The sequence below is a fragment of the Gorilla gorilla genome, chromosome 5 (assembly GCF_029281585.2).
Source record: "Gorilla gorilla gorilla isolate KB3781 chromosome 5, NHGRI_mGorGor1-v2.1_pri, whole genome shotgun sequence".
Classification (NCBI taxonomy): Eukaryota; Metazoa; Chordata; class Mammalia; order Primates; family Hominidae; genus Gorilla; species Gorilla gorilla.
In genome coordinates this window covers 175572618-175854635 of record NC_073229.2, presented here as the reverse complement: position 1 = coordinate 175854635, position 282018 = coordinate 175572618, and the positions used below count along the sequence as shown (strand labels likewise).

Sequence of the window (282018 nt, the reverse complement as noted above, 5' to 3'; positions counted from 1 at the left end):
TTCAGCCCTTCCTTCTGTCATATGATCCTTCCATAAACTGTCCGGTATTTCCTGCAGCAATTTTTAAGTTTATGAGGTTATTGATTGTTTGTTTAACACTAAGATAAACATTTTAAAGTAGCAAAGGGGCTGTAAAATCATATTAAAATTTTTTAATAGTATTGACATTTTAATATCTCATCATGTCTGGTGTGGTTTATGCAGTAGGTACTTTAAATGAGTTTTTTAAAATATTTTCACTTTTTCTTCTCTACAAGCCTTGAAAAAAGGCTGGCTTTCTGGCAGTGAGAATGGTAGAATGGGGCGGAGGCAGGATCTCTCTCTTGCTACTGTATTTCTCTCTGTCCCAGTACCCAGTACAGAGGAACACCTGCCAAGTAAGAGGTGCATCTCAAAACTGGCATGGGAAAGAAAGAAAACCAAAATAAATAATCAACACTTTAAAACATTTTGAAATAAATGATCTTAACTGTCTTCAGTCTTCTCTATACTTATCAGTTAGCCCATAAAATAATTTAAATATGTAAATTTGTCTGAGAGTAACTTCTCCAGAATACGTAGAGCAGGACACATTTTAGTTAATATGTAAAGTATTTAATTTCAAGTGACTGAACATAAAATCTCAACAAGATTCACTTACACAAGGAATAATCATGTATACTAACGCATTGTGGGGGTTCTGTAAGCATTTTTATTGTTTTTATTATGATTTCCGATGAAAGGTAGATTATTGAATAACATGCTCTGAACAGTTTAAGTGTTTTGAAAGCGAAATATTTTTTCTAAATTAATTAAATCTTTCAATTATTTTATTTGCCAGAATGGATGAAGTATGCTTTTCAAACAGCATTTAGCTACCAGTTAAAACCAGTTTTACACATCAGTACAGAGACGAAAATTACATAGAGCAACAGTTCTCAAAATAGGACAGCTAATGAATTCTGAACTGAAGGTTATAGATTATTTCCTTTTCATTAGAAAATATAAATGTACAATGTAAATTATATGTAAATTATAAATTAGCTTAATTATCCTTTAAAAAACTATTATTGATATTCATTTGCATTCCAATATGTGCTTTCTTGAGTGCAAGAGAATAAAAATGACAACAAATGTCTTCTGAGCATATATAGTCATCCCTTAGTATTAGGGTTGGGATATTGGTTCCAGGACAAGTCCCTGATATAAAATCACATAGTATTTACATATATCCTATGCACATCCTCCTGTATACTTTAAATAATCCATAGATTACTTATAACACCTAAAACAATGTAAATGTGAAGTAAATATGTGTTATACTGTATTGTTTAGAGAATGAAAAGAGCAAAGTCATGTTCAGTACTGGCACAATTTTTTTTCCTGGATATTTTTTTCTTTTTTTTTTTTCCCTAGTATGCAGCTATTTTCCCTGATATTTTTTATCCAACCAGAGGTTGATTGAATCCTTAGATGTGGAACCCACAGATATGGAGGGCTGGCTGTACTAGATGTCAGATACTAGTTTAAGCATCTTTGTAGAAACCCAGTGAGGTAAGTACTACTAAAAACCCATTCTGCAGTTGAGGAAACCGTGGGATACTGAGATTAAGTACCCATACCAGCTGCGGCCAGGGTTCAAACTCACATGGACCAACTCAAGCCCCCATGCTTTTAACGCTCCATTTCAGAATCTGAACCAGCACAAGGAATTACACACAAGGACACACTATGGGAACACACGTGCTTTGTATGTGTCATGAGAGGAAACTGTTGACAGGTTTATCAGTGAATGGGTAAAAACAGTTCCATCAAATCAATCCAGAAAGGTTGTTATGAATCATTTTGAAGTTTATCGTTCTAATGAAATCACTAAAAATAAAAATGTGTGCTTGGACCAATACATTTTTTTAAACTATTCTGTGCTTTATTATAGGGAAAATATATATATATATCCTTCAAGGAAAAGTGTCTAATTAAATTGCATTCATCACTATTAGACAATTAGGTTGAACAATTAAAAAAGAAGAAAACAACAATTTAAATGAAGCAGTATAATACAGTGTAATTGAAACACAGGACAAATTTAATCTCGTAAGTATAATTTAAAGAGATGTATCATGCCATTACACCTGATTCCCTCACACACATTTTTCAAATGAAAAATAAAGCCTGACATTTCATCAAAATCATGCTATCCACTACATCTTTATTTTTTTAAAAAAAGAGGGTCAACACACATTCCTTGATAGTGTCACATTGTTTATTAAGAAGCACAGAACAATGAAATTCTAGAAATTTTTCAGGTTCCAACCTTTTTGTGATACATTCTCCCATTCCAGAAGAAACCACTAACAGCCTGGCTTCCACAAGCACAGTAAAGCAGAAAATGGATGCAATCTGTCTGGGTTGTTCAAGCAAAATCCTGCTGTGATCTGGGTGATTCAGGCTAAAATAAAAAATCAGGTTTTTTATTTGGACTGTGTTTTTATCTGCCACCCCAGATGATAGCAGAGTCTGGGACTCAGTTACATAGTTAATTGCCAAAATTCTTTATTCGTTCTTCTCAGCAAAGATGTTCCCACTGGGCACTGCTCAAAACACTATCTCAGTTCTATCACTCTAGCAAAACAGCTCTGGGCTTCTAGCTTTCCTCGTGAAGAGCAACCAAAATTGAAACTCTGCTTACCTGGAGATATCAATCAGTACCTGACCACTCGCTCACTATTGTTCTAAGGAAAATTGCCATGCTCTCAGCTCCTGTTACTTGAACAACCAACTCAAGTTCATACAACCTCCCCACCCTACGCCCACTTCAGATCACAGCTAACTGGACCATGGTGAGACACCCAACCAAAGAACAGCCAAACTATAGACTGGCCAGTGACCTAGGACATGACCAAATGTGAAAAAGATGAACTGGACCAATCATTCAAGCTCTGAGGGTATGAATTTGGAAACCTGCACTGAGGTCATGAGCCGCAAAGGACAAGGGCATGTCTCAGGGTGGCATGGAGGCCAAAGTAAGGAAAGCCTCCTAGCAAGTGAAGTTATGCAGGAACAGAGAAAGCCAATGAGCTGAGATGACACATAGGGGGCTCTGGACCCATGAGCACATTGCAGGGTCTGGCTATAGCCGCATGGTTGGCTATAGTCACTGACAGGGTTGTAGAATTTCCATAATTTCTTCTATAGCCCTTATTACCAGGTATCCAAGGGCACCTCTGGTGGTCTTTCCCATCAGAATAGTGTAACCTAAGAGTGTTTAGCTACCTTAAACACGCATCCAGGGCCTAGGTGCTGGGTGGTTGGTTGGTTGGTTGGTTGGTTGGTTGGTTGGTTGGTTTTGAGATGGAGTCTCGCTCTGTCACCCAGGCTGGAGTGCAGTGGCGCCATCTCGGCTCACTGCAAGCTCCGCCTCTCAGGTTCACGCCATTCTCCTGCCTCAGCCTCCTGAGTAGCTGGGACTACAGGTGCCTGCCGCCACACCTGGCTAATTTCTTTTTGTATTTTTAGTAGAGATGGGGTTTCACCATGTTAGCCAGGATGGTCTTGATCTGCTGACCTCGTGATCCGCCCGCCTTGGCCTCCCAAAATGCTGGGATTACAGGCGTGAGCCACTGCGTCCAGCCCCAGGTGCTGGTTTTTATAGCAGAGGCATAAAATCCATCAGTAGTCCACTTTTCAGTGTGCAGATCTAGAGTGTTCGACAACAGAGCCATAATATGACCCATCCTCAATGACACTGTATACTATCTTTTACTCAGTATGAAAGCCCTAGTTCAAGCTTATAGGGATAAAAATAGTCTCTTTCTTCAATTTTTTTTAAAACTATCTTTCTTCAAATGACAATGTCAAGCAGAAAATACTTTTGGAAGAAATCAAGAAATTTGAGCCTAGAAGTTCAAGACTAGCCTGAGCAATGTAGAAAGGCCCCGTCTCTAAAAAAAAAAAAAAAAATTGTTTTAATTAGCTGGATGTGATGGCATATGTCTGTGGTCCCAGCTACCTGGAGGCTGTGGTGGGAGAACTGTTTGAGGCTGCAGTGAGCCACGTTCGTGCCACTGCACTTTTGCCTGAGTGACAGAGTAAGACCCATCTCCAAAAGAAAAAATGCAATTGAACCTTACATTTCATCTGTAGAAAGGCTTTTAAAATCTGCTTTCATAAATTATGTGCCTCCTCTTTATATACACACATATATATATAGCCATAAATATCTCATGTGAGGAAATAATTATGAAAAATTTTCTATTAGAAGAATAAATGGGCTATCATATTTACAGGAGTGACAAAGGAAGCAACTTGAAGAAGACAATGATTTAAAACAAAAACATTATTGATACTGCTGAACCAAAATAGCTTTCTGACCCTTCTTACTCCCCGTCTGCCCCTCAGTCTTCTCCCCACTCTTCCAGACATCTCGGTCACCAGATACACAAATGCACACACTTCTCAGCAGGAAGCAAGGTCTCAAGTAGGATCCAGAGAAGGCTGGCCCTTCGGGTAGTTTACGTTTGTCAACTACTAAGGTGTACTTCTGAGCAGAAAGGAGAAATTCACATATTTCCTCTAAGGACAAGAGGCCAGTGTCAGACAAAAATGATATTTAAATACAGCAGAGACTCTGTTGCTAAGTTTAACTTCCCAGCTTGCACAAACACCGGAATTTTAGTGAAAGGAGCAGTGGCTTTACAGAAGAAAAATCTCTGTAAACCACTCAGAACAAACAAAGTGAAGCCTTAATTCCTGTACCAGGTACCGATTAGCAGTGGAAAGCGCCTGCCTTGAGGCTTCCCATTTGCAATGAAACTTAGTGGAAGAGGGTCCTGCCTATGGGTGCCTTTGATTAGCACCAGCAGCCGCAGCCTTGGCCCCCCAGCACTGGGGGCTTCTGTGAGCCCAGCAGTGATATTCAGCACCTGCCTATTCACCTGGCCCCACAGGAAGGAAGAACCAGAAAGAATTGCAGGTTGCAAACAGTTGATAGAAAGCAGAGAGAAAATATTATTGTGTTATTGTTGTTTTCATCCTATTTTTATTCCTGGGCTGAGATATTCTGGGGAAGTTTGGATTATAAGAACTGCAGGCTGTATCTCCAAAATACCTCCAGCCTCCATCCTTTCTTTTTCCTACTCCCTATCACAAGTCAGATCCTCTTCAGCTCTCAGCTGGACTTTTGCAATGGTGTCCTAATTGGTCTGGTTGCCTACAGCCTCTACCATTTCGAATCCATCCAACATACCTTCACCAGATTATGTTCCCAATTAATCATCCTCATCGTGTTACTACAAGATTAAATTAAGCACAAACCACTTACCATATCCCCGATCACCCGTCTCCAGCCAACCTCTCCAGCCTTCAACTTCAGTCAACCTCTCTTTCCCTGCTCCCACCATCCTATGCTTGGATTTCAGCCCCTTCTCTATCTAGGTCAGGTGTGATCCCACCACTTCCTCAGTGTTCATCTCAAAGAACACCTTCTCCATGGAGACCTTCCTGATGGCCCCACATCATCCTATTCTACCCTCCTCTGAATCTCTCCACATGCCACTTGTACCTTTCTCCTCTAGCAACAAGCACTACTGAAGCATCTCCTCTGTGCCAGCAAGGAAGAACAGACATGATCCTGAGGAGCTTGTGTCTAGGAAGGGAGACAAATGAATTGTATGACACCCAGCCAGATGTGGTGGCTCACGCCTGTAATCCCAGCACTTTTCGAGGCAGGGGTGGGCTGATGAGTTGAGCTCAGGAGTTCGAAACCAGCCTGGCCACATGGTGAAATCCCATCTCTACTAAAACTACAAAAAAAAAAAAAAAAATAGCCAGACGTGGTGGCACATGCTTGTAATCCCAGCTACTTAGGAGGCTGAGGTGAGAGAATTGCTTGAACCTGGGAGGTGGAGGTTTCAGTGAACTGAGATAGCACCTCTGCACTCTAGCCTGGGCAACAGAGTGAGACTCTAGCTCAAAAAAAAAAGAAAAAAAATGTATGACAACCTGATAACTAATCAGAATTTACACATTTACAGAACACTTGATAACACTCTTAGATAAGTGGCCAATTCAATCTAGTCCTGAGTTACTTCTGTATCTCCCATGCCTCCTACCACCAATGGATTGCAGTTGATTGCAGGCTACCTGGGAATATGGCTTACTCCACCTACATCCAAGGTGGTAGTTCACACGGGGCCTGGTGCATATACGTGCTCTTTTTTTTTTTTTTTTTTTTGGATCAAATGAATCTCCATTTAAATTGAGGGGGCAGGAAGTCCTGTTCCTCTCCGATCCACATCCCTCTATCATCCCCAATATCCAAAGAGACCTGCATTCACCTTGCTCTCCAAGCAACAGAAACAGCAGACTCTGACCATTTACAGGGCTACTGAGTAGCCTCAGGCCCCAAGTACACACACCTGGGCTTTAAAGCTCCCTCTACAATACCAAAATCTGTACTGGAAAGGACATGTCCCCAAGTCCCAATACCGTCAAAGTATTTGAAATAGGAACAAGAAGTAAAAGATAAAACATAGAAAACAAAGAACAAAACTAGATAATGACATCGGAGACAGTACATATTTAAGCAGCCCAGTATTGACATAAGGAAGATGAGGATAAGAACAAAGAGCAGGCATTTGGATCACTAGGTCACCATAAGTACAAAATATGCTTCACCTGGATAGTAATATGAGTCTAATTTTCTGTCATCATTTAGAAAATGAATGCATTTAACATCATTTTCCTCACAGCTAAATTTTGACTCAGTACTGTATGTTCATATTTCTATTTCATAAAATTTTTGTAGCCTCTCCTGGTTTTTCTTACCCCATTCTGCATCACAAACATCCACATGGGGGGTCCCCAGGGGATTTGGAATCCCCTGAAATCATATCCAAACATTTAGGTACATAAGAACATGTGCATTTTTCTGAAGGAAGAGTCTGAAAACTTCATCAAATTCTTAAGGAAACCTAAACAAGATTCAGAATCAAAGGAATGGGTTTACCACTGCAAATGGAATGTCTAATAACACTTCCACGTATACTATTCTGATATTTTTCACAATTTGTAAATATTGCCTATTAGTTTTCCTTTTCAAATTAGCCCCCTTTTACCAAATTCATGAAAGTTTACAAGCTGCACCTTTCTTCTAAAATAAATTGGGATAGTCATTTCTCATTTTTGAAATTTTTCTTGTAAAACTCCAAAGAGATCTTGATTTTCAAAACTTTAGGTCTACTCAGCAATTATCAAGTTGTGCTGTGAACCAGCTCCCGGCAGCTCAGAATAAGAAACACATGAAACTCCCTCCAGGGAGATCCAATTCTGTCCTTCCCTTTATACCAAAAAAAACTTCCTACAGGAGGAAACGAAAGATGGGAAAGCCAACCTGAGCACCTGGAATAGCATCAGCCTCTACCGTGCAATTCAATGGTGCCATTTATTTTTCTCATATAGGAAAGCAAAGGAAATAGAGTGAAAACAAAGGTGCACACAGATTAAACAACAGGCTATGAAAACAGTGACTTGGGCATGGGAAAATAATCAAACACTCCATGTGAAAATCAAAAAACCTGTGCTAGGAAATAAAGGGTTGAATACTAAAGCATCCGATAAACAGTTTTCTTACGGGGACTCAGACAGCTGATAGGCCTGTGAGTGTTTGTAACTCCAGATGTTTTAACTTTTCAGTTTCTCCGCGCCCTGTGTGGTGATTCTGCACTTAGGAGATTTATTTAAACTGCAGCCACCGGAGATTGCCAGCTGCAAAGGACCCCAGCACCTCGTGGTGAGCAGGTCTTCCGGAATCACTACAACTGTCGCAGGTGGGGCCTTGTTTGCTACTTGTTGAGACGTTTAAAAGACATTTTGGCAGAAAGCACCGCCTCCCCCACCCCAAGCTGGACCCCGCGTCCAGCTGTGGGCCACCACTAAACCCACAAAGCGACCGGATCCCTTGGAAGCGGCGGCCTGGAGGAAGCAGCCTGTCCCGAAGAATCTGTGCATTATTTATTCAGGCAAAGAGGATATTCATTTCAACCAGGACGGGAAATGTTCGATTATGTAACATTGGGGACGAAGAGAATGAGGCTTTTTTTTATTTTTTCTTTTTCCTGGAGAAAAGTGTTGCGAAATAGTCCAAGAACAGCTTCCAGTTTCCACAGTCCCTGTGCTTCCAGAGGCTTCTAAATGACAAGATCAAGGCGCCTGAGAAGCTAGAGAATTGACGAGCACGGGACCCTCAACAGCTCCCCCTGAGCCTCCCCCACCACTCAGCACCGCCGTCCCCTCCCGCCATCAGGAGCGTGGAAAGCTCTTGCTGTCGGTTTCATCAGTCATCTCAGAGTCTCCTCGGTCCAATCGTCCTGAGGCATTTTCCCCACCTGTTCACACTCCAGCGCAACCCCAGAAACAATCGTTATTTCTATGGTCTACTGCGCAGAGCCAGCCAGAAATATAATTAAGAATCATTCACAGGGATGTGCAAACAAGACTGGGCTTGACCAACACATCAAAATTTCAGAAGACGAGCTGGGGACCAGAGAGGTAGGTTCACAGAAGAACAAGTGAAGGTCCAAACCAAGGCCCCAACTGGTTGACTGAGCAGGAACAAGGACGTGCCCGGCAGCCATCCCAGGCAGCTGGCAGGGCTCTGAGTGGGCAGAACAGGTAAGGAGGCCAAGCAGCAGGCCAGGAGAGCCTCAAGTCCTCCCAGAGACGGGGCGTCTACCCCTGGGAGACAAGGACACCAAGCCAGGACTTCATCCCAGTGGAGCAAGGCAAACCCAGCGACTCGAACAGGATTTCAGGGGTTAAGGAGGAGACCGGTTCATTTTTTTTCATCCAATAATTATCTCCTGAGCACCTACAATGTGCCAGGCATTGTTCTAGGTGTTAGGAACATAGCTGTAAACAAAATAGACAAAGATCCCTGACCTCGTGAAGCTTATATTCTAGTGGAACAAGGGACGAGGCCAACTATTACGGACTGAAAGATTTGTGTCCCCCCAAAATCCATATGCTGAAATCCAAACCCCAAATATGATGGCAACAGGAAGTGGGGCCTTTGGAAGGTGATTAGGTTGCGAGGTCAGGGCCTTGTGATGGGATTAGTGCTCTTATAAAAGAAACAAAAGAGCTCTTTGATCTCTTTCTGCTACATGAGGACACAGCGAGAAGGTGGCCATCTGGCCGGGTGTGGTGGCTCATGACCCCCCAGCATTTTGGGAGGTCAAGGTAGGTGGATCACTTGAGGTCAGGAGTTCAAGACCAGCCTGGCCAACATGGCAAAACCCCGTCTCTACTAAAAATATAAAAATTAGCTGGGTGTGGTGGTGTGCACCTGTAGTCCCAGCTACTCGGGAGGCTGAGGCAGGAGACTCACTTGAACCTGGAAGGTTGAGGTTGCAATGAGTCGAGATGGCACCACTGCATTCCAGCCTGGGTGACAGAGCGAGACTCCATCTCAAAAAAAAAAAAAGAGAAAAGAAAAAAAGCAAGGTGGCTGTCTGCACCTGGAAGAGGCCCTCACCAGAACCAGACCATGCTGGCACCCTGATCTCAGATTTCCACCCTCCAGAACTGTGGGAAATAAATGTCTGATTTTAAGCCACCCAGCTTATGGTATCTATTGAAGCAGCCGAGCTAACCAATAAATAAAATATATATAGAAAGAAAGTCAGATGGTGACAGTGCTAAGGCGATGATTAAGCAGGGATTAGAGATGGGGAGTACAAGGGTAAGGACTGGACTTATAAGCCAGGTGATCAGACAGGGTGACTGAGAAGCTGATATTGAGCAGCTACCTGAAGACTCAGAGGAGACAAGTAGCTAACTGCTGGAAGAGCATTCTGGACATAAACAGCTCAGAACAGTAGCAAGTGCAAAGACCGGAGTGTCCCAGGCACAGCTGCAGTCACAAAAAGGACACTAGTGCAGTCAAATTGGCACCAGCAAAGGGCAGAGTTAGGAGAGGAGGTGGAAGAGGTAACAGGAATGCTAAGGTGTGTGGGGCCTCGTGGGCCAGCCAAAAGGGGTTGGCTTTTACTTTCAAAGCTAAGGAGAGCACTTGGGAGGCTGAGGCAGGCAGATCGCCTGAGGTCGGGAATTTGAGAGTAGCCTGGCCTGGCCAACATGGTGAAACCCTGTCTCTACTAAAAATACAAAAATTAGCTGGGTGTGGTGGAAGGCGCCTGTAATCCCAGCTACTTGGGAGGCTGAGGCAGGAGATTTGCTCGAACCTGGGAGACGGAGGTTGCGGTGAGCCGAGATTGCGCCACCACACACCAGCCTGGGTGACGGAGCAAGACTTCATCTCAAAAATAAATAAATAAACAAAGCTAACGGGAGTTCAATACGGGCCTTTTAGGCCATGTTAAGAGAAGAAAACAGGCCACATGTGGGACACGTGGCATCCTTGAATCACACGGGGGAGGAGCTGGCTCTGAGGCATTGCCTTGGAGATATGAAACAGATGTGTCACCCACATTCAAGAAACAATTTTTCCACAACTGGGTCAGGACCTTTGGTAAGAAAAAGACCACTGCAATTTTAATAAAGGCAATTCATACTTCTGTTTAATGCCACTTCACGTTCCTGGAGTTCAACTAAAGAAAAATACTTTTTTTGAATATCAAGAAGGATCAGATAGCATGGGACCAGGCCAGAAGAGGAGGCCTACTGAGAGTTTATAAAACCCAGTGGTGGCTGGGTGTGGTGGCTCATGCCTGTAATTCCAGCACTTTGGGAGGCCGAGGCAGGTGGATCACAAGGTCAGGAGATCAAGACCATCCTGGCCAACAGTGTGAAACCCTGTCTCTACTAAAAATGCAAAAATTAGCCAGGAGTGGTGGCATGCACCTGTGGTCCCAGCTGCTCTGGAGGCTGAGGCAGGGGAATCGCTTGAACCCAGGAGGTGGAGGTTGCAGTGAGCTGAGATTGCACCACTGTACTCCAGCCCGGGCAACGGAGTAAGACTCCATCTCAAAAAAAAAAAAAAAAAAAAACCATTGGTGTGTATTGAGCCCAGACAGGTGTCTGATCCTAGGCTAGGACTCCTTCCCCGGAAACACTTCCAGAAGCATTTTTCTGTTGGTTATCAGTGGTTCCCAACTTGGCTTTGCAGCTACGGAGACTTTACAAATATCCATGCCGAACCCACACCCACAGATGTTCCGATTTTTGGGGAGAGACTCAGGCATCAACTTTTTTTTTTTTTTTTTTTTAATACGGAGTCTCGCTTTGTTGCCCAGGCTGGAGTGCAGTGGCACAATCTCGGTTGAGTGCAACCTCTGCCTCCCGGGTTCAAGAGATTCGCCTGCCTCAGCCTCCCAAGTAGCTGGGATTATAGGTGTGTACCATCACACCTGGCTAATTTTTGTATTTTTAGTAGAGACGGGGTTTCACCATGTTGGCCCGGCTGGTCTCGTACTCCTGACCTCAAGTGATCCGCCTGCCTCAGCTTCCCAAAGTGCTGGGATTATAGGCATGAGCCACTGTGCCCAGCCGGCATCAATGTATTTTTTTTAATTCTCCAGGTGATTCTCATGTGCAAGGAGAATTGAAAAGCACTAGGTTGGATTCATCTTTGTTACCACTTCTATCCATCTGTTCCACACAACACCATACATGTGCCTCACACACCTATAATCAAACCAAACCATGACAGCCAATTGCTCAGGCCACCATGTGTATACACTTGCTTCCTGCTTCTTTCATTACATTTGTTTAACTTTTTTAATTAATTTTTTTACAGATGTAACATGTTTAACAGTACCACCTAAGAGAATGTGTGAGTTTTCATGAGTAAAGAAGTATAACCCCTGAGAAGCAGTTTCAGCATGTGAGAAAATAAATCTGAAACAATACAATCTTCCAAATTTATACCAAACCCTCCTCCCTTTGCAAACTCTGCTTCCCAGGGCGACTCTATTATTGACAATGTGGGCAAAGGGGTAAACAGGAAAAAAAGCCGTGTTCATTTCAAGCCACTAAGAAGCACAGGCCAAAGGAAAAATAAAATCAATCAACCTTTGCCAAGTGGCAAAGAACAAACCAGTGGGGACTGGAGTCCTATAGTCAGCTTTTTAAAGAGTATTATGAACAATAGGGAACAAATGCTGTGTAATCACTCAAAAGATTTACAAACAATGCGACAGAACAATGCAAACTGAGTGAATACTACTGGGTGGATGTTTACTCCGCCAAGAAAAACCAGACACCCTAAGCCTCACTAATAAAAGGCTCTGTGTGTACATTCATTCACAGTGACCCTCTCACCCAGAGAACCATGGGCCTGTCAGTAACATTCTCTCTTCTTGCCTTAAAAATCATTTGGAGATATTGTCATCAAGCACATTAATTCCCATTTTACAGAAAGGGAAATAAAGGCAGGAAGAGGTAAATTAATGTGATCAACAAAGTGGCAGTCAAGCTGCCCCAGGCATAGCTAAGAGTAGAAACCTATCGTTACTGGTGTCATTTCTAACCACAAATTTTCTATCCACTTTCTCAAGAAAATCAGAGTCTTAGTTTGACGTTCTAAAGCCTAACTCAAATTTTTCTTCTTGCTCAGCTTGGTACCTGTAGTTGCAGCTACTGGAGAGGCTGAGGCAGAAGGATCCCTTCAGTTCAGGAGTTCGAGATCAGCCTGGATGACAGAGTGAGACCCTCATCTTTATGGATATATATGTATAAAGAACAAATTTTTCTTCTTTTCCAAAACCTCTTTTGGGTATTCTCCCTTTGTCTTTCTTTCTCCATACTCTGTCTCCATCTCCAAACTGCCTTACACAGTTTGAACATGTTATAGTTAGCTCTCAGGGACCATCCAAACACAGCTTTTTCTTCTGCTAGGATTTTGGTGAATATATGTGTCTTGAGATAAGCAGCCATCTGCTAGGACTTGTTGATGTTCTTTATCAGATAGCAGTTTCTCTGGTGAGGCAGCTTCCACGAGTGGGAAGGGGTAGATGGAGACATGGTGCAGATAAGGGATCTCCAGGATGCCTTCCCACGAGGGGTGCTAAATGCAGCGAGTGAGGGTGCCAAGTCTGGGGAAGGAAGGCTGCCCATGTGTTGGGTCTGCTAATTAGCACCATTTGAAAATAATTACGACAAGACCACACAGGGAGAGCATGATATTTCAAGCGTAGCCGACCATTAAGTAAACAGGAGCACTGAACTATATTTCCTTGGTGATTGTGAAAAATCTCCGAAAAGATGGACAGAGGCTGCTGAGGACCTTAGTCCTTTGCAGGAAGCAGAAGGAAAAGCCCAGGCAATGCTTCACTACCACACCCTGATTGCTACCAAATTGTTGAGTGTTCTCCATTCATTTCAGTATTTGTTCATAAAACAGGAACTTTCATTATTAATAGCTCAGGAGAGATGGCTGGTGTCTCTCACATCCCTGTCCCTTCATAGCCCTTGGAAGACCAAACAGAACCAAGTATGGACCTGGCTCACCGAGTTGGGAAGGTACTGGAAGGGGCATTAGTGAAGCAGGCTGGCCTCCTTCGGGCACCTCCTGTCTGCCCACCCAACCTCTCCTCCCTGTGTCCCCTGCACCTTTGCTCTTTGACTTACACCAGTTCTTTGTCCTACTTCCATTCTGGCTTGCTCTGCAGTCTGATCTTTATGGTGTTTCTAACTCTCTTGCTTTCCTCCCTTCTCAGATGCAGTCGAAACCTTGACTCTACCTCGTAACTCATTACCACCTCCACCTGTGCCTTGGAATCTACAGGCAGGTGCTGGCCTTCCCTTCTGGAGACCACAGCCAGCTCTCTGCTGCCCCCACCTGGTCCATAGCAGAACCTGCAGACGGTAACCTGGCAAAATGGTTCTTAAATCTATGGCGGCTTCACCAGTTTCCGGCATCAATTCGAATTTTGCTAATTTTGTTTCACCATAGCCTGGCTTGACTTACGGGTCTCAAACAATGCTTAATGTTTAATGGCCAAATTATGCTAACAAGCAAATGATCAAACTTAGGGGAAGCACTTTATTTTCTAAGGTAAGTGCAAAACAGTGGTAGCATTGTGATCATTCTGAAAAATCTAGCCTAAAATGATGGCTTTTTTGTTTCTAATCACTCGAACACACTATGTAAGTGTAGAGTTATTCCAAAATGTGACCACTTTTGTAACACTGATTTTTTTTTCATTCCAGTTCAAATTTCCTGTAATAGTAGTAACAGACGGTGGGGAGGAGGGGAAGAAGGAGGAAGAGGAAGAGGAGGAAAAGGAGATGACTCAGCTATAGTTCCCCTAACCCTCTTGGTTTATGAAGCAGCTCAGAAACTTATTAGAACAAATTCCAGCATCCGAGACCACTGAGCTAACCATCCAACCACCCACACCCAAAGAAATAGCAAGAACATAAGTTTGGACCTGACCTGCTCAGCTCTCCACCACAAGCCTCTGGCTAGACTCAGGTACACAGTAGACCCTCAGTGAGTACTTAGTGAATAAATCAATGAATACGCACGTAATTAGTAATGTTTTCTAAACCATACATTCACTCAGTACACTAGAAACACTTGTTATTTTATATAGTCTGGCAATATAACAGCACTTGCTTCTAATATTGTACTCAGTAGTACAAGTGCCATTCTCTCTCACCCTTAGTTATTTCTATTAATAACTTCAAATCCATATTATATATTTTTAAATGGCCTAGGAGTGAGAAAAACATTTATTTTCATAAACCATCAAGGAATTCCACTGCTATGATTGAAAAATAAAAGGTCTGAAAATACATGTCTACATTTTTTCACCTTTTGAAAACATAGCATTTCTCAACAGAAATCCAATGCAGTTTTACAAATATTCTCTTGTCCATGAACTTTCACTGACATCCAGAAGGTATAATAGTGGGGCAGGTGAGTTTGGTGGTCTTAGGCAGAATGGAACTGCAACTTAGGTTCAGTGGAAAATGATGCAATTTCCTTGCAAATCAAAACCACAATGAAATACCGTCTCACGCCAGTTAGAATGGCGATCATTAAAAAGTCAGGAAACAACAGATGCTGGAGACGATATGGAGAAATAGAAACACTTTTATACTGTTGGTGGTAGTGTAAATTAGTTCAACCATTGTGGAAGACTCTGTGGCAATTCCTCAAGGATCTAGAACCAGAAACACCATTTCACCCAGCAATCCCATTACTGGGTATATACTAAAAGGATTATAAATTATTCTATAAAGATACATGCACACGTATGTTTATTGCAGCACTATTTACAACGGCAAAGACTTGGAACCAACCCAAATGCCCATCAATGATAGACTGGATAAAGAAAATGTGGCACATATACACCGTGGAATACTATGCAACCATAAAAAAGAATGAGTTCCTGTCCTTTGCAGGGACATGAATGAAGCTGGAAACCGTCATTCTCAGCAAACTAACACAGGAACAGAAAACCAACCACTGCATGTTCTCACTCATAAATGGGAGTTGAACAATGAGAACACATGGACACAGGGAGGGGAACATCGCACATCAAGGCCTGTTGGGTGGTGGGGGACAAGGGGAGGGAGAGCATTAGGACAAATACCTAATGCATGCAAGGCTTAAAACCTAGATGACAGGTTGTTGGGTGTGGCAAACCACCATGGCACATGTATACCTATGTAACAAACCTGCACGTTCCCCACATGTATCCCAGAACTTAAAGTAAAATTTTTAAAAAAAGAAAATGATGCAATTTCTTTTATAATGGAGAAAAATCACTTGGTTATAAAGTCCAAATTAAGCACAATGTGTATAGATGGATGTGTAAACACACACAAAATGGCAAAAAAGTGATATGGAGTGTCCTTTTTTTCAGCGACAAGCTGAAAGTTTGTACTCCAACCTGGAGTACAATGCCATAATCATGGCTCACTGCAACCTCAGTTTCCTGGGCTCAAGTGATCCTCCCACCTCATCCTCCCTAGTAGCGGGCAATACATTTGCACGCTACCACATCCAGCAGTTTTTTAATTTGTTGTTGAGATAGGGTCTCACTATGTTGCCTAAGCTGATCTCAAATTTCTGGCCTTAAGTGATTCTCCCACCTTGGCCTCCCAAAGTGCTGGGATTACAGGCATGAGCCACCATGCCTGGCTTAATTTGGAATTTTTTATAGATTATATTGATAAACTCAAGATTGAGATCTACAGTCTTAGAAAGATAAAACCCAAAGACCCAGGACTACATGATGAAAGCAAAATTGTCCACGCTACTTTGAAAAAGAGTCACGTTAATACCAAGGCATTTTGATTAGTTGTGGAAAAACTGACCAAACAAGATAGAGAGATTATGTAATATGAATGGTACACTCTTACAAAGGAGATACAATAATTAATAAAGTGAAGTGTCCAAACGTGAAAACAGCCAAATATATAAGACAAAAACTATGTAGAAGTCCAAGAACTTGATTAAAATTTAATTATAGTGGGAGACATCAATATATTTCTTTTAGAAGTGAATCAATATTATATTCATTTATCTACATTTGCTGATCATACAGTGATCCTTATGTCTTTCAATTAGAGAATTTTTTTCATCTATCCATCAACCATTTACAAAATTTGATCATGAAGCCGGGCGCCGTGGCTCATGCCTGTAATCCCAGCACTTTGGGAGGCTGAGGCGGGAGGATCACGAGGTCAGGAAATTGAGACCACTCTGGCTAATATGGTGAAACTCTGTCTCTACTAAAAATACAAAAAAAATTAGCTGGGCGTGGTGGCGGGGGCCTGTAGTCCCAGCTACTCGGGAGGCTGAGGCAGGAGAATGGCGTGAACCCGGGAGGCAGAGCTTGCAGTGAGCCGAGATCGTGCCACTGGACTCCAGCCTGGGTGACAGAGTGAGACTCCGTCTCAAAAAAAAAAAAAAAAAATTGATCATGAATTTGAGCACAAAGAATGTTAAAACATATTTTTAAAAAAGGTTTAGGGCTGGGCATGGTGGCTCACGCCTGTAATCCCAGCACTCTGGGAGGCCGAGGTGGGTGGATCACCTGAGGTCAGGAGTTCAAGACCAGGATGGCCAACATGGTGAAACCTCGTCTCTATTAAAAATACAAAAAAATGACCTGGCACAGTGGCTCACGCCTGTTATCCCAGCACTTTGGGAGGCCGAGGCAGGTAGATCACCTGAGGTCAGAAGTTTGAGACCAGCCTGGCCAACATGGCGAAACCCCAACTCTGCTAACAATACGAAAATTAGCTGGGCATGGTGGCATGTGCCTGTAATCCCAGCTACCCAGGAGGCTGAGGCAGGAGAATCGCTGGAACCTGGAAGGCAGAGGCTACAGTGAGCCAAGATGGTGCCACTGCACTCCAGCCTGGGCAACAGAGCAAGACTTCGTCTCAAAAAAAAAAAAAATACAAATACAAAAAAATTAGCCTGGCATGGTGGTGTGTGCCTATAGTCCCCTCTCTTTTTTTTAATTGACAAATAAAAACCGCATATATTTTTGGGTACAATGTGGCATTTTGATACACACATACAATGTGAAATGATTAAATCAAGCTAATTAACATATCTACCACCTCACGTACTTATCATTTTTTTGTGGTAAGAACTTCGAAGTTGTCCAGGTGCAGTGGCTCACGCCTGCAATCCCAGCGCTTTGGGAGGCCGAGGTGGGAGGACCGCTTGAGCCCAGGAGTCTGAGACCAGCCTGGGCAACATAGGGAGAACCTGTCTTTATAAAAATTAAAATAATTTTTTTTGAGAGTCTCACTCTGTCACCCAGGCTGGAGTGCAGTGCCACGATCTAGGCTCACTGCAACCTCCACCTCCTGGGTTCGAGCAATTCCCTTGTCTCAGCCTCCCATGTAGCTGGGATTACAGGAGCCCACCACCATGCCTGGCTAATTTTTGTATTTTTAGTAGAGACGAGGTTTCACTATGTTGGCCAGGCTGATCTTGAACTCCTGACCTCAGGTGATCTGCCCATCTCGGCCTCCCAAAGTGCTGGGATTACAGGCATAAGCCACCACACCTGGCCTAAAATAAAAATTTTAAAAAGAACTTTTAAGTTCTACTGTCTCAGCAATTTTTAGGTATACAGTGCATCATTATTAACTACAGCCACCATGCTGCACAATAGGTCTCCAGAACTTACTCCTCCTATCTAACTAAAACTTTGTGCCCTTTGACCAATATCTCCCCTTTCTGCCCCATTCCATTTCCTCCCCAGCAACCCACCATTCTCCTCTCTGTGTCTATGAGTTCAACTTTTTTGGATTCCACATGTAAGTGAGATCATGCACAATTTGTCTTTCTGTGCCTGGCTCCTTTCACTTAGCACGATGTCCTCCAGGTTCATCTACATTGTCACAAGTGATAGAATTTTCTTCTTGTTTAAGGCTGAATAGTATTCCACAGTGTATACATACCACATTTGCTTTATCCATTCATCTGTTGATGGACACTCAGGTCGATTCCATATCTTGACTATTGTGCATAATGCTACAGTGAACATGGGGGTGCAGAGAGCCCTTTGACACTGATTTTATTTCCAGTGAATATATACACCCAGAAGTTCACCCCTTCACTTTCTATGTATTATTTCACTTCATGATTTTCAGATAAAATTAAGTATGACTCAATTTCCTCTAACTCCCCTCCACTTCAAAATCTGTCTTCCGGCCAGGTGCAGTGGCTCATGCCTATAATCACAGCACTTTTGGAGGCCAAGGCAGGCAGATCACTTGGGGCCAGGAGTTCGAGACCAGCCTGGTCAACACGGTGAAACCCCATCTCTACTAAAAATACAAAATTATCCAGGTATGGTGTTGCAGGCCTGTAATCCCAGCTACTCGGGAGGCTGAGGCAGGAGAATTGCTTGAACCCGGGAGGCGGATATTGGAGTGAGCCGAGATTGCGCCACTGCACTCCAGCCTGGGTGACAAGAGTGAAACTCCATCTCAAAAAAAAAAAAAAAAAACGAAAACAAAAATTAGCTGGGTGTAACGGCGCAAGCCTGTAATCCCAGCTACTCAGGAGACTGAGCCATGAGAATCACTTGATTCTGGGAGGTGGAGGCTGCAGTGAGCCAAGATTGTGCCACTGCACTCCAGTCTGGGTGACAGAGCAAGACTGTCTCAAAAAAATTTTTTTTTTAAGTGCCTTCTTCACCTAGACTTGCCTCCCACTTTTCTCACATATTAAAGAAGGATGTACTCATTTATTTATTCAACAAACGTTTAACTGGGCTCCTACCATGTGCCAGGAGCCAAGGATACTGTGATGACCAAGCAAGAGGTCTCTGCTGTAATGAAGCTTATACGTTGGTGAAGAGAGGCAGGCAGTACACCAATAAATAAATAAACAAGGAATCACCAAGTGAAGACCAATGCCATGTAAAGATGGAAAAACGGGTAATGTAAGGAATGTTGAATGGCTACTTTGGACCGGACGGTCAGGGAAGGACTTCGGAATTTAAAGTGACAGCTGGGTAAGACAACAGATTCAGCCAAGTAAGAAGCTGAGGGAAGGGCTCTGCAGGAAGATAGGCTAGCTAGAGGAAGGCCCGGCCACGACCATCTTGGCAGCTCTGAGAAAATGCAAGATGTGCAAATGGCAGCGGGGGGAGAATGGAGGAGTTACGGCTAAAGAAACAGGCCAGAGGCTGGCCCTGGTGGGCTTTGGAGGACCAGGTAAATAAAGTAGATGTTATTCGAAGTGCAAAGTGAGGCCATTTTCCCTCCCTCCAATACTAAGTTTTCCCCATGCACTTACTCCCGTACTTTTGTCGTGGATCTAAATTTGCCTCCAACAAATCTTCCGCGTCTTCCATTTCTTCCCTCTCCCATGTGTCCTTCTCCCCAATGCAAATGTGTTTTACAATCTCTCATCCATTATAAGAAAAACCTTGTGTTGATTCTGCTACTCACTCCACGTCTCATTTATACTCATCTGCACTAAATTTCTTTAAAAGTATCCTCGTGATAGCAAACACATAGACTGTTTATTACAGGCCAGGCTCTGTGCTGGGAGCTTTCTGTTTCTGAACTCCTTCCATCCTTCCAACAGCCCTACCAAGTGGTTACATCATGATCTCCATTTTACAGAAACTAAGACCACATAGTAACTTGCCCAAGGTCACTCAGCAAGTAAGTGCCAACCCCAAGATCCACATTGAAACACTCCAGCACCTGAGTCCCTGCCCTTCACCCTTGGTTTGGACTTGATACCCCACCTCCCCAGGGTGTGCTGTTGCTCTCTCACACTTTAGAATCAGGCTTTTGCCTCCTCAGGTTTCTTGAGCAGGTTTCATGAGCAGGTTTCTCGAGGACGTCATTGTCCTTTACTCCTCCACCTTCCTCAACTTCTCCGTAGGCTTGTTATTGAATACCTTCTCCATGGTGGGATTCACCCCTCCTGTACTTCCTCAGAAGCTCACATTTAACCCCTCTCCCCACTCCCCCAACACTACCCCCTTTCCAGAAACCAGGAACCCCAGCCTGGGCCTCAATGCAGCTGCTTTCTCACTTGTTCTGTTCTCCCCTGTATTCCCAGCTCCCAAAGAGCTTCCTACCACTGTTGTGAGTCGCCCCGAAGCGCGGCTCTGGCCAACAGCCTGCTCAGAAATCTGCAATGGTTTCACATTTCCTCTAGAGCAAAGTCCAGATGCCTTTAGCCTGGTCACGACCTGCCTTTCCAAATTAATTTGTCATGAGTCAGCTTCATGTAACCTGACATGAACCCTCACTATTCTCATAAATGCCAAGTGCTCTCCATTCTCCTTGTTCTTCTCTGTACCTGGAATGGCACCCCCAATCTCTAAGTGGCCAAATCCTGCCATGTTCAAAGGCCAAGTTCAAATGCCCTTTCTCTAATAAAGTAGTGTTTCTGCTCTTTTAAATCTTTAACAGGAAAACCAAATGGAGAGGACCCATAGGAAACCCAAGTGTCTGGCTTATCCCACTGCTATGGTTTGAATGTGCACCCTCCAAAACTCAGGAGTTGCCAGTGCGATAGTATTAACAGGCAGGGCTTTAAGAGGTGATTAGGCATGAGGGCCCTTCCCTCATGAGTGAAATTAGGTGCCCTTATAAAGGGAATTGATAGAGTTTTTCTGGCCGGGTGCGGTGGCTCACGCCTGTAATCCCAACACTTTAGGAGGCCAAGGCGGGCAGATCACGAGGTCAGGAGATCGAGACCATCCTGGCTAACACAGTGAAACCCCGTCTCTACTAAAAAATACAAAAAATTAGCCAGGCGTGGTGGCGGGCAGGCACCTGTAGTCCCAGCTACTCAGGAGGCTGAGGCAGGACAATGGCATGAACCCAGGAGGCGGAGCTTGCAGTGAGCCAAGATCGAGCCACTGCACTCCAGCCTGGGTGACAGAGTGAGACTCTATCTCAAAAAAAGGAAAAAAAAAGAGTTTTTCCTCTTTTGCCCTTCTACCTTCTGCCATATGAGGACACAGTGTTCCTGTCCTCTGGAGGCACCATGCATGAAGCAGAAACTGAACTTTCATCCGACAACCAAACTGCTGGTGCCTTGATCTTGGACTTCCTAGTCACCAGAACCACGAGAAATAAATTGTTTTGTAAATTACCCAGTCTCAGGTATTTTTTATAGCAGCACAGAATAGACTAAGACACTCTCACTTAACATCTTTGCTACATTTTCATGATGAATATGCCTTTCTTCCACAATCAGATTATATGATCCTTGGAGTCTGATTTTTCTCTTCATCTCTTTGGCATTTTGCCCATGAATGCACTTAATATTTGCTGGCTGATTAATATGTACATACAGCAATATATGAAATACACATAATTTCTCTCTTTCCTGGATGATTCTTCCTCCTCACTCTGAAGGAGGAGGCTTGTATCTGAAATCCCTTTGTAATGAACTTGCTGTGGCTCATCAGCATATTTTGATGTCCATAGTAGACTTATGAGCAACTCCTTCTTTCCATAGAAATGCTTTGTCGCTGTCTTCCTCTCCTTGCAAACGAGGACTGGGACTACCATCCATTGCACTCTCCTAGCCCAGTTCAAGATCCTGTATAAACAGTCTCCAGGCAGTCACAGTTTGGATGACAAGATCTTCAGGGTCTTTGCAAGCAACATCCCTGTCTTCTTGAGTTAAATCTTAAGTTCCTGGCATCAGGCAGGAAGCCATGTAGATACAAAATTATAGAAGACCAGTGCTGGAGGGGAGTCTTAGGTATCAAATAGACCAGCTCCCTCACAAATGGGGATCCTGAAGTCTGGAAAGTCAGAATGATTTGCCCAGTGCTTTAGGCTTTCAACAAATATTCAGTAATGTATTATGGGCAACTTTCACTGTGCTAGGTTCGAGGGCTACTGTGATGAAAAAGATAAGACCCTATAGTCCTGCATCCATGACATTGACTGTCTAGTGGGAAAAGAAACTAATAAAAAACAATTTTTAATAAAATGACAAGTGTTCTGATATGTAAAGTATTGGTGTCTATGGGAACATACAAACTCCATGTGGAAGTAAAGGATGGTCTACATAAAGAATGAGTGAAGACCATTCAACCCAAAGGAAGAAGGAAGGCTCTAGTTATCCAATGAGATCTGCGTCAGACAGCAAATCTATGAATTTCTGTCTGTCTCACTCTGTTTTTGACTGTCGCTCTGTTTTCTACTAATTCTCCTCTTCTAACTCTAATTTTCTATGACATTCAACTACCCTTCCATTTTCCCCACCTCTCTCCTCTCCTGCCTTCCCTTTCTCCTTTCTTGTCCTTCTAGCCCTTCCCACTCTGCTTGCCTTATGACCTCCATCTACTCACTTGAGCACTTAAGAACCTTCCACTATTTAACTCTGCTGGGTTTTGGTGCACTGAGAGTAAAAACAGAACCTTCGTCCTCCAACATGTGCATTCATGCATGCCTTCATTCGTTCTGCAAACCTTGCTGCCAACTATATGTTCCCTGGAGGAGGAGGAGGAGGAGGAGGAGGAGGAGGAGGAGGGGGATGGGGAAGAGGCACCAATAGGGTGAGTAAGAACCCAGCCAAGTAGAGGTCTGCTTCTCAGTGAAGGTGCTCTGGCTGCAGAAACAGATGTGCTAAGGCCAGAAGCTCCAGTACTTTGAAGGAACAGAGAGCTCATAGAGTTAAATCAAGAAGAAAACTGCAGTGGACCCAGCAAGGTCAGTGGAGGCTGGATGGAGGAGACCAATGGCCCAGGAGCTGTGGGTACTTCTGTCATTCTTACTCACCAGGAACCTGATTTCCTTGGGTGGCCCTTCTACCAGAGAACAGGAACATGCACTTTTCCCTGTCGAAATAGTTGGGATTATTAGCAAGAAAATGTACTGTGAAGGTGTTAGTAGGATGATGGCTAAAGGAAGTGCGTGTGTCTCTCTCTCTCTCTCCACACCAACCACACAACTTTTTTTCCTCACCTCTAATAGCTGAAAAAGAGGGTCAGTGTCTGCACTCCTCTGGGCATGGAACTTTTTGAGTTTTTTAAAATATCTCCAAACCTAAGATTTAATTTTTTCAATGTAGCTTTTCTTCCCCTCTACAGCTTTAAATCAATTTCAGAATGCCAGTTACTTATGAAAGACACATTTCAACAATTTTCTATGAAGAGCCCAAAGAAAAGACACTGAAATTAGCCAATTTCTTCTGATCATGATAGTTGTGCTAATGGAATTTTTTCCCAATAATTTCTTAGTTTTTCAATGTAATTCTTTAGGCCCTGCCCAAGTAAAATGTAATTTTTAAGTGATACGAGGAAATAACCATTTAAGAGATTTAGGCAAAATGAAATAAAATACCTAAAATGATTTGAGAACTAGAATGGTGCAAAATTCTTGTCTCTGTCTCTTCGAGGTAATAATTTGAGATAATGTCTCTATATTCCTAAGAGAAAATATAGATGAAAATAAAATCATTTCTTAATATGCCATTCTGCTCTGGGAAAATGTAAGAAAACATTGTATGTAAGTCATCTGAGGTGATTTAGAAATCATTGATTTTTGAAGTATTTGAAACCTTTTAAGTCTCGGCATGGGAAAGGGAGGGATGATGAATTCAGCGAAAAAAAAAAAAAAAAAGAAAAGAAACAGAAGCTGTGGAGTGGAGTGGTGGAGAGAAAAGGGCTTGCCCAGACGGGAGGCTGTGCACACGTGGTCAAAATCTGCGGCTCCAGATTGACAGAGCTTCACTTGCTAGGATCTGGTGGCTTCCAGCTTTGGAGTTCTGGGCTTCTGAGTTCAGAGATCACGATCCTCTAACTGCATTGTCTCTTTAAAACAAAATCTCTCTGAGGCCAGTTTAACGATGAAATTAACAATGATTTAGAGGTCGTGACAAACACTTCTAAAAAACAAACCACTTAAAAAATCTGCAGACTGCATGAAGCTCAGGTTCAGGTCCAGTTCCCTGTTACCCTGTGAATCCTCTGACCTTTCCCACCTCATTTTCTTGTTTAATGGAAGTCTCTCGAGCCAGGAAAATTAGAGCACTCCCAGGGCTTCAAGGCGACCATGCTAGGTGCAGCCGTTTGCAAAGAATATTAATTCTACCAATCCTAAACCACCCTCCACACAAAGGCAAATGGAACTTTGGTGTTCACAAAACTTGATTTGATTTTTATCACTGCTGTTTCTGTTCATGATACTAATAGTAATACTACAAAAAATATTTTAAGGACTACAAGTTTTTGGCAGTTAAAGCTGGCGTGTTATCTACCTATTTAACAATTGGAGGCAGTAATTGGAAAAATACTTCATAAACCCAACTTGTCGTAATAATAAAATGATGATGAGAGTTACCGTTTCAGTCTTTCATTCCTACCTCATTCTCAATTCAGGAAGAAGAAAAAGTTCTTTTACAGGTGCTTAAAAGAAAGCAAGAAAAACACAGACACAATACATTTTTCTTAATTGACTTTCAGCTAAAACATCGAACGCTGTTTAGTGTGAAAAAGAAAAAAGTAGAACTTTACTCATGGAATAGGGAAATTTAGATTATTGTTTTCAAAACTTTAAGAAAACAGTGCACTCTGGGCTGAGAAAAACACTGTTAACGGTTTTCATCAGGCAGGTGCTGTGTGTATCAACGTGTATGGGTGTTCAGTCGTTGACCTTTATCAGATGGGCTGGAAAGTAGGGATTCTGGCAGGTCACTCTGTCGATATATCTGTGTCTGGTATTTTTCAGCCTAAAGAGAAATTGCCTTTTTGTGTTATCTAAAGCTTCATCCTCATTATATCCTGATGTATTTTAAATGGTTATTTCTTAGTTATTTCTTTCGTGATAGTTTTTCAATAAGCTACTGGGTTCTGTCACAGATAATAAACTAGAAATCATATCAGTATCAATGTTCAGTTCTTAATTTAAATTACTTGAAACTATGGTAATGGTATCCTTGTTTATTTGCTTTTACAGAAGGCTGACCTTCTCCTAGTAACCTATAAAAGTAGAGTTCACTTCCATCAGGTGGTAATGTGAGTTTTCAGCCTGTCCTGTGATTTAAACACAGTTTTCTCCATGGAATCTATAGTTTCTCAAGTCTAAGTCACCACTTCAGCCTTTTCTTTTTGACTTCTAAGTGTGCTTACCTTTACTCATCTAGCAAGAATGTGATGTACCTGGGATGGCATCAAAGAATATAAAACAAAGGGCAGTGGAAACACTGCTAAAATGCATCCAAGATCCCTCACAGAAAGAACATCTTTAAACAACAGGGGCCGGGGCAGAGGGAATCAAAAACCAACACCAGCAAAGGAAGCCGATACCAAATAATAGCACTTCAATAGGAAAATGACATGCTCAATGTTCCCTTTTGAATTAACTCATTTCACCTTTTTGTAGTTATTGTCTTATCCCTTCACTCTCAGGAACAACAGGTGCTTTGTTTTATACCATAGCCATAAAATAGGTACAACCAAAACTTGTAATGTGTGTTTCCCTTGCATTGTTCCTTAATTGTTCTATGTGTAAGGTTTTTCCTCCAACAAGATTGTCATCTTCTTGAATATAAAGCTGTACTCTGTGGGGCCACTGTTAGCACCAAGCACAGTTCTGGGGACACAGTGAAAGCTCAAACAAAAAAATGCATGGAATTGAACGAAGCAAGAGAACATACCTAATTCCCATGTCTGTGATTTATTTGTTTCATAATCCAAAGAAAGTGCATTCATGCTTCAATTATTATGGGCAGTTAATGTTTAAAAAAATTGAAACAAAAGGTGCCAGCCCTTCTAAGAGAACTGTTTGAGTCCACGCTAGTTAAGTTCTTACTAAATGTACTGGGCAAAGTGCTGACAATAGGACTGCTTTCTAGAAATCTCAGTTGATCTCAGCAGAAAAAGAGATTTTGAAATAAAAGTGATGAATAGATAAATATGAACATGATCCATATGAATGGGACTTTGAAGTACCAACCTACATGAAGCTCTATAGGCCATTAATTAATAAATTAGCTAATTTCTAAACCACCTCCTTACTGTAGTGGAGACAATCTCAGTGCCATTCTAGGCATTACACAAAACACCCTGTATTTGTTATCACATGCGATTAAATAATCACCAAAAAGAAAGCTGAGGCTCAAAGAGGTGAGCAATTGTATCCAAGAGCCCTTAGCCAAATCCCACCTTACCAAGAAACCAGCTCAAGCCCTCCATTTAATAGACTAGAATAATGACACAGATAACTTAAGTGGCTTATAATGAACTCAGACTTAACTATTCCTGGAATCAGGTCTCCTGAGTTAGAGTTTAAGCATGCTTTCCACTACACAGAATAAACAGTGACTTAATTTACTAGCTGCACAAAAGTTTAACAAGAGTTTTCCAGACAAACATGGGAACGATCCACAATTTTTTCTTATAAACAAAATTCTTCGTTTAATACATGCTAAAGACTTCGAAAACTCTTCTTTGCCACTAATTCTGAAGAGAAACTAAGAAGCTAAGAAGCAGTGCAGTTGTAACTCAGCTCTGTCTCTCCCCTGTTCTCAGAAAGACGGGTAGAACCTCCCAGAACTTCCTCATGATACATCTTCTCTTGCTGCTGCCACTTTTTCTCCTGTGGTCCTCTCTTCTCTTCATCTCACGCCCTGTGGATTTGCTGGTGCAGGGTTGAGGGATAATGAGGTAGAAAGAATTGGCAGCAGGAGTCCCAGGCAGTACAGCACAGACGCTGAGCTGGTCCCAAGACTCAGACAAACCTGGCTTTGAATCCTGATTCTTTCATTTCCCCACTACTGACTGGGGGCATGTTATTTAACCTCTATTTCCTCCCCCTTTAATAATGGTACCTGCCCCACTGGTTGGTATAAAGAGGAAAGGAAATGATCGGTTCTCGGTCAGTATTAACCATGATTATTTTCCAGAACTGGAAAATAAGCCTATGTTGTTGCACATAAACCAAATACAGGAAAAGAAATGATGAAACTTCGACTTCTGTGATAAGTGGCAAGAGAGTTTATAATCACCCTGTATATACAAGCAAGGCCATATTGATTGTGAAAATATCTAAATATTTTCACCAGTTGATAGTCACTAAGGTGAGTCTCTCGAGCGCCCTCCTGTGCCATCCCAGTGGCAGTGGCCCCTCTGCAGGACTGCCTCCTTTCACCTCACTCCAGCAATAGTTAATACATTCACACCTGGCAGAGTGGTGGCTGGATGGTGGGGGAGACACCAGGACCCTGCTGTGTGCCAATGGCCAGCATCCCTTCTAATTGGTTTAGGTGCCTGAGACTTGGTAATTTATGAAGAAAAGAGGTTTAACTGACTCATCGTTCCACATGGCTGGGAAGGCCTCAGGAAACTTAAAACAATCATGGCGGAAGGCAAAGGGGAAACAAGGCACGTCTTACATAGCAGCAGGAGAGAGAGGGAGAGAAAGGGAAACTGCCAAAGACTTTTAAACCATCAGCTCTCCTGAGAACTTACTGTCATGAGAACAGCATGGGGGAAACTGCACCCATGATCCAATCACTTCCCATCAGGTCGCTCCCTGGACACATGGGGATCACAATTCAAGATAAGATTTGGGTAGGGACACAGAGCCAAACCATGTCAGTGCCCAAACAGGCCACAGAGCCAAAACTTATTGGTGCTCAAACAGGCTGTGCACATAACTACTTTGAATATTTGTTTGTGCTGGGAAAAATTATTTTGTGACATTCAGCAGTCTTAAGCACCAAAATAAATGCTATGCTCTTGAGAACAAAGTGAGGGCTTGTGGAACCTGTGCGTGCATTAGGAAACAAGACATAGGACTTCTTCCTCTGATTAGAAGCCACCCCTCACCAGGAGATGTACCTTGGGGAACAGAATGCAGGCTAAACTTTACCCTCCACTTGCCTCTCATCTGGACACCCTGGTGCAAAGCATGGCCTTATAGGCAATTGTCCACTTCCCACTTTCATCTCCTGAATATCAAAATACTACAAAATGGAAATGATACCAAGCTGCAAAATCTTTGTTAAGGAAATCCAACAAAGTTCTGGTTTTCCCCATGATATCCACATGGTGCTTTCAAAATACAAAATTGTAAGAATTTTCTAAATAATTGCATTACATTATTTTTTTAATTGTACTATAATTTTTAAAACAATCTTACCATTGTTGAGACACATCTCCTCCTATTTTGTTTTGTGTCTATTGCACTCACTCTTTTATCGGTATCGGTATCCGTCAATTTTAACTTCACATTAGAATCACCTGGGAAGCTTTTATTTAAAAATACTGACGCCTGAGCCGAACCCCTAATCAATTAAATCAGAATATGTGGAAGTGGAGCCCAAGCATCAGCATATATTTTAAAGCTCCCCAGAGTATCTCGTGAGTGCCAAAGGTTTCAAAGCACTGTCCTACAAATGCTAGAGTCATTTAGAAATGAGGCAGTGTATTGGGGCTTACCAGTGTATGTGCACATATATGTGATATCTTTCTTTCTATTTATAAATATTTATTGTGAGTTAAATATACATACAAAAGAGTCTACATAACATATACGTATGCTTTAAAAAATAACAATAAGAAAAAGAACACCAAAATGTCTACTCAGCCAAAGAGCTAGAAAATGCAAGTACTTCTAAACAAAATATTTTTGCCGCTGCCTGTTTCAAATTTTAATGGCTGGACTCCTACTGTATGTGTTCTGCTGAGACTTGGTATTTTGTGCTTAACATTTCGATAAGTTTTACATATTTTTCATTTAACCCTCACAACAACCCCATGAATAAAGTTTTGCAGGTGAAGAAACTGAGGTTTGAAAGGGCCAATAGTTTGACAAGAGTCACTTTCTAACAAGTGGCAGAAGTTGAGTTAGAACATAGAACTGTCCCTCTCAAAAGCTTAGCCACTGAACTATACTGAAACTAACCACTGTACTGAACTTACTGCAAAATCATGAAGAAGAAATAAAGTCACTGCCTCGCAAAGTTAAGAGTTTAGGAACACAATTGTACCTTTTCCCATTGCCCAAACTCTGCTGTATTCACTGAACTATACTGAAACTAATCACTGTACTGAACTTACTGCAAAATCATGAAGAAGAAATAAAGTCACTGCCTCACAAAGTTAAGAGTTTAGGAACACAACTGTACCTTTTCCCATTGCCCAAACTCTGCTGTATTCACTGAGGTTACCGGCCCAAGTCTTACAGTCCTATGGAGTTATTAGGAATTTTACATTTTCCTATAGAAAGGATTTGTTCAATTCTCCTGCCAGATAAGCACACGTAATGAATGTCCATTCTGATTTCTTTGAAACTATTGAATTCTAAAGTGCTAATCTGATGGCTATACAGACATATCTATTTTAAGATGGACATAAAATGGACATACGGTAAGTGCTAGCAATTCCTGTGTTCTTTTTACCATATTAAATAAAGATATCTTTCACACAAGCAACTGTCAGTAGTAATGTTTTACTTTAAAGACTATTATGCCTAATAGTTCCTTTTGTTTTTATACATTTTGCCTCCTTAATTTGGCTTTAATGATCAGTCATAATCTGCTATGAATTTTGGGGATAAACATTTGAATGAATGTGTACATCACATACATTCATTTTCTATTCTTTTTTCAGTTTAGTTGAAAGTCACACTGTAGACCTTTAGACTGTTGTTTTGAATAGAAGCTCTCAGTGAGACTGGAGTGTCATTAGAGAAGACATTGCCTGGTGAATTACTCCTGTTAAGGGTCTAATTCCCAGACGGTACCCACAGTGAGGGAGTGGAACCTTCTTTCATGAGGCTGACTCATGGAATCCTATAGATAAATCGGAACGCCAATTCATTAGCATTCATTAGCCATGAGAAACTCAATGGTAAAAGGCTATGAGAAACTCAGTGCTAAAAAGGACTGGAGATTTGCATCACTGGACAATCAAATGGGAAACCACTTTATGAATGGAACTTTGCAGGAGGAACAATGGAACCAGAAGAGTGGGGAGCTCTTGGCTGACTCCCAGTAGGAAAGGCCTGCCACTGGGACTAGTCATCTCCTCTAATGGTCAATACTTGCCTTAGCAGGCCGGGCACAGTGGCTCACGCCTGTAATCCCAGCACTCTGGGAGGCTGAGGTGGGCCGATCACCTGAGGTCAGGAGTTTGACACCAGCCTGGCCAACACAGTGAAACACCGTCTCTACTAAAAATACAAAATTAGCTGGGCATGGTGGCTCATGACTGTAATCCCAGCTACTCAGGAGGCTGAGGCAGGAGAATCACTTGAACCCAGGAGGCGGAGGTTGCGGTGAGCCGAGATCACACTACTGCACTCCAGCCTGGGCAACAAGATCGAAACTCCATCTCAAAAACAAACGAGCAAAAAAACTTGCCTTAGCATATCTTGGTTTAGGCTCCCTGAGCTTCCTTCTTCTAACCCTTAGACTGGCCATCTTCAGGAAAACCTGTTCTTGCTCATCTATGCCCACATGCAATATGATATTTAAAACCTGGATTTAGACTCAAACTTGGCTGCTTTACTAGCTTTGTGATCTTAGATATATGAATCTTCCAAGCCTCAGCTTCCTTATCTGTAAATAAGGAATAATACTCTCTTCCCTCAGGTGTGTGGGGAGATTAAATGAGATGATAACTTTGATACATTTAGAACAGTGCCCAGAATACAGAAGGTGCTTAAGATATGATATCTCCTGTTATTTTTAAACAATAATGTTAAAAGCACTTATTAATCCCAGAACTTAAAGTAAAATAAAAATAAACAAATAAATAAAAGCACATATTATTTATAAATATACACTTCATATTGGCATCCAACTGTTATGTGGAATGGAAAACAAAATGATGATATTGACTCCATAAAATAAACAGCAGTCTTTAGAATAGAGTTTGGTGCATAAGTGGGAATCAACTATTTTTACTGAATGAGGAATATTAATGAGAATGATTTTAACAAAACAGCAAACAATAGCACTGGTGTGCTGTGTGTGAGTGAGGATAGCTCAGAAATACCAGAGGGGAAAAGGATTTCAGAATCAATAAGTACTTTCGTGAGCTATTTCACAAAAATGACATGAAAGAAAATATTTAGAGATACGGAAAAGGTCAAACTAACCTGAAACTCAGTTTTATTGACAAAAGTTTAAGTTACCTTTAGCATATTTCATCATCCCATAATCAGGACCATCAATAAATATTTACTGAGTGCCTACTGCAGTCAAGACACTGCAGTGTGGGCTGCAGTTAACGTCCAGGTGATGGGAGAATTGCTTAGAAGTACAAGGTACCTTTCTTGGATGGCTAAAATCTAATTGGAGAGTAAGGCGTAGCATAAAAATAAATCTATAGAAGAAAAATCATTAAACAAAACTAGCCTACAAAATTTTCCAATGTTTTTTGGGATGCACTTAGATGGCTTTAAATTTTAAAAATATTTTGAAACATAAAGCTTAAAAGAGTGAACAACTCTGGTCATCATACTTTTTTTTTGCCAGAACCTCACTAGAGGAAGATATTAGACTGGATGATATGAAAATGCCAATATATAACCATTTTTTACATCCAAAAAAACCCAAAATTTCATGTGGTTCAACCTTGATTTCAGTAAGCTATTTTTGAAAGCTGGATACATATTGAAATATGTGTAACATTTGCAGTCCATCTACTCTGGACTCACGCTAATTCCTTCTGGGGCCTTTTCAGATTCAAGATAGATTTGCAGGAAAAAATGCATAATATTTAAACTGAGGGACTGGAAAATTAGCATGAAAAGTTCACCAGTGATATGGAAAATTTCACCCAATACATTTTGTAAAGAACAAAAACCTAAACACCCATGGTAGATCCACTTCAGTAAACCATGTTAGTACAGCAACATTATCCAACAATAAAATTTAAGAACAATTTTCTCCCTAAGGGACTCATTTTCCTTAGAAAATTACGCAAAGTGTGAACAACTGTGAAATACAATTGTTACCCAAAATATTTAACTTAACAATAGATTGAAAACTATTATAATGTAATGTAATTTACAATGACTAAAATTTTAATTTTAATGGTTAGTACCCATAAAAGTTGTCTAGTTTAATTAATTTCCCTTTTTCATTGGTGCAGTGGGTCTTAAATTTATCTATATTTTGCTACATCTTTTTAAAACTTTAAATTCCTGCACATTAAATTTCTCTACAACTGCCTATCTAAATCAGAGTTTTTAATGATAAAGACATATGATGCCCCTATATGAATAGACAGAGAAAAAACTAAAACAAACAAAAACTGTATTCCCCCTGTGTAAGATATAGACATTTATTATCATTGAAAAGTTGTTTGGCTAACTTTACAGTCCAAAAATTCTCCTAACTGGAAAGATTGTCATTATAAATTAAAATCTCCAAAAACCTCCACACCATGTATGAAGTCTTTGAAGGTATCAACCATTGTGCCCATATATATCCCACAGCCTTGTCTTGGTATCACCTTTTGAGACACAAATGTTCTTTCTATGGCATGTGCTTTTATCCTGATGTGTGAGGCCTTGGTCTGATAACCTCCTTATATAGTCATCTTAATATTCAGTTGTCCAAGGGAAAATTAATAGAGTAGAAAAAATAAAAACTTACCTTCTTTGGTAGCTACAGAATATAATTCACAATCAAAAGGATTGGTATCAGATTTTGGAGATATTTGAGGCTCTGCGATTATTTCTCTGACTGCTTAGAACCTTAGAATCTACCAAAATAAAATCTATTAATCAAATATTTTTTTTGGACTAAGCTTACACAGTTTGTTCAGGCATTGGTAGCAAGTCTGGAAGAGTCATCTCTGCTTTCAGGAAGATTATGCTGACTGAAAGAAAGCACAGAACAATCGTCTCAAAACCGTCAGTAATTTTTCTAAAGGATGTCAAATGTGCACTTCACAGTGAGGGAAAATGTTGACCAATACTGTTGTTTGTGATGAATACATCACATACGAGTGAAAATATGGTGTAGCAGGTAGCAAGTTTCCATTCTGTGCACTGGAACTGAAAAACTGTACCTAGAAAGGGTATTCTGAAAAATACTTATTATATGGACAAAGCCTTAATATTCTTAATACAAAGAGCTCTTAAAAGTCTATTTTAAAACGGAACATGTGAACATAAAAACTAATAAAAGATTTACAAAGGACAAAATAATAGAGATCAGTAAACATAATTTTTAAAGGTCACTGTTAATTGGAGAATTACAAATTTTTTAAACTGTGTGCTATCAGGTTTTAAATATTATGGTGGTGATAATGTAGGAAGTAGGCATTCTCAAACACCGCTGGCGGAAGTATAAAATATTCCTAGAGCAATATGACTTTATTCAAAATCTTAAAATACTCAAGGAAAAAAAGAGCTTTTCTTCATCTACAGTTCAAAATAATATAGCTTAAAACTATATTATTCCTAGGCCTATGTATAGCAAGACATCTTCAAAATGTTGCCTTCTTATGCATGAATATTATGTAATTCTACTTATTTAGATCTTCTTTAATATTTCCCAAGAAAATTTTTCCTCTAAGAAGTTTTTCTACATCTTATGTTAGATTTATTTTCTAATGTTATTGTCTTTTTTCTGGTATAGTGAAATGACATTGACTTTTGTATATTAATTTTATATCCAGCCCTCTTGTGGAGCTTTCCTACAATTTCTAATAATTTGCCTGAAGATTCTTTGGAGTTTTTTCATGTAAACGTGTATATCATCTGAAAATAATTAGTTTCATTTCTTCCTTTTCAATCCTTATATCTGACTCTATAGTTCTCTCAATTTTTGTCATATATATTTTGAGGCAGCTTAATTGGGTATGTATACATGTTTAGAATGGATATTTCTTGGTGAATTGAAACTTTAACCTTGTGACTTTCTCTATTACTATAATGTTTTTTATCTAAATGTGAGCTTTATCTGATACTAATACAAATGCACCAGCTTTCCTTTGTCACTCTGTGGATATTTCCATCTTTTTATTTTCTGGTTTTGTGTATATGCTTTAGGTATGTTCACACAAAAAGCATATATCCAAATTTTTAAAATCTCATATAATAGTTCCTTTCTTTCAACTGGCAAATTTAACCTATTTATTGTTATTGTGATAGTGATATATTTACACATCTTTTGACTATTTTATTTTACTGTTTCAATTTGATTCAGGATTTCTATTTCTTTTTAATGCCTTCTAATTCTTAAAAGTTCTGTGTTGATACCTTCCCCCAGCAAGTCAAGAATTGAGCCCGATCTCACGTCCCTTGGCTTTCTCCCATGTTTTCATCAACCCCCTTAATGTTGATACAATCTGGAATTTTAAGTCTGAATAATATTAACGAAGTTTTCCTTTTTGTATTCTTTGGTATTTCTCATATTTTTATGTCAACAAACTTTACTAAGTCATGTGACTATCTTTATTTCAAAGCATCTCATGTGTGTGTGTGAAGGTGGAAAGTCTTGGGTACCAAAAAAACCAGTTGATTATTCCCTTCCCCATGAAATACCCCCTCCTGTCAGTGCTTCATTTCCAGCTCCCAGCAGCCCGGCAGCATTAGAAGGAGATTTTGTTTTTTTGTTTTTTTCCTCTAGCTCATTTTTTTTCTTCAACTGCCTACTGGCAGACAGCTCCTCACTGCCTGGACTTCACCTCTGAGAACGGCCTTCTGGGCTGCAGCTCTGGTGGCAGGCACCAAGTGTCCTGGGGCAAAAGCCGAACTCCAAAAACTCTATTTGATCACTCCACAGCCACACCTGAGGCCTCTGCCCCAAGCTGCAGCCACCACCCCAACACACACACCTACACACTAATGCAAAACAATTCTCACAGATTTTTCCAAATCTTGATGTTTTCCTTCTATAATTTTTCCATATGTGACAGATGAGAACCAGTAGTCTCAGCTAGTTCAGTATCTTGTAAGAACTCAAACCTTAGAAATGTGTATGTATAAGAATATACCTCACTGAATCTTTATAATATTAAAATATCGTTTTTATTTTTTAAAATCCCTGAGTAGGGTTTTTAAGAAACAGGTTTGATATATTCATAGGATAGAAAACAATGTAGCCATTAAATTACACTGTAGAAAAAATGTCAAATGATGTGGGAAAATAATCTTGATATACTGATAAAGGAAAAAAGTCAGTTTACAAAATAGGATTACAGTATGACTTGAGTTTTCATTATAGATATATACAAACACATGTTTACACAAAAATCAATATTATAGAGCACGTATTAAAAAATGCCAAAACCAGGCTGGGCGTGGTGTCTCACACCTGTAATCTTAGCACTTTGGGAGGCAGAGGCGGGCAGATCACTTGAGGTCAGGCGTTCGAGACCAGTCTGGCCAACATGGTGACACCCCATCTCTACTAAAAATACAGAAATCAGCCAGGCGTGGTGGTGGGCACCTATAATCCCAGCTACATGGGAGGCTGAGATAGGAGAATTGCTTGAACCCAGGAGGTAGAGGTTGCAATGGCACCACTGCACTCCAGCTTGGGTGACAGAGCGAGATTCTGTCTCAAAAAATAATAAAATAATAAAATAAAATAAAAAGCAAAACCAGAATAAAGTATGTGGTTCTGCTAATAGTATTTTACCGGTGTCAATGTCCGTATTTTAATAATGTACTAGAGTTATATAAGATGGTATCATTGTGGGGAGCTTGGTAAAAGTTACATGGCAATTCTGTACTGTTTTTGTAACTTCTTGTGAGTCTAATTTTATTTTAAAATAAAATGTTTAAAAGTATACATGGTAACAGACTTTCTTTGGGGAGGGGAGGGAGTTCTGCTTAGCAGACATACCTCCTTTATGACACCCCTTGATTCCTTCTGGAGAGGAAGAGAATAAAAATTATCCCACTGTGAACAGACAGACTTGAGGGGATTCTAAATCAAGGCGCTTTCGTATTTCCAAGCCAAATGCATCCACAGGGTCTATCACAGACGACTTCAGCAAGAATATTCCTCTTATAGCCAAAGTATAGGGATCGGACTCAAGCTGGTCCAATCAGACCCTCTCTCCAGGGACTTTCTATCTTGATTAGAGACGCAATGAAAGAAAGATGCTCAGAGGCGATTTGTTCCCACCTGGGCAGATAGCTTTTGTTGCCCAAATTCCAGGGTATTTTTAATTGACAAATAAAAATGTATTTATGAATCATGTACAACATGATTTTGGACTACATACACATTGTGAAATGGCTAAATAGAGCTAACTAACATATGCATTATCTCAGATACTTATTTTTTTAAGTGAGAACACTTAAAATCTACTCTCTTAGCAACTTTCAAGAATTCAATACAGTCACAATGTTATTAACTACAGTCACCATGTTGTACAATAGATCTCTTGAACTTATTCTTCCAGCCTAACTGAAATTTTGTATGCTTTGACCGATATCTCCTCAACTCCTCCTTCCCCAGCCTCTGGTGACCACCATTCTACTCTCTGTTTGTATAAGCTCAACTTTTTTAGATTCCACATATAAGTGAGAATTTGCAGTATTTGTCTTTCTGTGCCTGGCTTAATTCACTTAATGTCCTCCAAGTTCATTTTAACCTGGTCTTCCAATTGTTTGTCATTCTATGATTTACCAAGCACCAGTCTGAAATATTCCCTTTTTGTTTGAGTTAGCCAAAGCCAGAAACTAAAAACCATAACTTAATAAATGATGTCTTATCCATCCCCATTCCAAAGCAAAGATTTCAGTGAACTTGTCCTAATGTGAACTCCCTTCAAGTTAGGGAACATGGGTGAATAGTTGGAATATTTGTCCCGTCCAAATCTTGTGTTGACATGTCATCCCCAGTGTTGGAGGTGGGGCCTGGTGGGAGGTGTTTGGGTCATGGGGGCGGATCTCTCATGAATGAGTTGGTGTCCTCCTCATGGTAATGATTCAGTTCTCACTCTATTAGTTCATGCAAGAGCTGGTTGCTTAAAGGAGCCTGGCACCTCCTCCCCCACTCTTGCTCCCTCTCATGTGACATGCCTGCTCCCTCTTTGCCTTCTGCCATGAGCAAAAGCTTCCTGAAGCCTCCCCAGAAGCCAAGCGGAAGCTGCTGCCCTGCTTGTATAGGCTGCAGAACTCTGAGCCAAATACACCTCTTTTCTTTATAAACTACCCAGCCTCAGGCATTCCTTCATAGCAACGCAAAACACACAATACAATTGGTCACAGACTCTTATCTCTTAGAGTGAAAGCTCAAATTAAAAAATTTCTTAACTCCGCCAAAATTTAGTAGCAGATTCTTCTTATTTGTTTCTCTTGGGTCTCTATACTGATAACTTTACCAAGAAGTTTTGACTACCAGATCAATTTTGGTAGCCAGACAAGCTTTATGATTATCAGTTTTGCCTCAAGAAAATTCTCTACCAACACTTAAAACTTCTGCTGAAAATTCCCTGGAATTTTACTTAAGCAAATGAAGCATCCTTTTTTTTTTTTTTTTTTTTTTTAACAAATCAGGAAAGTGAATCACAGGTGAGACTATAGACTTTGGAATCAGAAAGACCAGATTTGAAGCCCGTCTTCACGGTGTGCTGGGATTCAGAGCTTGTGCAACTTACCTGATCTCTTTGAGCTTCTCTTTCCTCCTTCGAGGTGATCCAATTAATTCTTGTGGATTATTTGGAGTACAAAATAGGAGTTTCTGTACTGCTCCTGAAACTGTCAGCACAGAGCAGACACTTATCAAACCCTTGACTATGCATCAGACAGAAGAAGGACAAGGAGGAAAAAAAGGAGAAGGAGACAGAGAAAAGAAGGAAGAAGAAGAAGAGGAAGAACGAAAGGACCGGGTGTGGTGGCTCACACCTGTAATCCCAGTACTTTGGGAGGCCGAGGCAGGTGGATCACTTGAGGTCAGGAGTTCAAGACCAGCCTGGCCAACATGGTGAAACCCCATCTCTACTAAAAATAAAAAATTAGCCAGACATGGTGGTTCACACCTGTAATCCCAGCTACTCAGGAGGCTGAGGCAGGGGAATTGCTTGAATCTGGGAGGTGGAGTTTGCAGTGAGCCAAGATCACACCACTGCACTCCAGTCTGGGTGACAAGAGTGAAACAGTGTCTCAAAAAAAAAAAATACAAAAATTAGCTGGGTGTGGTGGCACACACCTGTAATCCCAGCTGCTAGGGAGGCTGAGGCACGAGAATCACTTGAATCTGGGAGGTGGAGGCTGCAGTGAGCCAAGATCATGCCACTGCACTCCAGCCTGGGTGACAGAGCAAGATTCCATCTCAAAAGGAAGAAGAAGAAGGAGTGGATGAAGGAGGAGGAGAAAGAGAATGGAGGAGAAGGAGAAAAGAAGGAAGTAAAAGGAGAAGGGAAGAAGCGAGGAGAAGGAGGAGGTTGGAGGAGGAAGAAGGAGGAGGAGAGGGAGGAGGAGAAAGATAAGGAGAAAAAGAAGGAATGAAAAAAGAGGAGGAAAGGGGAGGAGAAGAAGAAAAAGAAAAAAGAGAAAGAAATGATGGTCCTCCCTCTCCCATAAAGACCAAGGAAGTTAAAATGCTTTCAGTTTTTAAATTGTCTCATATACATTATATTTGTTATCATCACAGCAGACACATGAAACAGACAAAGCAAGTATTATTTTTCCTGCTGTAGTAAGAAGAAACTGAGGCATCATGCCAAGTTAGGGACAGAGTCAGGCCCAGAACCAAAGTTTCCACTCAGCATCTGTAATTCTCTCTGCCTAGTCCACATTTTTTAGAACATTGGTAGGTGACACCTATAACTGGCTAGTTTAGAAACATCTCCCTCCCATGCCAAAAACGGGATGACTGCAACTCATACTATAACCTGAACAAACCTTTCACTATGCAAAAAAGTTAGGACATTTTATTGATACATAATAGTTGTACATATTTTTGGAATACAATCAAATGTCTAGTTCAAAATAGCTAGATAAGAAAAGAACTGGAATGTTTCCAACATAAAAAATCAGGAGTTTTTAAAATATGTGCATGAAAGTAATCAATACTAAAATCATCTCCTTGTTTAGTCATAAAATAACGGCAGATATACCTAAAATATTTTCAGATTACTATGGTTTTACCTAATGAACATAAGCTGCAATGTTGCTCAACGGAGACTGCATATTATGTGATATTTCTGAGCTACACAAGCTTTCTAATCAGCACGGTCATTTGCTTGTGTGATAGTCACGTGCCAGGATGAAATCTGACTTCTTAGTGCTCCTCTGTTAGAGAAAAGATGGCCTTGTTAAAAATTACCTCTCCAAGGTTCAGGTGCAGTGGTTCATGCCTATAATCCCAGCACTTTGGGAGGCCGAGGTGGGCAGATTGCTTGAGCCCAGGAGTTCGAGACCAGCCTGGCAAAATTCTGAAACTCTCTCACTATTAAAAATAATTTTAAACCTTAGCTGGTATGGTGGTGCGTATCTGTAGTCCCAGCTACTCAGGAAGCTAAGGTGGGAGGATCATTTGAGCCCAGGAGGTCAAGGCTGCAGTGAGCTGTGATTGTCCCACTGCACTCAGCCTGGGCAACAGAACAAGACCCTGTCTCCAAAAAGAAAAAAAAAAAAAAAAAGAAAAAGAAAGAAATTACCTCTCCATATTGTTTTTTTGTATTTCAATTATATCCCTTTCAGGGTAGGGAGAACAAATATCTCTTTTTTTTTTCTTTTTTCTTTTTTTTTTTTTTTTTTTTTTTGAGACGGAGTCTCGCTCTGTTGCCCAGGCTGGAGTGCAGTGGCGCGATCTCGGCTCACTGCAAGCTCCGCCTCCCAGGTTCACGCCATTCTCCTGCCTCAGCCTCCCTAGTAGCTGGGACTACAGGCGCCCGCCACCACGCCCAGCTAATTTTTTATATTTTTTAGTAGAGACGGGGTTTCACCGTGTTAGCCAAGATGGTCTGGATCTCCTGACCTCGTGATCCACCTGCCTCGGCCTCCCAAAATGCTGGGATTACAGGAGTGAGCCCCCGCGCCCGGCCAGAGAGAACAAATATTTCTAGCAAATGTATCCTTGTAGAGATCATAGATCATCATCACTGATGGGAGGCAAAACTAGATGGCAGCTTCGACTCGGACAGACAGAACAGCGTGCAGAGGCTCACATTGTGAATTTCAGCTCCAGAACAACTGCAGGAATAAACCAGGAATCCCAGGAGGACCCACAGACCCTCTGAAGGAAGCGGACTGCTCCTGCAGGACCCAGGAGACATCCCAAATTATGTGAGTGCCCCAACTGCGGAAGTGGGAAAGGGAGATCCTCCGCCCTCGAACGCACACCCCCTATGGGGAAACTGAAGTTATAGTTTGCAGGAGAAGATTCTGACCTTATCTGGAGCTGAGTCAATTTAGATAGACAAGCAAAACACAGGGATAGAGGAAGCAGCTGGAAAGGCCTGGGGAGCTCGCTGGGTCCCCAAGCAGGCCACTCCTGCCTGGCATCACAAGGATCCTTCAGGAGGGTGGCCAGAGGCACGGGGGAAACACCACAGGAAGAAGGAAGCCTCCAGCTGAACTTTGTAACAATTTGAACCAGTCAAGAAGCCTCCTGGCCATAACACGGGGGAGGGTGCGAATCCTGCGTGCAGACTCCACAGGCTGGGGAAGAACTAAAGCCCTTTTCTTTTGCCACTGGGAGGTAGGTAGACTGCGGCAAGTTCTCAGCCCTGCTTACCCCCTGCCTGGAAACAGACTCAGGGTTGTTAGAGGGGACACAGTGGGAGTGAGACCACCCCTTTGGATTGCATAGGAGCTGGGTGAGGCTGGTGACTGTTGGCTTTCTCCCACTTCCCTGACAACCTGCATGACTCCGCAGAGGCAGCCGTAATCCTCCTAGGTACACAACTCCATTGACCTGGGAACCTCACTCCCATCCCCTCACAGGAGCCACAGCAAGACCTATCCAAGGAGGGTCTGAGCTCAGATCAGGCCTAGCCCTGCCCCCACCTGATGGTCCTCCCCTACCCGCCCTAGTAGCTGAAGACAAAGGGCATATATTCTTGGGAGCTCTAGGACCCCGCCCACTGCCAGTCCCTCTCCACACTACGGTGGCTGATGCTGTCTGCAAAGCGCCACCTCCCGGCAGAAGGCCAACCAGCACAAAAATAGAGCATTAAACCACCAAAGCTAAGAACCAGGGATCCGTTTCACCCCTCTACCACCTCCCCCATAACAGGTGCAGGTGTCCATGGCTTAGAGACACACAGACAGTTCATACCACAGGACTCAGTGCCAACAACCCACAATACCAGCTCACAGCCTGGTAGACTTGCTGAGTGGCTAGACCTGGAAGAGAGATAACCATTACTACAGTTCGGCTCTCAAGAAGCCACATCCATAGGAAAAGGGAGAGAGTACTACATCAAGGGAACACCTCGTGGGATAAAAGAATACGAACAACAGCCTTCAGCCATAGAACTTCCCTCTGACAGAGGCTACCCAAATGAAAAGGAACGAGAAAACCAAATCTGATAATATGACAAAACAAAGCTCTTTAACACCCCCCAAAAAAATCATACTAGCTCACCAGCAATGGACCTAAACTGAGAAGAAATCCCCGATTTACCTGAAAAAAGAGTTCAGAAGGCTAGTTATTAAGCTAATCAGAGGCACCAGAGAAAGCCAAACCCCAGTGCAAGGAAATCCAAAAAACAATAGAAGAAGCGAAGGGAGACATAGTCAAGGAAATAGATAGCATAAAGGAAAAACAATCAAAACTGCAGGAAACACTGGACACACATATAGAAATGTAAAATGCTCTGGAAAGTCTCAGCAATAGAATTGAACAAGTAGAAGAAAGAAATTCAGAGGTCAAAGACAAGGTCTTCAAATTAACCCAATCCAACAAAGACAAAGGAAACAGAATAAGAAAATATTAACAAAGCCTCCAAGAAGTCTGAGATTATGTTGAATGACCAAACCTAAGAATAATTGATGTTCCTGAGGAAGAAGAGAATTCTAAAAGTTTGGAAAACATATTTGGGGGAATAATAGAGGAAAACTTCCCCAGCCTTGCTACAGACCTAGACATGCAAATACAAGAAGCACAAAGAACAACTGGGAAATTCATTGCAAAAAGATCATCACCTAGGCACATTGTCATCAGGTTATCTAAAGTTAAGACAAAGGAAATAATCTTAAGAGCTGTGAGACAAAAGCACCAGGTAATCTATACAGGAAAACCTATCAGATTAACAGCAGATATCTCTCTCAGCAGAAACCCTACAAACTAGAAGGGATTGGGGCCCTATCTTTAGCTTCCTCAAACAAAACAATTATCAGCCAAGAATTTTGTATCCAGTGAAACTAAGCATCACATATGAAGGAAAGATACAGTCTTTCTCAGACAAACAAATGATGAGAGAATTTGCCACTACCAAGCCACCACTACAAGAACTGCTAAAAGGAGCCCTAAATCTTGAAACAATTCCTGGAAACACATCAAAACAGAAACCTCTTTAAAGCATAACACAGGACCTATAAAATAAAAATGCAATTTAAAAACAAAAAACCAAGGTACACAGTCAACAAAGAGCATGATGAATGCAATGGTACCTCACATTTCAATACTAACATTGAATGTAAATGGCCTCAATGCTCCACTTAAAAGATACAGAACTGCAGAATGGATAAGAATTCACCAACCAACTATCTGTTGCCTTCAAGAGACTCACCTAACACATAAGGACTCACATAAACTTAAAGTAAGGGGTGGAAAAAGACATTTCATGCAAATGGACACCAAAAGTGAGCAGGGGTAGCTATTTTTATATCAGACAAAACAAACTTTAAAGCAACAGCAGTTAAAAAAGACAAAGAGGGATAGTATATAATGGTAAAAGACCTTGTCCATCAGGAAAATATATATGCATCTAACACTGGAGCTCCCAAATTTATAAAACAACTACTAACAGACCTAAGAAATGAGATAGATAGCAACACAATAATATTGGGGGACTTCGATACTCCACTGAGAGCACTAGACAGGTCATCAAGATGGAAAGTCAACAAAGAAGCAATGGATTTAAACTATACCTTGGAACAAATGAACTTAACAGATATACACAGAACATTCCATCCAACGACCACAAAATACATATTCTATTCAACAGTGCATGGAACTTTCTCCAAGATAGACCATATGATATGTCATAAACAAGCCTCCATAAATATAAGAAAACTGAAATTATATCAAGCACTCTGTCAGACCAGAGTGGAATAAAACTGGAAATAGACTCCAAAAGGAACATTCGAAACCATGCAAAGACATGGATATTAAATAACCTGCTCCTGAATGATCATTGGGTCAAAAACAAAATCGAGATGGAAATTAAAAAATTATTTGAACAGAACGACAATAGTGACACAACCTATCAAAACCTCTGGGATACAGCAAAGGCGGTGCTAAGAGGAAAGTTCATATCCCTAAACATCCACATCAAAAAGACTGAAAGAACACAAACTGACATTCTAAGGTCACATCTCAAGGAACTAGAGAAACAAGAACAAACCCAACCCAACCCCAGCAGAAGAAAGGAAATAACCAAGATCAGAGCAGAACTAAATGAAATTGAAACAACAACAAAAAAATACAAAAGATAAGTGAAACAAAAAGCTGGCTCCTTGAAAAGATAAATAAAACTGATAGACGATTAGCAAGATTAACCAAGAAAAGAAGAGAAAAAATCCAAATAACCTCAATAAGAAATGAAATGGGAGATATTACAACTGACACTGCAGAAATACAAAAGATCATTCAAGGCTACTATGAACACCTTTATGCACATAAAGTAGAAAACTTAGAAGAGATGGATACATTCCTGGAAAGATACAAACCTGCTAGCTTAAATCAAGAAGAATTAGATACCCCGAACAGACCAATAACAGGCAGTGAGATTGAAATGGTAATTTAAAAATTACCAACAGAAACAAGTCCAGGGCCAGACAGATTCACAGCAGAATTCTACCAGACACTCAAAGAAGAATTGGTAGCAATCCTATTGACACTATTCCACAAAATAGAGAAAGAAAGAGCCATCCCTAATTCATTCTATGAAGTCAGCATTACTTTAATACCAAAACCAGGAAAGGACATAACCAGTAAACCACAGACCAATATCCCTGATGAACACAGATGCTAAAATCCTTAACAAAATATTAGCTAACTGAATCCAACAACATATCAAAAAGATAATTCACCATGATCAAGTGGGTTTCATACCAGGGATGCAGGGATGGTTTAACATACATGAGTCAATAAATGTGATACACCACATAAACAGAATTAAAAACAAAAATCATATGATCATCTCCACAGATGCAGAAAAAGCATTTGACAAAATCCAGTACCCCTTTATGATAAAAACTCTCAGCAAAATCATCATTCAAGGGACATACCTCAATATAATAAAAGCCATATATGACAAACCCACAGGCAACATAATACTGAATGGGGAAAAGTTGAAAGGATTCCCTCTGAGAGCTGAAACAAGACAAGGATGGCCATTCTCACCACTCCTCTTCAACATGGTAGTGGAAATCCTAGCCAGAGCAAACAGACAAGAGAAAGAAATAAAGGGCATCCAAATTGACAAAGAGGAAGTGAAATTGTCGCTGTTTGCTGACAATATGATTGTTTACCTCAAAAACCCTAAAGACTCCTCCAGAAAGCTCCTAGAACTGATAAAAGAATTCAGCAAAGTTTCGGATACAAGATTAATGTACACAAATCAGTAGCTCTTCTATACACCAACAGTGACCAAGCTGAGAATCAAATCAAGAACTCAACCTCTTTTATGATAGCCGCAAAAGATAAAATAAAATGCTTAGGGATATACCTAACCAAGGAGGTGAAAGAATCTGTACAAGGAAAACTACAAAACACTGCTGAAAGAAATCATAGATGACACAAATGGAAACACATCCCATGCTCATGCATGGGTAGATTCAATATTGTGAAAATGACTGCCAAAAGCAATCTACAAATTCAATGCAATCCCCATTAAAATACCACCATTCTTCACAGAACTTGAAGACACAATTCTAAAACTCATATGGAACCCAAAGAAAGCCTGCATAGCCAAAGCAAGACTAAGCAAAAAGAACAAATCTGGAGGCATCACACTACCAGATTTCAAACTGTATTATAAGGCCACAGTCACCAAAACAGCATGGTACTGGTATAAAAATAGGCACATAGACCAATGGAACAGAATAGATAACCCAGAAATAAACCCAAATACTTACAGTCAACTGATCTTCAACAAAGCAAACGAAAACATAAAGTGGGGAAAGAACACCCTTTCGAACAAATGGTGCTGGGATAATTGGCTGGCCGAATGTAGGAGAATGAAACTGGATCCTCATTTCTCACCTTATACAAAAATCAACTCTAGATGGATTAAGGACTTTCAGACCTGAAACTCTAAAAATTCTAGAGGATAACACTGGAAAAACCCTTCTAGACATTGGCTTAGGCAAGGATTTCATGACCAAGAACCCAAAAGCAAATTCAATAAAAACAAAGATAAATAGCTGGGACCTAATTAAACTAAAGAGCTTTTGCACCGCAAAAAGAACAGTCAGCAGAGTAAACAGACAACCCACAGAATGGGAGAAAATCCTTACAATCTATACATCTGACAAAAGACTAATATCCAAAATCTACAATTAACTCAAACAAATCAGCAATTTTAAAAAATCCCTTCAGAAAGTGGGCTAAGGACATGAATAGACAGTCCTCAAAAGAAGATACACAAATGGCCAAGAAACATTCAAAAACAAATGCTCAACATCACTAATGATCAGGGCAATGCAAATCAAAACCGCAATGCCATACCACCTTACTCCTGCAAAAATGGCCATAATCAAAAAGTCAAAAAAACAGTAGATGTTGACGTGGATGTGGTGATCAGGGAACACTTCTACATTGCTGGTGGGAATGTAAACTAGTACAACCGCTATGGAAAACAGTGTGGAGATTCCTTAAAGAACCAAAAGTAGAACTACCATTTGATCCAGCAATCCCACTACTGGGTATCTACTCAGAGGAAAATAAGTCATTATACAAAAAAGATACTTGCACATGCATGTTTATAGTGGCACAATTCACAATTGCAAAATCGTGGAACCAACCCAAATGCCCATCAATCAATGAGTGGATAAAGATTCTGTAGTATATATATACTAGGGATTACTACTCAGCTATAAAAAGAAAAGAATTAACAGCATTCGCAGTGACCTGGATGGGATTGGAGACTATTATTCTAAGTGAAGTAACTCAGGAATGGAAAACCAAACATCGTATGTTCCTACTGTTATATGGGAGCTAAGCTATGAGGATGCAAAGGCATAAAATGATACGAAGGAGTTTGGGGATTTGGAGGGAAGGGTGGGAGGGGGCAAGGAATAAAATCCTCCAAATAGGGTGCAGTGTATACTGCTTAGGTGATGGGTGCACCAAAATCTCACAAATCACCACTAAAGAACTTACTCATATAACCAAACACCACCTGTACCCCAATAACCTATGGAAAAAGAAAAAGGGGGACAAAGTATCCTTTTAGTGAAGAACGGCAATGAAAATAGATACTTACGTTCTACCATAAAATAACGGCTGGTTTTCACCACAATTTTAATAATACAGTTAAGAGCCCATAGTGAATTTATCAAAACGTTTAATCTATAAATGAAGATGCAATTCAAGGAAGGCTCATGACATGTTGGGTTTGAAGACTTATTCAAAATTATCACTTTAGCCACGCCCCCCAACACTCCATTTTTAGATCATGAATCCAAAGATCAAAGAGGTTGAGTAACTTTCTAAGCTAACATGATGCAGGGCAGTAAGACAGTGGGAAGATGTCAAGATCTGGAACCTAGAATTTGAGTTGTGTCTCCACATCCTGTCATTTCTATCATCTTTCTTGTGTCATTTTTTATCTTTTTGAAATGGAGTCTCTCACTGTCACCCAGGCTGGAGTGCAGTGGCACTATCTCAGCTCACAGCAACCTCTGCCTCCCAGGTTCAAGCAATTCTCCTGCCTCAGCCTCCCGAGTAGCTGGGATTACAGGCGCCCGCCACCAGGCCCAGCAAATTTTTGTATTTTTAGTAGAGACAGGGTTTCATCATGTTGGCCAGGCTGGTCTCGAACTCCTGACCTCAAGTGATCCACCCACCTTGGCCTCCCAAAGTGCTAGGATTACAGGCGTGAGCCACTGTGCCCAGCTGCAGTATTTCTGTCTTACAAGTTTATCTCATAACACCTGTTTGGCATGTCAGGGCTTTCTCTTATTTCCTGGACTGTCAAGGGTACCCGTTCTATTCTAGTCTGATTGTAGATTTTTTTTGTTTCCTTTTTAGACCAGATCCAAAAATTCTAATATTTGAAAATATGGGTGCCTGAAGGAAAGAATAGAATGGAAGAAAGGCAGTACTCAAAGCAATAATAAAGAAATACTCCAGAACAAACAAAAATCCTCAGATTGAAAAGACAAAAGATGAATAAAAAATGAATCACACAAAACAGTACTGTAAAAATTTCAGAACGCTAAATATAAAGAGAAAATCTGAAAGTCTTGCAGAGAAAGAGATAAAATAAAAACCAATTATCAACTAAGAAAACAGAATGAGATCATCAGACTTTTCTTCAGTAACTCTGAAGCAAAGATGACAGTGAAACAGACATCTCAAAGGTTGTATTAGGCCATTCTTCCATTGCTATAAAACATATATGAGGCTGGGTAATTTATCAAGAAAAGAGGTTTAATTGGCTTACAGTTCTGCAGGCTATACAGGAATCATGGCACCTGCATCTGCTAAGCTTCTGGTGAGGCCTCAGGAAGCTTTTACTCATGGTGGAAGGTAAAGCGGAAGCAGGCACATCACTTGGCAGAGCAGGAGCAAGAGAGAGAGGAAGGAGGTACCACTCACTTTTAAACAACCAGATCTCATGAGAACTCATTCACTATCGCAAGAACAGCACCAAGCCGTGAGGGATCCACCCCCATGACCCAAATACCTTGCATTAGGCCCAACCTCCAACATTAGTGATTACATTTCAACATGAGATTTGGAGGAGACAAATATCCAAACCGTATCAAAGGTCAAAATACAAATATTTCTAAGCTCAGCCAAAGTGTAAGAGCAAATAAACACATTGTCACACTATAACATCACCAATCACAAACTTATGTAAAACATTACTGGAGATGTTCTACAGGGGGAAAAAATCTGAGACACAGAAAGAAGATCAAAATAATGGTGACTACTAGAATAAGAATAAACTCAGATCAATGGAGTGGAATTGAGAAGTCAGAAATAAACTCAGGAATTTATAGTCAACTGACATCGACAAGGGCAACAAGAAAATTCAAGGGAGAAAAAGAGAGCCTTTTCAACAAATGGTGCTGGAGCAACTAGATAGCCACATGCAAAAGAAAGAAGTTGGACACCTACCTCACGCTATACAAATGTTAACTCAAAACAGATCAAAGACCTAAGGGCAAAAGCTAAAATTATAAAACTCTTAATCCAGGCACAGTGTCATATGCCTGTAGTCCCAGCTACTCAGGAGGCTGAGATGAAAGTATCACTTTTCAACCCAGGAGTTTATGGCCCACCTGGGCAACATAATAAGACCTTGCCTAAAAAAAAGAGAGAGACAGAGAGAGAAAGAAAGAGAGCGCAAGAAAGGAAGGAAGGAAGGAAGGGGAAAGAGAAAGAAAGAAAAAGAGAAAGAAAGAAAGAAAAAGAAAGAAAGAAAGACATAAATCTTCATGACATTGGATTAGGCAATTATTTCTTAGCTATGACACCAAAAGTACAAACAACAAAACAAAGAATAATGATAATTTAGACTTCATCAAAATTAAAACTTTTGGCTTCACAGAATATTATTTAAAAATGAAAGACAACACACAGAACAGTAGAAAATATTTGCAAATCATGTATCTGATAAAAGATTTGCATCTAGAAGATCTAAAGAGCTCTTACAATGCAATAATAAAAAGAAAAATAATACAACATTTAAAATGGGCAAAAGGGGTGAATAGATATATTTCCAAAGAAGATGTACAAATGGCCAGTGAGCACATGAAAATACGCTCAACATTATTAGTTATTAGAGACATGCAAATCAGAACCACAATGAAATACCACTTCACACCCACTAGGCTGGCTCCAGACAGTAACAAGTGTTGACAACAATGTGGAGAAATTGAATCCTCATGCATTGCTGGTGGGAATTTATAGTGGTGCAGCTGCTTTGAAAAAAAGTTTTGCAATGTCTCAAAAGGTAAACACAGCATTACTATGTGACCTAACAATTCCACTTCTAGGTATATAAACAAGACAAATAAAAGCACACATTCACACAAGAACTTGTATACAATGTTTTTAGCAGCATTACTCATAATAACCAAAAAGTAGAAACAGCTCTAATGTTTACCAATAACAAATAGATTTTTTAAATGTAGTATATCCATACAATGGAATATTATTCCCCCATAACAAGGACTGAAGCACTACAATATGGATGAACTTCAAAAAAATTATGCTAAGTGAAAGCAGCCAGTCACAAAAGGCGACATATTATATGATTCCATTTATATGAAATTTCTAGAATAGGCAAATACATAAAGACAAAAAGTAGATTACTGGTGGCTTAAAGGTAGGGAAAGTTGTGGGAGGAAAAGGATGGGTTTCTTTTAGAAAAGACAAAAGCATTCTAAAATGAAATTGTGTTGATGGTCACAAACTTTTTGAATATACTTTTAAGAACATGAAAATGCACACTTTTAATTAGTGAGCTGTAAGCAGTGTAAATTGTATTTCCATAATGATGTTGTTTTAAATTAGTTTTTAGCCAGGTATGGTAGCTGACACCTGTAATACCAGCACTTTGGGAGGCCAAGGTATGTGGATGGCTTAAGCACAGGAGTTCGAGATCAGCCTGGGCAACATGGTGAAACCTCATCTCTACAACAACAACAACAACAACAACAACAAAAATACAAAAATATAAAAATTAGCCAGGTGTAGTGGCACATTTCTGTAGTCCCAGCTACTCTGGAGGCTGAGATGGGAGAATCACCTGAGGCCAGGGAGTCAAAGCTGCAGTGAGCCATGATCACGCCACTGGACTCCAGCCTAGGCAATGCAGCAAGACCCTGTCTCAAAAATAAATAAATAAAAGAAAGAAATTAGTTTTAAAAAAACTAATCTTCAAAACCATTTTAAAAACAATATGTAGACAGTGTTATAAGCATTGAATTATGTTGAAAAGGCTGTTAATAAACCAAGAACAAGGGGTTAAAAAAAAAACTAGTGCAATACCACTAAAGCAGTATTCAGAGAAAAAATTCAGAGGCGTAAATATATTCATTAAAAACCAAAAAGACTAAAAATAAATGAGATAAACTTTCAACTCAAGAAATTAAAGAACAACAAAATAAGCCTCCCCCCCAAAAAAGCATAACAAAGGAACAAATAAATAGAAATGCAGAAATCAATAAATTTGAAAACACAACTAAAAGAAAAATTCAAAAATTGTTGATCAATTAAACTTAAAGCTTTTCTTTGAAAAGGACAGTAAAATAGGCATAAACATAGCAGGAGGCACTCTTGATGATGTGCTTTTGTTTTCTGTCCTCTAACTGCAACACTCTCCCCAAGTATTATGTTCATTCAAGGTGCCCCTCCCTCAACTCTACAAAACTGATCTGAGAGAGGAGCCTCCCCCGTCTGCTTTTGCCACCAGGCTCAGTGAAGACCAGTTCAGCCATTGTGAGAACTCTCCAACACTACAGTATCTTTTGTTTGTTTGTTTTCTCTTAATGTGGTAAGAACATTTAACATGAGATCTACCCACGTAACAAATTTTTAAGTGCACCGTACATTGTCACCTCTAGGTAGAATGTTGTATGTCAAATCTCTGAGCTTATTCATCTTGTTTAACTGGAACATTATGCCCATTTCTTAGTAACTCCCCCGTTTCCCTTTGCCTCCAGCCCCTGAAAACCACCATTTCTCTCTTTGATTCTATGAAAGTGACTATTTCAGATACCTTATATAAGTGGAATCATGCAGTATTTGTCTTTCTTTGACCGACTTATTTCATTTAGGATAATGTCCTAAAAGTCCATCAATGTCATGCCATATGAGAGAAGAAGCAGAATATCCTTCTTTTTCAGGGCTGCATAATACTCCATTGTATGCATGTACCATATTTCATATCTTGGCCACTGTGAATAGTGCTGCTATAAACATGGAAGTGCTGATATCTCTTATTACCATGTAACCCAGCCTTCCCACTTCAGGATATGTATCCAAAAGAATCGAAATCAAGATCACAATATCTTGATGATTGTGAAAGGGCACAAACAGGTGGAGGCAAAGATGGTCATTGGGACAGTGGGTGTCATGGATGATTCCCTCATTGTTGAGCCTGCTTCTCCCAAGATTCTGAGGTGAAGCAACAGATATCACAGTAATCTCTGGTGTTGACACAATCATGAGCCATCATTTTCTGAACTTCACAAAAGAATCTTACAAAAAGTAAAGTGATTATAAAAAATTCATCAAAGACAGACTCAAGAAAACCAAAGCATAAAGAGTAAAACCTTTACAACCAGAGCTGCAGAACAAATCAAGCACATAAGCACATGACACTAAGAATACTTACATTAACAATTGGTAGCACTTACGTGCACCAGACACCATTGTAAGTTCTTCACTTATATTAACTCATTTAATTTTCATAATATTGCACGGTAGGTACTATTATTGGCTCCATTTTCCAAATAAGGACATGGGGCAGAGCAGTTAGTTAATTTACTCTAGTTTACAATGCTAGTATGTGTGGGAGTCAAGAATGACATACAAGCCCTCTAGCTCCAGAATCTATATGCTTAGCCACTATAAATAACCCCAGTAACCTAAACAACAACAAACATGAATCCAGATGGCAGAAGGATATTTTGACTCAATAAATGATTTATTTATGTGTGGCTTTTAAAAAGAAAAATATTCACAAATACGAATAACTATTGTGAATTGATCACATGTCATCATAGCTGGTATTGCTTTTCCTCATTCACAGAACATCAAGATTTTGACATATGAACTGATATAACCTTGAGTTCTATATATTTATTTTGATTTACATTTATTCATAATAGAGGCTTTTTAAAAAATTACATACATCATCCAAAATAAAACATCAACTTTTAAAATGTATGATTTAAAAATATGAAAAATACAGAGATTTTGAAAATAAGCGTAGACCAGGTAAAAATTGGTAGCAAGAAACATAAAATCTATGTAATATGGTTGAATTTCTAAAAACAATATGAATTTCAATATTGGCACAAGAATAAATAAACTTAAGTATACCAGTTAACCATAGAATAAGTTAGAAAATTAGTCAAAGTCTAGCTCCTTACAAAAAGGCACAGGGTCCAAATAGTTTTATAGGTAAATTCTACAAAATTTTCAAGAGACAGGTGCTATAAACAGGCATCTTCTAGTCCTGGGGTCAGGAAACAACAGCATAGTTGGCTATTGCCTGCTTTTGTGAAGATTGGAACACACTCGTGGTCATCTGCATACAGCCGATGGCTGCTTTACAGCTACAAGAGCAGAGCTGAGTAGTTGTGACAGACCTGTAAAGCCTAAAATACTTACTGTTACTTTACAGAAGTTTGCCAACTCCTGTCCTACAGAAGAAATACAATGATCAATGAACACAAGTGGTGGCCATAAAAATGCACCACTCATGCAGGATGCGGTGGCTCACACCTGTAATCCCAGCACTTTGGGAGGCCGAGGCAGGCAGATCACGAGGTCAGGAGTTCAAGACCAGCCTGGCTAACATGGTGAAACCGCGTGTCTACTAAAAATACAAAAATTAGCCAGGCGTGGTGGCAGGTGCCTATAATCCCAGCTACTCAGGACCCTGAGGCAGGAGAATTGCTTGAACCTGGGAGGTGGAGATTGCAGTGAGCCAAGACTGTGCCACTGCACTCCAGCCTAGGCGACAGAGCAAGACTCCATCTCAAAAAAAAAGAAAAAAGAAAGAAAAAAGGAAGGAAGAAAGAAAGAAAGAAAGAAAGAAGGAAGGAAGGAAGGAAAAACGGAGGGAGGGAGGGGAGGGGACAGGAGGGGACAGGAGGGGAGGGGAGGGGAGAATGCACCACTGAGATCTTTTGCTGTAGGAGTATAATAGACAGACACCCTGACAATCGAAAGCACTCCTGTGTTCACCCCAAGGCCATGCTGCCCAGGGGCTGCTTCAAGCCAGTGACTAAACACAGCAAGGCTATTTATATGGATCCATTCCTGCGAGATATAGGACTCCTCTGAGAGGAGACTTCAGCTCCAGGGCTCCACAGCGGCCTGAGTGAAACATTTAACTGTTGATGTTTGATATCAATTGTTAGTAGAGAAACTGATTTTCTCACATGGATGGGAAATTGAATAGGGCTAGTGATTTCACTTTACCTCATTTTTTGTTAATATTCAGAAGAACCTATTCATATATTATTTTCATGAAGTGTATGTGTGTATGTGTGTGTGTGTGCATGTGTGTGCATGTGCATGTGTGTTTTAAATTGAAGTGGTAGCAATTCTCTTCTTTCTCCCTATGGTCTATTGGGTAATAAATATTTGAGGGTTCACAAACAGTGTGCATCTTATGTATGCACAATCTATAAACTCCTTCAAAGATGAAGGTTGCAAAGAAATTGCATTATCTGGGGGTTCTTGTTCTACTAATTCAACAGAAAATAACTGCTCAGTTACCAGAAAAGAATACATAGGCCAGGCGCAGTGGCTCACGCTTGTAATCCCAGCACTTTGAGAGGCCGAGGCGAGTGGATCACCCAAGGTCAGGAGTTCGAGACCAGCCTGGACAATAGAGTGAAACTCCGTCTCTACTAAAAATACAAAAATTAGCTGGGCGTGGTGGTGGGCACCTGTAGTCCCAGCTACTCAGGAGGCTGAGGCAGAAGAATTGCTTGAACCCAGGAGGCGGAGGTTGCAGTGAGCTGAGATCGCACTATTGCACTCCAGCCTGGGCAACAAGAGCGAAACTCCATCTCAAAAAATTTTTTTTAAAAAAAGAATGCATAGAGCACCTACTTCCAATAAACTTTCAATAATAAGAGAGGGCTCAGTGAGGACAGATAGATGGATAGATAGATAGATAGATAGATAGATAGATAGATAGATAGATAGGTAGGTAGATGACAGATATAGATATAGATAGATCGACAAGAAACCCACATATATATATATATATATATATATATATATAGGCAAGAAACCCATATATATATATATATATATATATATATATATATATATATTCAGTAATTGTCCAGATGTATCAAAGTACACATTACACTATGGTTTGTCATTTGCTGTCAGTGTCACCCAGACTAAGCATCAGATAGAAGAACTTGCTGTGTTTTCCAAGCGAGTTTTACAAAAGGAAATGACTGGTCATGAGGAGTTGTGAGAACCGAGCTGTCATTCTTTGAATGTGGTAGATGTCTCTGTCCTTGAGACTCATAATTAGATAAAACATTCTGAGAAGACCGTGCCTAGAACAAAACCTCATCTAGGCCATATGACAATTCTTTTCCACTCAAGCAGCCTCACTTGCATGGGTCGCATTTACTGAAGATGAGATAGTTTATTTATCTGCCCTCACAATCCATCTGCTCCTGATATCTCTTTAGTGAAGTCTTTTAATATTATGAGGTGCACACATCAATTCCTAATGGCAGCAAGAGTCCATGTTTTGACTTCCCTGAAAAACTTTAATAACTCATAGTTAACATCTTGTCAGCCTTAGCACTCTCTTCCATACTAGATCATAGAGCAAACTTGGAGCAGGATTGAATCATGTAAGCAACAATGTTTTCTTAGTGTGTGGGTTTTATGGCTGTAGCTAGCAAACTAAGAGATGGATCACTGATTTGAATCAATTCAAATCCCAGGAGTTGGTGATTCAGGTTCCATTGAAGCCTGGTGTAGGGTCTATAACAGGTGGCCATCTGGGATTGAAGCCAACCCACAGTCTTGGTCCTTTACCCACCCTACCCTGGGTATGCTCAAAATATGCCTGTCCCACCAGGAACCCTTAAAAGCAAGTGTCCTTGGCCAAAGGCCAGCCACAGTACAGAGAAAGAATATCAGCAGAAAGATACACTAGCCCAGTGCACCTGGACAAAGGCATAGCTCACTCCTGTCTCTTAGCACCATAGTCTTACTCTAATCGTGCCTCTAGATTCCAAGGGTTAGTCTGCCTCTACCAGGGAGAACTGGCATTCCTCCCTTGCTTTATGCAAACACGACTTTATCGTTCGTGCATTTGTTTGATGTAATAATGGCAAACATTTGTTGAACCCCTACCATAGCCAATCAGTTTTCACTTGCATTCTTATTTAACCCTTACAACTACTGTACCCCATGAGACAGGCATTACTTTTGCTCCCATTTTACTGCTGATAAACAGGAGATTTAGAAAGCTACTTTGGCCAAGATCACACAGCTTGACAATGGTGAACCAGGACTTAGGGCTAAATCTCTCTGATTCCAAAGCCCAAGCTACTGGATGGACTACTACATAATATGGCCCCAAATGTGTTAGTGCCACGAGCTGGCCATCTAACAACACTTAAGATTGTTTCTGACAAATCCAATTTCATAGAAATTTGAGAATATTTTTAAATTGGTATGCAGCCATCCATATATTTATTCATTCAAGAAACATTTGTTGAGGGTCTACTATGTCTCATCCCAGATGCAGCCAAGTTTCAAATATTAGGAAGATACTATATCTTAGGAACTCACAGGCTAGTAAGGGAACAGAAACACAAATAACCATAACACAATAAGATAGAAGGACAACAATGAGAATACATCAACAGGTTCCCTTCTTTACAGACTTTTCCTATTTCTCAGCCTTTATTCAGATCGTGTATTCTTTGGTAATTTTCCTAACTACAATTTTGCAACTCACAAAGAAATTTTGTTATATTCTCTCCCTCACATAAAAAAACAGATTTGTTAAAGCATCAATAATTTAATAATTCTTCCTCAAACATTTGATCATGATAGCTAATATATTTCTGTTTATTTTTTAAACTTATTTTTTATTTACACAATGCTCAGATTAATTTAAATCTCTCCAACATTATTACCTTAAAAACTGTTCTGGGAGGAAATATTTGCAGAAGACGTATCTGATAATGGACCATTATCCAAAATATACAAAGAACCCTTAAAAGTCAACAATAAGAAAATGAATAATCTAATTTTAAAATGAGCAAAAGATCTGAACAGACACTTTGCCAGAGAAGATATACAGATGGCAGTTAAGCATATAGAAAGATGCTGAACATCAAATGTCATTAGGAAACTGAAAATTAAAGCAATAATGAGATACAAACACATACCTATTAGAATGATCAAAGTCCAAAGCAACACCAAATGCTGGCAAGGATGTGGAGCAACAAGAACTCTCATTCACTGTTGGTGGAAATGTCCCTTTAGGAGACAGTTTGGCAGTTTCTTACAAAACTAAATATACTCTTACCATACGATCCAGTAGTCATGCTTCTGAATTTACCCACGAGTTGAAAACTATGTCCACACAAAAAGCACGAAAGTGTTTAAAGCAGTTTTATTCGTAATTGCCTCATTTTGGAAGCATCTAAAATGTCCCACCATGGGCAAAAGGATAAATAAATGGTGGTGCATCCAGACAATCGAATATGATTCAGCCTTAAAAAGAAATGAGCAGCCAAACCATGAAAAGATACGGAGGAAACTTAAATGCGTATTGCTAAGGGAAAGAAGCCAATCTGAAAAAGCCACATACTGTGTGATTCCAACTACATGACATTCTTTAAAAGGCAAAACTGTGGAGAGTAAAAGGATCACTGGTTGCCAGGGGTAGGAGGGGGAGAGGGATGATGAGGCAGAGCACAAAGAATTTTTAGGGCAATGACACTACTCTGTATGATACTATAATGGTGGATACATGTTATGATACATTTGCCAAAACTCACAGAATTTCCAACATTAAAAGTGAACCGTAATGTAAACTCTGCACTTTGGTGTGTCACTGTAGGTCCATCAGTTGTCACAAATGTGCCACTCTGGTGCAGGATTTTGACAGGAGAGGCTGCGCATATGTGGAGGGAGGGAGTATGAGGGAGATCTCTGTACATTTCACTTGGTTTTGCTCTGAACCAAAAACCGCTCCAAAATATAAAGTTTATTTTTTAAAAACTGCTCATTCCAAATGATTTTTTATCTATTCTAGCCTCTAATCATGCATTGAATGTATTTTTCCTTGAAGATCTATAATCCTCTCCAATGTCCAAACCACTCAATTCATTTCATCTAATGCGATGAACAAAAAGCAATTCAGGAAAGGGAAGTTGAGTCGGTGGGACACAGCAGTGCTGGTGCATGTACCAAAGCCATCCCACAAAGCAAGGAGATGCTTCATGTCAGATATATTCTGCAGCTACAGTGCAAACAGGCCCATATCCCTTCTAATACAATCTGGTTCAATACTGTCTAGTCAAGCTCTCAGAGCTCTCTTAAAATAACCTGAATCCCTACTCCACTCTTCTTACTAACCACATGTTTTGGAAAAAAACACCATTAGGGTGCAACTGGCACTGACATTTTCCAAATAAAACATTTATTGCTAAAAATATAATTTGTCTTGTTTTTCTCTTGTAAACACTAGTTTTGCTGGCAAATAGAAATAAGAGTTGCAATTATTGTGGTGAAGCAGTTGGAGTGCCTGTGGTTTTTTTTTTTCTTCCTTTCTTTCTTTTTTTCACATTTCCACGGGCCAACAGCCGCAGTGCTGGCTTTCCCACCAGCCAGGACTCCTGAAAACTCCCTAGGTTTCTTCTGATGGACTTCCTGGCAACAAGGCATGGGCCCCTGATGCAGATATGCTACTTTGAGCTCATTGAAAGCTCTACTGTTTTCCCACAACTGTTCATTTGCCAATGGGATGATAGCATCCGTGCTAAATTTTTATTTTGGTATAAGGTTATGTCTCACACTATTTTATAGAGGGTGTTTCAGCCATCTACTGCTACATAGCAAACCACCCCAAAAAGTCAGTGGCTTAAGACAACAATAATGCATTTTTTGTCATGATCTTGTGGGTCGACTGGGCAGTTCTGTTCATAACTGGAGTCCCTTATGTGGTTGCATTCAGCTGAAAAATTGACTCAGGGGTGGGCTCCAGTGGGATGCTGGGATGACCAGCCTCTTACTGCATGTGGTCTTAGGATCTCTCTTCAAGACTAGCCCAGTCTTCTCTTCTTGCATGGCATCTGCATTCCACAGGGCAAGCCCCAGTGTGCAAGGGCTTACCAAGCCTCTGCCTGCAGCACACTTGCCAATGTCCCATTGCCCAAAGCCAGTCAGTTGGCCAAGCCCAGAGTCAGTGTGGGTTGGGGAAGGATTGCAAAAGGGCATCGATACTGGAAGGTATGACTCACTGAAGACCATCCAACAGTCTATCCCAGAGGGAGGAAAAGATAAGTATTTGATTACAGTGATTTAGTCTAGAGATAAAGCCATTAAATATGAATACATGATGATTGGACCTATTAAGGGCCTCATATTAATATTAATAATAACTTATACATATTGATTTGATAATATGCTGGGCACAGGACTAAACTTTTCATATCTATGATTTTACTTACCCCTCCGACCAACTATAGGAGATTAGGACCATTGTTAACGTTCATTTTCTAGATGACAGAACCAATGCCCAGAGGTAGAAGCAAACAGCCAAAGTGGGGTTCAGATTAGAGGCCAGTGAGTACACCTAGAAATTCCATGCCCTTAATACCCATGTTATCAGACTCCTATGCAGAATGGCATAGAGGTCCCCACTGTAGTGAAAGAGGCATGGCTTTAAAAATTCAGCTTTAACATTCAATTGAAGCCAATCAGCCTGATCCCCAAACCAGGAAGTCGGAGTGAACGCCCACAAACACAAAGCTCTCTGTTTGGCAGGCGTCTTTCCTCCTCAGCCAACTCACCTGGACTTCTGAGTCAGTGGCAGACGCCTAGGTACAGAGCAGTTCCCATTCCCGTGTAGGACAGGGCACAACCTGGTCAGACACCCAGCTTCAGGCCTGACAATGGGCCCCTCCAAAGAAGAGGCAGAATAGCACGGGAGAGAGAGAGCACAGCAGGGTCAGACCAGCCAGTGGTGGGTTAGGGGGAAGATTCAATTACATAGAGCTTACAGTGTGCTCAAACACACCCTGGTGCATAAATGGTGACTATTATCATTAAGATTATGGTTAGGGGAAGATTAAATTACATAAAGCTTACAAAGTTTTCAAAACAGTCCCTGGTGCATAAATAAATGGTGACTATTATGAAGATTATGATGAAGTGGTTTGCAGAACTGTTTTGGAAACTGCCGTTTTCCTGTAACTCATCACACACTCTGAAAGAATCACACAGAGGATTCTACCATCTCTGCGAAGGACATCATTGCCAGCTTCTAAGGACTATTAGCAGAACCATGCGGACTATATATTGGCTTACATATAAGAAATCATAAAAAAAGAATTTAAATAAGCTAATTAGCATTAAAAAAGTGATTCTCAAAAGTGTGCAACCATGTTCCCCAAAGTCACAAATTATATCCTGTCAGTAGGTACAAATGTCAGCTCAACCTCTGCACTGAGGGTAACCAGATTGCATGGGTGAAGAATCACATTGAATTGGGTTCCTTTCAGTCCTAGTATTTTACTTAATTTTGTGTATTTTTGCTAAAAGAGAAAAAATTTGAAAACAAATATTAAGAGTCAAGTGTTTAAAGAGGCATGAACGTTCTGCAGATCTTTTTCACATATTTTACAAGTTTGGCATTTTTCACATTGCTACAACCATACACAATCAAAGTGCCACAAGCATGACCGGCCATTGTGTTAAGTTTATAGAGGTGTTTAGGGAAGTGTTTTAGGTTACTTACGGTCTTAGCTCAGGCTGCCATAACAAAATACTATAAAATGGGTGGTTTAAACAACAGAATTTTTCTTCTTACAGTTCTGGAGACTAGAAGTCCGAAATCAAGGTGCCAGCGTGGTTGGGTTCTGGTGTTCTCTCTTCCTGGCGTGCAGAGACATAGACGCCTTCTTGCTGTCTCCTTACAGTAGAGAGAGCGCAAGCTCTCCAGTCTCTTCCTCTTCCTATAAGGGCACTCATTTCATCATGTGGGCTCTTCCTAACGACTTCCTCTAAACCTAATTACCTTCAAAAGGCCCCACCTTCAAATACCATCACATCTAGGTTAGGACTTCAACATATGAACTTTAGGGAAACATATTCTGTCCTTAACACAAATTCTTCCGGTTTCCTTAAATGCAATCACAACCAAAAGAAAACCATAAAAGACATGAAACCAAAATAATGCCCACAAATCATCTGTTCAATTCTCTGTTGCTTTTAGATATCAGGGTCCTAAAAAGAGGAAAATATGGCTAAGGAAGAGATGAAATGGGCAGCTGAAGGACCCATTAGAAGGTCTCTTTTTTCCAAAAGATAAAAATCACCGTCTTGCTAATAAAGTTTGTGTTGAGGGGTTTTGTTTTGACTTATATTCGCCTTGAACAAATAATGAAAGCAACAGAGACATCCTGGAACAGTAGGAAAAGTAGGAGCTGTGAGTCATCCAAAATTGAATGTGAATTCCATGCTTTCACTTTCTAGTTTAATGACCTTGGGTGAATCCCTTTTAATCTCTTTAAGCCTTTCTCCCTCATTTACAAAAAGGAAAATCATAATTTCTTCATTAAGAGCTATTGTAAGGACTACACGAGTGATTGTGTATGGAAATGCTTGGTGTACTATTTGGCACAGATGAAACATGTGTTAAACGTTTCTTTGTTCTGCCTTCTCAATGGGCTTTTCTTTTTTAAAACCAATTACCTTCCAACCAGCACTGCATTAGGAAAAAAGTTCTCATTGAAAGCCCCAGTTACTGGTAAATATAAGCTTTTACCTAAAAGCTCTACATGAAGAAATTAAAGTCTTAACAAACGTTAACAGTGTAATTAACAATTGCTTTTCAAACATGGGGCAGGTGAATGAGCCATGCTTCTCACATTCGATATATACCCCCATGCTCTCAGAATGAATCATTAGTTTCACACCTACATGCAAAACCAGGAACTGGACTAAAGCCAACTAATATTTTTCAGGAGTACAACAGTTGCTTCTAAAGGCACACCATAGTGCATTTGCCATCAAAACTCCCTCATGGGCTTAATCCATCGTCTAGTAAAAGGTACAAGGTATAGACTGGTCAACCTTTCCCTCAGTTTTCCTACTAGGTAGGTGTCAATCCAGTCATTACAACACAGAACTATCACAACGCTCTCATTTACAAACAAATAAACTGCTGGTCCATGGACTAGAAGCTACTTTTGATCCTCAGTTCACTATGCAGTTTACCATATCACTGAGTCCCTTCTGTGAGCAGCCTTGAATTCGTTCTGTCAATTCAGGACAGGGGAAGGAATAGTATAAAATAGTATCATAGATATTGTGGATTGGCACTCAACATCCATTTCTCCCTTCTTGTTGTGAAGTGTTTTTCCAAACTGCCAGTTATCGTCCATTAGTCCATCACGAAACCAACTTAGTGGGTCAAGACCAGCATTTCTTAATGGAATGAAATAGCATGGAATAGCATAGCACTGCTCAGCATAGACTAGAATTGAAACCATCAGGGTGCCTCAACTGTCTTGTGAATCTTTTATTTCAGGTAGATGTGTATGTGACTGTATGTATGTGTGAGGAAAATGATTCTACAGTAGAATATGTCAGAACTTTTGGAAAACACTCTTCCAGCATGCCTTTCTGTACCTCCATCACTGGGAAGCTGAATGCTATGATTCCAGGAATCGCTTGAGAAAGGATTCCAGATGTGATTTGGATTTAGCCATTAGATGCCCAAGTGTGAGATGTGGATGATGGCAGTGGTCACACCTCTACTGCCACAGCTATTTCTGATGGATGCTCTTGGACTTCTGTGGCATCATTAGCAGAGGATGCAGAATATGGTCACTATTCTGTGGTTCCTGAGAGGCAGGGTAAAAGGCACACATTTTGTGGTCCAGATAGCAGCAGGTACAGTAGGGTTCCAGAATTAGCAGTAGGAGGGAAGGCACCCTGAAAGCGGTGGCTTCAGGATTAGGGTCGTATCAATGCAATTCTGCATCCACCTAGGCGTAGCAGCAGCAGCTCTCTTGGTGGTTTAGTTCTGTGGTGGGCCTTTGGGAATTTCTGTGGAAAGCTCAACCTCAAGTTCATTTCTTCAGCCCTCACATGATTCTGTAAGCCACCTAGTACCCTATAATAAATCCCTTCTTAGGCCGGGTGAGGTGGCTCATGCCAGCACTTTGGGAGGCTGAGGCAGGTGGGTCATCTGAGGTCAGCAGATTGAGACCAGCCTGACCTGACCAATATGGTGAAACCCTGTCTCTACTAAAAGTACAAAATTACCTGGGCATAGTGGTGCATGACTGTAATCCCAGCTACTTGGGAGGCTGAGGCAGGAGAATCACGTGAACCTGGGAGGTGGAGGCTGCAGTGAACCGAGATCATGCCATTGCACTCCAGCCTGGGCAACAAGAGCGAAACTCTGTCTCAAAAAAAAATAAAAAATAAAAATAAATAAATCCCTTATTGCTTAAGCCACTAGGAGTAGCACCTATTCTGGTACTGTACCCTGTTGCAATTAACAGGAAAGAAAAAACTAAATATTTTTCTGGTACTCAACATTATACTGGAACTCAGTTATAAATTTCTATTGGATAATTCTGAAAAGAAGCTGAAAACTGAACACAGATATTTTGGGGTTTATTTTGTTGTTTTTGGGTTTTGTGACTCCTCTAGCACCAAGTGATCAAAAAGTACTTATGACTGACAGATTGATAAAACCATATGATGGAAGTCACAAAAATGGCTGAATATCTTCATAACCAGTTGCAGAGAGAAGGAATGAATCTGTTGTAGGTTTTCTGGAAGACTCTGAGATGGAGATTTGGATGCAGAAGTTTAGTCGAATTGCACACTCAGGAGCTAAACCTGCAAGAAAGTAAAAGAGCAGGATGGGGAGGGACTGGCTGCCCTGACATGCAGTTGCAACAGAGGCCTCCCCAATCTTACAAGAAAGGAGGGGTTTGGAAACTGAGATGACCCTTCAGAGTGGTCCTGCATGGAGGGAAAAGGGCCATGGCTGTGTACCCCTTCACTGGCTAGCCACTGGATGAGAGTTGCCCTTGGAAAGGGTCTGCGACCCAGGATGAGATAGCTCCCTTTGTCCAAGGGCAAGACCTTGGAAGGGACCCAGATGTGGCTTGTCAGAAGTCATTTGCTCTGGGCAGCTAGAGAACAAGTGCTTCAGTCCTACAGCAGGACTGGGGTACACCACGACATCTGCTGCTGAGCACAGACAAGCATTCCTCTTTATCATTTCTTTATAGCTTCCTAAATGCCTTGGGAAGACATTCACAGTCCTATAGGAAAACTGGAAAGGTGTGTTCTGCGTATGTAAATGACTTTCAGCATGATAGCAACAACAAAACCCCTCTTCCACTTAGCAATACTCCAGCTACGCATGATTTTCTGATAGAACATAGTGAGTCTGGAGCCAGAGAGCATGAGTCCAGGCTTTGACCCTATTTTCAATTTCCAGATCAACAGAGGGTGCAATCTCTCCTTTTATATTTATTGTTCATTACCACTTGAGTAGTGGCTTTTTTTTATACTACCTCTTCCCTACTTTCTGCTAAGTCAAGAATTAACCACAGGATTACCCAAGGGATTGCAGGGAAAATAGCTTTGTGAAATGGAAAGTTCATGGGACCAGGAGTTAGGAAACCTGGAGCCTGTTCTCAGTTCGGCTAATTCATTCATTCTCTCTCACGCGCTCTCTCTCTTTCTCTTTCTCTCTCTGTCTCTCTCTCTCTTTCTCTCTCTCTTTCTTTCTTCATTTCCTAGGAATAACCATGCATGCCCTATCAGAATTATTGTGGAGATCAAAAAAAGTCATGTATGTGAAAACATTGTAGTAAGAGTTATAATACATCTGTAATCTATTATCATTATTGGTCACCTGCCCACTTTGTAATTACGTAAATTATGCATTGAGAATCCATTCAAATCTCTATACAGATAATGGTTAAAAGTCCTGGTCCATAAAGAGAGGAGGATCCAATCCACCTGAATATTCAAACTCCATTCTATCAGCTGATTCAGTCAGACATTCAACAAACGCTCACCAACTATGGGCCAAGCACTAGACATGTGATGAACAAGCCTACGGGAGGCAGCGTGGCTCGATGTGAATCATGTGGACTTTGAAGTAACACAGAGTAGATTTCTATTTTACCTTAGGTGGCTGTAACCTTCATTTCTCCGAGTCTCAGGGTTTCTTTGTCCACAAAAGGAGATGTTACTATGAGAAGTTGTTGTAAAGAAGCGTTGGTCTAGCTACACACAAGATGCCATGGAAACCCCCAGTTGGGTTACCTACCCCAGCCTTAGGATATCAGAGAAAACCCTCTTGTGCCTTCAAATTGAGTCCCTTGGGTTCTCATCATTCAGCTCTCATTTATAAGTGAGAACATGCAGTGTTTAGTTTTCTGTTTCTGTGTTAGTTTGCTGAGGATGATGGTTTCCAGCTCCACCCACATCCCTGCAAAGGACATGATCTCACTCCTTTTTATGGCTGCATAGTATTCCATGGTGTATATGTACCACATTTTCTTTACCCAGTTTTTCACTGATGGGCATTTGGGTTGATACCATGTCTTTGAAGATAAGCACTTTAAAAGTAACACAGATTTGCTCACAAAAATGAGAACACTGGAAGAATGAAGAAAAAAGCCAGGTTGAACGGATGATGGCATGAATAAAAGGTGAGACCAGAAAGACAGCATATACAGGACAATTCCAAGGGGCTCAACTGGGGAGAAGAAGATGGAGGTAGGGCTCTGAGGAGAAGTTGCTGTGGAGTAGAGAGAGGGATGTCTTAAGATGAGAGAGATTTGAACATTTTTAAATGCTGATGGAAATAAGTCATTTATGAAGGTGAGGTTGACAACACTGGAAAGAGAGGAAAACAATTGATGGGGCTAAGTTGCTGCGGATGCAAGTGCCAAGGTAGAGAAAATAGCTGAGACAGGGAGAGGCAAGGAGGTAAGGGGGGGTGTGGACACATATAAGGCTGTATTAGGATGTGATATTGAAGGTGTTTCCTATAATGGCTTCTATTTACTGGGTGAAATAGGAGATGAGATTGTCTGCTGAGGGTGAAGAGGGAAGACACAGGATGAGAGCCTCAAAGGAAAAAAGAATATTTGCAAAAATCATTTTGGAAAATGACAGTGAGATGTAACAGGGAAAACAGTGCACCTTTACCAGTAAGGACAGGAGGCTCAGATAAGATCAAAAACCATGAATTTGGGATGCCACTTAGCTGTGATTTCATGTGATTTTCTCCAGCTTCATTCAGTGGGGCACGAAAAGCAGCAGAAACATTGATAGTTGGGAGTAATTCAAAGTCGAGGACAGAAGGGCAAGGGAACAACGAGTTAAAGGTGTTAGGAAGAGTGATTGAAGAAATGAACCTTAATATCTAGGCTGGCTCCAGATGGAATGAGGATGGGCAAGACTGGGAGGGAGAAAATAGGAGGACCAGGGAAATGCAAAGGCTCAAAGGCTCAAAGCACAGCTATTTGGGAGTAAGAGATAAAGGTTTGGGATGGTAAGAGGTTGTAGAGCTTTTTAGTTAAGATTTCAGAGATGCATAAGTTCTAGGTGTTAGTCCTGACAGGCCACGTGTCACAGAAGTGTGTGTGTGTGTGTGTGTGTGTGTGTGTGTGTCTCACCAGCTGCCCTTCCTTTGGGGAACTTTCCCTCTGTCATTACATGTGGTCCTGGTTGAACAGGTAATCCCTAGAGCGTCACCCGACCCCAACCTCACTAACAATGGTTGGCATGGGATGCAGGCTGGTGAGTGAGTTCATCCACCCAGTTACAGTGATTGGTTCAAGGATAGGTATATGACCTGGAAGAGATGATCAGGCTCTTGGCTAATATTTTTGGCATGGACACTTGGAGACAGGGGGTATCTCTTTTTCTCGACTCATGACGGGTTTTTTTGGTTTTGTTTGTTTGTTTGTTTTGTTCTGTTTTTTTGCCCAGAATGGTCTTGAACTCTGAGCTCAAGCAATCTGCCCTTCTCAGCCTTCCAAAGTGCTGAGATTACAGGCGTGAGCCACATGCCTGACCACATGAGTTGTAAAAATCATGCAACTGCTTGGGATCATCTCTTCTGGTAGCGTGGAGGAGCCCATGTGCAGAAGGAAAAAGTCAGGCCAACATGCAAAGACAAGCAAAATCAAGTCAACATGAGAGACGGATAGAAGCAGAAAGAATCCACACACCAATTCTGAACCCCTGGATCTAACGAAGCTGAAGCTAGTCTACCCCTGAATCTTTCAAGCAAGCCCCCAAAATTCTCCTTTCAGCTTAAGGTAGTCTAAATTGGATTACTATAAGCTGCAGTCTAGGATGTGAGTGGCTGAAACAAAAGGAGGTAAAAGTATGGGCACTGAGAAGGCTAAGGAACTAAAGACATAGGCCGGGTGCGATGGCTCATGCCTGTAATCCCAGCACTTTGGGAGGCCGAGGCAGGCAGATCACGAGGTCAAGAGATCGAGACCATCCTGGCCAACATGGTGAAACTCCATCTCTACTAAAAATACAAAAATTAGCCGGGCATGGTGGCACGTGCCTGTAGTCCCAGTTGTTCGGGAGGCTAAGGCAGAAGAATCGCTTGAACCCAGGAGGCGGAGGTTGTAGTGAGCCAAGATCGCACCACTGCACTCCAGCCTGGCGACACAGTGAGACTCTGTCTCAAAAAAAAAAAAAAAAAAAAAGGTATGATGTCACATGAGTTGGCTTTATGGGCATTAAAGCTACCCAAGATGAAGGCAGCACCTGGTGGGGGTAGCAAAGACACCTATGAACCACTTGCAAAAGTCTTAAGCAGGGAGAATAGGTAGGCTTTTAGTAGGTAAGCCCAATGAGGTCTAGAAGAAAGTTATCCATCTATCAGCTAGCAGGAGCCTCAAATGAACCACGTTTTTATACAAAGGCAGAGGAATACGGTGTGGAAGCACATAGCGGAAAGAGAAGCATACAGACCCCACTTGCTAATGAGAAGCTAAGTGAAGTGTCCAATAATGTGAATAAAATCACTACTGCATCAGCTGGGTGAGACTTTCCAAGCCAAAGGCTACATAACCATGAAACGCTTCCCCAGTTAAAATGAGACTCCATTTCTGAGTCGTAAGTATTATGACAATATCAATAATGTAGATTTCTTTAACAGCTTCAGCCTGCCACCCCTGGACCTTGAATCACTTGCTGTTCACCTGTAAAACAGACTGTAAGGTAAAACTGGACATTTTAGATAGGTCAAGCTTAAATTGTTTTCCCTAAATGAGATGTTTTTATGCATCTATTTAGATGTCTCAGACAGTGACCAGAATAATAACCTCAGTGCAAAATCACTATCACTCAAGTGTATTTGACAGAAGAGTTAGTATTAAATATTTTAAAGCCTTATGTAAAAATCATATCAACCTAGTGCATTTTATTGGACAGCATAAAATATACATGGATATTATAGAAGAACAAAATCTAACCTAAAAATTCAAAGCTGGCCTGCCAACTCTGGAATGATTGCCATAAAGGGAAATCCAACAACCAACTGGCATTTTAACAAAGAAGAAAATGGCTTTATTAAAAGTTTTCAATTTGTCCAAATGACAAACACTTAATGTGTATATGGACTGTATACATGTACAGAATTTATTGTTCCCATTTCATATACCCTTTTCATTAGAAGTCCCTAAAGATCATATTCAAACATTTTTCATATTTCTGAGTATGTTAAAGATCACTGTAGATCATTCTGTGTATGTTAAAGATCACTAGAGTCACACAGTGGAAATATTATATAAACATATATTTGGATAAATGGAATGTAATTTCATGTAATAAACAGAAACTACAGTACTAACAACTATGGATCATTTTTAGTCTCTTACATGAATCCTGATATAAAATTAATGATACTAAATCAAAAATGAAAAAATATATTTCATGTTTTTAAAATATTATTTAAAATATCTTTGAATAGTGTAGAAAATAAATTTCCCAAGAAACTAAATCAAGTTTATTAAAGATTATATTGGAAAATGAAAACAAAGAGAATGTACAAAAACAATCTCCACTCTCATACACCTACATCCACCCATAACCGCATTTATGGGTGCATGATTCAGGGTGGGACAGAGCCACTCAAGCTCCGAGAGCCTCCAGAGACCCAGTGAAGTCACTTCCTCCACTCAAGGTGATTTTCGATCCAAAACAGCAGACACTACTACATCTTTGGAGCATGTGAAAAGGGGTTGGTGGGGAAAACCGCAGGCCTCCCCTAGAGGAAATTCAAGACTGCCTGTCCTGCCTCTGGCCAGCCTAGTGACCTCAGCCAGGGCTGCGCAGGTGTGTTTACTCACATGCAAAATGCTACTTATACTGTCCTTGCACATGAAGGAGAAAGCTAGGCAGGGATGCCCGCTCCACAAGCAAAGCCTGGTCACTCTCCCTCTGTGTGGTCTGTCATCCAACCAACAGGTGTCAAATTCATTTGCTTTCCTTTAGGTTTTTCTGTTTCTTTCTTTCTTTCTTTCTTTTTGGACTCATCCATTCTACATTTATTGGTAGTTTTCCTAAAAGAAGATCTTCACTATTTTTTCCCATTTTTATCACTTATTGTCTGTAGCACTGTGGATTCTCAGATTTTTAGTTATTTAAAGTATAACAATCAGTGCATTTGTCAAGCTTAAAAAATTAAAAATATTTTAATATAATCTAGGACTTAGTCCACATTCAAATTTTTACAATTATTGCAAGAATATTTTGTGCTTTTTTTCATTCAAACCAAGATCCAATCTAGTTTCAACCCTTGCAATTGATTGTTTCATCTCTTTAATTTCTTTTAGTCTAGAAGAAAGAAGCCAATAATTTGCTTATTATGACTTTGACTTTTTGTTGTTGTTGTTTTCTGAGACAAGGTCTCTCTCTGTTGCCCAGGCTGGAGTGCAGTAGCGCGATCTCGGCTCATTGCAACCTCCGCCTCCCAGGTTCAAGCAATTCTCGTGTCTCAGCCTCTCGAGTAGCTGGGATTACAGGCACATGCCAACATACCGGGCTTATTTTTGTATTTTTTGTAGAGACGGGGTTTTGCCATGTTGGCCAGGCTGACTTTGACTTTTTGATGACTCACGAACGGTTGGTTGTATATTTTTCATTTTTTCCTAATGTTCGGGTGCACCAGACCTATTTCTTTCCCTTTCCTTTAATTTCATGCTAGAGCTTCTTTTAAGGACAATAAAAAAATACATCTTATATGATAGAAATAAGATAAATTGTCCAAAAGAATAACACATTTTTCTCAGTGAAGTTAAGAATATGATTCCCTGAAAAATTTGTAAAATAGAAATTTAAATGGAAAACAGAAAGTGACAGGAATTCATAATAAAATCCTGATCTTAAAAAGGTACCATTGCTGTGGGTGTATCGGATATATTGGTGAATAAGACTGTATAGGATTTCTTCATCTTATAGGGTTGGGCTCCAAATAAAGCTCTCCATTTTAAAGGACTGAGACCAGCCCTGCTGAAACATTAACAATTACTACCAGATATAATCTGGTAGCAACATTTAGAATAGGCAAGTTTCTTACAGGACCTGAGACCTATGTAAGTTTGATCCAAATGAATTAGGTATATTGCTTTTGCTTTTTGAAGAAATCATATAGCTTACACTTGTAAATCTGTCATTTCTGGACATTAACTTATTTTTTTTTTTTTTCTGAGATGTAGTTTCACTCTGTCGCCCAGGCTGGAGTGCAGTGGCACAATCTTGGCTCACCGCAGCCTCCGTCTCCTGGGTTCAGGCGCTTCTCCTGCTGAGTAGTTGGGATTACAGGCACGCACCACCACACCTGGCTTATTTTTGTATTTTTAGTAGAAACGGGGTCTCACTATGTTAGCCAGGCTGGTCTTAAACTCCTGACCTCAAATGATATGCCTGCCTTGGCCTCCCAAAGTGCTGGGATTACAGGCATGAACCACTATGACCAGCCCGGACATTAACTCTCGATGGCAGGGTTATTGTCCTTCCTCTATGCAAACAATTCCCACCAGCATCACAGAGATTCAGGAGAAACAGATTCTGCGTAGCAGGAGAAGAGGCATGGCCTTTGAGGCAGGGCCAATGAGTTGTCCATCCTGGTCCCACCACTACCCAACTGCAACCTTGGATAGGTAACTTTATGTCTGAGCCCCAGAAAGGTTGTAAATTAAAAATGTCACAGCTTCTCCACATGGTTATTGTGAGAACTAAATTGGCTAGTAAAGCCCCTGACTTAAAATAGATACCTCCCAATGTTATCTCCCACTCCCATTTCCCAATCTAACTCATGCAATCTGGTGGAATTCTTCTGGATCCTAAAATGAAATAGTAAATGAAATAATAGGCGTTTTTAATGCTGAACGTTTATCTAAGGCTGACACTTTTGAGATCGTTTTTTGCAAGTGATGCATTCTCACTATGTCTTCAAAGCATAAAATATTCACAAACTGGTCAAATCTCAAAGACATGAGGAATTTGTGAAATTGGGAATTGTGTCCCATGTCTTATGGCCACCTCTCTCAAGAGATACAGTGTTCAATGAAGAAGCTGTAAATGGCCTTGTGGGTGCCTCTCTTGCCCAGTAGTCACATCTTTGAGGCAGGCACAGGTAACAAAGTGATGCTGACGTGAATGGATCAATCTTTCAAGACACTTGATGATTTCATAATCAGGAAGAGCAAGGCTGGTCACATTCAAGCCTAGCATCTGCGACACCACCTCCCTGAAGTCTGCCAGCTGCAATATCAAACAGAAACTCATTAACTGGGAGAACAAAATGTATCAACTACTGCTGAGCCAAATGCAACAAACGAAAAACCTGTAGAAAACCCAGGTTTGCATGAGGTAGGGAAATTATCTACTCTCTTCCTAGTTCTCTCACTTATAAAATACCAGATTCCAGATAAGTCACATCAACTGCCAACCTTCAGAGATTTCACAATCACTTTTCTGATGAGCCAACTGATGTGGTATTGGCTACTAAGTCAAGAATCCAAGTTAAGTAACCATGAATGAGACCCAGACCTCACTAAGCCTTCATTTTCTCATCTCCAGGTTAGGATTAACCACACACCTACCTCGGAGGGCTGCTCTGAAATTCAGATCACATGAAATGGTGACTGTGTGTGTGCTCTGCATACTAGGAAGAACTAAACAAATGTTGGTGGGGTTGTGTCCATGGATGGTAAACATGCTTTGGGATTTTAGCTGGCTGATAACCTCTTACACCAAAAAAAAAAAAAAAAAAAAGAACAAACAGCAAGAAAGTATAAGCGAATGAAAACAGGAGGACTTCTAAATTACTATCAAGTCATGTCACGCAGATTGCCATTTCACAAGCCATATTCCATGGGACTGCTCTGGGACTTCTATTAGCCCATTGAAGAAAGAAAAGTAGGGGCTGGGGACAATGGTTGAAATATGCCTCATACCCCTTCAAATTCTCATAGGCTGGTTTCTGTGGTTCTAGGTTAATGCAAAAGCAGATAAATCAGGGCATCTGGCCAACACCTCATTAAAGGCACCCTCCATTTTAGAAAAGGGATGATCCAAACTGAATACAGTTACATCCAAGAGAATGCCACCCAAACAGTCCCACCCCAGGCTCATTTGCTCTGCAACCCGCTTCCCTTGCAGAGTCCAATTTGGGAATGGTTTTTAGCTATTACAGTTTGAATTTTATGACCCCTCAAAATTCTTATGTTGAAATCTAATGACCAATGTGAAGCTATTAGGAGGTGGGGCCTTTGGTGGGTGATTAGATCATGAGGGTGGAGCCCTCATGAATAAGATTAGTGCCCTTATAAAAGAGGCCCCGGAGAGCTGCCTTGCTCCTTCCACCATGTGAGGACACAGCAAGAAGGGGCTGACTCTGAACCAGGAAGCTGTGCTCACCAGACACCTTGATCTTGGACTTCTCAGCCTCCAGAACTGTGAGAAAGAGATTTATATTATTTATAAGCCACCCAGTAGATGGTACTTTGTTATAGCAGCCTGAAAGGACTAAGACACCGACCTAGTCTCCCTGATGAAAAAGTTTCTCTCAGACTTCTACCCTTTCCAATGTGGCCAAAGCTTTTCATTCCGAAGAAGTTTCCTTTCTGAGAACGCTTATTGTGTCGTTTGGCTTTCCCCGTCTCTGCTTGACACATGAACCAAAACAGAGGCAGCCAAAGCGGGGAAAAAAAAATCCTAGGATCAGAGTCCACTCTATGCCCTTTTGAGCTTCAAAAGGAGAAAGAGACAAAAGCCAAAAGCAATGGAGGTCAAGCTGCCCGGTACATGTTTCTTTACGCCTGACCTCCTGATGGACTCACTAGATAAAATGCTCCTTCTTGTAGCCAGCAAGCAAATGAGTACTTTTTTATGGCTTACATCTGTGCCTGGTCGGCCATCAAGTCTGGGTGCCACTGTTTGAGATTTGGGGCTGTTTCCTGCAACTGATCTCTGCTACAGATAAGGCTTCCCTCCTGAGGCCAGAGCCCTGGTTAACGTTAAGAGCTCTATGATGATGCAAACTTCAGAGGCGATCACCTAACATAACAAAAACCTCCCCAGAACCAGAACCTGTTTTTTCACCAAAACCCTTCCGCTGCTTGAATAAGAATGTCTTTTCCTTTCCTACAATTTGTGCCATGGAAATGTGAATAATTTTTCTTAGCGGGGTAAATCATAGTGGTTACTTGAATGCCAAAAAGATGCTGGAGGGGCAGGTGGCTATGTTGAAAAGATACAGAAAGCTTTGTAAATTGCTTTTGAATAAATACGTGACTAGTTCTCGCTTCGGGAGCACATGTGTTAACATTGGAACGATACAGAGAAAATTAGCACGGCCCTCGTAAAATGATGACACACAAATTCATGAAACAGTCCAAACTTTTTAAAAAAGAAATGCATGAATAAGTATTAATGTCAAGCTCTTGAATTGTCCTGTCATTTCCTAAACAAGGTTTCATCACCAGATTTAGACCTACCTGCTTTTCTCTCTTTTCTGCTTCTTCCAGAGATTTTTTTAGTGTCTTCATTTCACTGGTTACCACTTCTATCATGTTTCTGGCCCTTTCTTTATTCTCCTTAGCCTCATGTTCTGTGGTATCCAGTTCTGACTTGACAGACATGAGCTTTTTCTCAGCTTTCTCCTTCATCTTCTCCAGTTGGTCTCTGGATTTGTTTAGATCTTCAATGGCTTTAGTCTGTTCCAAAGTTTTAATCTAGAAAGTCAAGAGAATGCTGATAACTCCTTTTGTATTTAGTTAGGAAAACTGTATAAACATGACAAATCAGAAGTCAATGGAATTCACTTCATACCCTTTTTATGAATAAAGAATGGAGTTCATCCCAAACAGTTAGAGATTTTGCTAAGCATATGTGCTGGACAAACATGTCTTAAGACAGTTACAGCTAAAAACAACACATTAGAGTACCCTTATTTGAAAAATCAATGAGATAAAACTGTAGACAGCATAATTCTGGGGTCAGATTTTAAAATTAAGCCTGCTGGTATGTGCACACACACTCTGTGAGGTCCATAAGCAAAAGCACCTTCAACTTTCTGCCCTGACCAATGGGACATTGCTGGTATATAAACATTAGGAAGAGCAAAATGTCCCCTCTTCTAATGCTGTATCCCATGAGAGCCCCACCTCAAATCCACCTCAGCAAGTCTTCACAACTGCTGTGAGGAAAATATAGATGGGCAGTTTTTCAGAAGCGTCTTCTAACTTTACCAGTGAGTCTGGGAGGTGAACAGCTGCAACTGTGGGGAGGAGAGGTGTCTTCCTCTGAGAAGCTGTCCCAAGATCTTAAAGCCAAAACACACAGTATGCTGGAGGGTGAGGCACATTCTCCGTATTAGCTTATTACTTAAGATTAGGCCAGAGTTACTTACAAAAAGAATTTAAGGCCAGATGTGGTGGCTCATGCCTATTATCCCAGCCGGCCAGATCACCTGAGGTCAGGAGTTCGAGATCAGCCTGGCCAACATGGTGAAACACCATCTCTACTAACAAAGAAAAAAAAAAAAATACAAAAGTTAGCCAGCCATGGTGGCAGGCACCTGTAATCCCAGCTACTCGGGAGGCTGAGGCAGGAGAATCGCTTGAACCCAGGAGGCAGAGGTTGCAGTGAGTCAAGATTGCGCCATTGCACTCCAGCCTGGGCAACAGAGCGAGACTCAGTCTCAAGAAAAAAAAAATGAATGAAATTCTGACACATACTACAACTACAACATGGATGAGCCTTGAAAACATGCTAAGTAAAATAAGCCAGACACAAAAGGACTAATATTTTATAATTCCACTTATATGAAGTACATACAATAGGCTAATTCATAGAAATTGTATGTAAGATAGAAGTCACCAGGGGCTGGGGAAGAGGAGAAATGAGAGCTATTGTCTGATGGGCACAAAGTTTCAGTCTGAGATGATAGAAAAATTCTAGATGTGGATAGTGATAATGGTTGCACAACACTGTGAATGTACTTAACACCACGGAATTGTACACTTAATAATGGGTAAAATGATATATATTATATTATTTTTATTTTACCACAATAAAAAAAAGAATTTGAAGCAACTTCACACAGACACAAATTGTTTTCACTGATCATTAAAAATATCAAAGGATGGCTAAAATAAAAAAGACAGACAATCACAAGTGTTAGCAAGGATGTGAGGAAGCTAGAACTCTCATACACTACTGGTAGGAATGTAAAATGATGTGGCTACTGTGGAAAATAGTTTGCCACTTTTTAAAATATTAAACATAGAATTACCACATGACCCAGCAATTCCATTCCTAGGCGTATGGGCAAGAGAACTGAAAACTTATGCCCACACAGAAACTGTACACAAATGTTCATAAAAGCATTATTCGTAATCACCAAAAAGTAGAAACAACCCAAATGCCATCAGCTGGCAAATGGAAAAACAAAATGTGGTATAGCCATACAATGGAATATCATTCAGCAGTAAAAAAGAATAGAGTACTGGGACATGCTACCACATAGGTAAACCTTGAAAACATCATGCTAAGGGAAAGAAGCCAATTGCAAAAAAACACATATTCTATTATCCCATTTATATGAAAGATCCAGAAAAGGCCAGGGGCTAGTAGGACAGAATGGGGAGCAACCACTTATGGGTACAGGGTTTCTCTTGGAGGGGATGAAAATGTTTTGAAATATGATAGTGGTGCCATTTGCTATATATGTGCATATACTAAAAATCACTAAATTGTACACTTTTTTTGAGACAGGGTCTTGCTCTGTCACCCAGGCTGGTGTGCAGTGGCACAATCTCAGCTCACTGCAACCTCTGCTTTCTGGTTTCGAGCAATTCTTGTGCCTCAGCTTCCCCAGTAGCTGGGATTACAGGTGTGCACCACCATGCCCGCTAATTTTTGTATTTTTAGTAGAGATATGGTATTGCCATGCTGGCCAGGCTGGTCTTGGACCCCTGGCCTCAAGTGATCCTCTCGCCTCAGCCTCCCAAACTGTTGGGAATACAGTGCACCCGGCCTAAATTGTACACTTTTAAAAAGTGAATTTTATGGTATATCAACTGTATCTTAATAAAACTCTTATTTGAAAGTGCATTTACAAGGAAGCTCTTTAAAAGGATCAAAATAAATTAACCTGAAATAAATAAATAAACATATCAGTAAGGAATGAGTAGACAAAGAGCAAACAAAGACCAGTACAGCTCTGAATTTAGTCCTGCGCTTCCTGACAATTGAGGTAAACTGTTCAGGTATATTCTCAAAGAAAAAGCATTATTTTGTGTTTTCGTTTTGTGGTTAGATCATTAAAAAAAAACAAGTAAGAAAGTAACAGAATAAAAGACACCAAATAATAAGTATTTGCTGTTTTCTTCCTTCCCTCCCATCCCTTCTTTCCTAAGAAGAAAAGATGTTTTCTTGATGCATCTACTTTTATCTAATTGCTTCTAGGGTAGAATTTGGGTAAAGGAGGAGATTGTCAGGAAGGAAGCAAGCCAGGGAGGCTAAATTGACCTACACGGTAAAGAGCTGAGAGAGAAGTGGGGAGAAAAATGAAGTCTATGCTAACTAGGCTGCAGGAAAGCCTTCCTGACGAAACCTAGAATCATGCAAGAGGGAACTGTGAGAAGGCGTTGGTGTTGTGCAGCAATGTAATGAGAGAGAAAGGGGAATGAGAATGTTGCTGCCCCAGTGAATGAATTTCTTTGTATTTTTTTACTGATGATAATAAAACAAACAACGTCATTTAGTTGCTCGACTCCTGATTTTGTATTGCTGAAGGGCTTTGAGATGACTATGACTTACGTTGATGACATGTGGAGACTACTGTCAGAGATTGAAGTCTCTCCCTACGGTTGGGCATAGAGTGCATCTTCACTGTGGCTGAGCATCTGAATAATGGCACAAGTGAGCCTGTTCTACACTCTGAAGGCTCTCACTATCCCACTAGAAAGTCTGAGGAATGGGAGCAACTGTTCTAAGATTAGGACATGATCTAGAGGAGATGTGACTGCTTGGGATATAGATGTCCAGATGGAAAAAATCAGATTTATTTATACCATTTTGTGTGACATCACTAAATTGAGGAATCCAGAGTCAAATACCTGCTGAACTCATAAACTAGAAACCAGTTTTGGCCAGGCGCAGTGGCTCATACCTGTAATCCCAGCACTTTGGGAGACCAAGGCGGGTGGATCACGAGGTCAGGAGTTCGAGACCAGCCTGGCCAAGATAGTGAAACCCCATCTCTATTAAAAATGCAAAAATTAGCTGGTTGTGGTGGCGGGGGCCTGTACTCCCGGCTACTCAGGAGGCTGAGGCAGGAGAATCACTTGAACCCAGGAGGTGGAAGTTGCAGTGAGCAGAGACCACACCATTCACTCCAGCCTGGGTGACAGAGTGAGACTCCGTCGCAAAAAAACAAAAACAAAAACAGTTTTTACCTACTATAACCCATAGAACTTCTTAAGGCACAAAACTTCTTTTGCTACAGTCTGAGCATTTGTGTCCTCCTAAATTCATATGTTGAAATTCTAACCTCCACAATGATGATATTAAGAAGTGGGACCTCTGGAAGTTGCTTAGGTTATGAAGGCAGAGCCATCTTGAATGGGATTAGTGCTCTTATAGAAGAGGCCCCAGAGAGCTGCCTCACCCCTTCTACCATGTGAAGACACAGCAAGAAGGCATCATCTATGAACAAGGAAGCATGCTCTCACCAGACATCAAATCTGCTGGCACCTTGATTTTTAACTTCCCAGCCTCTAGAACTGTAAGAAATTTCTGTTGTTTATAAGCCATCCCGTTTATGGTATTTTGTTATGGCAGCCTTAATAGACTAAGATAACTTTCTTTCTTTTTTTTTTCAGATGGGGTTTTGCTCTTGTCACCCAGACTGGAGTGCAGTGGCACAATCTTGGCTCACTGCAACCTCCGCCTCCCGGGTTCAAGCGATTCCCCTGCCTCAGCCTCCAGAATAGCTGGACTACAGGCGCACGCCACCACTCCTGGCTAATTTGTGTATTTTTAGTAGAGATGGGGTTTCACCATGTTGGCCAAGATGTTCTTGATCTTCTCACCTTGTGATCCACCTGCCTCAACCTCCCAAAGTGCTGAGAGACTAAGACACCTTTCTAGACAGAGAGGAGGCCAATGGCAGACATTCTCAGACAGGTTTGTAGCTATTGACCTGGCTGCATCAAAGGAGATGAAATCCCTTGGAAATTGACAGCTTCTACGAAACTTACAATCAAGAAGGCATAAGAACAACTGCTGCAGCTTCAGAACTATGCAGAAAATAAAATGTCAACAGCTGGGAGAAAAAATTCTAAGTGAGCAACGGAGCCAGTGAAAAACATCACCAGTAGAGCAGGCACCTGAGACAGGGAAATGGCACCCACTAAGTGCAGGTCTACAGGGGCCGACCTTGCAGACCATTTATGGATCCCAAGTTACCAAAACCCTTATTTGATTATGAACTGCATAGTAGATACCAATACATCAGAGCATTGTCTCAATGTTAATACCTATCTGTGCTGATTGTATTGTGGTCGTGTAAGAGAATGAATGCCCTCGTTCTTAAGTGATACGTGGGAAAATATTTGAGGGGTGAAGTGTCATGATGTTTGCTACTTACTCTCACATGCTTTGGCAAAAATAAAACATCTCTCTCTCTCCAGGCAAAATATAGTAATCAGTAAAATATTAACAATCTATGTGAAGGGTAAAAGAGTATCCATTATACTATTCCTGCCATTTTCTACAGCTTAGAAATTTTTCAAAACAATTAAATATTTTCAAAACAAGAAGTTGGGAAAGGGAAAGTATTGATCATGGATCCTACTAGTAGAATTTTTTCGATATATATGTATACATAATTATAAGTTACATAAGCATATTGCTCAAAATAATATATTCTGTAGACCATTAAACATTTTATAAAATGGGGACATTACATTGATTAAGTGAATATCAATGTTTAAAACAAAGTGATCTCCCTTTAAAACAAAGAGATTCCTTTCGCTTACAAACTGTCTCACTGCTACAAAGAAAATATGTGGCAAATTGTAAATTGCTGGGATTGGTATGTTGAATTTTAAACCTTGTATTTATAAAAGAACAGATACATTCAGCCTGTCTGTTCAGATTGGGAAAACATTTACAGTGGGCTATCTACCAAAGGTGATGGAACACAGCTTGGAGGTCTAGAAGCTCATGAATCAAGTCCTAATGAGAAGAATTTGTTGCCAAGAATCTCTAAAAAATATGAGACTTTATCAGAATCCTCAGGGCTGCCTGAATCTTTGTTCCCAGGAAGCAAGAACAAGTAATGGAGCTCTGAGCCAAGCCACCAGGGCAGAACAGGGAGCCAATAGTGGTGAAGAAAGCCTCAAACCCAGCAACAGATTCCTGAGAGTGGAATGGGACTAAGTCGGTTTCTTAATCTTCCTAAGGGAACTCCTCAGACCCAGCTCAGAGTTCAGCAAGAGACTGTGCCCCTAATTTTCTTCCGTGGGACAGAACTGGTCATAAACGAGATTGATGTGCCACTCAGACTCTAGCAAGGGCAGAGAAGGTTCCAAGTGTGCTTTGCTGTCATAAACACTGTATCTACTGTCTGCTTCCTTAAAGAAAAGAATTTTAAAATCTGGTGAACAATTCTCTCATGTTATAAGGGCCAAAGACCCAGAAAGGGAAGATGATCAAATTTAAATTTTGGTGTGTTGGCTCCCTGAGAGGATCTAAATTCTCCAGCTGGAAGGTTTCAGGAAGCTGCATTGAAAACACCACCCAGTAGGAGCCAGGAAGTGAGCTCAGGCTCTCTGAATGGGATAGGATAGCAAAGTGGGAGATTCTTTTGATGGCCCAAATAGATGCTGTGTCCCTCTTTGAAAAGGACACAAAAACTTAACTAAGTAGCAAACATCATCAAGATGGCTAACTAAAGGCAACCAACACTCATCTCTACCACAAAGAAGGACCAAAACAACAAATAACCACACATCAAACAGTGTCTAGGGAGGAACACTGGAATTCAGCAAGGAAGTGACAAAGACCTTCTGAGATGCAAAAACTCAGGAAGGCAGCATAGAAAGGAAAGCAAAGCAGTCAGCCAGGATCAGCTTGGAGCAAAGAGAGACTTCCCACTGAAGGAAAAAGGTAAGTGGGAGATCCTTAACAGTCCACAGTCATATCATGGACACCTATAAACTTAGCTACAGGAGACCACAGCCCTTACAGGACACAAGCCCAGTATAGTGAGCTGCCTGGAGTCCATGTGACCTCATTATTCCAGAGAGGAAATTTATGCTGAGGCAAACTCACTTCCTGAGACCGAAAGTGCATGCTCCCCAGAGCCTGAGAGCCACCTACTCATGGCCTTCTGCCATGACCACTGGCAGTCTGACCCCACTTCCAGTGGTGGGACCACCTCATCTCTGCATGTGTCACCAGAGGCCCAAGGAACAGCCTGCCATGCATCTCCATCCCCAGCAAAGCCACACCACAGCCTCCACAAAACACCACACCCTACCTAGGCCACTGAAGTACTCACAGATACTGCTAACATTGATTACAGCTAAAGAAATCATACAGAGACTACACAACTGTACCCTCCCAGAATCAAAGCCAAAACACCCTACCCAATCAACAATATAGGCCATATCTATAGGAAAAAGTCTTTCCCTACAAAAGCGGTTTCATAAAATTGGAAGAAGTGTTTGTTTCAACAGATGTACAGATACAAACATAGGGACACAAGACACATGAAAAAAGCAAGTACACCTCCACAGGAACACAATAAAACTTCAGTAACAAATCCCAAAGAAAAGGACCTCTATGAAATGCTTGACAAAGAATTCAAATCATGATCTTAAGGAAACTCAATGAAATAAAAGAGATAATTCAATGAAATAAGAAAAAATCATGATCTGAATAAGAAAGTCAGCAAAGAAATAAATATAAGAAAAAGAACCAAGGTTAAGTCTTGGAACTGAAGAATTCAATTAATAAAATTAAAAACATTATTGAGAGCTTCAACAATAGACTAGATCATGCAGAAGAAATAATTTCTAAACCTGAAAACAGGTCTCTTGAAATAACCCAGTCCAAAAAAGAAAAAATAATGAAGAAAGTCTATGTGGCATAGGTACACCATTAAGTGAACAAATATTTGCATTACTGGAAGTTACAGAAGGAAAAGGGATGGAAAACACATTAAAATCCTATTCAATGAAATACTAGTTGAAAATGTCCCAAGTCTTGTGAGAGATATAGACAGACAGAGACAGGAAGCTCAAAGATCCCCAAATAGTTTCAACCCAAAAAACCTCTCTCAGGCACATTATAGTCTAAAAGTCAAAAGTCAAAGACAAAAAGAGAATTCTAAAAACAGCAAAAGAAAAGCATAAAGTCACATATAAGTGAACTTCCATCAGATTAACAGTGGATTTCTCAAGAGAAACCTTAGAGGTTAGGAGAGAATGGGATTCAAAGTGCTAAAAGGAAAAAAATAATGCCTATCAACAATAAACAACCAACAAAGTTATTCTTTTTCCCAGACAAGCAAAAACTGAGGGAACTCAACACCCTTAGACAAGCGCAAGAAGAAATGTTTGAGTCCTACATCTAGAAGCAAAAAGATATTTACCAGAATGAAAACACACGAAAGTTAAAACTCACTATTAAAGCAGAAACACAAATGGGAAAGAGAAAGGAATCAAATGTTATCACTACAAAAATCACCAAACTGCAAACTGCGAAGATAAACAATAAGAGAGGAAAAAAGGAACAAATGATATATGAAAAACCAGAAAACAATTACCAAAATGAAAGAAGTCCTCACTTATGAATAACAACCTTGAATGTAAATAGTTTAAATTCCTCAATTAAAAAATATAGACTGAAAATACATTTCTCTCCAAGGTCAACCCCTGTAGACCCACACTTAGTAGGGGATATTTTTCTGTCTCAAGTGCCTGCTCTACTGATGCCACCACAAACAAACAACAAAATGGCAATAACAAGATCTTACTTACCAGTGATAACATTGAATGTAAATGGTCTAAGCTCTCCAATTAGTGGCTAAATGGATTTTTTTAAAAAACTCAACTATATGCTGCCTATAAGAAATCAACTTCACCTGTAAAGACACATAGACTGAATGTGAACAGATGGAAAAAGATAATTTAAGCAAACAAAAGCCAAAATCAAGCAGAACTAGCTATACTTAGAAAACAAGCTAAATTTTAAGTAAGAAAAAGATGAAAAAGGTGATTATATAATGATGAAAAGAACAATTCAATAAGAGGATATAACAATTGTAAATATATATGTATCCAACACACCCAGATACATAAAGCAAATATTGTTAGAGATAACAAGAGAGATAAATTCCGTTATAATAATAGTTGAGGACTTCAACACCTCACACTCAGTATTGCACAGATCCTGTAGACAGAAAAATCAACAAAGAAGTCTTGGACATAAACTATACTATGGAACAATTTGACCTAATAAACATTTACAGAATATTTCATTCAACTACTGCAGAATACATGCTCTTCTCATCAGCACATGGAATATTCTCCATTATAAACAATATGTTAGACCACAAAACAAGTCTCAACAAATTTTTTAAAATAGAAATCATACCAAGTATCTTTTTAGACCACAGTGGACTAAAATTAGAAGTCAATCACAAGAGAAACTTTGGAAATTCTACAAATACATGGAAATTAAACAACATGCACCTGAATGACAAATGGAGTCAAGGAAGAAATTAAGAAGAAAATCCAAAAAATTCTTGAAACAAATGAAAATAGAAGCACAACATATTAAAACCCGTGAAATACAGCAAACGCGGTACTAAGAGAAAAGTTTATAGCAATAATGCCTACATCAAAATGATAAAAAGATTTTTGTTTTCAAAATGGTGGCATAGGCCAGGTGCAGTGGCTCACACCTGTAATCCCAACAGCTTGGGCAGCACAGGTGGGTGGATCACCTGAGGTCAGGAGTTCGAGACCATGCTGGCCAAAATGCTGAAACCCCGTCTCTACTAAAAATACAAAAGTTAGCCAGGCGTAATGGCACGTACCTGTAATCCCAGCTACTTGGGTGGCTGAGTAAGGAGAATTGCTTGAACCCAGGAGGCGGAGGTTGCAATGAGCTGAGATCACGCCATTGCACTCCAGCCTGGGCAACAGAGTAAGACTCTGTCTCAAAAAAAAAAAAAAATAGTGGCATAGAAGCAAGCTGGTGGCACTGTTCCCCTAGAACCCCAAGATATACAAAAACAAAAACAAATATACAGCACCAAGATTATCACCAGCAATAGCCCAGAACTCAAATATAAAGATGAGACAGTTCCTGGAGCCAGAGAGAAGTGAAAAAACTCTACACAGAGAGTAAGAAAATCAGACTTCCATAGCCACAATGCCCCTCCCCACAATCTTCCCAGCACCACAAGTGCAGAAAACCTCCCCAGACTCATGGTTTCTACAATGGAAAAAGTAAGATCAAGGTGAACAACCAACTTCCCCAACATCTTAAGTTCCCTGGTAAGAGGCCAGTTCCTGCCTCAACCCACAGAAAGCAGCTACTTTGAGTGCCTGAAGGGAAAAATATATCAGAGGACAGCCAGAGACAAACAGGGGAGACAGCTCTTTAACTTGACTGAAGGAAACGCCAAATCAGAATGGCATCTGTTCAGCAGGACCACACTGTAGGAGGTATGTTCCATACATCTCCTGGGCGTGAACCCTAGCTAGCCTCCCACACTGCCAGAATATCCCCTTTGCGACATTTCCCATTTGGGATAGGCAATGCTCCAATCATTGACTAGAGCTGAGGCAAACACAGGCTTGAGGCATCCTCAATCCATGTATCAATACTATTCTACCATAATAAAGCATGAAATCCTGTCATTCACAGCAACATGGATGAGTCTAGAGGACATTATGTAAAGTGAAATAAGCCAGGTACAGAAAGATAAATACCACATATTCTCACTCATATGTAAAAGCTAAAAAAGTTGAGTGCATAGATGCAGAGAGTAGAATTGTGGTTATTAGAGGCTGGGAAGAGTGGGGGCAGGGCACAGGGAAAGGTTGGTTGATGGATACAGAATTACAGCTGGATAGAAGGAATAAGTTTTAGCGTTCTAAAGCACTATAGGGTGATTCTAGTTAACAACAATTTATTGTACATTTTCAAATAGCTAGAGGAGAAGATTTTGAATGTTTCCAACAAAAATAAATGATAAAATATTTGAGGCGATGGATACACTAATTACCTTGATTTGTTCATTATCCATTGTATACATGCATCAAAATGTCACTCGGTATCCCAAAAATATGTACAGTTGTTATGTGCCAACTAAAAATGAAAGAAAAAGGTGTAACTAAGCAGGAATGTAGCAGAAATCAAAGATGAATGTTCAGCTTTGCAGTCTGGGCTCACTTCCCCTCCTTCCCTACCATAAGAGCACGTGTCGAAATCAGAGCAATTAGCATTATCCATCGCCTCAAACATTTACCATTTCTTTGTGTTGGAAACATTCAAAATCCTCTTTTCTAGCTATTCGAAGATATACAATAACGTATTATTAACTATAGTCATCCTACAGTGTTATAGAACACTAAAACCTATTCCTCCTATCCAGCTGTAATGTTGTAGCCATTAACCAACACACCTTTCTCAGCTCCTAATAAGGACACACCCCTCCACTCCTTCACCATCTGACCCCCAGGAGCATGCCTCTTGCTGGAGATCTGCTTGCTGTATACGTTCAGAAGTGGGAAAAGCTCAAAGCAGTCCCGGAAATCCAATGGATCTACATCATCGGAGCTGAGTATGAGATGGGAGCTCAGGGGAAAAAAATTAAGAAAGGCTATACTCATTGGGTTGGAGAAAGTTCTGGAGTGGGGAAGGAATGTGGGGAGAGGCTGTCTTGTGTGGGAGATATAAAGAGAGTCACAAAGTGGGAGAGAACTTCACAGATGGCTGAAGAATGTTAATCCCTTTTGGTGTTTCCTTGAAAGAGTACAATGAAGATAATGAGCTTTCCACTAGTTTTTGGTTGTCTGACTGCTGATCTTCAGCCATAGCTCCCTACTAAGGTTGGGCCACATGATATATGCTGATAGCTGATGGCTCTCCACCAAATAGCTATTCTTACTTTATTTCTTACTGTACAGAATAAAGACCCATTTCTCAGACCGACTTCACTTAAATGAGGTCCAGGAACTAAGTTACTAAGTTCTGGCCAATGGAGACATAAGAAGTGTTGTATCATTCCTGGAAAGCAGCACACAGGGTGTCCTTCCACTGTCCCTCCTTCCTGATGACTAGAGTGAAGCTGGAACCCCAGCAGCTAGCTTGGCCTAGAAGATGGCATTGAGGACTAAAGCTATTGCTAGGATACTGAAGCAGAAGGTTGAAAACTGAGGTCACCAGGTGCTTCTTTCCAGTGAGAAGGGAATAAATGCCTCTCCTCTCTAAGCCACTGATATTATGGGGTGTTTCAATATATTGAGCTGAAACTAATGATAACTGATGCAGGCCATAAAGCACCTAGCATGATATAAATTACACAAAGCACTTTCTTCATCTTCTGCCATTCTGCCACATGATTTCAGTACTTAGCATTTGCATTTGTGTATAAGGCTATGTTTGTGCCAATTAGTAGTTATCCTGGGCTAATAAGAAAATGGTAAAGGCAGAGTTAATACATAAATAATGTGTTCATGCAAAGTGAAGGCCAAACTATGTCATGGCATAGGTACAAATAAAGTATCTGCAGTATTAAAATAAAACACATGGTACAATAACTCCTATACCCTTAGGGAAAACAAACTTTAAACATGCCAAACTCAAAAGATAATAAACTTTAAACATGCCAAACTCAAAAGAACTTGCATCATGAGTAGTTGGTACCACACAATCTTCTTAATGGATGTATTAGTCCATTAATGGATAGTATATAGTCCATGCTATAAAGAAATACCCAGCTGGACACGTTGTCTCACACCTGTAATCCCAGCACTTTAGGAGGCCAAGGAGGGTGGATCACCTGAGGTCAGGAATTCACGACCAGCCTGGCCAACATGGTGAAACCCCATCTCTACTACAAATACAAAAAATTAGCCGGGCACGGTGGCACATGCCTGTAATCCCAGCAACTCAAGAGGCTGAAGCAGGAGAATCGCTTGAACCTGGGAGGTGGAGGTTGCAGTGAGCCGAGATTGTGCCATTGCACTCCAGCCTGGGCAACAAGAGCAGAACTCCATCTCAAAAAAAAAAAAAGAAAGAAATATCCGAGACTGGGTAATTTATAACAGAAATAAATTTAATTGACTCACAGTTCTGCATCGCTGGGGAGACATCAGGAAACTTACAATCATGGCAGAAGCGGAAGCAGGCATGTCTTACATGGTGGCAGGGAAGAGTGAGAGCATGTGAAGAAGGAACAGTCAAACACTTATAAAACAATCAGATCTCATGAGAACTCACTATCATGAGAACAGCATGGGGAAAACCGCTCCTATGATCCAATCACCTCCCTCCCTCAATACATGGGGATTACAATTCAAGATGATATTTGGGTAGGGACACAGAGCCAAACCATATCAATGGTGATTTTAGTAAAATAATCTGTCACATTGAATTAATATCCCTAATTTTTAAAATTCTATTTTATCCTTTGTTTTGATTTCTGAACTGATATGGATTTCATAATATTAAGAAACATAATAAGATTAAAAAATTTCTATGTAGTTTTAAGTTTGTACATTGTAAATATAATAAAATTATTTTAACTCAATACAGGTAGGGGAATTCGTGAAAAAACATTTTTCTTGCAAAAAGAATTTCTATTATACTTATGTTTGCCTGCCAAATTAAAATGTAATAGTATCTGGAAAGGTCTACTTTTTCTTGGTCTAGAATTCAGGAGTAAATTTACAGCCTGGGTCTTAAAACAGAAGATTTATATAACCTAGGCATCAAGGTCTTCAATCATGGTTTTGAAACAGACATAGAAACGAGTACAAAAGCTTTGACCCAAATGTTCATAGCAGCCTTGTTCAGAATAGCCAAAAGTGGAAACAATCTAAATGCTCATCAAATGCTGAATGGACAACCAAAATGTGGTATATCCATACAATGAAATATTCCTCATCCATAAAAAGGAATTATGATGGTTAATTTTATGTATCAACTTGGCTGGGCAATCATGCCCAGATATTTGGTCAAATATTTAAATGGGTAGACTTTGCATAAAGCAGAGTGCCCTCCATAATGTGGGTAAGCTTCATCCAATCAGTTGAAGGCATAAGCAGCACAAGACAATGAGCTTCCCTGAACACTAGGATAATCTGCCAGTCTTCATATTTTTACTACAATATCAGCTCTACCTGGGTCTCCAGTCTGTCAGCCCATCCTGCTAGTCTCCATAATTGCATGAGCCAATTCTTTAAAATAAATCTCTCTATATAGATAGATGATTGATAGATCGATGTAGATATTTATATTAGATATTTATATCTACATATATCTGTCTGTATACACACACAAACACACATACACACATACACACACACACACACTATTTTTCTGGAGAACACTGACCAATTGCTTCTGTTTTTCTGGAGAACACTGACCAATACAGGAATGAAGTACTGATCCATGGTACAACATGGGATGAACCTTGAAAATATTAAGTATACTCATACTAAGTAAAAGAAGTGATATGGTTTGGCTGTGTCACCACCCAAATGCCATCTTGAATTGTAGCTCCCATAATTCCCATATGTTGTGGGAGGGACCCAGTTGGAGATAACTGAATCATGGGGGTGGTTTCCCCCAACTTTTCTCATGATAGTGAATAAGTTTTACGAGATCTGATGGTTTTATAAGGGAAAACCCCTGTCACTTGGCTCTCATTCTCTCTTGCCACCGCCATGTAAGAAGTGCCTTTAACCTTCTGCCATGATTATGAGGCCTTCCCAGCCATGTGGAACTGTAAATCCATTAAACCTCTTTTGGAAATTGCCCAGTCTGAGGTATGTCTTTATCAGCAGCAGGAAAACAGACTAATACAAAAAGCCAGAGACAAAGGCCACATATTATATGGTTCCATTTATATACAATTTACAGAATGGACAAATTTATAAAGACAGAAAGATGACTGGTTACCAGAAGTTGAAGAAAGGGTTAAATGAAGAATGACTGTGGATGGGTGTGGGATTTTGGGGGAGGATGTGGGAGGAGTGATGCAAAGTCCTGGTATTAGATAGTGGTGATGTTTGTACAACCTTGTCAATATACTAAAAACCATTCAATTATACACTTTAAAAAATAAACTTTATGGCATGTAAATATTTCCCGTTTTTAAAAAAACCATAGAAATGTAATTCAAATTATTATTTTATATTGTCCCTCTAAGAGTGGTACAATTGTTAATTTAATAAGTGTAGTGGTTTGAGTAGTGCCTTCCCAAAAGCTGTGTCCACCCAGAACCTCGGAACGTGACCTTATATAGATAAGGGCCTTTGCAGGTAATGATTAAGGTAAGAGTCTCATGATGAGATCATTTTGAATTAGGATGGGCCCTAACACCAACAATGGGTGTCCTAATAAGAGACAGAAAAGAAGAGACACACAGGGGGAGATCACGTGAAGGGGAGGCAGAGATTGGAATTATGCAGCTATAAACCAAGGACTGTTAGCGGGATTGAGTATTAAGCCACCCAGTTTGTGGTAGTTGGGTAGCCCTAAGAAATTAATACAGTAAAGCTATTTTTGCTAATGTTCAGAAATATTGCTTTATGAATAGTGAAATTAATACAGGGACAAGCTTAAGGCAATGTACAATGGTGGATAGCTGATATCGGTAATCTGTCTTGGAAATTGATTTCAGAAGTCTGATATTTTGGATTTGTATCAAATACAAAACAAAAATCTATTCTGTATTTGATATCTCATAAATGCATGAAGTTGACACTTACTGTGTTAACAAGTTGGAGAGATCTCTGTTCTACGCTGGAAGGAAGACTTAACATTCCTTTGAAATGTGTAGGGGCCTGAGTAATTCTTGAGTCAGTCAAACCAAGTCTCTCCTATACCTTTCCTATTATCTTATCTGTAAAAGTATGTGGATCTGTCTATTCAAAATAAGGCAACCAAGTAAATATGCAAGCCAACTTTATTTACTTTCCTAACTCTCTTCTTTTCATCCAAGTATACCAGAAGGGTATTGCACTGTCTTTGTTTTCATTTCTCTTTCATCCCTGAAATTTGACTTATTCTCAAAACCCTCACCCACTACCACCATGATCTTGTACATGCTTGACTCACAGATTTTCCAAAGCCAAGTATAGTGGACACTCCTTCAGTCATTATCTCACTGCTGTACTTGGTATAGTTGACCACAGCCTCATTCTGCTCTCTCCCTATCTCTCTCTCTGTTTCTTCTCAGTCTCTTTCCTGACAATTTTATCCTCCAATGGCTCCCCAGGACCCAGAGGATAAGTCCAAACATCTTAGTGTGACACATAAGGCTCCATGTGATCCAGCCCGTGTCCACTGCTCAGCTTCTTCCCCTCCCCAACTCCCAGACATTGTCAAGGCATCAGCAGCAGCCAACCAGACCTCCTATTCACCTATTATTGCACTGACTGTCACTCATCCTCATCCTCTACTCCAAACAACTGTTGTTTGATCGGAAGCAATGTTGTACCAAATACCACGACAGCACTAGGAGGTAATCTATGTTTATAAAGTCTTGGCAAAGACAGAAGACTGTTTGATTTTTCAGTCTGAGTTCAAGAAACACTGTACACCTCTGATTTTGCCATATCCTTGTCTACATGCAACCACCTCCCTATGGGTAAGAGAAATTCTTCAAAAGTGTTAGATCAGGTCTGCAAATTCTCCTTATTGTTCTCTAAAGCCCCAAATTTTGTTTCCTTTTCAAAGGTGTGCATCACACATTGGCTATAATGGTGAGGTTCCTTTTCCTATTTTGTTCAATGACATTCTCCAACTATTAGCTGTCTTACCACTGGTTTCCATTTCTTTAACTTTTCTTTTCTAGCTTCTTTGGAAGTGTCCAAAGGCCCTTTATTCTCTCTAACAAAGTAGTACTCCTGTATCCTTATAAGCAAAGATGTCAGAGGGGATGAGTGCCTCTGGCCTAGGGATGAACACCCGCACATCCTACAATCAGGAGCAGCTGGCGCAATGTCCCAGCCACATTAACTTTAGAATAATCTGCATAGTCCTTTGGATACAGGAAACAAATTCCCCACTACCATCATCCCAAATGGTTAGAGCAGATGGTATTTGCAGCTAACTGCATTTCTTTGGGTTTAAAATTTGTTTTTATTCATACAGTGCCATCTTTAGGGGATTCTTCTCTCCCCTCCTTCTTTCTGAGATAACTGGGTGGAGGAAAGTCCTCGTGATTTTAGAAAAAGTGATTCTGGTCCTCATGCTGCCCCTGAATCTCTCCTATATCTGTTATTTGACTCGTGAAATTTGTGAGGGTCTCTCACCAGAGTCAAGGCCACATCATTGGTCTCAGCTAATTCAAGGCTCGGCTGTAGCTGCTATTGGGCCACAGCCTAGGTGATGACCCCAGGGCCTCTGATGGAGGGTCACTTTGTCCCTCAGTTGAAGGGAACACCCCCATCTGCTCCTGTAATGAGCTCTCCAGCTTGTGTTTCAGCTGTCATCCATATCCCTCACTAGTGAAAATGGAACTCCAGCCTCCAGCGAATTGAGGTGCAATCTAGGCCCCCAAGATTCATCACCACTTGCAGCCTCTTCCAGCCAGGGTTAGAGCAGCTGATGCTATTCCACCCTATTCCAAATCCCCACTAAAGGTCAGTCTCAAGTTGCAAAGGGACTGTTGAGGGGATTTACCTCTGATATTTCCTCCCCACCCATGGCACCACCTCAGATGCTTTCCCTTGCTTCCCCCCTTCCTTGTATTCAGATATGTGCCCTTCTCTGGGGGGTGCCCGTTCTCCCCTTCTCCAAGGAAGTACACTTCAACTTGGCAGTCTAGCCCCAATGGCAGAAGGGCTTCAGCAGGGAAAAGAAAACTACTCAGAAGGGAAACTACAGTGGAAAATATTTTCTAAAACATGGTTCCCACTACACATGTTCAAGGGCTGGCTTAATTCCAGATTCTTTTTCCCTGCTTGTCTGTTTCCAGATTCGGAAACCTTCCAAAAAGCAGTTTCAGAGCATTGTCTGCAAAGAGCCAGGATGTTATTGTCCACTGTACTTGCGATTTGCACACCTGCTGAGGATGATGTGTGCATATTAAGTTACATATTATTGCCAGTGGCACACATGCATGACACGTAAATCTTTTGATTAAATTCTTGTAAGTTTCCATTTCTTTTTGCTCTGCCTTCGTTAGAAGTTGAACACCTTGAATATAGGAACTGTCTCCCCAGTTCTGGTGACCTTCTCCACTGGACTTGGTAATGATGTATCCTACAGAGCACAACATAAATACCCTTGCCTGCCTGACTCTTTTCAGCAAACAGTTGTGCCCATTTTCTCATTTCTTCCTAAGCAAATTCCAATGTGATTAATCCCTGCATCATCACTAATAGCAGTCACCAACACTTTGGAGAAATGTATTTCTTTTCCGGACTTAAAACATCACCACTTTTTGGCCAGGCGCAGTGGCTCACACTTGTAATCCCAGGACTTCAGGAGGCTGAGGCAGGCGGATCACTTGAGGTCAGAAGTTGGGGAACAGTCTGGCCAACATGGTGAAACCCTGTCTCTACTAAAAATACAAAAAAATTAGCATGGCATGGTGGTGCACACCTGTAATCCCAACTACTTGGGAGGCTGAAGCAGGAGAATCACTTGAACCCAGGCAGAGTTTGCAGTGAGTGAGTCAAGATCATGCCACTGCACTCTAGCCTGGACAACAGAGCGAGACTCAGTCTCGAAAAAATTTTTTATAAGGCCAGGCGCAGTGGCTCACACCTGTAATCCCAGCACTTTGGGAGACCAAAGCGGGCGGATCTCCTGAGATCAGGAGTTCGAGACCAACCTGACCAACATGGAGAAACCCAATCTCCACTAAAAATACAAAATTAGCCGGGCGTGGTGGCGCATGCCTGTAATCCTGGCTGCTCAGGAGGCTGAGGCAGGAGAATCACTTGAACACAGGAAGAGGAGGTTGTGGTGAGCCAAGATCATGCCATTGCACTCTAGCCTGGGCAACAAGAGTGAAACTCCTCCTCAAAAAAATTTTAAAAAAGGAAACATCACCACTTTTTGACTGACTTTTCACCTAGCAATGATGGCTTCACTTCAGATACTGAAGAGACACTGAATGGATATGTACCCTGATTTGTGTCATTTTTGCATTTTTCCCATAATTCTAGAAAATCAGAGGAAGCTTTCATCTTTCTTCTTCTGGCGTGTCCCAATAAAGCTGTCATTCTTTTGCGTAAAACATTGACAGTAACCAGCAAAAAGCAACAACAAAATGAAGCCAAGCACTTGCCTTCAGTTCATTGGTGTCGGCCAGTTTGGCTTTGAGCTCGGTGTGCAAGTCTCGACACGTGTTCAGCTCTTTCTGCAGCCTCTCCACCTTCTTCTGCAAGTTCCTGATGGTAAGATGCGCTTTGTCCCTCTCAACCACCAAGGCCGTGCGTCCCTGCTTCTCCTCCTCCAGCTGGGCTATTTTCTGCCGGAGGAGGCTCATGTGTAATTCCTTGCTCTCCAGTCTCTCTTTCTGTGTCTTTAGCTGGTTTGATGCAAACAGGGATTTTTTTTTTAATAATTGAACAATAGTAAATATAAATGAGTTACCCAGATAATGTTGATCTCTATCTACACCTCAATAAGAGTAATTTGTAAACCATCAAAAAAGTCATTGGATTCCTTTTCCTGATTGCATTTTTTATTCATACCCTTTCCAAGAATTAATTGCATACCTAAAATCTGAGACAGAAGAGCCCCAGAAAATGTGCAGGAGTCAGCTTTCCACATCTGATGCTCTCTAACATTATGTGCATCATCATAAAAATGTAAAATTACTTTTAAAAAACTCCTCAGGTGAGTTTATCAGAGCAGAATATAATAAGACAGAGAGACAAAATCCCGTCCAACATCTAATGGCCACAATATCTGCACTGGCATTTTCTGAAATAAGATACAATGCAAGTGAGTACTGTAAACCTAGACTGGCTCATTTCAATCCCTTAGAACTGGAACAGGTGGCCCCCAACATGAGAGTGGATATATATCAACTTTTTTTTTTGAGACAGGGTCTCATTCTATTGTGCAGGCTGGGGTGTAGTGGCATCATCACAGCTCACTGCAGCCTCTCCCTCTCAGGCTCAAGCAATCCTTCCACCTCTCAGCCGCCCAAGTAGCTGGGACTACAGGTGCATGCCACCACACCCAGCTGATTTTCGTATTTTTTTGTAAAGACAGGGTTTCACCGTGTTGCCTTGGCTGGCCTTGAACTCCTGGGTTCAAGAGGTCCACCTGCCTCAGCCTCCAAAAGTGCTGGGATTACAGGTGTAAGCCACCACACCTGGCTGAGAGTTGATATATTTTTAAAGTAAGATATACCAAGGAGATTTTTAAGTAAGCTTTGCTTTAAAGCTTTGCTTATACATATAAAATCTTAGAAATAAAAGGGACTGTAAGGTTTCTTGGTCTTTATTATATGTCTGGCCTGTAAGGTCCACAAACTAAGCAGAGGATAGCTCCTCAAACATCATTTATCATTGGTAACCAAACCTAAAAAAGGAAATTAGAGTGATATTTAAGAAAATGACTATGGACTCTAGAGGGGGAAGAATCTTCCTGGGCTCCACATGTCACAATTAGTAGATGGAATATTAAGTACAGAAACCTCTGTCATCTGCTATAAACATCAGAATCAGAATCATGTATTATCAAGTGTTCAAGCTGAAGACCATCAAAGTTCCCCTAATTATCTACTCTGCACTTGTACAGTGGTAACAGGTGGAAAGACTTACTGAAATGCTGCTTTGAGTATCCTGCCTAACAGTGACAGCTGTGTCCATACCCAGATCATTTTTGAACAAGGCCTTTTTAATATTTCTCTAATCAAATTCCCTTTCTTAAGCTTCTTCATGTCAAATTCCACTCCAGGCTGGGCATGGTGGCTTATGCCTGTAATTCCAGCACTTTGGGAGGCCAAGGCGGGTGGATCACCTGAGGTCAGGAGTTTGAGACCAGCCTGACCAATATGGAGAAACCCTGTCTCTACTAAAAATACAAAATTAGCCAGGCATGGTTGCAGGTGCCTGTAATCCCAGATACTCGGGAGGCTGAGGCAGGAGAATCACCTGAACCCGGGAGGCAGAGGTTGCAGTGAGCCGAGATCACACCATTGCACTCCAGCCTGAGCGACAAGAGTGAAACTGTGTCTCAAAAAAAAAAAGAAAAGAAAAGAAAATTCCACTCCATTGCAATTTTACACTGGTAAATTCTATAAACTGGTAAGTTTAATAATTATATAATTATTAAGAAGTAATGGTGTTGGATACTGAGAAAAAGAATCAATTATCTGAGCAGAACTTTGGAAAGAATGGTAGCTGAATTTAATGTCTCTAATGGTAATAGGGTTTGTATGCTATCTTTTATAAAATATTTCTCAAGATATGGTAGTGGAGAAGAAGCCAAACATGAATACAGCATCTTCTGTGAGCCAAGGGTTTGAAAATGTTATTTATTAAAAACTAACAACTCCTTGGGGTATATAGCATCCCCATCTTAAATATGAGGAAACAGAGACAGAGAGGTATATAATTTGTTCAAGGTCACACAGCTTGATGGAACCAAATTGGGAGCCCAGATGTGACTCATTATACAGCATCTACACTGGAATTGTATCATAGCATTTCTCTCCTAAGAACTATTATAAGAATACATCTGTGTTTTCCTATTTCTTTCCCCAATACCAATAATTATGTAACTAATAATTATGTTTTATCCCTTTCATCTATTCATTCATTGATTTAGTCTAAACTGTTTCTAACTCTTCCTCTGAGTGAAGAAAAGTAAGCCCTTCTCTCTCTGCTAGAATTTCTAGTGCAGCTGAGTTTACAAATGCAGAGGCTGCTAAATGTCCCCCCAGTTCTCCTCTTCTCCCAAAGTAATAGAAACTGTGAATTTTTTTCTAGCTAGGTAAATGGCTACCCAGAGTAAAGGCTACATTTGCAAGCCTCCCTTGCAGCTAGGTTTGACCACCAAAACATATTCTGGCCATGGGATATAAACAAAAGTTCATGTAGCAAATTCTGAGTGCCTTTTTCAAAAGATGCCTCTGCTTGTTCTTTTGCAGCCCTATTCCTCACTCCTTTCTTCTCTTCTATCTTGAACACAGATATAATGGTTCTGGGCACCATTTGGAACCATGAGAATAAGGATCACCCTAGGGATGGGAAGTGAATCAGCTGAAATGAGCCTGGTTCCTTGAAGACTTTACAGAGGAGAGTTGCCACACCAGCCCCCAACTTCCTGTCTCCAGGAATTTGTGTGAGAAAAAACAAACAAACAACAACAACAAAAAACTTCTACTTGCTTAAGTCACTGCCATTGTGGGTACCCATTACACACAGTGAAACACAACCTTAGGTGACAGATACACTTACCAACTCTTCAGACTTGAAATTGAGCCTCCAATTCTAAATACATATTTTTATAAGATGCTTCCTAGCTACACTGGTAAACATGGTGGCAGTACATTATTTTTCAATGTTTGGGTTTTTCAGAAATTTCTTCTCTCAATACTAGCAAGTTTCAATATCCCCTACCTTTCTCTGCAAATTGTGGGCAATGGTCTTGTTCTCAATGACTGCATTGCTCTCAAGACGAACCAGCTGCTCTGTTCGAGCTAAAACCACGTCCAGTCGCATGTCAAAGCCAAGTTCGGCAGCCATCTGGTCCAACTTCATTTTCTGAGAAAGCTGATCCAGAAATTTAAGATACTAAACCCAAGAACAGAAACAAAAATGGGACACGAAAGTCAAAGTTAATGGGTGATCTCACAGAATCTCTTCCTCTTTCTCCCAAGCTTACAGGTAATTCTCCTTTGCAGAGAGCATGGAGCGGAGCACAGACTCTGACCCATATGTGGTAATAAATTCCTGAACCACCCTGCCAGTTCCCTGCCTACCCCTTGTCTGAATGCTCTTGACTCTCCTAGCCCTTGATGTTCATGTTCAATCGAATATTATATACTTTTCTTAACTCTGCCAAACAACACATTTGGCTATGTTTGATGACATCTTCATCTCTCTGCTTCGACAACTTGCTGCTGCAACCACGCCCCTCTCAGGCTAATCTAGTCCCTGGGATCCACCATTGATATGGTTTGGCTGTGTCACCACTCATATCTCATCCTGAATTGTAGCTCCCATAATTCCCACATGTTGTGGGAGGGACCTAGTGGAAGATAATTGAATCATGGGGGCAGTTTCCCACATACTGTTCTCATGGTAGTGAGTAAGTCTCACGACATCTGATGGTTTTATAAGGGGAAAACCCCTTTTGCTTGGCTCTCGTTCTCTCTCTTTGCCTGCCACCATGTAAGACATCCCTTACTCTTCCACCATGATTGTGAGGCCTCCCAAGCCACGTGGAACTGTGAGTCCATTAAACCTCTTTTTCTTTATAAATTACCCAGCCTCAGGTATGTCTGATTTATTTATTTGTTTGTTTATTTATTTATTTATTTTGAGACAGAGTCTTCCTCTGTCACCCAGGCTGGAGTGCAGTGGCTTGATCTTGGCTCACTGCAGCCTCCGCCTCCCAGGTTCCAGCAATTCTCCTGCCTCAGCCTCCCAGGTAGCTGGGATTACAGGCACGTGCCACCATGCCTGGCTAATTTTTTTGTATTTTTAGCAGAGACGGGGTTTCACCATGTTGGCCAGGCTGGTCTCAAACTCCTGACCTCAGGTGATCCACCCATCTTGGCCTCCCAAAGTGCTAGGATTACAGGCATGAGCCACTGTGCCCAGCCTATGTCTTTGTCAGCAGTGTGAAAATGGACTAACACACCCACCCATGCACCTTCCTTGGGAATTTTTCCCACCTAACTGGGCCCTGGCCTCAAAGGTGGTCACTGGCAACTTAGCCAGTTGCCACTTTACTCTTCTTAGGCTCTACAGAGCACTCCAAACTCAAAGCTCACCATACAAACAAAATTTCGAACAACATTTTGGGGTCTTTTTTATTAATTAAGATGTTTTAGAAAATTTCTTTAAAATTGTTTAATGCAGGGCCAGGTCCGGTGGCTCATGCCTGTAATCCCAGCACTTTGGGAGGCCAAGGAGGGCGGATCACAAGGTCAGGAGATGGAGACCATCCTGGCTAACACAGTGAAACCCCGTTTCTACTAAAAATACAAAAAAATTAGCTGGGTGTGGTGGTGGGCACCTGTAGTCCCAGCTACTCAGGAGGCTGAGGCAGGAGAATGGTGTGAACCCGGGAGGCGGAGCTTACAGCGAGCCGAGATTGCACCACCGCACTCTAGCCTGGGCAACAGAGCAAGACTCCACCTTAAAAAAAAAAAAAATTGTTTAATGCATCCAAGTTAAATGAACACCTCTTCCCTAAAACAGAGCTGTATAAAGGAAGTCAAGGTTCATATTTTAGCAGTCTACAGTTAGAAAGCTATTTAAAGGTTTTCCTCTGCTTGATTTCTGTGGTTTATCTGGCAAGTCCACACATAGGACAATGCTTACTAAGTGCTTGCTGGATGAATAAATCAATCAATGAGCTTTCTATATCATCATTTTATTATTTGGGTTTTATCTTTGATATTTTCTTCTGATTGCAATAACTTATCCATCTGGCATTTTCAGGCAATTAAATGTTTAAATAGGTACAACTTCCTGCCAACTGAAGCACACCAGCTTAAAGCCCAGAACTAGCTATGTTTTAATTATCAGGATGAAATTATTTATAAGTGTATATTTTCCAATTTTGGCAAATAGCATACATATGAATACAATTTTATCTCTTCTTTATAAGTCACAGTCATTGCAAATATCACTTATTGCATTGTGCTACAATACCATAAACTGCTTTTGTCTCTACATCCTCAGGTTATCACTGTTTAATGCTGTATCAGCTATCTGGAATTTTTAATTTTTAACCTGTGTCCATGAAAGTGACCTAACTGCTATTGCTTGTATTTTACATAAAATAGATAAGTACCTTTTACATGACGGTATGAAACCCTCTTTCTTTCTATTTCTACATATGACCCATCCATTTACTAGGCCAGGACTACAACAGGCAAAAAGGGATTAAGACAAGAGCAAGCCGAGACCCCATAGAGAAAGTTTCTATTTCAAGGATTTTGTCTATATTTCAAAAGATTAAGGTTACTAGAAACTTTTAACTTCATAGAAATGAAGGATTACTGTATATATTGTTCATTTGAATCACAGTTCAGCATAAATAAGAAACTGCATTCTACTGTCTTTGAGTCTGCCAGATTACCTGCATTTAGCATTTAAACTCTGTGCAACTTTGCTTTTCAATTTACATGATACTATCCATCCTTACCAGAACGTGCATTTCATATGCAGTTAGCGACAGAAAATTCATGACGGACAGAGTTAGCTTACATAATTTGCTTTCATAACTGAGAGTTATTTGAACATAATCCCAATTAAAATTAATGATTCATTTATAGTAAGGGAAGGGAAGAAATACCAATCCACCTGAAATTCTTGCCTTTAATATATTTCTTCTATAATTCAAATAATATTTATTGACTCTTTCTCTAGACCCTGGAGAAACACAGGAAAAAATGATTTTTTCTGGCCTTAAGAAGCTTGGTATATTTGGAGAAGAAAAAATTTAAAAACAATCCAATAACAGTAAAAAGTACCATGAGAGAGGCAGATGCATGTTGCTTGGAGAGCAAAAGGAAAGATAGGTAAGTCTCTTAGGGAAGACTGCCAGAGGAAGTGGTATTTGAGCTGAATCTCAAAGAGATTGCTGCTGCCAGGTGAAGGAGGTGAGGAGAACATTCTCTCGGTGAAAATAGCTGTGGGCAATGTAGGAGGCAGCTGGAGGACGCCAGACGAGTGCTGCTACAAACCTGCATGGATGTCTTTAGGCTCCGTAATCACCACAGACCCCACCAGGGTCCTGCCACTCCCAGAAGGCTTCTGAGTTTGCCCCTGCTGGCAGGAGAAATTGCAGGGGAGAGGGAAGATGGAGAGGCCACCTGGCCAGCTCACAGAACGTGGGGCCATGGAAAAAGAAGGAATCTGTACCTGATCCTGGGGGCGCCAGAGAACCACTGACCAGTTTTAAGATAAAGAAAGATAAGATTAGGCATACCTTTCATTAAGACCTCCCTGGCAGCAATGAAGAGAGTAAATCTGAGGCACAAAGAACAATGCTGGGAGCTCAGTTAGTAGGTTGTTTCCCTAGTCCGTGTTAATGAGCACAATTCTCAGAGCCAAAGCACAGCTGCTGGATATAGAGATGGGGGAGGCATTGGAGATCTAGTAAGGAGACAGGATTTACAGTGCTTAGGAATTGATTGAAAAGAGGGAAGTGTTGAAGATGGCTTGGGCAAATGGAGGCAGATTACCACCATGACTGAAGCAGGAGAGGGACAAATTTGAGCAGATGTCATTTCAGTTTTGAGTGTATTTTGGTGTTCACGGACCATGCAGGTGAAGCTGTCCAGCAGGCAGTTAGATGGCTTCCAATTTACATTACCATACTCAGGTGCAATATTTCATTTTGTTTGGTCATGGCTGTTTTATTGTGTTTGTTTGTTTGTTTGTTTTGAGAGGGAGTCTCTGTCACCCAGGCTGGAGTACAATGGTGTGATCTTGGCTCACTGCAACCTCTGCCTCTCAAATTCAAGCGATTCTCCTGCCTCAGCTTCCTGGGTAGCTGGGATTACAGGCACACATCACCACACCTGGCTAATTTTTTGTATTTTTAGTAGAGATGGAGTTTCACCATGTTGCCCAGGCTGTTCTTGAACTTCTGACCTCAAGTGATCCACCCACCTCAGCCTCCTAAAGTGCTGAGATTATAGGCATGAGCCACAATATCTGGCCTGTTTTTGGTTTTTTGTTTGTTTGTTTGTTTTGAGACAGGGTCTCACTCTGTCACCTAGGCTGAAGTGATATGATCTCAGCTCACTGCAACCTCCACCTCCCAGGCTCAAGCTATCCTCCCATCTCAGCCTCCCAGGTAGCTGGGACCACAAGTGTGTGCCACCATGCCCAGCTAAATTTTGTGTTTTTTGTAGAGATGGGGTTTCGCCATGTTGCCCAGGCTGGTCTTGAACTCCAGGGCTCAAGCGATCCACCTGCCTCAACATCCCAAAGTGCTGGGATTATAGGTGTGAGCCACCAAACCCAGCCAATATTTCTTTACAAAATCAAATTTTCCACCATCACACCTTTACAGACATCTAATAGAAAAAAGCTCCCTTCACTCTCCCAGACTTCTCAAATCTATCCCCTATTTCCATTCACAAAACCACTACTTGGTTCAGATCTTTATTATCTTCTGAACTGGGCTAGTCTGAACTGGACTATCTAACTGGACCAGTCAGGGAGCCACCAACTGGGCTCCCTACCTTCCCTCAGCTGTGTCCAACCCTTGGAAGGCAAGGACTTTTTTGCTTATCTGTGGTGGCAGATACCTCAAAAATTATGCATGGTTGTTTTTTGTTTGTTTTGTGTGTGTGTGTGTTTTTGTTGTTGTTTGTTTGTTTTAGCTTATCAGCTATCACTACTGTTAGTGTATTTTATGTGTGGCCCAAGACAATTCTTCTTCTTCCAATGTGGCTCAGGGAAGCCAAAAGGTTGGACACCCCTGCTACCCTCTAAGCCAGTCTGACTTGAGAGAAATCTTTCTTTTACTCAAAAACCTTCTCTGGCTTCCCATTACCTACGCAGTGAAGCCTGAGTCATTAGACTGACCTATCTCGATCATTCCTATACCTGCCTCCAGTGCTATCTCACGCCTTTGGTTTCGCCAAGCATCATGTCCCAGGCTCCCTGCACCTCATTCATTTCCTGAGCCATCTTTTCACACCTCCATTTCTTCTTTGTTCCTGCTATTCTTTCTGCCTCAAATTCCTTCCCACCTCTTCTGCCTGACAAATTCCTACTCATTCTTTAATGCTCCCCTCTTCTGTGAAGATGGCTCACTTACCACACAGAAAAAAAGTCATTGCTCCTTTTTCCACGTTTCTGTCAAATTTTATACCTGTCTCCATCATGGCACTAATTGTACTATTTGCACTAATTGCACTATTTGCACTAATTGCACTATTGCACCATTGTACTATTGCACCAAGTGCACTAATTGCACTATTGTACTATTACGCCCCGATCTCCCTGTCTCATCTGCTAGACTTGATTTTCCACAGACACCTTTGGCACATCTTTGCATATCCAACCTCAATGCAGGCATGACGATTCCTCAATGTTTTAAGTACAGAAGAATGAAAAGGAATATGTTACTTGGGTGTAGATGTTTCAACTTTAGAGCATTTTTCATGCCAAATTTGGCATGGAGGCTCTTGAGCCTGTGTGCCTCCCTTTCCCTTCCCACACTCCCTCCTACAGACTCTTTCAGTCCATACTTTCCCCCCCATCCTGTCCAGCAAAACCTTTCTTTGATCTTGTTTTTCACAGCCACTGCCTCATGCCTCTCTTCTCTTTGGTCAGCAGACTTCACACTGGTCTACTAGGAGGTCGCTCCCCTTCCTCTCAAGTCTCCCCTCAGCACAAACAAACTGGCTTTTGCTCTCCACCGCTCCACCAAAACTGCCTCTCAAAGATCACTGACTGTCTCCCCACATTCGAATCCTCAGTGCGGGCTCCTTCTCTTCCCGTTTAACTCTCCTCTCCCACTGGGTTATCAGTGCCATTGTTTCCGAGACCCTCCATGCCACAATCTCAGCTCCACGGGGACATCACGCTATCTTTCTAAAATACTGCAATGTGGCCTGGCACGGTGGCTCACACCTGTAATCCCAGCACTTTGGGAGGCCGAGGCGGGCAGATCGTGAGGTCAGGAGATCGAGACCATCCCAGCTAACACAGTGAAACCCCATCTCTACTAAAAATACAAAAAATTAGCCGGGCGTGGTGGCGGGCGCCTGTAATCTCAGCTACTTGGGAGGCTGAGGCAGGAGAATGGTGTGAACCCGGGAGGCAGAGGTTGCAGTGAGTCGAGATCACGCCACTGCACTCCAGCCTAGGCGACAGAGCGAGACTCTGTCCCAAAAAAATAGAAATAATAAACATAAACATAAAATAAAATAAAATACTGCAATGCTCACACTTACCACACTTCATATTCTACAGAGTAAAGAACACTCCATCTTCATAGTCTAAGCCATTCCAGTCTTTTCCCTTGCCACAGATCCACCAAGAATAACATGTTCCAGCCATGGAGGATTCACCATTTTGAGTCCTCTGAATATACTATGCACTTGCCAGATTTCATGCCTTTCTTCAAACTGTTTCCCCTACAGTATCTGTCTCCTCTCTCCACTATAATCTGACCTATCTTTCAAAAATGAACTTAATTATCTCCTCTCCTATAAAATCTTCCCTTTATCTGGTAGTTCCTACAGCGCTTTATTAATTCAATACATATAACACGTATAAACTTATAGTACAGCAAATTATCTGAGTATCTGTCTCCCCTATTGAATTATGAGCCCTTTAAGATCAGGAACTGTGTATTATTCATATTTTAGCTTGCCAGACCTTTAGGACCTCATATATGGTAGGCATTCAATAAATACTTGTTGAGTTTAATTAAATTAATTTGAATCAAGGTAGCTCCAAACCCATTGTTCCTTGAAATTGACTTAACCAATTAAGTCCAGGACTTAACCAAACTAAATACTGTAAAATTCAGGATGTTTTCAGGTAAAATTTTATACTACAACAGATGCTTCCACTCATGGACATGCCCTCCGTCATTACTTTTTGTTTCTCAAAATTCAAGTTGTCTCGCAAAACACCTCCAGAAACCAGCTCTGCCTCCAGGTGTGTCAGCTGACCCTGAAGAGTCTCCAACATATTCTCTGCTTTCTGGGCCCTCTGGAGAGCTTTCTGGTGAAACCCAGACTCCTTTCCCAACTGTTCAACAAGCTCAGATATTTGGGCTTCAAGCTGGGAGACCATCTGGAAACAAAGAAACAGATCAAGAATAAGCCTTGTTTCAGATGCAAGGAAGTGTTCACATCTACTGCTCTGCCTAAGCAGCATAACTGTTTATGATACCAACTTCCAGATTATTTGTAAAAATCCCATTTAAAATATGTAATTGATAGCTGTATTTGCGTCTGTTTGAAATAATCTACTTTCATTATTGAATTAAATTTTTCGATTGGTATTTTTAATTTTTATATAATTCTTTTATCAGGTTAATCAATAAAAATTTATGGATAACATTTACTTACCCCAAAACTATTGCTAAGAGTTTCAAAGTTTAGTAGGAAAAAGAATTAAGACAAAAAGTACTGTAAAAATCTACAAAGAGTCATTCCCCAGAAAAATTATTTCACCATTTTGAGTTGACTTAAGATTAGACAGTGAGTTAATCTTGGTAGGTAACATTGAGGTATTACAGGGAATTCATGTACAGATACATGCTTTTTCAAACTTTTTTCAGCTTTCTATTGAAGATTGGTTACCTATGCCCTAAACTCCAGGGATGCTGACTCTACACTACATAGTTATAGAGTAATACCATTTTTGCACTGGAGAGGTCAACATCTCTTTAATATGGTGACTCTAAATAAGGTCAGTGTCAATGTACAAGAGAGCAGGGGAATCTGAGTACCGTCCCATGTTAAAGTCCCTCCAGGCTCTCCACAACCCACCTGATTTGCCCAATGCTCCCATCCTTCCCGGGAGTTCCTCTTTTTGTCCTGATCATTCCCTTAAACCAAGAGTGCAAGTTTACCAAGGACCTCAGGGACACTCTCAGAAAACTCAAACTGATTTTACTAAATCCAGTTGCATAAAATGTTGAATTCAATAAAACCACCAAGCCTAGGGTGATAAATTTGTTTTCTTTCGATGGTTTATTTTGGAAGAGAAGAGGGAAAACATAGTATTTACATAACAGTACAGTACCATTCTCACAGAAATGGAAACATCCTGACTGTTTCAGATTTTTACTGTCTAAATTTTTAAAAAGAAAACAATTTCTGTTTGCCCATCTATAAACAGCCATGCTTAAACACGTAACCTGCCTTTAAACTTTTTGAAAGGCTATTATATGGGAGAACAAAAGGATTTGTTCTGAGTTACCCTTGGAGCCTATATTGAGAACCAATAGGTATAAATCAGAGAAGAAATTCCATATTTATGAAAGGAAAATGTTTTCCCCAGTTCCTATAATTATAAAGTAAGATATCCCCATAAAATTTCTTTTAACCACAAAAAGTATAAACAAGCAAAAAACAATCCCCTGTAATGCCACCACCCAGAGGCAAAAGCCATTAATATTTTTAAATAATTCGTTTTTGTGTATTGTTAAAATATATTTGAAATATTATACATGCAATTTCATGTCTTTGTTTTTACCTAATTATTCTCATGCCGTTTGAAATTCTTAATTAACATTTTAATGGCTGCATTAAGAATTCATCATGAGAATATGTCATCATTCACTTAAGCATTCCTTTATAAGAAAGGAAAAACTCTTCCCTGTGAGGTCTGAGAAAAAAAATTAAAAATAATAAATAATCAAAATAAAGAAGAAAGGGAAAACTTTACAATGATTACAGCTGTGTAAAGACACTGTCCAGTAGGGAGTGGATTCCCAGTCACTGAAGATGGCCGGAAATTGGCTAACTACAGGCACATCTCACTTTATTGCACTTACTTTATTGCTCTTCGCAGATATTTTAGTTTTTCACAAATTGAAGGTTTGTGGCAACCCTGCATTGAGCAAGTCTATCAGCGTCATTTTTCTGACAGCACACGCTCACTTTGTGTCCCTGTGTCACATTTCGGCAATACTAGCAATATTTCAAACGTTTTCATTACTATGATATCTGTTATGGTGATCTGTGATCAGAGATCTTTGATGTTACTTTTGCAGTGTTTGGGGTGCCACAAACCACTCCCATATAAGTCAGTGAACTTAAATGATAAATGTGTACGTTCTGACTTTTCCACTAACTGGCTGACCCCACTTCCTCTCCTTGGGCCTCCCTATTTCCTGAGACACAACAATATTCACATTAAGCCAGTTAATAACCTTACAATGGCCTCCAAGTTTTCAAATGAAAGGAAGAGTCAGGCTGGGCATAGTGGCTCACGCCTGTAATCCCAGCACTTTGGGAGGCCAAAGTGGGTGGATCACCTGAAGTCAGGAGTTCAAGACCAGCCTGGCCAACATGGCGAAACCCCATCTCTACTGAAAATACAAAAATTAGCTGGACGTGATGGCTCATGCCTGTAGTCCCAGCTACTTGGAAGGCTGAGGCAGGAGAATCACCTGAACCTGGGAGGCAGAGGTTCTAGTGAGCCAACATCACGCCACTGCACTCCAGCCTAGGTGACAGAATGAGACTCCATCTCAAATAAAAAAAAACAAAGGAAGAGTCGCACTTCTCTCATTTTAACTCAAAAGCTAGAAATGACTAAGCTTAGTAAGAAAGGCATGTTGAAATCTGAGATCGGCCAAAAATTGGGCCTCTTACTCCAATTAGCCAAGTTGGGAATAGAAAGGAAGCATTCTTGAAGGAAATTAAAAGTGCTACTCCAGGCCAGGCACGGTGGCTCACGCCTGTAATCCCAGCACTTTGGGAGGCCAAGGTGGGTGGATCACCTGAGGTCAGGAGTTCAAGACTAGGCTGACCAGTATGGTGAAACCCCATCTCTACTAAAAATACAAAAATTAGCCAGGCGTGGTGGCAGGCGCCTGTAGTCCCAGCTACTCAGGAGGCTGAGACAGGAGAATCACTTTAACCCGGGAGGCAGAGGTTGCAGTGAGCTGAGATTGCGCCATTGCACTCCAGCCTGGGTGACAGAGCAAGACTGTCTCAAAAAAAAAAAAAAAAAAGTGCTACTCCAGTAAATACACTGATACAGTGTGGATATTTGTCCTCTCTAAATCGCATGTTAAAATTTGATCCTCACAGTTGGAGGTGGGCCTAGTGGGAGATGTTTGGTTCATGGAAGCAGATCCTTCATGAATGACTTGGTGTCATTCTCACAGAATTGAGTGACTGCTCACTCTTAGTTCCCATGAGATCTGGTTGTTGAAAAGAGCCTGGCACCTCTTCCTCTCTCTCCCTTTCTTTCTCTCTGGCCATGTGATGCCTGCTCCGCTTCATCTTCTGCCATGAGTGAAAGTTTCTTGAGGTTCATTACCAGAAGTAGATGGCACTGTGCTTCTTGTATAGCCTGCAGAACCATGAGCCAAATAAACCTCTTTTCTTTATAAATTACTCAGCCTCAGGTATTCTTTTATGGCAACACAAAAGGACTAAGACACACACAAATGATAAGAAAAAAAAACAGCCTTATTGCTGATATGGAGAAAGTTTGAGTGGTCTGAATAGACATCAAACCAGCCATAACATTCCCTTAAGCCAAAGCCTAATCCAAAGCAAGGCCCTAACTCTCCTTAAATCTATGAAGCCTAAGAGAGGTGAAGAAGCTGCAGAAGAAAAGTTTGAAACTAGTAGAGATTGATTCATGAGATTTAAAGAAAGAAGCCATCTCCATAACATAAAAGTACAAGATAAAGCAGTAAGTGCTGATGTAGAAGCTGAGGCAAGTTATCCACAAGATCTAGCTAAGATCATTCATGAAGGTGGCAACACCAAACAACAGACTTTCAATGTAGGCAAAACAGCCTTCTATGGGAAGAGGTTGCCATTTAGGACTTTCATAGCTAAAGAGGAGAAGTCAATGCCTGCCTTCAAAGCTTCAAAGAACAGGCTGACTCTCTGGTTAGAGGTTAATGCAGCTGGTGACTTGAAGTTGAGGCCAGTGCTAATTTACCATTCTGAAGACCCTAGGCCCCTTAAGAAATACGCTAAATCTATTCTGACTGTGCTCTAGAAATGGAACAGCAAAGCTGGATGACAGCACATCTGTTCACATAAAGTTTTACTGAATATTTCAAGTTGAGACCTATGGCTCAGTAAAAGGTTCCTTTCAAAATATTACTGCTCATTGACAACATACCTGGTCACCCACGAACTCTGATGGAGATGTACAAAGAGATGAATGTTGTCTTCACAGCTACTAACACAGCATTCATTCTGCAGCCCATGGATCAAGGAGTAAATCTGACTTTAAAGTCTTATTATCTAAGAAATATACTTCATAAGGCTACAACTGCCATAGAGAGTGATTTCTCTGATGGATCTGGGCAAAGTAAATTGAAAACCTTCTGGAAAGGATTCACTACTCTTGATACCATTAAGGACATTCATAAATCACAAGAGGAGGTCAAAATATCAACATCATAGGTGTCATCTGTGAGATGATTCTGAGGGGTTCAGGACTTCAGTGGAGGAAGTAACTGCAGATGTGGTGGAAATAGCAAGAGAACTAGAATTAGAAGTGGAGCCTAAAGATGTGACTGAATTGCTGTAACCTCATGATCAAACTTGAATGGAAGAAGAGTTGCTTCTCATGGGTGAGCAAAGAAAATTATTGAGATGAAATTTACTCCTAGTGAAGATGCTTGAACATTATTGAAATGACAATAAGCATTTAGAATATTACATAAATTTAGCTGACAAAAAAGCAGCAAGGTTTGAGAGGATTGACCTCAATTTAGAAAGAAGTTCTGCTGTTGGTAAAACGCTATCAAATAGCTCACATGCTACAGAGAACTCTTTTGAGAAAAAAAAGAGTCAACTGTTGTTTTCAACTACATTGTTGTCTTATTTTAAGAAATTGCCACAGCCACCCAACCTTCAGGAACCATCACTCTGATCAGCAGTAACCATCAACATTACAGCAAAACCCTCCACCAGCAAAAAGATTATGACTTGCTGAAGGCTAAGATGATTGTTAGCACTTCTTAGCAATAAAGTATTTTTAATTAAAGTATCTATATTGTTTTTTAGATATAGGGTTATTGCACACTTAATAGACTACATAGTCTAGTATAAACATAACTTTTATATGCACTGAGAAACCAAAAAAAAAATTGTGTGACTCACTTTATTGTGACCCTTGCTTTGTCACAGTGGTCTCTGAGGTATGCTTATACCAATTAAGAATGTTGCAATGCAGATTGAAGTGCTACATGAGGAAGGTTAGACCACCTGAGCTCTAAACTCTTCAATCCTGTGCTTCCATGGCTCTCAAGCTTCCAGACCTATAATTCAATTAATTTAACACTTCTGTATGTGTGCTTGAAATTAGATATTTGATGGTAAGCTATTCAGAGCCACATCCAAGGAATTACATTTACCAAGGAAATTTTTAGTGTCATCCCAGAACATGAAGCTCTGAGAAACCTCATTTCTTATTTCCTACCTTTCCTGCTTACCAATAATAAAAAATCTACTGATACATTCATAGCTATATTAGTAAGTATAACTTACTAACATAGCAGATAAATCTGATCTTAACGCAAGAGAAACAGTGTTTATCTTGGTATAACAAACAATGTAATCTACAGAAAAATGTCCACAAGATGCTGCCTCCCAAGGGACTGATTTGCATTATTAGAAGTATAGCACATCAGGAGATGTGGTTTCACGTTGGACTGCAAACAGGAAGTGAGTATTTCTACCTGAAGACCCTTCAACATCTCCTATACCACAAATGACATAGCGGAGAGAATGAAACCAAAGAGAAAACTGATTCAATAAACCTCAGGCGGAGAGAGGGAGAACTGTGTGATCAGTTAGCCATAGTCAGCACACCACCGACTTTACTGGAAAAAAGCAAGCCTTCTGTAGACATCAATCAGTATGGTCTCCATTCTGAAGCTGATGCCCAGAGTAACTGCAGTAAGTTAGACTAAGGGAGTGATACTGACCCTAAAGGAAGATGTAAGCATCTGACGTAGACCAGAGTGCAGGACGGGGGCTTTGGAGTCAGATAGCCCTGGTTTCAATTTCCCCTGTACCACTTACCAGCAGGTTAACTGAAGCAAGTAACTAATCTCTCTGAAATTCGTAGACTTTGCTATGAAGACTCAATGAGCTGATTTAGATAATTTGACCCCCACAGTATTTCACACCATATTGAAGTTCAACACATCGTGTCCATTTCCGTCATCAGGGTTACTGCTCCAGTGCATGGGTTCCGTCAATCCTATGCTGTCGCCATGAGGAGCTAAAGAACCCTCCAGGAATTGTCCTATGTCATGTTTCTCAAACTATTTTCAGCATAGTCTTTCTCTCAACCAGAAGTCTTTCCAGGAAGAACAAATAAGGGACAAATGTGTTTGAATCAAAGGCAAGAAGGTCTCTCTTGCATCTTCACCCCATCTGGACCTGAGGGTGCTCTACAGAGCCTTGAGACTCAGCGAAGTGCGACTTTAAAACCACTAATACGTAGATCGCTGAAATTTGCAGGGGATACCTGCCATGCCAAGATTCTTGTGTCCAGAGAGAAGAAAACAGCTGAGAGCCCTCCTGCACTCTATCAGATCACAGAACGTAGCTTCAGAAGCTTATTTAGGTGTCAGTGCATATGACACCACTAAGTTTTTTTCTAACTAAATTTAGATAAATTAATTCAAATAAATTAACTTTCCATTCTGACTTATTCTTGGGAACATCGAATGCCAGTGCCTGAGTGAACATATGTGCTCCACCAAAACCGTAAACTTGTGCTTTTTTTCACACCAAAAAGTCTAAACAATAAATAAGCCTTTCTTTCTTTTCTTTTCTTTTTCTTAGGATCATTTCTTAACATATACCTGATATTCTATGGGACAAAATGCACCAGATATTTCAACACTAGAGGTGGGCGGTGGGGGGTGAGGGGTGAAGAATACATACCTTTAAACAAAAAAGATATTTTTTTGTTTGTGCTTTTTTTTTTAAACAAAAAGCACAATATAGTTAAAGAATAAGCTGCATGGTTTTTAGAATAAAGTCATAATGCCCTAAAAGATTTAATTCACTCCCCAGGGACTACTATGCATTGATTTCACCAGAGAGACATTTTTGTCCTAAAATTAAACCAAATAGAAGCCAAAAAGTTCTACACTGAAGAAAGAGCCACTTGGGTCACTTAAAGTCCAGTTCCTTTTAGACATAAACTCTTTTCCAATTATTCAAGCTATAATTTTCACTTGGGGAATATGTAAGTTATCAGGTACTAGAAAGTGTCGACCAAATCCTCCTTCCCTTCTGTCGGCTTGTGTGGCCAGCACTGTTGACTGGCTAACCCTATCCCACCTCCTCTGTTCATCTCAACTTTTGTTTTGAGTTAAATTAGGTCCCCCCAAAAAAAGATATGTTGAAGCCCCCCAGTACCTCAGAATGTGACTTTCTTTGGAAATCGGGTCTTTAGAGTGGTGATGAAGTGAAAACGAGGTCCCTAAGGTGGACCCTAATCCCAGATGACTGGGGTCCTTATAAGAGGGGAAATTTGGACACAAAGACCGACATGCATAGAGGAAGGCAATGTGAAGACACAGGAAGAACACTATCCCTACAACAAAGAATGCAATGCCTGAGGCCCGCAGAAGCTAGGAGTGAGGCATGGGACAGACTCTCCCTCACAGCCCTCAGAAGGAACCAACCCTACTGACACCTTGATCCCAGACTTCTCATCTCCAGAACTGTGAGGCAAGAACTTTCTGTTATTTAAGCCGCCCAGTTGCGGTACTTTGTCATAGCAGCCCCAGGAAACTCATATAACTGGAGAGGCTGGAAAAGCTGAAACTTCCATCTGTTCACTCTCTCAGATGCCTCTGTAGCCCGGAACAACCACGCAACATAATTTTGGACAATGAAACGTCCCAAATGGAAGTGTGCTAGTGCTTCTGGGAAGATGCTCACTTTAGTAGGTGGCAGGGTTAAGAACAGAGCAGGAGAATGATAATCGGGCTCTGAAATCAGAATGGGGAGGAGGGGGCTGTGAAGCACATCTCCAGTCCTTTACAGCAGAGATCACCAGCCTTTTTGTCACCAGAGACTGGTTTCGTGGATGACAATTTTTGTGTCAGAATGAAACTGTTCCACCTCAGATCATCAGGGATTAGATTCTCATAAGATGCATGCAACCTAGATCCCTCGCATGCACAGTTCGCAATAGCGTTCACGTTCCTATGAGTATCTAATGCCGCTGCTGATCTGACAGGAGGTGAACTCAGGCAGCAATGCTCGCTCGCCCACTGCTCACCTCCTCCTGTGCAGCCTATTTCCTACTAGGCCATGCACTGGTGCGGGGGCGCAGCCAGAGGATTGGAGACCCTTGCTTTATAGCATCAGGGGGGGTCCACACAGCTCCCACAGAGCACCTGGACCAGCAAACACCTCAAGGAACGAAATAAAGCCTTAGGTGTACCTAAAGCAGAACAGGAAAAATGTCCAGATAGAGGTGAAGAAGAAAACAAAATTGCCTCAAAATTCTGAAGTAAAATCTGAAAATGTCGTAACTTTCTGTCATTGTGCAAGAAGTCATTATTTCATAAACAACTGCTATGGTGTCCTGAAATTCCAAGGCTAAGTAACATCTAAATACTCATTTAGAATTCGTGGGAACCTGGCAGTAGAACATTCCTCTAAGACAGTGGTTTTCAACTGGGGGCAATTTTGACCCCCGGCGGACATTAGGCAGTCTCTAAAGACATCTGTGGTTGTCACAAACTGGGAAGGGGAGTGCTACTAGCGGGTAGAGGCCAAGGACGCCGCTCAAAATCCTGCAATGCACAGGACTGGCCCCCACAGCAAAAAATTATCCAGTCCAAAACGTCAATAGTTCTGAGGATGAAAAACCTTGCTCTAAGATATAGTAAAGCTTCTAAAAAGAAGATTAGATCTTGCCAGAAGCAGATATGCAAGGAACAAGTAGAAATGACATGCTGTAAAAGTGTGGGTGGTGTCCTGAATTCTACTGAGAATTGCAAACACAGGAGGGGAAAAATGGATAGCACAGGGGTAAACAAGACAAGCAACGTTCGGGAAGCAGGAGCCGGCCTGAAGCGGAGAATCTGCCAAGCTGAGCCTGAACCCGCCGTTGAGACTTCACATCAGAATTACTCAGCCACTGACTGTGTGTGTAGCCATGGCAGCTGGCAGGGACATGCAGCCTCCTCAACAAACAGATTCATCAATTTGTAAAGCTCCCATTCTTTAGAAACATTTCTAAGACAATATATGAAATCCATTTTCTCCTGATTTTACTTGAAGATGAGTCACACAAGACACCAGCTATATGCTTGATTTCAGGCTTTTAAATAGGGAGGGCAGCTATTGAAAAAAATTACAGGGTAGGAATGGCAGACAAAGGCACTAAAAAGACTCTGAATCATTCTAATTTTTACGGGGAGTGGGAGAAAGCATACCCAGCTTAACCAATTTACATCATTTGGCTTTAGAAAATAAACATATACATCATGCTGATAATTATGTGCCTTGTTTCACATTCAGGGATTAAAGTAGTTTTAAGAAACTACTTGAAAATATAGAAGTGGAAAGCAATAAAATGAAATGGCAAAAAAAAAAATTAGCTATTGAAGTACAGATGCTCCTCGACTAATGGTGAGGTTGTGTCCCGACAAAGACGTGTTAGTTGAAAGTTTCTTAAGTCAGAAATGCATTTAATATACCTAACCCACCGAACATCATGGCTTCGCCTACCCTACCTTAAAAGTGCTCAGAACACTTACATTGGCCTATATTTGGGCAAAATCATCTAACACAAAGCCTATTTTATAATAAAGTATTGAAAGTCTCATGTAATTTGTTGAATACTGAAAGTGAAGAACAGGATGGCTGCATGCACACTCAAACTGTGGTTTCCACTGAATGTGTATCCCTTTCACACCATCGTCAAGTTGAAAATTTTTTAAATTAAATTTTCATGAGCTGGAAATCGTCTGCATATTTGTTGCCATTTAAGGAAATGACTTAATGAAGCTTATTTCCAAACCTATAAATCATTTTCTTAATCAAGTACCTCCATGTAAACTGAGTCACAAGAAAAACTAAGTTATTCGCGGAGACCTCTACACATTAGAGTGGAGGACAGCCAATGAGCACTCCACATTTTATCTCCACAAAGAGATAGAAAATGCACTTGGCAGCCAGGCACGGTGGCTCACGCCTATAATCCCAGCACTTTGGGAGGCCGAGGCGGGTGGATCACAAGGTCAAGAGATCGAGACCATCCTGGCCAACATGGTGAAACCCCGTCTCTACTAAAAATACAAAAATTAGCTGGGTGTGGTGGTGCATGCCTGTAGTCCCAGCTACTCGGTAGGCTGAGGCAGGAGTATTGCTTGAACCTGGGAGGCGGAGGTTGCAGTGAGCCGAGTTTGCACCACTGCACTCTGGCCTGGGCGACAGAGCGAGACTCCATCTCAAAAAAAAAAAAGAAAGAAAGAAAGAAAAGAAAAGAAAACGCGCTTGGCTAAAGGGGCCACTAAGGTTGCTCCTAGAGTATGCGCAAATTTCAGAGAATTTTTTTTTTTTGGACGGAGTCTCGCTCTGTCGCCCAGGCTGGAGTGCAGTGGCACAATCTCGGCTTACTGCAAGCTCGAATTTTGGAGAATTTTTAAAGGGAATTTACTATCACTCAAGGAAATTGACAGATGCAACCCTGAACTTTGAGTTAGTGATTCTTCTGAGTTTTTTAGTAACATTAAAAGATGGTAAAATGCATTTTCTCCTTTCAAGCAAGCACGACAGCAATAGAAGAAATAGTTCATAATGGAATTATACAAGGACTTTGGAGATCATTTACTTTAAAGCCTCATTAACTACGACTTCTATAATTTAGGCTTGATGATAATTTAAACAAAGCCTGCGCTGAAGTGGACTCTGCTAGGTAAAGCTTTATAGAGAAAGAGAGTTCTTGACAGTAGAAACAAGATGACAGAGTTAAACAAGCCTCAATCATATACGTGAATTAAACCATTTTTCTCCATTTGTTAGATAGGACCCCTAAAAGACTGTTCGGGCCACCAACACATTATGAAAAAGAGGAGAGAAGGAGGAAGAAGGAGAGGCAACAGCAGCAATAGTTAATATTTATTGTTGTGACTTGCCAGGCAATGAGTTAAGATCTTTATAACAATTTTTTTCATTCAATACATACATGAAACAATAACCTGATCAGCCAGATACCATTCCAGGTCTGGGAACTTTTATCTGTAATTCCAAAATCCAGGTTTTTTCATAACTCATTTACTGACAAAGCTTGGCCTGACCTGACCCAGCTGGTCAGCAAATCCTGACCCAAAATGACAAGAGGCTATTTGCGGTCTTCATTTATCCCACTTACTGTTGCTCACAGGCTTAGCTGCAGACCTGTGATTGTGATTGATGGTAGGAAACTGTCCCAGACACCACAGTGGAGGGCTGTGTAAGGCTGCACTCTGCATTACCTTTCTAAGCTCTGAAAAATTCTGAACTCAAAAACACAGTGGGCCCCAAGAGTTTCAGGTAAGGGGTCATGGAACCTGTGCTAACCCCTTTCTGTAGATAAGAAAACAAAATCTCCAAGGCCGTAAACTCAAGAACCTGCCCAAGCTCACATGGCCAGTGAGTGAGTGTACAGCAGAGACGGGATTCAGTACCAGGCAGGTCCAACTCCAGAACCTGCATCATAGTTAGATGTGGCTTGTGGGACTGCCATGCCTTTCCATTAAAATGGAAATTAATACAACCACATTTAAATTATACTTTTTTTTTAGAGACAGGATTTGCTCTGTAGCCCAGGCTGGAGTGCAGAGACGCAATCATAGCTCACTGCAGCTTCAAACTTGTGGGCTCAAGAAATTCTCCCACTTCAGCCTCCTAGGTAGCTGGGACTTAATTTTTATTTTCAGTAGAGAGAGGGGTCTCACTATATTGCTCAGACTGGTCTTGAACTCCTGGCCTCAAGTGACTACATTGGCTTCCAGATGGACTGGGGTTACAGGCCTAGGCCACCAGGCCTGGCCTTAAGTGATGCTTTTAGCTAATTGAGATAAGTCACTGATATGGTTTGGCTGTGTCTCCACCCAAATCTCATCTTGAATTGTAGCTCCCATAATCCCCACGTGTCGTGGGAGGGACCTGGTGGGAGGTAATTGAATTATGGGGGTAGCTTTTTCTCATGCTGTTCTTGTGATAGAGAATAACTCTCAGGAGATCTGATGGTTTTATAAAGGGCAGTTCCCCCGCACACTCTCTCTCTTGCCTGCCACCACGTAAGACGTGCCTTTGCTCCTCCTTTGCTTTCTGCCATGATTGTGAGGCCTCCCCAGACATGTGGAACTGTGAATCCATTAAACCTCTTTTTCTTTATAAATTACCCAGTCTCAGGTATTTCTTATAGCAGTGTGAGAATAGACTAATACAGTCACTGAGCATGCTAAATGAATGAGCTCACTGTTCTTAAGATGTCTGTAAACAGCCACGACCCACTCACCCGGTCCCTGCTTTCTTCCCGGCTGTCCATTTCTCGAATCTTCTCCAAAATGGTGTCCTCAGTGGACCCAGTCATGCTCAATCTGCCCCTAAGGAGGGCTGCGATTTTCTCCCTAAATGAGGAGTACTGGCTTTGTGAGGCTGTGACTGCATCCTGACTGGCCTTCAAACTCTTCTCCAACTCAGAAGAGCTTTTCTTCAGGAGCCTCACTTCCTGCTTTGAGGCATCCCAGACCTGCTGGCCAGCAAGCAGCCTTTCTTGGAAGATCTTAACTTCCCTTTCAAGAGCTTCTTTTGCTTCTACAGTACTGAGCAGGTCCTAAAATGATTACAGAAAGTGAAGACAATAACATTAGAAGTCAACAGGGTACACCTGCATTGGCTATAGCAAATTCATTGACTTTGCCTGCTAATGACTACAAGAGGTTGGGTTAATTACTCCTTCCATTTTTAACTCCAAGTTCCCTATAGTCTCCTCATAAAGTTATTAAATCCCAATGGTATGTCAGGAAAATTTAGGTGTCTTAAAAACAGAAAATGGGGCCAGGCGTGGTGGCTCACACCTGTAATCCCAGAATTTTGGAGGCTGAGGTGGGTGGATCGCTAAGGTCAGGAGTTCGAGACCAGCCTGGCCAACATGGTGAAACCCCACCTCTACTAAACAAAAATACAAAAATTAGCCGGGCATGGTGGCGCACACCTGTAATCCCAGCTACTCGGGAGCCTGAGGCAGGAGAATCACTTGAACCTGGGAGGTGGAGGTTGCAGTGAACTGAGATCACTCCACTGTACTCCAGCCTGGGCAACAGAACAAGACTCCATCAAAAAAAAAAAAAAAACAGAGAAGGGATATAAAATATAAAATCTGGGTTAGAAAAAAGAAGGAAACCTTGACACATAAGCCTTTTCTGTTTGGAATACTGGAAAGAGTTAATAAAAACAAATCATTGGATAACATATTAGTAGATTCAGTCCATATGTAGAATATGTTTATAGAACTATCCTTCTCAAGCTTGGTGTATACGGAAATTTATTTTTAATAAACAGTAAGCTCTCAGAGTCCTAGCTAGGCACTAACAATTATTTGAATAAAGATGCCCCCTCAATGCTATTTTAAATAATAGGGGAATATTCTCATAAAAACATCATTGCATAAAACTATTCATTGACTTCCAATATCCAATATTCATTGCATATCCCCTTGTCTCATAAAGACAATTAATGCAGAAAGAACCTGAAGAAAGGAAAAAGAAACAACTAGCCATTTGGTAGGTGGGAGGATTAAAAGTAGAGGGAAAGTATCATACTTAGAAGAATAATCTTAAAGAATATAATATGGGCTGGGCACAGTGGCTCACTCCTGTAATCCCAGCTCTTTGGGAGGTCGAGACAAAAGACTGCTTGAGCCCAGGAGTTGGAGACCAGCCTGGGCAACTTGGTAAACCCCCATCTTATATAAAATAAAATAATTAGCCATGCATGGTAGCATGTGCTATGGTCCCAGCTACTTGGGAGGCTGAGATAGGAGGATTGCTTGAGCCTAGGAATTCAAAGCTACAGTGAGCAGTAATTGCATCAGTGCACTCCAGCCTTGGTGACACAGCATGACCTTGTCTCAAAATAACAACATAAGAACATAACATGTGAAATTAGGTTCAGAAAAATAATGAAGGACATAAAGCAGGTTACCTGTGCACTTAATTCTATTTACCATAATCTAGAATGGCCCACAGAGGCACCAAAGGAGGATTTAATTTTCCCCCGGGACGGAGTTTCACTCTTGTTGCCCAGGCTGGAGTACAATGGCACAATCTCAGCTCACCACGACCTCCGCCTACTGGATTCAAGTGATTCTCCTGCCTCAGCCTCCCGAGTAGATGGGATTACAGGCACGTGCCACCACGCCCAGCTAATTTTGTATTTTTAGTAGAGACAGGGTTTCTCCATGTTGGTCAGGCTGGTCTTGAACTCCCAACCTCAGGTGATCTACCCGCCTCGGCCTCCCAAAGTGCTGGGATTACAGGCATGAGCATCTTTAAAATTGATTTTTTAAAATTATTTTTTAACATCAAGTTCCAAAATACATGAATTCACATTAAGAAATATTAAGCGGCGTGTTAACTAGCATTGCTATAGTATTGCTGCCTAGTTAACTGGTAAAAAAAAAAAAATATTAAAAATAGTATGTTAGAGGTAAAAAGCACTAAAAAGAAACACAATATTTTTAAATAACAGACTCTACATCTAAATGAGCTGATAACATTTCAGGCTGCCAGTTAAAATGCAGTCACCTCTTTTGCATTAGAACTGGGCTTTAAAAGAAATTTCTCTCCATTAACAGCTTGGAAACAGGAAAAAGAATAGCTTGAAACACTAGTTCCTATTTTTTATAGGAAACATAACATCTTATTTTTTCCATTATGGTGACTTTTTTAAAATCAAGGAAGTCTCAGGCATCAATTCGAAAGAAAAGTCACAGAGTAGATATGTAGTTAGAGAAGCCTGCCCTTTTCAGAGATGTAATAACTCAACTAATTATGGAATCTATTTTGTAAAATGCCTTTTGCTTTTCAAGGTCTTGGTTTCCCCTTTCCTTTGCTAAACTAGTCATCTCTGTAGAGAAGCCCCACTGTTGCTGCTAATTAAATGACGGTCCTTAAAAGTAGAGTCAAGGACACTTTATCACAAATTCAATATTTTAACAGTTTACAGATTTCTCTTCAGATCATAATACAATATCTTCTCACTTGCTCAATTAGAGTAACTAGTATCAGTAAAGGTGATAATAAATTGGGTGCATATTTTACTTGGAAACTACGGTCGTTCCTTGGTATCCTTGGGGAATTGGTTCTAGGACCCCGGAGGATATGAAAACCTGAGGATGCTCAAGTCTCCCATATAAAATGGAATAATATTCTCACATAAGCTACACATATTCTTCTGTATACTTTAAATCATCTCTAGATTACTTATAATACCAAATACACTGTAAATGCTAGATAAATAACTGTTATCATGTGTTGTTTTTATTTGTATTATTTTTATTGTTGTTTTGTTATTTGTATCGGCTTTTTTCCATATTTTTTTATCCATAGTTGGTTGAATCCACAGATGTGGAACTTGTGGATGCAGAGGGTCGACTGCACAGTCTGATGTGTGGTTAGAAAATTGAGGTCCTAAATTCAATGATGCTGGGATGGAAATTAATCCTAATCACTTTAGAATTCTAAAACCATATGGAATATTATATATTCACTAAAGACCCTCAAAATACACAAAATATATCTCAGATGCTTGTGACTTATGGAGTTACTGTCAATTTGGAGTAGACAACTCAACTGGCAGCCAACACCACAAGACCAATAAACACAATTAAAATATTTCAACTATGAGGAATTTTTCTACCCCAATATCATACTATTGTTTCACCGACTTCGAGAAAAGGGCCAAAACAATCCTCTCTAACAAATCCAAAGAATGTTTTCTTTTTAAACCTAGGCATCAACATTTATGTCTAGTGAAAATCACAAAATCAGTTTGTGTTCATAGAATACAATGGTGTCTGTGAGCAAGTTGGGTTTCTCTTTTTCAGGCACATTCAGCTCAGTGAACCCTAAGCTGTTTCTTGTATAAAATGCAGGACTCGAGAGCCAGAGTGACAAGGCCTTGGGGATGGTCGCTCCCTTAGTGCTCTGATTAAGTGCTGCAGGATTCAGGGGCACAGGGCTGATCTTCTGGAAATAAATGTCCTCAGACTGCAAATGCAATTACTTGTTCACCTATCAGGAGAAAGCCACCAGAGCGGAGTCTGGTTCCATGGCTACCTCAAGGATACGCCGAAGCAAGCAGCATAAAATAATGTGACATCAGTACCACTGGCCAGGACCTGGGGATTGCTGTCAGACCACACTGACATACAGGACAAGAAACATAAAGCTTCCTGTGAGCAAAACCAAGACTGACCTCCACAGAGGAAATCACAGAGGGCAGGCCCTATAGACTGTGATGGGAATCACTTAAAAAATTTTTTTATAATTAATAAATCTTTAGGTTCAGTCTGACTGAAGCGACAAATGTAAAATGATTCTTTCAAAATCACTTTTAACAAAAACTTTTATAAATAATATGATTATGGCATTCAATTTAGCTTCCCATTTAAATGCACGAGTCTGCATTAAGTAATGAAACCATCCAAAGGTTTGCGTTTTAAAAACACAATTGATTCCTGTTCTGTTGCTATTTTACGGATTTAGATACACATGAGATCAAATTGCCACTCAAAAGTACAATGACTGATTATCATCAGGACAGAGAATCTGTGGCTTGAGCTTAATTCCTTCAATCCTAGATCAATTTTATAAAATAAAAAAATCAGTTGGTTAATTCTACCTACTGCAGTTATGATTAACAAAAAAACTCAGAAATTCCCCCAAACAGGTAGTCTCATACATTGCTGGTGGAAATGTGAACAGGTATAATTTTGGTATAAATTGTTGGCATAAATACATAACAAAACTTAATATGCACATATCTTTTGGCCCTGAAATTCCAGTCCTGGGAATATATCTATAAGATAGGTTACTAAATATAGAAAATGAGGAATATGTAGTTATCCAATTATAATATAGCAAAAGACAATATACTACATGAATATTCATTGATATGTAACTTCTTAAACAAATATGAGACATCCATACTATAGAATATGATGTAGTCTTGAAACGAAATGGGGAAGTTTTTTATATACCAATATGAATGATTCTCCAAGTTACAGTTAGTGAAGAAAGTAAGGTGTCTAATAGTGCATCTATACAAATAACAATGGTACATAGTATAGTACCATTTGTACCTTTATGAAAAGAATATCTCTAGAAACATGCACAAGCAACTGCCAATTCTCATCACCTCTAGAGAAGGGAATTGTAGCCAGGGGTCAGGAATGAAAGGAAGATGTGATAGAATAGGGGTAACTATGAAAACACCGGGGAATTTTAGTCCATTTAAAGTGTTGAGTCAACAGTGATATGAGCACAAATATACACATGCACATGCACACACACATTATCCCCCTCCCAAACTTGGGCTGCATTCACAAAAGTAAAGTATTTAGAATGAGAGAGGTGATGTCCTGCTCTATTTCCTTCGAATTACACCAAGCCTGAAGTTTGGCATTCAGGTCTGTGATTCAAATTTTAATACAGACAAAACCCTCCTTGGACAGCACTATTCAAATTTACATTCTGATACCACTCCTGCACCTGCTGTTCACAGTCCCAACAAGATCATTTCAGAAATTGAGGGTAAGAGATTAGCAATTTCTATAGCAAGTTGACACTGATGCAACATCCAAATACCATAGACTCCCTTTTTTTTTCTCTCTCTTTTTTTTTTCAGAGTCTCACTCTGTCGCCCAGGCTGGAGTGCAGTGGCATGATTTCAGCTCACTGCAACCTCCGCCTCCCGGGTTCAAGCGATTCTCCTGCCTCAGCCTACCGAGTAGCTGGGGCTACAGGCGTGTGCCACCATGCCCAGTTAATTTTTGTATTTTTAGTAGAGATGGGGTTTCACCGTGTTGGTCAGGCTGGTCTTGAACTCCTGACCTTGTGACCCGCCTGCCTGCCTCAGCCTCCCAAAGTGCTGGGATTACAGGTGTGAGCCACCACACCCAGCCTATACTCCATTTTTGAATGAAGTATGGACCTATTCACTCTTTGTTAGACTCGTGTGGTAAGTGACTAGTGGTGAGAGTTGCATATCTGTTGTACACTGAAGGAACAGACTACAAATGTGATATTTTAAGGCTGGTTTGCCAACTATAATCTAAATAAGTATATAAAATCCAGAACCCATTTCTTTCCTCAAAAGAATTTCATCACATTTAAACATAACTATACCTTTACAAAATAAACTAATAGAACTGTCGACAGATGAAGGATTGAAGATGGATTTTGAAAATACATTTGTTTCAGACGGGCCTGGTGGCTCACACCTGTAATTCCAGCACTTTGGGAGGCCAAGGCAGGTGGATTACTTGAGCTCAGGAGTTTGAGACCAACCTGGGCAACATGGTGAAACCCTATCTCTATCAAATATTTTTAAGAAAAAATAAACAGAAAAAAAAGGAAAGCTGAAATTACAATTGTTTAATTTGAATACAAGGTACCTACAAATATATTGAGCTTGTTGAAATTGCTTTAAAATCTATTCTCAACAAATCTCTGTTAGATTTGTTTTCTACTGTAAGTATCTGAAAAGCAAAACATAAAAACAGTTTCCTAGGGGCTGGGCGCGGTGACTCACGCCTGTAATCCCAGCACTTTGGGAGGCCGAGGCAGGCTGATCACCTGAGGTCCAGAGTTCAAGATCAGCCTGACCAACATGGAGAAACCCCGTCTCTACTGAAAATACAAATTAGTTGGGTGTGGTGGTGCATGCCTGTAATCCTAGCTACTGGGGAAGCTGAGGCAGGAGAATCACTTGAACCCAGGAGGCAGAAGTTGCAGTGAGCTGAGATCGCACCATTGCACTCCAGCCTGGGCAACAAGAGCGAAACTCAGTCTCAAAAAAAAAAAAAATTTCCTATACAACAGGCACTGAAAGCAACATTGTCATCAATCCGACCAAGATTAACTAAGTGAACTAGCAAGAAGCAGCTGATTGTCACAAACTTTAAATACTAACATAAGCAGTATTCATTCAAAGTGTGTATGTAGAACTTTAATACAGGGAATTTTAGTCATAATAAAACTTATGGCTAAAGAACAACAAAAGGAAGGCTATGAGTATAATAGTGATACTAGTGATTCATTATACTAATCTCCTACACACAAAGAAGAATGAGTACTATTTGGGTAATTCTATTCTTTCTCCCACGTTTATTCTGATTTTCTTTTTTTTTTTGAGGCGGAGTCTCGCTCTGTCGCCCAGGCTGGAGTGCAGTGGCGCGATCTCGGCTCACTGCAAGCTCCGCCTCCTGGGTTCATGCCATTCTCCTGCCTCAGCCTCCCGAGTAGCTGGGACTACAGGCGCCCGCCACCACGCCCGGCTAATTTTTAGTATTTTTAGTAGAGACGGGGTTTCACCGTGTTAGCCAGGATGGTCTCGATCTCCTGACCTCGTGATCCACCCGCCTCGGCCTCCCAAAGTGCTGGGATTACAGGCGTGAGCCACCGCGCCCGGCCCTGATTTTCATTATTGAAATTTAATTTTATGTCTGTGGCTTCTAATACTTAAAAATTTGGACTTGTGCTTGGTGTATCTTATTAAATATTTTTTTCTGTTCATTCATTTTATAGAATTTAAATAATTTTTTTCTATTAATTCATTTTATTGTATTTTATAGAAGTATTTGTCAGCAATGGACTGGAAATAAGGAAAAAAGTATTCTTCCCCAAAGATAGTTTGAAAAAAAAAATGCACATTCAGAGTTTAGGAAGGAGAATGGCAAAAGTCTTGAAATCATGTTCTAAGAGGAAATGTTAAAAGAACTGGAACATTTATCCTGTAGATGTATTCAAATGATTGGAAGACTCGTGTAGAAGGAGGATTAGGTTTCTCCTGCTCAGGCCCGTGAGCCAATAGAATGGAATCTTCAGAGAAACATTTTACTTCAAAATGAGGAAGACCTTCCCCAAATCTGAGCTTTCCCAATGACATCATCAACTCTGGAAAATTAGAATTCACCTTAAGTTTGAAATTCGCAACATTGACAAAATCAGTACTAGTTGACAACAGATTTAGCTGCCCAAGAGGCCAGTGTGTTCCTGGGCTTCACTACAGCCCTGCAGACACTCTGCCCTGAACTGATCAGACTGTGCTTGGACGACCACCGACAGTTCCCATCTGGAAATTGTAAAAGGGACACGGCAAAATGGAATGTGCTCAGCATCACATGCTAAGATTAGACCCATAATAAAAATATTTATATAATCATGTTATTTAACATATGGATTTAACTGATTTTAAATTTTTAGAATGAACCTAAAGACAAGCTACTAAAGACTTAGTTACAGGTACAGAATAGAATGTAAACTTGGACAAGGTAAATACAATAATATGGTAAAAACCGGGAAGTATATAGAAAGAAGAGGCTAAAAAATAGGAGACATTAGAAGTTCTCAAGGGGCAGGGCTTCAAGATGATGGACTAGAGGCATCTATCAGCTGCCCCTCCACAAAGAAGAATAAAACAGCGAGTAGATAATCACAGTTTGAATAGATCAGCAAAGACAGAACATTGAAATTCAACAGAGAACCAACAGGAAACACCTAGGGCAAGGAAGGGGAGGAAAGAGAAGCAGCCTGCTTGGTTGGCCAGGACTGGCTGGGAGCACAGAGAAGCTCCCCAGTGCAGGGAAAGGGGAGTGACAGACCTGCAGCGTCCATACTCCCATCATGGATTCCTCCAGTCCCAGCCACCAGAGAGCCCCTCACAGGCCCAGAGACCAACATAGGGAGCTGTCTGCAGACCGCACAATGGCATTACTCCAGACAGGGAGCTCAGGCTGAATCCCAAACACCCCCCTGAGTCCTAGGCAGCTACAGCAAGATGCCATTTTGAGAGCCAGCCTCCACCAGACATCACCCTGCCTTGGGGCCCAACAGCCCCTGCATCTCCACATCCCAGGAGCCCCACTGCCATACCCCACCTGCACCTGCTGCTTCAGCTGGCTGCTGCTGCCAGGGCCAAAACCAAGCCACTGCAGCAACCCCACCCCACTAACAGCAGGCCACCATCGCACATATACAAGTGTCCCAAGGACAGGCTCCCCAACGCATAGGTGCCAACTGGGGCCAAAGCATGTGCTCCCCAGCTGCCTGCCTACAGCTGCAGCCACTAAAAGCAACTCCACCTTCTCCAGCAGCAGGGCCCCACTGCAGCTACCACCTCCCCTATCAAAGCACTCCTCCAGGAGTCCAGGGATCACCCCACCCTTGCACATCACAGCCAGTGCTGATAGGCACCACCAGGGAGTCTGAGGACAGGCTCACCTGGCTTTGCTCTGCCCCTACCCCCACCCCAGTGCATGAAAACACCATCCGGGGACTTGGGGATTACTCTGCCGCATCCACCATCATTAGCACCGGAGCACTTCCACCAGGGACCTGAAGATGGACTCACTCACCCTGTTGCTACCACCACAGATGGCACCCACCTGCACACACAACCTGCAGGCGCAGGGCCTGGCCTGCCCAGCCATCACAGCCACTGCCAACACCAGCACAGACAGCTTGAGAGCCAAAGCATTGTCCCACAACTGCTACTATGATAGCCCATGCCACACTGCTGCCCAGGGACTGAAAGACCCACCTGCTGCTGCCACTGCCAGTATAGACCCACCTAGACCTGCTAAGACCAGTGCCAGCAAATGCCACCCTGCGGCCTAAGAACAGGCACTCTTGGCCCACTGCTGTTCCCATCGGGGCCTGAGGACTGGCCCACCTGGTATCCCTGTCCCCGGCAAAGCTTCCCACAACTCCACCAACAACCACACCCTAAGCTCTTGAGGAAATAATGGACACCAATGACACTATTTACAGCTGAACAAATTAGGAAACTACACTGCTGCACACACCCACAATCAGAGCCAAAGTGCCCTACCCAACCAACATCACAGATGCATCTCCAGGAAAACATCCTCCCCTACAAAAGCAAATCCAAAATATTGGAAGAAGTGACTGTCACACCAGATGCACAGATACCAACATAAAGACACAAGAAACGTGAAAAAGCAAGGAAATATGATGCCTCCAAAGGAGCACAATAGGACTCTCCAAGATGGCAGACTAGGGACATTGAAAGCCAGTTCTCCTCAGAAAGAAGATCAAAGTTACTAGTGAACGGACAAAATGTGAATGGAAAACTGAAAGAAGTGAGCCAGGACCTGTCAGAGTGCCCACAAAAAGAAGCTGAGCTGCAGAAAAAGAAAGAAACAAGAGGCTGGCAGAGATTGACCCCTGAGAAGCTCAGAGCCCCACAGAAAGGGTAGGTGGGAGAGCTTCTCTGCCCCACTCACCTCTCTGACTATCCCCTGACTGTTAAACTGCTGGTGAGCCCCTCTGCCCTTGTGATCCAGGGCAACACTATTGGGGGCATCTGAGAACTTCTCAGGGACAGAGAACTTGGTGGCCAGCTCACACAGATGTGCCCACACTCCCCTCACACCTGAGCTGAGACTGTGGGCACCACACTGGTCATGCACCCATAGTGGGAAACAGCCCTGCCCAGGGACTCTCCAACCTTGAGTCACTGTACCACTAGATCTCTTGCAAACATACCCCACAACCCATTCTGACTTTGGCAGGTGCAGGGGACTGGTAGGCCCCAAGGAGCTGCTGCATCCCTGGAGATTTAACTCTCAACATGGGACACCTTTAAGGGAGAGGGGAGCACAGCACACCATGTCCCTGTTGGGACAAAGGAAACACAGGTAAGGTGCCAAGTACTAAAGGAGGCAGTCCCATAGCCAGGGAAGATAGGTAGAGAGGGGTCATCTCCACCCCACTTATGCAGTTATGGACACAAGAGTGGTTCTTCCCACCAGGGGCCAGTGAGCACATACTTGGACACAGCATTTTTTTGTGCTCTTCACAGCGGCTCTACCATGCTGAAAGTGAGCCCCATGCTGCTCAGGCTGTTACGAAGGGAAGGGACCACCTCCCCTTCCCTACACAGAATGGCACCATCCCGGAAAAGGAGGACAGACAAACCATGGAGGTACCTGCTCCGGTCTGGGGGAAGAGACTCTCCCCTGAGCCCATTTTGGTGGTAGTCGTCAGAGGGACATACTGGTGGCCTGCAGCCACACTGTGGCCAAAAACCAAAGGACCAAGTCTTTATGAAATGAAAGTCATGAGCCCTGCAACAGGGGTTTGATAGGGAAGCAAATCACATTTCTGCTGGCTCAGGGCGAAAAGCAAGGACACTCCCCAGCCCCTCCCCTAAGGCCTCAGCACACCTACACCCCAACACCATCTCTTCCCACCCACTCCTCCCCCAAAATGCATCAAGGCACCTGCTTTCACTGGACATCAGCCTACCTGTCAGCTCTTACTCTTAAGCACCATTTACTGGACTGCAGTTTCAACTGCACTACCAAATACAAAATCTACTACCAGAAGAGCTTAGTGCTAGTCCACAAAATAAGCACCCCAGGACTCTGCACCCCCAGCCCTACAGAAGATAGAATATCTAAACAGGAGAAAGAATTTTAGATCTTGACAACCAGTCTTTCTAATTAGTTCTTACAGCCAAAATACAGCTTCAACAAGCATGATCTGAGAAAGCCACCACACAGAAGCTATCCACAACCAAGGAACATATACAGCACTTTGGCCCCCTGAAATCACCCAAAATGAAGCCAAACGATCACACATAATATATATCACAACCATACCCCTAAGAGAAAAAAAGAATTTAAAAAAGAAGTCCCATTCAAACAATAGCAAATTCAAAAATAAGAAGCAACATCTCCCTGAGAAGGACTCAGTGCAAGAACTCCAGCAGTACAAAAAGCCAGAGTGTTTTGACACCTCCAAAGCATTGCACTAGCTCTCTCACAATGGATCTTAATCGGAATAAAATATCTGAAATGACAGATAAAGAATTCAAAATATGGATTGCAAGGAAACTCAATAACATCTAAGAGAAATTTGAAATCCATTACATAAAAAAACCAGAAAAATGATTCAGGATATGAAAGATCAGAAGCCCATATTAAGAAAAAAGACAAATAGAATTGCTCAAATTGAAAAAAATCACTAAAGTAATTTCAAAATAATGTTAGAGCTTTAATAATAGATTACACTAAGCAGAAAAAAGAATTTTAGATCTTGACAACCAGTCTTTCTAATTAACCGAGTCAGACAAAAATAAAATCTTAAAAATAATTTTTAAAATGAACAGAGTTTTTGAAAAATATGGCTTTGACCAAATCTTCACAAATCTTCAACTTATTGGCATTCCTGAAAGAGAAGATGAAAAAGTAGTATACAATTTGGAAAACAGATTTGAGGGAAAAATTCAGAAATTTTTCCCTAATCTTGCTAGAGAGGTTGACATCCAGATTCAAGAAATTTAGAGAACTCCTATGAGATAGTATACAAGAAGACCATTCCCAAGGCATATAGTCATCAGACTATCCAAGGTCAATTAGAAAGAAAAAATCTTAAAGGCCCCTAGAAAAAAGGGCCAAATTACCTAGAGAAGAAAACCCATTAAATTAATAGTAGGCTTCTCAGTAGAAACTTTACAAGCGAGAAGAGATTGAGGTCCTATTTTTAGCCTCCTTAAAAGAAAAAAATTGCCAGCCAAAAATTTCATACCAAACTAAGCTTCATGAATGGAGAAATATAGTCTTTCCCAGACAAGCAAACACTAAGAGAATTTATCACCACCAGACCAGACCTACAAGAAATGCTCAAAGGAGTTCTAAACATGGAAATGAAAGAATAGTACTTGAGACTATAAAAGCACACATAAGTACAAAGTTCACAGACCCTATGAAGCAATTACACAATTAAGACTACAAAGCATTATAGTCAATAATAATTTAACTGTACATTTTAAGATAACTAAAAGAGTATAATTGGATTGTTTGTAACACAAAGGAAAAATGCTTGAGGGGATGGATATCCCCACTCTTCATGATATGATTATTACACATTGCATGGCTGTATCAAAATATCTCATGTACCCCCCCATAAATATACACACCCACTATGTCCCCACACAATTAAAAAAAAATTTACTAGATAAAAATTAAAATAATTTTTACTTTAAAAAAAGACTACAAAGCAACTAGTTAACAACACTATGACAGAAACAAAACCTCACACATCAACAGTAACTTTGACCATAAATGGCCTAAATGCTCCACTTAAAAGAAGTAGAGTGGTAAATTGGATTAAAAAGCAAGACCCTACATTCTCTTTCCTCTAAAGACCCATCTTGCATGTAATAACACACACAGGCTTAAAGTAAAGGGATGGAGAAATATCCATCACACAAATGGAAAACAGACAAGAGCAAAAGTTGCTATTCTTGTATCAGATAAAACAGAATTTAAACCTACAACAGTAAGAAGAAAAAGAAAAGAACTACATGATGATAAAGGGATCAATTCAACAAGATTTAACTATCCTAAATATACATGCACACAGATTCAGAGCACCCAGATTTATAAAATACTACTATTAATAGATGTAAGAAAAGAGATAGCCATACAATAATCATGGGAAACTTTGACACCACATTGACAGCAATAGGCAGATCATTAAGTCAGAAAACTAACAAAGAAGGTCTGGACTTAAACCGGACTTTCAACAAAATGGACCTCACAGACATCTATAGAATACTGCACCCCACAACCACAGAATGTACATTTTGCTTATCTGCAAATAGAACATTCTCTAAAATTGAACACATGCCTCAGTCATAAATCAAGTCTCAATAAATTTAAAAAGAAACTAAATCATATCAAGCATCTTCTCTGACCACAGTGGAATAAAATTAGAAATCAACACCAAGAAAAATTCCCAAAACCACACAAGCACATGGAAACTAAACAACCTGCTTCTTAATGACTTTTGAGTAAACAATGAGATTAAAGCAGGATTTTAAAATTCATTGAATGGAATTAAAATAAAGATACAACATATCAAAACCTCTGGGATACAGCAAAAGTAGTGTTAAGAGGAAAGTATATAGTGCTAAATGCATACATGAAAAACATAGAAAGATCTCAAATTAACAACCTAACATCACACCTAATGGAACTAGAAAAACAAGAACAAACTCAACCCAAAGCCAATAGAAGAAATAACTAAGATCAGAACAGAACTAAATAAAATTCAGAGCCAAAAAAATATAAAAGGATGAGCAACATAAAAAGTTTCTTTTTTGAAAGGATAAACCAAATTGACAGACCACTAGCCCAGTTAACCAAGAAAAAAAGAAGAACCAAAGAAGCACAATCAGAAATGACAAAGGTGACATTACAACTGATACCACAGAAATACAAAAGATCCTCAGAGATGACTATGAACATTTCTATGTATCCGAAAATCCTAGCCAGAGAAATCAGACAAGAGAAAGAAATAAATGACATCCAAATTGGAAAAGAGAAAGTTAAATTGTCCCTCTTTGCAGACAACATGATCTTATATTTAGGAAAGCCAAAAGACTCCAAAAAAAACTCTTAAAGCTTATAAATAAATTCAGTAAAGTAGCAGAATACAAAATAAACATACAAAAATCAGTAGTGTTTCTATACACTAACAATGAACCACCTGAAAAAGAAATCAAGAAGGTAATCCCATTTGCAATACCAACAAAAACATAAAATAATTTATAAATTTAACCAAGGAAGGGAAAGACTTCTACAAGGAAAACTACAAAACACTGATGAAAGAAATTAAAGAGGACACAAACAAATGAAAAGACATCTCATGCTCATGGATCAGAATAATTAATGTTGTTAGCTGGGCACAGTGGCTTATGCCTGTAATCCCAACACTTTGGGAGGTCAGGGCAGGTGGATCACTTGAGGCCAGGAGTTCAAGACCAGCCTGGCCAACATGGCAAAATCCTATCTCTACTAAAAATACAAAAATTAGCCGGGCATGGTGGCATGCGCCTGTTGTCCCAGCTACTCAGGAAGCTGGGCACGAGAATCTTTTGAACCTGGGAGGCGGAAGTTGCAGTGAGCCAAGATCACACCACTGCACTCCAGCCTGGGAGACAGAGCAAGATTCTGTCTCGAAAAAAATAATAATAATAAAATAAATTAATGTTGTTAAATGACCACATTACCCAAAGCAGTCTACAGATTAACTGTAATCCCTATTGAAACATTAATATTATTTTTCATAGAAATAGAAAAAAATCATAAAATTTCTATTGATCCACAAACGACCTTAAGTAGCCAAAGCAATCCTGAACAAAAAGAACAAAGCTGAAGGCATCATACTAACTGACTTCAAAATATATTTCAAGCCTATAATAAACAAAACAGCAGGGTATTGGTATGAAATAGACACACAGACTAAATGGAACAGAATAAAGAAACCAGAAATAAATCCACATAATTATAGCCATCTGATTTTCAACAATGGTACCAAGCATATACATTGGGGTAAAAGAGAGCCTCTTCAATAAATGGTGTTGGGAAAACTAGACATCCATATGCAGAAGAATGAAACTAGGTCACTATCTTTCTCATCATACACAAAAATCAATTCAAGATGGATTAATGACTTAAACCTAAAATTATAAAACTACTAGAATAAAATGTAGAGGAAACACTTCAAGACATTGGCTAGGAAAATATTTTATGGCTAAGATCTCAACAGCACAGGGAGCAAAAACAAAAGTAGGCAAATGGGACTATATTAAACTAAAAAGCCTCTACACAGCACAAGGAACAATCAACAGTGTGAAGAAACAACCTGCTGAATGGGAGAAAATATTTGCAAACTATTTATCCAACAAGTGACTAATATCCAGAATACACACAGGAACTCAAGCAACTCAACATTAAAAAAAAAAAACAAACACTAATCTCAATAAAAAGTGGGTGAGGACATGAATAGACATGAATAGAACATGAATAGACATGAATAGGACATGAACAGAAGTTCACGAAAGACATACAAATGGCCAAAGGTTTATTTATTTATTTATTTAAGATAGAGTCTCGCTCTGTCACCAGGTTGGAGTGCAGTGGCGCAATCTCGGCTCAGTGCAACCTCCACCTCCCAAGCTCAAGTGATTCTCCTGCCTCAGCCTCCCGAGTAGCTGGGATTACAAGTGTATATCACCACGTCCAGCTGATTTTTTGTGTTTTTAGCAGAGACGGAGTTTGGCCTCGTTGGCCAGGCTGGTCTCAAACTCCTGACCTCAGGTGATCCACCCACCTTGGCCTCCCAAAGTGCTGGGATTTGTCCCAAAAGGTGTGTTTTTAAAATGCTCAACATCACTAATCATCAGGGAAATGCAGATCAAAACCACAATGAGGTATCATCTAACCCCAGTTAGAATGGCTATTATTAAAAAGACAAAAACAAATAAACAAACATAACAGATGCTGGCAAGGATACAAAGAAGAGGTAACTTTTGTTAACACTCTTGGTGGGAATGTAAATTAGTATGGCCACTATGGAACACAGTACGGAGATTTCTTAAAAAAACTAAAAATGCAAATACCACACATCCAGCAATCCCACTACTGAGTATTTATCCAAAGGAAAGGACATGAGCATAACAAAGAGATTCCTGCACACTCATGTTTACTGCAGCACCAGTCACAATAGCAAATATACAGAATCAACCAAAGTGTCCACCAACGGATGAATGGATTTTTTATTTTTATTTTTTTGAGGCAGAATCTCACTCTGTCACCCAAGCTGCAGTGCAGTGGCGTGATCTTGGCTCACTGCAACCTCCGCCTCCTGGGTTCACGCTATTCTCCTGTCTCAGCCTCCTGAGTAGCTGGGACTACAGGCATGCACCACCATGCCCGGCTAATTTTTTGTATTTTTTAGTAGAGACGGGGTTCCACCGTGTTAGCCAGGATGGTCTCGATCTCCTGACATCGTGATCCACCCGCCTTGGCCTCCCAAAGTGCTGGGATTACAGGTGTGAGCCTCTGTGCCAGGCCTGAATAGATTTTTTTAATGTGGTATATATACACAATGGAATACTATTAAACCATTAAAAAATGAAATCATGTAATTTGCAGGAACATGGATGGAATGAGAGGTCATTATGTTGAGTGAAATAAGTCAGGCCTAGAAAGACAAATATCACATGTTCTCACTCATAGGCAGGAACTAAAAGAGTTGACTCATATAGTTAGAGAGTAGAGAAATAGATTCCAGAGGCTGGGAAGGGTAAGTGGGTGGGAGGAGGGATGAAGAGAGATTGGTTAATGGATACAAGCATACAGTTAGATAGAAGAAATAAACTTTAATGTTTGTCAGCAGAGTAGGGTGACTATAGTTAACAATGTATTGTATATTTTGAAATAGCTAGAAGAGAGGGCTTGAAATGTTCCCAACACACAGAAATGATAAATAGTTGAGGTGATGAAGACCTTAAATACCTTGACTTCATCCTTACACATTCTATGCATGTAATAAAATAGCACATGTACCTGTTAAATACATACAAGTATCGTGTAGCAATAATAAATAAAAAAGTAGGAGGCATGAAATTCTTCATATTTCATAGCAGAAAGTCTTTGCCAAATACTGCCTCAAATTTATGAATCACGAATAAAATTGTATTACTTTAAAGTTTTAGTTTTTTGTTTGTTTGATTTTGTTTTGAGACAGGGTCTCGCTTTGTCGCCCAGGCTAGAGTGCAGTGGCTCAATCTCAGCTCACTGCAATCTCCACCTCCCAGGTTCAAGTGACTGTCATGCCTCCGCCTCCCAATAGCTGGGATTACAGGCATGCACTACCATGCCCAGCTAATTTTTGTGCTTTTGGTAGAGATGGGGTTTCACCATGTTGACCAGGCTGGTCTTGAACTTCTGCCCTCAAGTGATCTGCCTGCCTCAGCCTCCCAAAATGCTGGGATTACAGGCGTGAGCCACCACGGCTGGCCACTTTAAAGTCTTGCTGGTAATTTTCAAAAGAACTAAAAAAGAGAATAAGTCATTTTGTAGGAGACTTATAAACAGCTTTTCTTTTTATTATAGAGATGGGGATCTCACTATATTGCCCAGGTTGGCCTTGAACTCCTGGCCTCAAGTGATCTGCCAGCCTCAGCCTCCCAAAGTGTTGAGATTACAGGCATACGCCACCATCCCCAATCCAGCTTTAATTTTGTATAATATGGGCAGATATTATTTGGTGTTTGTTTTCATTTTAATTCCTCACCCACAGACTAGAACTCCCCCAGCCTCACAGGCAATAAGAAGGAGGGTTCAGGTAAGAAAACTTTGAAAGATCTAAGGCTGTTTAGCCAGAAGAAGAGACTTAGAAATCCATAATAAATGTCCTTAACCATTTGAAGGGTGGCCATAAGAAAACGGATTTTCATTTATTCAGTGAAATTTCACAAGTGAGTAACAGGATGAGGAGTTGAATTATAGAGACTCTAATCCTGACTTGCTACAATACGGAACTGTCAAACCGTTCACAAAGATGAGACGGACCTCCTTATACAGTAGTGAGTTCCCCGTTTCTAGAAGAGTTAAAGGAAAGGTTGAACATTAGCTAGTCAGGGAAATTGTGTTAAAACATGATTCTTATTTCACATAGAGAGTTAGATGATCTAGATTCTAAATGGCCTGAAGGTCACTTCCAACTTTATGATTCTAGAATTGTAAAGAGGTCTGTAATTTCTTCAGTAGTCTATCTCATCTAGTCATTTCTTACTTCCAGGAACTATTTCCATATGACTATAAATTAATCTCATGTTTATTTTATCCCTAGGTAAAAGTAAATAACTAGGAAAAGGAAATGAAAACACTGAACACCAATTGTGTGCCAGACACGTCCTAAGTATTTTATGTATATTTTATCATTTAGTTCTAACGTAATAGAGAGCCTTATTTTCCCATTTTACAGATTTTAAAAACTGAGGTCCAGGCTGGGCACGGTGGCTCACATCTGTAATCCCAGCACTTTGGGAGGCCGAGGCAGGCGGATCACGAGGTCAGGAGTTCGAGACCAGCCTGGCCAACATAGTGAATTGAAACCCCATCTCTACTAACAATACAAAAATTAGCTGGGCGTGGTGGTAGGTGCCTGTAGTTCCAGCTACTCGGGAGGCTGAGGCAGGAGAATCGTTTGAACCCAGGAGGCAGAGGTTGCAGTGAGCCGAGGTCACGCCACTGCACTCCAGCCTGGGCAATAGAGCGAGACTCTGTCTCACAAAAAAAAAACAAAAACTGAGGTCCAAAAAGATCGAGCTACGTGCCTGCAATCACATAGCCAAATGATTCTGGAGCCAGGATAAAAACCCAAGCAGCCTAATTAAAGAGCCTAGCTTCTTAACCGCTCTGCACAGTGTCTCTCTCTCTCGCTCTCTCTTTTTTTTGAGACAGAGTCTAGCTTTGTCACCCAGACTGGAGTGCAGTGGTGCCATCTCAGCTCACTGCAACCTCTGCCTCCCAGGTTCAAGCGATTCTTCTGCCTCAGCCTCCCGAGTAGCTGGGATCACAGGTGCCCACCACATGCTTGGCTAATTTTTGTATTTTTAGTAGAGACGGGGTTTTGCCGTGTTGGTCAGGCTGGTCTCAAACTCCTGACCTCAAGTTATCCGCTTGCCTTGGCCTCCCAAAGTGCTAGGATTACAAGCTTGAGCCACTGCACCTGGCCTGTGCAGTGTCTCTCTTACATACTCCACTGTAAGCTAACAAAAAAGGCAGAACTGACATCATTGCAAATCCAGGCCTGCCTGACTCTAACACCACTTTATTTCCTAGCTTTAATTCTTGCTAGTAGAATTAAATGCAACATGGAAGTTTAGTTTCTGATCTCATTGATTTTAACTTCTGTAATTCATATAGGAAATGGGTGTGTGGCTTGCCCAGGCAAAATGACTACTTTCCTCAAATAGGTTATTCCTCAGTAGGTTATTTCAAGAAAACCAAGGGAAAAAGTACCAAGTACCAACCTTTGGTAGTTTTTAAGACATACTTCAATATGAACTACTAAAATATTTTTAAGTAATATATTTATCATATATATGACAAATCACTTGGATTTTTATTTGCGAAATTTTCTTGAAGGAACTGAAGTAGAGTCTTCAAGCAGATCAGAAAAGCTGAGTTATGTAGAAACCACACCCTAGTCCTGTGGCTACTTCTACTTCTGCAGTCCTTCTGGACTTCACTAATAAAGTAAGTTTCCTACCTCAAAAACAGAGCTTTAGAAAGCATTATGAAGACTCTTCCTGAGGCTGTTAACGTGTCAGTAAAACCACCTGATGGTATTTTTAAGTAGTAAATCTTTGGGAGTCACAATCCTATGAATAAAGTACTTTATTAAAGACCTCAAGTTTTTTTATTGCCCATATAATATTTTTTTTACAATTTTTATGATTGTGGCAGGAACTTCATCCCAAAGTGAATGTGTTTCCAAAGTTTGAACAACATTGCATCAGTCATTACAAGTGAAGACACTTATATAAGAAGAGGAATAAGTTCTGGTTTTTGAATGTGCTATTACAACACATTTCCTTACTCGTTTCCTACTACTGATCTCTAGAGATGCATTTTTATAAATAAATATTAAATTCTTCCTAATAGTCAAGTATTTTTTAACCCCTCCTCTCCCCCCTAATATTCAAATCTTGATAACTTAATAACTACTAGTTATAATTGAATTGAAATTACTCACTGAGGACATTTGTATGGCTATTTATTGTTGTTGTTCCACTGACTAATAAATAGTTTCTGGCATCAGACTTGTATGTAGGATGTAACTGTGAATATATATGTAAAGAGGATTATTGCTGAAGATACAATAATGTAATGATATGGGTTCAAATCCTAGCTTTGCCATTTAATAGCTGTGTGAACTTGAGCAAAGTGAGCAACCTCTCTGATCATTAGCACAATGACTGTGCTAATGGTAAGTATTCAATAAATGAGCATTTATAAATCATCAGTTTTGGTTTCTAAGCACCATTCAGCAGTATTAGGAACCAAAGCTCTTTAAAGAACTGGCTGGTAGGCCAGGCGCAGTGGCTCATGCCTGTAATCCCAGCACTTTGGGAGGCCGATGTGGGTGGATCACTTGAAGTCAGGAGTTCGAGACCAGCCTGGCCAACATGGTGAAACCTCTCTCTACTAAAAATACAAAAAATTAGCCAAGCATAGTGGCACGTGCCTGTAATCCCAGCTACTAGGGAGGCTGAGGCAGGAGAATCGCTTGAACCTGGGAGGCAGAGGTTGCAGTGAGCTGAGATCATGCCACTGGACTGCAGCCTGGAGACAGAAAGACTCTGTCTCAAAAAAAAAAAAAAAAAAAAAAAGAATTGGCTGATTTGGCTGGTTTTAGTTCAGTGGCCTGAATATTGCAAGAGAGCCTGTGACGACTTCTTCAGCCAGAGATCAAGGAAGACTTGAAAGACTAAAGGACTCACGCTACAAGGTCACAGGGTACATCCTGAAGGAGCTTCTGCCGGACAAATTTGGAGAATTTGGAGCACTGAAAGAGAATAATTGATTATAACACAGTAAATAAATAAAAACCCATGTGTCCATAGAATTGAAAACAAAAGGAAAGAAAATAAAGAAAGCTTTTCTTTAGAGAAGACTACTGCCTAATAGATGGGAGGAATGACGAAATTAGAATATCACCACTTTGCCACCCATGATGTAATAGTTAATCCAGACAAGAATCGGTGTATGCTAACATCACTAGGTAAAGTCAGAGGGAACAGGAATAACCTGATAATGATCACCCCATAGAAACTTAACTGCAGAAGAGAAAAAATGTACCCTTACACCAAAGAGATTCGTAGTCAAACTTATCGTCACCAGCAGTGGAACACTCTAACATTATTTGCCTTCTAATAGAATGCAATATGAAATATAATATATAATATTCTTGCCAAAAGCCTTAACCTGAATCCAATCCAGCCTCTAGATCCAACTTTTAAGTTTACAGGATATAGAGAAACAAGTTAAACCACACAGTGAAGAAAAAAATCAGGCCACTGCTCTGGACTCTCCAACATGTCAAAGCTATTTAAAACAACAACAACCAAAAAAAAAAAAAACTGACACTAATCAACAAATGCAGTGAATTAACCTAGGTAGGTTCCAAATTTGGGGAAGAAAACTGCTGTAAAAGACATTCTTGTAGCAAGTGGTGAAATTTGAATGTGGAATGATACTAGATTATTAGCTAAGCCAAACTTGGTGGCTTAAAACAACAAACACTGATTATCTCACAGTTTCTATGGGTCAGGAATCTCGGCACGACTTTGCTGGTGGTGCTTCTGGCTCAGGGGCTCTCCTAAGGTTAGGGCCAACCTGTTGAGCAGGGCTGCAGTCCTCCCCAGGATTGACCAGGGGACGATTCCCTGCTGGGCTCACTCACATGGTAGCTGACAGGCCTCAGGTCCTTACCACGTGGGCCTCCCGAGAGGTGGCTGAGTGTCTTCACCACATGGTAGCTGACTTCCCTCTCCCTAGACCTACCTCACACCATGGCCCCTGGCTTCCCTCAAGAGCAAGTGACTCCAGAGAGATCAATAGAGTGTATTTAAGACAGAAGCCACAGCCTTTTTATCACCTAATATCAAAAGTGATATCCATCATTTCTGACATATTCTATTCATTAGAAGGGAATCACTAAGTCCAGACCGCGCTCAAGAGGAAGCGTATAAAAAAATGTGTGTGCTTGAAAACCACCACAGATGGTATCCGGCATTATAGTTAACTTTCAGATGCAGCAGTGGTATTGTGGTTACATAGGGCAATGTCCTTATTCTTAGGATAAATATGCTGACATAGTTAGAGGCAATACTTACGAAGTCTGCAACTTAATTTCAAGTGATTCTGCAAATATATCTATGTTTATGTAACAATAAATAAACAATAACAAATATATATTGTGTAAAATAATAAAGCAAATAAAACAAAATGCTAACCATTTTTGCATCTGGGTGGATGGTGGGTGGGTGATCATTGTCATATTCCTTCACTCTTTCTATATATTTGAAATTTTTTAAAAGACAATGTTGGTGAAAAATAATGGTAAGTTATTAGGTTGATGCCATTAAAAGTCATTGCAAAAACCGCAATCACTTTTGCACCAACCTAATACTATGGACTGATTTGTGTCTTCCCCAAAATTCATACTTTGAAGTCCTAACCCCCAATGTGATGGTATTTGTGGGTGGGGCCTTTGGGAGGTGATTAGGTTCAGATGAAGTTTTGAGGGTGGGGACCTCACGATGGGATTAGTGCCCTTAGAAGGAAAGACATCATAGCACTTAGCTTGCTTGCTCTCTCTGTGACATGTGAGGACACAGGGAGAAGGCAGCCATCTACATGCAGGATGAGGGCCCTCACCAGAACCTGACCATGTTGGTTCTGATCTTGGATTTCCCAGCCTCCAGATTTGTGAGAAATACATTTATGTTGTTTAAGCCACCCAGTCTATGGTACCGTATTATGGCAGCCCAAGCTGCCAATGAGGGCATTGACAACAGTAATAAACTTTGCACTTTCCACAGAGTTAATGTGTCAGGAGAATAAAGCTAGCGGTGCGAAGGACCTTTTGATGCAGGGAATTAATTGAAAATAGAAATTATCATCATGACTGTGCTTTCCAACTTCCCATCTCACCTCAGTGTGGCTGTCACTAGACAGAAAAGGCCCAAAAGAAATTCCTGAAAAGGCAACTCCTTCTCCTGCACCCACCAATTCCCCAGGCCCCTCCTCAGCCTGTGGGCCACCACTAGCCCTTCACCCCCAAGGAGGCTCCCTTTATCAGCATCAGTAGCTGATCTTAAATTCCATCTGCTGGGCCACTGCCATTCACTTTTTTCCTATGTACTTTTATTAACTGATTGTATAAGCTCGTTTTTGCTTTTGGAAATGGATCATTATTATTAATCCCATAATAAATTTCTTTATCACAAAATTATAATTAAGGGATTATACAGTGTTAAAAAATACATATGGTATTAAATAGCTCAAATAGGTTGCAGATCATTTGAAAAGATCAGCCAATTCATCGTGTAAATAAAAGTTTACAATTCAGTCACTTCCCTTTGGCAATATCTGTCAGAATTACAAGGTCCATGTCCTTTGGCCCAGCGAGTCTACTTCTTGGATTTTGTCTTACTGATATATCCTCCCACATGAAGAATGATATAAGATTACTCATAATAGCTGTATTGATAATAATGTATAGTATACTGCCACTTGTGTTAAAAAAATAAATAAAAAGAGAAACATATAGTGTGCAGAGTGTGTCAACATTTGTGTTAAAAAGAAATTAAAAGAATATGTATATATGTGTGTAAAATATTTCCAGAAGAGTATATAAGAAATCACTGGGACAGGGCTCAATGGCTCATGCCTGTAATCCCAGCATTTTGGAAGTCCCAAGTGGGAGGATCACTTGAGGCCAGGAGTTTAGGACCAGCCTGGGCAACACAGTAAGACCCCGTCTCTACAAATAAACTTTTTAAAGAAAGAAATTGCTAACAGAGAGGTTGCCTCTGAAGAGAACTGGGTGGCTGGGGAGAGGGGTATGGGGAACATGTTTCACCATATACTCCTGTACATTTAGAATTTTGTTTCTTGTAAATATATTACCTATTTGTTCAAATATATTAAATTTAAACTTTTTAAGATCCTATAATTTAACTAAAGTAAGACATCTTCTCTACAAATTCTTTACTTTTAAGTGTTTTGTATTCCTTTTTTCCAATTATTAAAAAAAATGTGGCCGGGCACAGTGGCTCACACCTGTAATTCCAGCACTTTGGGAGGTCAAGGTGGGCAGATCACTTGAGGCCAGGAGTCGAGACCAGCCTGGCTAACATGGTGAAACCCTGTCTCTATTAAACAAAAATTAGACCTGCCGTGGTGGCTCACGCCTGTAATTCTACCACCCTGGGAGGCTGAGGCAGGCAGATCACTAGGTCAGGAGATTGAGACCATCCTGACTAACATGGTGAAACCCCATCTCTACTAAAAATACAAAAAAACAAAATTAGCCGGGCGTGGTGGCGGGCCCCTGTAGTCCCAGCTACTCGGGAGGCTGAGGTGAGAGAATGGCGTGAACCAGGGTGGCGGAGCTTCAGCGAGCCAAGATAGCACCACTGCACTCCAGCATGGGCGACAGAGCGAGACTCCGTCCAAAACAAAAAAAAAAACAAACAAACAAACAAAAAAACTAGCTGGGCATGGTGGTGGGTGCCTGTAGTCCCAGTTACTTGGGTGGCTGAGACAGGAGAATTGCTTGAACCAGGGAGGCGGAAGTTGCAGTGAGTCAAGATCGCGCCACTGCACTCCAGTCTGGGTGACAGAGTGAGACTCCTTCTCAAAAATTAATTAATTAATTAATTAAAATGTAAATTAAAAAATTTTTAAATGTACATATATAGCCAATGGCCTGTTCAAGTCACTTTGTCCCATGTCACCCCCAACCCTCCTGCTGAGTGCAGGCTCTTAAAATTGTGATCAATAAAAAAAAATCGTAATCAGTAGTTCTAGGGCACTTATCTGACATCCATCTCTTCCATTTCTGCTTCTTCAACATGGTCCCAGATGCACACGTATACTTCACATATCATACCTGGTTCAGCTTCTCTTTCTCTTCAGTACAGGAGGCAGCTTTTTTCTGCTCTCTGTTGACTTCTGAAGCCAGCCTCATGATCGTTTCTCTGCTAGCTTTTGCTTCCATCTCATGGACATTTATAGTCTCTTCAAGAATAACAATTTGTCCTTTCACGAATTCATTTTCTTTGCGCAGGTCTCTAAGCTGAAGAGAAAGCAATTACAGCTGTCCTATAAAAATTAACAATTTCATCATTTTCCCTAAGCAAGTCACATCTATAGACTGCATTATCACATGAAAAATGTAAGAGCACTATCCCTACATGGACTGGAAAGGTCACATTTTCAAAGGCAGCCTGTAAACTCTGTTTTAGACCTGGGGGTCAAATTCAAATTATCCAAAAGGTGGCCACAAGGCAAGGATAATGAAGCCAAAAGCGTCCGGACGGAACACACATCAGCAAACCTGCTAAATACACCAGGTAAGGTGAAGCTCTGCAGAGGCTACAGTAGGCGATGAAGCAAGGGACTTGCCTTCAGCCCATGTCCACTCAGACCTTCTGCAGTCAAGTCACCATGTGGCACTGGAGGAAATACAGAGAACACACGGCCATGCTTTTTAAAAAAATATTCTTCTATTTAATATAAGCATAGGAAAATTCTGAATAACAGCTCAGTGTTTATCATAGGGAATTGAGATTAGCAGGGCTTTTGCTCACTATGCTGTGCATTGGAATGGTTAACTGGGAGCATTTATAAGATTTACAAGGGGAAAATAAAAGCCAGCAGGCTCCTTGACCTCAGGGAACGAGCCATACAGACAATTTCACTCTGTAGGGCCAGGGGGAGGCCTGTAGGGTGACTTGAGACCCCTCAGGACAGGGCCAGCATTTGTGTTGAGACTCTCCGTGGAAGTGATATACCTTTGAGCCTCAATGCTCTGAAAACGTGGTGCCCCACTCCCAACTCACGCTGTTCCCTCTCTCTCCAACACTCTTCCTCACATTTGCATGATCTCTCTCCTCAATGGCCCTCAAAACTCCCGACCTCACGGGGGCGCTCTTCAGACAGTGTCCAACATCTGTGACTTGCTTCCCTCTCTATCCCTGCATCCTGATTTGTTTTTCTGTATTGCACCTTTCACCATGTGGAGCAATCGTAGATATTTATTTGGTTATTTCTTCACTATCCTTACCCTTTGAAAATGAAATCTCTAGGCGAGCATAGACATAGTCTTGTCTCATTCACTGCTATCTCTCCAGCACTCAGAACAGTGTCTAGCATATAGTAAGCACTCACTAAATATTTGTGAAATGAAGGAATGAATGTCTAATTATTAGGAATGCATGGTTCCTTGGGAATGCGTGTGCACACGTGTTTATGAGGGCGTGTGAAAGCAAAGGAACAGTTTTGAAACCAGAGCCATTTTGTTCTTGGAGGAACACCTAATGAGGCTGAAGTCTTGGTCAAGACAGCAGACTTCCTGATCTGGGCCAATTTTTTTTTTTTTTCTTTTAAGACAGGCACCTGCTCACGTGGCCGAGATGCCAAAGCTCCAGATTCCTACCCTGTGTCGTGAAATATAGATTCCATTACTGTTCAGGTAAGCGGAGGCCAATAAATCCCAGGAGGAAATTGCCATCAAAAAGATGGTTTCTTATTCATTGTTCCCAAGTGGAAGGAACCCACCACACTACACAGGGCCATGGGGAAGCACCAGGGCCAGTCAGGAAGCAGAAGAAGGAGGGAGAAAAGCGGGCGAGAGGGTTTATTGTCGCCTCCACAGGAAGGAATAAGCAAAGCGGAGTAAGCAGACTTAGGGTTGGCTATTGAATGATTTCAGTGGCTCTTGGGGTGTAGGGGCTGACCCGAGCTGTCTGGGGGGCTTAGGGCAAGGGGCAGTAATCTGCAGGTAACAGCCAGTTGTAGGAGGTGGCTGGGGAGTGAGCTCTGGATTGGTCAGTTCACACGTGAAAGCTCTGCTGGGAAGGGCAGGCTCTCCCGGCTCAGCAAGACCCCGGAAGTCAAAGCATTAGAAATACAGAAAAGACAAGGACATGATAAATGTAGTAGAAACACCCTGATTAGCACCTGGAGATTGTGTCCGATAGAGAAAAGAGTGTCACGGAAGAAGGAGCTTCTGAATTCCCTTTTCTTGTCCCCATCATTTGGTTTGAAAGATAATTCTCAAACTACAAGTGGACTTTTACAGCCGAGTTCCTGGTCACAAGTTAGCCATAGGGAGCAGGAAGAGAGGCATCCAGCACCCATGAGAGCATCAGGTGGACCCATGGTCCCAGCTATCAAAACCCATCCGGGAAGCGGAATACTTCCCAAAGTCGAATGAAGTCATCTTGCGGCTTTCAGAGAGGACATTTGGGAAGCTCACTAGTAGACACCTGAGAGGTGCTTTTCAAAAATGGCTGCATGATAGGCCAGACGTGATGGCTCACGCCTGTAATCCCAGCACTTTGGGAGGCCAAGGTGGGAGAACCGCTTGAGCCCAGGAGTTAGAGACCAGCCTGGGCAATATAGTGAGACCTCATCTCCATTTAAAAAAAAAAAAATGATGCATGGGTGCTGCGCATGGTGGCCCACAACTGTAATCACAACACTTCAGGAGGCAGAGGTGGGGTAATTGCTTGAGGCAAGGAGTTCAAGACCAGCCTGGACAACATAGGAAGACCTCATCTCTACATAAATAAAATAATTAGCCAGACATGGTGGTGCATGCCTGTAGTCTCAATTACTTAGGAGGCTGAGGCAGGAAGATCACTTGAGCCCAAGAAGTCAAGGCCACAGTAAACTAGGATCATACCACTGTACTCCAGCCTGGATGACAGAGCAAGATCTTGTCTCTAAATTTAAAACAAACAAACAAAAAAACAAAACAACAACAACAACAAACGGCTGTATGGAAATCTGTCAGGAAGCAAGGATATGAAAGGTTTGTAAATAGCCAAAGAGAACCAAATACTTTCAGGTACCCTAATGAAGCACTATGGGCCAAGTGAATTATTCAGTTATTATTATTTATTTCTGACTTAATGGTAATCTACCATTAAAGTAGAATTTTTGCTATTTTTTTTTTGTTTTGTTTATTTTTTGAGACAGAGTCTCACTCTGTGGCCCAGGTGGAGTGCAGTGGCTTGATCTCACTGCAACCTCCGCCTCCTGGTTCAAGTGATTCTCCTGTCTCAGCCTTCCAATTAGCTGGGATTACAGGCACCTGCCACCATGCCTGGCTAATTTTTGTATTTTAGTAGAGACGGGGTTTCTCCATGTTGGCCAGGCTGGTCTCAAACCCCTGACCTCAGGTGATCTGCCCGCCTGGGCCTCCCAAAGTGCTGAGATTACAGGCGTGAGTCACTGCGCCTAGCCACTATTTGGCTTTAATGTAAATTTTTAAAGTACTTTAGATCTCACACTCAATCAGTATCCTAAAAATGACATGCAGCTGCTTGTGTGAGTATATGTCTGGCTGTAACTAAAAGGAAAAAAACTCCCTAAAGCAAATGGCTACAATGAGTAATTAACTGTATATGACAACCTAAATATATTTTAGACAAAGCCATTAATCTCTTTTGGAGAATAATTAATTCCAATAATGCTAGAAAAGATCTTGGAATTGAGGCTCAGGCAGGTGATGTGACTTGCCCCAAGTCATACAGTTAATTAATACTACACTTGGTCTACTGTGCCATTCTCCTGCCACCCCCAAACTCAACCACAGCACTTTCTTTCATGCCACATGTCAGAATCACCACTACATTTATAGACTTTTTAATCTGCATACAGACACCTTTAAAATTAAATCTTCATCTGATGCCTTGTCATTCCTCTCATCTGGATCCAAGCAGTCACGCAGTTGAGTCAGAAATTCCTCATGTTTCCTGCAATTCTTTGAAACTTGTTTCTTATTCTCCTCATTTTCTTTTGAACACTTTCTGTTAGGCAAATAACAAATAAGTCAGAATTTAACACCATGGAAGATAACATTCATCAAACCAAGTCAGAATATAAGCTCTATGGGGGAAATAATTGTCATTTTCAACACAACACAGTTTCCCAGACACAGAGCAAATTATTGTCACAGAAGCCCTATAAAGCCGTATAAAGGAAGGAGAAAAGTGGCAGCAATTTCGGGACACCTGTGCTTTGCAGAAATATAAGGAAATCTTCAAGGCATTGTGGACTTAGTAACAGGAGGGGAAATGAATTCCCCTAGCCTCAACCCTTTAGGATCTCTAAAAATGGAGGCACGTGTCTAGAGCACACACAATCCACATAGCCATGGGTCTTCATTGGGGCCTCATGGGGAAGGAGAGTGCTACCACATTGGTTCTAGAGGACCAAGCTTCATTTTATTTTCAAACTTTACAATACAGTGATTTATAAGGGTCCTGGTTCATGGCCAGGCATAACTATAATAACAAATACATCAAAAGCACAGAAGGTTCTCGCCTCTGGAAAGGAGATGTGTTCAATCACCAGCAAAGTTCATTATTAGTTTTCACATGCCCTCAGTCTTTAAAGTGTATTGGAAGAAAGGAAAGAAAATCAGTATATCGAAGAGATGTCTGAACCCCCATGTTTACTGCAGTTCTATTCATAATAGCAAAGATAGGGAATCAACATAAGTGCCCATCAGTGAGTGAATGGGAAAAAAAATATGATATATACACATCGGAATACTACTCAGCCTTTTAAAAGAGTGAAATCCTGTTAGGAGTGGCAATATGGATGAACCTGGAGGATATTATGTTAAGCAAAATAAGTCAAGTACAGAAAGATAATTACCTCATGTTTTCACTCATATGTGGAAGCTAAAAAAAATTGAACTCGTAGAAGCAGAGTAGAATTTTGATTATTAGAGGCTGGAAAGGGTAGCGGATGAAGGAGGATACAGTGAGGTTAGTCAATGGCTATAAACTTATAAAGATAGTTATAAAGTTATAAAGCTAGATGGCAGGGGTAAGTTCTAGTGTTCTGTAGCATAGTAGGGTGAATAGTTAACAAGAATTTAGTTTCCAAATAGCTAGTAGAGAGGATTTTGAATGTTCACACACAAAAAAATGATAAATGTTCAAGATGATGGATTTACTAATTTCCCTGATTTGATCATTATACATTGTATACATGTATCAAAATATCACTCCATATCCCATAAATATGTACAATTATTACAAGTCAACTAAAAATAAAAGGAAAAAAAGAGCATTAGGAGAGTACTAGAATTGGCCAGTCAAGGAAAAAGGAAATTTATGGTCCATTTTGAATATATTATTTCAAATCTCAGATAGGTTTGTTGAAATAGTATGGCCTATTTCTAATGCTTTAAATGTTAGCAACTAAGAGATTGTCAAAAAATAGGCACACTTTAAAGGCAAATTAGAATCATTTCAGTAATTTAGTGTCATTTTTTAAATACCCAAGATAATAAACATGATTATTGCTTTTCCTTTTTACCATGTTGAGTGTTTACTGCAAATTCCTTCACGCTATTCAAAGATTAACAAAGCATGTAATCGCAGATACTCAAAGCATATCAGATTTCTATTTAGAAAAATGTGTAACGATAAAAGACTAACTTCACTATATTTCTGAGTTCTTACTTTAGCATATGAAAGGTAAAACTCTTCAGTCTTTTGGACCCAGGAAAGGCATAATTAATTGTATGGTGCTGATTGATATACATATAGGATTCCATACATTAACCCCAAGATTTCAATCTTTCTTCTCCATTCCAAAGGTCTCTAAACTACTTCCATTTCTATTTGCAATTCACTTGACCCAACAAAGTTTCAGGAATCTACCCTAAGAAAATAATCACAGAAATTTAAAAATATGAATCACATAGATATTCATTGCAACTTGGTTTATAGTAATTTTTTTAGTGGAACTAACCTAAGAGCCTGTAGAAATAGCCAAAGTGATTGAGTACATTATGGTATTTCAAGCAATGGAATACAATGGGCCATTTAAAATTATGTACTAGGCTTGGCACAGTGGCTCACGCCTGTAATCCCAGCACTTTGGAAGGCCAAGGTGGGAGGATTGCTTGAGGCCAGGGATTCAAGACCAACCTGGGCAACATGGCAAGACGCCATCTCTACAAAAAAATTTAAAAATCAGCTGGGTGTAGTGGCATGCACCTGTGGTCTCAGCTACAAAAGAGGCTAAGGTGGGAGGATTGCTTGAGCCTAGGAGGTCAAGGCTGCAGTGAGCCATAATTGCGCCACTGCACTCCAGCCTGGGTGGCAGAGTGAAAACCTGTCTTAAATAAGTAAATAAATAAAATTATATACTAAATGAGTTTTTAAAATATTTATAACATATGGCCAGGCACAGTGGCTCACTTCTATAATCCTAACACTTTGGGAGACCAAGGCAGGCAGATCACTTGAGGTCAGGAGCTCGAGACCAGTCTGGCCAACATGGCAAAACCCCGTCTCTACTAAAAATACAAAAATTAGCTGGGTGTGGTGGCACATGCCTGTAATCCCAGCTACTCAAGAGGCTGAGGCATGAGAACTGCTTGAACCTAAGAGGTGGAGGCTGCAGTGAGCCAAGGTCATGTCACTGCACTCCAGCCTGGGTGACAAAGCAAGACCCTGTCTTAAAAATATATATATATATATATTTTTTATATATATTTATATTTATATATACGTATATATATTTAGAACATATGATTCAGTAAAAATAGTACACTACCTAAAGTCATTTGTATATGATTTTCTGAAAAATCTGTTCAATAAAATATTAATATTAATTATAGCTTTTCTATAATCATAAGGTTTTAAGTAATTATTAATTTCTTCTTGGCACTTTTCTGTATAGAAAATATTTTTTACAATATGCATATAGTGTTTTTATTACTCATTTATTTAATAAATACTTATTGAGTACCCATCATACACCAAGCCCCATTAAAGGTGCTAAAGATACAACAGTAAACAAAAGAGATACAAATCCAGCCAGGCGCAGTGGTGTGCACCTGTAGTCCCAGCTACTAGGGAGGCTGAGGTGAGAGGATCACTTGAACCCAGGAATTTTAGGCCAGCCTGGGCAAGATAGTGAGATCCCCATCTCTGAAAAACAAATTATTGACCTCATGGAGCTTATGTTCTATTTGGAAAGATGGACAATAATCAAAATATTAATATATGTAAAATGTATAGTACATTATAATAGGACTAGAGAGAAAAATTAAGCAGGAAGGAAAGAGGGGCAAGAGATATTAGAGGAGTAAATTTTTAGATATGTTATTCATGGAACATCTCACTTGGAAAGTGCCATCTGAGTGAAGACTTAAAGGAAATGGAGGCAGCCAATGTGATATCTGGGGGAAGAGCCTTCCAGGAAAAGAAGTTAACAATTGCAAAGGTCCTGAGGTACGATCAGGTCTGTCAGGTTCAACGGACAGCAAAGAAGCCAGAGATCTGGAATAGAAAGAATAAGGGGGAGAATGGTAGCAAAACCAGGTCAGGATCAGCCTTTTGGCTCATAGAAAACACTGTCTTTACCCTGAATGAGAACAGAAGTCACTGGAGGACTCTGTGCTAAGAATTGACACGATCTAATTTGTGTTTTAACAGGATCACTCTGGCTGCAGGGGGCACAGTCAGAGGCAGGAAAACCACTCCTATGAACCAAATATTTATGTCCTCTGAGAATTCATATGTTGAAGTCCTAATTCCCAATATGATGGTATAATATTTGGAGGTTGGGCCTTTGGGAGGTAATTAGGTCATAAGAGAGGAGCCCTCCGTGAATGAGATTAGTGCCCTTATAAGAAGGGACACTGGCTGGGCGTGGTGGCTTATCCCTATAATCCCAGCCCTTTGGGAGGCTGAGGCAGACAGATCACTTGAAGCCAGGAGTCTGAGACCACCCTGGCCAACATGGTGAAACCCTATCTCTACTAAAAATACAAAATATTAACTGGGCATGGTGATGCACACCTATAATCCCAGCTACTTGGGAGGCTGAGTCACAAGAATTGCTTGAACCCGGGAGGCAGAGGTTGCAGTGAGCCAAGATCACACCCACTGCATTCCAGCCTGGGCAACAGAGCAACACTCTGTCACAAAAAAAAAAAAAAAAGCAGCAGCAGAAGAAGAAGGAGGAGGAGGAGGAAGAGGAAGGAGAGGAGGAGGAAGGAGAGGAGGAGGAGGAGGGGAAACATGGAGAGGTGATCTCTGTCTCTGCTGTGTGAGGATACAGCAAGAAGGCATTCATCTACAAACCAGAAAGAGGACCCTCACCAGGAACTGAATAGGCCAACATCTTGATCTTGGCCTTCCCAGCCTCCACAACTACAAGGAATAAATTTCTGTCATTTAAGCCACCCAGTATATGGTATTTTTCTTATAGCAGCCCAAACCAACTAAGACAGAAATTAGTACCAGGAGTGGGATGCTGCTGTAACAGATACATATTACAATACTCCAGGTGAGAGTTAATGGTGGCTTGGACCAAGTTAGTGACAATAAAGGTGATAATGGAAAACTGACAAAATTTAGATTTGTTCTGAAGATAGATATGATGGGATTTGCTGAAGAATCAGACATGGAGGGTGAAAGAGAAAGAGAACCAAGTCTGATAGCAAGAATTTTGAAATGATCAACTAGAAGAATGGAATTATGATCACATGAGATGAGGAAAAGTGCAGAAGGATTTTGTGGGAACACTGGGAGCTCCGTTTTGGACACATTAAGTTTGAGATGCCTGTCAGAGATCCACATGGAGATATACAGTAGCTAGTAAGATATGTGGTTCTTGAGCTCTGGGAAGAGATCCAGGCTAGACACAGAAATGTGGGAGTCACCAGCATTTAGATACTTAAAGCCATGAAACTAAATGATATCACCAAGAGAGTAAATTTAGATACAAATGAGAAGAGATTCAGGGGCTGATCCCTGAGGTACTCCAGTATTTGAAAGCCAAAGAGATGAGGAGAAACAGTGAAAGACACTAGCTAGAAAGGTAAGATTAGAAAAAGAAAAAACCTAGGCATGTGTAAAGTCCTGGAAGCCAAGAGAAGAAGAAAGCGGTTCAAAGAAAAAGATCAACTGTAACTGATGCTACTGATAGGTCAAGTAAGATAAGACTGACCATTTAACTTGCACTGTGCACTCACTGATGACCTTAATGAGTGGTTTCAGTGGAGCAGATTCCAGAGAGAGAAGAGAAATTGGAGACCATGAATACATACAACATTTTTTTTTTGAGACAGAGTCTCTCTTTGTTGCCCAGGCTGGAGTACAGTGGTGTGATCTCAGCTCACTGCAGCCTCCACCTGTCCAGGTTCAAGCAATTCTCTTATCTCAGCCTCTCGAGTAGCTGGGATTAAAGGCACCTGGCACCACGCCCAGCTAATTTTTGTATTTAGTAGAGATGGGGTTTCACCATGTTGGCCAGGCTGGTCTCAAACTCCTGACCTCAAGTGATCTGCCCACCTCAGCCTCCAAAAGTGCTGGGATTACAGGTGTGAGCCGCCATGCCCGGCCATACATACAATGTTTAAGGAGTTTTTGCTGTAAGTGGAAGTAGAGAAAGAGGACAGGGGCTGGAAGTATTGGGTTAATTTTTTAAGATGAAATAAGTAAAATAAATATCATGTATTTTGTTACTAAAGATATTTAACTCATTCATAGAATTTTAAAATATATTTTAGGAACAACTCATTCCCAATTTTGTCTCAATAATCACCTCTTGTCAGAATGAAGTGTGGAAAACCTAGGTTTCATGAGTTCTCTGCATAAACTAGCAATAAAATCTAATGAGGAATGTTCAGTGTGATCTGGAGTGGTCTAGCTTCTGGGATATTTTTATAACTGGCTACTAAATAAATACCTACCTCTGTGTACTACCCCACAAGCTCAGGGTTAAACTCTACTTAGAGAAATCTTCAAAATTGTGTAAATAAGCATTTGCAGCCCTAATTGATAGGCTATAAACATGCTTAAGACAAGGCTGTATTTGTTAAGACTCTTGATGACATTTAGAAATGAGCCTTGGAAAAATTTGTCAAGACTCCAGAGATATTCGAGGTCAATAACTTTTTTTCAAATTGAGTTTAAGGGCCAAGTAATGCAAAATGCCAGTACTTTCAAAGACATATCTTGCTATCAGAAGCTAGTATTTTAGTGCTAGCTAAAGCGAAAAATATATTGCAGTATCCTTACTGTAATTTTTCATTTAACTCTACAACTTTCTTCTTTAATTCCTGGTTCTCCCTGATTGCAGCGTGAGCTGTGATTTCTGTTCTGATTTTAGAAGTGGAAAGTGCTGCTGATTCTTCTTCTAGCTCCTGAACTCTGTCTCTCAAAGAGGTAAGGAGAGATGATTTTCTGGCATTGTTTTCCTTGTAGCTCTCCATTTCAGCTTTCAATTCTTGACAGGAGACTTCTCTAGAAAGCATCTTGGATCGGAGGTCTCGAAGCTAACATGGAAAAGAAGTTAAAAAAAAAAGAAACCTTAACAACATAAGTTTGAAGTATCTTTAAGAAACCCAAAGCCATCATTTAAATGTTCACTCTTTTATTCATGACTTAATCTAACTTTATTTTTTTCTAATATTTGTATCTGTATTACCAAATGAGAAATTATGCCTACATAATGGACTTTATATTCTATCTTTTCCAAAACCAGTTGAGCAATGTCTTATGTTGTTTAGTCTCATTCAGGAGACGTTTATGATGTTGACTGCATAAGCAATAAAATATTTTGCAATGGTCCACATTTTCTAAGTCTGTATTGCTATTATTGCTGCTGATAAACAGTCAGACAAGGAACCTACAAACCACATGATCTGTGATTTCACAGCCATAACTGTTCCCCACTTAAATACAGACTACTCAGTATATCACTATATTTCTCACACTTATCTCCTGAATTCTAACTGTGAGTGATAAATAAAAATAACATTTAAATTTCTGGAAAAAAAAAACATAGGAGAAAAGAAAAACCCTTATAGGATTTATATAAAGAGAACATTTTAACTTTTATGAGTTCTGTGATATCAAAATGCTGAACAATATATGTGCCCTATTGAGTTAAAATGTCAGATCTACCCTATGAGAAAAAGTTATGAAAGCATGTACTTCTTTGGAACCGTGAGTGTGCATACATACATTTATTCACACACACATTATCAACTCATCGTTCTATGGGGTCCTGGCAGCCTTAGTGAGAAATCACAGGCCAGTCTAGAACTCCTTGGGGCCACCAGGCTATAAGCAGAATGAGTTTAGGAAGACTCTCAGAAACTCCACTCTAAACCCGAGCTAGCCTACAGGGTAGATGGATCCCACTCTTCTTCCTAGAATTTCCCCAGCCAGTTGGAACTACCACAGGAAAGGGATTCAGAATTCCCTCTTAAGAACTCCAGATTGCAAGCAACCCACATTAAAGGAAGATATTCTGAGAGATGCTAAATTTCTCTGAGGCCCATGGAGCTTTACTTAACATCTTCAGGCGCCCCCAGATCTCTCAAGGCTGTATAGCTCCTCTGAGATCCAGAATTCAGCCCAAGCCACCTAGCTTTACAATCTGGCAAATGCATAACTTTTCAGGAATTCTAGGGGATAGGCACAAGAGAACAAGTTTCAACTTCGCCAAAAGCCTTAAATCTACATCCCACTGTCCTATTTCTAATCACTCCTACATTCTGTTTCTTTTTCTTTTTCTTTTTTTTTTTTTTTTTGAGACGGAGTCTCACTCTGTCACCAGGCTGGAGTGCAGTGCTGTGATCTCGCCTCACTGCAACCTCCACCTCCCGGATTCAAGTGATTCTCCTGCCTCAGCCTCCCGAGTAGCTGGTACTACAGGCGCTCACTACCACACCCAGCTAATTTTTATATTTTTAGTAGAGACAGAGTTTCACTATGTTGGCCAGGATGGTCTGGATCTCTTGACCTCGTGATCTGCCTGCCTCAGCCTCCCAAAGTGCTGGGATTACAGGCATGATCTGTTTCATTTTATAAGAAGCTAAGAAGGCCCATTTCTGAGTGCTGGAAATGCATTATCTTACCTCAGACTGAGCACATTCAAATTTGACCAAAGTTGCTGCAAGTTCACTTCGAGCATTTTGAGCCACATTCCGATAGTGGTTTAACCGCTCCCGCGTGACCGGGACTTCCGAAAGATGATCGTAAGTTTCCTGGTAGAATTCCCCCAAAATACAAAATATAAAGAAGAGTGTTAAACGATCTTTTCCGTGCAGCTGCACAAAGCAAGATTAAAGGCAGAAGCATTCTTTGTATTCTAAATGTGTCAAACATGCTACGCAGAGAAGTGTTATATTCAGACCATTTGGTTCTCATTCTCAAAGTTCAAAGGGAGGCAGGAGAAAGTTCGGGAACAAATGATGTGCAACTCCAGGATGGTGATGAGGTTTGTCATTTAAGAATTGGCCTATGGCAGAGTGCGTTGGCTCACATCTATACTCCTAGCCCTTTTGGAGGCCAAGGCAGGAGGATTGCTTGAGGCCAGAAGTTCCAGACCAGCCTGGGCAACACAGCAAGACCCTCTCTCTACAAAAAGAAAAAAAATTTTTTTTAATTTGTCAGGCAGGGTATCATGACCTATAGTCCTATCTACTTGAGAGGCTGAGGCAGGAGGATCACTTGAGCCCAGGAATTTGAGGTTTCAGTGAGCTATAATTGCACCACTGCACCCCAGCCCAGCCAATAGACAGAGAGAGACTGCCTCTAAAAACAAAAAGACAAAAAAAGATTTTCCTTCCACCCGACTCAAATGGTATTTGACCTCTGCCCAGAATCAATAGACCCAACAAAGAATTATCAGAGAAGAACAATGCTACATCCTGTGTAACGAGGGACAGTTTTCGTTATTTTTCTTTGTCCAGATCACAAAGATGATCAACTCATTTCTTGTCTGTTGATTAAAGTGTCTCATTTATTTATCAAAGAGATCATGTGATCTAAATGTAAAAGGCTGTCTCCTTTGTAACTATTCACTATGCCTTTTATACTCAGTCTCATAACCTCATAACCATCATATTCTCAATCTCATAATCTCATATCCATGAATCATGAAGGCAACTGAAATGAACATGTGAGATGAGAGATGGCAGGGTCACACATGGACAGCCCCTGCCCGTCTGGAAGGGAACAGGTCTCAGCTCCACTGGTGGTTGCAGATACAGAAATAAGGATTTCCAGCCTGGCCAAACCACTCCAATTTTGGAATTTCCAATTCCAAATCATTCCAGCTTTTCAAGACAAGTCATATATCCAGACTTTTTGAAGTGTAAATTTCCAGTTTTTGCAGGTTGGCAACTGATTTAAATGTTTAAAAAAGAAACATATATGAATCAAATAAACACACCTGCAGAGCAGATTTGGTGGGTTTGGCCTGTGGGCTGCAGACTGAACCCTCTGGTCCTGTTTCCATCCGACTCATGCCATATGCCTGCTTCCTTCAAGAATTATTACTGAGGTTGGATATCTACACCACCTCTATGGAGTTTCCAAGGCCTGTGGTCTTTGTGAAAGACACAGAAGAAAGCCATTCATTTTTGAAGGAATACAAAAGAGGTCACATAAAGGAGGATTTCCTGGAGTATCTAAATGGCCTCAGGAGGCTCAGCGATAAAATCTATTTAAGACTGCCAGAGACTACTCCACTACCAGCAACTACTGTTTGATATAGTCATGAATGCAAAAGTCTTCTTAAAGCTCATAATTTTCCAACAAGCGTCATGACCAGTGTGATTCAATCCACAAAATGCCAAACAAAACCTTCAGAGCTCTTAGTAATAGCTACTGTTTGCCAATCATAGCACAACCAAGAAAATGGTAGATATGTACTCTGGGGAAAAAGCATAAAAAGTTTAACTGAATCTCTTATTAGAGAACCACATCCTGTTCAGACTCATTCAATAGTCGGAGGGTCTTCTCCACCCTGACCACCACACCATATTTTCTAAACTAGGCCATATGAGGACATACGTCACTTATAAGAGATTTCACCTATAGTATGTATGGCATACCATTTTATAAAATTTATTAGGAAAATAAGTTTCCCAATGGCTATGATTATTTGATTATTTCTTTCAATGACTAACATCTTTTTTTTTTTTTTTAAGAAAAGAAGCTAGGCCAGGTGCAGTGGCTTACACCTGTAATCCCAGTGTTTGGGGAGAATGAGGCAAGAGGATCACTTGAGCCCAGGAGTTCCAGACCAGCCTGTGCAACAGTGAGACCCCATCTCTACAAAAAATTAGCTGGGCCTGGTGGCATGTTCCTGTTGTCCCAGCTACTTGGGAGGCTGAGGTGGGAGGAAGGCTTGAGCCCCAGGAGGTCAAGCTGCAGTGAGCTGTGATCGCACCACTGCACTCCAACCTCATCAGCAGAGCAAAACCCTGTCTCAAAAAAAAAAAAAAGAAATGAATGAATGAATGAATGAACAAGAAAAGAAAGAAAGAAAAGAAGCTGTGTATTAAGATATTATTCCCTTGACACTGGAGTAGGGACTACATTTGGAGACCTCTTTTGATGAGTGAGTTTAGAAGGTAGGTGCTGAATCTAAATCACCCTCAGAGTCCAACAGACTGGAGATTGTCCACTAAGTGGTATTTACTGATAGCCTACTCTGGATCAGGCAATGAGCTGACAGTCTAAAAAGGGAAAGAGAATTTATCAAACAACCACACTTAGAATTGTGTAATTACAAAATGAAATAAATGCAAGGAAGGCAAAAAGGCAGCTAACAAAGGAAAATGACTTCAGATGAAGGAGGTGGGAGGAAAGAGTTCCCTAAAGAAGTGATTTTTTTTTTTTTTTTTTTTTTTTTTGAGATAGAGTTTCGCTCTTGTTGCCCAGGCTAGAGTGCAATGGCATGATCTCGGCTCACTGCAACCTCCACCTCCCAGGTTCAAGCGATTCTCCTGCCTCAGCCTCCCGAATAGCTGGGATTACAGGCATGTGCCACCACGCCCTGCTAATTTTGTATTTTTAGTAGAGATGGGGTTTCTCCATGTTGGTCAGGCTGGTCTTGAACTCCCACCCTCAGGTGATCTGCCTGCCTCAGCCTCCCAAAGTGCTGGGATTACTGACATGAGCCACCACGCCCAGCCAGAAGTGATGATTAAATAAGAATGAAATAGTCGGCCAGGTGCGGTGGCTCACACCTGTAATCCCAGCACTTTGGGAGGCCGAGGCGGGCGGATCACAAGGTCAGGAGATCAAGACCAGCCTGGCTAACATGGTGAAACCCCGTCTCTACTAAAAATACAAAAAAATTAGCCAGGTGTGGTGGCAGGCGCCTGTAATCCCAGCTACTCAGGAGGCTGAGGCAGGAGAATGGCATGAACCTGGGAGGTGGAGCTTGCAGTGAGCCGAGACTGCGCCACTGCACTCCAACCTGGGCGACAGAGCGAGACTCCATCTCAAAAAAAAAAAAGAAAGAAAAAGAAATAGTCAAGAGGTATTGAAGCAGGAGCTGCCCACATCATTCAAATAGCAAAAAGGCCATGCAAGGGCCCTGTGGCAGGGATCTGGCCCGTGCAGGCAAGGATCTGAGAGAAAGCAGCGATGCCTACAGACAAACACAGACAAAAAATAGTGGCAGCAGGGCTTAAAAGGCAGCTCTGAGGTCATTAATATATTTTGTATCTGGTAGGGATTATTTTTCTGAATAACCCTGGCTAATCTTACATATTCATTTTCCCATATGAAATTCAAAATCTTCTTGGAAAATTCCAAAAAATTTTGTTGATATTGTTATTGGGGTCATGTTAATTTTATAAATAAACTATGGAGAATTTATATGTTTTAAATGTTGAGTCTTCCAACTAAAATCATTTTTCTCATTTGTTCAAGAAGTCTTATTCTTTTTTTTTTTCTTTTTTTTTTCTTTTGAGACAGAGTCTCCTTCTCACCCAGGCTGGAGTGCAGTGACGTAATCTCGGCTCACTGCAACTTTCGCCTCCCAGATTCCAGCAATTCTCCCGCCTCAGCCTCCCGAGTAGCTGGGATTACAGGCATGTGCCATGACACCTGGCTAATTTTTGTATTTTTAGTAGAGACAGGGTTTCACCATGTTAGCCAGGCTGGTCTCGAACTCCTGACCTCAAGTGATCAACCCACCTTGGCCTCCCAAAGTGCTGCGATTACAGGCGTGAGCCACTGTGCCCAGCCAAGAAGTCTTATTCTTATTAGCAATTTATATTTACTATATTTTGTAGTTTATCTCTAAAAATATTATCTTTTTGTCATATTGTAAATGGGGTCTACTTATTCCTGTATATTAAATATGTACCTAAATATCTTTTTTATGTTTCTTATTGTTTGGAATTGTTTTCAATAGATTCTCCTGGGTTTTGCACTGTAAACATGCAAATCATTTGTAAATAATGAAAATTTCACCTCCTTCTTTCCAATTTTTATACCTCTATTCCTTTTCTTGACTAATTGCATTGGTTAATAACCCCAGAACATTTTATATGGTTTGGATGTGTCCCCACTCAAATCTAATGTCCCCACTCAAATATCATCTTGAATTGTAGTTCCCATAATCATACAAGTCGTGGGAGGGATTCAGCAGGAGGTAATTGAATCATGGGGGGCAGTTACCCCTGTTCTCATAGTAGTGAGTTCCCATGAGATCTGATGGTTTTATAAGGAACTTTTCATCCTTTTGCTCTGCACTTCTCCTTGTGCTGCCATGTGAAGAAGGATGTATTTTCCTCCCCTTCTGCCATGATTGTAAGTTTCCTGGGGCCTCCCCAGCCATGCTGAACTGTGAGTCAAATAAACCTCTTTCCTTTATAAACTACCCAGTCTCGGGTATGTTTTTATTAGCAGCATAAGAACTAATAACACATTGTTAAACATTAATAGCAATAATGGACATTTTGTCTTGTTCCTAACTTTCATAGGAATGTATTTGGGTTTTCCCCCTAAACATTATGGTAGACTTAAGCCTTGACATCCTGGGTTCAGTTGATCCTCCTGCCTCAGTCCCTCGAGTAGCTAGGACTACAAGCATGTGCCACCACACCTGGCTAATTTTTTGTATTTTTGGTAGAGACAGGGTTTCACCATGTTGGCCAGGCTGGTCTTGAACTCCTTGCATCAAGTGATTTGCTTGCCTTGGCCTCACAAAGTGCTGGAATTACAGGTGTGAGCCACCATGCCTGGCCTGATTTTATTTTTTATATTCAGTGCTTTAAGTCTATCTTAAATTTATTTGGTTTATAATGTGTAAGTACAGCTCTAAGCTTTCTTTTTTCAATCTCATTCATGAAGCCTCCACCCTCACAACCTAATCATCTTCTCCCACAGGTCCCATCTCCTAATACCATCTTCTTGGAGGTAAGGATTTCAGCATATGAATTGGGGGAACAACACAAACATGAAAGCCATAGCCGACTTTCTAAGCATAAAAGCAATGCAAGAACATTCAAGAAAAGGTGCACAGATGACAACAAATTTTTTAAACATGTAAGCAGAATTTAAAGTGAAAGAGCAAACTGGAAAAATATTTCCAGAAATAATACAAAGAATCAAAACTTTAATATGCAAAGAGCCTACTCACACCAGTAAGAAAACCAATGACCTAAGAGAAAACTTCTATAGAAGAACTAACAATTATCAGAAGGGCCATAAATGGCTAATAAAATGAGAAATGTCCCACCTCACTCATCATCAATTAAATATAAATTTAATTATTATTTCTGATCTTTAAAACTAGCAACATTTTAAATATATTTAATAATTAAGCATATTGGCCAGGTGCAGTGGCTCACACCTGTAATCCTAGCACTTTGGGAGGCTAGGCCGATCATGAGGTCAGGAGTTCAAGACCAGCCTGACCAACATGGTGAAACCCAGTCTCTACTAAACATACAAAAATTAGCTGGGCATGGTGGCACATGCCTGTAATCCCAGCTACTCAGGAGGCTGAGGCAGGAGAATCACTTGAACTCAGGAGGCAGAGGTTGCAGTGAGCCAAGATCACGCCACTGCACTCCAGCCTGGCTGACAGAGCGAGACTCTGTCTCAAAATAATAATAATTATTATTATTATTATCATTATTAATCATATGAAAAGATAGTTCTATAAGAAAGACATGCTAATGCACTGCTCAAATAAAGATAAACTGGTACAAAATTTCCAGAAAAGTATTTGGCAATATGTATCATTTAAAAATTTTAAAAGTTAATACTATTTGTCCTGGTGAATTTCTTTCTCATGATCTTATCAAAAGAAATGGAAATAAACTCAAAATTTAAACAAAAAAATATTCAGAAAGGTACTCTTTAGCAACATTTTCAAAAAATCTGTCATAGCAAATATTTAAAACAACTAGAGTTCAAAAATAAAAGAATGTTAATATAAAGAAAAAACAATACTGATACAGTCACACAATGAAATTATATTCAGTAATTAAAAATTATATTTTTGGAGAAAAGGTCATTAGGTCCTGATACATTAATCCTCATAAATGGGTTGATGCTGTTATTCTGGGAGTAGGTTAGGTATCACCAGAGTGACTTTGTTATAAAATAAAGTTCTCTCTCACTCATGCTTTCTGGCCCTTCTACCCTTCCACTGTGGGATGACCCTCACCAGACACCACACCATGCTTTTGGACTTCCCAGTCTCCAGAACTATGAACGGAATAAACTTATTTTCCTCATAAATTACTCAGTCTGTGGTATTCTGTTATAGCAACAGAAACTGGACTAAGACACTGCCGCTCCACTCTCTAATTATCTCCCTTATGAAAATACTCATACATGTGCATAGAGATATGTATAAAGATATTCATTATACCATTATTTTGTTTTTGTTTTTGTTTTTGAGACAGAGTCCAGCTCTGTCACCAGGGTGGAGTGCAGTGGCTCTATGTCAGCTCACTGCAACCTCCGCCTCCCGGGTTCAAGCGATTCTCCTGCCTCAGCCTCCCAAGTAGCTGAGACTACAGGCATGCACCACAATGCCCAGCTAATTTTTGTATTTTTAGTGGAGACAGGGTTTCACCATGTTGGCCTGGCTGGTCTCAATCTCTTGACCTCGTGATCCTCCCATCTCAGCCTCCCAAAGTGCTGCGATTACAGGTGTGAGTCACTATGCCCAGGAATACCATTATTAGTAATAGCAGCAAGAAGGATGAGGATGTTGAAACCATAAATTCCTGTTGACAAAGCAATTATCAAATAAAAGTATTTCTATACTATTGAATCCTATGCAACAGGTAATATGAGATAGATCTGTAAGCTTTGGCATGGTAATATCCTTAAGACATCACTGAACAAAAATAAGAAAGTATAAATTCATAGTTTGTTACTGTTTTTCATAAAACACATGCAGGAGGAAAAGTATTGTGTTTTGTCTATAAATATATTTAGAGACAAGAAAAAAAAGAATTTTACAGAATCTCCATCACCTGATAACAGTACTTACCCCTGAGGGTGAACGACAATTGGAGTTGTGGTGAGAGGGGCAGTGGTTTGACTTTTTCAATAAGGATGTATTTACTCATTATTTGTACAACTAAATATAATTTAAAGAAAAGAAAAACACTGGGAAGAAGTGTTAACTATGGTTATCTTTTGGTTATAGGATAGACTTTTTTTCTTTATTATATGCTTATATATACCTATATATATATATATATATTTTTTTTTTTTTTTTTTTTTTTGAGACAGAGTCTCACTCTGTTGTCCAGGCTGGAGTGCAGTGGCACGATCTTGGCTCACTGCAACCTCTACCTCCTGTATTCAAGCGATTCTCCTGCCTCAGCCTCCCAAGTAGCTGGGACTACAGGCATGTGCCACCACGTTTGGCTAATTTTTGTATTTTTAGTAGAGATGGGGTTTCACCATGTTGTCCAGGCTGGTCTTGAACTCAACTGATCCACTCGCCTCAACCTCCCAAAGTGCTGGGATTACAGGCATGAGCCACCACACCCCACCTATGCTTCTATATTTACAAATCCTTTACAATAACTGTATTGCTTTCACAATTAGAACATTCCCTCTTAAATTTAAAAAAAGAGACAAGGACAGACAAAAATCACCAACCCTGCTATGCTGTGTCTTTATGAAGAAGGTGATGACAAAGAAACAACCATAGGTAACATAGACTTGAACAGATATGAAAGCTGACATTTTGGGGGTTTTCTCTCTTAATTCAGCCCTCCTGGAGTTCATAAAATTTTCTGAAAATTCTTCAACTTTTCCTGTATCAAACAATCTTCCCTTAAAAAAATTTTTCCCCTATTTAAAATGGTAAGATTAAATAAAAACTCATCCATTTGTCCTCACCTGAGGACAATCTAAGTTATTAGGTACCTCTCAGCTAACCCATGAAGCAATTTTAGATTAGTTTTAGAGAGCCAACTACATATGATTTGATTCTGCTACTGATATTATTATGATAATGATTGAAATTGTCTCACGGGGTGGCTCATAGTCTTTTCAGAATAAAGGGTGGTTTCAAAGCTCAATGGCATAAAGCAAAGATAAGCTTATTCATAATTTAGTACACAATGTGCCCAATTATCTGACCTGGGGACAATGTCTTGGGCCAGTCTTGCTACTAAGGTATTTAGTTGTCTTATTATCCCACGGACGAAAAAATAAGAAGAAAATCACTGCCTGCCCCTAACACACAAAAGCTCCTAAATCCATTCCATTCTTATCATTCTATCCCATAACCAATCTACTCTTTGTCCCAGCATTATCCCATGCTGCAGTGCACAATTGTATTACCGCAGGCTCTTCCATTATGGAATGCCTCCTTGTGCCTCTCTCCTCTCTCCCTCTCCCTCTCTCTCTTTCTATTTCTCTCTCCCTCTTTCTCCCCACGCCCCCACCAAGCTTCCAGTGGTGCCCAGTAGCAACTCCTTCTAAGAAGCTCTCCCCTACTGTCCATGTTTTTCTCACGACATAAATTTCTTCCCTAATTTACAGTGTATACATTAAGTCTTGAAAGTTGCATTTCTCCAATGTAATCATTCATCCCGTCAATTTTTGACTATTTGCCAATTCTCCCCACTTGGGAGGACTTTCCTGGCCCTCCTGGTTTTCTTCCTTCTTCTATCTGCTCTTGGTTTCTGGGGCCCACTAGGGCCTGCAGGGGAGAGTGTGGCAGCTGTGGGATCCAGAAAATATATCTGAGCATCTATACCTTAGCATTTGTGGGAAAAGTTTTGGAAGAAGATATTTCTGCATAAAATCAAGTACGGTGAAAAAGCTGATCATATTGTTTTTACATTATTTTCCATCTCTTTTCTCTTGGGTGTTACTCTTATTCAGTTAAAAATCCTTCTAATATGGCTAAGCTCGATGGCTCACACCTGTAATCCCAGCACTTTGGGAGGCTGAGGCAGGCAGATCACTTGAGGCCAGGAGTTCATAGCCAGCCTGACCAACATGGCAAAACCCTATTGAAAATGCAAAAAAAAAAAAAAAAATAGCTAAGCATGGTGGTGCACACCTCTAGTCCCAGCTACTTCGGAGGCTGAGGCACAAGAATTGCTTGAGCCTGGGAGGCAGAGGTTGTAGTGACAATGATGGTGCCACTGCAATCCAGCGTGGGTGACAGAGTGAGACCCTGTCTCAAAAAACAAAAATTCTTCTAATCATCAACATCCTTGTTGAAGTGAAGGCAGCACTCTAAAATATTCCTAACACTCTTGCTCCCCTGAGTCTTCTTTTCATTGGGTGGGCAGGGGCTACACTTAGAAAAACTTTCACTCTTCACAAAACAATCCTGTTATTCCCTCACCTAAAAATCAGGCAATTAAGGCCTAAAATGGGAATTATATTGCTGGATAGAAAACAAGTAGAAGGCCAGGGGCAGTGACTCACCCCATAATCCCAGCTACTCAGGAGGCTGAGGCAGGAGAATCGCTTGGACCCAGGAGGCGGAGGTTGCAGTGAGACAAGATCGCACCACTGCACTCCAGTCTGGCGACAGAGCGAGACTCCATCTCAAAAAAAAAAAAAAAAAAAAGGCCAGGCGGGGTGTCTCATGCCTGTAATCCCAGTACTATGGGAGGCCAAGGCAAGTGGATCACTAGGTCAAGAGATCGAGACCATCCTGGCCAACATGGTGAAACCCCATCTCTACAAAAAATACAAAAATTAACTGGGCATGGTAGCGCATGCCTGTAGTTCCAGCTACTAGGGAGGCTGAGGCAGGAGAATGACTTGAACCTAGGAGGTGGAGGTGCAGTGAGCCGAGATCATGCCACTGCACTCCAGGCTGGACAACAGAGAGAGACTCCGTCTCAAAAAAAAAAGAAAAAGAAAAAGAAAACAAGTAGAAGACAGATGAAAGAAAGAAAGAGAGAGAGGAGAGAGAGAGAGAAGGAAGGAGCGAAGGAGGGAGAGAGGGAGGGAGGGAAGGAAGGAAGGAAGGACGGATGGACTAGTACCAGATCTGGAAGCAATGATTGCTTTTCTTTGCTGTATAACAAATAAAAACAAATTTAAAGTATGCTTAATGGAGGGATATGTAAAATATCCCAGCTACTGCAGGAGACACTTTTCTTTGCTGTATAATAAATAAAAACAAATTTAAAGTATTCTTAATGAAGGGACATATAAAATGTCCCAGCCACTGCAGGGGACACTTTGGCATATACCCTGTGACCCACAGTTCTACTTCTAATTTTATATGCATGTTCATGTTTTGTAAGTGTCCATCAATACAGAAATTAGTTAACTATAGTGTCACGCACGTCTGTATGAAGAGACCACCCAACAGGCTTTGTCTGAGCAATAAAGCTTTTTAATCACCTGGGTGCAGGCGGGCTGAGTCCAAAAAGAGAGTCAGCAAAGGGTGGTGGGATTATCATTAGTTCTTAAAGGTTTGGGATAGGTGGTAGAGGTAGGAGCAATTTTTGTGGTCGGGGGTGGATCTTACAAAGTACATTCTCAAGGGTGGGGAGAATATTACAAAGTACCTTCTTAAGGGTGGGAAAATATCACAAAGTACATTATCCCAAGGGCGGGGAGGGTGTATTGTCATAAGGTCAATTGATCAGTTAGGGTGGGGCAGGAACAAATCACAATGGTGGAATGTCATCAGTTGGGGCAGAACCTGGCTATTTTCACTTCTTTTGTGGTTCTTCAGTTGCTTCAGGCCATCTGGATGCATACGTGTAGGTCACAGGGGATATGATGGCTTAGCTTGGGCTCAGAGGCCTGACATATAGTACATTCATAAATGGGAATCTCCAAAGTAGTTAAAAGAATCAGACTAGGCTGGATGCGGTGGCTCACACCTGTAATCCCAGCACTTTGGGAGGCCGAGGCAGGCGGATCACAAGGTCAGGAGATTGAGACCATCCTGGCTAACACAGTGAAACCCTGTCTCTACTAAAAATACAAAAAATTAGCTGGGTGCAGTGGCGGGCACCTATAGTCCCAGCTACTAGGGAGGCTGAAGCAGGAGAATGGCGTGAACCCGGGAGGTGGAGTTTGCAGTGAGCCGAGATTGCACCACTGCACTCCAGCCTGGGCAATAGAGTGACACTCCATCTCAAAAAAAAAAAAAAAAAAAAAGAATCAGACTAAATCCATTTGGATGTATTTGGAGATAAATAGATCTCAAAAACATACTGTTTTTTAAATAAAGTAAATTAGAGAACAAAACTAACAGTATGACACCATTTATGTCTTAAAAGTACATACCAAACTTTTGTGTATAGGCACAATGTGTATAGGCACATTGAAATGAAATGAAAAAAGTATTTTTAATAGTCTGAAGGACACTCACCAAATTTACATCATAATAACCTCTGAACAATGGGAGAAGATGATCAAGATTAGAGGTGGTTGTCAGTGGAAACTGTAGCTTCATTTGTAATGTTCTAATTTTTAAAGAAAAAGTGACTATAATTTTAGTATTAAAATCAATTTCTTAATTAAGTAAAAGCCAACTGGAAGCATGTTTTAAAAGTCCAATTTATTAGGTTTTCAATTTTACATCCTAATATTCATATACTGCAGCCTTCAAGAATCTGAAAACTGTTTGTGAATTCCATGTTTGTGAATTCTTTATTGGCTTCAGAGGCCACAGGAAATCCTGAACTTGGACCCCTGCATGGTCAAAGTAGAAGTCAAAAGGAGAATCACTGAGTTCCAGCTGAGAGAGGAGAAAGGAAGAAACTAGTCAGGCAGACAGTTAGGGTGGGTCCTCAGATGAATTCTTTCAAACTGAAGAACAGCCTGCAGGCACAGATAAGGGAACTTGCACAGGGGGGCTTGCCCAGACATGCCCGCAATGGAAAATTCCATCCCCTAACACATGCATAGTAAGGAGAACAAAGCAATATAGAGTAACTTAAGCTAAGCGCCCACATGTGCACTAGGAGGTCAGGGTGGAGCTACCAGAAATTTGCACCTTATGCAAATGAGATGCCCAGCCCTCATCAGTTTCTTATAAAAGCCTTTGCATTCAACTGCAAAAACCAGCAACCCTCTTCTGGGTCCCCTCTTCCCTGCAGTGAGCTTTCTCCTTTCGCTTATTAAACTTTCGCTCCAACCTCACCCTTTAATTATCTTGGTCCTGAGACAAAGTACTCCAGGTGATAACTCACACAAAGAGACCAATACATTGTGGTGCATTGGCCAGACTGTAACACAGCAGTGTTTGCAATGCTTTTGTTGTGCAAGTACACATTTTGACTACATTTGGGACAGGAAATTCATTGTTAAAATAAATGGAATATAAATAGTGTTCTGGCCAAAATATTAAGTGTCTTCAAGGATTAAAACAAGAATTCAATGATTTTTTTATTTTTTTGAGACAGAGTCTTACTCTGTCACCCAGGCTGTAGTACAACAGCACAATCTCAGCTCACTGCAACCTCCACCTCCTGGGTTCAAGAGATTTTCCTGCCTCAGCATCCCGAGTAGCTGGGATTACAGGCATGCACCACCACGCCTGGCTAATTTTTGTATTTTTAGTAGAGATGGGGTTTCACCATATTGGCCAGGCTGGTCTCAAACTCCTGGCCTCAAGTAATCCACCCGCCTCAGCCTCCCAAATGCTGGGATTACAGGCGTGAGCCACCATGCCTGGCTGCCAAGAATTCAATGTTTTTTTAATACTTTTATTAACTGGGAAAACATCTCCAATTAGCAAAGGATATGCCAGAGAGAAAATTAAATAGCTTCTGTGTTGCACTAAATCCTTGCTTTATTTTCCAAGGTGTCCTTAGCTCTGCCTGAAGAAGGCTCAATAAAAATAATGCTGCTTCATCATTTCTAGGACCCATTTCTTCTGTTAGACAGAATCCATAGCATCCAGCTGCACAAACTCCTGAGAGCAACAGAGGCTCCACAGTGGCCCATTTTGTAAACACATGAGAAGAAAGTGGGAAATTGTAGCAGTATGTAATCTTCCCATGTCTCACTTTAGCAGAAATCAACCTTCCTATAACAATTCTACTGTAACTGGAAAGCGGTCCCATTCCAGACCCCAAGAGAGGGTTCTTGGATCTTGTGCAAGAAAGAATTCAGGGCAAGTCCACAGAATAAGGTAAAAGCAAGCTTATTAAGAAAGTAAAGGAATAAAAGAATGGCTACTCTCTAGACAGCAGATAGAGCAGGGCATTATCAAAAGCAAGAAGAGAAATGCGCACACCTTAGGTACGATGCTTGTTTATATGTAAGATACGATGCTTGTTTATATGCAAGGTTGTTATAAAGTTTCAGTGCCACAAAAGGAATAGCACTCGAATATAACATTTTCTTTTTAATTCTCAGCAAGGCAAGTTACTTCTGTAGAAGGGTGCGCCCTTAAAGACGGAGCAATGGTGAGCACACACTTGGACAAGGGAGGGTAAGGGGTTCTTTTCCCTGATGCACGTGGCCCCTGCTGCTGTGTTGTTCCCCTATTGGCTAGGGTTAGACCGCACAGGCTAAACTAATTCCCATTGGCTAATTTAAAGAGAATGACGGGGTGAGTACTTTGGCGCCAGTCAGGGCAGAGCAGGTAACAGGTAATTGGAATGAGTTGGGGTTGAGCAGGTGATCGGAATGAGTCAGGGTGGAGTAGGTCATTGAAAAAGGTTGCTTTACAAGGAAGTTAAGTTTAAAAGTAGAAGTCAAAGAATTGAACATACTACATATTAATTCTTTGAAAAGAAATTGAGAACTCATATCTAACAAGATACAATGCTTGTTTACATGTAAGATAACAAAGCAAAAAACATGAGGAAGATGTTCTCTACAAGGCCTTGCAACAAAGGATTGTTAATCTTTGTGTAACTACTGTCTTCTGCAAGAATCTATAGTATTATCTTTAAAGTGAAACTTTTTTTTTTGACATGGAATTTCGCTCTTGTCACCCAGGCTGGAGTGCAATGGCACAATCTCAGCTCACTGCAACCTCCACCTCCCAGGTTCAGGCGATTCTCCTGCCTCAGCCTTCCGAGTAGCTGGGATGACAGGCACATGCCAACGTGCCCAACAAATTTTTTTTTTTTTTTTTTTTTTTTGAGACAGAGTCTCGCTCAGTCGCCCAGGCTGGAGTGCAGTGGCTCAATCTCCACTCACTACAAGCTCCGCCTCCTGGGTTCACACCATTCTCCTGCCTCAGCCTCCTGAGTAGCTGGGACTACAGGGGCCTGCCACCACGCCCAGCTCATTTTTTTGTATTTTTTTAGTAGAGACGGGGTTTCACAATGTTGGCCAGGATGGTCGCTATCTCCTGACCTCGTGATCCACCCTCCTTGGCCTCCCAAAGTGCTGGGATTACAGGCGTGAGCCACCACGCCTGGCCCAAAACTTACGCTTAAACTAAGAATGCTTTTGTTCTTAAGACAGTGGGACATCAAGACATTTCCTTGGTCTATTTCCTGGGTCACTTAAGTCCTGGGTCTGTTCAGTAAACATTATTAACTTGTTCCCTTAACTGTAAATATCCTGTTAACTAAGAATGCCTAACCTCCTAGGAATGTGACCCAGTAGATCTCAGCCTCATTTTACCCAATCCCTATCCAAGATGGAGTTACTCTGATTTGAACGCCTCTGATACTTGCAATGAGACAAAGGTCCACAATTAGATTTTTATTATTTTTTTTCACAATTTTGTTTTCAGAACAAATAGTATTAACGGCAGATTACAAATCTTATACTGTAGTGCTTAGCAACTCTCATTACTTATCACAAGGATGACAAGAGTGTCCTCAACACTCTTTTTGGGACAGGCATAGGTAGACTCCAGTTTAGGATTCCATCCTTTCAAAAGATGGAACCCACTGTCTCCTTTATAACCAGAGCTCACCCTCAATTTAATAAAGAGAGTAGCAGGAGGCAGCTGGGGAGGGTAAGAAGGAATCAGAAGCCAATGAACAAAATCAGCAAATGAACAGCGTGCACACCTTCATAGTAATCCTCTCATTCTTCTAATATTTACAATTTAAAACTCTTCCCAAGCCATTTTTGTAACCACCCAATGGGTTCACCTTGCCTGCTGCCTAGACAGAGCCAATTTATCAAGATAGGGGAATTGCAATAGAGAAAGAGTTAATTCACGCAGAGCTGGTTGTGCGGGAGACCAGAGTTTTCTTATTACTCAAATCAGTCTCCCTGAGCTTCAGGAATCAGTTTTTAAGGATAACTTGGTGGGTCAGGGGAAGCCAGTGAGCCAGGAGTGCTGACTGGTTAAGTAAGAGATGGGAAGTTGAAATTGTCCTCTTGTGCTGAGTCAGTTCCTAGCTGGGGGCCACAAGATCAGATGGGCCAGTTTATCAATCTGGGTCATGCCAGCTGATCCATCAAGTGCAGGGTCTGCAAAATGTCTCAAGCATGGATCTTAGGAGCAGTTTAGGGAGGGTCAGAGTCTTGTAGCCTCCAGCTGCAATGACTCCTTAACCATAATTTCTAATCTTGTGGCTAATGTCTTAGTACTACAAAGGCAGTCTAGTCCCCAGGCAAGAAGGAGGTTTGTTTTGGGAAAGAGCTGTTATCTTTATTTTAAACTCTAAACCAAATTCCTCCCAAAGTTAGTTCAGCCTACACCCAGGAAGGAACAAGGACAGCTTAAAAGTTACAACCAAGATGGAGTCCGTTAGATTAAATCTCTTTCACTGTCTCAGTCATAATTTCGCAAAGGCGGTTTCATTATTTGTCTGCCCAGGGTCCTGTGTCTGTACATCTTTGCCGATCACAGTTCCCACTGACCATATTTCTGTCTTTCAGCTCTCCTCTCACAGCAACCCCTGTTTCTCCCTCCTGGCACTTATCACAAGGGGAAGGAATAAGCTGTGTGTTTAATTTTTAAGAAGTAATCAATGTCTTCCTCCCTCCCCTACTCAGGACCTCACAATGTAAACATGCAATACTTATTTGTAGAATTAAGTGAATGAATGTGTCAGAGGCATTGGAACCAGAGTGGCTCCATCTTGAATAGGGGCTGGGTAAAATGAGGCTGAGACCTGCATCTCCCAGAGGTTAGGCATTCTTTATCACAGGATGAGATAGGAGATCATAAAGTATAGTCACAAAGACCCTGCTGATAAAACAGGATGCAATAAAGAAGCTGGCCAAAACCCACCAAAATCAAGATGGCAATGAAAGTAACCTCTGGTCATCCTCACTGCTCGTTATATGCTAATTATAATACATTGGTATGCTAAAAGACACTCTTACCAGTAGCATAACGATTTGCAAATGTCATGGCAACTTCAGGTTATTACCCTGTATGGTCTAAAAAGAAGAGAAACCCTCCGGTCTGGGAATTCCTCATCCCTTTCCTAGAAAACTCATGAATAATATATGTTGCGGGAAGTCAGGAACCCCGAACGGAGGGACCGGCTGGAGCCATGGCAGAGGAACATAAATTGTGAAGATTTCATTTTAATATGGACATTTATCAGTTCCCAAAATTAATACTTTTATAATTTCTTATGCCTGTCTTTACTTTAATCTCTTAATCCTCTTAACTTCATAAGCTGAGAGTGTACATTACCTCAGGACCACTATTGTGTTATCTGTACAAATTGATTGTAAAACATATGTGTTTGAAAAATATGAAATCAGTGCACCTTGAAAAAGAACAGAATAACAGCGATTTTCAGGGACCAAGGGAAGACAACCATAGGGTCTGACTGCCTGCGGGGTCAGGCAGAATAGAGCCATATTTTTCTTCTTGCAGAGAGCCTATAAATGGACATGCAAGTAAGGAAGATATCACTAAATTCTTTTCCCAGCAAGGAATATTAATAATTAATACCCTGGGGAAGGAATGCATTCCTCGGGGGAGGTCCATAAACGGCCACTCTGGGAGTGTCTGTCTTATGCAGTTGAGATAACGACTGAAATACACCCTGGTCCCTTGCAGTACCCTCAGGCTTATTAGGGTGGGGAGAAAAACCCCACCCTGGTGAATTTGAGGTCAGACCGATTCTCTGCTCTTGAGCCCTGTTTTCTGTTGTTTAAGATGCTTATCAAGACAATACATGCACAGCTGAACATAGACCCTTATCAGGAGTTTTTGATTTCGCCCTTTGCCTTGTGATCTTTGCTTTGCCCTTTGCCTTGTGATCTTTATTGGCCTCAGAAGCATGTGATCTTCGTTCTCCTTTTTGCCCTCTGAAGCATGTGATCTTTGTGACCTGCTCCCTGTTTGTACACCCCCTCCCCTTTTAAAGTCCTTAATAAAAACCTGCTGGCTTTGCAGCTCAGGTGGGCATCATGGTCCTACCGATATGTGATGTCACCCATGGAGGCCCAGCTGTAAAATTCCTCTCTGTACTCTTTCTCTTTATTTCTCAGCCGGCTGACCCTTAGGGAAAATAGAAAGAACCTACGTTGAAATATTGGGGGCTGGTTCCCCTGATACATACACCCCTTGTTTATCACATAATCAAGAAATAACTATAAAAATAGCCAGCCAGCAGCCCTCGAGGCTGCTCTGCCTGTGGAGTAGGCACCCTTTTATTCCTTTACTTTATTAATAAACTTGCTTTCACTTTACTCTGTGAACTCACCCAAATTCTTTCTTGAACAAGATCCAAGAACCCTCTCTTGGGGGTCTGGATTGGGACTCCTTCCTGGTAACAAATGTATGCTTTTTTTACTAACATCCTAGTCCTCACATTTGATTGACTTGACAGTCTCATCCCATTCTCATCTGCTAAACCAAATCCCCTCAGCCCCTGGAGCTGCCTGATTTCTCCAAGATCCCACCCCCTGGAGATGGGCTGGCTTAGAAAGTGCACAGATTTTCCCACACTAAGAAAGATAGCCTGCACTCCATCTCAGCCTGGTCCACCCAGAAGCATTAACAAACTAAAAAACATGGATGTATTCCATAACTACAAGTCAAAAGGAGAAAGGTTGCCTTCTTCTGGACTCTGTGGCTGTTCTGGGACATGCTTCTCCTGTACCATGGCAGGACCGTAAACCGAAGGCAAGGCCTCACCTTGCTAGTGTTTTGTATAATCTTTACTGTTTGCAAGAGGCCTGGATTTTAGAGAATTCCTTTAATTTCCATCCAAAGCTTAAGGGCTATGTCTTATCCAGTGTGAAAACAAGAAAGAATGAAAAAAAAAAGAAGCAAATGGCAGTAAAGAAAAATTAAAGGAGGGAAAAATTAAGAGGAAGCACAGGAGTATTATATATGTGCTGTGAGTACTGTACACTTCCTAGAGGTAGACCACAGCTTGACTTGGCCCTTCCAAGTCGACAGACATGAGTCACATTGATACAGGAGTTAAGAAGAAATTATTAGTGGCCGGGCACGGTGGTTCACGCCTGTAATCCCAGCACTTTGGGAGGCCGAGGTGGGTGGATCACAAGGTCAGGAGTTCGAGATCAGCCTGACCAACATGGTGAGACCCCGTCTCTACTAAAAATACAAAAAAAAAAAAAAAAAAAAATTAGCCCGGCATGGTGTTGGGCACCAGTAATCTCAGCCACTCAGGAGACTGAGGCAGGAGAATTGCTTGAACCCAGGAGGCAGAGGCTGCAGTGAACCGAGATTGTGCCACTGCATGCAGCCTGGGTGACAGTGCAGGACTCCATCTCAAAGAAAAAAAAAAGAAGAAGAAGAAATCATTAGTAAGGGTATGGGAGTCCTCAGTAAGGTTTTCTTTTAAATGAAAAGCAGCCCCAAAATAATTTTCTTTTGTTTTTTGTTTACTGAGACACAGTCTCACTCTTGTTGCCCAGGATGGAGTATAATGGCGTGATCTCGTCTCACTGCAACCTCCACCTCCCAGATTCAAGCAATTCTCCTGCCTCAGCCTCCCGAGTAGATGGGATTATAGGCAAGTGCCACCACACTTGGCTAATTTTGTATTTTTAGTAGAGACAGTTTCTCCATGTTGGTCAGGCTGGTCTCCAACTCCTGACCTCAGGTATCCGTCCGCCTAGGCCTCCCAAAGTGCTAGGATTATAGGCGTGAGCCACCGTGCCCGGCCCCAAAATCATTTTCTTTTCTAACAAAGAGCAGCTTGTAAAATCAAGCTGCAGGCATAGACAAGTAAGCTGGAAGCTTGCACGGGTGGATGTTGGCAGTTGTGCCAAAAGGAAAAGGCTTCCTGGGACTAGGCATGTTCATCTTCTCTCTTTTTGCCAAAGCATGTGCACAGTAAGGAAAAAACAATATGGCACCAGCCAGGCAAAGACCCCATTTGCATAATAAGATTAGGGTGGGACTACCAGCCTTCCCCACGCACTAGGTAAACGTTGCACCTGGTCGAACCAATCTCTGGGCCCTACATAAATCAGACACTGTCTCCTCAAGCCTGCCTGTAAAATCTGGTACAGTCTACAGCTGACCAGTTTTTCCCTTTCAGGAACTCCTCTCTCTTGCAAGGGAGAGAGCGCTGTTCTTCTTTCTCTTTCTTTTGCCTATTAAACCTCTGCTCCTAAACTCACTCCTCATGTGTGTCTGTGTCCTTAATCTTCTTGGTGCGAGATGACAAACCCTGGGTATTTACCCTAGACAACAACACCGCTTCAACATGATTTACTAGGACCTCATGGTAAAGCAAAGAACCTGCTCAGTTACAACACACCCATTCATGACAAGAAATCATGACAAATTTCAAAACCCACAAAACAATCTATCAACTAAAAATAATATTCTAAGCCTTCCAACTGACTGAATGGAGACCTCCTCTTGGCCAAGGGCATTCCAAAGTAAACCTGAAACTAGTTCAAGCCTTGATGGAAAATGGAGGCCCAACATACTTCATTATACCCTTCTCCCTTTGGAATTCAGACACAACTGACCAGCATTAACATTAAAACAGAGATCTTAAGACTGAGAGAACAGACTCCTGTAGCAATAAGATACCAAATTCCAACCTGACTCTAGTATAGCATTATATGACAGATAAAAGCCCTGAAAGAAATCGAAGTATTTTACCTCAAAATATATTTGTCTTTTTTTTTTTTTTTTTCTGAGACAGAGTCTTGCTCTGTCACCAGGCTGGAGTGCAGTGGCGCGATCTCGGCTCACTGCAACCTCTGCCTCCAGGGTTCAAGTGATTCTCCTGCCTCAGCCTCCCGAGTAGCTGGAACTACAGGCATGTGCCACCACACCCAGCTAATTTTTGTATTTTTAGTAGAGACAGGGTTTCACCATGTTGGCCAGGATGGTCTTGATCTCTTGATCTCGTGATCCGCCTGCTTTGGACTCCCAAAGAGTTGAGATTATAGGCATGAGCCACTGCACCACACCTTCTTTGTCATATTTTTAAGTGGTCCTGCAAAGCTGTCTCTTGTGAAGGAAATGTACATTCTGTAAAGAATCTCTCTCCTTTATTAGGTCTTTTCAGGAGAGTCTACCACCTTTTGTTGGTCTGATAAGAAGACATTTACCATCTATTGTCTCTGAAGCCTGCTACCTGGAGGCATCATCTATATAACAAGAACCTGGGCTTCCCACCTGCACAGTGGCTCACGCCTACAATCCTAGCACTTTGGGAGGCCAAGGCAGGCAGATCACCTGAGGTCAGGAGTTCCAGACCAGACTGGCCAATATGGTGAGACCCTGTCTCTACTAAAAATACAAAAATTAGCCAGGTGTGGTGATGTGCACCTGTAGTCCCAGTTACTTGGGAGGCTGAGGCAGGAGAATCGCTTGAACCTGGGAGGCAGAGGTTGCAGTGAGCCAAGATCACACCACTGCACTCCAGTCTGGGTGACAGAGTGAGACTCCGTCTCAATAAATAAGTAAATAAATTGATGGAGACTTGTCTCAGATACTTTTTGATTTACAAATCCAGTGGTGTAATGCCAATCCCTAAAACAGGGTCCAAACAATGTAGTCCAAGTAGACATCTCTCCCAGGCTCTTGCATTTCAAGGATAATTTTGAAGTAGAGCATAGAATTAATGAAATGCATATTCTTCAGCCAATCCTTTATAATAGCATTTGACTACATTTGTTTAGTTAATATAAGAAACACAATTTCCAAGACCTCTTGTTCAGGTATTAAGAGTGCATTCCTCATCACCTTGATCCAGTTTCTTGCAGAGACCAGGTGAGTGAGTGCGAAGACCTCATTTATCTGACACCAACCTACCAAGCTTTCAAAAGTCACATAGCCTAAGCTGATGTAATAATGTGAAGGCATTTCAGTATTAGGATGGAAATGAATGGTTCTGCCAAGGCTTCATCCAAAAAGAATGGAGACTGAAGCAAGAGGCTCCTCACTGCTCTCCCTTCTGACTCACTTTGTGCTGACCTAACCTTTTCGCTGCCACAAAGTAGCCACTCTAAAATGCAGACCTGATCCGTCTCTCCCCACCTACAAAGCTGCCCACGATAGACAAGGTAAGGAATAAACTCCTTAAGGTATGTGAGTCTCTTCTCTATCAGCCAAAACCCACATTCCCAGGGTTTCTGCCTCAATGCCCAATATCTAGCCTGACCTCCAGTCACATGGAAAAAATTAAATGTGTCTCGGCATGCCACAGAGCTTTCATAGCTGTTTCACCTTCCGGGTTCTTCCTCTTTCTTCGCAAGCTGCTTCTCCACTGGGCAAAAGTCTGGGCCCCATTCAAGAGTTGGAACTGGCATTTTTGTGAAGGCTTCCTAGGATCCCCAGGCAAAATTTCCCTCCCTTCCTTCCTTCCTTCCTCCCTCCCTCCCTCCTTCCTTCCTTCCTTTCTTTCTTTCATTTTCTTTCGTTTCTTTCTTTCCAGGATTTCACTCTGTCATCCAGGCTGGAGTGCAGTGGCATGATCACGGCTCACTGCAGACTTGACCTCCCAGTCTCAAGTTATCGTCTTATCTCAACCTCCCAGGTAGCTGGGACTACAAGCACGTGCCACCACGCCCAGCTAATTTTTGTAATTTTTTAGAGATGGAGTTTCACCATGTTGTCCAGGCTGGTCAAAATTTCTTTTTATCCCAGTTACCACTCCTGCCCACATGCTCATCTTGCTTTATTTATCTTGGTTAATATTTCTGTGATTGTCTAATCGATGAAAAAAATGAATGCCACCCACAGTCTTATCAGAGATAACTCTATTGTATTGTGATGCATTTCTTTTTTTTTTTTTTGAGACAGGGTCTCATTCTGTCATCCAGACTGGAGTGCAGTGGCATGATCTTGGCTCATCACAACCTCCACCTCCCAGGCTCAAGCGATTCTCCTGCCTCAGCCTCCGGAGTAAGTGGGATCACAGGCGAATGCCACTACTGCCTAGCTAATTTTTGTATTTTTAGTAGAGACGGGGTTTTCATCATCTTGGCCAGGCTGGTCTAGAACCCCTGACCTCAAATGATTCACCCACCTCAGCCTCCCAAAGTGCTGGGATTACAGGCATGAGCCATGGTGCCCGGCTTTTTTTTTTTTTTTTTTTTTTTTTGAGACGGAGCCTGTCTCACTCTATCATCCAGGCTGGAGTGCAGTGGTGGGATCTCGGCTCACTGCAACCTCTGCCTCCCAGGCTGAAGCAATTATCTTGCCTCACCCTCCCCAGTAGCTGTAACTACAGGTGTGCACCACCATGTCCAGCTAATTTTTGTATTTTCAGTAAAGACAGGGTTTCACCATGTTGGCCAGGCTGTTCTCAAACTCCTGACCTCAAGTGATCTGCCCACCTTGGCATCCCAAAGTGCTGGGATTACAGGCGTGAGGCACCATCCCTGTCTGATGCATTTCTTTATAGTGTTTTTCTAATACAAACGTATCATGTGCTTTTTAAAAATATAATTGGGGTTATACTGTAACTACAACTTTACAACCTGTTTTCTACATTTAATATTAATATTTCCCCAAGTGTTCTTTTAAAATGTTAACGGCTGCACAATATTCCATCATAAAGCTGTATTTTAAGTTGACTACTCTCCCGCGATTGGACATTTCATTCTCTTTCTAATTGATCACTATTATAAATCTGTTGGAATTCTGACTGTTTCCTTAGGATGAGGAAAGTTGTTTCTCTGGAAAAGAAACAACTGAGTCAAAAGGAATAAAAATTGTTTTGATACACATTGCATAGAAAATAGCACCAAGTTACACTCCCACCAATTATGTACCATAAGGTTCATGACTTTAAGGGTCACTGCTTAATCAGTTCCTTCTCAATATTTCTATATGCCCTTTAAGAGGTGTCTGTATTATAATATTTATCACACGAAGAATAATCATAGTAGTAACATTAGTCATCCTTTTTTTAAGGACTTGGTATCTACAGACGCAACATAAGCACTTTACTAACATTATTGCACTCAACCCTTACAACAGTTCTTAGAAAGGAGGAGGAACTCGGGCTTACCCAAGGACCCACAGGCAACGAGTAAAGCAGAACCTGGATTCAAACCCACAAGTCTCTGATCCTAACACCCATGCTTTTACCCTGGGGTTTGTAAATGTTTTTGTCTGCAAGCTATCGGTATGAGTTTATGAAACAAATTTAAATATGTGTTTATTTTAAAATGATATACTACTGGGTCTGGGTGCAGTGGCTCATGCCTGTAATCCCAGCAGTTTGGAAGGCCAAGGCCCATGGATCACTAGAGGTCAGGAGTTCAAGACCAGGCTGGCCAACATGGTGAACCTCCTCTCTACTAAAAATATAAAAATTAGCCAGGTGTGGTGGTGTATATCTATAGTCCCAGATACTCGGGAGGCTGAGGCAGGAGAATGGCTTGAACCCAGGAGACAGAGGCTGCAGTGAGCCTAGATTATGCCACTGCACTCCAGCCTGGGCAACAGAGTGAGACTCCATCTCAAAAAAAAACAAAAAACAAAAAAACAAAAAACAAAAAAAAAACGGTATACTGCTGGGCGCAGTGGCTTACCCCCGTAATCCTAGCACATTGGGAGGTTGAGATAAGAGGATTGCTTATGCTCCGGAGTCTGAGACTAGCCTGGGCAACATGGTGAGACCCCTGTCTCTACAAAAATTAAAAAATTAGCCAGGCATGGTAGTGTCCCTATGGTCCCAGCTACTCAGGAGGCTGAGGTGGGAGATGGCTCAAGCCCAGGAAATCGAGGCTGCAAAGAGCTCTGATCGTGCCACCACAGTCCAGTCTGGGTGACAGAGACTGAGACCCTGTCTCAAAAATAAAAAAGATATACATATACTACTGTACATATTATGCACGGTACCAAACATATACAAAATGTAAATTAAGATTAAGATAAACAAAAATTCAAATCTTATCTTCTTGGACCTCTCAAAAACATCTTGTGTTTTATGTCTACCTACTAGAATGTAAGCTCCATGAGAGCAGGCCCTCTGTTTTCCAGTACTGTGTCTGCAACAGTGTCTGGCAGATAGTATGCACTCATGAAATATATTTTGGGCATTAATAAATGAACGAGTCAGCTACAAGGTTGTGTGTTTGAAGGCAGAACCTAGAAATCAATTATATTTTTATCCTTAGCACCAAGCACATTTCCTAGCACATAATGAACACCCCATAAATATCTGGTGAATGAATATACATTTAATGTTTGTTGAATAAATTAATGGATGGATAAATGAATGAGCACATGGATGGGAAGATAAATAGACAAACAGAAAGCCTTCTTCCCTCTGGTCACTTTACAGGGTTAGCATGTCAAAGACAAAAATACCTGGCTGAACTTAATTATAACACTTTATACTAGTGTTATACTCTAGGGGGCAAACAATAGCCCCCTAGAACAAGTATAGATGGAATTTCACTATGTCTTGTAAAACCAGGAAATAATAAACCCCCTATTTTAAAAATTAGCCCTCGCTAGACAAAAACTTAGAAGCAAAGTTAGTGAGTTTTAGAAGAACTGGAAAGTGTAGTAGACAGTTGACCAAGATACACTGGAGAGGCAAAGCCATGAATTGTTCATCCACATCTTATTAGGTAAGGACAAAACTATAAAACATCTATAAAATACTTACCTTGAGGCTGGGTGTGGTGGCTCACACCTGAAATCCCAGCACTTTGGGAGGCCGAAGCAGGTGGATCACCTGGTCTGGAGTTCGAGACCAGCCTGGCCAACATAGTGAAACCCCATCTCTACTAAAAATACAAAAATTAACCAGGCATGGTGGCAGGCACCTGTAATCCCAGCTACTCAGGAGGCTGAGGCAGGAGAATTGCTTAAACCCAGGAGGTGGAGGTTGCAGTGAGCTGAGATTGTGCCACTGCACTCCAGCCTGGGTGACAAAGCGAGACTCTATAAAAAAAAAAAAAAGAAGAAAAAAAACTTACTTATAAAATTATAAACCTTAATATTTGTTAGGGTGAAAATCCCTTTCTATCTAATTTACAATTTTTCTGTATCTTGTTATGAGTGTCCTGACTAATAAGTTTGCAATTATTTGCAATTATTTCTTTAACTCATTCTATCTTTAAAAGCTCCTTATCACCTCCTTTGCAATATCTAATCTTAATCTCAAGGGTTTTTTTTGCATGGCAGATGTACATTATGGGAAATTATATTAACACACCCTCTCTGACTTCAGTATCTTTATTCTGTAACCTCACTGATATATGACATTTAAATTCACTTGTTAATCAGAAAACATTAAAATGCTTTGTTTTGCCTTTTTCTTCAGTTTTTACTGTAATAAATAACTCATTTCTAGAATTAGCATAAGTGTGAAATTTTTCTCGGAAGCTCTTTTTCTACCACAGAGATAGAAGAATGGCTTCTGGTTCGTCACTGTAGCCCCAGTGACTGAGTATCAGTAAATATTTGAGGAATGAATGAACAAAATGACACAGTGAGAATTCAGACCAAGACTTTCTGACGCCAAAGCCCATGCTCTTACTCAGAATGTTTTTTTGTTGTTGTTGTTTGTTTGTTTGTTTTATGGGTTTGTTTGTTTGTTTTTGAGACGGAGTCTCGTTCTGTTGCCTAGGCTGTAGTGCAATCTTTTCTCACCACAACCTCCACCTCCCAGGTTCAAGCGATTCTCATACCTCAGCCTCCTGAGTAGCTGGGATTACAGGCGTGCACCACCATGCCTGGCTAATTTTTGTACTTTTAGTGGAGATGGAGTTTCACTATGTTGGCCAGGCTGGTCTCGAACTCCTGACCTCGTGATCCAGCTGTCTTGGCCTCCCAAAGTGCTGGGATTACAGGCGTGAGCCACCACGCCGGGCCTCTTACTCACAATGTTATTGTCCCATATATGCCTGGCTAAAAGTTGAAATGATCACCTTTCCCTAAACTGAATGATTTTCTGATGCTTGATATTGCTGTCTCCAAGACTATTGTAACAATCACTTGCATTTCCATAAGTAATGTTAAGCTCAAATAATTGATTTAATTTTAATTAATTCATAAGTCTCTTTCTAACCACTTTTTGGAAGATGGATTCTTCCACGTTCATAACTGTACACATTCATAAATGTACAGATTGGATCTTGTTGATTTTGGAGTTTATAATTTAGTTTAATATAAAGTTCTATGAAGCTTAAAAAATATCTGTTCAAGTTAGTAAGATAATTTCTTAGGCTGGACTCAAAAAATTAATTAACTTCAGGTCCCATTTTAAGCAACTAACAGTTTTTTAGCATTTGTACGGGATCTACCTCCATGGGAGGTATTGGGTATAGCTGTCAAGAATAATGAATGCAAATTTGGGAACAATGTCACATATGGAATAGCCACTGAGAAAGGAATGGTGGAACCAAAAGTCCCTGTTGACAACCAGATGAGACACTTTATTCATCATTATCATTCATAGATAGATAGATAGATAGATAGATAGATAGATAGATAGATGAGACAGAGAGAGAGAAAGGGGGGAGAGAGAGAGAGAGAAAGAGATCTTTCCACATGTTAAAGATTTTAGAACTCTTCCCAAATGGGATTTTTTTCACTTCACTTATTATTAGACACTTGATAAATTTTATTTTAAAATGAAAATTTTTCTAAGATGTAATATTTATTTTTCTATTTTTTTTTTTTTTTTTTTTGAGAAGGAGTTTCGCTCTTGTTGCCCAGGCTGGAGTGCAATGGCATGATCTCGCCCCACCACAACCTCCGCCTCCTGGGTTCAAGTGATTCTCTTGCCTCAGCCATCCAAGTAGCTGGGATTACAGGCATTCGCCACCACGCCCGGCTAATTTTGTATTTTCAGTAGAGATGGGATTGCTCCATGTTGGTCAGGCTGGTCTCAAACTCCTGACCTCAGGTGATCCACCTGCCTCAGCCTCCCAAAGTGCTGGGATTACAGGCGTGAGCCACCACGCCCCGCCTATTTATTTATTTATTTATTTGAGACAGAGTCTCACTCTGTCACCCAGGCTGGAGTGCAGTGGTGTGATCTCAGCTCACTGCAACCTCCACTTCCTGGGTTCAAGCAATTCTTGTGCTTCAGCCTCCTGAGTAGCTGGGATTACAGGCACACGCTACCACTCCTGGCTAATTTTTGGGGTTTTTTTGGTTTTTTTCAGATGGAGTTTCATTCTTGTCATCCAGGCTGGAGTGCAATGGCATGATCTTTGCTCACTGCAACCTCTGCCTCCTGGGTTCAAGCAATCCTTCTGCCTCAGCCTCCCCAGTAGCTGGGACTACAGGTGACCCCCCACTATGCCTGGCTAATTTTGTATTTTTAGGAGAGGCAGGGTTTCACCATGTTGGCCAGGCTAGACTCAAACTCCTGACCTCAGGTGATCCATCCGCCTTGGCGTCCCAAAGTGCTGGGATTATAGGCGTGAGACACTGGGCCCAGCAGATGTAATATTTTAGCTCATATGTTGAGTGGTGTGCTTGAAACCTTAATAAGCTATTGATTTAAATTAGCTCCTCAGGAATATTTCCCTTAAATAGACTTGAAATATAGTTAATGCCATCTTCTAAAAGAGCAATGCTCTAGTGCCACAAAACTGTGGAACTAGGGAGACTGAAGACTGTTGGATGTCATTTCAATACTCATCAGTTTCATATCAACCTATAGGAGGAGGAGCAAACAACTTTAAGACTGAATTTTCTATTATCTATCACCTAGTAGTAACTCTTCTATTATTAATATTTATCAATGTTTTCTTTTCTTTCTTTTTTTTTTTTTTTTGAGATGGAGCTCACTCTGTTGTCAGGCTGGAGTACAGTGGCACGATCTCGGCTCACTGCAACCTCCAACTCCCTGGTTCAAGCGATTCTCCTGCCTCAGCCTCCCGAGTAGCCGGGATTACAGGCACACGCCACCACACCCAGCTAATGTTTGTATTTTTAGTAGATACAGGGTTTCACCATGTTGGCCAGGATGGTCTCGATCTCTTGACCTCGTGATCTGCCCACCTCGGCCTCCCAAAGTGCTGGGATTACAGGCATGAGCCACTGCGCCCGGCCAATATTTATCAATGTTTTCTACATAATGTTTCTACACACAGTTTCATCTCCCTACAGGGCTGCCTTATAACTTTTGTGGGCCCTATACACTTTTGCCTTCATGGGTCCCTTCTTTCATAGAAGATGTTAAAAATAATTTTTTGTGACTGCATTAGTATAAAGATGAATATATCAAAATATTATGTATCAAAACACAGATGCTCCTGAACTTACAATGGGGTTGCATCCTCATAAACCCATGGTAAAGTTGAAAAATCCTAAGTTGAACCATCATAAGTTGGGGATCATCTGTAATTTTTTCAACTTCAAAGCTCATTTTTTTTTTCTCTACTGATTAAAAAAAAAAATAGAACATTCTCATGGATCCTTAAAAGTATGTTAGGCTACCGTGAGCACCGATGGATTGGTTAGCCCTGTCTCTCTACGAAATTGGGCAGGGGCTACAACAGGCTCTTCCCAGCATCCTGCTGTCCATTATACAGCTTTGGGTCTGTGTGTGAAGTACCTGTGGGCCTAGCTATACCTTGCCCTCTGTGTGGGCTCCAGATCCCCTCATTTCAACAAACCCCTCAAGCATGGAAGGACTCACAGTGTAGTTCCCCTGTGTATTAGTCAGGATTCTCCAGAGAAACAGAACCAATAGGATGTGTATGTACATAGAGAGAGATTCATTTTAAGGAACTGGTTTACAAGATTGTGGTGACTGGCAATTCGGAAATCTGCAGGACAGGCCAGCAGCCCCGAGACCCAGGGAAGAACTGATATTGCAGCTCAAGTCTAAAGGGATTGTGGAGGCAGAATTCTCTGTTCCTTGGGAAATCTTAGTCTTTTCTCTTTAGGCCTTCAATGGCTTGGATGAGGCCCACCCACATTACAGAGGGCCATCTACTTTACTTTCAGTCTATTGATTTAAATGCTAATCTCATCTAAGAACAAACAAACAAACAAAACCAAAAAAACTTCCCAGCAATACATAAAATGAACCATCACATCCTGTGTTTCCAAAAAAGTGTGGTCTTAAGGTTAATACCAGACCATTACACAAGGTTAGAAAAATCTTCTGGAAATATCCCTGCCGGGATTGGAGAAGGAATAAACTGTCTCCAGGTCAAAATGATGTGAAATGAAACTCTATCGCCTGCATCTTGAATAAATCTATCTTTGTAAGCTTGAATAAATCCGAATATTTTAATTTCACTGTTAGGTAAATGTCAGTCTGCCCATTTGCCTTCATGAATAGAAGCACAGGCATTGATCTCTACTCAAATGGCATGGTTTAAAATCGTGAACCAGACATGACTTTAAATAGTTGGTTAATTACTATCCGAAAGAAACAATTAACAGCCAATATGGTCAAAACCATAATCATTTCTTGGCAATTATTCTCTAAAATTCTAATTGTCAATTCTAAATAAATCCACGTAATAAGTCAATTCATTCCATTACTTGGAGGTATATTTTGTGGGTAGATATTGCTGATGGGTCCATGAGGATATAACTCAGGCCAACACTGGAAGATTTCCAGAGCTATAGAATTCTTTTACTTCTCTATTTATTTTTTAGAGACAAGGTCTCACTCCATCACCCAGGCTGGAGTGAAGTGGTACAAATCATAGCTCACTGCAGCCTTGAACTCCTGTGCTCAAGGTATCCTCCTGCCCCAACCTCCTGAGTAGCTGGAACTACAGGCACACACCACCATGCCCGCTGTTTGTTTGTTTGTTTAATTTTTTTGTAGAGATGGGGTCTCACTATGTTGCTCAGGCTGGTCTTAAACTCCTGGCTTCAAGAGATCCTCCTGCCTTGGCCTCCCAAACTGCTAGGATTATAAGCATGAGCCACTACGACCAGCCTAGAGTTCTTGATTTTTAAGAAGTAGGCTTTCTGGAACAGAAGAAGATTTACAATTTCAAAAGCATGGTTTTGCATATCAATAGCAAAGCCTTGAGGAGTCACAGCACAAGAATCCTTGCTTTTTTTTTTTTGAGACAGAGTCTCGCTTTGTCGCCTGGGCTCTAGTGCAGTGGCGCGATCTCGGCTCACTGCAAGCTCCACCTCCTGGGTTCACGCCATTCTCCTGCCTCAACCTCCCGGGTAGCTGGGACTGCAGGCATCAGCCACCACGCCCAGCTAATTTTTTTGTATTTTTAGTAGAGACAGGGTTTCACCGTGTTAACCAGGATGGTCTCGATCTCCTGACCTCGTGACCTGCCCACCTCGGCCTCCCAAAGTGCTGGAATTACAGGCATGAGCCACCAGGCCCAGCAAGAATCCTTGCTTTTAATCCTAGAGTGGAGAACAATCCATATGGAGACCCATTTTCCCACCTGAAAGGGAATGTGTGCCACCAACACAGGGGAAAGGGGAGGCAGGACCAGTGCTGAGATGCCGCCTGCCCTCTTGGGACCTGGATGCATGCTGGGCATAAACACTCCAGCTGGTTCCTGGCTTCCTAGTATGCAGGCCACTGAGAAGGGAACCTCTCAGAGACGGTCTGCGGGCAGCACAGCTCCTAGGAGTAGAATGAATGACAAAGACTAAGAGAAGTGCCCAGGGGGCCAGCGGGCAGCTCCGCAGGCCACCAAGTCCAGGTGACACTTTTTACTCTCTACCTGACTTGACCTCCTTTTTGGGCCTTGACGCACAAATCACTTACTGCTGGGGAATCCTCCTTACTCTCACGCCCCCATTCTCTTCTGAGCGTCTCTCCTTTTTCCCACTTCTCTAGCCCTCCACTCAGTCCCTACTGCAGCTCACTTCCTTCACCCACTCACAACTTGATATTTGCTGGGTTCTGTCCTCGACGCTCTCTCCTTATCACTGGGACATTCTCACGGGTTTACTTCATGCCCTCCTGCGATCTCAGCCACTTCCAGTATCTAATGGCTCCCAAATCTGCATCTCTAACTAGAGACTGACATTTCCAACCGTCTAGTGACCATCATTTGCATGTCCTGATGGCACATCAAGGTCAGCATCACCCCCTGACCACCACCACCATTGCCCCAGTAACCTCAGCAAAACTTCCCATCCCTCATCCCTCCCTGGTCTGCTACAGCACACTGTGTAATTCTGTTTGTTCATTGTGTCTGTCCCTCTAGGTCCTTCTCTGAGACCATATATTTACTCTAGCCATGCTTGCCTCTTCCTTTTTAAAATTTTATTTATTACCAATTATTTTTTATTGGTAAAATTGGTAAAAATTTTATTTATTACCAATTATTATTTACCTAACTCAACTGTAAGCTCCATAGTTGGAGTGAAACAATGCCTTCTACTTTTTAACTCCATTTGTTGCCTGGCACATAATTTTTTTTCATTTTTATTTCAATCCTACGGAAAAGTTGCAAGAATAATCCAAGGAACTCAAGTATGTTTCACTTTGACTAACCAATTGTGAGAACATTGTGCTACATTTGATGTATTCCTTTCTCTATGCGTATATTACAATATGATTGCTGAATCATTTGTGAGCAATTTGCACACACTATGGCCCCTTACCTCTAAACACTTCAGCTTGTATTTTCTAAGAACAAGGACATTCCTCTTCATACAATTGTCAAATTCAAGAAATTTAACAATGACACTATATTATTCACCAATTATCTCAATAATGTTCCTTAGAGAAACAATAAATGCATTGCATGTAGTTGCCAAGTATCTTTAGTCTGTTGAATCTGGAACAGTTTTGCAGCCTTTTTTTGTCTTCTGGCACAAGGTTCCATCTGCAATGCACTGAGAAAAACACACCTCTTATCCAATTGCCAAAAGTGCCCCAAATGATTAACTTGAATCTAATCATGAGAAAACATTAGATATACCCAAATCGAGGAACATTCCACAAACTGCACTCTTTCTAAACACATTGCTGGGCGCGGTGGCTCACCCTTGTAATCCCAGCACTTTGGGAGGCTGGGGCAGGTGGATCACCTGAGGTCAGGAGTTCAAGACCAGCCTGGACGACATGGTGAAACCCCATCTCTACTAAAAATACAAAAATTTGCTGGGCGTGGTGGTGCATGCCTGTAACCCCAGCTACTCGGGAGGCAGAGGCAGGAGAATTGCTTGAGCCTGGTAGGCAGATGTTGCAGTGAGTTGTGATCGCACCATTGCACTCCAGCCTGGGTGACAAGAGCAAGATTCCACCTCAAAAAAACAAAAATAAAAATAAAATAAACACATCAAGCTCATTCCCACCCAAGGGCCTGGCACCGCTCTTGCTGTTTCTAAGACTATTCCAATTCAGCATATTATCTCCTTGGGGAGCCAACCCTACCCACCCTACCCAAACTAGACTTTAGCCTTCACCCCATTCCATCTCCATCCTGTTATTCTGCTTTATTTTCTTTTCAAAGGAGTTAACACTCTCTAAAATTACCTTGTTTGTCTATTTGTTTACTTTTTAAAAATCTATTTCTCACACCAGGATATAACTTTTTTTTTTTTTAAATGTAGTCTCGCCCTGTCGCCAGGCCAGAGGGCAGCGGCGTGATCTCGGTTCACTGCAACCTCTGCCTCCCGGTTTCAAGCAATTCTACTGCCTCAGCTTCCCGAGTAGCTGGGACTACAGGTGCGCACCACCATGTCCAGCTAATTTTTTGATTTTTTGTATTTTTAGTAGAGACGGGGTTTCACCATGTTGGCCAGGATGGTCTCCATCTCTTGACCTCGTGATCCTCCCACCTCAGCCTCCCAAAGTGCTGGGATTACAGGCGTGAGCCACCGCACCCGGCCGCGGATATAACTTTTGTGAAAGGAGGACCGTATCTAAAAGAGCACCTGCTTGAAAATGGGCACTCATTTTAGAGTTGGTCAAGGAAAAAAGTTCTTTATCTTCAGTGCCTAACAGAGTGCCTAAGACTCAATAAATGTTTGTCAAATGGGTGACTAATACAATGTATGATTCACTAAGCAGAATATTTATGGTTCCCATTTCCTCCTGAGTTTTTATTTTTGCTTACTCCAAACATTCATAAGATTTCAACAATAAGAGTTCCTTTTCAGTGTTCAACTATCCAGCATTTCTTTTAGTCTGAAGTAGAAAAGACTTAGGGAAATGGGACAATTATAGTCAAGTCTTAAAATTGTTCCTTCTTGCACAGACATTGAGGTTAGACTATGATGGCCTTAATATGCTGAAAAATGCATTTTTATATGAAGCTAATAAGGAAGATTCAAGAAGAAAAGCATAAGAGAAATTCAGTCAATGAAAAGGAAGTCATTTCAGTTACTCAGAAATATAATTCAGGTATTTATTTTTATGAGACTGACCCACTCCCTATGGCACTAATGAGGGAACTCAGATATTTATTGATTTATTATTTACTAATTATTATTGTCATTATTATTTTTAGAGTCAAAGTCTTGCTCTGCGCACAGCCTGAAGTTCAGTGGCGCGATCATGGTTCACTGCAGTCTCTAAACTCTTGGGCTCAAGCGATCCTCCAGCCTCAGTATCCTGAGTTGCTGGGATTACAGGTATGGGTCACCATGCCTGGTTTAGACAGTTATTTTTATAAGCAATATCTGAACATGTAGATATATAAACTATCAGCAATAGCTGTGCTGGTATCAGTAAGAGAAAGAATGAGGTGCTACAGGTCTGCCTCAGCAATGCCTTTGAACTTCTCTGCCTTAGATCAAAGCCACCAAAGCACCGATTTCAAAGGAAAGAAAGTTGGAAGCAAAACAAAGAAATAAGGAAACCTTGGGTAAAAGAGCATAGCATAAATAATTCCTGGCTCAGCAAATGTTACTCCCTTTTTCAATTAAAAAAAATCAAGTTGTCCTTGAACATGGAAAAAGTAAGTCTTTATAATTATTAGTCAACTTAATTCAAGTACAAACCAAGGAGTATTCACTATTGTTTGAAATACACTACACATTATATTTGGTAACAGTAAGTAAATACACAAGCAGTCTCTTTAAAATACGCAAAGAAAAAGTTTGGCATTCAAAAAGCTCTCCCCTACCTTTTCTTTGAAGATTTTATCTCATCTCTAAAGCCAGGTGGTCAAAGAGCAGATAGATACCAAGAGAAACTAAATGTTAAAGCTAAAATGAAGTTGGATGTGTAAACGGATTAACTGGTTATCATTTATTGAGACTTTTTTATTCTGAAATAATTTTAGAATTCCAAAAAAGTTACAAAACAAAACAGTTTCTATATGCCCTCTAGCCAGCTTCCCCTAATAATAACGACTTATACAACTAAGGTAATCTATTAAAACCAAGAAATTGACATTGTTACAACACTATTAACTAAGTAATAGGCCTTATTCCAATATAATCAGTTTTTTTTTCACTAATGTCCTTTTTCTAGTCCAGAAGCCACTTAGTTTTCATTTTTCCTTAGTCTGCCCAAATCCTGACCTTGACACTTTTGAAGAGTCCTGGTCAACATATTGTAGAATGTCCTTCAAGGTGGGTTTGTCTAACGTTTGCTCATAATTAGATAGTCATTATTTTTAATAGTATAAAGCATTTTAATCTAAAACAAGGGGAAACATTTAATTACTCATCTAATTCACTTCCTACCAATAGAGTACAATTTCTAAGCTTTTGTCTGGTTTATTATTTCATAGACGAAAGGCATTTATTCCCTTGGGTAATTGGGGAAAGATAATCCTGTTAATTTTTATAGCCACATCCCAAATATTTCACATATTTCTATTCTTCACAGTGACTTCACCAAATTTGCATTTTAGCACTTTTAGCAGCTCTCTTACCAAATTTTTTCTGGTTGATCTACCAAATACTAAGAGATGTGTTTAAAATATTCTCTTTAGTTGTGGATTTGTCTATTTGTCCTTATAGATTTTTGCTTCTGTCAATTTTTGTTTTTCTATTTTGATGCTGTGTTCTTAGGAACATATACATTTAGAATTATTACAACTACCTGATGAATGAAATGTTATCATTATTTAGTGACTCTCTTTACCACTACTAACGCTTTTCTTGTGTTAAAGTATTTTGCATAATATTAATATAGCCAATCAATTTTATTTTGGTTGTTATGTGCCTGATACACATTTTTATACACTTTTGCTTTCAACCTTCCCATATCTTTTTGTTTAAATGTGTCTTTCATAAATAGTATATATTTAGATTTTTTTAATGCAATATGGCTTTTCTTAGTTAACTAAGCATTTTGTCCATACATATTTATCATAATTACTGATATGTTTGTATTTGTTTCAACTATCATTTATGTTTTCTTTTTTCCCTATTCCTTCTGTTTCTTTTTCTCTATATTCTCTTTTTGGGGGTGGTGGGGTGGAGATTGGTTTTCTTTATATCTAGAGAAGGCTTCTGACTTAAGTTCATATGAAGACCTGCGATTAGAGTCAGATTTCTTCTTAAACTTGATTTTGAGAAAAAGGAGGAGAACAAAAAAAAAACAGAGCAAACCAGAAGAGGGAGGAAATGGTTCTTTAAAAAGTGGAAATAGATACTACCTCACACCCATTAGAAAGGCTACAATAAAGGAAGAAAACACACAGAAAATAACAAGTGGGGGTGAGGATGTGGAGAAATGAAAACCTTTGTGCATTGCTGGTGAGAATGTAAGATGTGTGCAGCCACTACGGAAACAGTATGGCAGTTCTTCAAAAAATTAATAATAGGATCACCATAGGATCCAGCAATTTCACTTCGGGTATATATCCCTCAAAATTGAAAGCAGGGTCTCACAGAGATATTGGTTCACTCATTTTCATAGCAGCATTATTTACAACAGCCAAAAGATAGAAACAACACAAGTGTGCAGAGACAGATGAATGGATAAACAGAACATGACATATGCATACAATGGAATATATTTCCGGCTTAAAAAGGAAGGAAATTCTGATACATGTTACAACATGAAGAAACGTTGAGGACATTATGCTAAGTGAAATAAGCCAGTCATTGAAGGACAAATACAGTCTGATTCCACTTATACAGACAGAGTGCCTAGAATAGTCAAATACAGTCTGATTCCACTTATACAGCATGCCTAGAATAGTTAAATACAGTCTGATTCCACTTATACAGCATGCCTAGAATAGTCAAATTCATAGAGAAAGAAAGTAGAATGGTGGTTGTCAGGAACTGTGGGGAGGCGGAAATGTGAAGTTATCGCTTAATGAGTACAGAGTTTCAGTTTTGCAAGATGAACAAAGGTTTGAAGATGGCTTGTGGCAATGGTTGCACAACAATGTGAATGTACTTAATGCCACTAAACTGTACATTTGTAAGTTAAGATGGCAAATTTTATGTTATATGTATTTTATATGAGGTTTTTAAAAGTAGAAATGATGGGAAGAAAAAGGAAAACAGACTTTAACTCCTTTATAGTTAGCTATGACCAGCTCTAAGTCCTTTGTTTTGAGGAACTATAGCTGCTGATAGAGTGTGTTGCTATTTACATTTGCTTCTCATAACAATTCTGTTGATAGTTATTCTAATTAACCCTTGTTTTACAGAAAGGAAAGAGATGCTCAAATTCCCAACAATGGTATCTACTGGAGCTGTAACTTTGATCTAGGTTTTCCAGGTATGTGAAAACACTGCCACAGCAAGAGAGCCTACAAGCCACCATATGTCTGTGGCTTCTCACTGGTGTCAGAGGATTTGGAATCCAAGCACCTTCCACAAAACTATCGCTACAGCTTTTTGCCGACTGGTGATCCTATTTTATAATTAGGTCACTTTTTTTTTTTTTTTTTTTGAGATGGTGTCTCGCTCTGTCACCCAGGCTGGAGTTCAGTGGCACAATCTTTGCTCACTGCAACCTCTGCCTCCCAGGTTCAGGCAATTCTCCTGCCTCAGCCTCCCCAGTAACTGGGATTACAGGCACCCGCCACCATGCCTGGCTACTTTTTGTATTTTTAGTAGAGACGGGGTTTCACCATGTTAGCCAGGATGGTCTCGAACTCCTGACCTCAAGTGAGCCTCCTGCCTCAGCCTCCCAAAGTGCTGGGATTACAGGCATGAGCCACCGCACCCAGCACATTTTCACTGGGTAGCGTTATTTCAAATGCATGACAAAGTTATGCAGTCTTACTGAAAGCTATGTTTGTAAACTTCCCCCAAAGCATATCTCTTTCCTTCATGTTTGGGCTGCTCCACTTCAATTCCCATAATATTGCTGTTAGTATTTGTCACATTTTCCATCCCAGTAAGGCTGTGCTGGTGATCGCATTATAGGTAAATCTAACTTGAGAAGAGTGCAGCATTAAATTTTAGTGTTGATGAAGGAGTAATCTTTTTATGTGTCTGTTTCTCTTGATTGTAAACTCTTTTTTTAATTTTTATTTTATTTTTGAGCCAGGGTCTTGTTCTGTTGCCCAGGCTGGGGTGCAGTAGTGCGATCAAGGCTCACAACAGCCTCAACTTCCAGGGCTCAAGTGATCCTCCCACCTCACCCTCCCAAGTAGCTAGGACTACAGGCCATGCCTGGGTACTTTTTGTGTTTTTTGTAGAGATGGGGTTTTGCCATGTTGCCCAGGCTGGTCTTAAACTCTTGGGCTCAAGCGATCCACCCACCTCTGCCTCCCAAAGTGGATTGTAAACTGTCAATTCTTCATTATGAGCAGGGTCAGTCTCCAATTCATTTTTGTATCCTCTGTCCCTCCTACAGATTCTCAAAACACTGACTATTGAGATGGTGGCTGAAGTATTGATGGAAGCATTGGTGATGATGGTAGGAGTAGGTGCAGTGGTGTTGACACCAAAGCAAATTCCAAAAGTTACAAAGAATAACGATAGCTAATATTGATATGCACTTATTCTGTCAGACACTCTCTTGAGTGCCTTACATTTATTAACTGTGAAATCCTCAAACTACATTATGTGATAAGTTTTATGATTCCATGTTTTAGAAGAAAAAACTAAAATGCTGATACATTAATTGTTTTGACCAAGATGTCACAGATGAGTGGTATAATCAGGATTGTTTGAATCTAGTTTTGAGTCTAAAACTAGTATCTCAGTCTCTACAGTATTTTAGTTTTCCAGAAAGTTGCAGACTATCACTGCTTTGTAATTTAATGTTTTTCAGTCTGGCATGGTAGGAAAAGTACAAAGCTTTTGAAAGAAAGATACAAGTCCCTGCTCCATCATTTCTAATCCAGTAAGCTATTTCCTCATCTTATATAGTGAGAAATTTCTGCCCTGCCTATCTAAATTATAAGATGATCTCAGATAAAGTATTTTGCAAACTGAACATTTAATTGTAATAAATGCTGCCTTTTCTGCAGCTACTTTTGTTCTCAATAAAATTTAGTTATTTTAAGCCAATTAAAATCTCATGCTTAATGGACATTTTCCTTTTGTAGTTAGTGACTTATGCTAAAAATTTCTATCTGAATCAATATTATTACTCAACTAGTATGATTACTTATTTATTGCTGAAGGGGAAAAATCTGGCAGAGGCCACCAGTTGGGGACATCACCAATAATGGGATAAGCTGATATATGCCCCTCCTGATGTGATACTCTGAGACATAACATCTCTTATGTTATTCCTACCCAAAAATCTGATCACGAAGGACAATCAGAGAAACTTACTCTATAAAACAAATGACCTGGACTCTGCAAAAATGTCAGTATCATCAAAGACAAAAACAAACAAACGAAAAAACAAAAAAAATGTGAAGAACTGTTCCAGGTTTGAAGAGACTGGAGACATAACTAAATACAGTGTGTGATCCTGAAATGGAAAAAAAATTGGCAATAAATGGCATAATTGGGACAACTGGCAAAGTTTTAGTAGGTCGTGTATATTAGATAATATTATTGTCACAATGTGCTAAACATCCCGATTTTGATCATTGTATGTTCGTTAGAGAATGCCCTTATTCATAGGAGATAACACACCAGAGTATTTACAGATGAAAGGTCATAGGGGACCAGGCATGGTAGTGCATCTCTGTAATCCCAGCAATTTGGGAGTCTGAGGCAGGTGGATCGCTTGAGCTCAGGAGTTTGAGACCAGCCTGAGCAACACGATAAAACTCTGCCTCTGCAAAGAATACAAAAATTATCCAGGCATCGTGGCATGCCTGTAGTCCCAGCTACTCTGGAGCTGAGGTGAGAGGATCGTTTGAACCGAGGGGGGTCAAGGCGGCGGCGAGCCGAGATCGTGCCACTGCACTCGAGCCTGGGTAACAGAGTGAGACCCTGTCTGAAAGAAAGAAGAAAGAAAGAAAAAGAGGGAGGGAGAGAACGAGAGAAAAAAAGGAGAGAGAAAGAAAGAATCATGATGGCTGTAATTTACTCTCAATGGGCTCACCAAAAAAAAAAAATTAATAATATAAAAATAACACATACTTATGTATGGTTAAGACACCACATTGGGATAAAAATTAATAAAGTCAAATATGAAAATGTCAGATGAAAGAAAAAACATCTAGTAACTGGCCTCTGAGTTAGAAAGAAAGAAAAAATAGTTTTATTTGCACACAGTGGTACTTATTTTCCACAAATATTCCAGGAATCAGAGAAATCTAAATACAGGTCAGATGTAAAACAACAATCAAAGCTGCTGAATATTAGAATAATTCCGATGGCACGTTGGAGAATCCAACTCATGTTTTGAATCCACTACATCCCCCAGGGATATCTATGGTCAGTACACAGCATGGTAGGAAAAGTCCAAAACTTTCGAAAGAAAGAAAGATCCTCCATCATTTGCTAATTGGGTGAGTTACTTGCGGTTAGCAGTTGAGCTGAACACAATTCCCCTATCTCTGGCAACCACTCCCAATACACACGATACCCGGTGGGCCCCGATGCCAAGGCCAAAGGGGGATTCTTAACCCAGGCTGAGCCAGCCAGATCTTCTTGTGCGCCCAAGTATGCATATGCCCGTGTTCGTGTGTGTGCGCGCCCGTGTTCGCGTATGTGCGTGTTCGCGTGTGTGCACGAGCGTCTGCGCTCGTGCTGTGTATGCGCGCATGTTCGTGTGTGTGTGCGCGCGCGCATTGGTACATCTAATACCTGAAAGACCCCAGTACCTAAGTAACTCCTGGGAGTAAATGAGTAGATGCATTCAGGAACAACTGAATTACCAACGTTTCTGGATTACTTCGCAACGAAAGGGCCGGTGACTCTACTCCGGGCTGGCCGTCCTCCTGCCACATCAGATTTTCCAGAAATTGCTCCGAAGCACACTTCAGTAGCTAAGCAGGGAAAGTTAAATGAAGGAATTCTTTGCTCCCAGGGGTGGCGGGGAGGAACTGCCCGGCCACAGTCTTTCGAATTTCACCGGTTTACATGGTCAGAGAAGCAGAGTGGCACAACCTAAAATCCAGACGCGCTCCGCAAACTCCGGTCCTGCCCATCCCCTCCTGAAATCAGCGCCCTGGCAGTCCCAGGCCACAGCCCTCGCGGGCACAGAGCTGCTCTGATTCTGCCCACGCCTCCGGGAGGAAAAGGGTGCAAATCAGGGGAGCCTCGGCCCCTCCTGGGTCTTCTATCCCCAGGGCCACCCCCGCGCGCGGCCGGCGGCTGGGACCGTACCTCGGGCGCTGGCGAAGCGGCACCCAGCGCGATATGGCTGGTGCAGTCCAGGCTCCCGGAGCCAGAGGAGCGGCCGCGGCTCATGACGACTCGAGCCCGGGGGCGCGCTCGGACCCGGAACCGGCCCTGAGGAAGCGGCGGCGCCGGGAGCCGGCGGGTGGCGCGGGTGTCTCCTCGGGCAACGGGTAAACACCGCGGGGACGCGGCGGCGCCCGGCTGCGCGCGAGTAGGGCGGCCCGGCCGCAGGAGGCCGGGGTGGACCCCGAACCCCCGAGCGTGGCCTCCGTGGCGAGGGCCTGCAACTGAGCGGCCGAAGCTGCCAGGGCGACCTGGGGGGATAAGGGTCGGTCCTCCCGGTGGGACTCTGCAGTGAATGCAATTCCAGGCCTCATCCTTATGTCAGCGATAAATACAGCCAGTGGGCACTGTGAACGGTGCTGGCGCGAGTGAGGCATAGGAGACTTCACAAGGGTGAACGGAGAATTTATTTAGCACCCACTGTGTGCAAATGTGTCTGCGAGCGTGCAACCTGTGCAGGTCCGGGTCCTGCGCTTGGTTTAATACTCAGCTGTCCCAGTCTTGACGTTTTTAGGAAGTTTTGAACAAGGTGTCCTGCATTTTCATTCTGTACCGGGGTCCACAAATTATGTAGCCTGCCCTGGTGTGCGTTCTTTCATTTCACCTTCTCAACAACCCTGCCTGGAAATACGGGTACTAGTAATACCAGCGTTAGTAACAGCCACAGCTGCTCATTATGAAATACTCGTGCTCGTCCATGCACTGTTGTAAGTGCTTCCCACGTATGATCGATCTCCTTAAATGAAACAAGATTATGAAGTGGATGTTAGAATAATCCATCTTCAAGACAAGGAAACAGTCACAGGGAAATAAAATAAAATTTCCAAGATGTACAGGGTAAGTGGTAGAGTGAAGATCAGGCTCCAGATCATAACACTAAAGCACAGAGAAGATGAGTAACTTGTTTAAGGTCCCACAATTTGTAGCAGAATCTGAAAATGGAATCTGCATTCACCTCACTTTAAAGCTTTTGGTGAGCCGGGCGCGGTGGCTCACTCCTGTAATCCCAACACTTTTGGGAGGCTGAGATGGGTGGATCACTTGAGGTCAGGAGTTTGAGACCAGCCTGGCCAAGATGGTGAAACCCTGTCTCTACTAAAAATACAAAAATTAGCCGGACATGGTGGCGGGCACCTGTAATACAGCTATTCGAGAGGCTGAGGCAGGGAGAATCATTTGAACCTGGGAGGCAGAGGTTGCAGTGAGCCAAGATCGAGCCACTGCACTCCAGCCTGGGTGACAGAGCAAGACTCTGTCTCTAAAAAAAAAAGAAAAAAAGCCTTTAGTAGACTCCTATGCTGTTTGAGACACATGAAATCAAACAGGTGGGAGGATTGCTTGAGGCCAGGAGTTTGAGACCAGCCTGGGCAATACAGCAAGACTCTATCTCTACAAGTTTTTTTTTTTTTTTTTAATTATCCAGGCACGGTGGTGCACACCTGTAGTCCTAGCTACTCAGAAGGCTAAGGCGGGGCCAGGTGAGGTGGCTCATGCCTATAATCCCAGTACTTTGGGAGGCTGAGGCAGGTGGATCACCTGAGGTCAGGCGTTCGAGACCAGCCTGGCCAACATAGCGAAACCCTGACTCTACTAAAAATACAAAAATTAGCTAGGTGTGGTGGCACATGCCTGTAATCCCAGCTACTTGGGAGGCTGAGGCAGGAGAATCGCTTGAACCTGGGAGGTGGAGGTTGCAATAAGCTGAGATAGCGCCACTGCACTCCAGCCTGGGAGACAGAGCAAGACGCCATCAAAAAAAAAAAAAAAAAAAAAAAAAAAAGAAGGCTAAGGCAGGAGGATAGCTTTGAGCCCAGGAGGTCAAGGCTGCAGTGAGCTATGATCACCACTGCACTCCAGCCTGGGCGACAGAGCAAGAGCATGTCTCTAAAGACAACACAAAAAGGCAAAATCAGAGCTATGGCAGCTTTTCTTGGATTCCATCAGTCATCCTATGTGCATTCATATCGACCCTGAGGATTTCTTCATCTGGACAATGGCTTTTGATCTCATGGTAACTTTGCCATATATCTAATCCAGAATCATCTCAAGGCTTTCACTTGATGCACCGTTAAAGAAAAAGTTCTTAATGAAAACTTAGGCTTTCAGAAATCTCCTATTAATAGTACAATTTGGAGTAAACACATTTTTAAGTTGTAGTTTTTCCTTGCAGTAGAACCACTACAAACTTGCCAAATTTTCTTTTCTTTTTTTTTTTTTCAGACAGAATTTCACTCTTGTTGCCCAGGCTGGAGTTCAATGGTGCGATCTCGGCTCACTGCAACCTCCGCCCCCTGGATTCAAGCGATTCTCCTGCCTCAGCCTCCCGACTAGCTGGGATTACAGGCATGTGCCACCATGCCCTGCTAATTTTGTATTTTTAGTAGAGATGGGGTTTCACCATGTTGGCCAAGCTGGTCTCGAAGTCCTGACCTCAGGTGATCCGCCTGCCTCCACCTCTCAAAGTGCTGGGATTACAGGCGTGAGCCACTGCGCCCTGCCAAACTTGCTAAATTTTCAATGAACCAACACTGCCAGAGGAAACACAAAATTGATGAAAACTCAAGACACCTGGAAGAGAACCAGATGGAAATCCTTCTCCATTAACTCTAATCCAATTGTTTAAGAATCCCATGTCGTAAAGCCTAATTCTGCTCACTTTGGTCAACCTTATAGCTCTTATTCATGAGAATAGAAGATATAAATTTGAACAGTCTTTAAAAATCAGCATGAAACAGATTTTTCTCTGTATAAAACAATGTGATTTTGTGGTAACTGGAGGCAGAAGAAGTACTTGGCTCAGCCCTCCCCAGATGCCTTTGAGATTTCTGGGATATCAAGACATGAGCCAAGTGACTCTTCAAGCAGCATCTGATGATGTGATGACGTCAAAGAAGTTGAGCTGGGGGGACCCCGAGGTCTGGACCTTGGAGGAGATGACGATTTGGGCTAGCTGGGACCATGGTGGTAGAACATTTCAGGCTGGGAGTTGGAGGGGGGCGGTCTCTAGGTCTGATAACAGTTTAAGCAAAGGAGGGAAGAAAAAATGTACAAACAAGTTCCAGTCCAGACCTCTCACAAAACCCCATGTGTGGGCAGCACCGTGTGGCCCACAATACCTCCGTACAGACCTCTGTTTTGGAGTTTTCTTGTGGTGTCGTAAGTTTAGAACTCTGGTTTCCTCCTTTTGCTTGTTTGCTTGTTTGTTTTACAGATGTACATGTTTCTCACGGGAACATTTGTAATATGATAACTTTTGGAGCTTTTGACTTCCGATTGAAAACTTGTCACTGAAATCACTCCTATGACATTTTAATTGTCTAAAGGTTGTTTAAAAGAGTAGGCTTGATTTTAGTATTTTCCTAAACACTTGCTGTGATCTAAATGTTGGTGCTCGCCACCCCAACTTGATTTGTTGGAACCTAATACCCATTGTGATAGTGCTAAGAAGTGGGGCCTTTGGGAAATGATGAAGTCATGGGGGCACCACCCTCATGATTGACATTAGCCCTTCTAAAAGTGGCTCGGATTTGTTAAAGGATACAAAGTGACAGCTAGACAAGGGGAATCAGTTCTAGTGTTCCATACCACTGTTTGATGACTACTGTTCACTATAGTACATTATATAGTTTCACATAGCTAGAAGGAGGATATTGAATGTTCCTAATACAAAGAAATAATAAATGTTTGAGATGATGGATCTGCTAATTATCCTGGTCACTATATATTATTTGTATCGAAACTTCACTATGAATCCCATAAATATATACAATCATATGTCAATTTAAAAAACACATTAAAATTTTTAGCCTGGCGCGGTGGCTCATGCCTGTAATCCCAGCACTTTGGGAGGCCGAGGCAGGTGGATCATGAGGTCAGGAGATCAAGACCATCCTGGCTAACATGGTGAAACCCTGTCTCTACTAAAAATACAAAAAATTAGCCGGGTGTGGTGGCAGGCGCCTGTAGTCCCAGCTGCTTGGGAGGCTGAGGCAGGAGAATGGTGTGAACCTGGGAGGTGGAGCTTGTAGTGAGCCGAGATCGCGCCACTGCACTGCAGCCTGGGCGACAGAGTGAGATGCCATCTCAAAAAAAAAAAAAAATTAAAATTTTTAAATGAAGAAAAAATTTTCAAAAGCAGAATTCTTTCTTAAAAAGACATATCTATCTATATCTATGTATAAAGCAACATTTTTGAAACTTAAAAAATGTGGCTTGAGTGAGCTCCCGTGCTTCTTCCTCCATGTGAGGATATAGCAAGACAGGCCGGGCATGGTGGCTCAGGCTTGTAATCTCAGCACTTTGGGAGGCCAAGGTGGCCAGATCACCTGAGGTCGGGAGTTCAAGACCAGCCTGAAACCCCATCTCTACAAAAAATTAGCCAGGCGTGGTGGCGGCTGCCTATAATCCCAGCTACTTAGGAAGGATGATACATGAGAATCACTTGAACCCGGGAGGCAGAGGCTGTGGTGAGCCAAGATTGCGCCACTGCACTCTAGCTGAGTGACAAAGCTAGACTCCGTCTCAAAAAAAAAAAAAAAGAGGACACCGCAAGAAGGTGCCATCCATCCATAAGGAACAGGAGGAGCTCACCAGGCACCAATCTGTTGGCTCCTTGATCTTGGGCTTTCCGGCCTCCAGAACAGTGAGAAATAAATGTCTATTGTTTATAAATTCCCCAGTCTAAGGTATTTTTGTTATAGCAGCCTGAATGGACTAAGTCCTAGCTGAACAAAATGTTCTCAAAACCTGCAAGCAGCTCCTTCAGTCATCTACCAGAAGATTACTTGGTGAAGTACAGACCACTGAAACCTGCTATTCCAAGCGAGTGGCAGCTCTTAAAGGTCTTTAAAGCCATTCTCAGTCCTTTCCTAGACTTGTTTCACTTGTTTGCTGATCCTGATTTATCTAATAAATGAACACTCTTCAGCAATGACTTTAATTCATCCTAAAACAGATCCCCTGTCCCTTATTTGTTCTATTGTGACATAAAGCTGGTTGTCAAACAATTTGTCGGTGTCATTTCCAAAGATTTTCATACATTTCATTTCATTTATTTTAAGGTCCATTTTCTATCTTTTCCCCATACATATGACTGTTTCCAATATATTTTTACACCTAAAATAAATGTGATCCATCTTATAACTTTATTATAGGCTAAGCTTAGAGAACCACTGAGAGCTCACTTTATGAAAAATAAACAACTGAAAGACCTTCAGTTTCACTATTAAGGTAAATCACAATTGTTCTTTTAAAAAACATCTTATCAAAAATGTAAAGTACATTTCAAGACATTTTAGTTGGGTAAATATAAGGTTCTAAAAAACACCTACAATAAATACATATTTTCTGGTCCTGTATGATGTTTATTTGACTGTAAATTCAATACATTTGAATTCTGTTTTAATTGGTATTTTCTTAACTAGTCAAAAAGATTTGTTGTATACAATATAATACCACCATTCATGGCCTTACTGAAGTGATCTTTCAGTTGTGAAATTGCAAGTTTAAAATAGTTTAATATTCTTGGAAAAATTTAGAGGGATAAACTGGGCAATCAATGTTAACATTTTTCTGTTCTAGGAGGAGAAAGCACTTTCTAGCAAAGGACTGCCAGAAGGACCACATCACATGTTTTTTTATAGGAAAAGTGTCAACCAATCGGGAGGATTATGGAAAGTCTGGGGTGAAGCAAGAGCTCCACGAGCCTTCTTTGAATCCTCTGTCCTCTGAATCACCTGGCAGCCAATTATTCCTAAAGTTTTTTTCCCTTTGGGGGTTTCCCTAGAAGAGCTAAAGTCTACTACTAATAAGAACAGAATTAGTTTGGGGGATGAATAACATTTTTCTTCACTAAGGCTCAAAGTTAGTGTTTCCTATCATCAAAATTTATTCCTAATTTCCACTTTTTGTTGTTGTTGTTGCCCAGGCTGGAGTGCAGTGGCACAATCTCAGCTCACCGCAACCTCCACCTCCCGGGTTCAAGTGATTCTCCTGACTCAGCCTCCCGAGTAGCTGGGATTACAGGCATGCGCCACCACGCCTGGCTAATTTTGTATTTTTAGTAGAGACGGGGTTTCTCCATGTTGGTCAGGCTGGTCTCGAACTTCCAACCTCAGGTGATCCACCTGCCTCGGCCTCCCAAAGTGCTGGGATTACAGGCGTGAGCCACCACACCTGGCCAAATTTCCACTTCTTAATGCTTATCTGGAATGAAAATTTACATGTTTCATCTTTAAAAATGTCATTCACACAGATGGGTACTGCTAACTATTGCTTTCATTTCATAAGCATGTGATTTAAATTGAGCATATTAATCACTCAGAAGGCATCTATAAAATTACCTTAGATTTTTATGTTGATATTTATCTTTTAGCATGTCATTACGCTGCAGATTAAAAGCCTCCAGTTGAAGGTTAGATGGAAGCTCCTCAATTGCAGTTGAATATTAATATATTTTTGAAATACGGGAATTTCCTTTGCATGTGCATTGAGGGCTGAATATTTGTGTGAGAATGAAGATTTCACATCTTGTTTTAAATTTCATCAGCATAGAAAGCATATAGGACAGCTTGACAGCTTGTACTTAGAACAACATTAGCAATTATTGCATATAGTACTGTCTTACCTTGTAATTATACCTTGAGTTGATTAATAAATATTACCAACTCTACAGCAAAAGCTAATTTCCAAAGCCATTCAGTATTCAATAATACTGACTGAAGGCTGTGTTTCTTATTTGGAAAAACTTTCAATCTCAGCCCTGAGTTCAAAAAATTGAAATGAAACATTGTCACCACTGATCCATCAAATTTCTGTGCATCAGAGCAAGTCAGGATATATGGTTTCTATTTCCAGCAAAAACTTGTAGAAGTGACAACGGTTAAGTCCACAAGAGCGATGAAGTTCAACATTTACACTACTGATTTAATAATGCCTGATAAATACAAATATTTTCTGGATGTGTTTGCTGATGAATAATATCATGAAAAACCACAGGCTTTTAATTTTCAAAAGCTTTGTAAATGCACCCTTTTCTGGTGAACCCTTTTCTGGTGAACACATATTTTTACCATCATCAGTTTTAACACATCTTATCAGATTCTACTTCAGATTGTACTGAATTCATGTTTTCTGTTTCTCTTAAAATATTCTCACCTGTATTCTCTCCACACAGGCTTTTTTTGATTACTTCAGTCTTAGCACTGATATTTCAAATAACAACTGCTCAGTATTGTTAACATCTGTGAACTTGTCAAGAGCCAAAGAAAATCATTTGCCTTGTTTTTAAGGCAAAAATATGTTCATGTTGCTCCCAACATCCTCAACCCTGAACAACCAGTCTCACTGAAAGGCAAGTTTATCTTCTCTAAGAGCACGTTTCTTTGGCTGCAGCAATTAAACATGATTTAATGAACTCAACATTGGTAAATGGCTCTCTTTGCCTGGCTAATAAATTAACCACTCAGAAACTGACTTTGGTTGCAGCCTCATTTTATCTTTTATTTTTGTGAGACAGTTCTGCTGTGGTCAGATATTCCATTTTAAATTTTCTAATTTTTCTAACTGTTACTTTTCTGTGAGTTAAGGATATTATAACAAGTGCTTAGTCTAGTTATGTCAATGTCTAAGTATTCTTTTAGCACATCTATAGTGTCATGTTTATAGTAAACATAATGCTTTGGCATTTAATTCTACAAATATAATCTACTATCCACTGTCTTAAAAGCATAACATCCAAAATCCACGTTTCTTGTATTAACATGATGAGTAAGCTCTGGTAATTTTAAAAGTAAAGTAAATGTCACCATAGTACAATACATACGGTACTTTACCAAACATGGTAGAGTTATAACTGTACCCCTATTATTTGTGATTTGTGGATGAGCAGGACAAAATGATAAGAGCACCACATGTAGTCTCTTTTGCAGCCCCTCAAACCTGCTGTTTAAGTGTGAAAGTAACCAGAGACAAAACATAAACAAATGTGGCTATGTTCCTATAAAACTACCTATAGACCCCAAAATTTGAATTTTGTGTCACTTATCTTCATGTGTCATAAGATATTATTATTCTTTTTTTAAAAAACCAACCAAAAATTTAAAACTGACTCTTGGCTTATGGGCCATACAAAAACAGGTAACTATGGGCCATAGTTTGTCAACCCCTGGTCTAGGTCAAAGTTTAGGATATGGGTACATTTTTCAATTGGAATCAACTTAAGCTAAATTATTTAGTAAATGATTGCATAGGTAGTATTCAGATACAGCAAAAGTCATACAGATGATAGAGGAATGACTAACATTTGGAGAACACCGTACAGGGAAACACAATGGAATTACGCAGCAGTGCTGAGTGAGCCCTTGAGGTTTATGGTCATGATTTTAAAATGAAACCAGTCAGCTCAATTGTATGATTTTTCTCCTATATGTTTCCATTGTTTGAGAAAATGGAACATAGCTACCTTCAACCAAGGTCAGGGTTATGCCAGGAAAGTAAGATAGAGAGAGGAACAAGGTAATTGATTGTATTTACAAGGGAGTCATTATAATGACGGATCATAGAATTTAAGCTGGATAGTCAAGAAAATGAAGAGAGGAAGAAAATAAAGGAATATAGGAGTTTGAAAAAATAGAATAGGATCAATGACTGAGAGGTCCTGATGAGGTCAGAGCATTGTTGCAATGGGGCTATTCCAGTTAAGGGAATTGAAAGGAGAGTCGGTGGTGGGCAGAGTAGGATGCTTAAAACCAGAGATAGTGCAGTTCCTGGCCTAGGCTGTAACCATGGGAACAGGTGGCTCAGTTGAAATATTGCAAAAAAAAAAATCATTGATTCTGAGGCATGTCATCAATGAACTGAATGGCCAAGATTTTGGATGGGTCGCATAGTTGGACGTTGATGTCACCAAGGATGTTGACAGAGGAAGACAGCTAAGAGCAAAAGTCTTCAATAGATATAGTACTTAAAAATTAGAGGCTAGGCACGGTGGCTCATGCCTGTAATCCCAGCACTTTGGGAGGCCAAGGTGGACAGATCACCTGAGGTCAGGAGTTCAAAACCAGTCTGGCCAAAATGGTGAAACCCCATCTCTACTAAAAATACAAAAAAATTAGCCAGGTGTGATGGCAGGCACCTGTATTCCCAGCTACGCGGGAGGCTGAGGCAGGAGAATCGCTTGAGCCCAAGAGGCAGAGGTTGCAACGAGCTAAGATTGTGCCACTGAACTCCAGCCTGGGTGACAAGACTGAAACTCTGCCTCAGAAAAAAAAAAAAAAATTAGAGCTGATCCATGGAGTTGGCAGCTTTTTCCTACACAAAAACTAGCCTTCCTTTTTGGTAGCTGGAAATAACAAATTGCCCAGTGAAATTGTTGTGGTGTAAAACATTTTCCCTGCTTTAACCAAGTTGCCAAACAGTAGATTAACCCTTAATTTAAAATGTATTATAAATGAGATCTGGTTTCATATACATGAAAACGAAAACCAAAAATACAGAAAGTATACGAGAGATCTCTTTTCTTTTTTTTGCTCAAGAACTACAATGTCCTTTTTAAAAAATACTGAAAGCTGGCGAGATGTGGTTGCTCACACCAGTAATCCCAGTGCTTTAAGAGGCTCAGGTGGGAGGGTGGCTTGAGCCCAGTAGTTCGAGGTTACAGTGAGCCAAGATTGTGCCACTGCACTCCAGCCTAGGTGACACACGGAGACTCTATCTCTAAAAATAAAAATTAAAAAACTGAAAGTCCTTGGATTTACCCCTGGACTTGAAGACCCTCTAACAGTGGTTAAGTAGACACACCCTGGAGTAAGGGTGTCTGGGTTCAAATCCTGTCTTTGCCATTTCTGAATTCCCTGATCTTGGATAAGCTTCTCAACCTCCTAGGGCCTATCCCTCATCTGTAACATAGAAGTAATAGCAGTGCATAATCCATGTGGTTGCTTTGAAGATTAAGTTATATAATGTATGTAAAATGCTTAGTCTGCAGAACCCAGGACAAAGTACAAAATAAGTATGAGCTATTAGCATTACTCTTCTAAAACACAGAGCACAGAATTCTCCCATAAGACACCACAAAGAAGGGCTAGCAAAGTGTTTACTCTTACGCTAAATTATTCTGAAATTTGGAAGATCATTGGCTTAATTTTTTTTTAACTACTCAGTATGTAAGAATACATTTTTGAAGCATTTTCTTTACTTTTGGAAAACAGGAATTTTAGAAAGGGGTTGGAGCAACAAAGAGGTGCCTTGCCTCCAGGAACTTAGAACTATCAATTGGCCTATGGGCCAGGCGTGATGGCTTACGCCTGAAATTCCAGCACTTTGAGAGGCCGAAGTGGGAGGATCACCTGAGTCCAGGAGTTTGAGGCTGCAGTGAACTACGACAGGCCAGTGCACTCCAGCCTTGGTGACAGAGTGAGACCCTGTCTCAAATAAATAAATAAATGAAATAAAATCAATCAATCAATTGGCCTCATATGGTTAAACCAAAGCAGAGATATGCCGAACATCTTATAAAGACACGCTATCTCCCCAGCCAAGACAGAAATTTAACTAAATATATGAATACGTATAAGAAAAGCATATGATAATCACAAGACAGATTATTCCACAATGGAAACTGGTTGGGGGGCGGGGGAGGCTAAGAAGATAGTGGACCTCAAATGCCAATGTCTTGGCCATTTAATAGCTCAGTTTCTCATCTAAATTCATAAAAATCAAGATTTCACCCTCAAAGCCTGCAAGCTTGTGGCTACAAAGCCCTCCCCAGGACTCGTCTTCCCTCAGGATCCCTGTCCATTCTCAGGATGTGCCCGTGAGCCATCAATAGAACAGGATGTTAAGGTCGCCGTTATGACCACTGTGATGGTTAATACTGAGTGTCAACTTGATGGGACTGAAGGAAGCAAAGTATTGATCCCGATGTGTCTGTGAGGGTGTTGCCAAAGGAGGTAACATTTGAGTCAGTGGGCTGGGAAAGGCAGACCTACCCTTAACCTGGGTGGGCACCATCTAATCAGCTGCCAGCAAATATAAAGCAGGCAGAAAAACATGAAAAGGCTAGACTGGCTCAGCCTCACAGACTACATCTTTCTCCTGTGCTGGATGCTTCCTGCACTCAAACATCGCACTCCCAAGTTCTTCAGCCTTGAGACTTGGACTGGCTTCCTTGCTCCTCAGCTTGCAGATGGCCTGTTGTGGGACCTTGTGATCGTGTGAGTTAATACTCCTTAATAAACTCCATATATATATGTATATATCCTATTAGTTCTGTCCCTCTAGGGGACCCTGACTAACACAACCACCAAAGCGAGGTTACTCAGGATTATTCTAAGGTAGCAATGAGAAAATGATATTGCTCCCCACACGTTGAAGTTCTAGAAAGACCAATGGTAAAAATTCCTCCAAAAAGATGATAACTTGACTAACATTCTGTTAAAATCAACCTCAAAAGTAAACATGGTTTCTAAACGCAAGAAAAAAGACAGCTTCTTCCGGATCTTTAAAATGCCCTTATTATTTTGGAAAATCTTATGGCTTTGGGTGGTGGGGGGGGTTAGTGTGGGATTTTCCTGACCCCATTTTAGACATGTGTCAGATTTCTTTTAAAATTGCGCCAACTTTCTTTCAAAAAGCAACAAATACTTCTTGTTTTTAAAAGCTGAGAGCAACGACTGTTTCTCATATGTACTTACTGCCCTGGATTCCCCGTGTTGATTCTAACTTCCTGCTGAGGTTTCACAAAAGCATTCAAAAACATTTCAGTAAGTTTTCTGATTCAGACCAGGCTAGATTTTTATTACCAGTTGAAGTTTAGCCAATCCTATACATATATATATATATATGCACACATGTATGTATATATAAAGTGATTCTCATCTGCCCCTCTCAGAAACATCATCATCATAAATTAGTCTAACTTTTGGAAAGATGTTTTATCTTCTGCTGATTTCACAGATTTAACCTCAATTAAAATACCCTATTTATAAACTTGCATTACTGGCCATAAATGTATTTGGTCTGTAAAACTTCCTCTTATAAAAGAGAGAAGGAAGCAAGACACAGGAAGCTGAGCAATCAGCTAATGATTTTTTTTAAAAAATGAACACCTCAGCCTTCGCAGAGATAGATGTCCCTTGAGATAGCTCCTAAAAGTGTTATCACTAGATACAAAACACTGATTTAAGACCATCATCTGCTTCTATTTCATCTGATAAATCAGCCTGCTGAATACAGACCACTGATCAGAGTGTACAGTGAGTTAAAGAGAGAGTAAAAGGTACTCAACTCTGTCTTCAAGGATGTTCAGATTAATGAGGAATGATGAGATTCATAAGAGAAAAAACAAAATCCTCTCACCTTGGCCTCCCAAAGTGCTGGGATTACAGGCATGAGCCACCTCGCCCAGCTGACTTCTTAATTTTTTGTAGAGACAGGATCTCACTATGTTGCCCAGGCTGGTCTCAAACTTCTGGCTCCAAGCAATCTTCCCACCTTGGCCTCCCAAAGTGCTGGCATTAGCCACTGTGCCCAGCCTAGCCCTTACTCCTTTTAAAGCCAATGAATCTTTGTTCAATTGGAGTCTTTTTCAGGAGCCCAGTATTTAGAACAGATCAATTTGGAGATCCCTCTGTTGACCTTGTAAACAAGGGGTGAGGCTCTAGAGTCCCACTAACGTCCTTCTCCATGACCTCCATTGTCCATGCCACCCAAAGTCCCCAAAGTACCTCCACAGAACCCTTAGTGCTCAGAAAAGCACAGGTTGAAAACCAACAACCAATAGGACAAAGTCTATGTTTTCAGAGTTGCATTTCTGATCTCTGGGAGATCTTACTATTTGTCCTTAAATAGTAATCTCTGGGACCATAGAAAGGGCAGAAGACTTGGAAGTCATTGGGTTCAAGTGCCAACCCAGCCACTTACTAGCTGTGTGGACCTGATTGAAGCTCTATTGCCTCACAGATCAAGTAAGTGTAATAATACCTATGTCATAGTGTTCTTATGGTATACATAATATATGAATTTTTTAATAAAGTATGAAATACTTTGCAAAACGTACGATAGAGTGCTATTTTTATGGGAGGTGACGTAGGTGGTGGCAAAAACAATAGGCTGGGACCCCTTGACCTTGTTCAAATACAGGTTCTGCCATTTGTTACCACTGGCAAGTGTCTTATTCTGAGTCGTGTTATTTCATGTGTAAAATGCAGTAAATAGAGCATTGCATCCAGCCATGAAAACCTCCAAAGGAAGAAGGGGGATGTCTCTTCATAAGCTGTTTTGTAAGAGCAAGATGGTGTTTCCCAGAAGCATCCAGTGACCTTGCCTCACCTTGGCTAGAACTGCATCCCACCCGTAAAGCAATCATTGGGAAGCGGGGGTGGTATCAACATGGGGAAGGATCCCCAGACAAGATGGTGTCTGTGCCAGCAAAAGACAAAGAAAAAGACTTTTGTATAGTCATTCAACAATGTTCGCTTCAATTTCTACCCTTGGAGTCCTGCTGCTAGGCCAGACCCCTCAATGCTACAAAATACTCCTCCATTCCATGAAGAATTTCTATATATAGTGTCAACAGTCTACAATGTGAAATTTTTTCAATGGATTATTATTTTATTTTTTTTTGAGACAGAGTCTCACTCTGTCGCCCAGGCTGGAGTGCAATGGCGCAATCTCAGCTCACTGCAACCTCCGCCTCCCAGGTTCAAGCGATTCTCCTGCCTCAGCCTCCCCAGTAGCTGGGATTCCAGGCGCGCACCACCACACCTGGCTAATTTTTGTATTTTTAGTAGAGACGGGCTTTCATCATGTTGGCCAGTCTGGTCTCAAACTCCTGACCTCGTGATCCATTCGCCTTAGCCTTCCAAAGTGCTGGGATTACAGGCATGAGCCACCATGCCCGGCCAATGGATTCTTTTACCTGAAAATAAGTTCTAGCCTTTGGTTCTTCCTTACTAATACATTTAATTATATCTTCACGATTTGTCTTATAGAAACCATTTTAAATTTCCCATAAAAGCAGTAAACTTGCAAAAGTGTGTTGTTGTATAAGAGATACCACCAACTGGCCGGGCGCAGTGGCTCACGCCTGTAATCCCAGCACTTTGGGAGGCCAAGATGGGCAGATCACAAGATCAGGAGTTCAAGACCAGCCTGACCAACATGGTGAAACCCTGTCTTTACTAAAAATACAAAAATTAGCTGGGCGTGGTGGCGCGCGCCTGTAATCCCAGCTACTCAGGAGGCTGAGGCAGGAGAATCTCTTGGACCTGGGAGGCAGAGGTTGCAGTGAGTGGAGATTGTGCCACTGCACTCCAGCCTGGGCGACAAAGCGAGACTCCATCTTGGGGAAAAAAAAAAAAGAGAGAGAGAGAGATACCACCAACCTGCCCAATGTGGAGGTGGGAGTCATCACTTTATGGATGGAAGTCAAGATGGGACTTAGCCGATACTTCAATGAGTTAAACAGATTAGCAGAGAGAAAAAGTAGAGTTTTCCATGAAGAAAAAAAATGACATAAGCTAAGTAGGAAGAAGGAAGTAGAATTTTCTACAAAGATAAAGTGCCAACTTTTGTGCGAAGTCAAATAGGATTGCTTGGTGCGTGGCAAAAAGCACAAGCAATTAGATCCTAAAATCACACACAGAGCTAAAAGTGAGTTTTCTGCTTATATATAAGGACATTAAGTAGCAAAATGAATGAAAAGCTAGCTAGATTTTGTGACCTATCTTCAAATGACATACCTATTTAGTAACAGAGCTGGGACTGGAAGGACGCTTGCCCAAGTTATTGACTCTTTGAATTCATCTCAATAATGGAAGTGGCTGATGAGTCTTCTCCAAGACCACAATTATTTGGATTTCAGTGGTTCAAATCACATTCCATTTGAGAAATGATGAGAAAAAATAAAAAATAAAAATGGAAAATTAATGCATACTTTTACAGATTCATGTGAAGTTGGACCTCATTTAGTTTTAAACAGTTTATCAGTAATGTTATCAAAGATGAGGCAGGAATTAGATTGATTTATACAAGTAGAATTTTGGATTTCAAGTTGAGAGCAAAACACAAATTATCTATCATCCATTTGGTTAGAAGAGTGAGCCAGTGCGTCCTGGTCAAATCATTTCCACCTGTTCACAAAAACCATTTCCCTCCAAAATCTTACCCACTGGCTTCCAGATGCTTGGTGGCCCGAAACGTCCTTTTCAATTGTAAAAATCCTCTTAATAATAGGTTAAGGATGACTCAATCCTTGTACAGATGTGAAATCTTCTGTTTCTTTTAAAGATCTTTTGACGGCATGGAGCTGGACAAGAAAGGCTTCGCATTAAGTGAAATTTGAGATGGAAAGAAAAAAGTACTATAATGCATCTCCTCTTTGATTCAAAAAATTAAATAAACGGGATGGGCGCAGTGGCTCACGCCTGTAATCCCAACACTTTGGGAGGCCGAGGCAGGTGGATCACGAGGTCAGAAGTTCAAGACAAGCCTGACCAGCATGGTGAAACCCCGTCTCTACTAAAAATACAAAAATTAGCCAGGTGTGGTGGCGCTTGCATGTAGCCCCAGCTACTCAGGGGGCTGAGGCAGAATAATCGCTTGAACCCAGGAGACGGAGGTTGCAGTGAGCCGAGATCGCGCCACTGCACTCCAGCCTGGGTGACAAAGCAAGACTCCGTCTCATAAATAAATAAATAAATAAAATCAGTCATGCCTTTCATCAACTTTGTGAAAAGGAAAGAGAATTGGGGGAAAAGGAAAAAAAAAAAACCAGAGCACATGTTCATAACTGTTTTTGTGCCATGGACTCCTCCAAATAAAGTGTGTAAATGCCTTAAATAAACAATGCAAAGGGAAAATTTACATAGAAATAGTTAACAAAACATTAAAAACAAAAATCTGTGGCCAGGCGTGGTGGCTCACACCTGTAATCCAGCACTTTGGTAGGCCGAGGCAGGTGGATCCACCTGAGGCCAGGAGCTTGAGACCAGCCTGGCCAGCACGGTAAAACCCCGTCTCAACTAAAAATACAAAATTAGCCGGGCATGGTGGCCAGCACCTGTAATCCCAGCTACTCGAGAGGCTCAGGCAGGAGAATTGCTTGAACCAGGAGGCAGAAGTTGCAGTGAGCCAAGATCGCGCCACTGCACCCCAGCCAGAGCGACAGAATGAGACTTTGTCTCAAAATAAATAAATGAATAAATAAAAACGAGAGGAAAAAGCAGTTTCCCTCCCCATGATAAACAGTTACTTGATATTGACAACTTGGGGCTATGAGTCTAATGCAAACACTGTTCCAGGTGGACTAGAGTAACTGGGTGGCTCTTAATAATTAGCAGTATCTGAAGACTTTAGTTGTCCGAAGATGTTCGTTTCAGTTTTTTATCTAATACCAAAATTTTTGAATAATCTATATAGCAAAATAAACTACGATCTAGTCATATGATGAATGTAGCCATTTAAAAATCACATTCTTGGCCTGGGCACGGTGGCTCATGCCTGTAATCCTAGCACTTTGGGAGGCTAAGGCAGGAGGATCGCTTGAGCCCAGGAGTTAGAGACAAGTCTGGGCAACATAGGAAGATGCCGTATTTGCCAAAAATACAACAATTAGCCAGGTGTAGTGGCAGGTGTCTGTAGTCCCAGCTACTCGGGAGGCTGAGGTGGGAGGATCTCTTGAGCCTGGGAGGTGAAAGTTGCAGAGAGCCATGATCGTGCTACTGCACTCCAGCCTGGGCAACAGAGCCAGGACCTGTCTCAAAAAATAAATAAATAAATAAATAAATTTTTGAAGAATTTTTAACAAATGGAAAATTGATTATAATATTGAAGGAACAAAGCAGTATTTAAAGAAGCATACACTTATCAAAAACTCTCGGGCCGGGCGCGGTGGCTCACGCCTGCAACTCCAGCACTTTGGGAGGCTGAGGAGGGTGGATCACCTGAGGTTAGGCGTTCAAGAACAGCCTGACCAACATGGTGAAACCCCATCTCTACTAAAAATACACAATTAGCTGGGCACAGTGGCGCATGCCTGTAATCCCAGCTACTCAGGAGGCTGAGGCAGGAGAATTGCTTGAACCCAGGAGGTGGAGGTTGCAGTGTGCCAAGACTGCGCCACTGCACTCCAGCCTGGGCAACAAGAGTGAAACTCCATCTCAAAAAAAAAAGGAAAAAAGAAAGAAAAAAAAGAAAAAAGAAAACCCTCAATTATATAAAATATATATTCCTTTGTTCATTCAACAAGTACTATTGATCTCCTTATATATGTCAGGCTTTCCAACAGATCCACTTTATCCTTCAGAGTTCAATTTAAATAGCATCAGCACAGAGTTTTAATGAAATATTTCAAGGCCGGGCATGATGGCTCACACCTGTAATCCCAGCACTTTGGGAGGCCGAGGTGGGTGGATCACTTGAGTTCAGGGGTTCGAGACCAGCCTCACCAACATGGTGAAACCCCCGTCTCTACTAAAAATACCAAAAAAAAAAAAAAATTAGCCATGTGTGGTGGCGCACTCCTGTAATCCCAGCTACTCGGGGGGCTAAGGCAGGAGAATCGCTTGAACCCGGGAGGCAGATGTTGCAATGAGCCTAAATCACACCATTGCACTCCAGCCTGGGTGACAAAGCTAGACTCCATCTCAAAAAACAAAGCAAAACAAAACAAGAAATATTTCAAATACTGGACTGCATTACCTATCAATCAGTCATTCATTGAGCAACTACTGTGTTCAATTGTGTGTAGGACAAATACACAGAAGATACAGGTGGTGGCTGCCCCAAGAAATGTAAGATTAGTGGGAATCGACAAGTTAGAAGTGTCTTCTGTATGAACTGATGTTCCCTTTTATTTTCTAAAAGTTTTTAAAATGGGGTGAAGTAATAGTAAATAAACTGAAAACGAAAAACGTGCCACACCAAAGAAAAGCAAATGGGAAAAAAAATCAGGTTTTACAGAATATTCAGGTGGCCACTAGGGGGTGCCAGAATGTTAATACCTTTCAGCAAGTTTCCAGTTTCCCTCGGGTAATTTGAGTTTGGGATTCAATGTAGTTTAAACTGACCGGAATTAACGTTTCTTTTTCCAGCAAAATGGTAAGAATGTGACTCAGGTCACATAGTTCACAGTAGACTGGTGCTATGATTTGAATCTATCCCTTCCAAAATTCATGTGCTGAAACTGGTGGCCAATAGGGTGATATTAATAGGCGGGGCCTTTAAGAGGTGATTAGGTCAGGAGGGATCCTCCTTCACAGATGGGTTTCAGACTCGTCACGCGGCATTCAGCTCCCTTGCCCGTCCGCCTTCTCCACGAGAGGACACTGTGTTCCTCCCCTCCTCCAGAAGATGCAGCAACAAGGCACCATCTTGGAAGCTGAGACCAGGACCTCACCAGTCCACAAACCTGCTGGCACCTTGATCTTGGACTCCCAGCCTCCAGAACTATAAGAAATAAATTTCTGTCGTTTTTAAACTACCCAGTCTCAGGTATTTTGTTATAGTGGCACCAATGGACTAAGACAATCAAGAATTAGAAATCAAGTATTTATGAGTCTCAGGCCATTATTTAGTACCAGGGTCATATTGCTATCCAGAAAAAAAAAAAAAAAATCTCTTGGCGGGGCACAGTGGCTCACGCCTGTAATCCCAGCACTTTGGGAGGCCGAGGAGGGTAGATTACCTGAGGTCAGGAGTTCGAGACCAGCCTGGCCAACAAGGCGAAACCCTGTCTCTACTAAAATACAAAAATTAGCCGGGCATAGTGGCAGGTGCCTGTAATCCCAGCTACTCGGGAGGCTGAGGCAGGAGAATCGCTTGAACCTGGGAGGCAGAGGTTGCAATGAACCGAGATTGTGCCATTGCACTCCAGCCTGGGGGACAAGAGGGAAACTCCGTCTCAAAACAAAACAAAACAAAACAAAAAAACCTCCTATCCGTCTAACAGGAACTAATTAGTAAACTAAACAAACAAAAACCCCACAAAAAGTAAAATGACAACAAGAACAAAACCAACCAAACAAAAGTTAGAAGTTGGAAAAATACTTAAGAATTAAAAAAAAAAAAAAAAGGCTGGGTATAGGCACATGCCTGTAATCCCAGCACTTTGGGAGGTTGAGGCAGTAGTCTCGTTTGAGCCCAGTAGTTTGAGACCAGCCTGGGGAACGAAGTGAGACCTCATCTCTACAAAAAAAGTTTTAAATTAGCCAGGCATGATGGTGCACACCTGTAGTCTCAGCTACTTGGAAGGCTGAGGTGGGAAGATCACTTGAGCCTAGGAGGTCGAGGCTGCTGTGAGTGCCTGAGCAAGAGAGCGAGACCTCGTCTCAAAAAAAAAAAAAAGGTTTTAATGATATGATTCTTTTTTATCTTAGAAATGTAAAAAAAAAAAAAAGTATGTCTATACATAAAGAAGAACTTAGCAATATATACATCAAATCTTAACAGGGGTATTTGGAGATGGTGTTACCACTGTTGTTGTTTTTCTGAGTTTTCTTTTCCTCTGCTATATTCATTTGCCGCAATTTCAAGATATCACTTAATGCTTACCAGGAGTGTCAGACATGGCATGAGCACTTTATCTAGGTAATGACATGAATGCATAGAAGTGTTCAAAGTCTTCTCCACTCTCAATCTAGCAAAAAAAAAGAGGGTAGAGACAAAAAGAGGAAAAAAGACATTTTGTGGCAGATGTTCTGGAATAAGGCTTAGCAGGAGTTTGGGCAGAGGGCTGTGTTAGAAAAATGACTGGGAGAGGAAATTTTAACAGCAACTTTGAACTACGTTTTCAATACACTCTGGGGTTTTCTTAAAATGCAAATAAAGGTTTAAACTGTGTTGCTTTTTGTGGCTGGTGCGTTTTCTTTTATAGAAACATGACCTTGAGACTAAGCAACTCGGATTTTGGCTTTATAAAGGTTCAAAAACATTACTGCATTTTATCAAACACAAACACTGCCTCAAATTAGTAAGAAAAGTTGGATCATGGCAGGGCGCGGTGGCTCACGGCTGTAATCCCAGCACTTTGGGAGGCCAAGGTGGGCAGATCACCTGAGATCAGGAGTTCTAGACCAGCCTGGCCAACATGGTGAAACCCTGTTTCTACTAAAAATACAAAAAACAATTAGCTGAGCGTGGTGGCGTGCACCTGTAGTCCCAGCTATTTGGGGAGGCTGAAGCAGGAGAATCACTTGAACCCGGAGGCAGAGGTTGCAGTGAGCCGAGATTACGCCACTGCAATCCAGCCTGGGTGACAGAGCAAGACTCCTTCTCAAAAAAAAAAAAAAAGGAAAAGAAAAGAAAAGCTGGATCATGCCAACAAATCTTGTCCACTTGCTGTTAAATAAAAACACGATTCTCTGCATAATTATTTACCTGCCCTTCATCTACATTTTCATCCTAATATACCTACAATACTGGATCTACGTCTTGACAAAAATGTATTGCATGAAATTTATAAGCTACACTTACTTCATATGTAGGTGTGGTAGCAGTTGAGAAACAATTAAAGATGCTATTTTGGGAAGGCTACTCAGCTCTTCAGTGGAAAACCCATTCACACCCCATTGCAGAACCTCAGCTTTCCCACCGTGCTCGTCTGCACCCATACTAAACATGTGCAGGCCACATTTGCTCAGGTGGAAACAAGAGTGTTGGAAGCAGGATGGGGGGAGTGTTGACGGGGGTTGAGAGAAGGTTGGCAGTCCCTCACTTTAGAGACCCTTAAGAGGAGTTTAAGCAGCTCCAACACCAATGTTTTGCAATAAAAGTATTTATCCAAATTTAAAACGTTTGTGCTGCAAACTGATACCATCAAGAAATTGATAAGACAACACACAGAACTGGAGAAAATATTTATAAGTCGTATGTCCAATAAGAGACCTGTATCCAGAAAATATGTATATATATTATTTATACATATAGTTGTTGTTGTTGTTGAAACGGAGTCTCGCTCTTATCGCCCAGGCTGGAGTGCAGTGGCGTGATCTTGGCTCACTGCAGCCTCGGCCTCCCAGGTTCCAGCGATTCTCTTGCCTCAGCCTCCTGAGTAGCTGGGACTATAGGCATGTGCCACCGCGCCCAGCTAATTTTTGTATTTTTTAGTAAAGAAGGGGTTTCTCCATATTGGCCAGCCTGGTCTCGAACTCCTGATCTCATGATCTGCCCACCTCGGCCTCCTAAAGTGCTGGGATTACAGGCGTGAGCCACCACGACTGGCCAGAATATATATATATATCTCTTTTTTTTTTTTTTTGAGACAGAGTCTCACTTTGTCACCAGGCTGGCATGCAGTGGCATGACCTCGGCTCACTGCGACCTCCACCACCCTGGTTCAAGCGATTCTCCTGCCTCAGCCTCCCGAGTAGCTGGTATTACAGGCATGCGCCACCATGCCCAGCTAATTTTTGTATTTTTAGTAGAGACGGGGTTTCAGCACGTTGGCCAGGATGGTCTCGATCTCTTGACTTTGTGATCTGCCCGCCTCGGCCTCCCAAAGTGCTGGGATTACAGGCGTGAGCCACTGCACCCAGCCCAGAATATATCTTTTAAATCTTATAACTCAATAAGAAGATAATGTTTAAATGGGCAAAGGAATTGAAGACATCTTCCCAAAGAAGATACACAAATGGCCAATAAGCACATGAAAATATGCTCAACATTATTCATTAGGGAAATGCCATTCAAAAGCATGGGATTCCCACTTTGCACCCAACAGTTCAGCTATAGTCAAAAACACGGATACTATTAATAACAGGCCAGGCACAGTGGCTCACGCCTGTAATCCCAGCACTTTGGGAGACTGAGGCGGGTGGATTACTTGAGGTCAGGAGTTCAAGACCAGCCTGGCCAACATGGTGAAACCCAGTCTCTACTAAAAAAAATACAAAAATTAACTGGTGCATGGTGGTGCGTGCCTGTAATCCCCGTTACTTGGGAAACTGAGGCAAGAGGATCACTTGAACCCAGGAGGCAAGGTTGCAGTGAGCTGAGGTCATGCCACTGCATTCCAGCCTGGGTGACAGAGCAAGACTCTGTCTCAAAAAAAAAAAAAAAAAAAAAGTAACAAGTGCTGACAAAAATGTGAAGTTGGAGCCGTCGTGCATTGTTGGAAGGAATGTGAAATGGTGCAAACACTTCGGGGAAAGTATTTGACAGACACACAAAACATTACAGTTACCATATGATGGAACACTTTCACCCCTACGTATATACCCAAAAGAAGTGAAAACATACACAAGTCTTGTACATGAATGTCATAGCAGCATTATTCATAATAGTCAAAAAGTGGAAACAACCCAAATGCCCATCACCTGACAAATGAATAAAACGTGGTATGTCCATACAATGGAACAGTATTTGGGCCGGGCGCAGTGGCTCACAACTGTAATCCCAGCACTTTGGGAGGCCAAGACCAGTGGATTGCTTGAGCCCAGGAGTTGGAGACCAGCTGGGCAACATGGCGAAACCTCATCTCTTTAAAAAAAAAAAAAATGTATTCAGCCATCAAAAGATGAAGTACTTGCAGAGTCCTAATTAGAGAAGAGTTGGGACTGACTGACACATAAAACTGATGAACCTTCAAAATAAGCTAGTCACAAAAGACCGCCTATTTTGATTCTATTTATATGTAATGTCCAGAACATTTAAATTCATATAGACAGATTTGTGGTCGCCAAGTGCTAAGGAGAGGGCAAAGGGGAATGACTATCAATGGGTACTAGTTTGTTTTAGCTGTGACAAAAACAACCCTGTGAATATACTAAAATACTGTACCCTTTAAATGGATGAATTGTATTTATATTTCAGTAAAGCTGTTTTAAAAAATCAACTGGGCCAGGTGCGGTGGCTCACACCTGTAATCCCAGCACTTTGAGAGGTCGAGGCGGGCAGATCACGAGGTCAGGAGATCGAGACCATCCTGGCCAACATGGTGAAACCCCGTCTCTACTAAAACTACAAAAATTAGCTGGGGTGGTGGCCCGCGCCTGTAATCCCAGCTACTTGGGAGACTGAGGCAGGAGAACCACTTGAACCTGGAAGGCGGAGATTGCAGTGAGCTGAGATTGCGCCACTGGACTCCAGCCTGGCACAGTGAGACTCCGTCTCAAAAAAAAAAAAAAAAAAAAATCAACTGGTGAGGCTGGGCACGGTGGCTTTGCCTATAATCCTAACACTTTGGGAGGCTGAAGCCAATAGTTTGAGACCAGTTCTGGGCAACATAGTGAGACCTCGTCACTACAAAATAAAAAAAATTAGCTGGGCATGGTGGCACACACCCATATTTCCAGCTACTGAAGAGGCTGGGGTGAGAGGATCGCCTAAGTCTGGGAGGTCAAGACTGCAGTGAGCTGTGATCATGCCCTGAACTCCAGCCAGGGAAACAGGGCGAGACCCTGTCTTAAAAATAAAACAACACTAAACTAACATTAAAACTTAAAAATTAACTGGTGAAAACATAGGTAGGCCCTTCCTCCTGCTAAGCATTAAAAAAAATTCCACCTTGACCTGACTTCCTCTTCCTCAGTGCCACCTTTCTCGCACTAGTTTGCTTCCTTGCTCTTTTTCATGGGGGAGTGGGGCTGCTGAACTACTTCCAGTGCTGGAGCTCACACGGTGGCTATGAAGTCAACCTAAATATACAACTGTGTTCTAAATTATGTCAAATGCCTACAAATAATTCTAATATGGAAGCATTTTACAAACTTACTCTTTAAAATAGGCACGCATGTGGATAAAGAAACACAGTAGATTCAAAATGTACAGCTTTATATAAACATTTTGCAAAAATCTTTTTTAATACTTAGCAAGAGCATAGACTAATAACCTTTTATAAATGATATTTAATAACTGCTTTTGGCAACATCTAGAATATATATTATGTCTCTTTTTATATAAATCTCATTTTTAATCTTCCTTTCTTGACTTTTCCCCACTGGAAAATAAAACCAAGGAGATTTTCAGTACAATTCATTTTATTATTTTAGTGCAACAAAACATTTCCAGATTTATTTCCAATTTCAGTTTCAAAACAAACTGACCTGAAATTTTTAGTATTTACTATCTGTGACAATGACCAATAAAATGTGTAAGAATATAAAAAATAAATTCATTCATTGTTGGTAGTACTCCAAATTCAATGCATAAGAACCTTTTCTATCTAAAGCATTTTCCTAAAACTGCAAACTAAAAATCTGATATTTAAAACATTTATGTGGTAAAATAATTTCATTTGATTATGGATATCATAAATAGAATATAAAAGATATTACATTTCTTCAAATACCATTTGTTTCACTGTGTTCAATTTTGAGTTTCCTAACATCCATTCTACAGGTCAATCAAAATACAAAGGCGTGCAAATGAAACAAGCTATTGAAATGAAATAAAATTCAAGGAGAATAAAAGTTAGAATTAACTTATGAGGTAACTTTTATGTAAGCAAACATCACAGTTGTAAGAAATGCCTCTCTTTACAAAGAGTCATTAAGATGCACATTTTCATAGAGCTATTATTTCATGTGCCCAAAATCAAGCAAAATAAAAGCCCATGCTTCCCGGAATATTAAATACCATGCAGTGTACTGTTTAAGAAAAGAACAGGGTTAACTAACTAAAAGCACAACTCACTTATTTTTTGCTTCCTAGCCAATTAAAAATAAGTTCATTAAAAGCACTTGAAATTATATATTTAACCTGAAAAAAAGTTGCTAAAATTCCAATATAAATGTAAATATCTTCAACTTGCTTAACCCAGCTATCCCCAAAACAGTGTAGTGGGGCAAAATGTTCAAAAGAAAAATCATCCAGTGCACGTAGATGGGCACCAAGAAGCTAAGCTTCCCAGAGCGCGTACAGAGCCGCCAGGTGACTCAATTCACGCGCTCCTTTTCTGGGGATGAAAAGGTGCTCATCAGATCTTTCTATGCAACTGAGAGCTCCTAAATCAAGTCAAAGGGGACCATCGTACTGAAATATTCCATATTTTCCAGTGGTCCACCAGCTGGGCTCAGAGGCCAGGAGCTGTTCCCCTTGCCCAGGCTGCAGACCAACCTGAATTTCAGCTTTTAATGTTCTTATGGTACAGAGTGGTGCAGGATGGAAGCCATTCAGAGCCTGATGAAATGGAACAGAAAACTCCCATTTTCTGTCACCTGTCAACTTCCTGTAATTCAAATCACCCTTGAATAAAATTAAATGTGCCTTCTGTAGTTCAGCATATAAGTCAGGTGCAACCTGAGGCATTGCACAGTACTCATGAGGCAGAGTCCAAAATATATGACTGTGGTAAACCCATTTACCCATTTTAATATACTCTTCCCAGTCGGCCCCACACTTGGACATCCACTTATGATTACTATGTTTTACCTGTTCAATTAACCAATTAAAATCATGTATAGTAGTATCAGAAACAAACCATGGAATTGTTTTTCCATAAAAATGAACCTCAGTAGCCAGTTCAGAGGACAACAAGAAGTCGGCTAATATTAAATCTGTAACAAGCTCAAATCCAGAATTATCGAGAACAATATACACTCTAGTAGCAGAAGCTTTTTCTCTTGTTTTCTTGCAATTGCTAAGCAATGACCAAAGATGTTCCATATCATTCAATAAAATGAAAGGTTTTAGGTCTTCCAATGAATTTAGTACATTGGTATTCTGAGAACTACTTTCTCCACCTGAGAGAGACAGATCACACTTATTTCCCCACAGTGAAATCTGAAAAAGAAAAAGTACAAAATATTCACCCTTCTTCTGAATAGCCAACAAAACTCCATTATGTAGCGGGGTTGGGGGGACATTGCTAAAAAACTACTAAATATCTACAAAACTCTTTACATGCCCATCAAATCTATACTTTCTCTAACAATGCACAAAAATTATTTCACATGATGCTGTATTAACAAGATAAAACTGAAATTTTTAATTCATCAGTATGTAATGGACTTAAAAAAACTGGTTTCAATTATTTCAGCACTCACATTGTTTATTCAGAATAAAAGTTTTTGCAGCTTGCAGATATTAGAACATCATCGGATGTGTGAAGAGAGGCTCAAAGTTGCCCATATAATCCAGAGTCAAGAGAAAAAATAAAAGTTTATTTTTTCCTCCTTGGCCCTGCAGAACTGTCCAGTTTCTTTCACTAATTGCATAACCTTAGGACATGACACCTCTCTGGGATTTGGTTCTCTCATTTGTAAAATTTAAAAAACTGAACAAGGTGATATCTAAAGACGCTACTTTTTAAACGAGGTCATGTTAACTAAATACCCATTGTAATCAATTATCTTATTCAGCTTTAAATTGAATTAATACTCAATTACATTTTGTAGAAAACAGTATGTAGGCCTATTTTTTTTTAAGCCATAAAATTACACGTTTAGGACTTCCAGCTCGACCTGGGTTCAAACTCAGCATCTTCAGTTTATGATCATCAACAAATTACTTAAGCTCTCTAAGGCTCAAGTCCTGCAACAGAAAAACGAGATACTAGTACTTACCTCACAGAATTATTGTGAGAATTGATATAATGCATGTAAATAATGTACCAAATACCTGGCATATAGAAGTACTCAATAAACACTAGCCAAAACAGACTCTACTGTCATTTGTGATTTTTTTTTTAATAAAGATGGGGTCTCACTATGTTGACCAGGCTAATTTCCATCTCCTGGCCTCAAGCAATGCTCCTGCCGTGGCCTCCCAAAATGCTGAGATTATAAGCATGAGCCACCTTGTCAGGCCCTCATTTGTGATTTAAAATAAGGAGAATGCATGTTCCAACCAATAGGGTTTTTTTTTTTTTTTTTTTTGAGATAGAGTCTCCCTCTGTCACCGAGGCTGGAGTGCGGTGGTGCGATCTTGGCTCACTGCAACCTCCGCCTCACGGGTTCAAGCTTTTCTCCTGCCTCAGCCTCCCAAGTAGCTGGGATTACAGGCGCCCACCACCACGTCCGGCTAATTTTTTGTATTTTTAGTAGAGACGGGGTTTTACCATGTTAGCCAGGCTGGTCTCAAACTCCTGGCCTCAGGTAATCTGCCCACCTCGGCCTCCCAAAGTGCTGGGATTACAGGTGTGAGCCACCATGCCCGGCCGAACAGTATTATTTTAAAAAGAGATAAATGAATAAATTTTTTTAAAAAATAAGGCTTAAATAATAACTAAAGTGTCCAAGGTCACCTTTTTCTAGAGTTTCCTGAAGAAATCCATACAATGGCGTCCACGATGGCCTTCAGCGACTGAGAGCAGGTTCTGTGCTAGCCTCCTGCACTTTCCCTTCACACCGTCTTCCAGTTTGTAATGACATAGCTCTTTGTGCAATTACTTGATTGTCTATATTCCCTCAAGATTACAAGTTTTGATAGGGAGGATCAGCCTGTTTTTGTTTTACCACTACGTGCCCAGCACCTAGAATGGCATTTGACACAGTAGCCCCAGAAATGTGTGTGTGGACAGTGGGAGAGTGCTATGACTTTTGAAGGAGATCAACATTCTCTGAAAACGAGAATGTTTTCAAGCTTCCCTTGAAATGTTAACCTGTTGCTCACTGCCGACACCAAATGGAGGCAACTCTGGCCCCCTTCACTTGGGAGCACAGTGACAGTGTGAAGAAGTTGTTAGCTAAATCAGATGACAGAAAACAGATGCATGCTCATTCTTCTTCACAGTTTATTATACTATGGGACGAAGAACACATTCAAAGAAGATGATTCCCTGAAAGAATGGGCTAGCTAGGAGTTAAGAACTAGCATGCCAGTCTTTTTTTTTTTTTTTTTTTTTAATTCCAAGGCTAAGCATAAGGCAGAGTTAAGAGGAAAAAACAAAAAACAAGGTTTATTAGTTAACAATGTCCTGGGCCAGGCAAGGTGGCTCATGCCTATAATCCCAGCACTTTGGGAGGCCAAGGCGGGCAGATCACCTGAGGTCAGGAGTTCAAGACCAGCCTGGCCAACATGGCGAAACCTGGTCTCTACTAAAAATACAAAAATTAGCCAGGTGTGGTGGCATATGCCTGTAATTCCAGCTACTCAGGAGGCTGAGGCAGGAGAATCGCTTAAACCCGGGAGACGGAGGTTGCAGTGAGCTGAGATGGCGCCACTGCACTACAACCTGGGTGACAGAGCGAGACTCTGTCTCAAAAAACAAAACAATGTCCTGACAATTTTTGTTTTGAACTCAAAATATGCCTTTCTTTGTGACTTTGCTTGCCCTCGAGGTCTCACCAGGGCTTTGTCTCCAGGTATAATCTGTCAGCAAGTTCTGTAGCTTCTATGTTCAAAGAACACCCAGGCTCTGGTGATGTCACTAACTCTTATGCTACCAACTTGGCCCCAACCTCCCTCCCCAAGTTATTTTCAGACCAGCTCTCCCCATTTCCACCTTCGGCCCCTGTAGTCTATTCTCAGAAACATTCCTTGAAATAGTCAAATAGCATTACCTCTCTGTTCAAAACCCTCTGATGGCTTCTGTTTCACTTTTAGTAAAAATTTATTTAATACAAACCATTCTGTGTCCCTTCCACCCCGCTACCTCTCAGTAACTACAGGGTTTCCTTGCAATTTTTCTCACCTCTCCATGTACTCCGCAGACATGCACCTGACTTACTCCTTCCCTGCCTTCAGGTGTGTGGCCTCAGACTCCATGGACCCTTCCCTGGCAGCCCTGATCCCTTCCCCAACATTCCCAACGCCCTTTTCCTGCTTTATTTCTCTTCATAGCACTTTCTAACATTTCTTTTTGAAAGTCTTCCTCACTTTTTCTGGAAAATGTGAGGGCTGGGGATACTGCTATGTACCACGTTTCCTAATAGTTCTGATTCTAATAATGTGTTGTAAATTTCAGGATGTTTGCATGAATTAAAAACTAAACTGAATAGAAGATAAAGAAATGTAATGAAACTGTATTAATGGGCCAACTGAATACCCGAGTATTATCACCTACTGATGCTAACAGCAGGCTGTATCGCAGGCTCTGTGCTCAGCACTTCACATGCAAGCATCTAGTTGAATTCTCACATCAAATTACACAGTATACATTATCCTCATTGAACAGAGGAGGAAACTGAGGCCCAGAGAAATTAAGTGACAGGCCTCAGGTCCAAACACAAATTAGCCACAGAGCCAACACACACCCAAGTCAGCTGGGAGACCAAATTACTATTAAGTATTCTTTCAAGCATGACAAAAGCTAAGCAAATTACTATGAAGTATTCTCTCAAGTATGACAGAAGCTAGGAAGTCAGATAACTTCTTTGCCACTAAAATCATAGCCAGTGAGAGCAGAAAAAGACTTCAAACCCATTTCTAGCAATTAAATGGATTTTCATCTTTTAACACCATTAGATAAAAAATCATCAATTATAGCAAAGAAAAATATTTACATGTTTTGTTAACTGTATAGCAGTTTATTTTCTGTTTAAATAAAACATACTCAGAAGATTAATGATCACATTTACCTGCAGAAGTTTAAAAAACTCATCTTTCAGCTGATTTTCATCTAGGTCTTCAATAGTTCTTATCAATTGTTGCAGGTGAGTACATAAAGCAATGATGGATTCCTGTGACTCATAGAAATTTTGCTCTTTTGATTCTTTAAATACATCAAAGTAATCGATTGGTGGACTAAAGTAGGAGAAAAACAAAGTGAAACATTTTAGTCTGTACATTTGGATAACTGCAGTTCTTGAAAGAAAATAGCACCATACAGTCTCAATAATCAGTGCTAACAGAAACTAGATATAACATTTATCTAATTAACTAGAAAAACTTAACACTAAATAATCAAATTACACAAAAATCTCTCAAACTCATTTTAATTGTCAAAAGTTCCCAAATCAAGTATTTTTCTGGACATATTAAATAGCGATAGTGACTATGCTCATAATTATCTACCTAGCAGGGATTCCAGGGCACAAGAAGGAGAAAGATAAATTTCAAGACAACTGCTTTAGTTCAACAAACATTTTTTAAGCACCGATGTGGCAGAGTTCTAGTAACAAATGTATAGAATATAAACAGAATATTTGAATACAATGCAGCAATCATTAACAGAATGAAACACAGAGTATGATGGAAATACAATGAGTACTTAAGATAAATCAGACAATACTATTGTAAGTTTTAGAAGAATGATAATTTTTTATCACTAATTTTAGGTATTTTTGGGCAACTTTAACCAAAGGTGATACATGTGGCATGGCTACACCTTCATGTTTTCCAACGAGAGATTAAATCATATTATATTGGCCTAAGAAAATCATAACTAAGAAGATATAAATACTAATATAATAATCTTTACTGAATTGAATATAAAAGACATTCAGATTATTGGGTCTTCCAAATTAGCTACTTTTTCCGTGGGTCATTCATGTTAGGGTAAAAACAATCTAACACTGATGTAATCGGCTTGATTTGTTTTGTTTTTTTAAATAACATACCAGTATTTAAACATCCAAATGATGGCTGCCTCCTTCCAGCCAGTGAGTCACCTCGGGAAGCTACACCCTTATTCCAAGGGCGCTGCCATTGCTCAGAGCACTTTTGGAATTCCTCTTTAGGAATTTTCTTCAGAACCTATGGCACATCATTAAATCTCCTGTCAGTGATCACATATCTTCATCCTTTGGAGTCAAGTTATTTTTGGAAACAGCCAAAAGTCACTCGCAGTGATTTCAGTAGAATGAGGTGTGTGATCAAATTGGATAAAAACTTTTTTTTTAATCAAAAATGAGTAAAAATACAGGAAGACTAATTTTCATTTTGAGGCATGTAAACTGGTTCTGAAAGAAGTTCCAAATAATTCAAAGATGGTTTTAGCCATGGCAGCACCGCTGAAATCAGTCTCTCAAGGTGACTTAAAAGGATAAAAATCATTCGGATGCACAGACCCAATCCGGCCCACCACCTGTTTTGTCTGACTCACATGCTAAGAGTGGTTTTTATATTTTTGAATGGCTGAAAAAAAAGTGAAAGAAAAGTAGTATTTTGTAACACATGAAATTCAAATTTCAGTGTCCGCTGAATAAAGTTTCTTTAGAACACAGCCATGTTCATTCTTACATATTATTTAAGGTTGCATTCACACCACAATGGCAGGTTCGGCAGCTGCAACAGAGACCACATGGCCCCTATGCCTAAAAGATTTACTACCCGGCCCTTTACAAAAAGTTCTAATAAAACATGTTCCAATGTTTTATTAACAAACCATTCATTAAAGTCACATCTCATATTAAGAATGAGCCTTATTTTTTGTATTTAAGAGAGTAAACTCACATAACTATATATAAATTCTCATTTTAGAATGTTTTCTATTTTAGAATCTACTAAAGCTGTGTATGTACACACACTATGACCCAGTGATTCACTTCTAGGGAGGGATATATCCAACATATGTATTCATACATATGTTCAGCAAAAAAGTGTCAGAATGTTTATAGCAGCATTCTTCCTAACAACTCCAAACTGAAAAGTACTCAAATATCCATCATAACGAAGTAAACAGATTGTAATATGCTCATATAATGCAATATTATAAAGCAATGAGAATGAATGATCTATAATTATATTGTAACATATGGATGAGTCTCACAAACGTAAAAATGAGTGAAAGAAGCCAGACACAAAACTATACACTGTATCATTTCATTTCAGTAAAGTTAAAAAACAGGCAAAACTAACACAGGTCAGAACAATGGTTATCCTTGAGGAATAATGAAGGCAGTGACTGGAAAGGGACTCAAAGTGGACTTTTGGGGTCTGTAAGGTTCCGTCTCTTGATCTGGGTACTGGGTACACAAGTATGTTCTTGAACACATATAAGACATGAGCATTTTTCTATATGTATATTACACTTTATTAAAAAGTGTTTTAAAAAATCTAATATTTTCTCTGTACTTTCATCTTTCAATATCTGAAGTGTATTTACCTAATATGTTTAAATTTCACACATGGCTAAAACTTTGAATCTTAATTTAGACTGGCAGACTATTGAAGCATGTTTCAGTGTAAAATGGTAAATCAATACAAACATGTCTTTTATAAAAGCTGGTCAGTTTGGAGTTGCCATTGACCTAGGATAGGGATCCCCCATAGAAGAACCTAAAAATTAGACATTTAAGAATTACTTCAGTGCTGGCTCCATTGTAAGATGGCTCTTTATCTGCCACGGAAACCGCTTTGGGAAGAGTTCTACATCTGTGATTGTGCCACATTCTAGTTTCTTGAACTTAAAGCTGCATGTTCCCTCTATCCCATTTAACAATCTGTTCGCTGAACCAGTGGATATCATCACTCCCTGAGCTTCCGAAAGAAAAACTGATACCCAGGCCCCACCCCAGATAAATTAAGCAATTTGTATTTATTCCAACACAATAATCTAAAACTATGTGGGGTTTTTTTAAGACGGAGTTTCGCTCTTGTTCCCCAGGCTGGAGTACAATGGCACAATCTCGGCTCACTGCAACCTCCACCTCCTGGGTTAAAGTGATTCTCCTGCCTCAGCCTCCTGAGTAGCTGGGATTACAGGTGCCCATCACCATGCCTGACTAATTTTTGTATTTTTAGTAGAGACAGGGTTTCACCATGTTGGCCAGGCTGGTCTCAAACTCCTGACCTCGGGAGATCCACCTGCCTCGAGCTCCCAAAGTGCTGAGATCACAGGCGTAAGCCACGGTGCCTGGCCTAAAAATACGCATTTTTGAAGCCACCTTCCTTTTCCCCAACTGGGTCATAAATGTGCAGCCAGGTTTGTGAAAATCTGCTCTAGGTATTTTTAGTCTCTGAACCTGATCAACCTCTAAAATCAAACTCAGAAACAGCATTCCTCTTGCCTTAAACACACAAACTCCACCAACCCCACTCAAGATGCCACCCAGTCTTTCAACACTTTGGCAGCTTTGGCTCCTACCACAGATATTTTCCAAAATTAGGAAACCATCACCCCAAATTTCAGACTACTCTCAGTCCTTGACAGGCATCTAAATCTACTATTTGGGAAGAATGGCTGAATAAGGACACTAATCTGATTCACACAGACCAGGCTCAAATCCTGGTTCCACCACCTACTAGCCATGTCACCTTGGGCATGTTAGAAATCTCTCTGAACCTCAGTCACCTCAACTGTAAAATGGAAACCATTACAATGCCTACATTTCACTGGGTTGCACAGTCACTAGAACATTGCTAGTTACTGACAGCTCCTTACATCTTCTGCTGGGGTGCCTTCCCCGTGCCAAGCAGTGCTCCAGAGTTTTTTTGTTTGTTTGTTTGTTTTTTTGAGACAGAGTCTTGCTCTTTCACCCAGGCTGGAGTGCAGTGGTGTGATTTCGGCTCACTGCAACCTCCGCCTCCTGGGTTCAAGTGATTCTCCTGCCTCAGCCTCCTAAGTAGCTGGGACTACAGGCGCGCACCACCACGCCCAGCTAATTTTTGTATTTTTAGTAGAGATGGGGTTTCAGCATGTTGGCCAGGATGGTCTTGATCTCTTGACCTTGTGATCTGCCCGCCTCAGCCTCCCAAAGTGCACTTTGGGAGGACAAGGCGGGCAGATCACCTGAGGTCAGGAGTTCGAGGTCAGGAGTTCGAGGTCAGGAGTTCAAGGCCAGCCTGGCCAACATAACGAAACCCCATCTCTACTAAAAATACAAAAACAAAAAAAGTTAGCCAGGCATGGTGGGGGGTGCCTGTAATCCCAGCTACTCGGGAGGCTGAGGCAAGAGAACTGCTTGAACCCGGAAGGCAGAGGTTGTAGTAAGCCAAGACTGTGCCACTGTACTCCAGCCTGGGCGACAGAGCGAGACTCCATCTTAAACAAACAAACAACAACGAGAACAACAACAACAACAAAATATATATGTGTGTGTGTAAGATTAAGACAAAAAAGCTAATGAGCAGATTTTAAAGTTCCATATGTTTCCCAAAATAATTTTATTTTACAATTAGTGCTGACTTGATAGATCACTTAAAATTGTCCTATGCTATGTTTAGGAACAGATACCAAAGGATTCCTCTTAACAAACCTGTATTTTTGGAACCTGTGCTTATTAAGGATAATCCAATCATCCCCATTAACTTTTCTTTGGCACTATAAATAACAGTTTTTTGGTTTTTTTAAACAGTCTCGCTCTGTCGCCCAGGCTGGAGTGCGGTGGTGTAATCTCGGCTACTGCAACCTCCACCTCCCAGGTTCAAGTGATTCTCCTGCCTCAGCCTCCTGGGTAGCTGGGACTACAGGCATGTGCCACCACACCTGGGTAATTATATATTTTTTGTAGAGACGGGGTTTCACCACGTTCACCAGGCTGGTCTCAAATTCCTGAACTGAAGTGATCCACCTGCCTTAGCCTCCCAAAGTGTTGGGATTCCAGGCATGAGCCACCACGCCTGGTCTAAAAACTAGTTCTCTATCAGATGTTTTCCTAGGAAAAATTAAATAATATAAACAAGCCTATAAAAAGTTACTTTGAAACATGTGTACTTTTAAAATATTTTTCTAAACTAGCCTTTTTAAAAAAATGATCAAAGATTAAGACTGTAATACAATAGTATGATTCACTGTTCTCATGACGCCTTAAACCAAGTAAGTTGTAACATGTTTATTATCTATTTTAATAAACAAAACATATGCTTACTTTGTCCCATTCTGATTTATATAAATGTAACTATTTCAAATTTACATTTTTTACTCAATAAGCAAAACTTCTTTTATTCTAGAAGTCTTTGTTAGAACCTTTAATTAATTCACTCTTTATTTATCTATTTTATTGAGACAGAGTTTCACTCCGTTGCTCAGGCTGCAGTGCAGTGGTGCAGTTTTGGCACACTGCAACCTCTGCCTCCCAGGTTCAAGCAATTCCCATTCCTCAGCCTCCCAGGTACCTGGGATTACAGGCCCGTGCCACCATGCCTTGCTAATTTTTTTATTTTTAGTAGAGACGGGTTTCGTTATGCTGGCCAGGCTGGCCTCAAACTCCTGACCTCAAGCAATCTGCCCACCTCAGCCTCCCAAAGTGCTGGGATTACAAGCGTGAACCTCAGGGCCTGGCCACTTCGTACTTTAGATATTTACTCTTATGTCTATTCTAGGCAAGTAGATTATAATTGCCAAGAATCTGTTAAATTGGTAACAGCTATAGAAATGTCCATCAGTAACATTTGTAGAAATGTCCAACAATGCTATTAAGATTTGCTAAACTCAACCAAATTCAAGCTTCCACTGGTGCTTATTTTTAAACTTATCCTTTTACAATTTCAGAAAAAGTATAAATTATCTAAACATTTGATAGTTGATGATTATACACGTACCTCTGGATAATTGCTTCATGAATTCTTCGATACATGTAACATTCTACCAACAACCACGGTGAGTAGAACCATCTTGATTTTCCATCACTTTCATTTAAAAGACTCTGTTGATATTCTAGGTACTGATTCCATATATCAGTATCAACAAATTTCTCAACCAAGGGGATAAATGGTTTATCTGTTTGCAATTCATTCCGTAATTTAGAAAGGAGAGAGATAGCTTTCTTTTCAGCTTCCACGCCTTCCTGCAAAAATACAAGAAAAATAAATTGTGTGTGTGTCTGTGTCTGTGTGTGTGTGTCTGTGCAATTTCTCTAGGGTAACATATTTTTACAGACTTAAGAAGAATAGAAAAATGTTCAAAACTACATTTTACTTCTTTAAACATTACATTTAGAACTCTTAAACTGAAAATCAAAAAACACACACAGATCTCATATGAACATAATCATCCCTTATCTACCTAAGTTCTGGCCTTTCTGTATCTTCGGTGGGATGACCATTACTAGAGGGAAAAGAACCCCTGCCAGATTTTCCATGTCTTTCATGCTTCCATACATATTCTTCTTTCACCACTGACACCACTAGAAAAGAAACTGTGGCCTTTCCGAGGTTTCTTTTGGTAGCTCAAATTTTTTTTAACTTGTTTTCCACCGAGTTCTAACTAGGTGAGAGATGAGATATGCTGACAAACAAGGCGTTACAATATTATCTCACATAACAGGCCAATTGGAGTGGGGACAAATGTAATGGGATCAGAATGAAGTGAAAATGACTTGGCACCTCTGGTTTTACATCAGCAAGATTCCTGCCCCATTAAAAAAAAGAAAATGTAAGCCTAATAAGACACGTATATAATAAAATGTAGAGAATAAACATCAAGCATGAGTATTTTTATAATATCATTTAATCATGTTGATATTTAGTCCCTACTTTCAGATCTGTAATTTTCTCAATATAAACATCTCTCCAATCTTTCTTTTGTTCCAAGTACAATTTATTTTGCTGCTAGAACAAAAGATTGAAGCTTTAGAGACTCTGCAGGTTCAGAAACAGAAGGAAAGAAGTTGTGGCTGACTGTTTTGAGAGGAACTCCCCCTCCTCCAAATCTCTTCCCTAAAGTCTTAAACTTCAACTCTTTAACTATAAATTCCAACAACTGAGGTTTTACAGGGTGTCAGGCACCCTTTTACAGAAGCATATACCTAAAAAGGCTAATGGATTAATAGTGATGTCACTGCCAGTTTGTTCACTTACTTGAATTGAATTCAAACATTTACTGAACCCTGTATGTGCCTGACACTAACCTCAGGGCCAGAGAAAGATGAATAAACCCTGGCCATGTCTCCAAGAGACACACATCTGCCAAACCAGGTAGTCTAAGGGGACGGACGCTTGACCACTGAGGTGGGGGACACAGAAAACTGTGTGGCATGGCTCCTTTGGAGATAAGCCTGGCCCTGCTATAGGTGGGGGCTTAGGGAGCTAGGAGAACACATGAGGCCCAAGGAGAGTGGCCATAGGTATAACAGAGGCATGAAAAAGGGACAGAAAGGCTACCAAAAGCAGACTTTATCTGTGTCAATTTACATCTTGTTCTGTGCTCAGTAGAGTGTGAAATGGGGGAAGGCTGGAGTGACAATAAACTCTGCCTTCAGTCACCTGGTGATTACCGGCATACAGGCCAAGTAGCAACATACTAGGACTTCATTAATTACTACATTTTAGATCACTCTGGTTGAAAAAACTGAAATTACAAAAGCATTATGGGGCCAGGCACAGTGGCTCACGCCTGTAATACCAGCACTTTAGGATGCTGAACTGGGAGAATTGCTGGAATCTAGGAGTGTGAGGCTGCAGTGAGCTATGACTGCACCACTGCACTCTAGCCTAGTAGACAGAACAAGACCCTGTCTCAAAAAACAAAACAACAAGAAAAACAAAAGTTTTATGGTAATTTGCTTACGTATATGACCAAATACTAAAGGGAACTATCCAAATTTGGCTAAATTATACTTGTGTGATAAAGATATGTCAGCTACCAAAATTATGTTTATGTGATAAACATTAAAACCATTCATCAATAGAATTGTCAGTGTCTAAATTAAGCTGGATTTTAGCAATAAGGAACAACAGGTAATCCCTGTGTTATGCCAGGATTAGTTTCAAACAAGACAATATAAAAGAACTTGAAAGAAATAGAACATTACACTCAAACTGCATGTGTGTTATCTTGCTCCATTTCAATTTGACCAAGGAGAAAAGATCACCAACCATTTCTCTAAATCTTTGTTTCCAACTCCCAAAAAAAATGTACTGGTGTATGTATGCTCTTTTATAGTCTATTGTGTAATAGAAAGATTACTGAACCTACAAGTTTAAAGACCTATGTCTAACATAACATAGTTATTTGGATTTTTCCTCATCCATTAATTGAATGGACAAAGTGATTTCTAAAGTCCTATTCTGCACTGAATGCTAATGAGCCCCACCTTGAATCAGTACAATGTGCCAATCAATTATAATTCATATCACTGAGCTTTGCATAGCAGCTTGAACTTCCAGGACTCAAGATCTCAAATTAGTAATATAAATACTGCAACTCAAATTAAACTTGAAATTTAAAAAGCTCTTCTAAGCAACTCAATTGCTTAGTCACTTGACTAAGTCAATTGCAAGTCTGTTGCCCAGTCACCAATTACAACATTGCATGTATTAGAAAATACATTCTGAAGTCTAAATGACTGACAGAATTAATTATTGGAACACAATCATTTTCTAAATTGAAGATTGGCTGTTCTATCTTCATTTCAATGTATTACCTTAAAAACAAATAAATACTTGGCCCATCTATTGATTTTTACATTTAAAGGAAAATTGATACCTTCAAGAACTATTTATTATGTTTCTGTTGAGAAATTAACAAAAAATTAAAAGTTAAAACAATTCTTACCTCTCCGTGTTTCTCAAAAAATTCACTTTTATGTCGATGCAATGTATCAATAACCTTAGTTAAGATCTGTGGTATTCTGTCTTTAATTGTAAGATATGCAAATGATCTAGAAAAAAGAGTCACATGCAATATATTACTTAGCAGCATCAATACTAGAAGACTGGCTATCTTTTAGTTTCTGGAACACTTCATGTATATTAAACTCCTCATACAACTATTAAAAGGTAGACAAATATTGTATGATTACTATACTAAGACATAAGAAAACCTGGAAAATTCTCTGGTATGTCATGGAAGCCAAACTGTCTTGGTGCCTCTAATCCCAGATTCTCCCATGGAGTCTGTTTAATCATTCTTATCTTTCCTATTCTATTGCTTTTATTTTCCTAAATCAGAAACTCGCTTAGCAAAGTGATAGGATAGGGAATGGATTAGCTTAGAAATCAAACAGGCTCTTGTCCCAGGTCTACTATCTGCTAAGTCACCTGCTTAGAAAGATGAATGAAGCAATTCATCTAAAACCACCTAAAGTGTCTAATGTGCTTGAACAACATAAAGAATTAAAGGTACTTATAAGCCTGTTTCTCTCCATTCTGTCTATTTTCTAAGTCAATTTTAATTATTTTCAAAAGTTTTCCCCTTCTCTGCCTTCTCTATCTGCACAATGGACTCCTTCCATCCTATTCTGCCCCTAAGCAAATGAAGGCATGCTACTGTCTCTTCCCAGTCAAAAAATCAGAGATTTTATAGAAGTGTGCAAGAATGAAGCAAGCTGGAGATGAAGAAAAATTTATACCTGCATTAAAAAATTAAAGATATTCTTGATTTTATTCATACAAAACCCAAGATTTACAGATTATCATTTTATATCATTTTAAGGAAATACATGATTCAGGTAGAAAAAAAGCTTTATTTGGTGCAGAAATTCTGTGCAGTTTTAAATATAGAGCACAGAGCTTAGCTGACTAGTGTTTTTATCTCCGGATCACAGGAGACAATTGTTAAATTACTAGATTGTAACTTGGGTATTTCTTCAAAAGGTTTCCTCAAATGATAGCTATAGAACTTTAAGAAAAAAACTGCACACACTTTCCGACTCTGTGGTGCTTTCAGTACCACCCAAAACAGCGACTAGGTTTTAATGCGCATAATAACTACGTTGATCAGAATTTAATTTTTAAAAATCATTAATAAAAGAAATCACTAATACCTCAGAGGGTGAGCAGGAACATTAAATCAACTGTCACTTGAATTTTCCCAGGCAGTAGGTACAGTAAGTCCTTTTCTGAGATTTTACTTTAATTGGAAAGTATTACTGTTTTCCTAAATACTACATTTCCTGCATCTCTGGAGCAAAGTCTCTGGCCAGGACTGAAGTGACGCCAGAAGCCCTAGGGCGCAAAAATGAAGGAGACACTCTCTATACTTGCATGACCTGAAACAGTGCCTGCTTCAATTTGGGGCCAGTGGCGCCACTTTGTTGGTCTCAACCTACTTTCTGCCCAGGTTTATTTTCTTCAAAGTGTTCTCGTCTTTTGCAGTATTTTGAAGTAAGGACAAATTTCAAATATAAATTTGGCCATTCGATTTATGCAAATGGATGTTATTTGCACGGTCACCCACAACTTTACCCAAGAATCAGTAGCGTGACGACTATAAAGCAAAAAACTAGACAGTTCTTACTGTGAGATTACGATTTGATCAACAGGGAGAAACCCGTTTCTTAATAGCGCTGAGATCCCCAACTCTTACGCAGATTTTTAACGCCCCCAAAGCGCGTCTATTAAAGTGAATAAATAAAAAGTGACCGCCAGGAACAGACCGCGAAGCTGACCCCTGTCCTGATCCTTACGAGCAGCCGCCGCGGGCAGGCTCCCTCCCCGGGGCCGCCTCCCTTCGCCTCCGAGCCAGTCCGCGAAACCCGCAAAGGCGTCCCGGAAAGCCGCGCCCGGCGGCGGGACTCGAACGCAGCCCACTGGGGAGCGGGCGCCCTCCGCTTAGTCCCCACAGGCTCCCGGCGAGGCCCGGCTTTCCGCAAAAGTGGGGAGGAGAAAAGCTAGACTAACCCCACGTCCTGTCCTGAGAGAGACGCCGGCACGACAGCCATCACTTTCCGCGATCCCGGCCGCAAAGCTCGGCTGTTCAACCGCCGCAGAAACAGAGGCGGTACCGCCGCGAAGGAGGAGCTGAGAATGGCGGTCGTGTGGCTTTAAAAAAAAAAGTGCTTTTGAATAAAGAAACTTTATTTGGTGCCCGATCAAACGGCAATCAGTGGCTCGCCAGAGGACCCAATCTTCCGGGGACGAAGGCGGGGCCAGCGGAGGGCGACTAGAGGAGCGGATATGGAAGCGAGCGAAAGCCGGAAGCAGGCAAGGACCGGGAGGTCCCAGGGCCTAGGGAGCGGAAGAGGTCGCGGCGACGAGGCTCACGTGGTCAGACAGTCACGTGGCCCGAGTTTCTCCCGCTAAGTGGGGACCAGAGTTCAGTGCGGCTGCGCAGTAGCGGGGGTGGGCGGGAGCGCCCTTCCAGGAGATGGGTAGGCTGCAGTAGTGAGAGGCTGGTGGTGGGGCTCTTTCCCTGCAGTCCTGCCGAGGAATAGTGCGTCCCTGGCGCTTCCTTCTTCTCTTCCGGCGGAGAGGTTAGTGTACTGCCTTTTCTTTAGCAGCTCGGGTGGTCCGGCTTGGAGGTCTGCGCCCTGGCTCCTGGCCGCCCGGAACGTGTACAGTTACGGGTTACGCCAGTGCGGCTGTGACCCTTTGCCTCTTACCGTGATCTTTGGTCAGCTTAGCTGGGAGTAAAAAGCACTCAATTAATGAACCCTTTTTTTGAGCCAGTGCACCGCGGTAACTGTAGAAATTGATAAAATAATTTTGAGTTTGAGGAATTGAACGGCATACTCCCAAAGATGAGCGCCACTTAGCTCTTGAATCGTAGCCTAGCTGTAATCGATTTTCTTAATTGGTGTAATTGTTCTCTAAAAGTTGAAATGTGCCCGGGAACTGAGTAACTGCCTTGTATTTCATTTTAAAAATTCGATCGAATGCCTACTATGTGCTGGGCGCTATTGTCAGGAGATATAATAGGAAAAAACACAAATCCGTATCCTCAGGGAGCTTCCATTCTGGAGGGAAGACACAAAAATCTGCCCTTTCCTCTTATTTTTTTCCTTTAGCTTTGTGTCTCACGTATTTTACTGATTTACCTCGTTTTGTCTGTCACTCCCAATGCAAGATTCAAAAGATTCAAAAGATAGGATTTTTGTCTATTTTATTTTCAGCTGTATTGTCAGCAACTAGGACAATACCTGGCACATGATGAGAACTGAGTTCGTTTGCAGTATGAATTAATAAACTAAAAATTAAAGGTGTGCAAGTGATGTTAAACAATGGAGAAATGCAAAGTGGAGGAAGATAGAGAATGGATGCTGGTTGTGTGTTTTTAATGTAGTGGTTGGAGAAGGCTTCACTGGGTAGAAGACATTTTAGCAAACATCTGAAGGAGGTGAGGGTGTGAGCCTTTCAGATCCCTCGGAGAAGAGCGTAAGGAACAGCAAGTGTACAGATCCAGAGACCAGAATGAGGAGCAAAATAAGCAAAGGAGAGTGCTGTCAAAGTGGTGATAAAGGACAGATAATGTAGTGCCATGCAGGCCATTTTGAGGGCTTTTCGTTACAGAATCTCGCTCTGTCGTCCAGACTTTAGTGCAGTGGCGCGATCTCGGCTCACTGCAACCTCCGCCTGCCGGGTTCAGGCGATTCTCCTGCCTCGGCCTCCCGAGTAACTGGGATTACAGGCACCCGCCACCACGCCCAGCTAATTTTTTTTTATTTTTAGTAGAGACGAGGTTTCACCATGTTGGCCAGGCTGGCCTCGAACGCCTGACCTTGTGAATCACCCGCCTCGGCCTCCCAAAGTGCTGGGGTTACAGGCGTGAGCCACTGCGCCAGGCCTTTTTTTTTTTTTTTTTTTTTTGAGACAGAGTCTCGCTTTGTTGCTCATTCTGGAGTGCAGTGGCGCAATCTCCACCTCCCAGGTTCAAGCCATTCTCGTGCCTCAGCCTCCCAAGTAACTGGGATTATAGGCCCATGCCACCATGCCCGGCTGATTTTTGTATTTTTAGTAGACACGGGGTTTCGCCGTGTTGGCCAGGCTGGTCTGGAACTCCTGACCCCAAGTGATCCCTCCCAAAGTGCTGAGATTACAGGCGTGAGCCGCCATGCCTGGTTGGAGGGCTTTGGCTTTTATTAAGTGAACGGTGAAGCCACAGCCAGATTTCGCGTTGAGATTCAACTTCAAAGGATCACTTTGGTTGCTGTGTTGAGAAGAAACTGTAGGGGGCCCAAAACGGAATCAGGAAAACTGGTTAAGAAGCTATTACAATAATCCATGGGAAGGATAGCAGTTTGGATCAGGTAGTATTATTACTGATGATGAGCAGTGGTCCCTAGCAGGCCCTTGGGATTTACTGACAAGTTGGATATGGAGAATAAAGAGTCAAGCTGGACCCCACGTTTTTGGCTTAGCAGTTATAAAGATATTTATTACTGCTCATGAATGGGAAAGACTGGGAAGAAAGGGATGCAAGGGATTCTAGGGGTATAAGGGAGAGATTAGAATGGTAGACCATGGAGTGTAAACTGGATATGGAGGAAGTGAAGTCATGGGGAGTGAGAGACAGTGAAAAGGTGGTTGGATCATTGACTTGTGGGTCCTGTTGGGGTTGAAGAATTATTGGAATTGGGTAATAGAAGGAGTGAGATGCAAAGATAGGAGGTGGTGCTTAGAGAGTAAAATGGATGAAATTGAGATGAGGAGGTCCGATGTATTGATAATGACAATAGGGCCCTGTCTGATAGAAAAACAGTGTAAGGCACAAATGTAATCTTAGGCTTTCTAGAAGGTGCAGTGATAAAAATGGGCTGGGTCCAGTGGCTCACGCCTGCAATCCCAACACTTTAGGAGGCCAAGGCAGGTGGATCACCTGAGGTCAGGATTTCAAGACCAGCCTGGCCAACATGATGAAACCCCGTCTCTACTGAAAATATAAAAAAATTAACTAGGCATGGTGGCAGACACCTGTAATCCCAGCTACTCGGGAGGCTGAGGCAGGAGAATCGCTTGAACCGGGGAGGCAGAGGTTGCAGTGAGCTGAGGTGGCACCACTGCACTCCAGCCTGAGTGACAGAGCGAGACTCCCATCTCAAAAAAAAAAAAAAAAAAGAATTTACTCAAAGAATAAAAAGAATCCAGGACTGTAGACAAATTTCTAAAATATTTTATAGTTTCTTCAGAATTAAGTGGTTCAACTGGCATGGAATAGTACTAATTAAAGGTGAACTACAGTAGCCAGTTGGACTAGAATGAAGCACAGAATGCGAGCTTTTGAAGGGATTTTGGAAGCAGCAGGTTCTACCTCCTAAATATCACTGTGAATCATCTTTGTCCTTATCCTGAAGAGAGGTAATAAATACAAGGTAGTGGGTAAGAGTGTTGACTTTGGAATTGGGAAAGCCTGGGTTTTATTTTGATTACATCTCTGCAGCTTCTTAACGGTGAGCACTTAGCCTCTTTAAACCTCAGTTTCCTAATCAGTGAAATGGGATCATTATGAAGTGAAGCCGAGCACTTAGCGTGTAGAAAGCACTCAGAGTGATGTCAGAGTCTGTCTTGTTTCCTCCTGTATATCATCACCAAAAATTTGTTTCATGAACATGCATTTGACCGTGTGACTCTGAGTTAAAAGCTCAGCTTTCTCCCCACCTGTAGAAACTTTTTAGGATGACTTTATATATCCTTTGGTGATCTGGCCATCGGCTCTTTTGGTCCTTACCTCCTGCAGCTGACTCCTACCTCCCCGAGATGGGGAGATGAATAGGACTCCATGCCTGGGGTGTTTGGCTTGCTGATCCTTCTGCCCTTTCAAGACTCAGTTCAAATGTCACCTCTGTGACAATGCCACACTCTTCACATGCTCCTTTCTCTGGACTAGAGCAATTTGTGCATCTCATTCATTTTCCTCTGCTAGACTTTGAATTCTGAGATCATTGATTCATCTATCTCTAGCACCTAACATGTTATTTTTAAAAAAAGAATTATTGATTACTACGGTCTAACTTTTTTTTTTTTTTTTTTGAGACAGAGTCTCATTCTGTCGCCCAGGCTGGAGTGCAGTGGGGCAATCCTGGCTCACTGCAACCTCTGCCTCCCTGGTTCGAACGATTCTATATCTCAGCCACCTGAGTAGCTGGGATTAAAGCCACTATGCCTGGCTAATTTTTTTTTGTATTTTTAGTAGAGATGGGGTTTTGCCATGTTGGCCAGGCTGGTTTTGAACTCCTGGCTTCAAGTGATCCCCCCCGCCTTTAGCCTCCCAGAGTGCTGGGATTACAGGCGTGAGCCACCATGTGTGGCCTACTATAGGCTAACTTTAAAATAACACATTTCATACTGTAAATAAGGGGGAAATTCTGTTTCCCTTGTCTGGAATGTTCATGTGTGTATCTGACATGCCTCGCACTCCCATGCCCAGCCCCAAGCTGAAAAGCACCTTCGCCTTCTAGAATCAGCTTAGATCTTTCTGGGAGCCTTTCCTGATTTTTTTTTTTTTTTTTTTTTTTTTTCCCTGAGACAGAAAAAGGGCTGGAATGCTGTGGTACAATCATGACTCACTGCAGCCTCAGTCTTCTGGGCTCAAGTGATCCTCCCACCTCAGCCTGTGAGTAGCTGGGACTACAGGCATGAGCTGCCATCACACCCAGCTAATTTTTAAATTTTTGTCATTTTTGTAGAGACGAGGTTTCACCATGTTGCCTCAGCTGGTCTGGAACTCTTGGACTCAAGCGATCCACCTGCCTCGGCCTCCCAGTGTGCTGGGATTAGAAATGTGAGCTACAGTGCCTGGCCAGCACAGATTTTTATATACTTGATATGCTAATGAAGTAAATGAAGTGGTCCCATCACTTTTTTTTTTTAAGGTTCTTGTTATGTCAGTAGCTTTATAATCTTGTAATCTTCCAGGAAGAAGGCCAAATGTTGCTAAAGGCAAAGTGGCAGAAACACTGTACTTATATTTTTAACCTTGTTCTTTTACTAGAATTAACTTAGAATGTATCTGTTTTACAAATTTTTCTTGCAGAAATATGCCTGCTACCTAGGGAAATATTATATATGTTTTAAACATTAATTTAAAAACTTGAACTTTGAATTCCTTTTCTTTTAGCTTGGGATGTGGTAATGCCAGCCACACTCCTCAGAGCCGTGGCCGGATCTCATCGTATATTATCAAAAGCACATCAGTGCCGAAGAATCGGTCGTCTAATGTTAAAACCACTTAAGGAATTTGAAAATACAACATGCAGCACACTGACAATACGTCAAAGCTTGGATTTGTTCCTTCCTGATAAAACAGCTGGTGGTTTGAATAAGTCTCAGATCCTGGAAATGCACCAAAAAAAGTCAGATACCAGCATGCTGTCTCCATTAAATGCTGCTCATTGCCAAGATGAAAAGGCACACCTTCCAACCATGAAATCCTTTGGTACTCACAGGAGAGTGACCCACAAACCAAATCTATTGGGTTCTAAATGGTTTATAAAAATATTAAAGAGGCATTTCTCATCTGTATCAACGGAAACATTTGTTCCAAAACAAGACTTCCCACAGGTGAAGAGACCACTAAAAGCATCCAGGACCAGACAGCCATCCAGGACCAACCTTCCAGTTCTGTCTGTGAACGAGGTAAAGTAGGGGTGGCCGTGGCTCTTGTGCTTAGTGATCATTGCTCACGCTAAACCAGTGTGCATTGCACCCCAGCCTTACCGCCAACGTAAGAGAACTAGCAGTCACTCAGACTTCTTCATCAAGGTCTTTGAAGCCTAATAAATATCCAAAGGGATTCAGAATCTTAATTTTTAACAATTAATGATATATATAAAAACAAAATACAGGCAATAACACATGAAAATAGAGTTTATAAAAGATTTGGTTATTGGTCTAAGGAAACTGAAAAAGAGGACCAGTATTAAGTCCAGTCTAAGAATGGGATTGTAAAAATAAAAAAATAAAATAAAATAAACTAGAAATTCTTCATCAAATTTAAAAAAATTGTAACTCTGCAGACAGATAAACCTTTATTAGGCTGTGGCAGTTGCATGGGGCGGTGAAATGACACGGTAGGGTGGACTCCAAAAGCAGCAGGAGAGGAGGGCCCTGCTTTGTTATCCTCTTAAGGTTTAAGGGGGTATTTTTTATTCATCCTTAAGGGGTTTCTGGGAATTTTTCTGCTACAATTTGCATTTCTCCTTCAATAACAACTTAAGGGTCAAGATCAAGCCCTTGGTAACCTTTGTATCTTGCATAATACCTAGAACTGTACCTTGTACTTAAATGTTTATTAAATTGGAAAGGATTGAAAAGAGGCAAGAGGATCTTTAATGCCGATAGTCATCAACTTTGAAGATATTTTAAACTTGATGAAGACTTCTGAATCTATCAGAAAACAGGTTAGAATGTCTGTCTTCAAGTCTTGATTCTGAAAAGTAGCCCCTGAGCCTGTTTCATTTTGGTTGTGTTTTTATTACTGTGCAGCTGACACCCCTTGGAAAGGTATACATACATACCTTTACTCATCCTCTGATTCTGAATCTAGCAATGAATGAATGGTTTTTGTGCTGGATTCTGGAATGCTTTCAATTCTTGTGTGGTTTCTCTGAACTCAGGATGTGAAGGATGAAGTGTTGTGCAGCTACTGTTTCCCCTTTCCTTTTGCTGGAGCTTTGGGGTAACCTGGGAAATTCAGTATTTAAGTGTCTGAGATGACATTAAGTGTAAAAACCTGAATTCATGGCAGATCCAAAAAAGAGAAAGCTCAGCTCACTTTGTTCATTTGTAACATCTAGCAGCACAGTGCGTCAGGTTTCTTAGGAAGAAGCTGATAGGTCAGAGATGTCCCTAGGCTATTTCTTTGGGCCATCCTTAGACTTGGAAGCAATTTTCCTAAATATCGTGTCTATTTTTCTTTAGATTTTTTTTTCTACTTCCTTCCAGGAAAGAATTTGAAGTAAATTTTCAACATTCAACATAGTTTCAAATGAGATAATAAATACTTTCACATATTAGAGCAAATAGTTGACATGAAGTGTTATGAAGTACCTGAAATGAATAATCTAGTTGAACATTTTGTTTTGAGAAGCCCAGTAATTAAAAGAGGAACTCCTCCTGGGATTTATTGTTTGTTGTTTATTGTTGTGGGAGAGGGCAGAGTAAAAACATAAAAATATCTTCAGAGAAATAACTTTTTCCAGCACTGAAATTAAGGAGTTAGTTATTTCATGGATTCTGTTATAGGAGACATTATGTAACATGATAGACAATGACTTCAGTTGGAGTTTGGCAAGAACAAGTCGCATGCCGTCTTTCTGAAAGCACAGGGAAATAATAGAAAATCAGATGTTTCTGGCTGGGCGGTGGCTCACGCCTGTAATCCCAACACTTTGGGAGGCCCAGGCAGGCGATTACTTGAGGTCAGGAGTTCGAGACCAGGCTAGCCAACATGGTGAAACCCTGTCTCTACAAAAATACAAAAACTAGCCAGGCGTGGTGGTGGTGCACACCTGTAATCCCAGCAGCTCGGGAGGCTGAGGCAGGAGAATCTCTTGAACCTGGGAGGCGGAGGTTGCAGTGAGCCGAGATCGTGCCACTGCACTCCAGCCTGGGTGACAGAGTGAGACTCTGTCTCAAAAAAAGAGAAGAAAATCATGTTTCTGAAGTGGTCTGAGATAATGTAATTTTGGAACATCATTTTTTGAAGATTTTACTTTTCATAGAGAAAGCAGTCTTGGCATGACTAGGTAATATGTCCCCAGGACCAAAGACTGACTTTCCTCTACCCGAAATTGAGGGCCACTCCATTTTTATACGGCCATCATAGTGGTAAACCCTTTATACCACTTTATACCATCAAAGTGGTAAACCCTTTATACCATTCTTGACTGAGACAAGGAAAAGACTCTGCTTTGTGTCAGAAAGCATGTGGACTTTATTTTGTTCCCATAGTTGCACCCAGCTCATCTTTTCAGCTCTGCAGAACAGCATGCATCTGGAGTTGGCTGAATGAGGTTTCAGTCACCCTGTCTGTTGGAATTAAATCTTTACCTGGTCTCATTTTCAGAGATCATAATCTGAGATAACCCACATCCCTTTGGCTTACAATTCCTAAAAGCAATAGTGGATCCAGTGGCTTATGCCTATAATTTCAGTGCTTTGGGAGGCTGACACAGAAAGACCACTTGAGGCCAGGAGTTGAAGACCAGCCTGGCAACATAGCAAGACTCCCATTTCTAAAAGACTTAAAAAAAATAAATAAGAAGAAGCCGGGCTTGCTGGTGCGCAGCTGTAGTCCTAGCTACTCAAGAGGCTGAGGTGGGAGGATCGCTTGAGCCCCAGGGTTCCAGGCTGCAGTGAGTCGTGACTGCACCTCGCTCCGTCCAGCCTGGGCGAGAGAGTGAGACCCTGTCACTAAACAAACAAGAAAACAATAATAGCAGTGCTTCTTGTTAATGTCCAGTCTTTGAAGAGAACAGCAGAGGATGGGAACGGCAGGTCTGAGTGGCATGGAGCCCGACACCAGGGAGAATGTTTTCAGGCTAATAGCACAGTGTGTTACAGAATCACTGGTGGACTGTTAACCATTTTTTTGAAAAATGAAGTAGAATAGAAAATAACAGAATATATTACTCATGATAAAGGTAGATACTGGTTTGTGAAGCTTTTGTGGCAATTACTGCTATGTGAACATATATGTGTATATGTACTGTGTATAATGATTTATAGGTTGTAGTCAGAAAAACTTACAGGATAAAGCATAATATTGGTAACATAAAATGTATCTGTATTTTTATAGCTTTCATCTCCAATCAGTACGTTACAGGAGAAAAGGCATTTTTCCTTAGTATGATCTATCTCCTCACAGTACTTCTGACATCAAATATATGGGGACCTCTATCTCCTCCTACCAGCCAGTTCTCCAATTCTCCAGACACTAACAAGGTGTCCTGCAATTCAGTTCAATTCCAGCACTAGCCAGAGTTAGTGCAGTCCCCAGTTAGTTAAGCTCAGCCCCACAAGACTGCCCTCCCAGTTGACACCTGTGCTTCTGACCAACCAGCTCTATGACCACCACCCCCTCTTCAGGTTTGATTATTTGCTAGAATGGCCCACAGAACTCAGGGAATCACTTTATTTACGTTTACTGGGTTTTTTATATAAAGTATGCAAATGAACAACCAGATGTAGAGGTGCACAGAGTGAAGTCAAGAAGGGCCTGGAACTTAGGAGCTTCTGTTCCTCATAGAACTGGGCTGTGTCACCCTCCTGGCACATGGATGCAGATCAACCCAGGAGTTCTCCAGACTCCATCATCTGGGTGTTTTTAATGGAGGTTTCATTGTGTAAGCCATGATTAATGATTAACTCAATCTCCAGCCCCTCTCCGTCCACCAGAAGTTAAGGGTGAGGCTGAAAGTTCTAAGCTTCTAATCAAAGTTTGGTCTTTCTGGTAACCACCCCCCATCCTGAAGCTGTCCAGGACCCACTGAGAGTCACCTCATTAAAACAAAAGATGTTCCCATCACTCATGAAATTCCAAGGGATTTTTAGAAGCTCTGTGTTAGTAACTGAAGGCAAAGAGCAAATACTACAACCAAAAATGCCCCTGTCACTTAGAAAATTACAGGGGTTTTTAGGAGTCTGTACTGAGAACCAAGGACAAAGACCAAATGTAAATGTATTATATCACTATAGAAGCAACATTGCTGTAACACACTAATTTTCTTCGGTAATACAGTGTAAATGAAAGTACAGTTTTTTAAAAAATGTTCTGATCAGAGCATGCGATGCTCCTAAAACAAGAATCATATGTAGATTTCTAGCCCCATCTGCTGGAACATGTCTTCTTTGGCCAGAAAAACAAAACATACTAAAATACAGTGGTTTGGGGTTTTTGCTTTTTGGGTTTTTTAAAACATTTTGAAGTAGAAAAGCCCTGAATCTCATAACTATTATAGGTTGGTTTGACACATCTATTTAACAGCAATGTGTAGATCCCCATCCTGAAACCCAAAATATGCTTTACATATATATGTAGCTAATGCTTAATAAGGATTCACTGTAAAAATCCAGAAAAAGATGTATAAAAATGAAAGCTGCTCAGAAAACAACAGCATCTTTAATAAAGAAAAAAAAGCAGACAAGACATTCCATGATTCTCTTTCCTTTTACCAAATAGGCTAAAATAAAAAAAGCAAAGAAAACAAAACCAAAACCAAGTGTCTAAAACGTCAAGTTCATCTATTAATAGAAGAAACCCACAACTAAGACTCAGAGCTAAGAAGTTTAAGGAGAATACAGAAAGTAGTGTAGCAAACCATATAAGCTGAGTGACATTGGATAGAACTTTGAGCAAAACTAAATGGGAGATCCCAAGAGAAGGAAAGGGGACAGTTGACAGTCTGGAAAACCTACAACAAAGATCCTTAGGATGGCCAAGTGAAAACAGATTGTGTTTAAAGATTTATTCATAATCTATTTGGAGCTTAGAATATATTTTCTCATAAAAATAGTGATTGACTTGTCCTGTCCTTGAGAGTTGAAAATAGTACACATTCTCAATTTGCTGTTAGTGTCTGAATATTCACATAATTTGGGATACCAGGTTGCCCAAAACTCAGTTCTGAATATATTGAGCCTTTTATTTTTATCTCCAAGTGGCAGTTTTTAAAACTGACCTTTTACCTTGATTTAAAATAATAGTGCCTGGCTGGGCATGGTGGCTCACGCCTGTAATCCCAGCACTTTGAGGCCGAGGTGGGCAGATTACCAGAGGTCAGGAGTTTGAGAACAGCCTGGCCAACATGAAGAAACACCGTCTCTACTAAAAATACAAAAATTAGCCAGGTATGGTGGTGCATGCCTGTAATTCTAGCTACTCGGGAGGTTGAGGCGGGATAATCACTTGAATCCAGGGGGTGGAGGTTGCAGTGAGCTGAGATCGCACCACTGCCCTCACGCCTGGGCGACTGAGAAAGACTCCGTCTCAAAAAATAATAGGCCGGGCGCGGTCACTGATGCCTGTAATCCCAGCACTGTGGGAGGCCGAGGCGGGAGGATCAGATGAGGTCGGGAGTTTGAGGCCAGCCTGACCAACATGGAGAAACCCTGTCTCTACTAAAAATACAAAAATTAGCCGGGCGTGGTGGCGCATGCCTGTGATCCCAGCAACTCGAGAGGCTGCAGCAGGAGAATCGCTTGAACCGGGGAGGCAGAGGTTGTGATGAGCCAAGATTGCACCATTGCACTCCAGCCTGGGCAACAAGAGTGAAACTGTCTCAAAAATATAATAATAATAAAGTAAAAAACAGAATAAAATAATAATGCCTGCCACCGCCGTTAACAGACCTTGTACTCTCTAATGCCAAGCTGTATATGGGACAGTTGCCAGCATGTCTTCACTGGCACTATAAAATATAGCCAAGAAGATAGGCTCTGAGAGTAAGAAGTCTGTGTTGGTTAGGAGTAATTTTGTCCTGGCTGTCTGGTATAAAGCTCTCAAATGTAAATCCGGGTGGGATAATGGACTCAGCTCTGTCTGCAACATGCCATTGTGTGGAGAAGCACTCTAATGCATAAGCTTTTTATGCTGTAAACTATAGTAGCTGAAATTAAATGCCACTTTTTCAGAGGTGAATTAATGGAGAGCCTGGTGAAATTCAAAGCTTTTTGATGTATAAAACTTGATAAATGGAACTATTCCATCAATAGGCAAAGTATAACAACCTGTCTACATAGATAGTATGTAATTTCTGCACAGGTCTCTGTTTAGTTAATACATCACTGTATATCAATCTAGAATCTTGCTCCAATAAAGGAACATAAAGTTTTGTTTTGGTTTTGGTTTTGTTTGAGACGGAGTCTTGCTGTGTCGCCCAGGCTAGAGTGCAGTGGTGCAATTTTGGCTCACTGCAACCTCGGCCTCCTGGATTCAAGGGATTCTCCTGCCTCAGCCTCCCAAGTAGCTGGGATTACAGGTGTGTGCCACCACGCCTGGCTAATTTTTGTATTTTTAATAGAGCCAGGGTTTCACCACGTTGACCAGGCTCGTCTCGAACTCCTGACCTCAAGTGATCCACCCGCCTCAGCCTCCCAAAGTTCTGGGATTACAGACATGAGTCATTGGGCCTTGCCAAGGTATTTTTTTTTTTTTGGAAAAAAAAAAAAGGTAGTACACATTCTTAGTGCAGATGGGCTTGGCCAGTAGCACATGATGGTGAAGCAGACGTGAGACAACAGGGAGAGGCAGGGACAGTGTGGGCTGGAGACCCTGGGCCCCCCTACTCTATCCTAGTCCATTATTATAGCCAGATCTTCCACTCGGTCAGAAGATGATGGAAATCTGGATTTTGTGTGAAATCTCTCAGTTTATTGTTGACAAGTCAATTTGAATTTTAGAAACGTGATGTAGGTCAACTCTTGAGTTGGGTGGTTCTCCGAGCTGCCAGTTTACAACTCCGATTCTAGCGAAAGAGACAGCCTCTGCCATTTTCAGTACAGCTACAGGAAGATCCTTCAGTGGACTAGCTTGTGACCTGCTTATCTCCTTTTTGTGCCTCTTGCTCTTCCCACTTCAGCCCAAACTAATCACATGAGCTGTAGCCATCACAGAAGTAATTCTGACATCCAACCTAATGTACTGTGATTTCACCTAGCAAGCTTGAGTGAATTTGCCAGGTCTTGCAGAGTGGAGCCTACCTGATGTCTCACCTGATGCCCCTTGCTAGGATTCCTTTCTTTCAGCTGGCCGAATCTTTACACACATCGCACATCAGCTAGTTTTAACTCCATGAAGCCTTAAAAAGAACTAGTGCTCACAGGTCTAAACCTTAAGCACGTGCCTGTTCCCTGTACTCTGGTAACTCCTGATACATTTTTATTTGTATATCGCCGTGTTCCTACTTTCATATGTGACTATGGGAATTAGCTAATTTGGAAGGAATTAGCAGTTATCTGCTCATAATTAGGGTACTACATCCATTTATCCCCACATTCCCCAGTAATTTCAGCTTGTCTGACTTTTTTTCTAATTGGATTAGTCTCATTTTGTTTATGAGTAGATACTTTATTGATTTTGGATTTTTCAGTTTGCATGGATCCTCAGGTTCTCTGTTATTCCTCTGCCTTTAAACCACGCATCAGAGCTGTGGAACAGATTGAGGAAGGGCAAATGGGGTCAGGCCATTTCATGAGAAAGAGCCAGGAGATACAGAATGGAGGTGGGAGGAAGGAATGAATTAATATATACTTCTCTAGAATTTCATACCAGGAATATACAGAATGGGAAAGAATTGGGGAGCTGAGAGGAGTAAATCCTAAGAATAAATGTTGATTTAGTGACTCATAAACTTGTTTTGGCCAACTAGAATCTAACAACTACTGAACAGTTGTGTTAGCCACAGTCCTGAGCACTTTGTTTATTAGCTTATTTAAACTTCACAACAACCCCATAAAGTGGGCATTATTGTTATTCTGATACTCTTTTAAAAATGTAACCAACTTCTGTGCCTAAAATCTTAACTCTTATGCCAATAGCTTTCAAACTTTATTGACCACATCTTATAGTGAGAAATATATTTAACATTTTACATACATAGCGACCTAGAGTAGATACATAGATACATGTAAGTGACAGAAAACTTCATAAAATAGCATTTCCTATGAATAATGCACTGTAATATTTTCAATTTAGTTTTATTAAAAAAGCTGTTTTGGGCCCACGAAATTGGTATCAGAACTCACTAATGTGTTGTGACCTACAGTTTGAAAAAACACAGCATTGAGCCATAGTGCTTACCATCTGTATTTTATATAGACACAAGATGACTTTCCTCATGTCTGCAAAGGCAAGATGGGGCATGAGCCAAAGTACTAACCAAACCAAGACACATGCTCAGATTTACAGACCTTTTTGTTAAATGTTAACCAGTGTAAAAATACTGTAATTCCTTTGGGGATTTAAAGGAATCTGCCTGCACAAGAGTAGTTACAAATTAGGAAATGACCTCAAATACCAATGTTGCTTTGAAAAAGAGTCATGGAAACTCAGGGTTGGAGAGACTTAACTATCATTCCATCCAGTCACCCATGTGATGCCTTAATCATCTCTATTTTGCATTCAGTCTGTGCTTGAGACACTACCAGTTGAGTGTGGCTTCCCTTTCAGAATAATCCATTCCATCTTTTTGCCTGGCGGGAGGGAGCAAGTTCTTTTCAAGATTGAGCTGAAATTTGCCTCCCAGTAACTTCATCCTCTTCATCTTCATCCCATCCCTTGTATCACCCTTGGAGATGTCTGAAGAAAATTCTGGAGTTCTAGCTTTGCAGAAGGGAGTCCAATAGGGTGCTCAGCAGTCATCACAGATGCTTCAGCCTCTTGGTAACCAATGTTATGCTCATTTCCCTGGAACAGGACCTAATGCACTGCACAGCATTTGCAACGGCAGATGAGTATCATCTGGGAAATCTGTCTCAAGATCTGGCCTCCCACGGATATGTTGAAGTAACAAGCTTGCCTAGAGGTACTTCTTCTTGAACCTGGGGCCAAGTATGTTAAAATGTATTGGATAATTTTCCTATGATACTATCTTAAGTATGTATTTGTTTGCAATTCATTTTCTTTTGAAAGGATTGTATCATAAAAGTGGATGTTGAATCTCTTTTTACAGATGACAAAGAATTAAAATGTATTTACAGAGAACTCATTAAAATCAGTATGATTTATTAAGATTATAGGATCATTATTACTTGAGGTGGTCAGAGGTCGTACTACTTCATTTCTAGCACATTAAGAAGTTATTTTAGTTTGTGTGTGTCTGTGTGTGTTTTTGTGGGGTTTTTTTTGTTTGTTTTTTGGGATGGAGTTTCACTCTTGTTGCCCAGGCTGGAGTGCAATGGCGCGATCTCGGCTCACTGCAACTTCCACCTCCCGGGTTCAAGCGATTTTCCTGCCTCAGCCTCCGGAGTAGCTAGGATTACAGGCATGCGCCACCACACCTGGCTAATTTTTGTATTTTTAGTAGAGATGGTGTTTCTCCATGTTGGTCAGGCTGGCCTCGAACTCCCAACCTCATCTGATCCTCCTGCCTCGGCCTCCCAAAGTGCTGGGATTACAGGTTTGAGCCACCACACCCAGCCCGTTATTTTAGTCTTATAGAAGAACCATGAAGTTGATAGACATGGGGAGAGCCTTTAAAAAAAAAATTTACCAGCTCAATCTAATACTTTAAAACAATTAGTTAGCCGGGTGCAGTGGCTCACGCCTGTAATCGCAGCACTTTGGGAGGCCGAGGCGGGCAGATCACCTGAGGTTGGGAGTTCGAGACCAGCCTGACCAACATAGAGAAACCCCTGTCTCTACTAAAAATACAAATAGTAATAATAATAAAACGATTAGTTAGAAGATAAAAATGAAAAAGAAGAAAAAATGAACTCAATTGAGGATTTTTATGGTGAAATCAGGAAGGATTCTTGAGAATTGGCTTGCTTTACATTAATTAAAAATAATTTAGGCCAGGCATGGTGGCTCAGGCCTGTAATCCCAGCACTTTGGGAGGCTGAGGTGGGTGGATCACTTGAGGTCAGGAGTTCGAGACCAGCCTGGCCAACATGGCGAAACCCCATCTTTACTAAAAATACAAAAATTAGCCAGGTATGGTGGCACGAGCCTGTAGTCCCAGCTACTTGGGAGACTGAGACACAAGAATTGCTTGAACCTGGAAGGTGGAGGTTGCAGTGAGCTGAGATCATGCCACTGCACTCCAACCTGGGTGACAGAGTGAGACTCCATCTCAAAAAATAAATAAATAGGCCGGGCGTGATGCCTCATACCTGTAATCCTGCACTCTGGGAGACTGAGACAGGCAGATCACCTGAGGTCAGGAGTTTGAGACCAGCCTGGCCAACATGGTGAAACCCCACCTTTACTAAAAATACAAAAATTAGCTGGGCTTGGTGGTACGTGCCTGTAATCCCAGCTACTCAGGAGGCTGAGGCAGGACAATCACTTGAACCTGGGAGGCGGAGGTTGCAATGAGCCAAGATCGTGCCACTGCACTCTAGCCTGGGTGACAGAGCGAGACTCTGTCTCAAAAATAAATAAGTTACTTAGAACATTTTGATAAACTTTTACAGTGAAACTCAGGATAGCCCAATACCCAGAACGTTTATTAATTTACCTAAGAGTAGCAAAAATAGGTTATAGGAAGGTTGAAAGCCTTCCTATAACAGCGGAAATTCTTAAGACTCAATCCCATAGAAGATAGTTGAAATATCATTGTGATAATCCAAACAGACTGTTTGTGTGATTAGGTGACAAAAACAAGCATAGTTGACTTAGAAAGACAGAGCTATGTCTAGAGCCCCTTGGTATGAAAATTTGCCTGGAGGTATTGTTGGCTGATGCTGAAGGCTGCCAGCTGTGTGGTCTGTGCTTCACAGAATTGCAGGCTTCACTGCCCTGGATTGTTTCAGTCGATTTTATTTTGCTTTTGGCTGCGTACGCAAACTCTGTCCTATGTAGGATGTAGTAATTAACAATTTACAAAAGAAAAAAAATAACAGTTTTGGTCTGTGTCTGAATTGCCCATCACCCAACCTTTACCAGAAATTTCTGAAGCTTTGAGGATCCTAATTTTATGTTAATTCCGTCAAGACATACAACCTTTTGCAAATTAATAGTATATTTATTAATTGATATATTAACATTGGTTGTAATTTACATTATGGAATATATGCTTATGATAAATATCACTATACTAATATGTAAAGCAACTTCTTATGATGAATATTGGTATATTAGTATATGTTTAACAATACTTAGGCCAGGTCCCATGGCTCATGCCTGTAATGCACTTTGGGAGGCCAAGGCAGGCAGATGGCTTGAGCTCAGGAGTTCACGACCAGCCTGGGCAACATAGTGAGACCTCATCTCTACAAAACATAAACAAAAACTTAGCCAGGTGCGGTGGCACATGCCTGTAGTCTAAGCTACTTGGGAGGCTGAGGTGGGTGGGGGGGTGGTCCCTTGAGTTCAGGAGGTTGAGGCTGCATTGAGCTGAGATCATGGCACTGCGCTTCAGCCTGGGAGACAGAGCAAGACCCTGTCTCAAAAAAAAAAAAACAAAAAAAACACTTTTTTTTTTTAAATAGTTGCAGGTGGCTGCAGTGGTAGCCCCTGTAGTGATTAACCTTGAAATCACATATGTTTTGAAGTGGTCAGTATCTTTATTTCTGTGTATTTTCTATTGCCCTACTTTTTATACTTTAAAATTCAGCAGAAGGAGTAGTTTGGGAATGTTAAAATTGCATTATTAATGAAATGGTATTTATAGGAAGAGAATATATTAATACTTCTTCAATTTTTATTTTTAATTTTGTAGAAAGTTTAATTCTTGACACTTAGTTGTATGGAACCTAAGACTTTATTAATTATCTGGACTAGTGATTATTGAATCAAAATGGGCATGAATGAGCTCTAATATTAATATCACAGGTTGTTGAATGTTTTATAAAAGTAATTGCTGATCATTTTTTTGGTGGTCGTATTTGCATTTTTATATATTAAATCCTTTCAGAGGCCTTAGTGGAAAGATGGTGATTGTGTTACAGAGCACTCCATGGTATATAAAGAAATGATCTTAAGTACTTTATTACAGTGTTTATAGGTGACTCTTACACCTTGTGTTACCTTGACATAGCTTTTTTGTTCGTTTATTTTAAATCACAGATGCAGCAAATATTTTGGTGATGGGTGTGGAAAATTCTGCAAAAGAAGGTGATCCTGGAACAATATTCTTCTTCAGGTAAGACAGGAAAGAAACCCCATTAGGTGATGATGGGTTTGGGTCAAGTAATTGTGGTCTTTAAAGGTGCAGGCATACCTTTCTTAACAGTAAATGTGTTCAAAATGTATTTGTGATTTAAATTTATCATTTAATTCTTATTTAATCTAGGAGAGTTTGTCACTTTTAGGAATTCTCTGGTAAACCCTCTTATAAAGTAAAGAATATTTCAAACAAGTGAATGATCTTCCCCGGGGTGTCTTTCTTTGTAAATTCAGATTTTCATGGACTAAATTTCTGGAAAGCAGCCAATTTCCCATTCATCTTTAGTGCCCCTTGTCAGACTCCTGCCCCAGGGAAACTCCCGCTACCTCCCTGCTGTCTCTTCTTGCCATTTTCTTTTTTTTCTCCCTTCCCCTTTGGTAGTTCTTTAAAGTTTTAGCTTACCTCTCCAGAGGTTTTAGACTAGGAGACTCACATACACACTTATTCCTTTTATCTAAAGGCCGACTCAATACTAAATACTCCACAGTAGCTGCCTGGGAATGATAACATGATAGAACCGTGTGAAATAATCTCATTTATCCTCAGCACACTCGATGAAGGTCTGTTACTCCTATTTTGCAGCTGAGGAAACTGAGGGTCATAGGGATTAAGTGAGTTACCCATAGTCATGAGACTAATACGTGACAGAACAGAAGCACATGGACCATCTGTAGGAATCCAAAGTTGAGTAAAGTTCTTGTGGTCATAATCCTTATAGTTGATGAAAAGTGGAAGTTCTTTTTTCCTTTCAATGCCTGCCTTCCTTTTGACCCCATCTTTAGAGAGAATCAAGATTCCAACATTTAATTCAAGTAGAATAATAGCATCCCTGTTGTTCCGAGTGAGGAATTTAGATTTCTGAGGGACTCTACATCAGCACTGTCCAGCAGAAATACAATGCAAGCCTCGGCTGGGCACGGTGGCTTATGCCTGTAATCCCAGCACTTTGGGAGGCTGAGGCAGGCAGATCACAAGGTCAGGAGTTTGAGACCAGCCTGGCCAACATAGTGAAACCCTGTCTCTACTAAAAATACAAAAAATTAGCCAGGCGCATGGTGGAGGGTGCCTGTAATCCCAGCTACTCAGGAGGCTGAGGCAGGAGATTCACTTGAACGCGGGAGGCGATGGTTGTGGTCAGCTGAGATCGTGCCATTGCACTCCAGCCTAGTGACAGAGTGAGACTCTGCCTCAAAGAAAAAAAAAAAAAGAAATATAATGCAAGCCTCATATGTAATGATACATTTTCCAGTAACCACATTTTAAATATTTTTAAAAAGATAAAATTAATTTTGAACAACACAAGTATGTTTCTTAACATATTAACATGAAATTAATTTAACAATGTATTTTATTCAACCCAGCATATCTAAAATATTATCATTTCAACATGTAATTAATAATATTTTTTCACTTTTCATACTAAGTCTTTGAATTTTGCTGTGTATTGTACACTTACACTTACAGCACATCTCAGTTTGCACCAGGCATGTTTCAAGCACTCAATAGCCACATGTGGCCTCTGAGTACCACATTGCACAGCACAGTGCATTCCTCTGGATGGAGGAATACGCAGTTCACCAGACCTCTCTTCTGCCTGGAAGGGATTCTCTGAACTGATACTGTGGCTGTGGCTTGAAATACCTCTCAAATCTGTATCCTGAAACCTTATCCCTGCCTATTGTAACAGCTTATTGTCTCCCTGCCTGCCTGCTCACCCACCACCAGTCGGTTTGTCTATTGTAAGCAGGGTCATTCTTCAGTGGCCATTTCTGACCACTACACTCTCCTGCCTAAATTTCCACAGACTATGAACAAATTCTCTATCACTGCATAAAGTTCCCTTCTGGATTGTCCCCTGCTTGCCTCTTTAACCTGCTTGCCTACTGCTTGACCACATCTGCAGCCATGCAGCTACTGGCTGTTTATTCTGAGATGTTGCTCTGCTCCCTCCCACCTCCTCTCTGAGCCTGTGTGTCCCCTCTGCTATGTTGTCTCCTCTTGTTTTCTCATTTGGCTGCCTCTGCTAGTCCTTTAGCAAAGGGGTCCCTCTGGTGTACATCTCATGGTATACTCTGCATACTCTTGTGGCACTGATCACACACTATTGTAATTGGTGGTCTAAGTGTCAGTCCCAGTCTTTTCTAGATTGAGGATAGGAATGAAATCATACTTATGTTTCTATCACAAATACTAAGCATGGACCCACACATATACTAAGTACTTTACTTAAGAAATGTTTCAAGAATAACGTGGAGTCATTAATATTTTTACCTTTCTTTTATTTCCTCCTTTCCTTCCTCCAGTGCACTGACCCTGAGCTATAGCTCCTGTTTTTATTTACTACCTGAAACAGCTTCAACACGTCAAACTTCAGAAATCAAAGCAAATGCATTCGTGGTTTTAGACCTTAAATAATGTTAAAGCCATAATCGGATTCAGAGGGCCTCCTGTGGTGTCACTGTAGTTCTGTTCCAAGCACTGTGAGCGTGGGGAGCATTATTCCATAGAGGCCTTTAACCATCTGATGCTTAAATTAACCACCATCTCTTTATTCCACAACAATCCAGGCATAGCCCTTTATTCCTTGCACATAGTAGAGTCTGCCTAATGAGAGCTAAGACAAGGTCTCAAAAAATTTCCTTATTCTGATTTCTGTGGATCAGAATTGAACCAGGTATGAAAGAGTCTACATACGTGAAGTTATATAGTATTACAATAATGGCTATTTGTTTGGCAAACCATGTGAGAAATCATAAATTTTGAGGAGGTCAGGTTTTATCAAGAATTTTATTTTAGCTCTTATTGTAGCAAGTTCACCTAAGGACCATAATATCAAATTAGTAAGTACATCATATTTTGAAAAATCGCATCCTGTATACATTCTAGAAGCTACATGGTTTTATATACGACCCTAAAGAATGTATTCCATCTGTATCTTAGTTGTTTCTTTTATTTTTTTAAATCAGGGAAGGAGCTGCTGTGTTTTGGAATGTGAAAGACAAAACTGTAAGTGTAAATAAAAATGTGAAAATATAAAAATTTAGTTTTGTGAGAATGAATTGTTAATTAGCACAAACTGAAACATTAGAAGGGAAATTAATAGATAATGCACAACTTATTTGCTCTGCATTACATGATACTTTGTTTCATCTTCCAAAATATATTGTATTTTGGGTTAAGATTTCCTGCTTTTACCTTTCTCTAGACACACACTAATTTGTGGAGAATCAGAACCATCCTAACTATACTGCAGACAGAAGTACTGTAGACTTTGCATGTTGTACTATACAAAATGTATGCAGTTAATTGGAAGCTGGTTGCATTGAGTGTTCTTTTAGGTCAAGTAGTCTAGAACTTACTACTTATGGGAAATAATTTTTTCAAGATCCAAATCAAGATTTGTTTAATACAACCATTTTAGAGGCAAATTGGTAATCTACATTAAAGCTTTATATTTAACCCAGTAATTTTACACCTAGAAATTTATCCAAAGGAAATAATCATAACTATTCATGATGGTTTTTGTACAAAAATGTTCATCAGAGCAATATTTATAATGGCAAAAATTAGAAATTACAAAATACACAATAATAGTTTGTTAAATACATCCATATACTACAGATATACTATAGATCCCCTTAGAAATCATGTAAAAAAAAATCTATTTCTGGGAGATTGCCTATATATATAATACAGTTACATTAAAAGAGCAGATTATACGGCCAGGCATGGTGGCTCACGCCTGTAATCCCAGCACTTTGGGAGGCCAAGGCAGGCAGATATCTTGAGGCCAGGAGTTCGAGACCAGCCTGGCCAACATGGTGAACCCCATGTCTACTAAAAATACAAAAATTAGCTGGGCGTGGTGGTGCACACCTGTAACCCCAGCTACTTGGGTAGCTGAGGCACAAGAATCGCTTAAACCTTGGAGGCAGAGGTTGCAGTGAGCCAAGATCAGACCATTGCACTCCAGCCTGGGAGACAGAGGGATACTCTTGTCTTCCACAAAAAAAAAAAAAAAGAAAAAAGCGGGTTACAAAATATAACCAATATAATCTCAGAACTGGTTAAAAAACATGCTTTATACAATCCCAATTTTACGAAAAGGAAACACACACAGTAGGTGGTCGGGAAGGGAACTTGGAGAAAAGAAAATATAAATGACCAATAAATATAAGAAAATACAAGTTGGCTATTTGAAGTTGCAAAGATGTAAAAGGCTGATAAACCCCATTTCTTAACAGTAGTTTCATAAATGTTGAGATTCTACATTTGGAAAAACTACTTTGGAGAGCAGGCTAGCAATATTATAAGTGTGGGCCAGGTGTGGTAACTCACACCTGTAATCGTATCACTTTGGGAGTCTGGGGTGGGAGGATCACTTAAGCTCAGGAGTTCCAGACCAGCCTGAACAACACAGTGAGATCCCATCTCTACAAAAAGTTTTTAGAAGTTAGCCAGGTGTGGTAGTGTGTGCCTGTAGTCCCAGCTACTTGGGAGGCTGAGGCAGGAGGATCGCTCAAACCCAGGAGTTTGAGGCTGCAATGAGCTATGATTGCATCACTGCACTCCAGCCTGGGTGACAAGGTGAGACCCTGTCTGTTACATATATACATATTGTGTAAGTCCGCATATCTTTTGATCTAGCAATTCCTAAAGAAGTATTCCCACAAGGCCATGAAGACCTTTGCACAAGTGTGGCACATTGCAACATTGTAATGGAGAGTAGAAAAAATTCCCCATGGAGGACACACCTAGGTTGGTTAAATAAATTGGAGTTCGTCTGTAAAGGAAAATAGTGTTGAAAATGTCATGTGCATAATATGATCCTATTTTACATAAAACAGCATAAATAGGTACATATATACACATAAAAAGTCTGGAAGGATATGCACCAAGTTTAATCATGGTTGCCTCTGGGGATTAGGATTTCAGTACAGAAGAGAGAAAGAGATGATCACCTCCCACACCTGTGTGGCTTAATTTTTTATTAGTATGTTGGGCTTTACTTTTTATTTTTTATTTATTTATTTTTTTTTGAGATAGGGTCTTGCTCTGTCACACAGGCTGACATTGGCTCACTGCAACCTCCACCTCCCAGGCTCAAGCCAGCCTCTCAGGTAGCTGGGACTACAGGTGTACACCACCACACCCAGATAATTTTTGTATTTTTTTGTAGAGACAGGATTTTGCCACGTTGCCCAGGCTGGTCTTGAACTTTTGAGCTCAAGGATCCACCCGCCTCTGCCTCCCAAAATGCTGGGATTATTAAAGAGATTTAAAGAATACAATTTATAATATTACTAGTGATTTTCCTTGGGTTGTGGGATAATGATAACCTTGATTTTCTTCTCCATTCTCATCTGTGTTTTCCAAATGTAAAAACAAATGAACGTGTCATCCTGATTACTTTAATATCACAATGGATTTGATTTGCCTTTTCCTTAAAAACATGCAACAGAAATAATGCCTGTAAGTGTAATGAAGACTGTTATAAGCATTAAAATCATAACATACTTGAACTGAGGGAGTCAGTTATGATTTCAGATTAATCTTTTCTTCTAGATGAAGCATGTGATGAAAGTTCTAGAAAAACATGAAATTCAGCCCTATGAAATCGCACTGGTACACTGGGAAAATGAAGAGCTTAACTACATAAAAATAGAGTAAGCAACTTTTCATCAAATTTATGAAAGGGGCACTTGGAATAAATTAGGTAAAGCAATAGAGGAGACAAATTATTATGCATATGGAAACTTTTTTTTTTTTTTTTGAGACGGAGTCTCGCTCTGTCGCCCAGGATGGAGTGCAGTGGTGCAATCTCGGCTCACTGCAACCTCTGCCTCCCGGGTTCAAGCAATTCTCCTGCCTCAGCCTCCTGAGTAAGTGGGACTACAGGTGTGCACCACCACACCCAGCTAACTTTTTGTATTTTTAGTAGAGACAGGGTTTCACCATGTTGGCCAGGATGGTCTGGATCTCGACCTCGTGATCCGCCCGCTTCAGCCTCTCAAAGTGCTGGGATTACAGGCGTGAGCCACTGGACCTGGCCTGGAAACTTCATTTTAAGAAAAAAGTGGCCAGGCGTGGTAGCTCACACCTGTAATCCCAGCACTTTGGGAGGCTGAGGCAGGTGGATTACCTGAGGTCAGGAGTTCAGGACCAGCCTGGCCAACATGGTGAAACCCCATCTCTACTAAAAAATACAAAAATTAGCTGGTTATGGTGGCGGGTGCTTGTAATCCCAGCTACTCGGGAGGCTGAGACAGGAGAATTGCTTGAACCTGGGAGGCGGAGGTTGCAGTGAGGCAAGATCACGCCATTGCACTCCAGCCAGGGTGACAAGAGTGAAACTCCGTCTCAAAAAAAAAGAAGAAAAAGATTACTGGTACAAATACAAAGTCTAAACCATATAATAAATATTAGAAGATAAACATAATTTTTTGAACTTCTCAGGCTATCCACAAGTTAAAACAAGTCAGTAGTATAGCCCCAAAATGGAAATGTTAAGTTTCTAATCAGCCTAATCCAATAAAATAGTATGCATTTATCAAATGAACCTATCCAATTATTCCAGTAAATTCTTCTCTTAATCCAGTTTTTTCCTATTGATTTTGGGGGGTGGGGGGTATGAAAAGGAAGTATAGTGAGGGGTCAATCTAAGAGACCCACTTGTAGAAGTGTGGGTGCTGGAAGAAGTGGGACCTGGTGTACCAGTTTCACTAAGATAAATGGGTAGGCAACAGACTAGCTGATTTTCCTGACTCAGCCAGAGGGAAAAAATGAAGAGATGTTAGGGCCGAGACAGAGGCAGTATGAACAAGATGGTAGTGTCTTTTTCCTCATGGAGTTACCTGTCTAGTGAAATATGAGTCTCTGCAGGTTCTTAAGAAAGGTGGTGTTGGCCAGATTTGGTGGCTCACACCTGTAATCTCAGCACTTTGGGAGGCCAGGGTGGGAGGATCACCTGAGTCAGGAGTTCAAGACAGCCTGGCCAACATGGTGAAACCCCATCTCTACTAAAAATATAAAAATTACCCGGGCATAGTGGCGAGCGTCTGTGATCCCAGCTACTTGGGAGGCGGAGGTTGCCATGACCTGAGATCGCACCACTGCACTCCAGCCTGTGCAACAGAGTGAGACTCTGTCTCAAAAAAACACAAACAAACAAACAAAAAAAGCGTTAAAAACAGAGCTTTGGGAAGACTTGGAAGAGAGACAGAGACTAGCTATAGAAAGACCAGATGGGGATAAGAGCTGAGTAATCAGCGCTCACCACCAATAGGGCCAGTCACGGTTTTCTAAGTAAGTGCCTTCCATGTATTATTTCATTTAATCCTGGGGAAAACCCTATAATTGCAGCTAACTGGCTTTCAGATGAGATTTATTGAATCCTGTCTTGCCAAAGGGCACCTGACTGTCAGTCAGCCTAAGCCCAGTGGTGGCTGCGGTCAGAGGTAAGGATATAAACCTGAGAGAGACAGCAAATGAGCAGCCCGTAGTTTTATTATCTTTAGTAGTTACTCAGCCCTTGGCCTGCAGATACGGCTCCTGTGAATCCCCTTTCTGTGTTCTATTAGGTTTACATTAAAATGGCAAAAACCGCGATTACTTTTGCACCAACCAAATACTTCCATATCAAACTACTGCTAGACCCTTGTGTGTGTGTGTGTGTATACGCTTATCCACACACACACACACACGTTACTGTACAGTCTGTGAGGAGTAAAATCCTCAGTGCTTAGGATCCCAGAGTCAGTTATTTTGTTTCGTCGGAAAGACTGTCCTGGCTGCCACCTACATGGTTATTATGTGAGTCCTGCCATGATTCCAGGGATCTGCTCAGCTCTGTGGCATGGGCCCAGTTTACTCATAAAGCCTCTTGTGACCAAGCACAGTGGCTCATGCCTGTAATCCCAACACTTTGAGAGGCCAAGGTGGGCAGATCACTTGAGGTCAGGAGTTCAAGACCAGCCTGGCCAACATGGTGAAGCCCTGTCTGTACTACAAATATAAAAATTAGCTGGATGTGGTGGTGCACTCCTGTAATCCCAGCTACTCAGGAGGCTGAGGCAGGAGAATCGCTTGAACCCAGGAGGCGGAGGTTGCAGTGAGCGAAGATCACGCCACTACACTCCAGTCTGGGTGACAGAGCAAGACTCCATCTCAAAAAAAAAAAAAAACAAAAAAAAAAACCTCTTGTGACTGCTGTCTTTGCTTTCCTTCCTCCATCTGAGGCTGTCATAGCAGATGCCGCCTCTCAGCCCTCCATCAGGCCCCTTATCCCCCTCCCTTTGGCCGTCACTTCTTATCTGACATCTTTTGTGAAGGTTTACCCTGTCTTTTTTCCATTTGCTTGTGATGTTTATATTCACACATTCCCCTCTTCCCCTGTCCCCTGTCTAGGATTCTCCACAGTCACATATTCATTTTTCACAACTTCCTTGCCTCCCTCCCCAACCCCATCATGTCAGTGTGATTTTAGATTATACTCCATATATAGTTTTATATGCAGCATTTTTTCACATAGAAATTTACTGTGAACGTTCTCCTTTTTATTAACTATCTTTCCAAAACACACTTTTAAGTTTTTCTTGTGTGGAGTGACTATTACTGAGCCAACCCCTACTGAACATTTGGTTTCTTTCCTAATTTTTTACTCTTAAACACTGACCTTTTTTTTTTTTTTTTTTTTTTGGAGACAGAGTCTTGCTCAATCTCCCAGGCTGGAGTGCAGTGGCGTGATTTCGGCTTACTGCAAGCTCCGCCTCCCGGGTTTACGCCATTCTCCTGCCTCAGCCTCCCGAGTAGCTGGGACTACAGGTGCCTGCCACCACACCCGGCTAATTTTTTGTGTGTTTTGAGTAGAGACGGGGTTTCACCATGTTAGCCAGGATGGTCTCGATCTCCTGACCTCGTGATCCACCTGCCTCGGCCTCCTGAGTGCTGGGGTTACAGGCGTGAGCCACCGTGCCCAGCCAACACTGACCATTTTTTTAAAAGTTTTCAGCTGGGCAAGGTGGCTCACGCCTGTAATCGCACCACTTTGGGAGGCCGAGGTGGGTGGATCATTTGAGGTCAGGAATTCAAGACCAGCCTGGCCAACATGGTGAAACTCTATCTCTATTAAAAATACAAAAAAATAGCTGGGCGTGGTTGCGCATGCCTGTAATCCCAGCTACTAGGGAGGCTGAGGCAGGAGAATCGCTTGAACCTAGGAGACTGAGGTTGCAGTGAGCTGAGATCGCACCACTGCACTCTAGCCTGGGCGGCAGAGTGAGACTGTCTCAAAAAAAAAAAAAAAAAGTTTTCTTGTATACAAATTTTTCTTTGCATCTTAGATTATTTCCTTAGGATAAACTCCTAGAAAGGGAATTACCTGGACCAAAGGATATGAGAACGTTTGTAACACTCTTGATACAAATTGTCAAAATGACCTCCAGAAAGATGATATGGTGTCTTTTTCAAAGGAAAAGTTAAAGTGCTTTTTAAGATTTAGAAGGTATTATCTTTTTGCTTTTCACAGGGGACAGTCAAAACTTCACAGGGGGGAAATCAAGTTAAATTCAGAGCTGGATTTAGATGATGCCATTCTAGAGAAGTTTGCTTTCTCCAATGCTCTATGCCTTTCTGGTAAGTTACTACTGCTTATGGGATAGGGTACTACAGTTGTCATTTCATTGAGGGAAGTTTAAATAGTCACGATTTTGGTATATTTTCAGAATACTCAACAAAGGCTTAGCATTCCTTTTCCTTTTTTCCCCTCCATCAGAAAAAATATCTAGTATAAAAGATAGTACTGTGCTGAAGTTACTCATTCCTTATTAATTGTATTAATAAAACTTAACCTCTCCAAAAGTATTTTTTAGATGATGATTATATTAGCCTTTGTTTTTTTCTCTTCTCTCTATGCGATTGTTATTCTTAGATAGTCTCTAATCCAGACAGAGAAGCCCAGCCTTGTGTGACTGGGCACAGGTCCCAGTGTAGAAAAACATACTCTAGTGTTTCATAGGAATGGGACCCAGAGTCACAGTGGCTGTAAGTTTGTTCTGAAAGATCCACGCCCCGAATAAAACTATACAAGTTCTTTAAGAATTTCTTTTGCCAGCAGTCTACCTTAGGTGGCTGCTGCAGCGTCTTGTCCATCCCACTCTGAGGGGCTTCAGAGATTTCTGAGGTTTACTCTTAGTCCTGAGGAGTGAAGGGGAGGCCAGGGAAGTCTTAGTCGCGCCCTATCTGCAGAGCTACCCATGGTATCAAGGTGTACCCTACCCTCCTCAGTTTCCAAGATGTAATACTAGAAAATCAAGAGTTCTACTAAATGTAGCTTTGGTCTTCCAATAGGGCATGGAAAGCGATTCAGTTTCCTCTATCCACTTTAATTCTGTCCTTTATGATAATTAACTATTCTTAAATTATATTTTCAAGGTTTTAGTACTTTTTCTTAAACTATTACTGAAATAGTAGTGAAGATGCTGTGCAATTATGTATTTTATATACATGTGAATATGATGATAAAGAAATGTTCCATTATTAATTTTTTTCCCAGTAAAACTGGCAATTTGGGAAGCATCACTGGATAAATTTATTGAATCTATTCAGTCAATTCCTGAGGTAATTATATCAATTTTATGCTTATTCAAGGATTGATTTTTATATGGAAAAAATATGAATTTCCCAATATAACAATATATAGCCATCCATCAGTATCCATGGGAGATTTGTTCCAAGACCCCACTGGATACCAGAATCTACCAGTGTCCAAATCCCTGATATAAAATGGTATATATTTGCATATAACCTATGCATATCCTCATGTATACTTTCAACCATCTCTAGATTACCTAAAATACCTAATATAATATAAATACTATGTAAATAGTTGTTATACTGTATTGTTTAGGAAATAATAACAAGAAAAAACAGTTTGTACATGTTTGGTACAGAAGCAACCATTCTTTTTTCTCAAAATATTGTCAATTTGCAGTTGGTTGAATCTGCAGTTGCAGAACTTATAGAGGGCCGATTGTTTAGGAGTACAACAACATTATTATAAACAATAAGAAAACTACAGTAAACTTAAGAACTCCCAGTTACATATAAAATGACAAATTAAGAAACTTCATATTGATTACTTTTTACTTTTTAAAACTTCAAATTGTTTCCTCTGTTGGTGCAGTATTTTTTTTTTTAATATTAATATAATTGAAATGGGGTCTGGCCATGTTGCCCAGGCTGGTCTCGAACTCCTGGGCTCAAGTGATCCTCCCGCCTCGGCCTCCCAAAGTTCTAGCATTACAGGCCACGAGCCACCATGCCCGTCAGTTGCAGTATTTTTAATGTAACTGAATTAAATAAAAAAGTGAAATGTTTTTCTCTGAGAATGGAAATTATGACCACTTTTCCTGATTTAAGAAAGTGTTTTGCTAAATTATGAGAAAAATAGTGGTATGAAAAATACATATAAAGTTATATTAAAATTTCAGTATACATTAAAAATCATCATATTGTAATTAACTGTGTCTTTATTGTGAAAGAGTAATCTAATTATACTTCGGAAAGGAGGCCCTGCTTTTCTACTAAGAGATTAGGAATGTATATATCATTCGAAATGCTGATGAGAAGGGAAATGAAAAAAGAGAATATACAATTTCTACCTAATAAAATTATGAAATTTCAAGGTGAGTTAAGACATTAATCTGGGAGACAGCCATCCTAAAAAATATTTACATAGGATCCAAATTATGCCGCTTCAGATTTTGCCCTGTTGACCTAATGCTTATTAGAAAGAGAGATACATGGTTTTTTGGGTTTTCCGATTCCCTCTCAACTAGGCTTTAAAAGCTGGGAAGAAAGTGAAACTATCTCATGAAGAAGTTATGCAGAAAATCGGTGAACTCTTTGCTCTAAGGTAAAAGTTTTCTCTCTAAATAAAATATTTCATATATTTAACAATCTCAAGAAAACATTCCCATAGTTCTGTGGTGAAGAGCAAACATTTACACCTTTATGGGAACTGTAGCTGTTTTCATTTCATTGATTATAAGCAGGGAGAACTCTTACCCATTAGAAGTAGTTGGGCTGTGTTAAGACTGTACTGAGGCCGGGCGCGGTGGCTCACGCCTGTAAGCCCAGCACTTTGGGAGGCCGAGGCGGGTGGATCACGAGGTCAGGAGATTGAGACCATCCTGGCTAACATGGTGAAACCCCGTCTCTACTAAAAATACTAAAAATTAGCCGGGCGTGGTGGCGGGCGCCTGTAGTCCCAGCTACTCGGGAGGCTGAGGCAGGAGAATGGCGTGAACCCAGGAGGCGGAGCTTGCAGTGAGCCGAGATCGCGCCACTGCACTCCAGCCTGGGCGACAGAGCGAGACTCTGTCTCAAAAAAAAAAAAATAAAAAAAAAAAAATAAAGACTGTACTGAAAGAAATCACGCATGTGCAAAAGAGATCACGATTCATCTACATTAAACCCACATTAAGGAGCACAGTAGGTGTTCTTTGAAGGTAGAAAGACATATTCCTGAATTTGGTTAATGGGAATTCTCTGTAAAAATATATCACTACATCATAATGCTAAGTAGACTTAATTGCTACAGAAAAGTTTCTTTGAATCTGAGACACCAAGATGCCACTGGAGAGAAAAACTGCTGCCAGTTAAACTATGACAATACTTTTTTTATCAGAGGATTAAAATTTTACACTTACTGAAATAGCTTTTAATCTTAGCTGGATATAAATTATATCACATTCCCTCTTGGGCATATATGAAAAGGAAAGCATAAGAAAATAAATTATTTAAGGCAAAGACAAGTAAGTCTCAACTGCCACCTGTCAGACACCATTAATTTTAAGATGCCTTGAGATGTTAAAATGGGAATAACTATGTCTAAAAACTGATGAATCATTTTAAATAAGTATCTGGAAAGGTTTTCAGCTTATTTTATTCTTGTAGTTGTCCCAGGATTTACAGAATGAAACATCCTGGATGTTGGTGTTTTTCTCACAGGCAGCATTGTCCAGTTTATCCCTTCTAGCATGTGGAATGAGTTACCAGAGCTCACTGCAAATGTTCACCTAAGACTTGTTTTTCCATATTCTCCTTAGATGCTCTGCCTGGAGAGAAGTGATACAGTGTTTCATTGTATGTGTATCTTTCATAGCTCAGGACCTATAGTTCAGGGTACCAACAAAACTTAAAAACCCATCCATCAGGAGCATCCTGCAGCATATCTGAAGCCTCAGATTCTCTGAGAAGTAAGGTAGAGAGATTCTTCTCTCCTGTTCTCTTGGTCATGCAAGCAGAAATTGATGTAGTGAATTATAATATCCAAACTGAATAGTTAGGACTAAATATAGGTAGGTTTGTGAATAGTTTCTATAAAGGCTTACTTTTACTATCCTGTTTCCTTACCTGTACAATAAAAATGCTTATTTGTTAATATAAGGAATGTGATACATCTGTGAAACTAAACATGGCAAATAATATTAGATTAAAAAAACTAAATCTAAATTTATATAGGGTATGATCCCATTTGTATAAGCAAATAAAAATATTCATGTTTATCTTTATATGCATACACATGTACATGTGTTTGCTTGCACACACATGCATGTATGAATACAGAAATATCTGGAAGTACACAGCAAAGTGTCTCTACAGGCCTATCCTTGGGGAGAATAAAGGATTTAAGTAGTGTGGTAGCATGAGAGCCTACCACTATTTTTCTGAATCCTTCTCTAGGATATTTTCCTTTTTTTTTTTATCGTGAACAAGTATGTATGTGTTTTTTGTTTGTTTTTTTTGTTTTTTTTTAAAAACAGGGTCTTGCCTTGTCACCCAGACTAGAGTGCAGTGACATGATCATAGCTCACCAAAGCCTTGATCTCCTGGGCTCAGGGATTCCTCCTGCCTCACCCTCCTGGGTAGCTGGGACCACAGGAGTGCTCCACCACACCCAGCTAATTTTAAAAATAATTCATAGAGACAGGGTCTCAAACCCTTGCTCAAGCAATCCTCCTCCCTAGGCCTCCCAAAGTGCTGGGATTACAGGTGTGAGCCACCACATCAGTTTATGTGTACTTTCATAACTTAGATTTTTATTTAGTTAAACATCTAAGTGTAAGGCCAGGCACGGTGGCTCACACCTGTAATGCCAGCACTTTGGGAGGCTGAGACAGGTGGATTGCTTGAGGCTGGGAGCTCGAGACCAGCCTGGCTAACATGATGAAACCCCATCTCTACCAAAAATACAAAAATTAGCCAGGAATGGTGGTGTGCGCCTGTAATCCCAGCTTCTTGGGAGGCTGAGGCATGAGAATTGGTTGAACCCAGGAGGCGAAGGTTGCAGTGAGCCAGGATCATGCCACTGCACTCCAGGCTGGGCACGGTGGCTCACATCTGTAATCCCAACACTTTGGGAGGCCAAGGCCAGTGGATCATCTGAGGTCAGGAGTTCAAGACCAGCCTGACCAACATGGAGAAACCCCATCTTTACTAAAAATACAAAATTAGCCGGGCGTGGTGGCACATACCTGTAATCTCAGCTACTCGGGAGGCTGAGGCAGGAGAATTGCTTGAACCCAAGAGGTGGAGGTTGTGGTGAGCCAAGATCGCGCCAATGCACTCCAGCCTGGGCAACAAGAACAAAACTCTGTCTCAGAAAAAAACGTAAGCACAGACTTCTTATATTAAAATGTAGAAATTAAGAGAGAGAGTGTGTATGTGTATGCTTGCTTGTCTAGTGTTTGCATAAACACTGGAAGGATACAGAGGCAACTAGAAGGGATTACTGATAGGGAAGGATACAGATAAGAATAAGAGTAAGATTTATCAATTTTTACCTGTTTATATCTTGATCTGCTCAGGAGGCTGAGGCAGGAAGATCACTTGAGCCCAGGAGTTTGAGGCTGCAGTAAGCTATGATTGTGTCACTGCACTCCAAACTGGGTGACATATGAAGACATTATCTCTAAAAAAAATTTTTTTAATAAAAAACAACAAAAAAGTGTGGACATATTAAATTTTTTTTTTATTTGAGATGGGGTCTCACTATGTTGCCTAGGCTGGAGTACAGTGTCACAGTCTTGGCTCACTGCAGCCTCTGCCTCCCAGGTTCACATGATCCTCCCACCTCAGCCTCCCAAGTAGCTGGGACTACAGGCATACACCACCACACCTGGCTAGTTCTTGTATTTTTTGTAGAGATAGGGTTTCGCTGTGCTGTCCAGGTTGGTCTTGAACTCACAGACTCGAGCAATCTGCCCACCTTGGCCTTCCAAAGTGCTGGGATTACAGGCATGAACCACCATGCCTGGCCCTAAAATTTTTAATAAAAAAAGCTTAGGCTGGGCATGGTGGCTCACGCCTGTAATCCCAGCACTTTGGGAGGCTGAGGTGGGCAGATCACATGAGGTCAGGAGTTCGAGACCAGCCTGGCCAACTTGGTAAAACCCTTTACTAAAAATGCAAAAAATTAGCCAGGTGTGATGGTAGGCGCCTGTAATCCCAGCTACTTGGGAGGCTGAGGCAGGAGAATCGCTTAAATCTGGGAGGCAGAGGTTGCAGTGAGCTGAGATCATGCCATTGTACTCCAGCCTGGGTGACAAGAGTGACTGTCTCAAAAAAAATAAAAATAAAAATTGAAAACAAAATGAGTTTTTTTCTGTGTACTTCATAAATAATGTTGGTATTAAAGATTGAATTAATTTGGTTCAGAAGTTTGAAACTCATTTGTAAATTTTATTTACATGTTTGTTGGCAGTATTTTGCAAAGGTCAGCATTAACAAATGTTTTCAGCCACATGCAATGCCACATGCCTGTAGTTCCAGCTACATGGGAGGCTGAGGCAGGAGAACAGCTTGGGCCCAGGAGTTCAGTTTGCAGTGAGTTGTGATCACACCACTGCACTCCATCCCGGGTAACATAGCAAGACCCTCTCTCTTACCAAAAAAAAAAAAAAAGAGTTTTCATAAAGCACTATGTAAATATTAAATACAATAGAAACAGTGATTTTTAATTCAAGATAAATAAAAAGTTATAATTTTCCCTTTTTTAAAGGCACCGTATAAACTTGAGTTCAGACTTCCTGATTACTCCTGATTTCTACTGGGACAGAGAAAACCTGGAAGGACTTTACGATAAAACGTGTCAATTCCTTAGCATTGGCCGAAGAGTTAAGGTACGTATTTTGCACTTTTAATGAGAGAAAAAGACACGTTGTCGCCTATAAGTTGAATATGTTTAACTGCTTGCAGAGAAATATCTTGTTTGACTTCCATTCAAATCTCTTTATATTTCCCCTTCTTGTCCTCTGTACAGTCACTTCAATTTTTTGTGTCAAAGGATCTTCTAATATTAGCTCTACAGACTAGATAAGGTTGGTGAATAAGATGAGAGTTTGGAAGCCTAGTGGTCCATCAGGAAGTTCTTGTCAAGTTTCAAGCAAGAGTTCATGACTGCTCCTGATCTGTCATGGTGACAGTGAGAATAGGAATAAATTTAAGAAAGAATCATGTAAGACAAATCAAGTGATGGGTAATGGCAGGCCATGGAGAAGGAAGAATAAAGGATGACTGATGTTTGCCTGGAGGTGACAAGTAGAAAGGTGGAAAAACAATAATGAGAGGTCAGAGAGGGGAGGTGACAGACTAAATCTAAGATATGCTGAGATTAGAGTAGCAACAAGATATCCAATTAGCTCCGTCATGCAGGCATTTAGAAGGGCAGAAGCAAAGTCGGGAAAAGAGACATGTATTAAGAAATCCCAGCACTTTGGGAGGCTGAGGCGGATGGATCACCTGAGGTTGGGAGTTTGAGACCAGCCTGGCCAACACGGCGAAACCCTGTCTCTACTAAAAATACAAAAATTAGCCAGGCATGGTGGCATGCTCCTGTAGTCCAAGCTACTCGAGAGGCTGAGGCAGGAGAATCACTTGAACCCAGGAGGTGGAGGTTGCAGTGAGCCGAGGTCGAGCCACTGCACTCCAGCCTGGATGACAGAGTGAGACTCCGTCTCAAACAAAAAAAAAAAAAAAAAAAAAAAAAGCTGTAGTGATGGAGGTAGACCACATGGGGAAAGAGCATAGAAAACAGAAAATTGACGTTAGTACAATGTGTGCACATAGTTCTGTGACATGTTGCCACATCTATAGATCCATGTAACCACAGGATCAAGACACAAAACTGTGCCAGGTGTGGTGGCTCATGCCTGTAACCCCAGCACTTTGTGAGGCTAGAGGTGGGCAGATCACTTGAGGTCAAGAGTTCGAGACCTGCCTGGCCAATATGGTAAAACGCTGTCTCTACTAAAAATACAAAAATTAGCTGGGTGTGGTGGCACGTGCCTGTAGTCCCAGCTACTCGGGAGGCTGAGGCAGCAGAATCGCTTGAACCCAGGAAGTGGAGGTTGCAGTGAGCTGAGGTCGTGCCATTGCACTCCAGCCTGGGCGTTGCAGCGAGACTCCATCTCAAAAAAAACAAAACAAAAAGACACAAAACTGTTTTATCACTACACAGTTCTTCCTCATGCTACCCTGTATAGTCACACTGCCCTCCCCCTACCCGGACTGTCCCTAACCCCTGGCAGTGAGTAATCTCTTCTCCATCTCCATAATTTTGTCATTTTGAGGATGTTATATAGATAGTCATACAGTATGTGACTTTTTTTTTTTTTTTGAGACGGAGTCTTGCTCTGTTGCCCAGGCTGGAGTGCAGTGGCTCAATCTTGGCTCACTGCAAGCTCTGCCTCCCGGGTTCACGCCATTCTCCTGCCTCAGCCTCCTGAGAGCTGGGACTACAGGCACCCGCCACCAAGCCCAGCTAATTTTTTTTTGTATTTTTAGTAGAGACGGGGTTTCACTGTGTTAGCCAGGATGGTCTCGATCTGTATGTGACTTTTTAACTGGCTTTTTTCACAGAGCATAATGCCCTCAACTTGGATCCATCCAAATTGTTGCTTGTATCAAAGTTCCTGTCTTCCTGTGGTTACTGAAACAATTTTTTGGTATTTCATTTTGATGTTACTTTTTAGTATATCTCATTGCATAGATATTTAGTAGTTGCTCTGGTTATTACATCATATGTATATAACTTATTACAATCTACTGATTTCAACATCTTGCAGATTAAATGAAGTATAGAATCTTTATTTCCCTAATGGATGATTGGATGCAGAAAAAAAAAAAGAATTCTTATTTCTTTTATATTCCTTTACCCTTCCGTATTTATAATTTTCTTAACTATTCTTCTGCAGACATAGAAAACTTCATCAGATAATGTTATAATTTTTGCTTCAACCATCAAACATAATTTAGAAAACTAAGAAAAGTAAAGTCTGTTGTATGTGCCCATGTTTTTATTCTTTCTGTTCTTTTCTGCTTCTGATCTTCTAAGATTTCTTTTACTGTGTTTTTTTTTTCAAGAACTTTATTTAGCCATTCTTTTAAGGTAAGTCTAGTGAGACAAATTCTCTTAGTTTGTCTTCATCTGAGAGTGTATTAATTTTCTCTTCATTCTTGAAGGATATTTTCCTAGAAATAGGATTCTAGGTAGACAGTTTTCGTTCTTTCAGCACCTGAAAAATGCCATGCCACTTCCTTCTGACCTCCATGGTTTCTGACGGGAAATCTGCCATAATTCTATGACATCTACATTTTATCCTTTATTATCATTTCACAAGGTCTTTGAGGCTCTGTTCACTTCTTTTCCAGTATATTTTGTCTCTGTTAAGATTGGGTAATGTCCTTTGTTTCATCTTCCAGTTGATTGATTCCTTCCTCTGTTACATTCGTTCTGCTGCCCACCGTTGAGTTTATTTCATTTATTGTATTTTTCAGTTCTAAAATTTCCATGTTTTTTTATTTGTATCTTCTGTTTCTTTGCAGAGACTTCCGGCTTTTTCGTTTGTTTCAAATGTGTTCAGAATTGCTTGTTGAATCATTTTTATGATGGTTGCTCTAACATCATCTAATAATACCTAACCTCAGATACCTCTTGATGTTAGTGTCTACTGATTGTCTTTTCTGATTCCCTCCAACTAATTTTAATACCTCCAGTTTCCCTCATTGCCTCAAGTGTTCTGGCTTGATATACAAGGTCCTTCCTATTGTTTCCGTTTTTCAGTCATATTTCCTACCAATCCCCACATTCACCTTGTATCACATCAAAAATAAGTGATTAGCCTGGGAAACACAATGAGACCTCATTTCTACTAACCTTTTTTTTAAAAAAATTAGCCAGGTATAATGGCATGTGCCTGTAGTCTCAGCTACCCTGGGAGGTTGAGGCAGGAGGATTGCTTTAGCCCAGGAGTTTGAGGCTGCAGTGAGCCATGATCACGCCACTACATCCCAGTCTAGGTGACAGAGTGAGACCTTGTCTCAAAAAAATAAAAATAAAAAATACATGATTTATAATTTCAAAACCTACCATGGCTTATTGAATGCTGTGTTCCACTTTAGTGTCTACATTTTTTTCCTCTAAGCTAGACACCACCCCTTGCAAAACCACATCAAAGCTATCTGCAGTTGTCACAGATCTTGGTACCACCTATTCCTCTGTAGGTGTCTTCCAGCACAGGACAGTAGAGATCATCACCACTGGTCAGGGCAAGAAAACCAAGCTATGTTGCTTTTAGCTGACACAGAAAGATTGATTAGTGATGGTTTAGGAATCAAATTCAGTGGACTCCATCAACACAGTTTTAGATAACAAAGGTGTAATTAGACACCGATTTGACAGTCCAACTGTCTGGTCAAACATGAAAAGCACTGGACTTTCCTGGTTGTCGACTGTGCACACAGGCTGAAGATCCAGAGGAGGAAAGGAAGGGATACTAAAAGCTTTATACAGATGAGGTATCTCCTGTGGTTGTGTTAGCTATTGCTGTGTAACAAATTACCCCAAAACTTGGTGGACTGAAACACCACTTACTGGCTGGGCACGGTGGCTCAACGCCTGTTACCCCAGCACTTTGGTAGGCCAAGGCAGGCAGGTCACATGAGGCCAGGAGTTCAAGACCAGCCTGGCCAACATGGTGAAACCCCGTAAATTAGTCGGGCATGGTGGCATGCACCTGTAGTCCCAAGTAGCTGACTCTGGAGGCTGAGGCACGAGAATCACTTGAACCCAGGAGGCAGAGGTTGGAGTGAGCTGAGATTGCACCACTGCACTCCAGCCTGGGTGACAGAGTGACTGTCTCAAAAAATAAAAAGAAAAAAGTAACACCACTTACTATTTCAGTTTTTGTGGGTCAGGAATCAGTGCAGCTTAGCCGGGTCCTCTGATTCTGTGTTTCTCACAAGGCTGCAGTCATCTCAGAGATTCACTTCCTAGTTCACTCATGGTTATTGGCTGGATTTGGTTCCTCTCAGGCTATTAGATTGAGGCCTCAGTTCCTCATAAGCTGTTGTCCAGAAGCTTCTCCATAGAGCATCTCACAACATGGCAGTGTGCTTCATCAGAATGAACAAGTAGGGGAGTGATATGGTTTAGATCTGTATCCCTGCCCAAATCTTGTGTCGAATTGTCATGCCCCGTGTTGGAGGTGGGTCCTGGTGGGGGGTGATTGGATCATCAGGGTAGATTTCTCATGAGTGGTTTAGCACCATCCCCTTGGTGCTGTTCTTGTGATAGTGAGTTCTCGCGAGGTTGTTTAAAAGTGTGTAGCACCTGCATCTCCCCTTGTTCGCTCTCCTTCGCTTCTGCCATGTAAGGTACCTGCTCTCCCTTCACCTTCCACCATGATTGTAAGTTTCTGGAGGCTTCCCCAGAAACCAAGCACATGCCAGCATCATGCTTCCTGTAGAACAGTGCAGAACCATGAGCCAATTAGGCCTCTTTTCTTTATAAATTACCCCGTCTCAGGTATTTCTTTATAGCAGTGAGAGACTGGACTAATACAGAGGGCAAGAGAGACTGTCAGGAAGAGAATGCTAGTAAAACAGAAGTCACAGTCTTTTGCAACCTAATCACAGAAGCGATTTTTGCTGTGTTCTCTTTGTTAAAAACAAGTTAGGGCCAGGTGCAATGGCTCATGCTTATAATCCTAGCCCTTTGGGAGGCTGAGATGGGAGGGTCACTTGAGGCCAGGAGTTCAAGACCAGCCTGGTCAACATAGTGATACCCCCGCCCATCTCTTTAAAAAAAAAAAAAAATTAAAAAGCAAGTTATGGCCAGTCGTGGTGGCTCACACCTGTAATCCCAGCACTTCGGGAGGCCGAGGTGAGTGGATCACCTGAGGTCAGGAGTTCAAGGCCAGCATGGCTAACATGGTGAAACCCTGTCTCTACTAAAAATACAAAAATTAGCTGGGCATGGTGGCGGACGCCTGTAATCCCAGCCACTTGGGAGGCTGAGGCAGGAAAATCGCTTGAACCTAAGGGGGCAGAGGTTGCAGTGAGCCAAGATCAGCCTGGATGAAACAGCAAAACTTCGTCTCAAAAAAAAAAAAAAGGCAAGTTATTAGACTGAGCCTACGCTCGAGGGTAGGGGATGACACAAAGGTGAACACCAGGAGGTGGGGAGTCTTTGGGTGGCATCTTATAAATCTGCCTACCACAGTGGTTTTGAAAAAGATGGAGAAAATTCTGGAAACCTACTTTATGACCCCTGACCCACATGATCCTCATACTACCAGTTACTTTAATGGTTGCCAGCTTCAGGCCATCAAAGTTGGTGGAACCATTACTGATCTCATTGTGTTCTGAATTGTCAGCAAGCCAAATGCCACTGCTCTCAGCTTAGACGAGAACATTAATGCCAAAATTAATGATCTGATCTTTTACCTGGGTGGCATTTTTTATCTGTCCATCCTCAGTATTCAAGATGGAATTACTGAAGTCAAGTCTGCAACTGAGGATACCCACCTGAGTGAAGAGTACCTTGACAGCTAAGTGGTCAGCTGTTTCATGGCTGAGATCAACTGCAGGTATAGAAAGGACACCCATTGAGAACAAGCAGGCTGCCCAAGCCCCTTCTGCCTCTACTGAATGTACTCTTCATTCTGGTATTGAGGCCAATTTGAGATTGGGTCCCTCCATGAAGGGGTTCACATCTATACCTCTGTGCACATGAGCAGCTGGAAGAATCAAAAGCCACCCCAGTCCCTGGCACCCTACACCTGTGGAGAAAGCCATAAGCAATGTCACCCAGACATATCACCAGTCCTTCACGGGTGGCTCTATTTATATCCCCAAGATTTAAAATCTCTTATAGGGCCGGGTGTGGTGGCTCACACCTGTAATCCCAGCACTTTGGGAGGCCAAGGTGGGAGGATCGCTTGAGGCCAGGAGTTCAAGACCAGCCTGGCCAACATGGTGAAACCTGTCTCTACTAAAAATACAAAAATTAGCTGGGCATGGTGGTGCATGCCTGTGATCCCAGGTACTTGAGGGGCTGAGGCACTAGAATCACTTGAACTCGGGAGGCAAAGGTTCCGATGAGCTGAGATTGCACCACTGCACTCCAGCCTGGGTGACAGAGTGAGACTTATCTCCAAAAAAATAATTAATAAATAAGATAAAGTCTCCTACAGGAAGAACTAGAACTGAATTTATTTACAGGCAGCATGATCTTGTATGTAGAAGACCTGAAAGAATCTACAGAGAAGCTACCAGAATAAGTGAGTTTATCAAGGTCTCAAGATCAATGTATAAAAACGGTTATCTTTCGTTATACTGCAAATACGCAATTGGAAAATGAAATTTTAAAAATTCTGTTTATAGTAGCACCCAAAACTTGAATTACTCAGGTTTGAATTGAGTGATTCAGCTATTCCAGAATGATATTAATTAATCAATTGGAGTAATCTGAGCAAGTAATTGTTCTTTATTTCATTCCCCAGTCTCACTGTGGGACATCTTTTTTGGTGTTAAGTCTTCTGCATGAGTTATGAAGCATACCTAAAAGGTCTCAAACTACATTTCTCAGAGTTTTTTCTCAGCATCCCGAAGGCAGTTCAGACTCGTTGGATTATGTCAAGGTTATTTAGAAGGGGTTGAGAGTTCACCCTGCCTTAGGCTCAGCATAGTGCTGGCATTATACATAATACAAAAGAAAAGTAAGAATTGGTCCTGCCCGTCAGCCAGCTTTACAGTCTTCTAAGAAAACAGATGGAACAGGCCGGGCGTGGTGGCTCATGCCTGTAATCCCAGCACTTTGGGAGGCCGAGGAGGGCGGATCACAAGGTCAGGAGATCCAGACCATCCCGGCTAACATGGTGAGACCCTGTCTCTACTAAAAATCAAAAAAATTAGCTGGGCGTGGTGGCGGGCGTCTGTAGTCCCAGCTACTTGGAAGGCTGAGGCAGGAGAATGGCATGAACCCGGGAGGCAGAGCTTGCAGTTAGCGGAGATTGTGCCACTGCAGTCCAGCCTGGGTGACAGAGCAAGACTCCGCCTCAAAAAAAAAAAAAAAACAGATGGAACAAAGAGTAGCGGGGGTTTTTTTCCCCCTCAAAAAGTAGAAGAAAGGGTCTTGAGAAAATAGGGGTGAGTAGGCATAAGACATGCTAAAAAGTTGAGTACAGAGGTCCAGATGCAGAGAGCAGTTACACAGTGTCATGGGACAGAAACTAGTTGGCAGTGGATCCCTCGCTCCGTTTTCTCACATCAGTATCCCCTGAAGTCCTGTCGTTGAGGCTTCTGTCCCCATGCCACCTACTCCGTGAACACTTGTTTGTTGTCATGACTTCTAATCCCACCTTCTCCTGCTGATCTTCAAATGTCTCTCTCATCCCAGTCTCTTGTCTGCCTTCCAGACTTTTCCAGTTGCCCCTCAATCTCACAGATCTTCCTCATTTACATATCTCATCGCATCCTTTTAAAAATTGTGTGTACCATTTTCCACTAGAATGTAAGCCCCATGAGATCGGAGACCATGATTATTTTCTTGCCTGTTCTTGGCAAAGGCCTCACATACAGTATGTCCGCAAAAAATATTTGTAGAATTAGTCAATGATTAAGATTTCAAAATGAAACTTTTGAAATTCCCCCCCACCCCAGAAAATGGTAAACCTTTTCAGTTCTTTATTTCAGCTCATGGGAGGACCTTCTAGCCTCACCTATCTAGTCATTCAACCAGAAACTTAAAAGTCATCTGGGTGTCCTTTTTCTCCTTCACCTTCCATATCCAGTCAAACAATCTTTTTAGTTCCCTCTAAGTATCATGGATTCATTAGCAAACATTTATTGAAAGCCTATGTGATAGGCCCTAGGCTGGTGAAACGGGAATACCATACTGACCTGTCTTCAAGCCCCCAACTATTAATGTTCATCCACACAGCCCCTCATCTTCCTTTCCCACCTGGACTTGTCTGATTCCTTCTTGACTCTCTCAGTCTCCAGACTGGACCTTTTCCCAGTCTCTCTGCACCCTTTGGCTGCAAGACAGACAAATGTGTCTATTTCACCATTCTGTCTCCTCTGCCCAGTGTAGTACAGTAAATGTTAAAACAAGTACTTCCAGATTGAACAAAGGCCTCCCCATTACCTGCAGAATGAAGTTCAGATATTCTAGCATGACATGCTACTTTCCTATTGCTGCTTAACAGAAATTTATCATCTTACTGTTCTGTAGGTCAGAAGTCTGGCACGGCCTAAAGTTAAGATGTTGATTCCTCTTTGGAGACTGCGAGTGGAATCCATTTCGTCACCTTTTCCAGTGACTGGAGGCCACCCATATTCCTTGCTCATGGCCCCTTCCTCCATCTAGCAAAGGCCTGTGGGATCCTCATATTGTATCATTCTGAACTCCTCTGCCCCGCATTTCCACTTTTAAGGACCCTTGTGATTACATTGGGCTTACCCAGATAATCTAGGATTATCTCATCTTAAGGTCAGCTAATTAATAACTTTAATTTCTTACACAATCTTAATTCTCCTTTGCCATATTATATTCACAGGTTCCAAGAATTAGGACATAAATCTCTTTGGGGTGGGGGACATGGTTCTGCCTATACCATATGTAGTACACAGTACCTCTCACAATCTGGTACTAACTTCTTTTTTTCTGAGATGGAGTTCAATGCCGTGGTCTTGGCTCACTGCAACCGCCGACTCCCGGGTTCAAGTGATTCTCCTGCCTCAGCCTCCCAAATAGCTGGGATTACAGGTGCCTGCCACCACACCCAGCTAATTTTTCTATTTTTAGTAGAGACGGGGTTTCGCTATGTTGGCCACGCTGGTCTTAAACTGACCTCAAGTGATCCGCCTGCCTTGGCCTCCCAAAATGCTGAGATTACAGATGCGAGCCACCGCCCCCAGCTGACTTACCTTCTTAACCTCACTTCCAAGCACTTTCTTCTAGGTTGTCCACAATCTAGCTATGCTTGTCTGTATGCTGTTTCCTATGCTTGACATGCTCCCTTCATCCCCCCATAACCCCACCAGCATCCCACCTTTTCTTCGTGTCCACTGCCTTTTAAAGCCTAATTCACATTGCCTACCTCTGTGAAGCCTCTCCTGGTTTTTTCTTTGCTCCCTTAATCTGCATGCTCGACGCGTACGTGCCTCTATACCTAAATAAATAGAAAGCATGCTGTGGTAATAGGGACTTTTTTTTTTTTTTTTTTTTTTGTTTGTGACGGAGTCTCACTCTGTCGTCCAGGCTGGAGTGCAGTGGCGCGATCTTGGCTCACTGCAAGCTCCACCTCCCGGCTGGGTTCACACTATTCTCCTGCCTCAGCCTCCCGACTGGCTGGGACAACAGGGGCCGCCACAACGCCCGGATAATTTTTTTGTATTTTTAGCAGAGATTTGGGGTTTTACCCTGTTAGCCAGGATGGTCTTGATCTCCTGACCTCGTGATCCTCCCGCCTCAGCCTCCCAAAGTGTTGTGATTACAGGCAAGAGCCACTGCACCCGGCCATAGGGACTCTTGCTTGCACATTTCAGTGTGTTGTCAGATGCTTGGGTTAATTGAGGTTCGAAGCTAAGTTGTTAGACTTAATAATAGGAGACTTTGGGACGTTTAGGAGAGTTGTGGTAATATAAACTAAAGTTAAGGAATAAATTGGATGATGATGAGGTAGTGGAGGAAGAAAATGTTGCCTGTTTTTTGGCCCAAGTTGAAAGAAAATGCAAGAGGCTGAATCAGTAGTCTGAAGAGAGAAGCAAGCTTAAGGATGAACATTAAAGACCAAGATCAAGCAGCCAATAGAAACAGACATTAAGGGCAAGAGGAAAGGAAAACAGGGAGGGGAAAGGAAGAGGGAAGAGGCGTGCTCTACACATCTATACAGATTAGAAACTACAGGGTGACCATTAACGCCTGGAAATAGGGGCAAATGGTGGAGTGTGGTTCAGTGAGTTAGTCCTGTGGTTCTGTAAGACAGTTTTTTTTTGGAGACAGGATCTCACTTTGGCACCCAGGCTGGAGTGCAGTGGCGTGATCTTGGCTCACTGCAGCCTTGACCACCTGAGCTCAAGCAATCCTCCCACCTCATCCCCGCCAAGTAGCTAGGACTACCAGGCACACACCACCATGCCTGGCTAATTTTTTTGTAGAGACAGGGTTTCACTGTGTTGCCCAGGCTGGTCTCCAACTCCTGAGCTCAAGTGCACCTCCTGCCTCAGCCTCCCAAAATGCTAGGATTACAGGCATAAGCCACCAAGCCCAGCCTAGTAAAGCAGTTTAATGCTATGTGCAAAAATCCTAACATGGTGCAGTAACGCATTCCAATCAACCCCTGAACACACGTACCTGTGATTCATCTCTTAATGTTCACTGACCAAACCTGTAACTTCAACATACCCATGAGACAAACTGTTTTAAAATTTTGCTTTCAGGATTTCCAGTAGCAAGTGATATATAAAGATATTAGGTAGGTATTTAACAGTTATCACATCCAGGCCTGGCGCGGTGGCTCACGCCTGTAATCCCAGCACTTTGGGAGGCCGAGGCGGGCAGATCACAAGGTCAGGAGATCGAGACCATCCTGGCTAACATCATCTCTACTAAAAATACAAAAATTAGCCGGGCATGGTGGCGGGCACCTGTAGTCCCAGCTATTTGGGAGGCTGAGGCAGGAGAATGGCGTGAACCCAGGAGGCAGAGCTTGCAGTGAGCCGAGATCCGCCATCGCACTCCAGCCTGGGCGACAGAGGGAGACTCCGTCTCAAAAAAAAAAAAAAAAAAAAACAACAACAACAAAAAAAAAGTTGTCACATCCAAATTTTGAATTCAGGGACTTTATTTTCTTTGAACCCCCACAGCCAGCTTGTTTGGAGGCATCGGAATGCATAACTGTTGCAGTTCAGTTGAAAGCAATGCCATCTAGTGGTGTGTGTACAGCAGGTCAAATGTTAAGCGTAGATTTTCTAGTAGAAAGTAAATTATCTTTAGGTCTTGCTAAAAAACATTATGTTTCAAGTCTGCCTCTTTTAACTGCTAAAAAGGGCAGCTACTAAAAACTAGGACTCAAAAACCTATTTTTAGTTCTTCCATCAAAATCTTACAAATAGAAGAGCTTCAGTATGCAAAGTATTTCTTGCAGTTAAATTTGTACATTACAAAATGTCTCTGGACGGATTCACAAGAAACTGATAATGTTGGTGGCTGCCTTTGGGGAGAGGACTGAGGAGCAGGATTTTTCACTGTATAGCTATAGAATTTTTATGTGTATGACCGTATTAAATTGTTTAAATACATGTTACTGAAATTTTTCTTACGTAGGTCATGAATGAAAAACTTCAGCACTGCATGGAACTAACAGATCTAATGCGGAATCACCTGAATGAGAAGAGGGCACTCCGCTTGGAGTGGATGATTGTCATCCTCATTACCATAGAGGTAAGATGGAAATGCTCTGTACTATAATCAGTTACCATCTTTTCACAAATACAGGGGCTATGCTAATAAGATAGTTTGAGATAGAAAATTATTAGCAGGAAAGAGGCTGACTTTGTTATCATTACTAACTCTATTTGGAAGTTTCAAATTACTATTTGCAAATGCATTAAAAGTAATTCTTGAAAAGGTTCCACTTTTTAAAATTTGAGAGTAGACCTCAAGGTTCTGCTTTTAAAGATAGCATTTGGAAAAAGTTCTAGCTGTAAATTTATAATGTACAGCTCAACATCAAATCAAGCACCCGTACCTCCAATTCATAGGTTGCCACGTGAGAAAGGGCAAACATTTACCTTACTTCAGAGGAGCATTTCTCATTAGTCACAATCTTGGAAGTCATTTTAGTTTGTACCCATAATTTGCCCGTCATGAAATAATTCTCACTTTTTATTCTAAGGTAATGTTTGAGCTGGGACGAGTATTTTTCTGATCAAGTGATAACCAAAGTGTCACTGCAAGAGATATTCAAGTTCTACAATCAAAAATTAAATGTGCGTCCGGGCGCGGTGCCTCATGCCTGTAATCCCAGCACTTTCGGAGGCCAAGAAGGGTGGCTTATTTGAGATCAGGAGCTCAAGACAAGCCTGGCCAACATGGTGAAACCCCATCTCTACTAAAAATACAAAAATTAGCCAGGTGTGTTGGCACACGCCCGTCATCTCAGCTACTCAGGAGGCTGAGGCAGGAGAATCTCTTGAACTTGGGAGGCGGAGGTTGCAGTGAGCTAAGATCACACCACTGCACTCCAGCCAGGGCAACAGTGAGACTCAGTCTCAAAAATAAACAATAAAATAAATAAATAAATGTTCACTACTGGGTGATCATTTAATAGGTGTTTTTTAAATCAAGAAATTATCTTTTTCAGCCCAGTATATCGTGTGAATAAAATTATGAAGAATCTAGTGTTTGTATCTACATCACTGACAATTCAAAAGGAAAATATTTCAGTTAAGAACTTTGGAAAACTTTAGCATCTAGGAAATCTTGGCAAATCTTGGCAGATACTTCTTAAAGTCAAAGGACTTAGGTTTTAGACACCACAACTTAACCTATCCCCAGGGAATCCCATCATGGCCCTGGCTAAGAGAATCATACAGGAACTGAAGTGTTTAAATCAATATATACAGGCCGGGCGCGGTGGCTCATGCCTGTAATCCCACTTTGGGAGGCCGAGGTGAGTGGATCACAAGGTCAGGAGATTGAGACCATCCTGGCTAACATTACATAGTGAAATCCCGTCTCTACTGAAAATATAAAAAATTAGCTGGGTGTGGTGGCAGGCACCTGCAGTCCCAGCTACTCAGGAGGCTGAGGCAGGAGAATGCCATGAACCCAGGAGGCAGAGCTTGCAGTGAGCTGAGATCATGCCACTGCACTCCAGCCTGGGCATCAAAGACTCCCATCTCAAAAAAAAAAAGAAAGAGAAATCAATATATACAATAACAAGACAGGCTTCTGGTGGCAGAAATGAAATCTTAAATACCTATTTTAGATGGCATGATTTGAGTATGGCTGTTCACCGGCACCTTT

The 282018-nt window shown here is 41.0% G+C and overlaps 3 protein-coding genes and 1 non-coding gene across 9 annotated transcripts; 2 read left to right on the top strand and 2 right to left on the bottom strand.

Annotated features, from left to right (window-relative positions):
- Positions 1-71076: 71076 nt before the first annotated feature.
- Positions 71077-194569, bottom strand: CCDC170 (coiled-coil domain containing 170). Of its 3 annotated transcripts, none has more exons than XM_004044843.4 (11): positions 194377-194569; positions 153155-153283; positions 151308-151564; positions 144917-145061; positions 141134-141319; positions 115858-116175; positions 103255-103455; positions 96073-96246; positions 92781-93023; positions 73717-73953; positions 71077-71479 (listed from the first exon to the last, which is right to left on the bottom strand). In XM_004044843.4, exons 1-11 carry the CDS (start codon positions 194458-194460, stop codon positions 71279-71281), a joined length of 2175 nt encoding a protein of 724 aa, XP_004044891.1. In that variant the 5' UTR covers positions 194461-194569; the 3' UTR covers positions 71077-71278. The 3 variants fall into 3 exon arrangements, with proteins under 3 accessions (XP_004044891.1, XP_063564026.1, XP_055246838.1); XM_063707956.1 differs by having other exon boundaries at positions 193926-194550; XM_055390863.2 differs by lacking the exons at positions 151308-151564; positions 153155-153283; positions 194377-194569 and adding an exon at positions 146730-146878.
- LOC115935087 (U6 spliceosomal RNA) lies at positions 73517-73623 on the top strand. Its single transcript, XR_004070799.1, has one exon. It is a non-coding gene; the product is annotated as a U6 spliceosomal RNA (small nuclear RNA).
- A 23842-nt stretch (positions 194570-218411) lies between the features above and the next one.
- Positions 218412-235110, bottom strand: ARMT1 (acidic residue methyltransferase 1). 2 transcript variants are annotated; one of them, XM_004044832.4, is made up of 5 exons: positions 234775-235110; positions 232709-232814; positions 229756-230000; positions 223911-224076; positions 218412-220173 (listed from the first exon to the last, which is right to left on the bottom strand). In XM_004044832.4, the coding sequence occupies exons 1-5, from the start codon at positions 234813-234815 to the stop codon at positions 219406-219408; spliced, it is 1326 nt and encodes a 441-aa protein (XP_004044880.1). In that variant the 5' UTR covers positions 234816-235110; the 3' UTR covers positions 218412-219405. The 2 variants fall into 2 exon arrangements, with proteins under 2 accessions (XP_004044880.1, XP_018885430.1); XM_019029885.4 differs by lacking the exon at positions 234775-235110 and adding an exon at positions 234561-234718.
- A 40-nt stretch (positions 235111-235150) lies between these two features.
- On the top strand, positions 235151-281390 carry RMND1 (required for meiotic nuclear division 1 homolog). Of its 3 annotated transcripts, none has more exons than XM_031012267.3 (12): positions 235151-235346; positions 239927-240444; positions 249224-249332; positions 252539-252614; positions 255605-255644; positions 258204-258304; positions 262165-262271; positions 263191-263255; positions 264476-264552; positions 268702-268822; positions 280315-280431; positions 280886-281390. In XM_031012267.3, exons 2-12 carry the CDS (start codon positions 239941-239943, stop codon positions 280916-280918), a joined length of 1350 nt encoding a protein of 449 aa, XP_030868127.1. In that variant the 5' UTR covers positions 235151-235346; positions 239927-239940; the 3' UTR covers positions 280919-281390. The 3 variants fall into 3 exon arrangements, 1 of the variants encoding a protein (XP_030868127.1); XR_004070686.3 differs by lacking the exon at positions 280886-281390 and adding an exon at positions 277219-277476 and having other exon boundaries at positions 235191-235346; XR_004070687.3 differs by lacking the exon at positions 280886-281390 and adding an exon at positions 274460-274570 and having other exon boundaries at positions 235191-235346.
- The last annotated feature ends 628 nt before the right edge of the window (positions 281391-282018 follow it).

Bases quoted from the DNA above. Each gene is read 5' to 3' on its own strand.
- ARMT1 (XM_004044832.4), bottom strand. From the start codon at position 234,815: ATGGCTGTCGTGCCGGCGTCTCTCTCAGGACAGGACGTGGG. The intron at 230,001-232,708 runs GTAAGAATTGTT...GTATTTTTGCAG, and splicing joins TTTTTGAGAAACACGGAGAG to GAAGGCGTGGAAGCTGAAAA. The intron at 220,174-223,910 runs GTAAATGTGATC...TTTCTTTTTCAG, and splicing joins AGTTTTTTAAACTTCTGCAG to ATTTCACTGTGGGGAAATAA.
- CCDC170 (XM_004044843.4), bottom strand. From the start codon at position 194,460: ATGAGCCGCGGCCGCTCCTCTGGCTCCGGGAGCCTGGACTGCACCAGC. The intron at 141,320-144,916 runs GTGTCTGTATGC...CTTTCTCTTCAG, and splicing joins ATGAAGATTTAATTTTAAAG to CTTAGAGACCTGCGCAAAGA. The intron at 116,176-141,133 runs GTATGATATGTG...TAATCATTTTAG, and splicing joins AGAAAGAGAAGCTGAACCAG to GACCTGCTCAGTACTGTAGA.
- RMND1 (XM_031012267.3), top strand. From the start codon at position 239,941: ATGCCAGCCACACTCCTCAGAGCCGTGGCCGGATCTCATCGTATATTA. The intron at 258,305-262,164 runs GTAAGCAACTTT...TGCTTTTCACAG, and splicing joins CTTAACTACATAAAAATAGA to GGGACAGTCAAAACTTCACA. The intron at 263,256-264,475 runs GTAATTATATCA...CCTCTCAACTAG, and splicing joins CTATTCAGTCAATTCCTGAG to GCTTTAAAAGCTGGGAAGAA.